The sequence below is a fragment of the Cryptomeria japonica genome, chromosome 3 (assembly GCF_030272615.1).
Source record: "Cryptomeria japonica chromosome 3, Sugi_1.0, whole genome shotgun sequence".
Taxonomy (NCBI): Eukaryota; Viridiplantae; Streptophyta; class Pinopsida; order Cupressales; family Cupressaceae; genus Cryptomeria; species Cryptomeria japonica.
The window spans coordinates 808005109-808287536 of record NC_081407.1 but is presented as its reverse complement, the minus strand read 5'-3'; the positions used below and the strand labels follow the sequence as shown (position 1 = coordinate 808287536).

The 282428-nt window shown below is 36.6% G+C and overlaps 3 protein-coding genes across 3 annotated transcripts; 1 reads left to right on the top strand and 2 right to left on the bottom strand.

The window, feature by feature from the left end:
* Positions 1-7126: 7126 nt before the first annotated feature.
* LOC131054379 (uncharacterized) lies at positions 7127-10065 on the bottom strand. Its single transcript, XM_057988883.2, has 3 exons — positions 9624-10065; positions 9041-9542; positions 7127-7337 (listed from the first exon to the last, which is right to left on the bottom strand). The coding sequence occupies exons 1-3, from the start codon at positions 10063-10065 to the stop codon at positions 7127-7129; spliced, it is 1155 nt and encodes a 384-aa protein (XP_057844866.2).
* A 43529-nt stretch (positions 10066-53594) lies between these two features.
* Positions 53595-64805, top strand: LOC131054390 (zinc finger CCCH domain-containing protein 30). Its single transcript, XM_057988900.2, has 5 exons — positions 53595-55178; positions 62078-62290; positions 62694-62818; positions 62922-63067; positions 63178-64805. The coding sequence occupies exons 1-5, from the start codon at positions 55095-55097 to the stop codon at positions 64290-64292; spliced, it is 1683 nt and encodes a 560-aa protein (XP_057844883.2). The 5' UTR covers positions 53595-55094; the 3' UTR covers positions 64293-64805.
* A 26525-nt stretch (positions 64806-91330) lies between these two features.
* LOC131054357 (co-chaperone protein p23-2) lies at positions 91331-225116 on the bottom strand. The gene is made up of 6 exons (XM_057988854.2): positions 224439-225116; positions 165278-165461; positions 164716-164878; positions 92181-92218; positions 92009-92057; positions 91331-91864 (listed from the first exon to the last, which is right to left on the bottom strand). Exons 1-6 carry the CDS (start codon positions 224441-224443, stop codon positions 91830-91832), a joined length of 474 nt encoding a protein of 157 aa, XP_057844837.1. The 5' UTR covers positions 224444-225116; the 3' UTR covers positions 91331-91829.
* Positions 225117-282428: the final 57312 nt, after the last annotated feature.

Below are 282428 nucleotides of genomic sequence, written 5' to 3'. Positions count from 1 at the left end.
CACAAACCTGTATTATGTTGTGTTATATCATTATCTTAAGATTGCAGGGGTGTTACAAACAGATTTTACGTGGGTTTGAAGAGATTTGATGATTGTTTTGTCTCTCAGTCAGAGAAAGAGCAGTGTTGAGAGGGTTTGTTGTCAATGTGTGTGGGGGATGATCATTGTGTGTGGATGCTCTATATCATGATGTAATATAAAAATGCAGTAAAAATATCCATGAAAGATGTTTAAATTCCTTGAATACGATTAAACATTCAAAATGTATAAATCAACTCAATCTGATGCATTGAATATTGTAACCGTTCAAGGTGTTTAAATGAACTCAATCAGATTTGTAACTAGTGAAGATGTGTAAATGTAATCTATCATATTTCTTTTTAACAATAATTGAAAATATTCAAATCAAAACAATATGTTTTATTGAAAATAAGCATACAGAAAACCAATTAAGGTGTTCAAAAGAACTCAATCTGATTTATTCAAAATTACCGTTGAATATGTTTAAATGAAATCAATCTGTTATGTTGAAAATAACCATTCAATTTGTTTAAATTAACTTCAATGTCATTTACATAGAATAACTATACATGATACAATAAACATGGGATTCATTGAAATATAGCATTCCCATATCAATTCAAAATGTCTTTTATTTTTTGGCAAATAGTCTGCATCATTTCTGACGTCTTATTGAAGAGAAGCCAGCCATATAATCTAGAAACGTTTTATAGCAAAACAAGCCTCTTATGAAGGCAAACGACAACTAATTAATAATTTTTTGTAGCTCCCCACTCCTTGCGGTAACAGGAGGCACACCCTTTTCATCAACTTCATCGCTTGCTAGACCAGCTGTCTCCTTGAACCTCTGTTTCCATTGTTCAATGTTTGTCTCACATGCATCCAACATGGTATTAAACTGGTCAGCTAAAAATTTGTTATGTTTCATTATCGCCTCATGCGCTACCTCCACTTTCTCCATCAGCATCTGGTGTTTACGCACTTCCATCTCCAACTCGACATTCCTATCAGTCAACTCCATGATATTCTTTGTGAGTTCGCTGCATCTCCTTTCCAGTTTAGTAACCTTCTTCTTCAGCCTTTCACTTTCAGCCTCAGTAATTTGAACCTTGTCCATTAGCAATTGAACATGCAGGGCGTCAAACTTCAAATTGGCCATGCAATGAGGACTCTGGCGATCCTTCAACTCTGGCAAGGGGGGTGTTGCTTTTGTTGTCGTCTTCCCTAAACCGTGAGAGGTGAGAACATCGGAGGCCCCATGCTTGGGTGTTGCTTTTGTTTCCCTCTTCCCTAAACCGTGAGAGATGAGAACATTGGAGGTCCCATGCTTAGGTGTTGCTTTTGTTGTCGTCTTCCCTTTCCCATCAGAGGTGCAAACATTTGAGGCCTCGAGCTTGGGTGAACTCTCTGCAGGCTTTCCATCCACCTCAAGATGTGTTTCAACGACCTTTCTTTTGCCTGCCCCTTCTTTCCCCATTGTCGTCCCTGCAAATATTAACAAAATAAGGTATATTAGTAGACAACAAAGAAAGAAATTGTAAAAGATAATGAAAGATGCATGAAAGAAAAGTGTAGACGAACATGAAATGACCAAGTTTGTCTTCCATTTTTGTCTGAAAATGAGAAACTACAATTCTAAACTAAAGATGTGATGCTCAGTGGCCCAACAATCGGGGCTGCAGCTACTCTGCCTCCAAAATCTTAAAATTGTACATCTTGTTATTGACATTTCACAAATTCATAGCACTTACACACAAAATCAACGGGTAATAACGCGCGAAAAGGTCAATAACATGATGTACAATTTTAAGATTTTCGATGCAGAATAGTTGTCGGGGGGGAGGGGGCAGTGGGTGCCATGTTACCTTGCAATTGGGAATGCACTTCTGCGGAAACTAACTCCATCACTCACTGTTCCTCCACCTGTTGTTTTCGATCGACTCATTAAACATCTTTTTCACAAAAGTTTTGTGTTGGTCTCATGATTTTGTGTGTTTATATTGTTAATTTAAATTATTAATTCGTTTAAGATGGCATGTTTAAAAAACAGTCAATAAGAAAAGTTTATTCAACTGTCATAACTTACAACAGAAACAGGACAGGACATGTTCGACAATTACAACAAACAAATTTAGCATACACTTGGACAAAATAATAAGAGACATGAAAAACATGGCAATAACTATCATGCCCCGCCAAGGAACCCGGTAGGACAAGAACAAAAGTTCCAAAATATGCTACAATATTTTTTTTTTAATATAACATACATCTACCACCTCTAGAAAGTAAACATACTTAATGCCCTTGCAGGTTCCCTTTAATGTTCATCAACATAATTGAAAGATATAACTGCTTAACACATAACATAATGTGCATAAAATAAACATACAATGATCTTCTTAATTATGAGCATGATATAATAATTCACAACACATTAACTTTACTACCTATTGAATATGCTACAAAGCTTTTTTCATTTCACTTGAGACCAAAGTAAAAGTACATAACAATCCCATTTCCCATAATCCCATTCCCACTATAGAATGAATACTATCCTTTGCATCATTTTCCCCTTGATTATTATTTACAACATCCATACAATTAATACTTTTCATTTGATAACAACATATATAATAATGCAATTGCAATTTCTATTAATGCCTTCTACTCAACTTTCATAATAATACAATAAGATCATAAAGGGATAGATTAGGAAGGGTAACATAACTTTTAAAAACATTGTTTCAAATACAAAGTAATCATCCCTTATCATAGTTCCTATAAACTACCCTCCCTTTTATAATGCTTTTCATAAAATTACATGTTTATTATAAGGCCATTCATGGCTTACAAATAATATTTACAATATTTGAATGTACTAGCTCAAAAGAAAGGTTTTCAACATCTTCAATCAAGGATCAAGAAGCATCATCAAAAGAGATCACGAACACACCTCGAAAAAAATATTTACCACCCAACCACGTGGAACCACAAAGGTCCACTCCCCCGTGCTAGGAGATAAAACCAAGGTCCACGCAAGTACTAGGGCAATACTAAGGCCATGAGACATGTTTCCCCAAAACAATAAACAAGAACCACATATCACATAACAACATCAAATAACATCACCAGAGAGAGAGAGAGAACCAGAACACCTACTAGGAGGGTGTCATCACATAGCGTTAATGTTGGGATCCACCCTGCCTACCATGTACCGCGGTCCCCTCTCAAAAGAATCCACCCAGCCTGTAACAATGGACGTGGTACTCCAACAGGCCTATATGGACTAAAATAATCATTTATCTTGTATTAGTGTGTTATATCCCAACCCAACCCAAGTTCATTTTTAAAAAGGTTCACTTGAATTAAACCCACTCATAGGATCTCCTAGAAACCACTTTGGGTCCTAGCAACCTATAGTGAGCAACCCACCTAGGGTATCTAGTTACCCTACTCAATAAAAATAATAATAATTCATCTCACACAATAAGCATATAAGTTCAAGTACTCTCCCATGTACTCCAACCATAAGGATGAGTTTGACCCATATCCCTAAGCCACAATCAAGCATGAAAAGGAGGTGGCCAATACATAACATATATAAAACATTTTATTTTATTTTTATCATGAACACCTCACATACATGAATTAGAGTCTTTAAAATAGAGGTACCTACTATAGAAAGCACCCAAACCCCTAAGAAGGAAAATCAACCCAAAGAACAACACAAAAACCTATTAAAATTGAACCATGTTTCTTGTTGTTTAATAGATATTTATCTTGATAAATGGTTTGAGTGAAGACTGAAATATATTTGAGAAAATAGTATAATGATTTATATTTAATTTTAGCCTCAACCAAAGATTATAATAAAAGTTTAAATAAATTTTATTAAAACTATTTAAAAACCTCTTTGATAGAGTTGAGTAAAAGAGTATGTTCATAAATTAATTTTAAATCATTAAAAGATGATGGATTATTATAATATTTGGAGTTTTATTTCATATCCATTTATTTTATAATCATTTGGTTTTAGTTTGAGGAAGATATTTGATGCCCTAGTGACACAAACAATGAATGATTTTTAGTTTTGATTGACAGAAAATTAGTGTCAAGACAGGGAACATAACTTTCAAACTAACCATTGGATTTTCCTAAATTTTTAATATGCTTTAGTACGCCTAGATTTCTACATTTTCACCAAAGCGATTTGACAAATAATATCCGTAGTGAAAGTTATGAATAACAGAATCAGAACTAGCAAAACTGGGACAATTATAAATTATAAAAATAAAACTAAAACAAATACAAGAGTTATTACTCCCAACATGACACTCATTTTCTCCAGGTTGAATTTCCCAGCCAAGCATATCTCTTACACAAACAAAGAAAGAAGCAGAAGAAAGTATTTCAAGAATAACACTCAGATTTTTAAATTTAAATTTTCATCTAATATTTATTTAAATTATGCAAGCATAGCACAAACAAGCCACATGGATTCTTCCTGGAATGAGGCCTACCTTGGTTCCTGCAGAGAAAATCCTTTGAGAAAGAACAAGCAAAAATCCAACCTCTTCCTGTGCAAATCTCTCTTTCTGCTCCTAAACCTTCAAATTCCTTTTGATTACCTTCCCAAAAAATACCAACCCCCTTCTCCAAAATACAAACTTCAATAAATAATACCAACTTGTATAGTTGGAGAGGTTGTTTTACGGGAAGCAACCGTTCCAACCTCTATGGTTGGTATTATTTATTAACACTAACTATAATAGTTTATTTAAAATTTAATAGATACCCCACGTAAATAAGCATACTAAAGACTAGATAGCTAACAAAAATCTCAAATAACACATATAGCTCAACGGTAACTATCAAGACTCATACAAGAGAAGTCATAGGTTCAAAACTCATTGACTAATATAACATTATTTTAAACCTCAATCTTTTTATTTTATCCTTTTTTTTTATATATAGAATTAATAAAAACAAATCTTATTTTACACATACATACAATATATATATATATATAGGCATATATGTGTGCACCCATATATGCGAATATATATATAACATAATAAATCTATATTACTTTTGTTTCATCTTTTTAATGCAACATAACATAAACCACTTAAATCATTTAATGTGTAGGTATCCTATCAAAGAAATAATAAAAAAATACGAACAATATAAATCCGAACCAATCAAAATACTCAACCCAATACCCATCATAAACATGACATTGCCCAACCCTCAAGATAGGGTGATCTTCCTAAATAGGAGACCTACGTCCAATAGGTTTACTTGTGGGAACCTTGGTGTTATCTCCGCAACAACAACATTCGAGGATTTAGAGGCACGCTCATACCTGTGTAGCCAGGTGGAGTCGATGCCCAATACCTACAATCTTGCATCGCCAAAATATATATCCATATACAAATGATAAACAACGAGGGGGAGTGCGACATCGTGTGGGTCTCCGTAGAGTAACTATGACTACCTCCCCTCATCCTATAGATATCTCATATAGTAATCTATTCCAAGCATGGTTGGGTTAGCATTGTTAGCTCGAGATAATAAATATAAAATATAGCAGCCATATGAAAAGATTATCATAATGAAATCATGTACATAAACCAATGAAACCCCTAACTCACTAATGCATCAGATAACATACTGAACCATAAAGGTGCAAATATAACTAAATATGTCTCATCATCCACTCTAACAAGGAAATATAGAGTCCAACATCACCAAATATAACAAATAATGTCCCTGCCAAGAAAAGTCACTAGGGTGGGTATTACATCCTCCCCCCCTAGAACTAGGCTTACTCCTGGAAGCTTATAAACAAATAGGGGTAAGTAGCTCTAAGTCTACCCAAATCCTCCCATGTAGCTGAAGTTTCATCATTTGGGTCCCATTGGACCCTTGCCTACTCTATGGTGCACCCCCTGAGGGTCAGTGTCCGCTGCTATAGTATACGTACTGGCTCCAAAGCCACCTGCCCGTCCGCGACCTGTAAAGAAGTCCAATCCAATACATGTGTCAAATCTAGAATATATTTTCTAAGAACAGAAACATGAAATACGTCATGAATACGTGCAAGGCTAGGCAGCAGGGCGAGTCGATAAGCAACTGGTCGTATCCTCTCCAGGATCTCAAATGGACCTACAAATCTAGGTGCCAGCTTAGAACCTTTTCCATAATGAATTGGGCTCTTACGAGGGCGGACCCTCAAAAATACCCTATCACCAACTACGAATTGCCTATCAACCCTATGAGCATCTGCATACTTCTTCTGTCTATCTTGTGTAGTTGCCAAATGTTCTCTGATACCCTGAACCTGTACTTCCATATCCTGTAACATTTCTGATCCAAGAAGTGTCCTATCATCCAATCTATCCCAACTCAAGGGTGTGCGACAAGGTCTACCATACAAGGCCTGATACGGTGACATGCTGATGGAACTGTGATACCCATTGTTATATGCAAACTCGACTAGATACAAGTAATCCTCCCAAGCGGACTGTCGATCCATCACATACATCCTCAACATGTCCTCCAAAATTTGATTAACTCGCTCTGTCTGACCATCAGTCTCGGGATGGTAAGCAGTATTATAGTTTAGCTGAGTCCCTAAATCATGTTGCAAGGCTGTCCAAAAAGACGAAGTGAACACTGGATCCCGATCTGAAATAATCTTACGTGGAATTCCATGTAATCTAACAATGTCTCTGACAAAAATTTGTGCTAGTGAAGATGTTGTATATGAAGATCTAAGAGGAGAAAAATGAACGACCTTAGTCAACCGATCGACGGTAACCATAATGGCATCATGACGTCGCGAAGATGTAGGCAAGCCAACTATGAAATCCATAGAAATGATGTCCCATTTCCATTCTGGAACTGCATGGGACTGTAAATATCCTGCTGGATGTTGGTGCTCTGCCTTCACCCTTTGACACTCAAGGCAACAAGATACAAAGTCTGCTATGTCTCTCCTCAAACCTGCCCAATAGTAGAGTTTCCTCAAATCTGCATGCATCTTCTTGACACCAAGATGTGCCGAGTAAGGTGCACGATGGGCTTCCACTAAAATTAACCTTCAAAGTCCATCAGAGGGTGGAACATAAATACGTCCCATACACCTAAGAAGACCATCAATATCCATTGTATATCCAGTATATCTACCTTCTAGCGTTCTGCCTGAAGCAATCTCTGATCGGACCTCTTGATACCAGTCATCTAATGGGAGTGCATTAAGTATCTTACTCTTCAAATCAACTTCAACTATTATTGTTGATATCTCATGCCTCCTACAGCTCAAGGCATTTGCAACTATATTTTATTTTCCTTGAATGTATTTTACTTCAAAATCATATTCACACAAAAATTCCATCTACCTGCACTGCCTAGCATTGAGATTAGGCTGAGTAAATATGTACTGAAGGCTACGGTGATTTGTATGGAGTTCAAATCGATGTCCTAACAATAAATGTCTCCATCGGTTCAAGGCATTAATTACAACCGCTAACTCTAAATCATGAGTAGGATAGTTGAGTTCATGGTTTTTCAACTTCCTAGACTCATAAGCAATAACTCTACCTTCCTGCATTAATACTGCCCTTATGCCTTCCAAGGAAGCGTCTGTGCAGACCAAAAAATCTTCTGAGGGGTTAGGTATTGCCAAAATTGGAGCACTGGTTAGCTTCTCCTTTAAACATTTAAAGCTTCTTCACATTTTTCGGTCCAAATAAACTTCTTCCCCTTCCTCTGCAAGGAAGTGATAGGATGAGCTATCTTGGAAAAACCCATAACAAAACGTCGATAATAGCCAGCTAGGCCCATGAAACTACAAACTTCTAAGACATTAGTGGGTGTTGGCCATTCTACTATGGCTTGAATCTTTGTTGGGTCCACAGATATTCCTTCCCCTGAGATAACGTGACCAAGATACTTAACTTCAGTTTGAAAGAACTCACATTTCTCAACATTAGCATATAACTGATTTTCTCGTAGGCATTGTAACACTTGGCGTAGATGTTGTTCATGCTCTTCCATTGTTTTTTAGTACACCAATATATCATCTAAGAAAACTATCACAAACTTATCCAATTAAGTTCTAAATACTCCATTCATAAGGCTTATGAATACTGAAGGAGCATTAGTTAGACCAAAAGGCACCACAGTGAATTCATAGTGGCCATATCAAGTATGGAAGGTTGTACGATAGATGTTGGTCTCAAGGATCCTTAGCTGGTGGTATCCTGACTTAAGGTCAATTTTGGAAAATACCTTTGCCCCTTTCATCTAATCAAACAAGTCATCAATACGGGGTAGTGGGTATCGATTCTTAATGGTAACTTTATTGAGTTGTCGATAGTCAATACAAAGCCTGAGAGAACCATCCTTCTTCTTCACAAAAATCACTGGAGCACCCCATGGTGATACACTCGGCCTGATAAAACCCTTTTCCAATAGTTCCTCTAATTGTAACTTTAACTCACTTAGTTCCTGAGTAGTCATGCACTATGGAGCTTTGGAGATGGGTTCCGCTCCTGGTACCAAGTCTATACAAAAATCAATATCCCTTTTTGGAGGCATTCCTAGGATTTCCTTAGGAAATACATCAACAAACTCTTGAAGCAAGGGGTGATCAAGTGTTACTTCCTTACTTTCCTCTTCATCAAGATCATTAACTAAGACTGCAAAAAGTTGACATCCCTTTCGCATACATCGCTTGAGTTGCATTGCAGATATCATACGGAGAGATATGGGTTGTTGAATACCTACTATCACTCTATGCTCACCAGAATCATCAATACAATATATAGTTTTCTTTCTGCACTCTATGTTGGATTCATGCTCTTCTATCCAATCTATACCTAAAACAACCCCATAAGAGCCAAGAGGGATTACATGAAGGTCTACCTTTGTAGTGAAGGGTCCTAATCCCAATTCACATTCTTGGACACATAAATCTGTGCTCATTTTGGTCCCAGAGGCTAGTTCTACCTACCACTTAACTCCTTGCCCTTTTGCCACTAGCCCACACTTTTCTACTAAGGATGGAGATATGAAGGAATCAATTGCTCCAGAATCAAATAAAATAGATATAGTTTTACCCTTTAACGAACTTGTGGTTTCAATAATTGTGCCTTGGTGATCAGTTTGCTTTTGCTCTATTTCGGCAAATATTCTATGGGACTGGCTTGCATTTCCTACTATGGGTTCGGAGGCTGCCTGATTCTGGTTTGCGAGGGACTTGGTGCGTTGAGGACAATGTACTGCAATATGCCCATGCTGCCCGCAAGAATAACAACCCGTGTTTCTCACAAAATTTCTTGTAGATGGTGCACTCGATTGCTGGTAACTCCCTTTATTAATGTTCTGAGAATTTTGGGATGGTTGAGGGGTATACTTCTGCTGGGTGCGAGAATTACCATGATTTTGTTGGTATTGAAATTTTCTACCACTCTGATTGTAATTCTGGGACTTTTTCTTGTGTGAGAAATGTCCTCCTTTGAGAGTTGATTGTTGATTCTTAGAGCCTGACGTCCCTTGTTATTGGTTCCCCTTAGAGATGGCCCCAACACTATTACCTCGATTGTCGGAATGGCCTCCTAAACTCAAATTAACATTCCTCTCCACTAGAAAGGCTTTGGCTATTGCATCTCGAAGACTCTTTGGTTCAAAGACCGCTACATCCCCAAAAATATGGCCATTGAATCCCCTAATAAAATGTTGCACCAACATAGGTCCATCCTCCTTGTAACCTGAGAAGGGCTTAAGTTCATAGAACTTTCGCTCATAATCTTCAACCAACATGTTGTTTTGCTTTAGGTGATGGAGTTCTTCTGCTCTACCTTGTCTCCATTGATCTGACATGAATCTATCTTTAAAGCTTTCTAAAAATAATTCCCAAGAAATGGTGTCTATGCTAACCTGGAGTTTTTCTTCCTCCATTCGCCACCATGTTGAAGCAAACTTTCTTAAGTGCATAATGGCACATCTAGCTTTAACATTGCTACTAAAAGGGTGCATGGTGAAACATCTTTAAAGATCAAATAACCAAGTTTCTGCCATAGATCCCCCCTCATTGCCAAAGAAAAGAGGTATCTTAGCCCTAAGTAAATCCCTCTTGTGAGCAATAGAATCACTATCTGGTCTCCTTGTCTCTCTCCTGTGGCTCCTATCTCTTTCCCTGTCATGATGTTGAGAGTTATTTCCTTCCTCATGGTTTTCTTTATTTTCAATTGTATCTAACCTCTGTAGGATCTCCCCCATCATGCGCCTCAATTGAACCCATTCAGATTCATTATTTTGACTTGCATCTCTCTCTTCCCTATGGGTATCTTGGGATTGTTCTCCCTCATGGTTCCCTTGGAAACTCTCTTGTTGAGACCTAGAGGCAGAGTTTCGGTTTCCATCCCTAGTTGCTCTACGAGTAACAAGGGCCATCTCGGAGACTAACACAACATAAGAAAGGATATATATAGATGCAAAATATAATCTAACTAAGCATAATAGACCCTAGAGTTCCCAGTGTAGCAACCTAGGGCTCTGATACCAAATTGTCATGCCCCGCCAAGGAACCCAGTAGGACAAGAACAAAAGTTCCAAAATATGCTACAATATATATTTTTTAATATAAAATACATCTACCACCTCTAGAAAGTAAACATACTTAATGCCCTTACAAGTTCCCTTTAATGTTCATCAACATAATTGAAAGATATAACCGTTTAACACATAACATAATGTGCATAAAATAAACATACAATTATCTTCTTAATTATGAGCATGATATAATAATTCACAACACATTAACTTTACTACCTATTGAATATGCTACAAAGCTTTTATCATTTCACTTGAGACCAAAGTAAAAGTACATAACAATCCCATTTCCCATAATCCCATTCCCACTATAGAATGAATACTATCCTTTGCATCATTTTCCCCTTGATTATTATTTACAACATCCATACAATTAATACTTTTCATTTGATAACAACATATATAATAATGCAATTGCAATTTCTATTAATGCCTTCTACTCAATTTTCATAATAACACAATAAGATCATAAAGGGATAGATTAGGAAGGGTAACATAACTTTTAAAAACATTGTTTCAAATACAAAGTAATCATCCCTTATCATAGTTCCTATAAACTACCCTCCCTTTTATAATGCTTTTCATAAAATTACATGTTTATTATAAGGCCATTCATGGCTTACAAATAATATTTACAATATTTGAATGTACTAGCTCAAAAGAAAGGTTTTCAACATCTTCAATCAAGGATCAAGAAGCATCATCAAAAGAGATCACGAACACACCTCGAAAAAAATATTTACCACCCAACCACGTGGAACCACAAAGGTCCACTCCCCCGTGCTAGAAGATAAAACCAAGGTCCACGCAAGTACTAGGGCAATACTAAGGCCATGAGACATGTTTCCCCAAAACAATAAACAAGAACCACATATCACATAACAACATCAAATAACATCACGAGAGAGAGAGACAGAACCAGAACACCTACTAGGTGGGTGTCATCACACAACCTTAATGTTGGGATCCACCCTGCCTACCATGTACCGCGGTCCCCTCTCAAAAGGATCCACCCAGCCTGTAACAATGGTCGCGGTACTCCAACAGGCCTATATGGACTAAAATAATCATTTATCTTGTATTAGTGTGTTATATCCCAACCCAACCCAAGTTCATTTTTAAAAAGGTTATCACTTGAATTAAACCCACTCATAGGATCTCCTAGAAACCACTTTGGGTCCTGGCAACCTATAGTGAGCCACCCACCTAGGGTATCTAGTTACCCTACTCAAAACATTTATCAAATAAAAATAAAAATAATTCATCTCACACAATAAGCATATAAGTTCAAGTACTCTCCCATGTACTCCAACCATAAGGATGAGTTTGACCCATATCCCTAAGCCACAATCAAGCATGAAAAGGAGGTGGCCAATACATAACATATATAAAACATTTTATTTTATTTTTATCATGAACACCTCACATACATGAATTAGAGTCTTTAAAATAGAGGTACCTACCATAGAAAGCACCCAAACCCCTAAGAAGGAAAATCAACCCAAATAACAACTCAAAAACCTATTAAAATTGAACCATGTTTCTTGTTGTTTAATAGATATTTATCTTGATAAATGGTTTGAGTGAAGACTGAAATATATTTGAGAAAATAGTATAATGATTTATATTTAATTTTAGCCTCAACCAAAGATTATAATAAAAGTTTAAATAAATTTTATTAAAACTATTTAAACCCCTCTTTGATAGAGTTGAGTAAAAGAGTATGTTCATAAATTAGTTTTAAATCATTAAAAGATGATGGATTATTATAATATTTGGAGTTTTATTTCATATCCAATTATTTTTTTAATCATTTGGTTTTAGTTTGAGGAAGATATTTGATGCCCTAGTGACACAAACAATGAATGATTTTTAGTTTTGATTGACTAGAAAATTAGTCTCGGGACAGGGAACATAACTTTCAAACTAACCGTTGGATTTTCCTAAATTTTTAATATGCTTTATTATGCCTAGATTTCTACGTTTTCACCGAAAGCGATTTGACAAATAATATCCGTAGTGAAAATTATGAATAACAGAATCAGAACTAGCAAAACTGGGACAATTAAAAATTATAAAAATAAAACTAAAACAAATACAAGAGTTATTACTCCCAACATGACACTCATTTTCTCCAGGTTGAATTTCCCAACCAAGCATATCCCTTACACAAACAAAGAAAGAAGTAGAAGAAAGTATTTCAAGAATAACACTCAGATTTTTAAATTTAAATTTTCATCTAATATTTATTTAAATTATGCAAGCATAGCACAAGCAAGCCACATGGATTCTTCCTGGAATGAGGCCCACCTTGGTTCCTGCGGAGAAAATCCTTTGAGAAAGAACAAGCAAAAATCCAACCTCTTCCTGTGCAAATCTCTCTTTCTGCTCCTAAACCTTCAAATTCTTTCTGATTACCTTCCCGGAAAATACCAACCCCCTTCTCCAAAATACAAACTTCAATAAATAATACCAACTTGTATAGTTGGAGAGGTTGTTTTACGGGGAGCAACCGTTCCAACCTCTATGGTTGGTATTATTTATTAACACTAACTATAATAGTTTATTTAAAATTTAATAGATACCCCATGTAAATAAGCATACTAAATATTAGATAGCTAACAAAAATCTCAAATAACACATATAGCTCAACGGTAACTATCAAGACTCATACAAGAGAAGTCATAGGTTCAAAACTCATTGACTAATATAACATTATTTTAAACCTCAATCTTTTTATTTTATCCTTTTTTTATATATATAGAATTAATAAAAACAAATCTTATTTTACACATACATAATATATATATATATAGGCATATATGTTTGCACCCATATTTGCGAATATATATATATATATATATATATATATATATGTTCATAGATATAACATAATAAATCTATATTACTTTTGTTTCATCTTTTTAATGCAACATAACATAAACCACTTAAATCATTTAATGTGTAGGTATCCTATCAAAGAAATAATAAAAAAATACGAACAATATAAATCCGAACCAATCAAAATACTCAACCCAATACCCATCATAAACATGACATTGCCCAACCCTCGAGATAGGGTGATCTTCCTAAACAGGAGACCTACGTCCAATAGGTTTACTTGTGGGAACCTTGGTGTTATCTCCGCAACAACAACATTCGAGGATTTAGAGGCACACTCAGACCTGTGTAGCTAGGTGGAGTCGATGCCTAGTACCTGCAATCCTGCATCACCGAAATATATATCCATATACAAATGATAAACAACGAGGGGGATTGCGACATCGTGTGGGTCTCCGTAGAGTAACTACAACTACCTCCCCTCATCCTACAGATATCTCATATAGTAATCTATTCTAAGCATGGTTGGGTTAGCATTGTTAGCTCGAGATAATAATTATAAAATATAGTAGCCATATGAAAAGATTATCATAATGAAATCATGTACATAAACCAATGAAACCCCTAACTCACTAATGCATCAGATAACATACTGAACCATAAAGGTGCAAATATAACTAAATATGTCTCATCATCTACTCTAACAAGGAAATATAGAGTCCAACATCACCAAATATAACAAATAATGTCCCTGCCAAGAAAAGTTGCTAGGGTGGGTGTTACAGTAACATATATGAAAACAGATAATAGCAACACAGAGAAATTTGTGAAGTACGGTACATTGAGAAAAAGGCTATGTTGCATTATATTACAAGGCAGATTAGGATGTTCCACCACAGTATCCCCTGGTATGCATTACAATATACACACAAACAATGAAAAAATGCACAAATAATTATCACATGTACGCACAAACAAAGAATAAATGCATAAATAATTGTTCACAGATACACAATGTTTAAACAAATTTCAGCTTCTAAGCAGCTGAGATAGGGTGCAAATGGTTTATGAAGAGTATTCTTCCACTAGAGTATCTGGCTATATTTATTAATGTCTATTGTCTGAGCTTTCAAGCTTCTATTTTGAGTCCCATAAGGGGGACAAACACAACAAAAATATATTTATCGCCTCCTCTGCCTATTTTGCGCAACGGAGTTGACACCAGAGTAGAAGACTTGGCGCTTCTTCGAGTTCTTATGTAACTCAGGAGGGGTGATGCCAAGTGTTCATAGCCTTGCACTTGTCTGTATGATCACAAGATTGCATTTAATATCCCGATTTGTGGCTCAATAGTTTCGACAACTATAACCTACCACATAAAAAGTAACATTAAATGACTGCTACCAATATTGTTGCATTCAAAAAAGTTAAATGGTTGCATGAGAGAACAAAGAAAAGGATCTTATAATCTTACTACATATGGGACATGGACAAGGTCTTTGATATCCCACACCTCCCACGACTTAAGGGAGTTTGATAATGACTCGGAGAAGGAATGCGGATAAGGTAGCGAGGCATTGCCATCAAAGACATCCACGATTCAGACTTTAGTACAACCTCGTTGGAGCGGATTGTTGTGACATCGCACACCCCTCCCAACCCCATCAACAATACCTTTACCAACAACTTTCCCATCGAGTTGAAGGTGCACTTCATCTCCAACAGCAAGAGTGGGCCTGTCTTCATCGATACAGTCTTCCTCGTCTTGCACAGTTGATTGCATGAGTAACATATCTATGTGTTAACGTAAATAACATTTTTGTATAGCTGGCCATCAACATAACTAAATCAATTCATGTCAATGCAATAGATCAATACCAAAATAGGTGGCTAACACACATTATCCCCTTCATCCCCATCGCAGTCTGCAGTTGCAAAGTCACTGCCATTTCCCGTGGAACGTTTCTTCCCATCAACGTTTCCTTCTGCGGCAGTATGCTGCAAAAGAGCGCACATTCAAAAGGAGTGTAACTACAAAATTAAACCATATGAAACCATATGAGGGAAACTGGCTGCAAAACTGCCCGTCAAGAACACGAAAATCCAAAATTACGATTTTTTTTTTTAATTAGAGATCCTTGATCGAGATGGGTAGATTTAGCAGTGACTTTTTTTTTGGAAAATTTTCAGAAATGTGAATAACAAGAGATTTATAACTCCTTTTGCAACCGGTTTAGCCATGTAAAACTATCTGTATTACCTGTTGATGTTTGCTTGTATCCTCCAACGTCTGCCCCAAATCAAGAGACTGCCCTGCATTCTTCTCATCTCTGGGTGCACTCAACTTTTGGTTCATTGTCTCCTTCTAGCACTTTGTCCTAATGGACGTCCGAGGTTTACAGGATACTTTTTCTGGCCCACTACATACAGTGTCAGCCAGATCTCTAGACAACTACGGGCTCCCTCCACTAACCTCGTCAACATCAACCTAACATCACAGGGATGGAACAATCAGCATAGAAGCCTATGGAGTACAAAGAATAATATGCAATGAAAACACATAAATGAACAAACATTCACCTTTGATGACAAATATTTGACCTCAATTGAAGTCGGCCTTTTTTTCATGGCAGCCTTTGTCTTCTTTTGCCTCCCCAACGAAGAAGGTGCACAGTTGTTGAGTTGCACATTTGTTACAAGCAGTGCATACAATCCCATATTCACTTCAATATCATCTTCGCTGGTACAAACCATCTGCTCAGGAGCCTAGGATAGCTCAATTATGCGTACTTTGGAAAATTACATCCATTATAGTGAAGTATAAAATAAAACAATCACTGGGAATTACCTCTCTTCCAAGTTTATTTTTTTCCATTAACTGTAAAACCTTCTTCAATCTCTCCTCCCTCAATGGACTGCTATTGTACACCTGCATTGCTTCACTTATCTCTTCCTTCCCTTCGACAGGATGCTCATCAAATGTTTATGTACCATAATCTTTGCACACCTGATCAGTGACACGTTTTTTTTGCATATTGTATCGTACTGTCATATGGTACTCGACATCACCCACCTTCTTATTCATGTATCTTTGTGTTGTCTCTATGCGACGCTGGCTGCATTTATTGGTAGCATGCAATGCACGACCGTGTCTTAGGACCTCCAATAATGGGAGGTTGTGCACTGACAATCTATGCAGGTTCAACCTCCCCAAGTCCCAAAATCTATGGCCTCCATTATACGGACATTCACCGAAGAGACAAAAGTAGAACAACCTGCCATCGACATATTCTCTTTTGTGGTCGGTCTTTTGCTGCACAGACCGTACATGACAAAACATCACATTTAATTTTGTTGGAATAAAGTATTATAGAGATGATACAAAATATAATAACAAATAGTACACATCAATACTGCCCCCTCATTGTCCCTATTCGTGACCATCAACACCCTGCCCTTCGCTGTCCTCAGTCGTAGCCTCGTAATCACTACAGACATCCTCTTTTTCACTATCACCACGATCCTCAACCATAGTCTCGCACTCCTCTACATTCCCAATGGTCTCATTTTCCCCACCAACAAACACGTTATCATGTTGTTGTTGAATAAAAAAGAAGACATCAGCGGTGCTTTTAACTCCATAAAGTAGTCTATTTTTCCACTTAAGAAGCCCTACTTCCAATTTCACAGCACACACATGTGGAAATAAATTGTAATACAAACAAGAGACATGATTACCGATATGGTCGTGTAGTCAGTTTGAAGACCACCTGTCGATGGCTTCAAAATCGAACGACCAACTGGCGCCTGCTTTAGATTTGAAGCCCCATCTCCCTCCCGAGTATACAAACTCGACCTCCCAATCACAAGACTTAAAAAGGATGACAAAATCAAGAAAAAGTACATGTTGTCTCATCGATTGAATCTAATGCACTTACATGCAAGTAGGTGTCATATGGCACAACCAACCGAGCAACGCAACCAACTCTTGGTATGTCATCTGGTTCAGAGAGAGGTGAAGCAATAGCAGTAGCTTCTTTGAACATAGCTCTAAACGCATGTGACATCTTTGATCTGAAAAAGGAACAAAGATCCAATTTATATCAAAAGACACTATCAATTGTAGATGGCTAAGAATGTCAAGTTCATATAATTAAATATTTTATTTATATCCTAAGTAATGTAATAGTCATAAATTTTAAATGGCTTGTCCTTTCCAGCAACGTGGCTTTTAGCTATTTTAAAGAAATGAGGTTGCATTTATTGGTCTATCTTGTCAGAGCTGAGTTGACAACACAGAGATGGTTCTAAATATGTTGGCATTCTAAGCTCGACTCGCATAGAAGATTGTAATCGAGTGCTTTAGATTTGAGATTAGATTTTTAGAGCTTCAGACAGAGAGTTGCAGAGATTTTTCCTAGATTCCCGGTATGTTCTAGATGTTTATCGGCCTTATATAGAGAACAGGTTGGAGAGGACAGGAGCATACAAGTTTTTTATAGTGCAGAAGATGAAGAGAGGGCATAGAAGATGGTGAACTTTGTAGGGCTCAGTTTCCAGAATTGTGAGGAGCTTCTGGAAGTCCAGATCAGAGACCTTTTGTCACAAAAGAATATATATGATACAATCTATGGCATGGTGGAAGTCTCTCTGAACATAGATAGGCACTGGTGCGATGGGTTTATATATGAGGTTGTTTTTGTTCCTCTGGTGGACATATTAGAGTCAAGGGACAGGTGTGTCAAGCTAATGGAGGGATTCATGAAAGGAGTTAATGGAGATACTGTGGTGGAAGCCATTTTTGAGTTGCACGAAGGGGTTAAAGAGAGTGTCCTGAAAGTATACTTCAACGCTGAAAATTATTTCTCCTCGGATTTGGATGAAGGTAGTGAATCAGGTGGGTCTAAAGAAGGCAATGAGGAGGATTCATAGGATAGTGAGAAAGAGAGGGTAAGAAGAGAGAAGAGGGAAAGGGAGGCTGAGAGGGAGAGGATAAGAAATTTTGGGGAGGAGGCATGGGAATTGTTCAGATGTGCAGTGATGAATGGCAACCTAGCTCCTTTTTGTAGGCTCAAGAACTCAGGGGATTGGTGGATTTCAGAGGCATCTACAGAAAAATCTCTTCAATTTGGGTGAGTATGCAACATTGATCCTCCAGTTCATGAGAGGTTAGGAACTGTTTGAATGCAGAGGTTTGTGTGGGCTTTAAAATGTAGCGGCTAAGGCCTGAATGCAGAGTATTGATGATAGGATTTGTAAATTATATTATGTAAGTGTGTCTTAGAAGGTTGTGTAGTGAACAATAGTGAGGTTGATTGTGTGTTTAAGTATGTTTGTGTCTAGTTAGGGAAGGATGGCAGGTATTTAAAATTGCTAGTATGAGTCAAGTTGAAATATGTACTCTCTTTTTTGAAGCAATATAGGGAGCTATCCCCATTATAGATAGCACTTATCTCCAAAAAAAAAATTATAAATTTTAATTTATATAATTAATTCATTTTTCCTCTTCTAAGCCTTTCATCATTCAAATAAATATTTTAATCATCATTTCCGTAAATGAAATAAATATTTTATTTATTAAATTGCTCCCACTTCCTCTATTAAATAAATAAATTTTTATTTGGACAATTAAATCATTTACTTTTCAGTCTATGACACGTGACATTTATCTCTTAATCTTCGTCTGCCCAACGCCTTCATTATTTTATTATTTCTTCTACATACCAACTTATTATTTAATCATTTTGTACACGTACCCTTTAGTCCTAGCCAAGCATCTTAATTCTATCCTTCCATTTTCTAAAAGGTCTTATATATAACAAGATTCTTTCATCTTCGTCAATCCCAATACGCAATTTAGCAATTTGTCAATCTAGCATTGGAGCCTACTCTATGCATTCTAGCATTTTTTTTTTGCATCCGTCATATTTCATAGATTCATTGACCATAGATTCTTGTGCATGTTCTTTTCAAAGCATCATTTTTTTAACACAAGGTCTTCGGAGATATAAGTGCAATAGAGTAGATTTTACTATATGTGTGTATTTCTTAGTTCATTTGGCTTTGAATTGTGTGGGTATTGTAGGTTCTCTATTGACGATGATCAAGTAAGTTCATATCTTATCTCCTAAATTTTCAGATATATTTTTCTCTATACACCTCAATAACACTGCACGTTGAAGACAAAGGTTAGAATGGCAACACAACCGATTATTCGCACATTGCGAAATGAGGCACGCAGATGCCTATGTTATATACGACCAGCAAGTGGTGACCCTCCTAAGTATTCGTATGCCTGCCACTCGAGATCATCGTTAATAGTAACAAGGAATGGTTTCGTTGCATTTGCAACAAATAATGGATTATGATCCATCAGGCATCTTCTCAAAAGGGTGCATGTGATGTCCCCATCCAAATTATAATACAGTCACTATACTTCGTTAACAATTGATAAAAAAACATACAAAACATTGATAATCATTCCATCACAATCTACTGCATAGCGATTCAGTTCCTCCCTCTTTGATGCTAATCTTTTTTTAGTTGATAAATAGCTGGATAGGTGAGCACCTTGTATTGCTATGTAGGAAAAAATTACAAGAATCAGAGGTGACTATATGCTATTAAAACCTCTGTCAAAGCAAAAATGCCCACAAACTCCTCATGCAGGCTGTATCCTGTAGATTATAAACTTTTAGCAGAGGTGTCTATGTATCACTATACCTCTGTCATATACATGATAAAACAAACAGCAAGAAACCATAGCATTTTGCCTACTCAAAATGAGCATAGGGAATAAAAAGAGAGCCAGTATGCTCCATATCTACTATTAACCGCTTAAAGTCCAAAGATTACAAAAAGATTCTAAAACCAAACAACAAGAAATATTAATATATCTAAACGCAGGGAACGAGAGGGTCAACATCATTCCTCGTTGTCAGAGGAGTCAGATATAGCTTCATGCACCACCTGTGCAGCATGAACTTCCACGATCACCGGGAATCCATTCTGCATTTCACATGGGCTAGACCAGTAGCAATTCCTTCAATGATCCTCATGTCCTCCGGTATCCACATTTCACCTAGGCCCAAACCCCAATTATTTCCCTCCTCAATCTAACCATCCTCGGTCACACCGATATCTTGCCTCCCCTAAAGATTTTCATCATGAACAAACTGCCCCATGTCAAAGAAATCCGGGTGCGTCATACAGTCTGCCACATAAAGAAGGAAATTCAAATTGTGTTGTCTTTCTAGCCTGTTCCGATTGAAATCTTCCAGTTCCATGGTCTGAATTAACTGGAACTTCCTAACTTCATTCACTTTGTCACGCAACATGTAATACTGATTAGTCATGGGGATACGTTTCTGATCATCAATGTTGTCCAACACCAAGTAAATTTCCCCCAAAAAATAGTGGTGAAAAAGTTTCGGGCACAATAGCTTTGTTTTGGGTTTCCCGACCCCCATTTCGATGCACAAAGCAACAAACATAGAGGTGATATTTGTGTTCACTCGGTATCTATGCTTGGCATCGAGAAATTCCTGCCCTAGCACCTTTTTGACGACATGAAGAACCAAAGGATGATTTGACTCCAAAACCATCAGCAAGCACTTGTCCGAAATATTCCCAAGAAAAGACATTTGCTGCTTTGTGGATTCCAGCAGAACAGGAGTGTCCATCGCGACAACGTCCAAACTTAGAAAACACTCTTTGACGCTAATTAATGTCAATAAAGAGCACCAATTCATTATTAGAAAGACATGTCTCTTTCGAAATAAGTATCTATTCTAAAGATTCTATCTCTTACTTGCTATGGGGATATTATTAATAACCTGGTATGAATGATTCAATGTAGAAAAATGGAGAACAAGGATGATAGACAGATGAGGAGGGCTCGATCACGGATCTCTGCCACTGCAACAACATGCATACAATATCCCCTCATCTCCCACCGCACTCCACATATCATTTCAAATCGATATTGGAATGTCAAAAACACACAGTACTCTCCCATTGAGGAACATTGCTAATCTATATTTATGCAAACAATCAGATGAATGTAAACTCTCTTATCCAAATGAATATCATATATACAGAACAACTGTTGCAATGCACACATCATCTGCTGGAATTCAGATATAAGGTTCATGTAACTAACATTGGTTTCATGAGGCCAATTTCCATAAATAACATTTCTACGGATTTCAGAGTGGGGAATAATATCTTATTATCTAAGATGCACATGTACGAAAAAGACTATAAGGCAGCACACAACTGCATTGATCGTTTTCTTCGTTCAGTAACACGTTAAGCTAAGGACCATCAATATTACTTGATAAAATACATGAATTTTATTCAAACATTTCTACCAAATGAAAGAATAATATGCATCAATATATATATATATATATATATATATATATATATATATATATATATATATATATATATATATATATATATATATATATATATATATATATATATATATATATATATATATATATATATATATATATATATATATATATATATATATATATATATATATATATATATATATATATATAAAGCCTCTTATAAGAAATTACACAAGTCCTGAACATTATTAATAAGGAGACAGTACAGTGCAAGTAATATCAAAGCACGTAGAGGGAGCAAAAACCTAGAAATTTTGGACGTTTCAGTGGACTTCTCAATCGTCCTTCGAAATGAACAACCTGCATGGATAACTAGTGTTAGTGGTATTCTATAGTGGGAAGTAAATGCAATTCAAGACACATAGAATGAACCTACATGTTCAAATCTGAAATTGCATTTAACATTCAATATAAACTAGCACTAAGTAATGCATATCGCCAAAATTATATGTGTCAGTTAGCCATAGTGCCAGAGCTATGATGAAGATAGCGTACAAATGCATTTGGTATAAGTGCTTAAAACATAATACAAATCTAATGTGTCCTAATAAGCTAACAATGAAAAATACAAATATTATTAGTCCATGAACAATGAATACACTGAATAATAAAAAAGGTAAACACAAACATAACAAGACCACAACTGTCTCTATGCAACCCATCTTGGGTTTTCCTTCCCCACTTGCAATGCAAGCAGTCCTTTGCCCCTACAATCATGCAAGCTTATGCATTGACAATATATCCATATTCGGCTTCACTAGATCCCATAATTTACAGACTCCTCAATTTCCGGTCGCAGCCCTAATGGTTTGCAAAAGACTGATTGTGTTTTATATGCACCCAAAAATACGATGATCTGACATATGGTGTGGACATTTTTTATATCGAGTCCACGTCATTAGGGCCCACACGATGTCCACATCGTCACTGCCCATGCGATGGACATTCTTGCCTTCCAAGTTAATGGCTTTGCATGTTATTGACCACACAACATGAAGAGATAAACATTAAATGAGTTGTTATTGAACTAACCCTAACAAAGTCAAGTCTCCAAGTTATTGTCCCCAATTACCTATGTGTTATAGTACGATATCAGTCGTGGGAGATAGATGTCTCCTACTGCTTTCCCGTCCGCCCAACAAAGCATTTTGCGGTCTCTTGGTGGTTTGACCGATTGCATGTTGTACACCCCTCCAAACCAGGCAACATGACGTGTTGTGTGGATGTCCTTTTCGATGAGTCCACATCGTCACAGCCCGTGCATAGGCACACATGCAACTGGGCATGGGTATGCATGTCATCGGTATGACACTAACATTTTGGAGCCCGGATAGTTGCGTCATCCAGGGCTAAAGTGGCTCCAAAACCGCACGTCAATAACAAAAAAAAATTAATAATGCACAAATTTTGAAAAAGTACATATCGTTAATTGTGATTGGCAAAATTAGCTGTGACTTTGATTTTTAAAATAATTTCAAAAAACTCAATAACATGAGTTTTATAACACCATTTTCAACCTAATTCTACTGATCACAATCCACCATCTCAAATCTTTTGACAATTTTCGGGTTATTGACTCTTTCTGCCTTTTTTGAGCCAGTTTAGCTGGGGAGTGCCTGGAATGAGTGGTAAGAAACTTCGTGTTATTGACTTTTCCAAAAATAACAGATAGTTGTTTGAGATAGGTAGAACGAGATATTTTTAATGTTCCTAGTCATCCAATGATGCATATGTTTGTGTCTATGTGTCTCTGTTTGTGTCTTTGTCATTCTCTGTATATATAACATGCAACATATAATTGCCTATGTATATATCTATGTTAATGTTTGTGCGTGTCCATGTGCATGACATATAGAGAGAGAATGACATATGCATAACTGGCTGAGTAGAGAAATGGAACACTAAAAATACGAGTACCAATGGATTGAACAGGAAGGTTAGTCAGTTGTTTTGGAGCACATAGGCAATGGAAAACATGCATTATACGAGCAACGGCGACAACAAGGGCAAACGTGCATTATACGAGCAACGATGACATCAAGGGTAGACACATGTGTGTGCATGATATATATAGACAGAGAATGAAAGACATACAATCACACAAATATACACACATACATATGCATAACTGTATGACTACAGAAATAGAACACTAAAAAACATGACACATTACACCAAGGTTACTAGGGAGACTAAATCATTTTCCGTGTAAAGCTTTAGGGTTTACTAAGTAGGTTGTTAATATGAGAGTTACTTGTTTGTACCAATGAGGGATTATGTTGCATAGGTGACGAGGAGGTCAGAAAGTTTGATATTTATGTGTATATATGCATGTTTATGTGTGTGTGAGTGCATGATATATAGAGAGAAAGAATGACAGACACATAAACACATATACACACAGACATATGCATCAACACGATTTTTTCTGTGGCATTTTGTTTCTTAAGTAGCAAAAATTAAAGAACATAACTTTCATAACTAGCATAGGGATTGAAGAGGAATGTTTCATTTGTGTATATATGTATGTTTATGTGTGTGTGCATGATATATAGAGAGAGAATGATAGACATAGACACACATACACACAAACATATGCATAGTTGGTTGGCTAGAGCAACACACTTACAAAAATGAGGCATTACAACAATTTCAAAGTTATACAAAGCCAATATAACAAATAAAACAACATGTTGGGCCCTATCATCCAACCTTTTGACAAATAAAACAACATCGTTCTGTTTGGTCGGCACAAAGAAACAACAAACACTTTTAAAAAAATTCAATTTTAACATACAAAAAACGAAAAAAATGGCATTTCATCTTTCATAGCTCCGCTCACTATGGAAAACTGGCACATGTGATTAGGCAAATATACACACCTTTATACTCTTCTTCACCCAGACACCAGACAAACATGCACACTTGGCTTCCTCACACCTCCACTTCAATGCTGCAAATTACAAACAAAATTCATAGTGAACAAAGTAAATGCTAGAAAACAAAAGAATGTCATGTTATCCATTAGGGTTTCAACTATTTCGCCGAACATGAAATTCAATGTGAACATGGTAAGGTAAATGTTAAAAAAAAATAAAAAATGTCGTGTTATGTGTCATGGTTTAAACTATTTTCGCACAACTTGAGTGTTACTCGAAAAGATTTCACACAACTTGAGTAATACTCGTGTTATCTGTTAGGGTTTGAACTTGTCGATGTCACCAAACCCAAATCGTCGATCTCAACACCTCCTACCCAGACCTGCGATACAATACCTCCTCCTTGCACATGAAAAACATGTGTGTTAGCAGGTGATAACAATAATCGCATACAACTCGCCTCATTGTTGTGGTCGACTTTGTCCTCACCTTCACAAATACCTCCATTGGATACACAGGTCCCTCGCTTCATGATTCAAAGACTTCCTTATTCAATTAGGGACATTCAACCTGAACGATCAAGATGATCTCGAAATCCCTTGCGACACAGCATTCACGTCACGAATGCAGCATGTGTATGAAAATAATCCGAAAAATTTCAAATGACCGTGTTATTGACTCTTTCTACCGATCGGACATTATATTTTTTAAAATATAATTTTTCAGCATATGTGATGCAACGCCCATAATCACGAAAGAGGCGAGGTTTAAATTTTAGTTGTGTACGTGTAACCGCGAGAAGGGTCGACAAAGTGGTACCCGCGTGGAATCTTTTCCGTCAAAGCAAAAATGGCAACATCGTCCATGTCATGGGACCCTAAGTTCCATCCATGTCAACGGTGGGTCCTGAGTACTGGGCTTATGAGATTATGTCCGGACAGCTGTGATGTATCATTGTATCATGCAGGGGCATACGTTTTGGAGCTCGAATAGCTATAGCCATATAAAACGCGTACATATATTTTAAAGCCGATAATTTGTTTGGACATCCTTGAGATAGTTGAAGAAGATGCTCCCAACTGTCTTCAGGAGCACCAAAAGTCCCAACAATGTTAATCCTGTTTTGAATGACGTATCAAGGATGTTCCACGAACTTTCTGAATATTGAGGATAACTAGGAGACATTCCATCTTGATGATGTATTATAATGTCAATGGGGATGGGGATGGGGATGGGGATGGGGATGGGTTTGTATTCAATTTTTGTTTCATTTTAGATTAGTTTGGGGTTAAAATACAAATCAATTTGGAGACCTAAACTTCAAGAGATCGTAACATAATGTTAAATGTCATTTTTTTATTGGATAATTTTTTTTGAGATCTATGCACCAATATACCTTTTTTATTGGAAAAAAGAAGACCAAATAACATTGAGAGTTGCATAGCAACAACAAAAATTACATAGTGGTAAAACAACAAAAACCACAAATTATATAGTTGCATTGCAATAGTGAAAATCATAAATCACATAGCTACTCAACAACAACAAAGAACAAATGCAATCACTGATTATTGTGTTGCACGATAATAACAACAACCAATAGAAAAGTCCATAAACATGCCTCTTTTTGTCAATCTTGAAATTTCCTAAAAAGACAGAGTTCAACTAATAGTAACAAGTTGTACATAGAAACTATGTTGCAACATCCATCATCAAAAACTCCACAACAAGAAGAGATCAAGAACAAATTAAACAATGCAAGGATGGAGAGTTTCCCTAGCAGCCAATGTGGATGAATCATAGTAGTAGGAGGGACAAATCGGATTTCCAAGAAGGCATGGTGTCAGCATGAAACCTCTCCACAAGTTGAAGTTGAGCTAAGAGCTTATGAATGGTAACTGACATGTCAAAATCAGTGTTGTTTTGATATTGGCAAGACGAGAAATAGTTGACCAAGTGAAGGTGCAAATTGGATTTGATCATTAGAAGCTCAATTGAGGTAGGATAAATAGTATTGGAGAACATAGTGAGACACCTAAATTTCCAAATATACTTGAGGATGTCTTGTCTACAATTCTAGGAAATAAGGTTTAAGTTATTAAAGGCATTCATAAGAGTTGATTTCCAAGGCCACTTGAAAGGGAAGGGGTGCAAAGTGGAGAAGAGGGTAAGCCAAAGATTTATATAGTGATGAAAAGACCAAAAAAAATGCTTGATGAACTTAGAATTAAGAGTAGAATGGGCAACATTGTGAGGGATGAAGAAAGGTGAGGGAATTGCCAACAAGGAGCTTAATATGGAGGATCTTCCAAGCCAAGAGTTGGGGTTGTCCATTAGCCTCGAGCTTCCAAATTTGTTGGCTTAATCTATTCCATTTAGCTCAACTAAATTTGTAGCTCCAAAGAGAGTTTAAATATGGGAGGTAATGATAGATGGGAAGAGATGCCTATAGATAAATTTGAGAGGGAAATTGCAGAGGTTGTGAGAGTTTGGCCAACACTAGTCTTTGCAAAACTGATCATGGCTATGGATGCAAAAAATAAGAATTTGTAGAGACTAGAGGGATCAAGTTGTTGAATATACAAAATCCTACGTTTATCAAAAGAGGACAGACTATACTCATCTTTAAGGTTTTGCCAAGTCTTCCAACTAAAATTGTTAGGATCCCAACAATCTTTGAAGGTCTAAATTTCTTTTTAAAATAAATGTTTACCATGGAGATGTTGGATCTGAGATAGGGCATTGTTGTCTAGTTGAACATGTTTATTCCACCAAATGGATGAGAAGGCAAAGCTAAGACCATGATTAAGTGACTAATCACTCCATTGAAAATTTCTAGAGGTGGACTATCAAGTCTTCCAAATAGAATTAGAGGGGGTGGAAACATTTGTTTTGAAGAAAGGGATCATCTTAAAGTTATCTTGCCAATTCACTGATTTATATGAGTCTATTGCTAAATCAGTATGAATATAATATCTCACAAGGTGCTTTGAGGGAGAATTACCTTCAGTAGCTCTAACCAATCACTTGGTTGTAAGGCAAATGCCTTGTGTGAAAGGATATATAATACCTAACCCTCATTTATCCTTTAGTTGAATGCAATGAAGCCAAGAATAAATAGGGCTTCCTTTAGTATTACTTCATTTATCCCAAATGAATTTACTAATCAATTGTGTGAGTTGGTTGTAAGAGGTTTTAGAAGGAAGCTAACATGAGGAAATATAAACATGGTTGGCAAGAAGAATTTTGTTGGCAACCTAAATCTGTCCTTTCATAGAAAGAATTCAATTAGACTAGTTCAAAAGTTTCTTTTTCAATAATGAATAATATAACCTTAACATTTAGGACTTCACTCTGAAAAAGCAAAAATGCGAAACAAGGTTTTCATGAATTTACAACCCCCCTCCAAGTTTCCAATGTAGAAATTAGACAAGTATGAATTAAATAAGCCAAGGAACTTTATTCTTCAAAAGTATACATCGAGGGCAAACTATTTTTCTATGACTCGCCCTCGACAGGCTACGGGAGCTAGAAGGGTTCCCTTGGGCCCTCAATACTTTGCTAACAGATCCATTGGCAGGCGGATAGATTTTAAACCCAAAATCGAAGATTACAAACCACAATGGGTTTATTCAAATGGAAAATGGGTTGATAAATGTTGGAAAAATTAGAATAAGAAGGATAATCAATCAATTGCCAATAATGGCTGGCAAATTGTCAAATCAAGGAAAACAAAGAGGGTTGAGAAACTTTCACAACGCCTCTCAGATCAAACCCGCTCCTACCAGGCAAAATCTAAAAATGGTTGGAGAACGAATTCAAGAAAGGAACCGAAATTATCTAACTCTAAGGTTGCTCCCACTAAGAAACCTAACAGAGGAAATTTAAGTTATGGCTGTATACACATAAAATTGGCCATGAGCAATTAAATAAATATTATTTAATAATTATTCTTCTATTAAATAGTTAATTTGAAAAAATTAATCTATTTAATTCATTCTTCTATTAATTTATTTATTTCATTCTTCTATTAATTAATTAAAATATTTTATTAATTAATTCATTTAGCCTTTCTTCTAATCATTTAAATATCTAATATTTAATTACTCTTCTATCCACTATCCTATAGTCTTCTTAATTTAAATAATTTCTTAAATTATTTAAATCTCCCCTCATCTCCACATCACTTCTTCTTTGCCAACTCATCCATCATGTGGCTAAAGATTCATATTTTTTATATTAATATATCATTATCTTCAACATTTATTTCATTCTCCAAATAATGTGTACTTACACACATTCCACAACCTCCCTATATTCTCTCCAACCTTCCTACATCTTTGGAGGAAGTTGAGTCCACTTGTCCTCTTATCCCTAGATCTTCTCCAACTATCCTATATTCTCTCAGTCTTCATCCTCAGTCAAAGTGAGATGAATGACACTTGTCTTCTCTTTCCACCTTTTCCTCCATCCTGTAGGAGTAGGAGGAACATCTTCTGCCTTTCTCTCTCACATCCCAACCTCTTGCTCATAGCCATCCAAAATTGCAAGATTTGATCATGACAGTTGATCTTTGCCACCCAATCTTATGCACTCACAAATATATAAATAGAGGTCTCCTAAGCCATTTTTAAAAACTAATAGTCTAATAGTCTAAATTAGCTAATCTTATAGTCATTCTAGGAATCTTTATCTTGCATCCGTGAGTTTGAGTTTGAAGCAAAGAGCATTTTTAGAGTTTTGAGCATAAATCATTTTTATAGCATGTTAGCCTAATATTATTTGCATATCATAGTATCAGTTAACTATCAGTCCATTCTTCATATGCCATCTTGGAAGCTATCAGTGCTTGTCTGAGAGCAAAATCATCTGCAACCAAGAACAGTGGAGTTAGGACACAATGAAGTGTAAATCATGGAAGGTGTAATCTTGTTTATTTTGTTTATTTCATGTTACTTCATTGGTTGAAGCTAAGTTTCCTGTAGCTTTCATTTATATTTTATGATGGACTAATAAGTTTCAGGATACTTCTTTGGAGTTCAACTTTAGCCTCAACAAAGGCAATTTAAGGGCCAAGCCAAACCCTAGCAGGATGCCCGTTCACAAGGGTTTCAATAGTCCGATCGACCCTAAGCTGGCTCCAGCAACAGATAATTATAGAAGACATCCCAGGCAAGCAGAGGATCTTAACAGAGGAAATAGCACATAATTTTTCATTCATACCAAGGTCATCGATGATTGTTGGGATATCTGTAAAGATTTCCGGATATTCACAAATGGAGCAGTCGGGGACAATCAATTAACATGATTGAACAATGGTGGCATTGGGCTTACTACCAACAGGTAAGTATATCTATCTTTCCTAATGATTTTCTCTTTATCAAATGCAAAACTAAGGATTTGAAAAAAGAATTGTTAAATGGGAAACCGATTATTTTCAAAGGATACTATTTTCATTTCTTAGACTGGCACATTAATTTTAATCCATTTGAGTATAAACCTAAAAAAATTCCTAGATGGATCAAAATTGACTATTTGCCTATAGAACTGTTAAATTTTGATACCCTAGCAGAAATAGGAAATGAGTTGGGATCTTTTATAGGGGTAGAAGAAAATTTTATGAGTTCAACGCAAGTGAAATTGCTCATAGATATGGATTGTAATGACAAAACCCCGGAACCCCTGGAATTAATCGTGAATAAGACAACTTATAATATTAGAGCTGATTTTTACAATGGGGTTATTCAAGGAAATGTGATTTCTACTAAGGTAGATTTAGACATTAAAGACAAGTTTGTCTCTTTTTTGGTTGGAAACAAGAATTAATTTTAATTTTAATAATGACGTAGGCGACTTTGTTATAGAGACTACTAGCCCTAGAGTCATAGAAAACAAAGAAAATAATGAGAAATCCTTAAACACGGAGATCTCAAGAATGCCACAAAAGATGGACATGGTAGATCACAATCCCACTCTGTTAGGTGTTTTGAAGCCACAGGCGGATTAGGAGGTGGACCTATATAATTTGGAATCAAGAGTACATGATCAGGTCCCAAATAATCTAGAAGTGGTATATGGATTGATGGGCTTAAATGATTTTGAGTCTGAGTTTGATTATGAGGAGGAGAACAATGATGAAATTGTCAAGGAGGAATCAGAGCTCATCAGGAAAATATTGGAATTAGAATCAAAGATCGAGGGGGAAGATAATGATGTAATTCGAGAGATCAATATGGCTGAGGCAAAGAACATGGGCAATGAGGTTAAGCTTGGCTTAGCCTTAACTTGCCCTAATAAAGATACTTCAGATTATGGGACAGTTTCGAAGAGAAGAGGAAGGAAGTCTCTTACAAAGCTTAGAGAAAAATCTAAGGAAGCAGAGGATCAGACAAAAATAATTGATCTATTTCAGGCTGGGAGGGGGAAGTGCCTTCCCAAAGAAAAATGAAGATTACAACTTGGAACATTAGGGGATTAAATGCCTCTAACAAGCAACACTTGTTTAAGCGTAGTTTGACTATTTTCCATTCAGATATTGTAATGATGCAAGAAACCAAATTAAGGGATGAAGAATGGAAGTCCCTTAAAATGAAATTAGGATTTTGGAACGTGGAAAATAACTTAATAACAAGGGTTGTGCGTGGTTTGGTAGTACTTTGGGATCCAAGAAGGATTAGTTATGAACCAATAGTGAACAATGTGCATTGGCAATGTGGTAAGGTTAGTAGCTTGCACACCTCATTAAGCTTCATTCTTATAAACATTTATGGCCCTTTGAGCACTATTGGTAAACGGGTCATTTGGGTAGAATTAGACACCTTTATGTTGCAAAATTTGGACTCAAAGTACATACTAGGGGGGATTTTAATGCAATATTGAATCTGTCAGAGAAATCAGGGGGTTTGCAAAACATTTCTATAGCCCATATAGAGTTTGGAGAATGGATTAATAGAAATAATATGGTGGATATCAAGATGAATAACGACTCCTTCACTTGGAGCAATAGGAGGATAGGATCTAACTAGATAGCTGAGAAACTAGATCTAGGTTTATCTTTAAAGGAGATCTCACATATTTTCAACATTCTTTGAGCTCCTCTATCATAACCATGGTAAGCTCTGACCATTATCTAGTCCGGTTAGATTTGGCAGAGGACAAGAGGCCCAAGTGGTGCCCCTTTAAGTTTGAAAACATGTGGTTTCGGGACAAAGATTTTATAGATCTAGTAGATAAATGGTGGAATGAGGAGCAATTTCAAGGGTCTAAAATGTTTTGCTTTATTTCTAAATTAAAAAAAAAAAAAGAATTAGATATGATGCGGTGGAATATGGATCATTTTAAGAACATCTTTAGTGAAAAAGAAAGAATTGAGGTTGAACCGAACCAAATTAATGGTAGCATTATAAAGGAAGGTATGGATCAAAATAATATTTCAAAGAAAAATAATTGCTCAATAATTATGAGGACCTATTGACAAAGGAGGATATTTTTTGGAGACAAAAGTCTAGAGAACACTAGTTAGAGGCAAGGGATAGGAATTCATGATTCTTTCATAACGGTGTGAAACATAGAAGGAGTGTCAACATAATTAGCAAGAATAAGGGAAGTAGAGGCACCCTTATGGAGGATCTAGAAGAGATTGTAGTAGAAATAGTGAATCATTTTAGGAATACCCTTAATAATTGGGACGGCTCAGATTTAGTGGCCCAATAGGAGTTACTTAGTTGTATACCTAGAGTCATCTCGGCAGAAGTTAATAAAAAGCTTAATAGTAGTTTTACATTTGCAGAAATTGAAACAGCTATAAAACAATTACATACGGATAAAGTGCCCGGGCCAGATGGATTCACTGCAGGATTTTTTCAGAAATATTGGCATATTTTTGGTAAGGAGTTATGGGAAGCAATAGAATGTATGAGGAATTCAAGCAGAGTCCTAAAAGAAATAAATAATACGCTTATAGCACTCATACCCAAAAAGTACAGTGTTCAGGAATTGGATGACTTTTGACCAATTTCATTAGGTAATACAATATACAAGGTCTTATCTAAGGCATTAGCGAATAGAATCAAGAGTATCCTTCCTTCCATTATATCATAAGAACAAACAGGCTTTGTCCCTAGCAGATCTATCCTAGATAGAGTAATTATAGCTCAAGAAACCATCCATACGATTCAGCATAACCATAAATCTAGTATGTTAATCAAACTGGATATTAAAAAAGCATATGGCATAGTAGATTGGAGGTTCTTATGCAAATGTTTGGAAGCTTTCGGCTTTGATAAGCAATATATCAACCTAATCTTTAGTTGTATTTCTACGCCAAGATTCTTTTTCTTGGTAAACGGTTCCCCATAAGGGTATTTTGAGTCAACTAGAGGGTTGAGACAAGGAGACCCTATCTCACCATTTTTTTTCATCATTATGGCAGAGGCCATTGACAGGTGTGTAAACAGAGTTGAATCTATGGGGCGAATCATAGGCATTAAAGTAACAGAAGGGGTTAGCAATGTAACCCATCAGCAATTCGTCGATGATACATTTCTCTTTGGGGATGGTAATAAACTATAAGAAAGGGCTTTTAAGAAAATTCTAGATCTATATGCTTTGGCTTCTGGACAAGTCATTAATGTTAATAAATCATAAATTTTCTTCTTTAACACAAATCAGCATAAGTAAGTTGAGCTATGTCAAATTCTAGGTTTCAAGAGAGGCAAATTCCATAGTAAGTACCTTGGTATTCCTTTAGATAAAGGATGTAGGGTTAACAAGCTATGGGACCCAGTTGTGGGCAAAATGGAGAAGAAAATGGAATCATGGAAAGGCAAGTGGTTGTCCAATGCTGGTAGAGCTACAATGCTAAATTAGTCTTATCGGCGGTTCTGACATTTCAAATGTCTTGTTTACCTTTAGGCCAAGGTGCGAGAGCTAAAATGGAAAAGAAAATGAGGGATTTCTATTGGAAAGGGGTCTTTGAGGATAGAAAATTTGCACTTATCAGTTGGGATAAGATCTGTAGGCCTATAAGTTTAGGAGGTATAGGGCTTGGAAATATGAGTTGACAGAGTAAATCTCTTGGGGAAAAATTAGTTTGGACTATGTATAAAGATCCAAATAGGAAATGGGTGAGAATTTTACAACATGAGTATCTGTGTGGAAGCAATCCGTATAGCATTTTCATATCAGCAAATCCTCCTAGAGGATCTAGGGTTTGGAATTTTATCCTGGAATGCATAAAGTTGATATTGGATAAGCTATCTTGGGATATTGCAGACGGTAGTAAAGCATTATTCTGGAGGGACTCGTGGGGGGGATATGCAGCCTTGGATAGTCTCCCCATCTCCCCGAGAACTAAAGAGGTATTAGAAAATACATGGGGTATACACTTAAAAGATTATATTGACTGTTATAGAAATGATCCTACTTTAGGCTGGAAGTGGAAAGGATTGGACAACATTCCTCTCTCGGAAGGAGAAAAACGAGCACTTAGAGATGTCCTATCCTCCAGGAACATAACCATTAAGAAAGGGGTGGAAAAATCGATATGGGTAGGATCTAACTCAGGTGAGTATAAAGTCAAAGATGGATATTCAGAGTTGGTGAAAGCATTTGGAAAAAATAGTGTTACCAATATAGTTGTGTTGGGTTAAGGAGTGTCTTCCTAAGGCAGGCATGTTCCTTTGGGCTGCTCTACAGAAGCGAATAACTCAATTATGAAGGTCCTTCTAGATGTATCATGTGTGAAAGTAGTGAGGAAACTGACAATCATTTACTCTTGAACTGTCCTTATGCCTCAGAATGTTGTAATTGGTTATGTAAGAAGTTAGATTGGAAAATAGTATTCCCAAATGATATTTTAGAGGCTATGAATAGCTGGCCAGATATTTGCAAGGGTAGTCTTTACAAAATTAAATGGAAGGTTGCTCCCTCTATTTTGGTGTGGAAGATCTGGAAGGAAAGAAATAGAAGAATATTCCAAGAGAAGAAGATGGATGTCATTAACTTCACCAATAAAGTGGAAGCAGCCATAGTTGAAGTGACAAATAACAGATTAAGAAGTAAATTGGAGGACAACTCCTTCACAGTTTGGGATAGTAAGATCAGGAAGGAATGGTATGGATTAATTATCCCCACCTGTTATGGCAAAGGAGGAAGGGTAAGTAAGGAAAGTAGGAAATAATGTGTTTGGTCTAAACCGGATTATGGTTGGTATAAGCTCAATTTTGATGGGGCATCTAGGGGTAATCCTGGAGTAGGAGGTATAGGTTGTATCATACATTTCTAGGATGGATCTATATGTGCGAAATTAGCCAGACCCATTGGCGAAACCACTAACAATTTGGCCGAACTAGAGGTTGTCATAGAAGGATTATTACTATGCAAGGAATTGGAAATTGAAAAGATAGCAATTGAAGGGGACTCCCAAATTATCATCAATGCCTTAATAACCAGAAGAACCCCTAATTGGAAACTCAACTCAAAGTTAGGAAGAGCCGTAGAATTGATTGACTTCTTTGATGAAGTGTTGATAAATCATATCTATAGGGAAGGCAACTTGGAAGCATATAAACTGGCCAATTTGGGAGTGGATGGAATTTTCATTGAAAACATAGGATGTTCAAATTAGGATATTTGTTTGAATTTGAACTTTACAGAATATTTCATTTTTTGGCGGGTCTGCATATTAAGCCATACAAATCAAGATATAGGTATTTATAGTTTTGTGTTATCATTTTAAGCAATGGGTTAGAAATCATGGTGGGGCCCTCTGGGTAAGAATTAATAGGATTGAATTACTCAGCATATGGTGAGATACATTGGCTTTTGAGCCTTAATCATTAAGAGTCAAGCTCTTGCCACTCATGTCGACACATGTTATTGTATCACCTTAATATGAGGTTTCCTAATTATAGCTTCAAGAATCTTCTAGATACAAATCTTCTTTAACTAAGCGAGTAGGATTTAGGTAACCGCATTTTAAGCATGGAGTCAAATTTGAAGCTACTGTTTGCAAAAGATAATCGGCTTATGGCTTTCAAGGGTGGCGTTAAGGCAGAACGTTGGAGCAGGATTTTACTAGACTTGGATGATTTGTCGGTTCATGTTGTTCATGAGATAATGGGGGATGATTTATTCAATTATGAGCAGATTTATTGGGTAAACTGCGACATTTGTGCTACCTTTGTGGCTATTTTGGTCTATGTAGGAACCCTGAAGGACGATACAAAATTGTTGTCTAGGAACTTGTTTAAGGAGAAATTTTTGGGTAATCTAGATATTGTAGTAGACAGTGTAGATCATAATCTCACCATTCTATTTTCGGAGGACTATGGAATGTATCAGCATAGTAACCTCGAAAGAATCAAGAGGCAACCATTGCTAGAAATTAGGGACCAAGAGGGGTTTGAACAAAGGAAGCAAAACATTTTTAGGAACATTGATTTCCTCCTCAAGTGGCTCCACCTGAAGGAAGCAGTTGGAAATAAATGGTGGGTGGATTATCTTGTAGTAGAAGGCTTTCAACCCCCTAAAGATATGGGAGAGGTGGCGGTTGAAAGGGTCCAGATGCTCCCTCTGGTTATCATCAAAGCTAGCTGGGTTAAAAAGACATGGGAGAATCAAGACTCATTTAAGGAGGATGCATGACCATCTTGTCATCATACCTAAGGACAAGCCTTGTGTTTATGTGGATTGTAGCATCATCAACCTCAATTAGCATAGGTTTAAGGGCTTAGTTTTGTTCTGGTTAGGGCCCGCATTTTGAAGTTTGTCTTCCTTTTAAGAAATTTTGGATAGTTAAAACTGTATCTATGAATAGATAGATAGATGATAGACAAGGGTTTTCTTTAAGACTCGTGGACAATATTCATATACTGGTAATACTTCAAATATGCATGTTTTGATACTTATATTAATATTATGATCTTACATGGCTAATTTAGTGGGTAAGATGGTTCAGGGTTTAATTATGTTTTTTTCTTATATTTCCAGATTTATCTCCAGTAGAATGGAATTATTATGGAATTCACAATAAAGCTGATAGCATTTGCTTATAGTATTTTCTAGTAGTAAGCATAAGAACATTGGTAAATAGACAGATTTATTTAGTCTGGGTTGGCAGTTAAATTTAACTGAGGTTTGTTGATTTAGCGACAAACTTAGTATGGGTGATTAATAGGGATGAATTATAAGCATGTATTGAGTTCCTTTTGTTTCACTTTCCATGTTCAATCGTATTGTTTTTATATATGATCAGCCAACAATTGGTTAGCTTAGTCAGATTTCTCTTCAGTAGGATAATATCATTAGCCAAATGGGTTTGATGAGTAGGTTATAGTTGATCTTCAATGACAAGATTTTAATTAGGTTTTTGTGGTAGAGAAATAGACTTACTTGTTGTCTGCATAATGGAGCTCTCTATTATTGTTTAAAATGCTCTCTTTGACAGTCATAGTTTCCTTTCCAGAAAGCATGTGTACAAATTGAGTATAACATGATTAGCGTCAGATGGTTTTAATTTAGATGTATGCATGGGATTGACAAATGTTCAGCTACCATAACAGAGCTTTGTTTGTAAGTCACAATAGTGCTATGGATACAAAGAACAATCGAGGATTCTTTTTAAATTAGTTTATGATTTTACTAACTAACTAGCTAACAAAATTATTGAGTTCTAGTGGTTCATAGATTTTCAAGGCAGGAGCTATTGCTTAATTAATGGTGTCTAGATGATTGAGTAAGGATCAGATTTTATCCAAGGCAGATTACATGATAGAGCAGCAATTAAGATAAAGATGCTAGAATTGAGGTTATGGATGATTATTATCTAAGGGAGCAGAGAATCAAGTCGAGCCTACTGAAGTATTGTAATCTATAGTAGTTAGCTAATGTAAATAATGACGGATAGATAAGAACGCATTTTCTATAATATTTCCAGGATTAAATTCCTTGGACCAGACCAAAGGTTTTCTTACCTGGTTCTTTCCTACCGGTGCCCACACCGAATCGGGATTGTAAAACTTTTTTAAATTTAATAAAATTATTCGGCTACGGCCCTTTACCTATCAAAAAAAAAATGTTTCTTTTTTAATTTGATCAATGAACCAATTCCACATATCTTTGAGGGACACTCCAATTCCATAGGGGTTTAGCAAGGTATTTGATTATAGATCCATGCTTAATTTTTCTCCATTCTTTTGGAATCCAAGGGGGGTGAGAATTGGGGCGGGTCATTAAGAACTTTGTTTTTGTGCATGGCAAGTTTGGAGCCTAAAGTAGTATAATAGAGATCTGAAATATCCAATGTATGACTAAATTCACCAATAAAGTTGTGAATAAATAATATGCTATCATCAACAAAATGTGAGTTGAGAGCTATGGTGTTTCTTGGCAAAGAAATCCCTTTGATCAACTTGGTAGAGGCATAAGGTAGAAGAGCAAGCAAGCATCCTCGGCGAATAGACTTCTTAAAAGAGGATTGAGGAGAGAGAGAACCATTGATCACCACTCTAGCATTAGCATTGGTAAACAACACTTTAATATGTTAGCAAATCATAGGGCCAAATCCAAACCACTTGTGCATATTCAAGATGAAAGGCCACCAAATGCAATCATCAGCCTTATCAAAATCCAATTTTATGATTACAGCATCTTGAAAAATATATTAGACTCGTTAAATCATTTCCCAGGCAAGGAGAAGGTTATCCAAAATGAATCTTTTCTCCAAGGAAGCAAGTTTGTTCCACTCTAACAATCTCTTGAGAAATTCATTTATTCTTCAAGCCAAGGAGTTAGCTACTATCTTGTAGGAGGTATTTAAAAGAGTGATGGGCCTACAACAATTAACCAAATCTTCATTCTTACCCTTCATAACAAACTTAATAATTCCTTGATTAATGGTAGCTCCCAAAGAGCTCATTTCAATGACTTCAATATAAACATAGTAGAAATCTTCATGGCTGTGAGGCCACAAGGCTTTATAGAATTCCACCAAGAGGCCATCAACCCTTGGACTTGTCTCCAAAGACATAGCATAAAGAGACTCATTGAGGTCTTCTATTAAGAGGAGACAATCAAGGAAATGGCTATAATAAAGGTCTATTTTGCGAGGAATCAAGTGGCAATGTTGTCTTCCAGAGTAGGAAGAAGGGGATCTCCCAAAGATTCATCTATGAAGATTTTTCTAATTAGTCATAGAAAATATGCATAATGTCAAAATGATTGGTTTCGATAGTGCCTTCAAGGTCCTTGATGACAAATATATATATTTTGTATGTTTATGCTGAAGGTAGTGAAAAAATAACTTTGTTCCTCCTTTTTAATCTATTAGAGGTGGGCACAAATTTGGGCTCCTTTGATCTTATAAGCATCCAATTTCCTTAAAAGGTTCTTTGTGTGAGCAACTGCTTGTTGGGATGCAATGTTAAAAGGGTTAGCCACTATAACAAATTTATTTCCTTCAAGCTAACCTTTAAAAAAAAATCAAGCCTTTTGTGATGAGTAGCAATTTTTTACCACATTCACATAAGAATAAGGTGTAATGACTAATGGTTTTTTCCCACTAAGAAATCAAACAATCTTGTTGAGGCTTAGGTTTAGCTTTTCAAATTGCAAGGATGTTGTCAATACAATTCTATTAATTGATGTGGGAGATATTCAACTTTAAAGGAAGGTTTGAGGGAACAGAGGGGGAATTAGACAAAGAAAGAGTCATGAAATTTGAAAGATGATCTAAGAGGGTGGTTCTAAGGTCCAATCTAATAGCAAGATTAGCATCAGATGTGAGGATCTTATAGTTGGGGGAGTTAGAGTCACTTAAGGACTCAAGATCCCAAGATGATCTACAACCAAAACTTCCTTCTACAAGAGAGAAAAGAAAGAGAATAAATTTGCATAATGGATGCAAGATAATATTAGATCAAGTTGTGATCAATATGCAATAGATAAAACCATCATCAATGCATTACCAAGGATTGATATTACCAAAAGAACCCCTTTGTTCTACAGCCAAGTTGAGACATGGGATTAGACAAGATCATGATAAGTGTCTTAATTAATGGCATGAGACAACAAATATTAAATGACCTAGGGCATGAGAAGAAATAAGATAAGATCTCATGACAAATAAGAATTCTAGAAAGATTCTTAGGACAAGAGTAAATTTAACATACAAATGGGGCTTGCTAGGTGAATTGGCTAGGTAAAACACCTTATTCACACCAACACCCCCTCTTAAGTACAAATTAGAGGACACAGATGCAAATGATGCAAAGATGGATCTCAACTACAAGACAATATTAGGTACCAATGTACAAATGGAGAAAAAGGAGAAAACCTAGTGGGACAAAACTCCCCCTCAGGAGAGAGAAAATAAAAAATGCTGTAAATAAAAAATGAGTTGAAAAACACTCCATGCAAGGAAAAAGTCCCACATAAGAGAGAATAAGTGTTTCAAGGTATGCGCCCTTGGTCTCCTTGTGTTGTGCAACTCAATGCTTGGGTTTGTGACATGACTTAACCACCTCCTATGAATCCATTAAATCTCACAATTGTATCGAGTATTAGCAGGTCAATCTTTTGGTGCAATGACAACCATGTTTATAACATGTGGTATCAAAGCCTAGGCCATAGGTTCAAACCCCTAGCTTGCACTAGGGGGGCTTGGTCTCCTTGTGTTGTGCAATGCAATGCTCGGGTTTGTGACATGGTTTAACCGCCTTCTATGGATTCATTAAATCTCGCAATTGTATCAAGCATTAACAAGTCAATCTTTTGGTGCAAAGACAACCATGTTTCTAACAAAAAGAGGAGAGACCATGCACCCCCTCCTCCCCACCCTCAATATAGAGTCATTGCAATGATGGTATATTCTCGACACTAAATGCTAAAGGATATTTAATGTTGTTGAACAACATTCCTCCCCTTAAAAAAACAAAACCAGATTGTGTGCAAGATATCTTCCCATTATTTAAAGGAAGGTGGGGGAAGAATGATGAAGTATGATGTCTTTGATTTTTTATCAAGTGTCCCCATGTCAAGGTGAAAGTTGTCACAGTCAAATCAAGGGTTCTAGGCGACACTGATGAAGATGACAATCAAGAATCTAGTAGAGATGATTGTAGAACACAATCCAAAGACAAACATGGCTCCTCTAGTTGTTGATCAAAGGTCTCCACACCAATGTCAAACTATGGAAAATGTTGAGGAAGAGAAATAATGACTAGATCAAGATGCTCCTCCACAACATTTGAAAATGATGATGCAACTTCATTCAGAGTAACACCAAACAAGAGATGTATACCATCAATAATATCCTCCAAGACTCCAAAATAAGACACTAAACAAACATGCAATGTTTGTCAAGTGGCCATCCTAAGTAGCCATGTTAGGACGACAATGTATCTTATGCTACATTGGATCACAAGTAGCCATGACTATAGCAACACTAGTGTCATCAGAATCAATAGTAGATGAAGGAGATGTAATCTTAGTATATGACATTCAACTATACTTATCATCCCCAAATTATATTATGTCCTCACAAGATGTTGAAGTAAGAACACCCAAGAATTCGTTGATGTTGATTTAGAAGAATTGGGAAAACTTATGTCATTGACAATGAAAAGTTGTTGTAATTGATGAAGTTCATAAAGAAGTTTCAAATCATCAAGTTCTTTAAGCAAGGATTCATATATTATATATATTTTCTTCCCATAGTAATCACATTTAACTTTCCATGTACTAGGAGACGTGATTAAAACCAACATAAAGACACAAGATCACCCACCCAAATTACTCAATAAATAATTCTTCTGACCAATATATGATCTAGCAATCTATGCTCTGTACAATTACAAGTGCTAGACGCAAAACCAACAAACTAGACTTGATATTAGTGCTTATAGATGCCAAATTTGACCATAATCTTAAAGTACAATTTGTACACAGAATGAGATCAATCTAATCACACCATTACAAAATACAAGAAAAAATAGGCACTTAAAAAAAAAAATAGCATCGAAAAATGTTATCATAGGAGTAAGAATGAAGCCTCAAAAGTTTTCAAAATGAGAACAATTTAGGAACACCAATGGTAATTTACATGCACAGAAATTAAAAAAGGATTATTCTACTATGAAGAGCACAAAATTCTACCCCAAATAAAAAAAACTTGCTCGCAAAAAATAGCTAAGATGACAGAGATTTGCCTTTCTAAAGTTGGAATGTCAATTTGAAACTTGTGATGGAGAGGGGACAAATTGGAGCAACCTTTTAATTGTCATTTGGACATCAAGTTTAAGGCATTCCCTAAATGATAGTCATTTGGCCATTAGATTTAAGATAACCTTGTATTAATGATCATTTGATTGTCAAATTTAAGAGAATTACATGAAAAATGTTAAAAAATTATTGTCACATAAATATGGAGTATTATATATAAAAATGAGGGTTTTTGACATCTTGGACTCAATGGAAGGACTCATTTTGACCCAAAATTCTCGAAAATGAACATGTAATACAAAGCCACAAGAAGAAATCCTCAAATCGAGTATTTCTATCAAAAAAAATTATTCTCCAGGTCATCATTTGATGCAAGAGAAGAGTATACTCCAATTTTCAAGATCTGCCAAGATTTTCAAATGTACGAAAGCTTAGTTACAATTCTCTTAAATCTGAGAAGAGGATTTGCAAATCTAAAGCTTTGATACCATGCTAAAGTCACTTGATAACTCAAGCACCAATGATCACTTGCAACCAAAGCTTCCTTCTACAAGGGAGAAAAGCGAGAGCATCAATTTGCAATAATGAATGTAAAATAATATTAAATCAAATTATGATCAATGCATTACCACATATTGGGATTACAAAGAGAACCCCTTGGTTATATTGCCAAGGTTAGACAAGATTAGACAATATCATGACAAGTGTCTTAATCCTATGACATGATACAACGAATATTAAATGACCCATAACACAAGAAGCAAATGAGATAAGATAAGATATCATGAAAACTAAGTCTCTTAGAAAGATTCCTAGAAACTATGTAAACTTAACATGAAAAAATGACCTATTAGGTGAACTAATTAAGTAAAACATCTTATTCACATCAATGGGGGGAGCTATAAAACTGGTCAAAGTGACTCATTTTTTGTAAGGAACATTCACAATAGTTTTTCCATGTGAACCAATGAGACTTTTGAAGCCCATCTTTTCCCAAGATTGGATCAAAAATCCCAAGAGCATTTTCGTTCAATGTCCAAGTTTCAAATCCTTTTTGGGCCACATCAAAGGTGATGAAGCAATTATGATCAGTAAAGTGTTCTACCTTGTTATAATCTCCCGCACGGACCCACTTTGTTTGCTAATTTTACATTAAAAATCATAGAGAAGCTGGAATCAAACTTCATGGATTTAATTATGCCTCATGGAGAGAACTAAGAAGCACATTCAAGAGTCAGGGGTTATAAGTGTACGTCCATGAGCAAAATCTACCCCCAAAAATATCTTCAAGTTAAAAATCAAGGAAGCTAGAAAAGAGAAATAATCCATGCCATTCTCACTCTTACAATGGGTGATTGGTTCAAGTACAATTGCATAGATAAAGGTGGTTCTACAAGTTATGGGAAAGGTTCAAAAAACTATCTGATTCCTACAACAATTTTCAAATCAATTATTTTGAAATCCAGTTGTGCAACCTCCAACTTGATGAATATGATAGTATAAAAAATATCTCTCATTTTAAGAGAAAATGTACTAGTATCCAACCTATAAGAGGACATGGAATAAAAAATTAAAATTATGTAATGTGCTCGATATTAAAAAAGGCTTGTAATTTTCATGGTGTCATATTTTTATTAAGATGCTTATTGAGCCTTCCTTCAAGCTAGCGTGTCAATCTTTCATTTAATTTTGAGCCTCACCATAAAACTAAGAAAAAAATTGTGTCACTAATTAATGCAATGCACTCAACCCATTAGACACCTACATGTATCTTTTAGAAGGATCTAGATACAAGAGTTAAGGATTAGGGAAGGGTTTTCCTAAGAAGAAAATGTATGGAGCTATTATAATAAAGTCTATCATGACAAGAGTGATTGTCAACAAAGAATTTGGGATATATACAATCATCCTAAGTGGTATAGTAGAGACAAATTTCTAGCCAATACTTAAGGTCTTTCATGTTATTTCCAATCCCCGTGTTTCTTCAAAATAACAATCAACTCAAAAGAAAGTCAACATATGATTAACAATGAGGGACTTGCTCTCAAATTAGTCTCACCTTCATTGGTGTGAATATTTAAAACAAGAGATAAAACAACACTCCTCGCATTCACAATAGTGAATTGTCAACCCAAAATTTCAACGAGGTACTTCACCTTCAAGCTATTGGTCCAAATTGGCTTTCTATGTATTGCATCACACACTAATAAAAATGTCAATCTCTAGTTGAATAAATGGGTTTCCAAGGACATAGATGATAACTACAAGGTCAAATTTTTTGAGTATTTTGATGAAGTATATCAAATTTATAAACCTAAGAAGGGATATCATTTATGTAAAGCATAGAAGTATGTAGCCATGGCTTTGAATACACGTGACAAACTCTCTTTGGCATTACAAGTTTGGACACGTCAATTTTGAATCTACATGACACACGAGAACACACAATATGCCCCTCCACCCAACCCCCTGATGGAATATGTGAAGGATGTGATGAAAAACAATAGGTAAGCATTTTAAAATAACAACTCATGGAACCTTTCTTTTAGTTGATCTCATTCCAACACATATTTGTGCACAAATGAAGATGCCTATTCTCTTAGGAGTCAAATATGGTTTAATATTGATTGTTGATTACTCCAAGTCCCTATGGATCTACTATATTAAGACCAAGTACATTTTTTTTCTAGGTTTCAGGACTTCAAGGTTATGGTGGAGAATTGGATTGATAGGGGAATAAAATATCTTAAATCATACAGGTGGTTGAATACATTGCAATATATTTCAAGTGATTACTCTCTAACTATGGTATATGTCACTAAGGCGTAATACACAACACCCTGTGATAGAATGGGGTAGCTAAGAGGAAAAATCACATCATCAAGGAGTTGAAGTTCTCTAGAGAATTATCATATAGGTCATGCATTTAATTGCCCATACTCCAACTCTTCAGTCAAGGAATGCAATCTTTTTTAACATCTACTAGGAAAGAAAACTAAAATTTCTCATTTGAGTTTTTGGACCCGATGTGTAGTTTTAAAACCATATTGAAATCTATGAAAATAATAAAAAGAGATGTGTAGGTGCTCATTGGGTATGGTGAGGACTCTAAAGCATACGTATTGTTTATGGTGGGAAAAGGGGGTTCACTAGTCTAATTATATGAACTAGGAACAAAACCCATTCTCAACCAAAATACAATAAGGGGAATATGAGTCAATACAATCAACCTCAAATCTATTGAAAGGGGTGAGCACAAATTGAACTTCTTTACTCTCCTTGTTTGAGTTGAAATTTAAATTGATGGTGATAATTAGGGCTAATGATGTAAAATTGATAATAATCTTGACATAAATAGATAGTTTTATAATAGATATGTAGATATCAAGTACAAATCTAGAAATGGAAAGTAGAGAGGAACCTATATGTGAAATCTAAGAATAGAAATGCAGGAGAGTGGGGCTAGGTGATGTTGTGTTAGAACATAATGTTATTAGGGGCCATACCATTATAATATTTATATAATGTTCTAATAAAAGGTTATAAAACCCTATATACTATATGCTTTATAAGCATATCCCATTTGAAATAATTATAATCTAGTAACTATTAGATTATTAATTATTTGTGAATGGGGGTTATTGAAAAGTTGTGACTAATGAAGCCACCCTTCCTCTTATATTTAAGGAGGTTCTCTCTCATTTGAGAGAGTGAGGAATTTAGATTTTTATAGCGAGTTGTATCACTATACACAAGAAGTATTATGGGTCATGTGGAAGTATTGGAGGAGTATCCCTAGGGTCAAGTCTATTTTATGATAGACTAGATTTGTAAGTGTTTTAATAAAATGATACTTTATGGGGTTTTTTACCCTGTAGGGTTTTCCTCCTGTATATCTTGTGTAATGTGTACATTTATGTATGTATGAGTCTCATTTCATTTATTATATATCTTGTTTATAATGATTAGTATTCTAAGATCCTAAATTCTATCACCTTGTCTCGAAGTTATCAAATGCAAATATCAAAAAAAATTATGGGATTAAGATGTCTCTCTAAGTATATCCCTGAAATTCCATCAGACAAGTGTGGGACAATGGGGCTAGGTGACCTTGTCTTGGTTTTTTTGGTTCTTCAAAATTTGGTCTTGTGTGTCTCAGTCTGCACATTCTAAATCGATATTCAGTCTCTAGAATTTTTCACCTACACACACAAGAGGGGAAAAATGGTGTTGGGTTGATAGGGGTTTGCCTTGGTCAAACTCTGGATTTGGAATTAACCCTTAATGAAAAAAGATATGAATGAAGAAAAGGTTCTGAAGTAATATATTGAATTATACCTCAAGCTTGATGTTGTTGATAATGGTGATGATGCAATGCTCTTTGAACAAGACCAACAAATTTTGATTCAATAACATGACATGATAAGACCTAAAAGAAAAAATCATGAGAACATGATTGAATGCCAATTATTGCAAGTTGTTGCTCCATAATGCTCAGATATGAGGAATATTTTCTCCTGAATGATGTAGGATATGGTGGGATGAAATGATGTCTCTTTAATATGTTATGATATGCTTGTGGATGTGGGGGGTATGAAAATAAACAAGGAAAGATAATCTTATGTGGAGTTCCCAAGGTCTTTCATAAACTAAGCCAATCTCCAATGGTCATATTAAAATATCATGATTAGGAATCAACTAGAAGGAACTGGTACACCGACATATTTAAAAAGGGGTCCATTCTCGGAGGACAAGGGCACCTAGCACCCTAGTCCACTAGGACAAGGATACCTAGCACCCTTGTCCACCTAAAAAGGGGTGAAACAAAGGTAGCTTTGGTGTACATAAGCTCTGGAAAGAGACCCAAATCATCATATGATCTTATGACATTAGTTTTGCAGTGCAAAGGCTAGAAATAGGCTTGGAAAAGAGCCTGCAGAGATGCATTAAGGAAAGGGAACAAAAAGGAGTGCAAAATTGTAAGGGGTTTACAATTTATGACACTACATTTAGCACCCACTTTAGTGGGAGTATGAGCTTACGCTCATACTCATAGTAAAGGAGAAGAGAGAGATAAAGAAACATGAGCAATCGAGAGAAAGATTACAAAGAGGTAGGATATCACCAAATTCAAGAGAAAAAGCCCCCAAGCTTAGGTTATTAACTCACACAATCACTACAAGGACACACAAAACAAAAAAAAAAGGCAAAAAAAAGCAACACGACACACCAAAAGGATACAAAAAAAGGGTTAGTAGTAAAAATGAAGGCTCCAAGTCAACTAGTTGAAGAGATCATCTCAATCACTAATATCATTCTCATAATGTTATTGCAAGAGCATAAGTGGTCTTGTGGAAAGAGCAATAACACACATCGATTGATTAAACAAGAAACCATGATCCAATGACTAGCAAGGTGTGTTATGTTATGGGTTCATGGGTGAGAGAGAAAGGAAACATGGATTCCATTGGCTAGCAAGTTGTATTATGCTAGATGATCCATGAAAGTGTGAATTACACTAGACAACAAGTTGTTTTATGTTGTGTGATCCATGTGAAAAAAAGGTGAGGAGAGTCAATAGGTTTAGCAAGGTGTGTTATGCTAGTTGACTCACCCTGAAACAGAAAAGATTACCAAATTCAACTTTTTGTTTGCAAGGAAATCTAGTACAAAATTGGTGTTGCAATGACACGAGGACCAAGGTATGCAAATTGAACAAGGATAACCAAACAAAACTTCTTGTTTGAAAGGGAACCCTACTGCAAAATGGGTGTTGTAGTGAGACTAAGATACAGATTTTCAAGTGGAAAAAGGATAACCAAACAAAAAAAATTGTTTGTAAGGGAACCCTATTGCAAAATGGGTGTTGTAGTGATACCAAGACAATGGTTCGCAATAAAAAAAAAAGACTTCTTGTTTGTAAGGAATTCCACAAATGTAATTATAAAATGGGTGTTGCAGCTACACCAAGACAACCTAAACAAAGCAATCATGTTGTAAGGATCAAGGAGGCCATGCATATGGCCCATCTTAAGATGTCAACATAGCTCCATGTTAATATCTGAAGATAGTAAGAACATCCAACAAGGATAAACACCTTCATCAACAAGGAAATATCCTTTAAGCAACAATGTGCATACATTTCAAGATTGAAAGAAGACATGACTCTTTGAAACAAGGAAGAGATAGTTGTAAAATAGATATCTTGCAACAAGTGTAAAGGAACCCTTTTGAGGGATATGTGAAGGAGGAAGAGATATTTGTACAGAGACATCTACCTCCAAGAGGAAATCTTTTAACAAAAATAACATCTTTGACCAAAGAAAGGGAGGAAGGAGACCAAGGATGCACACCTTCCCTATTTTTGTGGAAAGGGGATTCTTGACGAAGGGTTACATACTTTCAACACCAAGGATATATCATTTATAAAGACAAACATTTTCAAGAAAGGAAGAGGTCTTAATAAAGGATACACACCTTCAAGGAAGGTTAAAATCCCACTAAGGACACACAATTCTATGCATGAAAGGATATCTTTATTCATGATGAAACTCAACAAAGGAAAAGTGAATCCTTAGGAGAGAGAGAGAGAGGAGATTGAAAACTATTCTTGGTCCCCAAGCATGGAGACAATAATACCAAGGCTATTATGTTGCTAGCCAGGTATGATTGCACATGAAATTGTACCACCATGAATGACAAAGGGCCCCCAATTTAAATAAAAATCTATTAGTGTCACCTAATGTGAAGCATCGTAATAGGGCCAAAGGAGTGTCAATGCACTTCTTTCAAATTCATATTGAGAAAAAGCATGAGATCAAGTGCAATATGAATAAGAGCCCTATCATGTAAATCTTGAACAAAATCTCTAAAAGCTCTACAATCACTAATAGAATGGGAATAACTAAAATGAAGAAGACAAAATGTACTAGCATCATTTTTCTTAGAATTAATTGTGAATTTTATGAAAGGAAAAGTAATGTTTTTATCATTTTTAATCTCTAAAAGATTCTCTTTGCTAGGGTCAAACAAATATCAATATAGATGCAATGTGCTTCTTGTGGGATAAGAGGACTAGGTTTCAGTAGAAGAATTGATGAGGAGGGGGAAGGAAATCCTACACCTTTTGTTATTAAGAGGTACATTGTCTTTCACGGAGAGCTTCTTCATGCACCTTTTGTAGAGTTTCTTAATTTTTTGTTCCCTAATGACAAGTCTCATATCGCATTTGTTGATACTAGTAGAGAAAATTCAATCATCAACCCATTGGGTATTTCAATTTATTCCATTCATGAGAGCACTAGTATTCCATACAAAGATTCCACAAAGGACACACTCTCCAATTAGTTCACTACTAAAAATACTTTCAATGTTTATCACTTATAGGGATGCTAATGTTTCATTCACAATAGGCTAACCTTTACTTCCTACATCCATCATTTGTATTCTAAGAAGAATGCCTAAATGGTGTACTTTTAAAATGGACAATATTGATTCATTTCTTTGGGATATTGACGATAGACATGGAAGGACTTGATGAAGGACATGTCATGTTCTCATAACTCAAATTTTTGATCACATATCCCATAATTAGGCTTGTGGACATGTCCATTGTGAGGTGACAATATAACAATAATATGATTCCTTTATGCAAAATGATATTGAAATCTTGTTTTATGGTCTCAGAAGGCCAAAATTGTGGGTTACAAATGGGTATACTAAATTTGATGAGAATGGAATGGTCAACAAACATAAACCATAGTTCATTAGACTAATGTCTAATTTGTGGTAGTAATATTTGCAATATTTAGATATATATATATATATATATTTTGATAGGTAATTGGCTGAAGCCTAAATAGCTTTTGATTGGAGCTATGAACCAGTGGGGCCACAGTAGGGGGCCCCATCCCCATTACATATTTTTGAATTATTATTATTATTATTATTATTATTATTATTATGTTTGATTAGATTGACCCCAAGACCTTCCCCATCTTATGGAAGGCCAAGAGTCACAACTTAGAATTCCACTTTAGATGTCCCTATTGGGAATTGAACTTGGGTCTCCACAATGAGAACCCAGTGTTTTAACCAGTTAAGCTCAACCCCTTGGACTGCAATATTTAGATATTGCTAACATTGTAGAGGCGTATATATTTGAGTTTGTTATGCTTGTGTTATCATTAGAATATTGTTTAGTTTGTTATTTGTTATGATGTTATTCATCATTTCTTAGAAGTAGTTCTAACTTTGTAACATGGAAAGCCTTGGTAGATAAATGATGCAAATACAAAGCCTAAGGAATATTGAGGAAGGGAAGTGCAAACCCTAACTATAGATATGTACCAACATTCACACACAATATAGCTAAACACCACACAATAGATAAGAAAACACATGTTATTTATTTGAGAGGAAAACTATTGCAATTCTACATAGAGAATAAGCCCTCATCAACTACTCAACTCCTCAACTCTTCTAGACATGCTTCACATATAGGTGACCATCCTCACACTTTATCACTCTATATTACTTGCCTCAAAGTTTTGACCCCTTTGGATTTCCCTAAAGAAATCCCTCTTTTACACTATTCATGATGGCCTCCTAATTCACCCTTGGTTATTACTATTCGCCTTCTAGTTCACCCACCAATCATACCCTCTAATTTGTGGACCTATCAACCAATGATTAATAGTGACTAGTCTCTTTTTTTTAAATTTTCTCCTTGGCTTATATAGTTGCCCTTGGGATTTCAAAATGACATTACTTATCCATCTGGTGCCTAAATGCCTCGATCGTGTTCTATCTCCCCTACAACTTGTATTGCATGAGATATTTTTTTTACCTAGATCATCTATTAGCTCGGGCTTGAGGTCATTGACTATTCATGCATCCGACTCTCCATGTTCTCCTTTGTCCTTATTTCATTTTTTTTTTCTTATCTTCATCCTTTGGACTAGTTCTTCAATTTCATGCACATTATCTATGCACACTTACATCGTGCCTTCTACTATTTTATTTGTGCCCTATGTTTGTTTGGGTTTTCCCTTTCAATCCTATTTTCCTCCTTTGGTGCACTCTTCTTTGGCACATCCTCATTGTAGGTGCAAGTCTTGCACTTTCCCATGCTTTCTTACATGTCTTAATGTCCTTGGTTCATTTGGCATCTCCACACAACCTTCCTCAACTTTGTGTTGTATTGCCTAATGCCTTTAGTAGTACTTGAAATACCATGGGAACTATTGGTTTCCATCTTCCTCTCCTCATACTAGCTCTAGCATTCTCAAATTCCCTGAGTTTGACAATCTACCTAATTGCTCCATGCTTTGTGCTTTTATTAAATTGCCTTAGGTTCAATGTTCTTTTTGTTGCACCTAATTTCAATGATTTTCTCAACTACCTCAGGTTTAATGCTCTTTTTGTTGAGCCTGACTTCAATTATTTTCTCAACTACCTTAGGTTTGATGCTTTGTCAGAATGCATGTAGTTAGATTCTTCCTTTCTTTGCTCTTGTACTCTTGGACTAATTTCCTTATCTATCACTTCCTTTTCTACTTTGCTCCTCTCATCTGCTTTGAGCTATCTTGCCTTTACCAATTAATCCTTGACTTTGTTGTACACAATATAAATTGTGTCGCCCTTCACACATGCCTTCTCCTTCACACTTTACTTCATCTACATGCTCTTACTTATTACCTTGACGTCAAACCCTAAAAAACCTTCATCTTGGTTTCAAGTTGTAGTAGGTTTTGAGAGGAAGAAAGGTGAGACCAATATAATGTGGCCATGTTGTTTAAGAACAATGTCTTCCAAAAGGGTGGTGGTTCAAAAAAGCTCACCCAAACTCCAAGTTCTAAAAGTGGGTCATGTTGATTAAGAACGTTTGCCTAGACTCCATGTTCCTTTTGTCAACCCCAAAAACAACAAAATGTTGGGAAGAACAACCAATATTAAGACCACTAGAAAAGAAAAAATATTCTTTGTGAGCTAGGATTTGTCATAATGAATTAGGTTGAATGACATTTGTGACATCTTTTGAAACCCCAACCCTTGATTAAAAAATTCTTTCATGTCACTATTGTCGTGTTTGAATGCCTCTGGTTTATTCATTGGTGTTAGTGCAGGTTTTGGAGGCCTATCACCATTATCATGGACACCCACATTTTTTCGCTTCACCTCCTCTCATTAATCATTACCTTTGACGATAAATTCCACGTCTTCCACAATAAATCAAATTAAAAAATGTGGAGTTTTACTTCAATGCTTCATGTTAGCTCACCTAGATAAGAAAGCCATTTGGCAATATAATTGATATATGAACAAACTATGTTCATTATAAATAAATATAATAGGGATGTCTAGACATTAATTACTTTATGAAGAATAAAGTAAATAACAAAGATTGCTTATGCCTCTTTATAATTAATGTTTTGACAAGTTTTAGAATTTGAATAATAACAATATTTTAATAAATAAGAACACCATTCATATTGAAAAAAACTATCAATTAGAAGAATAACTCAACTTACGATAATATCTACAAAAACATGTTAAATATAAACATTCAACATTTGAATAAACATTGCTCAGCTTAGAAGAAGAATAACTTTATTTATGATAAAATTCATAAAAGTTTTTAAACACAAACATTCAATATTCAAATCAAAATTGTTTAATTCTTGAATTTCATTATTGAGATAGTAAACTTGAATCAACATGTAAATTGATATTATTTAATTCTTAAAATTTTATTAATCTACAAACTAACCTTAATATACATCTAACACATACATAAGGAACCTACCTACCATTCTCATTTCTCTTGTCATCTCATCCAGATGATAGATATTGAAATGTGATATGAAAAAAAAAACAATGTTAATATCTAAATTACAAAATATTCAAACTAACAAACTAATAAAAAAATAACAAATATCTACTATTTATGTCCTTAAATTTTTTATTTTTTATTATGAAAAATTGAATTAAGAAAAATTTAAATTGATAGTTTTTCAACTAAAAACCAGAAAATATCAAATATTTGAATTAAAAAAATCCATTGTGGAAAACCTGCCACACAAATGTTGAGGTCCACATCAATCTTTAGAAAAGAAAAAGAAAGTCTTAAAATTTGGAAAATGGAAATTTCCATGAAGTTAGTGGTTCACAATTTCTTTTTGGGCAAGTGGGCATAAAAGCACATTACAGCAGCACCGACAAACGCAAATTACCGCTCACAAAAAATAAAACAAGTCAAAATAAAATTTTGAAATCCAGTATAGTGTCTTATCTAGAACCAGGCTGACCCAATTATGACCGTACGATCAACGCAATCCAACGGCAGCAGTTGCACCGATTGCGTGGATGCCGTGCAAAAGCAGGAAAGAATCGAAGCCACGATCGTCGTACACGTGGTCACAACGGATATACGTCGTTGGATCTTTAGTTATCGTGCGGTTGTGAAGGCAAAATAGGTTTTCAAGAAAACACTTTGTCTTGACCGTCGATTCGAGGAATTGTGCGGCTGCGATTGCGCTGCGCCGTGGAAGGGTCTATAAGCTTCTATAAGCAAGGGCAGTGGTGGGTGGGTTGTGACAAGTGTAGATAAGTCAGTCGTAGATTGGGATCGGTAGTGTTGTGATTTTATGAAGAGGAGAGCATGAACGCGGAATCGCCACGCCATTTTCGATCCATCAAAACTCTTCTCGATGATTTTGGCTTTGCAGGCGCCAAGATTTAATGGACTTTAATGGCTGCGACTTTTGGCTTCTCATTATTGTTCTTCTGTTCTAGTAGCCGGGGGGAGTTGTTGTTTTGAACCGTTTTTGTTTCATGCCGGGCTAGGGTTTGCTGAGATCCGAGTTGGAAACGTTATTTTTTTTTTCATCTTTTCTTTGTTTTGCGCGTTTTAAGAAAGAAATCGGTGAAATATTGGCTAGATAGTTTTCCCTTTTCATTTTCAAGTGGATTGGTGGAGGGATTTGACGGTGGCGTTGAAAAGTTGAGGAGGTTTTGCTCTGGTTTTGTGGAGGAACACTGGTAATGTTGATCTTAAGTGTTCATTGCTTTCGGCGGTGAAATCGGTTTGATCCGTGGTTTAACCGTGTGTTCTTTCCGCCTATTCTGGCTAAATCTGAGTTCTGGAATCTGAAATGGTGGTGTATTTTGGGATTAATGGTTGAAAGAGTAAGTCGATCTGTCTTGCCTCGAAGGAAGAGCGGACTGTCGTTGGCTTTGAGGCTAACTTTAAATCTAAAGTGGTGATTCCGGGTTTTAAACGATGGATGCTCCTTTTAATATTCTGTTGCTGAACAAAACCCTAATCTATTAATAACACATCAGATCATTTTAAACTCAGACTGTAAACCCTGGAAAACCTACGGAAGGCTGTCAAAGATTTCTGCTCTGTTATACTGCCAACATCTTGCAGTAGCTCTTTTTTTACTTCTATTTTTTAAATCAGTCCAAAGAGACAATACTCTATTGTTAAAGAAATTAAAAAGCAAAGATCCATAAAGATATCGCGATTTGACTTCTGAGCTTTATAGGGTTTCAAGTCCTGTCCGATCTGATTCCCTTTAGAACATTCCAAGACAGTGATGTTTCAGTGTATTATTGAATCTCTACCGTCAGCACAGCGTGGTCCTTTCCAGTATAGTAGAGAAATTGTAATGAATGGTGATTAACCTTTAAGATGTTCTAAACCTTTAAAAATACAATGAAATTGGTACTCAATTAACCATTCATGTTTTAAGGCATTGAGAGTTGATAGGAATACTGGCCGTTGTACAAGAACCTGTTTATAGTACGGACTCCTTGATCATAGCATCTGATTCGGAAAGAACTCAGATCCCGCTAAATATAGGCCATGATTTGCACTGCCCTTCGGCTGCCCATTAAATATAGTTAAGGACATAAGAGCATCTTGTATTGGCAATAAAAGAGTCACTCAAGATTAAAGTTGTCGAGTTCATAAGGAAAAAGTAGGCATTGTAAGGAAACGGAGACTGAGGAAGGAATGGGCTCAATGGTGAATTTGCAGATGACCGCTTCTACCATATTGCCCAGCATGGGGGTTTTGAATTAAATGCCTAGCCAAGCCGAGCAGAACAAGCCCAGTCGTCGAAATATGAAGAAAGTGTCCTGGGCGCCAGAGACCAATTTATGTCAGGTGTTTATCTCCTCTCTACCTTGTCTTTTGAAGTTAAAGGAGTGTTGAATCCTATGAATTGGATGCTTTTTTCAGAGGTGCTTGAATGATAGTGACTTTTTTGTTAATCTTAAATGTAGTGACTGGTATTACAGATTTGGAAGATTTCATGCGTCATATTTTACATTACTGAATTCATGAGCTTTCTAATAAACAGGATAGAGATTGCACTGTGGTAGACAGCAGGAGTAAATGACTTGCCAATGTTAATAATGTGTTCCAGTGATTTGAATTTTCCTAGGATATTCATTTAGTATTATATTAAGGGTTTTGCTGGTCTTTTCACTTAGACCTTGCAATCCTTCGTTTCTGTTGTTAGTGACAACTTTTTTTTACTAGGCATTATTAAGGTTGTTATGATTTTTGCTCAATGGGGTAATTCTTGGTTATTGGAAGTTAGAAAAATTCACGTGTCTTTCATGGAATAATTATTGGAATTTGTGATGGTCGATGTTACAATCAAATTGCATTTAGTAGACACACAAGTTGAAAATCCTAGTACTTGGATTGGTGAGCTCATGTAAGTTCCTATGCTTCGACCTTTTGAATATAATCAACCAAGTGGAACAGTACTGCTCACAAGAGAGGGTTCTTTTGAAAAATTACTAATTAAATACAGATCAAAAGCTAGGATTAGTTTAGCATGGTTGGTTCTAGGTTTGGTGAGCTCTTTGAAGGCCTAGTGTGCTTCAAGCAATAGAGCATCATTTGGGTGCATTTGATGTTAAGTGAAACATTAACCATTGTGAGAGATGGGTTATTGTGAATGTTTACTCATCAACATGGGCCAATGTAGAGTTAAGATTGTTATGGTTTAGGTGCATTTGATGCTAAGTGAAACGTTAACCCATTGTCAGATGGATTGTTGTTAACCTTTACTCATAAACATGGTTCAATGTAACTCATTATGGGCCGGTGTAGGGTTAAGATTGTTATGGTTTAGGTGCATTTGATGCTAAGTGAAACGTAAACCCATTTTCAGATGGATTGTTGTTAACTTTTACTTATAAACATGGTTCAATGTAACTCATTATGAGAGATGGATTTTCTACTCATAAACAAGGTTCAATGTAGACATTGTAGAGTGAAGATTATTATGGTTTATTTAGGCTTGGCATTGAATTTAGCATTATTGGAGCTTGTGATGTCTCTGTAACGAATGAGTTCGAATTAGGAATGATGAGCTCTTAAGAAAATCTTGTGTTTCACCCACTTGAGCATTGCCTTCAAGTGGAACAAAGTTTGTGAGAAGTATGTTCTTGGGAATGGCTATTCATTAAATATCGGGCAATGTAGGGTTAAGGTAAGTTTAGTTAGGGTTAATGCTTAAATCAACATGATTGGTTTGAGGATTTGTGAGCTTGTATGAATTCTTTGTCCCTAACCAATTTGAACATCATTATTTGCATTTAAGGCAAAGCGAAATGCTATTTCTCGTGAGTCACAAATCAAAAGATATTTCAATTTAGGGCTAGGGTTGGATTATTTGAGTTTGTGATGGTAATATTGGTGCTACAATCAAGTTGGATTTAGTTAACACACAAGTTAAAAATATGTAGTGCTAGGATTGGTGAGCTTTTGGGAATTAGGAAGACATCGTGCTTCAACCTTCTTAGTATTGGCTATGTGCATTTAGTTGAGTGGGCCATTAATGTTCGTGAGAGATGGATCCTTGCGAACTACTAATTAAATATAGGTTATTGTAAGCCACTACTCATTAGATATGGGCCATTGTAGGGTTATGGTTGGTATAATTTGGTTGCGATTAGTGCTTAATTCAACATTGTTAGTTCGTAAAGGTATATGAAATTTGTGTTTTCTAGAGGTGATTATTGGAGTTTGTGATTGTCAACGGTTGCATTCAATTTGGATTTATAAGACATGCAAGTTGAATATCTCGAGTAGCACTAGGATTGGTGAGCTCTTGGGAAGTCCCTATGCTTTGCATGTTTGAGCATCACCTAGGTGGAGCATTGATGCTTGTGAGAGATGGGTTCTTGCAAACTATTGCTTGTTGAATATGGGTAAATGTAGGGTTAAGGTTGGCATGATTTATTTAGGGTTAGTGCATAACGTGGTTTGTAAGTTTTTCAATAAGTGTGCTTCATAGCATCACCTAGGTGGAGCATTGATGCTTGTGATAAATGGTTTCTTGCAAACTATTGCTCATTAAATATGGTTAAATGTAGGGTTAATGTTGGCATAGTTTACTTAGGGTTAGTGCATAACTCAGCATTGCTGGTTTGTAATTTTTTTCATTTAGTGTGCTTCTTAGAGATGTTTGTTGGAGTTTGTGATGGTCAATGGATACACTCAAGTTAGATTCGGTAGACATGCATGTATGTTGAAAATCTTGAGTAGCACTAGGATTGGTGAGTTGTGCTTCACCCTTCTCAGCATTACCCAAGTCCATTGAGTTAGGCCACAAATACTTGTGTTAGAACGGCTTTTGTGCACCACCAGAAATAAAATATAGGTCAATGTAGAGTTAGTATAGAGTTGAATCTTGAAAACTTACATCATATACTGCAGAAGTACCACTTGTATAAATATGAAAGAGCTAGCAATATCCATAACAAATGGTCTGGGTCTGATAGTGAAGGTAAATTTGTTAAGTGCACCAGAGCCAAAATGGTATTGGGATGAGTATTTTGTGCACTGTAGCCAGTGTGGTATTGAGTTTTGTGTTTTTTTGGGGAACTCCTGATGTTTCACCCTCGTGAGCATCACCTAGATGCAATGAGTTCCTAGTGGACTCCATTTATGTTCCTGCAAAATGGGTTCTCTCTAAATACTTTACATAAAATATGAGTCAATAATGATTGACTCGAAACTATGCAGTCAAATCCTATATAATAATTACATACCTTGGTTCTTGTCTTCTTGACCTTCGTTATTTTAAGAGCATACAGGATGATTTACAAAATCAAATGATATAGTTTCTACCTGGTAGGTAGATGTTTTTAGATCTTATTGTTTTCCACTTATGTGTTATTAGAATTAATTGTTTCTGTTGTAGCTTTAACATACATCTTCACAGATTGTTGTGGTTTCTGCCCTTCTATTTCAGCCTTCTTGCATTGAAGGCTTTCATCCCAGAGTTAATTTTATAGCTTCAAACTTTTAGTGGCTCATAAACAAGGTAAGAAGTACTTAACTTTTTTTTGTAAACAGATGCACTGGGAATGTAACAGTAAATTATGAGTTGGTTTTTGTGTAGGGGCTGTTGTTGTTAGTGCTCTAGTTTTGTGAGGTTTATGAATATTATGGAGAAGCATCAGTGGTGCATGTTGGAAATGGTTAAATTACAATATCCAAAACTCACAAATAATATGCATAAATGATGTTTATGAGCTAATATTTATTAATTAATCATATAAAAATTAAAAAATATGAAACTATAATTTAAAAATCAACAAATTTTCACATCAAATTGTTGGAGTATGTATTTTATAAACCTAAGCAAAATAAAGTGTGGATAATCACACATTGATAATGATTTTGTGTGTTGAGAAAGGTTGTTTTTGATTGCCAAAACAGCCTGCAAACAGTGAAGCATACAATAAAATTCCTACAAAATTAAAAGTAAAAACATTACCAAAAGAGTGTCTTGTGCTTCATTGTTTGGAGATTGGTGTTTAGAAAGTTTGTTCTGCAGGTTTAAATGGCCTGGAGGCAATCGGAAATGAAGTGACTGCTTGTTCTTCCTTTTTTGAATATTGGTGTTGAGAAAAGGTTGTTTCCAAGGGTTGAAATGACCTGGAGATAGCCAGAAATAGCTTCTGACACTTCGTTGAAGATTGATGTTAAGAAAAGGTTGCATCTGCAGGCTGAAATGGCATGGAGACATGTCAAGTCCTAAAAGAGAATATGAAATCTATCAAAAATAGGCTCCTGTGCTGCTTCTTTTGAGGATTGGTGCTGAGAAGGGTTGTTTGTGCAGACTGAAATGGGCTGGAGATAGCCAGAAATGATTTCCTTTGCTTCGTATTCTTGTGAAGATTAGTTTTGAGAAAGGTTGTTTGTGCAGGCAGAAATAACTTAAGGACGGTTGGAAATGGTAGGAAATGGTTGTGTATTCTCCAGCTTATCAAAGAAGTGTCCTCAAGGCCGCATGTTTTTTAGTTTGAGAAATGATGACGTTGACCAGAGGTTGTATGCCATGTCATAGGGGTATAAGTGTTCAACTGAGCATCAGTGAGGATCTTTGCAAATCAACTTGAGTAAACAGTTACAGGTCAAAAGAAAGAGTAAGCCGATTTCTATTTCAAAGTCCTCACTGATGCTGGTAAGTTAGGCTTTTTTGATTCGGAATCTGTTACATCATGATTAGCTGAATTGATAAATCTAGATGATTAGAGAAATCAGAGGTCTATAATTGTTTGTAAAGTCATTACTTTTACAAATTAGGGTGCCCTTGATGAGGATTGCAATTATAAAAGGGCAAATCTACCTTTAAGTTTACTTTAGAGCTGTATTATTCCTTAACTTCATTGATCCTGAATACTGAAAGTTCTGAATATTTTGGGAATAAATCGCTTGACCTATAATCTTCCAGTGATTAGAGTAACTTGTTTCCACGGTACATAAATAAGAAAGTCTTAAAAATTATAAATCATTCACATGAATGCTACTTGCAGACTGTGTCCTTCGCCCACAAATACATTTTTAGTTAAAAATATAAAAGAATCTCAAATTTAACCTAAATATAGCCTCCTTTGTGTTTAAAATATCATATAAGAGAAGTAAACATTATTTGAAACAGTTACTAATGGCCATCACGTCATTGATAATTAATTGCTAGAGATCATAACGGGTTAGATTGATACTCTTGTTTAATGCGCATGCACGTGACTGATTTTCCAGATTTTTTTTCGGTGAAGAGTATTGTCAGAAAGGCTTTCCCTGTCAATACGTCATTGGATGGATCATGTATGTGTGGACATCTTGTAAGATTGCACTATTCATGTTTCAATTTTGCTTTATAATCTGAACAAAAATCTGTGCACCTCTCTTTGAAGTTCCGAGGACAGGCTATGCTTGGTGTTAGGCAAAAACTTGTGTAGGGGTAACCGTCAAAATTATTTATAAAATGCAAAATGCAGGATCTACTTTATGTATGAGCAACTCTATATGCAGAGTCATTTTTTCTGTTAATCCGCCCAATGTATCTCAAATTCCCTTAAGTCTGAACTTTTTATTTTAATAAGTTTATTACTGTAGATTGCATGAATGCTGATTATCTTCACTTCCAAGATCTGAAGTTGATTACTCTAGCGCCAAAATGCACTAAGTGTGAGTTTGCTTTTGAAATTATAGAGTTCTATTTTTGTATTAGGCCTTTTCATGATATTTGTAGTAGAAATCTTATGCGCCCTTGAGCAGCATTGGGGCAGCATTCATTGTAGGATCAGCATTCATTGTAGGAACAGCTGGTGGCAGAATGGGCTTAAAGAAGATCAGGGGACTGGATAACCCCCTAGGCATTTGAAAGGGTACTTAAAAATTTTGCTGTGGAATTGAAAGGGTTTAGGAGTTCTGCGAACCTTACATAAGGGAAAACATCTTAGTCCCTTGATTCCCCAGTTACTTCATGATAGTTGAAGTTTTACTGTGAAATAAGGTGGAGGAATTCTGCTGCTATGTTTCGTAATAGTTGAAGTTTTACTGTGAAATTAAAAAGGTGGAGGAATTCTGCTATATTTCGTAAGGGAAAACATGATTAGTACTTTAAAGTCCAATAAGTTCACAGTTACGTTGTGATATTTGAAGTTTTATTATGAAATTAAAAAGTTTCAATGGCTCCTTAATATTCAAAATAAAATGCTACTTTTAACATGTCTTGAAATGTGTTTGTTTTCCTTTTTAAATAGAAATAAAAAACTATTGTTAAATAGTTCTAAAGTAAAATAAAATCAACTAACATATGTAATAAAATTTCTGTAAAATACCTTCAAATAAAAATAAAGTAAAATAAATAACTCTTAAATAAATTATAAAATAACACTCAAGTAAATAATTAAAATTTAAAATAATTTTTAGGTATATAAAATAAAAATAAAATAACTTGTAAATATAGCTCCTCAAATAAAAATGAAGTAAACAATGTAAATAAAATAATATTTAAACAATTTTGAAGTAGAATATGATAAGGTTTCAATAAATATAATAATTAATAGCTCAAGATTGATATTGCTGGGCGATCTTTAGATAGATGTATTTAGGTAATCTATACTGTTAATTTTAAGAGAATATAGCTTAAATGGTGTAAAAGAATAAATTTGACTCCATTATTGGTTCAATTTTTTTCTTATCTATGCTTAATTGCTTCATGCTCAATCATCTTTGTCCACTCTGTTCTGCTATATTTGTCTGTGTTGGGAGCTTTGACTCTTCCTGGTGGGCTGTTCTTCCTTTGTTTTTCTTGGCCCTTGTTTTTGTTTCTTTCCTGCTGTTTGCTGTCCAATCTCTTCTTTGTGGCTGTGTAGCTACTTTACTTGTTAGCCTTTTGCTTCCGGTCCTTTTTCCTTTTGTCTGTTTGTTGTTGTTTTTCCTTCTGCAAAGCTTCTTCAGCTTTTACAAGACGTAATCTCATATTCAATATGACGTTACAAATGTTTTCTGGGAAAAAAACCATAGGCTAACAACCATTAAAAGTCACCATGATTGGTTCAATTTTTTTAATCTTATGGTTAATTGCTTCATGCTCAACCATAGGCTAACAACCATTAAAAGTCACCATGATTGGTTCAATTTTTTTAATCTTATGGTTAATTGCTTCATGCTCAACCATAGGCTAGGGAAAATGTTCATTTTTTAAGGATCACCTATTATTTATGCTTTAATTTTTTTTCTTGCAGGTTAGATTATTTCTTGCTGAAGATGCACCTCTGCAGGCAGGTCAGGTTGGAGTTCAAGATCAACTGCAAGCAAAGAAACGCTTGTTGTGGCATCCAATGGAATCTGGATTTGATTATGATTTACCTCCTGGATTTGGAAGAAGTGTTCCATCACAGTGTACACCAGAAGAACCTTGCATGGAGCCACAGACAGCATGGCGAATACCTCCCAGGGTATGTGATATGGTAGCTTGTTAGGTGATCGAATTTAAAAAATCCCCCCTCAATCAAATAATGTTAAAAATAATAAAATGTCCTCTCTAAATTGGAAAAATTGTTAAATGCTCTCGTTCGATCAAATAATCGTTAATGTTCTCTTAAACAAATAATTATTTAATGTTATCTCAATTAAGCAATCATTAAATGATCCCACAAATACTAATTGCTAAATGTTCCATGTCAGTCAGATAAATTATATGTCAATTAAATAATTACTGTAATTTCTTTTGTTGTAATGACCTTTAGATTGCTTTCTCTTAATTTTTTATGTAGTGGTAGTTTCTTAATTTAAGCTCAAGTAGAGTTGGTTCTTATTTAAAAGAACTAGTTATCTCTGAGCTATTTGATGTTTGTGTAGTTTGTTATCAATCATTCATGGAAAGTAGCTGTTGGAGATGACAGTGAAGAGATTAAAACACAGTGTGAGCGTGAAGTAAGGTTTTTGGAAGCTGTATATCCCCGACCATCAGCTATTCCGCCAAGGTAGCTATAGGTTTACTTTCAAGCCACATTTTGTGACCCTGCTAAGTTATTCTAGTCAAATGATCTCATGAAATTTTTTGTGATACCTACTATAAATCTACAGCCCTGTGGAGCCAACTGAACCTTATGGGGAACTTGATGATTCTGAAACCGCTCTCATCCCATTGACACCTATAGAAGAAGAGGAGGTGGGAGATCTTGAAGATTCCACTCCAGTGTTTAGCTCACATGAAAGCTCGCAGTCATCAGGTATGCATTTCTACTTTTGGCAAATTTTTTGAGTTTATAAATGCGAAGGAATATCCAGTCTCTTTTCTTTCATTTTGTTGACACTAACACTATTTAAAAAATATGTACAGGGAATAATTCTAGTGGAGTATCTCTATTTGGAGGCAATAATATTCATGGACCATTGTTGAATTCCACTGCAATGCAATCATTTGGTGACGATTCAAACACCAGAGCTGAAGAACCAAAAAACATACCCACATCCCCATCTAATCTTACAATTGAACCAGATGTTGCTGCAGCAGCTAAAGCTGCTTTCTTTGCAATAATGAGATCTAATGAGGAAGGAAGTATGATTGATCCAGATTTGCTGATTAAAATACTTAGAAATCCACAAATAATTCAAACTCTGAGTGCTCAGCCCAACAAAAATGATAATACACAAATGGAGGGAATTCCTACCTCATTACCAATTAACACAAACGTTAATGGGAATGAATCTACACTCAAATTTCAACATGAATTAAATCCTACAAACATTTGTAAACCTCAAGCTACACCCTCTGTAAATCCTGGAATTAATAAAAGTGGAGAAATTCTATCTAGTAATATTCAAGCACCATTAAATCCACCAATCTCAGAGGCAAAAGTATATGTTACAACTGAATTGGGATCTCAGCCATCAGAACGGTTAGAGTTCTCTAATGCAAGGCATATGCCAATGTCATCTCCAGCTTTAGTATCTTCAAGTAATGGGCTTGCCACTTCACAATTTATGCCAAGGCCTGCAACAGTTGTTCTCCCTACATCTTCTGCGCAAGTTGCATGTCAGACTCCAAAGGGAGTCACAGTTACCGCTCCAATGATTACGGGAGGCCCAAAATGGACAGGCACACAAAATGAACAGTACTATAAGAGTCTAATTCAACAGCATGGCGGGCCCAACAAAAATGATCATGTCAATCAAAATGGTCTGCAATACCGCAAAGAGCTTATTCATCAGCATGGTGTACAGCAAGGTATCGAGCGTGGTGGTCAGCTACAACCTGGGAATCTGGGTGGGCTCTGTGGAGTAGATATGAATAAATCTAAATTTCGAAAGCCTTGCTTGTATTTTAACTCCCCCAAAGGATGTCGGCGAGGTTCAAGCTGCACATTTCTCCATGAACTCATTGAACGCCCTAAAATAGACGAGAATGATCTCAAGAGGGCAAAGATTGAAATTGAAGCCTCTGGAAGGCATTGAGATGAACAAATCAGGGATAGTGGAGTAGTGTGAGACTATGATCTAACTCTTGTCACCTTGAAAACCCTAACCATTTGGTCTGCTTTGGAAAACAACTGTATAATGGAATCAACCAGCACTTTGAAAAAGCAAACCAGCAAGTGACATGTTGGGTGGATGGAAAGGCTTAAACACAAATGGTGGGAGGGTGGGTTCCACTGTAATTTAGAAGATTCAGGGATGTGAGAAAGGTGTATCCTGTTGTAATATGACAGCTTGAGGAATGTGAGAAAGGAGTACCCTATGAAAAAGGAGTAGCCTTTTGTAATATGAAAGCTCGAGGGATTTCACATTGAAGGCGCCCGAGGTTGACCTTGTTGGAGGGTGATTCAGTCTATGTTTGTAAAATCTGAGATCCATTGGTGGAGGTTGACTGACCATCAAGGGATATCACAGATGCCACAATTTTGTTATCTACTGTTCTTCAATGGTGTTGTATTCTCATCTTGTAAAGCGCACAAGCCCTTAATCTTATTGCCTCTCTGCTCATAACCATCTCCACAAATCTTCTTGCCTCCTACCCGCTGCTACCCTTGGAAAAAACGATTATAAAGATACTATATATCAGTGACCTCTTTAAAACCAATGAAGATTTAAGATTAGTAGACTAATTATAACAACATTAAGAGCCACGCAATAATATATTTTCCAGTCAAATTATTGTCAACTATATAAGGAACTTGAAGAAAACCGGGAGTCTTATATTTATTTAAGGAATTTTTAAAAAGTACCGAATAAAATAAAAATAAGACCAAATGTGGAAGTTTGATATGGTATGTATATATACCAAATAAAAAAGAGACATAATATTCTATATTTTGTAATTGCTGAGTGTTTTTGGATGTATTTTTACCATTTTATGTTGATAAAATGAATTAAGCTTTTCTCAATTAATTACATTGGACTCCTAATGATTTAGCATTTAAAAACATTTTGATTATTAATAATAATTTGAACATTTAAAAACATTTGGTTATTACATTTTGAGGTGTAATCATTCATGAATGAAAAATAAAAAGTCAAATATTTGAAAAAATCAATAGTAAAAGAAAAAGACAACATGAGCATATTTCTATTTAGGAGATTAAATTTCATATTAGATTTAGATTTGATTTGTTTTTTATTATTATTAAATAAAAAATTGATTTGTTTTCTATTTAGGAGATTAAATTTCATATTAGATTTAGATTTGATTTGTTTTTTATTATTAAATAAAAAATTGATTTGTTTTCTATTATTAAAGAAAAAGAACGTTTCAATAATAAAATGTAATTATTTTATATTAATTTTTGATTTGATTTTAATGATTGCAAAACTTCTATTTTCGTTGTCTCTTAATTCCAAATAAGATATTTACTGTATAGAGACTAACTTCTAGATATATAATGTTAGCAAAAATAACTACTATAAAGGGGAAAGATGTTCTTGAGATGGTAGCATGCAAACAGCTGCAAAAAGCTTTTTTCATTTGGAAGGGATATTTTTAATATTAAATATTTTTTTTATTAGAGCTGAAAAGAATTATTTGAAGCGATTAATTTATTTTTATATTAGAATTTTGAATTTCCAGTAAAACTTTAATGTTGGAACCAAACGAGTCAAATTTGATGTTACTATTCTCTTCTTTTTCAAGGATAAAAATTAAACTATTTATTGCAATCTCTTAGAAAAGCACTAAATCAAGAATTAGAAAATGACCGGGAGAGGAAACACGTCAACGATCTGTCTGGAAGTCGTCATTGATTTTAACATTGTGGGTTTGACCAATTTTTGTGATGTTTAATATTCACATAAGGTTAGGTTTGTCAACCTTCCCTTTAAGATCAAAACAAACGTAACATAAAATGTTAGCGTAGGCCACTTTTTGGGTAAGTGCTATTTTCAGACTTGTAGTGCTTCATCTCATTCAAGAAGATCGCTTTCCTTTAATGAAATTAAAAGGCGTAAATGTTTTTCAGTAACACAAGTATGATACAATATTTTTGTCATTCAAAAGTAATTAGATGTGGATGCAACTAAAAACAATTGAGAGCATCTATTACGTAAGGCTCATTTTTTATTTAGATATTTTAGTTGGGGACTTAAAATATTGTTAAAATATCTGGTAGTTAAATAAAAAAAATAGTCACTTTCCTTATATTTGAAAATTTTCGTAAAAGTCTTTGAAGTTTAGATTCCTTCTGGGTAAACTATTGCAAGTGTTCCACAATGTTTTTTGTCCACGGGTAGGATATGCACGTGTACCCTTTATTTGAAGAATACAGAAAGAAACTTACGAAATTGTAATAATTAATTTTAAAAAGAGTATTTACAGAAAAAATATGATAAAATCAATTAAGTAATATTGCCAAGAGCATCGTTTCATGTTTATTTCAGAATTTTATGAAAGGAAAACATAATAGTATTATGTATAAATAGCTCATGATTGGTGCATTAATATTAGTATATTTATATTTTATAATTTTTTTATGGGAATTTAATTTTGTAAGAAAAGACAGTTCTAGAAGTTTTTGGATTCAATGGTGTTAGAATTTTAATCAATATTTTAGTGTTAAGCAATTCATTATTAGAATAAGGAATAAAATGCAAGTTAGATGTAAATATGAACACGAGAATGATAGAGAGAAAAATATAAATAAAATATTCTACCTCTAATTATTAAATATATTGAGAATGATTAAAATAATTTAAAATTATGAATATGTAATAACAAATTTGTTGGGATCAGGTGTGTCATATACAATTTGCAAGGTCTTATATTTGAAATATTTATTTATTATTTTGTCTTCATTAAGAAATAAGATGTTCTACTTTGAAGCGGCATTATTGATTGCATGTTAGCTATCTTTAAATGCATGCAAGTTGTTAAGAGCATTTAATTCCATGGTTGCATTGTAAGATGAGGGATTATGTACAATACATTTCTTGATACATGTAAGAGCATTATTATAAGTTGTTACAAAGTGGACTATGAATTTAATACACTTATGACACATGATATCTCATAGAACATTCCTTTGAAGGAGGTAAATGACGAGTAATAATTCAAAATAGGGTGTGATTTGTGATTTCTTAACATGGTGTTTTGGGTCCTTGTTAGGGCTCATTGTATTGCCTTTTAATGGGGTTTTAGGTCTCATCAATTTTATATATTGAGGGCTTGAGATGGAGGCTTTGAGGAGTTTTTATTGTTGAGTTATATTGTTATATTTTCTTTAGAGGAGCAAGATGATATTTTTAATTTTAAGGCAAGAGTTTGGAAGTGTATTGTAATTGTTGTGTTGTTTTTTATTAAAAAAGAAGCAAGACAAAGGTGCTGATGCTATACAAAGACAAGTAAAAAAGACTACTTACAATTGGTCAAGAATAGACCATTGACAACATAGGTCATAACAAACCGCTTACAGTAGAATGTTTAGCAACCCACAACAAAGGTGGGTAGAAATTTCACCCACAACTCGAGGAAGAGTTTGGGAAGAGGAAGAACAATCTTTTCTTTGTCGATAAACAATAATCCATACAACACTATCATTTGGAACACTACGACAAGGAACATTATCACAAAGGGGAGCAAAAGGGGAATTCCCCTTAGCGAGACTATTTGCACAAGGAGTAGAATGTAGACTAGGTAACATGTCATCCACCAAAGCCTAGAGAAAGAGGACCCATAGTAGGGTCCACAACGCCAGAGGGGCCCACACTAACAACAAGAGGTAAAGTATCATCCATATAGCCTGAAGAGGCCACACCAATAGCAAGAGGCAAAACATCATCTTGGGAGGAGCCATCATTAGCTTGTGAAGAGTCATCAGAGAGGGAATTGAAAGCCAAGATAGTCAAGTGATTACCATTAGCATCCTTCCACCATGTGGTAATGTCTTTATGGTGTGAGAGAATAATTTGTGACCAAGTGACGAGGAGAGAAGCAACAATGACATCAAAAGGGGAGACTCACATAATCTAGTGATTGAGTCTATGTACTATCTTCAACCATGAGAACCACATCCCTAGAAAGAGGTACGAAGATGTCAACATTGATTAGAATGTGTGCAAATGTAGAAAGATCCATGGAGGAGGTGGTATCATCAATCTTGAAGAAGTAGCCGATAGAGTTGCCAATGACCTCAAAACAAGAAGAGTTGCCAATGGCCACAAAAAAAGAACTCTCCCAAAAATGAAAGGGAAGATTAGGAAGATGAATCCACATCGAACCCACAATTGAGTGGTTTTGTAAGAGGGTAAAAGAAGGTTGTCCAAGGTTTGACAAAGATGGAGTGAATACCCCAAGCCCATAGCTTGCTCAACACCAAATCACAGTCAACAAAACAAACAAAAGCAACAACAAAACAACCCTTATGGAAAATCTTAATGTTACAACAACTGAGTGCTTTTAAGAATCCATCACCCATCGATAAAAATTTGGGAGAGAAGGCTAAAGACTAGCAAATTTACACACCAACTTGCAATGTTGGTAGAAATCCACATTTTCCACTACATCTTAACCTCAAACCCCAACACGGGAAGTCTTGGCACAAGTAGGATAGGATATCCCCTTGGAAGGAGGGGGGGGAACCCACAACACCAACCAAAGACCTAGGACAAGTTGACTAATAGCAGGAGGCTTCATAGAGAGCAAAGCTACCACACCTATAGTAGAACTTGATGTGGAAGCATCACACACCATCAAAATCGCAAGTGTCGTAGAGGAATTAGGCATAAACCCAATCAAGAAGGGCATAAAACACCTAGGCACAATAAAACACACTCGCGAGTGGTAAGCACATGATAGCAATGATAGGAGCTGAAGTAGAGGCTAGATTAGTAATCAATGCAAGAGTGGGATTCTCATTCAAAATTGACACTGTGGGAGCCATTGCCTAACACTAACCTAGGAGAATATTTTTAATTTGAACTATTTGTGTTGTTTATGATTAAGGTAAGCAAATATTTTTTAAAGGCCCCAACCCGTGTAATAGAAAGAAAGATTAAGCAACAAACATTACAAAACCAAGAAAGACAACCAAGAGTAACAATGAAAGTTCAACAAAAGAAATTGATCCTTACAAACAACCAACCCAATTAGGGTTCCAAATTTTTTCACCGGACTAAATCGTTTAAGCACAATCTCAGATTTCAATCAACTGTACCAAGAATAAAGATGAACACAATAAGAACAACACACATAACACAAATATTTTGACATGGAAAACCCGGTCAAGAGAAAAACCAGGGTGGGAACCTACCCACAATAAGACGATACTTTGCAGTAGCATGTGTAAATATTACAATGGGGAATGCACATGCATTCAGGCACACTTCCTAGAGCTCGCTACTCAAAATAAGATGATCCAGAAGGCTCCAACCCTTAGGGAAGGTTCACTACCTTACAATAATATTCAAACTATAATTTGGATTACATGAACTGCAAAAATAACACCTGCTAATGCCTAATGACAGTTCCGGTTAAGCTCATTTGTCTTCCCTGCAACAATCTCTGCTCAATACATCATATCGAAAGATGAATTCATTTGTTCACACATACACCACTTTCTGATAATGTAGACACCACATTGACACCCAAATTACATGAATATAACACCTATTTATACAATTCAACAACCTTGACTACAAGGTCGGCCAAACCCTCAACCCTTAATTACAAAATTACATCACAATATACATGAATAAACCACCAGACCAATACAATGCTATAGATGACATAGCATGGACCTAAATCATATCCTTGAACATGCAACACCACCAAAAATTGCACCAAGATCAACCACAACATGCTTCATCACCGAAATTATCGCATAACACAAAGAATATCACTGGACCCATAGGATCTTCAAGAACATGCACAACGATCAATGTGGACCACCAAAACAAATAGGACATGATCAGAAAACACTAACAATAATGTTAGAGCCATCCAGAATAGCTGCACCAACACCACTTAATCAAATTTTCATCGATCAACACGCTAATACTCAAGAACATTTAACAACAACAATTCTGACTAGAAAGATAAATTGCAGAGCACCAAATCACGAACCATCTGAAATGAGGATACACATGAACATGCCAAATACTCTCCCAAATCCGCAACCAAAGGTATGATCATACTGGAGCACAATGGATCAAATACCAAACTCTGCTAGTCACAAAACACTGAAAACTGATCTCCATACCAGAATCCACAACTTGACCAAATCACCACATCTCATCATGAAATCAATAAATAATGAAGTAATCCTCATTAACAAACTAAACCAAATCAATTCTCCGCAATCGCCGGATTACCAAACAACTCTCTGCACATACCAAAACACAGGAATATGTTGACATCGATGACAACAACATATCCTAGCAGCATCAATATCCAACACTAGGATCATCAAAGAGATTCGTCTTCAAACTCCTCATTGTTGCACCACAAAACAATAGACACATGGATCTCATTCCCATACCTCTATTTACCAAAATGAGCCTCCAATAGAATGTCAAGGAGAATCCTCAATCCACTCATGGCCGCAAACATCTTCTATGCCATCAAAATCGCCGTTGTCTCCTCCATCTTTATCAATAGCATCTCCCTCTAAGGATCCACTATTAATATAGGATGAATAGTCATTGCAAGAGTAATTCGTTGCATTTGGGAAATGAAATGCAGTCACCATCACCTCACCCATAGAGCCTCCATCCCTACATTCCCAAACGACGAACATCTCCCTCCATGAGATGGTCCTATGTTGACTTTAGCTGTGTTATTGAATACTACATTGGTTTTGTATTATAAGCGTGAATTGTTCTACTCAAAAGAGTTTCCTCGATATATATTAATGTGTCTACTCTTTTGTTTATGTATCTTGTTTTCTTCTCTCATTCTTTTTTTATAGTGTTATTTTATGTGTTACCTTGTTGAAAAAATTCATAGATATGAGATTTACATTTATCTTCTCCAAGGGTTAATGTTGAAAATGAATTCATGGCTTGATTTTATTTTACAAACATAGTCTGTTTGCACTTGTATTGGACATTTTATTTTGTAAGTCTTATGGTACTAGAGGTATATATTGAATTTTTTCTTAACAAAATTTACATGTCATAGAGATTCCTTAGATTTTGTAATGATCATGTAGGAGTTTAGATCATGATTTGTGGTAATCTATTAGTTGTGCCATGATCATTTTGCTTGCATATTTTTGAAGCTTGCAATTTTGGAGTTGGTGTTTAACCTAAGATGATTAGTTATGTACCTATTGCTACTAGTTTATTTGGGTGAGGTTGTAGATCTCTTATTTATTGGTATCATATGTTCGAATGACAACACTTTGATGAGGTTTCAACAACAAGACTAAAGATCCTTCACTTTGAGTTGAATGTGGGTTTAGCATTAACTTAAAGTAGAGATTATTCATGAAGAGAGTTTGTATGGCTTGGTGCTTATTGGAAGGAGCAATCTAACTCTCCACTCCCAATCCATTTGACCAAAGATAATTTTAGAGGTATTGCCCTCTTAGTTTCTTATACTTTTTTTTTTTGTATTTTACTTTTTATTAGTATGAACCTTGAGCTACATATTTTAACTTTAGGGTGCTTATTTGATGATTACATGGAATAGTGTTAGTTTTCTAATGGGAGTAAGTATTGAGCTATGAATGTTATTACTATAGGAGACTCTACTTTGGATTGTTCCCTAGAGTGCATTTCAAAGTGTGTTTTGGAATTTTGTTTTTAGTGCAAAATATGGATTCAGGCATAATGGTTGTTAGTTTGATCTTTCCTTCTTTTGAGAATCTTACATGCATATTTACTAATTTATTGATTTTTTGCTTCTTGGGATTCAACTATTAGATGTTAAGGATTTTTGTTTGGAGTTTCATAAATGAGGATCTTACTTGTCATAGTGCCTAATGGTGTTAGCATAAGGGAATAATATGTGATAATTTTCAATTTTCTCTTTATGATCTTATATTTCTTATTTGAGATTTATTTTCATGTGAGATTAGATTTGAGGCTATGTAAGGCTATTTTGATCATTTTGTTTGTGTTCATTTATTATTTTAAACAACAATATGACACTTCTTAGTTTTTATTCTTTGTTATGAGGATGAGTTGTGAGAGTTGCGAAGATCAATGGCGAGAGTAAACATAAAAATCTTGGATGAGCTACACTATTTTGTAGTATTTTGGTTATAGTTTGATAATTGTCTATGCTCTTTGATATTGGTTTTGATGACACGAGCCACATCTTTATGAGAATTTTGGTAGAATTTTTGTTGCTTTGGTTTGCACTAGATCAAACATTGCTCATGTCGTGGGAGTTCTAGGAGGTAAATGTGTTCTTGATGACTATCTTTCATTGCACTATATTATCAAGGGTCTTCGAGTTATTTTTACTTTGATGTGTTTGTTACAATGGGAGATGGTAACTTTGAGAAGGAAAGTGGATTATACACAGATGAGAACTTTAGTGTACATTAAATATATCATGAACACAAATCTATTGGTATTTAGGATTAGTTGAATATGAGAAACTAGTTGAGGTCAATGTTGTGATTAGTCAAGAGTATGTGTTTCATAATTGATCCTATTTTGGTGGAGGATTCATTAAAGTTGGCTACAATGAGTATGCTCCAAAATTGGTTTAGTGGATTTAGAGTGTGCTTTAGAGTTGGTCTTGAGTGCACTTTGGAGTTGTAATGTGTATTTTGAGTGTGCTTTGAAGTTGATATTGTAAATTCCTCTATGAAACTCACAAGTACAATGGAGTGCAATTGGGATAACATGGTGGTATCCTTGACAATTCGTAGATTTGTTGGACCTTCCTTTTTCTTTTGTAAGTTATATGACAAGTGAAAAAATATTGAGTTTAGTTGTGCATATAAGTTGGAAGTCTTAATGTTTAAAATACTTACTTTATTTTGTTCTCACTAAGAAAATGAGGCATCCCACTTTGAGGTAACACTTTGACCACATGTTAGCTATCTTGGAGTTGTATAAAAGTAAGAGATTCTAATATCATTATGATATTTTTAGATGTGGGGGTTAGTTAAGAGCATTATTGTAGAGAGCTACAAAGTGGATCATGAATTCTGACCCAATTATTATGCATGTTATGATGCATCATAGATAATTTTTCTAAATGAGGTAAATAAAGAGTTAAAATGGGGTGCAAGAATTATAATTTTTAGACGATGTTTTTGGACCTTGCTTAGGCTTAGTAATGTTTTTTAGAAGTTTTTTTACCTCCTTGACTCTATTTATTGAGGAGTTATTGAGTTTTCATGACAAGATTATGCTCTTGAAACACTTTTATAGGTGTAGGATGATGTTCTCCATGTTAAAACATGGGCCTAGAAGTTTATTGCAACTACTATTTATTGTTGAAAAATACATTGGTTCTATGCTTTATAAGGTGAGATTTTTACTAAATAAGGTTTTCCATGTATATCAACATCTCATCTTGTGTCCATGCTTCTTTTCCTCTCTCATTTTTGTCCTTTAAGTGTTATTTTACATGTTTTTACATTGGATTGTTCATGGATACGAGATGTTTGTAAGGGTTAATGTGGGAGTTAGATTTGCACTTTGATTCCACTTTATGAGCATAGTTTAATAGAAAAGAAATTAGAGCATTAGATAAAGGTTTTGAGATATGACAATTGAGGAAAATATTGTTCTAATGATTTTGATGAATTTTGTATGCATACATGTATCATCAACCAAAATACTACTTTGTACAAACCTCAATAGGATGAGGTGATAAAATGGATAAATTGAACCTTGATTGAAAGAGTTAAAAGTATGTTATGTGATACATATTTGCATAGATACTTTTGGATAGAAGGTGCGAGTATTGCTTATTACTTGATAACTAAATCTTCTTCTAAGGATCTCGATTCAACACCTTATGAAGTATGGCCCCACAATAATAGGTTACATGTTTATTAGAAATGGTGAGAATGTTAAGAGTTATGAGCTTTGAAATACTCTAATCTTGAAAGTTGCATGTTTTATAGATGTAATTTTAGGGAGTTCGAAGCTATTTCTATTCCTAAACAACTAAAATAAAAATAAGAGAAAAAGATAATACATTTTGAATTAAAGAAAGAAGATGCATATGATGAAGAAAAAATGGATTGGAGGATGTAGAGGAGGAAGAGGGTTCAAGTAGAACTTCTGAGTAGGAAGACTAAGGAAGTTGAGCATGCAAAAGAATAAGAGGAAGACTCCACACTCTTTTAGGGATATCCACAAGACAACATAATCTAGTTGATTGGTATAGCCCACCAAATTATTGTTTGGTATTTGCTTTGTTATGTATTGATGATGAACCTATATTCTATGGGAAAACTATTGTTTTAGATGCTAGGGAGTCTTGACAATAAGTCATGTAGGAGGAGATAATAGATTTAAACTTGTGTGACACTTGGGATCTTGTTTGTTTACCCAAATGAAGGAAATACATTAATTCTAAATGGGTCTATAAAAAGAAACTTGGAGCAAATGGTTCAATGGAAAGGTACAAGGCTAAATTGGCAGCCAAGGGGTACACTTCAAAATAGGAAGTTGAGTTTGGTGAAATATTCTCTTATATTGCTAAATTATCTTTAATTATATTTCTTTTATCCATAATTGTTGCTTATGATTTTGAATTGAGAAAATGGATGTTAAAAATTATATTTTTGCATTAAGATCTAGAAGTGGAAATTTATATGTAACAACCTAAATGTTTTGAAGTAAAAAAGGAAAAAACACATGGTTTGCTAGTTGAAATGATCTATTTATAACTTGGAACAATCACCCTAGATATGGTATCAAAAGTTTGACTCATTATTCTTGAAGTTGGGTTTTGTAAGAAATGATGAGGATCATTGCATGTCCATTATATCCGTTGATGACCATATACAAATGATTGCCTTGTACGTGGATGCCATTTTTTTTTAAAGTAACACCAAAGGTATGATTAAGGAAATGCAAACTCATCTTTCAAGTGCATTTGAGATGAAAGATTTGGTGGGAAGAAAGATACATATTAAGTATGAAAATTAGGAGGGACCATGAGCACAAAAATCTTTGGTTGTCTAAGTAATTACGTGAATACTATTTTGTAGAGGTATGATTTATAAAACTATAAGCTAGTTATAATTCCTTTACTAATCGACTATAAGATTGGTTTAGACACATGTCCTAAATGTGAGGATGAGTTTGAGAATGTCTAATATGTCATATACTAGTCCCATTGGTAGCCTAATGTATGCCATGGTTTTCACTAGGACATATTTTGTCCAAGAAATGGGAGTGTTGAATGGGTTTATGTCTAACCTTAGTAGAGAGCATTATAATTATGTGAATAGTATACTTGAGTATTTGTGTGGTACATCTTTGATTATTATTTGGTTTATTCTAGTATTGACATGAATAAAATATTCAAAATATAGGGCTTTGTTGATGTAGATTGGGCCATTGATTTGGATAGTTGGAGGTGTACTAGTGGCTATATTTTATTTTTTGGTGATGTAGTGAGTTGGATGAGTAAGAGGAAGCTAATTCTTGCTTTATCCACCACTAAGGTTGAATATATGGATATTACCCATGTTCCCAAGGAGAAAATATGGCTACAAATAATGCATGCATGTAATGGTTTTGATTGCAGTTTATATTAGCTATAATAGTTAGAGTGCAACCAAAAGAGAATCCAATATTTCACACTTAAATGAAGCATGTGGATGTGTAGTACCACTTTGTTTAGGGAATTATTACAAAGGGATAGATTATATTTAGGAACACTGACACTCAAAAAAATGTTACAAATTCTCTTAATAAACTTATTAACACAAAAAAATTCTCTTGGTGCAAGGAGCTTACGGGTCTCATTTCTTGTACTTAATTACTTTTTATTTTTCTATGGATTCATTTACAATGTATGATGTCAAGTGATAGAATTTTAATATTAAGGTTTCATCAACCTTATAAATCCTATGCCAATTATTATTCCAACATCCTTGTTAAAGTGTCTCTAGATGGCCACAAAATTATTGGTGTAATATTTTTTCACAGATGGTTTGTAAATGCATTCATAAGGGATGAAGGGGTTATTTGTAACCAATATTAATCACCTTCTTAAGTGGGGGTGCTTGGAAAAGAGTGTCCATTATTGTTGACAAAGGTAACTCTATATTTTGGATGGAAAGTTATTTGGGCATTGTGTTTGTTTCTCTTCTATTTTTGAGGGAGAATCCAAGTGATAGGGGATTTAGTTTTTGCAAGAGGGCTTTTGGTGCTACTCTTGTTGTGGGAAACTAACTGTTGTTATCCTTCCTCAAATAACTATATACATTGGAGCCTTGGGATAAAGGTTTCACATCAAATTTTGAGTTTTCGAAGGTTCATAGGAGTTGTAGGCTAAAGACAAAGGAGAAATGAAGTGTGTTGAATTATAATTTCTTTTGAAGATAATAAATACTTGGCCTCTTTTCTTGGTGGAGTTTTTTTCCCACAAATTTCACCATGTTGAATTGGTGTTGATATGTTTTAATGTGGTTTGCTGATTTCTTTTATTGTTGTTTAGTTTCATTAAACTTCATATGATATTTAACAATTAAAATTGAATGACTTTTCATGATTAAAAAATCTTAATTTCAAATATATAAAATTGATTTTCCTATTTCCATCTAATAGTTGTTTACCTTTTCCTCCCAAAAATATTTGTTCATTAACTCACTTGTTATCATCAACACACATAATTGGGTGGAGAGACTTTCCAGCCATTAGGATGCACCATGACATTGATGGCTAGATGCTACATAACTAATGTTTTGACTTCTGTTCGATGAGGACTGTTATTAAATTTGTTTAAGGTGATGATACAATGAACATGATAGAAGCAATCTTCATCCACGAGAGTTCAAAACTTCAATGTAGTATTTAGCCATCATTGCCATAGTGCATCCTGATGGTTGAATAGTCATTTTCTAATTTGGTGATAGATTCCTTGCTATTTCCATTTAGAGATATATTCATTAAATTAACCATTTCCCCTAAATTCCTACACAATTCTTGTCATATGTTGAGTCAAGATCGATAATGGCTTGACTTGTTAATCTTGTGCTTGTAGGAAATGTTGCCAAATTTATGGATGATAGACTTACTTTCCCTACCTTCGTCTCTTTCATGTTTTCACTCACTTTCCTCTTGGCCTTTGATATTTTGCATATTCTTGTCAATCAATTATAGTAGGATCTAGTTAGTTTTAATGCTCGCTTCAATTTCCATCCCTCAATCTAAGCTTTACCTTGACCTTGCAACATCTTACTTGGACTCCTCTTAGGTCCTTTGTTAAATAATACTCGTTTCACCATTGAATAGTCTTGTAAACTCCATGACCTAAGCTTTACCTTGACCTTGTAACATCTTACTTGAATTCCTCCTAGGTCCTTTGTTAAATAATACTTGTTTCACCATTGAACTATCTTGTAAACTCCATGACCTAAGCTTTACATTGACCTTGTAACATCTTACTCAGATTCCTCCTAGGTCCTTTCTTAAATAATACTCGTTTCACCATTGAATTCTCTTGTAAACTCCATGACCTAATGACCTCAAGATTTAGTAAAGACTTTTAATCTCCTTTCAAGAGAAGAATTCAAACTTGACCTCTCAACTCATGAAATTAGGCTTGTGCAATTTTGCAAGACAATAGTAGCCATTTCACTACAAACATAAGTAATTGTTCAATAGAGGTAAGTGCTGATTAGTTCTTCATATCATAAACCTATGCCAAACACTTGATTATGGAACTTGTCAGTGAATGAAATACTTGATGACCCAAGTATACAGTGAAAGCTTTGATGCAGAGGGCGTTTATGCAGTGAATGAAATACTTGATGACCCAAGTATACAGTGAAAGCTTTGATGCAGAGGGCGTTTATGCTGTCAAGTAATGAATAAAAAGAATAAATTGATTTGCTCAACATTGAGGAAACATCTATCTAGTCAACTAAAACACAACTATTACGAAAGATAACACTTAACTTTTTTTTTTGAAAACTCTTCTTATATGTGTTGTATTTTAGTTGCTTGGATAGCCCCAAGTTAACCATGGGGATAGACCATGTGGAAAGTTATAGCTCAAAATTAAGCAAAACAATTGGCTATTAGGTGATTGCAAGGCAAGTTTATTTAACAATTCAGGGTTCATAACAAATTTCTCAGCTGACCGTATCCCCAAAAATTCATGCTAAACTGACCAAAGACTTTAATTCTTATAGTGTACATTAAACGTTCAACAAGAGGTACGGTCCTTGAACAAGGACAAGTGGGGAACCAGTCTTTCCTATACAGAAAGCGTACACAGTTCATCCTTTCAATATGACCACTAAAATGGAAGTTGACTACAACATTCCCAACATGGAAAAATATGTCCTGTGTTCACTTTCAGCTGATATTTTCTGTCTATGTTGTGTTAAATGTTTGTTTGTTTGTTCTTTTCTGAGATGTCCTCTGTCATTGTGGTATCCATTCCTGTTTTCTGAGTCCTTTGCCCTCTGCTGCTGTCAGTCCTGTTCATTTCCTAGTTGCTCATATCTAAGCCTGCTGTGATCTTCCTCATGTCAGTTTTACAATTTTGTTTGAATGGATGCAACCATTTTACATGATATCAGCATCTCACTATCCCTGTCTTTTAACTAGTTGATTCCAATATGTTATAAAAGTACACATATACCTAAAAATTGCCATGGGTCAAACTGGCACAAGTACAAAATCTATACCCTCAAAATGCTTTGAAATGAAAATAGATACAAATTAAGGAGTGGACCATTCTTGGGCACTTGGCAAAGTGCCTGGTTTTATTTTAAAAGGAAATACATAAATATGTATAATGGAAAGACCTTTTCCTATTTGGATGAGAATGGCTTTGAATTTAGTAGTATGGAATTCTTTCTTCTAGTGGAAGACTTTTGATAAACTAGACAGCATAGAAAGTGAGTTAATTTGAGTCACCAATTATCAAATTTACTTCCAAAAGTGATCTATTAGTTTTGTCTATTTGTATTAATACTTTTTCACATTTGCCTTATAGGTTTTGTACTTGATAAAGAGTCTAGGGAAAAAATGGAAATTGTTTTACAAATAAGCAATGAAACAAATTATTATTTTTAATTAAAAATATAATATATTTCATTAAGTTTAAAAAAGTTACTTAAAATTTGATGTCATGTGTTAAGTGATTGTGGTGGGGAAAGAAGGTTATTATTAGTTGTTGTAGGTGAACTATTTATAAAAGCACCTAACTAAAAAATTATTATGTTTTTACTTTAAAAAAAAAATGATATCTGCGGCAAAAGATTTTAAACATTTTTCAAATTTTTAAATATTTACCACCACATCCTCCTATTCTTGGGATCCCCTTTTACATCAATACTCCTATTTTTGGGATTCATTTTTATGTCAGTGCCTCTATTTTTATTAGTATGTAGATACCATATATTCCCTAACAACACAATAACATGTCCAAATAACATGTCCTTTTTGTCTATTTAAGATAATGGAGAGTAGTTTTTTTTGTTTTTATTTGTCAGTTATAATAAATAAAAGGTGAATAATTTAGAGACTAGGTAAACTAATGATTTTTGACAATTTTCACATAGATTCTATTTTTTTTATTTTTATTTTTGAATATCTTTCTATCTTGTTTGGTTATTTTAGTAAAGTTTTTTTTTTCAAATTTTTATTTATATTTAATATTATGGTTATTTTTTCTCATTAACTTGTGTTAGGTACCCGTGGGCCACAAAAAAGAGAAATTAAGCATTCTAGTAGCCAATGGGCTCACTAGATCCATCAATTTATAATTGTATTTCTCAAGTTTCTAAAAATTCACTAAATCTTATGCCAATAGATTATTCTCTTCTTTAAAAAGTATGCAACTATATATTCCAAGAAGAGCCATCTAACATACCTCTTAAGACTCTAATGGATTTCCTTGAGATTTGTAATGACACAAAAAATACTTTGTAAAATTTTGAGAAGATCTTAAAATCATCAAATTTTTAGTCATCTCCATGAGTGAACCTTCTTCCTTTTCACCTCTAACCATTTATGCTCAAGGGAGTGCATGAACCACAATTCATAATCCAAACAAGACTTCCTAGTAAGGATCACCCCTTCATTCAAAGGCTTTGTGATAATAGGTGCCTTTGCATTAATTATTGTATCCATAAAATGATCAATTTGCATACATTGAGAAGTGACTTGAGCACATCCTTTTGATTTGACATTATCCCATAGTAGTGAGAAAGTAATATCCCAGTCCACATATTTCCCCAAAGCAGTCTCAAAAATAGCTTGGCTATTTCAATCCTACATAGTAACCTCAAAAGCTTCCTTCTCTCATTGTGGGAAGGTAGTGAGATGATGAGATTCAACTCCTTTCCACTAAATGGGAAGATATGCATAGTTTTTAGCACCCTAGGGAAGATATGATCACATGTTAGCAAAGTGTGAAGCCATATTACCATATTCATAATAAAATCAATATTGAAAGGGGATGTTAACATGATCTAGTTTTTACACCTACGATCTCGTACCTTTTTTAGAATTATTTCTCTAGGAACTCTCATAAATCTGAATCTATTTCCACACAAATTTGGGCACAATTGTACATGCTTTCCTACACAACATCTAATGATTTACCTAAAGAATGCTTGATATAGCCTCATAACAAGAAAAATATTAGTTATTTAATAAAAAATGGAAGACACCCAAACAAGAGTAGAGGGGAAATAGTCTTTAAGAGGATTAGAGGAGGGGTACCATGATTTTAGTCTCAAGGTGTAATCCTCCCAAGACCAAGGCCCAAAGCTAAGAGTAGCATTCTTGCATTTTGAATACATACATTCCACTATGAAGAAACCTTGGTTGGGCATATGGAAAGATATCATTCTACTCCTTCACTAGATATTTCTAAAGATCCAAAATCTAGACAAATAAACTATGAAGATGGGGCCAAAATCTATTGAATATACCAATTAAAGCATGTTGTATCATATTTTCTTCCTACATATCTACTTCATCATCGCACTAAAAATTATTTTTGGGACACGATCTAGTTTTTTTTTGGCAATGTATACTACTACCTTATATATTTGAGACTTACACACTTGCCAATACAAATCTAAATTATTAGGGAATATTCAAAATATTATCACTATCTTAACATTTCCTTTAAGAATTCCACAATCCATAGAAACACTCCTAAAGTTACCAAAATAACATCACAATTTTTTTGGATGGCTAGTCAAAAGAAGCTTTAAAATTATGTGATGCCTTGGTGCCTATCATGATGCTAGAAGGATTCCCCATAATGATTAAAAACTACCATTAATGATTGTGTGAGCCTTCTCAAAAGGAGCTAGAATCTACTTGGAGTTTGAATAAGCACTTGTAGGCATGACATGAAGAGTTGCATACTAGAAATTAAGATTTGCATGGATCAAGGGATCAAAAGCTTGATTAGATCTTGAAGAGGAGGAAAAATAAGTGCATTAAATCACAAAAAATGGTAGCAAAATTTCAAGATTGACTAGTAGATATTGTGAAATTTTTTGTCTCTGTATTTTTAAACCTTAGAACTATTTTATTTACTTTAAGTTATTATGATTATTTTTGAATAAATTTTTTAATTAGTTTTTTAGAAAATTTGAACTCAATTAGATTACGCCTAGATCTATTTTTTTAGAAAATTTGGACTCAATTACATTACCCCATTTACAATGAAATCACTATTTATTTTTGATTGGGGGTGTCTTATTACTTCCTAGACTTCTATCAATATTGAAATTTTGAGATCTATACCAAGTGGACCTACCTCAAAGCTAATTGGGTTAAATTAAACTATTCTAGGTCTTCTAGGTGGAGAGAAATTATTAGGGATAATAAAGGGTGTTATTTGGTAGCTTATGAAGGATGTTTGGGGTTTCAATGCAATCGTGTGGTAGAAGTTAAGGTTGCCTTCTAGGTATTCAATTTGCGAAAGAGATTAAAGTTTCTAATCTAATTACTAAGGAAATTTCTCTTAATATCACTAATTGTCTTTAAGAATCTCTTCACCTTCTTGGAATATTAGTAGCATCATTAATGACTTAATTAAACTTTTAGATTCTTTCTTTGAGTTTAGGATTGAGAACATCTTTCAAGAAAAAATTACATAGCTGATAAGTTGGCCAATATGAAAGTTGGGTTAGATGGTCTAAGGCATTGGAGGAATGCAAACAATTTACCGTTGGAAATTGTTGGACTTATAAGCAAGGTTTCCTAATGATTTTATATTGATAATGGATAGTATACATTTTATGGACTTCTTGTGTTATTATTTTGTTCACATGGATTAGAGTTACTAATGTAGCTAGGAGATTGAGGATGATCCTTTACCTTTAATTTTCTCATGGCTCCTAATGAAATTTTATTAACCTTTCAAGTACAAATTACCAGTCAACTATTTTAATTATTACTTCAAGGGTGTGCTATCATTTAGCTGTGCTAATTATTACATCCAAGGTGTTAGTCCATATTTTTAGTTAATCAAGTGTATTTTGAAATTTCTATTTTCCTATTTTAGTTTCTTTCATTTGGTTGCATTCATATGGATAGAGGTTGAGTTACATGTCAATGAAGAGGTTTGGTACCATGGATGAAGGACTATGAATTGAACCTTCCTCTTGTGAAGAGACAAAGAAGAAGACTACATTATGAAACATCCTCCACAAAGGGTGGGATTACATCATGGAGTTGATAAATGGGTTTGATCTTTTGCTTTAAAGGGAATTTGTAGTGTATTGGAAATGAATGAATGTAAAAATATAAACCTATGTCACACTTTTATAAAGGAAATGACCAACACAAACACAAATTTTTAATTTCGATCGCATAAACATGGCTTTAATTTTGAATTTCAAAATGATGCAAACTAAAGAAATGTAGAACTCTTGATGAATTTTATGCTTGATTTTTTTGTTTTTAAATAAAAAGTGTTTTGATATATATTTTTAATAGATTAAGGAGAAAAAATTAAATTGCTAAAAAGTTCAAAAAATGTGAGGTCAATGAGATTTCATAGAAAAAGAGCAAACAATTTTGTTTGCACCCGATTTTTTACCCAAAAAGATAACTTCAAAATCTAGTGCATGGAAAAAAATTCAATGAATGTTTTTCTTGTAACAACATTTTAAAGTCAAACTTCACCAAGATGTCATATTTTCATGAGACATCAACTTTTGTCCTTTTTTTCTTATCATTTTTTAAAAACAAATTATGCCATTTTGGAGACAATTCTCTCCTAAATAGTGTGTCATATATTTTTGAAAATATTTTAATATCTTTTGATATATATAAAAACCTACTTACAATAAATTAAAAAAACATAACTAGTCTCACGTTTGATTATAAAAACCTACTTACAATAAATTAAAAAAATATCAAATAAAACTAATCAAAATATCAAAAAATATATTTTTGTATTCTAGACTCTAAAGCTCTACTAAAGGATATATTTAGATTTTCATGAAAGTTCCCCTACTTGAAGAAAATCAGAGTTGAAATTGAAGTTTTTTTGAATTTTCTCCAAAAGAGGGGTAAAGCTACCACATAGGTAACCACATAGACACTTTTGATTGAAACACTTTCGATTCAAAGTATCTTGTCTTAAAATTTACATGTAAATTCAAGAAAGAATCAAAATTTTAATAGATAATAATATATTTTGTAATTTTGAGTGAAAGTGCTTCACCCACAACTATTGATGCCACATATACACCACATGATTTTAGGTGAAAGTATTTCACTAAAAATAGTTTAGGGCAAAATTTTTTCACTAGAAGCTACTTTGTTGGCCAAAAGTGTGACAAAGATCAATGCTTATGAAGGTGAAGCAAAAGTCTAGAATTCAATTGTTTACTGAAGGAGATAAAAATACTAAACCTTTTCATTAGTCTACCATGAAACACAGAAGCAGGAACATAATTAGAAAGCTAGTTAAGGATGATGGTATTGTTCTGACAAATGAGGATGAAATTGCAAAAGACAATATTTCTTTCTTCTTCAATTTACATAGACAAATAGACAATGATAATGAAAAAAATGAATGACTTGCTGGAAGTTATTCTAGAATTGATCACAAAATTAGATCTCAAGGAAATGTTAAAACTTGTGACCCTGGAGGAAGTTAAAAAGGTGGTTTTATCCTTTGGTGCTTACAAACCCCCTAGTCCGGATAGCTTCCCTCTTGCTTTTTTTTCAAGATTTTTGGGATTTCATTTATGATGACCTTCTCAATATGGCCAAAGATTTCTTCAGATCTGGTAGACTCCTCAACCAAGTCAATGCTACTTTCATTGCTTTGATTCCTAAAAAAGAAGATGCTACCTCTATGCAGGATTTTAGACCTATTAGTTTGTACATTACTATTTATAAAATCTTATCTAAGCTGATTGTTAATAGGCTTAAATCTGTCTTACATAAGTTGATAGCCCAAAATCAGAAAGGATTTGTTCAACGAAGACATATGATGGATGCAACCTTTACTACTCATGAAATAATTCATTTAATGATTAAGTAAGAAGTTGGGGAAGCTTCTAAAATTGGGCATCTCTAAAGCTTATGATAGGGTGTCTTGGCCCCTTTTGATGGAGGTTCTTAAAAAAAAAAGATTTAGAGGGAGATTTTTAAAGCTTATTTCAGCCTATGTTATTACTCCTTCATGCTTTGTTTTGGTAAATGGTGTCCCTAGAGGATACTTCTCATGTGGTAGAGGTCTACGTCAAGGTGACTCTTTATCCCCAAATCTTTTCATATTGGTGGTTGAAGTGCTTGGTAGAAATTGTGAAAAAATCCTCGGACTAGAAAGTTATAAAAGGTGTGAAGGTTGCCTCCTCTTTGCCCTCAGAGTCTCATCAACATGACATCATTCTCTTTGGAGAAGCCTCAATAGTGGAGGCTAAGCATTGGGAGGCTATTTCAAATAATTATGCTAATGCCTTCAGTCAACATATTAACTAAAATAAAAGTAAGAAATATTTCTTTAATGTAGACACTATCATCAAGCAAATAGTTATGGATACTCTTGGGTGTCAATCAACTACCCTCCCAACTTCATACTTGAGGCTCCCATTGGTATCTAAAGCCCCTAATAACTCTTCTTGAAACAACATCATAGAAAGGTTCAAAAAAATGTTGGCAGGATGGAAAGGTAAAATACTGAGCCAAGCTGGAAAGGTTCAACTCCTAAAAGCTTCCCTTCAAAATATCCCACTTTACTATCTTTCTTTGTTTAAAGTACCGAATTTAATTGCGGACAAGATAGAATAGATCCAAAGAATATTTCTCTAGACAAGGACCAAGGAGAAATCAAGAATCTCTCTAGTTAGTTGGGAGAAAGTTTGTGCTCCTAAAACCAAATGAGGATTGGGCATACAAAGGCTTAATTTTTTTAACAAGGCTCTACTTTTGAACATAGGGTGGTAGTTATTGGAGGGATCAGAGGATTGGATCAAAATAATGAGGGCTAAGCATCTCAATGGTGATCATCAAAGTGCCTTCCTCCATGCTCTTAATCTTTCTTATGGGTATGCTATTTGGAATAGTATTCTTAAAATCAGCGAGGTTCTTAAAAAGGGTATAAGAAAAAGAGTGGGGAATGGTAAGGATACCGTGTTCTGGGAGGATGTTTGGGTGGGGGATCTCCCTCTTAACTTTGTAATTTCAGTTTATGGTCTCAATTAATTTCTTATTAGAAATTTGAGGAGAGAGTCTAGGAATATATCAACTGGGAAGAAGAAAGACCTAAGTGGAAAGACCTCAAAGAATAACTCCTCCATAAACAACTTGTTAATGGTTTGGTTGTTGCTTGGGAAAAAACATTAAAGAAATTACTGATAAATTGGGAGAATCTTCTCTTTTTGATCAAGGAAGAAAATATGAGTGTGATTGGAAGGCAAATTCATTAGGAAACCTATCTGTTAGGTCAATTTATTCAATGCTTGAACTTCCTCTCATTAGACAATAAAGCCTTTGATTGGAGAAAGGTATGGATCCCCAAACTTATTTGCTAAAATTAATTGTTTTTGGTGGATTGCTACACATATAATATCCTAACTATTAATAACTTGAATAGAAAAAAAATTCCAATTTGTTAATAGATGTCACCTTTGTTATTAAGACAGTGAAAGTATTGATCACATTTTCTTCCACAAACCCTTTGCCCAAGAGGTGTGGTCTTTAATCAAGCCCTTAATTTTGGTGGAATGGATCTTTCCTTCCTCTATGCTTCATTTCATAGACTTGGAGCTTATGCCCTTGTAATCATATTGTTTTCAAGGAGTTATGGAAGTCAATCCCCCAATAGAAAGAACAAAATAATAGGATATTTAGAGACCAATTTAGAAGCAACACAAATATTTTTATGATCATCAAACACCAAATAAAAGAAAAAATAAATGCTACCTCCTTTCAATACTTTAGGGATTTGCCCAATCTGTAGGAAATAAGGACAAAATAGCTTTGGGGTATTCAACAAGATCCAAATAGGATCAATCGGATAAAGCATAATCTCAAGAAGAACATGTTTTGGAAACCTCCTATGATGGGATGGGTGAAATATAATTTTGATGAGTGATCCAAAGGAAACCCAAGGATGGCAGGGGTAGGGGTAATTTTAAGGGATCACTAATACGAGTAGGGTTAAAAACTTGAAGCATCTTTGTTTTCACATCTTTTCACATCCTCTTATGTGGGTAGGGTTAAAACCTCAAAGTAACTCATGACATATTTTCACATCCTATGATGCTCCAACTCCCTACAATTCTTAGCTTACTTTGATTTATTTATCTCTCAAAAGTTATTGATTTAATTGAGGATGATTTCACACTTCTATTTTTGTTGTTTTGAAGTTCTTAATGTTAGTAAAGGTGTCTCAACCTTGCTCCTAATGTAAAAATTATATATGTGCAATGTTTGGGTTATGAAATAAAAAAATTAATTTCTAGGATATAGAACTAATTTTAGGCTAAAATAAATATTGAGTTATTGCATTGCTTCCAAGGGTGTATATTACATAGGTCCCTTTGAGATCTACAATTCTTAAAATGGAGGCCCAAATTGACCTCCCATAGAAACACATGGCCTATAGAAGTTGGGCATTGTATATAAGAAATATGAAATATAAAATGTGTTAGACACATAAAAGAGATAAAAGGTGGATTACACTTTTTTAATAACTTATTATGCATGTTATGAAACATCATAAGACATATATGGTTGGAGACAATGGAACCAAAATGGAATACCCAATTTGGTGAGTGGATTATAATAAGGTTTTGACAAGTGGAAGCAATATGCTATTTTTTGTTGGAATTGTCATTAATGTTAAAGGTGCAGAGATGATATTGTCATTGATGTCAAAATATTTGAATAAATTTGAAGGAAAAGTTAGGGCAAGGTTGGAAGATACAAAAATGGTTGAAGACAATACTATTGACAAAGATTATTACGAGTAATTAGTAAATTTAAAAACAACATTGATGCCAATCTCCTTTACCTTACTCACAAAAGTGTTTACATATATAAATATCAAGTCAAAGATTATTATGAGTAATTAGTAAATTTAAAAACAACATTGATGCCAATCTCCTTAAGGTGGTTTCCAGTGCCATGACAGATAAAGTGCAAATTGGTTAGAAAAATGTTTAGCATGAAGGCAACAAGAAGATGAATGATTTTATTATGGGAAGTGCTCATAAAGATAATTGATATTATACATAATTTAAGTTTAGTATTATATGTAAAAATTGAGAGATAAAAGAGTTTAAACAAAAGACAATGCTTTTTTATTAAAAAGCAATGATAACTAGGGTGTCGACCCTTTACATAGTCAGAGACTATCAATAACACAAATACAACAAAAACCCTATAAAACAACGACAACCTAGATCCAACTCAAGGAGGGGTAGGGACACCCGAGCCTTGACAAGGAGGGGTTTGGGGGGGTGGGAAAAAATTCCCCTTCTGCCTACGACAAAGAACAGTCTAGGCGATACTGTTACTGGGACTGTCAAGAGAGTGATCAAGCGGTGAGGTCCCCACTTGGGAACCATCAGTAGATTCAAGGGAGTGTAGCCGCAAGGTAGTAGCCAACTGCTGCAAAACAGCAGGGGGCTATTGCAAAACAATAGTGGGTTGTTGTAAAGGAGTGGCTTCAGGAGCAGGAGCAGTAGGTGTAGAGTGGGGCTACAAGTTAGAGGCGACATGAGTTGAGTCCAAATCAAGAACAACAAGGGTTGAAACCTCATGAACAACAAAAGCATTGTCCTCTTGAGAGGAGTCATTCAAAACATATTCAGAAGCATTGATTGTCAAGTGATCTTTAGTAGCGTCCTTCCACCAAGTAGCAACACCTCTGGGGTGAGAGAGAGAACAATCTGAAGCTAAATGATCCGTTGAGAAGCACCTTTGGCAGTGAAAGGGGAGGCTCTCATAATCTGACGGTTGAGTCCATGTAACCATGAGAACCACATCCTTGGTGAGGGGTAGAGATATGTCGACATCAATTAAAAGGCGGGAAAAGGTAGTAGGACCCATGGAAAACGTGGTGTCATCAACCTTCAAGAAGCTGCCAATGGAGTTATTGATGGCCTCGAAACAAGAAGACTCCCAAAAATGGAGGGGAAAGTTGGGAATGCGAACCCAAACCAGACGAATAGTTAGGGATTCGGTGAGGGGTTTTAAGGAAGTCGTCCAAAGCTTAATAGAGAGTGATCCCCCCAAGCCCACAACTTACCCAGAACCAAATCCCAATCACGAGTAGAGGTAAAGGAAGCAATGAAAAAACCTTTAGCACAAGGAAAAAGCTCGATGCCATGAGCAACTAAAGGCTTCCAAAAAGGTCCAGAAGAGAAGGCCAAAATCGAGCAAATCTGCAGACCAAAGCGCTGCGTTGATAGAAATTAACATTTTCCACAACCTCCTGGCCACAAATCACAACAAGGGAGGTCTTGACACAAGGAAGTGGACAAATACCTTTGTGAGGAACAACTTTTTTGGCCACACGAGCAAAGCCTCACCCAACAACAAAGGAAGGAGGTTTGGGAGGAACAACCACATCGTCGACAGTGGAAAGACCCCCCAAACTAGCATTCACGACATCAAAAGAAGAGCCAACACCAACACCCAAGCCCTCAACAAACGTAGGTTGAACAAAGGGCTCGACGGAAGCCCCAACAAGAATGGCCCAGGGGGAGCAGAAACCCCATCAACCGTGCCGTCAGTGACGCTTGCAACACCAACCACAACAGAGGGAGGGGGGCATCCACCACAATGAGGAGCAAAGCCATTTTAAGTGCAAATTGGATAACGATTCAAAACGCGAGCGGGAGAACCATTGAGAACCATTTGTCTAATTGTGTTATCGGTATATTTTTTAATTAAATGTTATCTCTCAACATTTGTAATAAATTAATAATGTGAATAATAATAAAAATTTAATAATGACTCTCAATGCTGAGAGCCATTTGCCTGATTGTGTTATTTGTCAACGTTTGTAAAAATTTAATAATGTGAATAATGACATATCTTGTCATCTCTTACATATTTTTTCTAAAGTTAAATATTCTAATAAATTTATCGTTGAGAGACATCTTTTTCAAAAATATATTTTACCATATTTTAAATAAATTTTTAAAAAGATTGTCTTCTTTGGACCAAGAAAGAAAAACTGCAATAGAAAAAGACGTTAGGAACTAGGCTAACACGGGACGAGCAAATCAAAGGAGAGCTCAACCATTTCCATTGGTACAGATCCAATTTTTGTAATGGATTAGAATAAGATGATATTCTTTATATACAAATAACTAATTTTTATTTATTTATTATAATATATTGAGGGTATTTATTAATTTCTATTTAATGTTAAAAGATTGTGGGATGTCTATTAAATTATTAATCGATCCCTCTTTTGATTTTGTCTTAGAGTATTTATTAATCAATCTCCAACTTAGTATCAAGATTGTGAAGTCATCTGAGATTTTGTCTTCTTACATGTAATTGTGCTAGAATTTTTCCATATATTGATGTTTTCATCGTTGAGGAGGGAGATTGACTGGTTGTAAAACCCTAAATTTTTCTTTTTTCATACATTTTCTGTCAATTAACGACATATACACCATCTTGAAAAAAATATCTTTCGGCTTATTTTACATAGATTTTTTAAAATATAAATATGCTAGTTATGCAACATTGGAATATGTCAATTTTTATCCCACCATATTAAACTGTTAATAAATATGAATTGCCATAACAATGAATCTAATATTTCATGCAAGTACAAAGTATAATGAAGTATCATCATTGCCTTCATAAGCAGGTCAAACAAGACTGTACAGGTGCATTAAGACGGTTGTCAATGTCCTCCCCAAAGCATTGTTAATATTTGGGTTAATGCAAGTTAATCCAACTTGGCACAATAAATGTTAGATTACGATGCCCTCTTTTCATGCCAAGGTTGCTCTTTGGTGCTAACAGTTTCCTTCACCAATGCACTTTGTTGTCTTTTAAAATTACACCATCCTGCTTTTCAAAGACGTCGACTGCAACTGGCAGCCTACTATTTCCAAATAATCCTCCACGCTGTGTTTTTTCTAGGTAATTAATTTGACCATGAATTATAGTAAGATAACAATGATTTGCTGGCTATCATCAGGTTCACCTAATTGAATTTTTTGGCATCTTGAAAAGCTTAAAAACATCACGCAGTCATTTGCTTTCTCAAGAGCATTTACTTTGTATTTGCAACATTAAAGCATTGCAGTATTGCTTGTATTTATCAATTCGGGTGTACATGTAGTTTCCCAAAGTTGACATTTTATGGAGATTACATGTTCCAATATATATATCAAAACACAGAGTTTTACAAAATTTCCTTCAGTCTGCCTCAAGTTAATATCTGGTAATCTTCTAAATAGTTCCTCAAAAGGATAGTAGCTCAAATTTAAGCATTTGTAATGTTTAGTACTAGAGTATGAACTTGACATAAGACTACCAAACCGGGACTTAAAACAAAATCACCATTTGAACACTGATAAGAGTTCAACACCATGCACCAACAGAAATATACACTTGGCTTATGCATGCATGCTCTACGCATTGTGTAATTTAGAATAAGACACATTTCTGTGTTTTAGTGTACATTTTCTCAAAAAAGAGTCGTATGAGGATAAAAAGAAAGCTCAAAGCATATTCTTGATACAATAAATTATCATTACTCCAGTGTTTAGAATCCTACGTTTCTTTGGGAATCCCAAAACAGGAAGCATCTCATCATGCTTTCTAGCTCCAAACATAATGAGAACACAACTAAAACTAATTATTTTGTCTAATTCTAGTGTATTTTGTATACCTTTTTCCTCACCCAGTTCATGCCTAAAAGTTTTTCTATAATTCCAGGAATCACTTGTTCCTTGCTCTCTCCAAATCTGGGAGATCTACAAGAGAATGCCAACAAGATAATATCAGCATCACTATGTTAAAGTCATACAAGTTCATATAAACACATATAACAGTTCAAACACAAAATCAAAAAATAAATATAAGCATTAGGCTAAGAAAGAGCAAAGCATAGTACTTACAGAGCATGCCTTCATCATCACTTGTGTCATCATCAATGTCTTCAGATTTCTATACAAGAATAATGAAAACAATGTTTGAATAATTAAATGCAATGAGAAATTATAACAAGGCCAGAAACATGTTACACAAACTTGCAAAACTAACAGATTCTACTTTATTTAATAGTCATACCGAGATGTCATCCATGTCATCCAAGCTGAATGCATCCACTGCAAAAGTTACCCGACATATAATCAGCATATTTACGTAGTCTCTTTACAGGCAATAGCTGAACCTTTTGAGCATTCAGCTCTACTCTACTTTGCATCAAGATTAAAGTCTTTTTCCACCTCTAAGTGATACTCCATTAATGATGGTGTTTTTCATTTTGAAAATGGAATGAACTTTTCAGCAATTTTGGAGGTAAATTACTAAATTCACATATTCATACAAATACAGGTGGAATAGATTGTGCATCATGTCATGAATTCATTCCCAAAACATTACGTTGATTTGACTAGATTTTTCATTCTAAAGATGCTTTTGTTTTTTATTATTTATTCAACAAGGGCATGTGTTCAAAATTGGTTTGCAAATTGATTTGACTAAATGCTAAAGTTTCTTTGCAATGCAGTGATATAGATAAATGAAATGAATTACGTGTTAAAAATGTGACAATGTAAAAATACTATTATTTTTGCGTACATCTAGACCATATAAATTGGTATTGATGAATCTTTGGATAAGATGCAACAAATCCATGAAATTTTTTTCAATACAATTGATAAGCAATACTTAAAGTAAAACACACACAAAAAAATAAATTGAGAGCCAACGCTGATTATCAATTTTCTACCTTGTGCCCCTTGTTTCTGAAGGTCAAACTCAACACTTGCTTATGTGAGTTCAGCAAGAAATAGATAAATAAACCAATGTTCCACTAAGTTTCCTGACGGGGGGATAGAGGGACGTGGGGACCAATGGCCTAAATTTGGGGACAGTGAGGGGATGGCGGCAGAGCGGTGGTTGAGGGGTGGTGCTGATATAAAAATAGAGGTCAATTGAGATCTTCAAGGCAAAATTTGCAATATAACATCTCTGTGAGTGCCCCATGAAAGGCCAACTAGTTTTCACGAAGTTAAAGGTTGCAATCAGTATGTAATGGCATGTGCCATATAGCAAGCAACCTAGCCACGTCCTGGCAGAGGTGACGGAAGTGGTGGTGCTGTGGGGGGGCTTTTCCCCCAAGTCCCCAACTCTCAGAAACGTCCCCCTACAAGGGACACAGGCTTTTTTTTTGGGGGGGGGGGAGGAGGACACATCCTCATGGAACACTGAAATAAACAAAAGAAAATGTAGAAGCATAAGCACTTACACAATAATAAGATGCGTAGGTTATTTGGTAGAGCAACAAATGGTATGCATTCATGTTGGTCAGACACAGCAAAGCTTATCTATGCCACGGTGAAAGCTTCAAGAGATTTGATGCTCCTGTGAATAATAAAATCCAAAGATTGCTTAAGACAGGAGGTGCAGAAAATGTGTCAAGCACATTTCAAGCAACAATATCGGTCAAATTTCAGGCTCGATTCAATTCAGAAGTCTCTAAATATGTCCAGAAATCAACGATGAACAAATCTATAAGGCTAGAAAGAATTTGCAAAATGATTATGCCAATAGAAAATGTGCCAGAATCTGAAGATCCATTAGTTTCCTCCCATAACCACAATTTTGCTAAGTAATGATAAAAGTTGTAATAATAAAGGGAAGCCAACATGGATGAAAATTAACAAGTGGCAACCTTTGGAAATGTTGAGATTTGACACTATTCTATCAGGAGAGAAAACATGAAAGAACAGTTGATAAAAAAAGATCGAACAAAAACTAAAAGCCAAGCTCTAAAAGATAACTAAATAAAAAGAAATTCTCAAAGGTGGTGGTGTGTCCCTCCTTGTCCCATGCAATTAGTTGGCAGCCTTAGATTTTGATAAATCCTAAATGAAATGAGAAGTTTTAATCATTGTTGAATTGATCTGATTGAACAACAGTTGCTTAGTCAAAAAACAAGTGATAGTTAAAAGAAAATTGACTATGTATAGATTTGTTCTGAAAAGGATTGATTAATAAGAATGTCGAGCTGGAAATTGCCTTCACGCCAACCTGCAAGGAAGTGAAAGATTATGGAGCCATTGATTTGATTTAATCCAATGGTGGTCATAGATTTTGAGGACTGATATGGAATCAGAACTCCAACAAAGAAATTGCTGAGTAAGAAAAGTAATATAATGGCAGACTTGTTTGGTGAACAAGTGGCGATCATTTAGAACACAGGAATCGAACATAGTTCTGATTGGAGGTTGCACTTCTGGATTTCATTGATCAAGATAGATCTAATAGAAGTCATGCTTCTGAAAGAAACAATATAAATAAATAAAGAGATCAGAGATGGTGGGTCACTCTTGGCCAGATGACAATTGGTCATGAATCCGCAGGCCTTCCGAACAGTAGGTTTCTTGCCCAAATCCACGGGGTAAACAGGTTTATCATCTGTTTTGGCATTTGCTTGAAAGGGCTCAACACTTAGAAATCAATTCATCCAGCAACATCTAACAACAGAGATTCAAATAAAGATCTATGGCAAAATGGAACAAAATCCCCCACAAATCACTTCCAAAACTAGTCAAAATGGATACTCAAGCTTCTCTACTCCATTTCACATCACAATCAACCAAATTTGTGGAAGATGAAGGAATAATCATTCCAAGAAATGGCATTCTGTTAACAAAATAATGCGGGCCATTACAACAATATTCCAGAGACAATTATGACTTGATGAAACCCGGATAACAGCTGCTGAAAATGACAATCAAATTTGGCAGATCCTTCCAAGGACACTAGATCTTTCAGATACATACAAGCAGTAAAAAACTGTAACGGATCATCTCTTGAGACTTAGAGTAGCATTACAAGTATTCTAGGCATGAAAAAGAGCCTTGAGCTCATTTGTGATATCTTTTGGCTCCTTGTCTTTAGATCTATGCTGCAGTAGTTAGATCATAACCTTACTTTTATTTTCTATAAGCATTTTGAAGCCTTCAAGGTTGAAACTTTGTGTATGACTCTTGATATTTTATATTAATGTTTAAGAATTAATTTTTGTTCTTTGTATTGAATTCAAATATCATTTCTACAATATTTTGGAGTATTGTTTCTTCTTCCTTTATTTCAGCTGAAGATGTATTCAGTAATGTTGCAGATCCTAATTTCTTTGTGGTTACTGGTAAGCAGTTCATAATGTCAAGACTATCTTGGCATCTACTATGCCTATTTCCCTTTTTTGGATCCTTTTACCCTTTTTCTCTTCATAGTTTTGTAGATTTAATGGCAAGATAGGGAAGCCAACCCAAATCTAGAGATTGCTTTTTAAGAATCTCAACTTCTAAAGTTTCCCAAATTGTGAACCAGAAATAGAAGTAATCAAACAGTTAGAAACATCAACAATAAAGCATATTGAGAATCTCAAAAGCAACAAGACTAAAGACAAACCTTAATTTGTAAATGTTTTGCATCATATGTAAGGATCAAAATTGAATAAATCAATAGCAAATAAATGATATTGGAGAGGGAGAGGGAGTAGGAAAGGGAGAGGGTGGAGAGAAGGGGGCAGAGAGAGATCTACAATCTAAATATAAATTTATATAAGAAAAATACAACAAATTATAGTAGTAATTTGTTGTGTACCCAGACACAACTTGATATTGGGATTATATAACAGCTATCTAACAAAACTAGTCCATTGACGCCTCTTGTGTAAACAAATTTATTTGTGTAAATCCATTTTGGGAGTGTACATGTCCCCATATTTTCCATTGTTTTCGGCACCATTTTGATATTTTATAACATTGCTTGCTTCATCTCATTTCCAAATGTGGAGGTAGTATCAGAGCTCCAATTGATTTTTAGCCATGGAAAAATATCGCTGAGGGGATGAAGTAACCAGTTTCAGTTGGCAGCCAAGGAGGATTTGAAGGCAACATTTGAAGCATTTGCAAAGAAAACAAGACACAAATGTCAATTCCTAGGTAGAAGAAAAGAAACCATAGATCAAAACCCCTCAACACACAGCCCCAAAATTTCCAAGTGGGAAATGGCAAAAAATTCTTGGGAAACAAGGTTAACAACTCTCCACAATTGCCAGCTGCTCAAAGCTCCTAGAGAATTTCATTTAGTGCCTAGATGAAGATTCCAATATATGGTCATAGGAAGGAAGTTGAGGTACACATGAAAGAGGAATATCTAGTTAGCATGCAAGGTCTAGTATATATGTGATTCAAAGGAGAATTTGAATGCTGTTGTAAAACATCTTAACAAAGAAGCACAGACATGGGGAGAGTGGCAGATCTTTCAAAAATTTGAAGGTGAATTCAAATTCTTTTCTAATGCCCTAACCCAAAGAACAGATTAAAATTGGAACAAGCCTTAAAAGATTAAATTGATAATTGTTTACCATTATACCTGATAAATTTAATACAAGAAATAATAATACAGATAACAATGTATACCAGAGACAGGAGTAAAATATATCTTTATTCGCACATGAAATTATTACAGAGAAGAAGACCAAAGATGGTCGGCCGAGGATTACAATTGATCTGACTCTCTTCTACTATCTTCCTTGGCAGTACACAACATATTTAAAGAACTAGACAGTTGCCAAGAGGAACACAACCATCAACCAACCAGCACATTAACTACTTGAGAGTGACAACAAACTTAATTTGGACAATTAATATATTGCCGGATAACCAGTATTATCAAACATAACAATAGGCATTTTATGCCAACTACATCATCCCCCCCAAAAGAAAAAAGTCGTCTTCCAAAAGACAAGAAAACTCAAGTAAAATTCGGAAGACTAATGACAAGAGTGTAGACAATGACTTGTGCTGGACAATCGCAACTTATAGTGTACTTGCCAAGGTGCAGCGCACCTCACAGGGTCTTGGACCAGCCATCAAAACCACATGGAACTTCATGGCGCACATCATTTTTCTGATTTTTTAAGATGCCAAGAATATTGTTGAAGAAGCCAGAAAATAGAGATTTCATATAAAAATATGCTCAAGTCGTACTCTCCAATGAGATTTCAAGATGACATGTCGGTCCACTATGTGCTGAAGACGTATGGAAGGATGGCATTGAGATGACCGTACAATGTACGACCTAGGTGGCACCTCTATGTACAACTTGCAACTTTTCCTCACGTGCGGCCTAGAATTGACATATGGCTTGGTTATTTGTTCCACTTGCTCGTACAGTGTACTCCTCATGTGTGGTCTTGACTGCCTTGATTGGTTTTCCACATACAGTTTAGTGTTCCGTAAAGTGTCTTTGAATATGAGTACGGCTCTCCCATACCATACGGCTTGTCATCTACCTTGTATGGGCTTAACTTCTCCACTATCAACTCCGTGTACGGCCTCACTCGTACATCCCCTTCTTTTGTTCGTACGACGCATGTAAGTATGTTCTTGTGTTTACATAGAGTCTTTCATGTTCGTACGTGTAAGTTGGCTCCACGTATGGCGTTCTTGGTGCCATGTATGGCTTGTGTACCCTTTCGTATGGCTTACTATCTCCCCCTCCGTATGGCGTGCTCCTTTCTTGTCCGTACGACATCCTCTTCTCGTATGATTTCCTTCTCTTCTTGCCATACATCCTTCCAATTTGCTCCTCATACGGTTTAATGTTCTTGTATGGCCATATTTTGATGTCCCTTCCTCCATACAAACTGGCAAGGTTGTTTGTGGTGTACAGGCTTGGATCCTTGTCGTATTGCATGAGGGTTTGGGAATGTTGTATAGTATGCCATACCTCAGAATGCTGTTGCCAAAATCTTTAAGTGTCATACCAAGATTATTGAATGGGCTCTGCTAAATACTATTGTACAAAATGAAGACTTGGTTGCCATGTTGTAAAACTCCTCAGACTTCGTGCATCGAGTATTGTGTTGTACAAGTGTTGGGTGTCGTACCAATTTAATAACTTCATTTTCAATTTTTTTCTCATTGGCCAACTCCATATTTTTCCTTCTTAATATTTTAATTTTCCTCGATTCCCTTTTCTTTTTCCTTCCATTTTTCATCTCCATACTATCAGATGTATCGTCCATAACTTTACACACTTTCATCGATTCCTATTCACCAAGCATTGTAGCTTCAAGAAACTAACACATTGGCAAAAATACCTTGTAGTCCTCCATTTGCTAGTGGAATAGTCCATTCAGGCAACTCATCTCATCTTCAGAGCAATCTTCCAGTTTGAGCAACCCTTAATTATTAGGTTCCATTGTTTTCCATCCTTCATCCCAAAATCTAGTTCTTTACTCATTGCCTGGTTCCTTGGGTCAATGATGTACTTCCTCCTATCACTCTCGATCAAGAGTGTGTTTCGCTTCCAATAATGATTCACCTTGGCAGTAATCAACCATCCCTTCCTAAAGAGTGTTTCGTATGCCTTCTACAATGGGATGACTACGAAGTCCAAGAAAAATTGTTGTGTCCCAATCATTACGTTTTGTGCCATCAATGTTCCCAACGACTCAATGTCATGATGGTCGACACCTACCGAGTGGAAGGTTGGCAATCAGAGCGTTGGTCTTCCAAGGCATTTCCAAGTATCATTTGGTAGTATGTTTACTCCTGAGCCTCCATCGATGATGGTGTTTGTCAACTTCTTCCCCATTATTTCCATCTTGATGATCGCCGACTTCCTCTTGATGCTCACCGTTAGCAACATTGGATTACTGGTCTCATTCCCTTCACATTGTGGTTTCCTTGTCGGTTCCTCTTGTGGTTTACATTGTTTTTGACTAATTGTGTCATCACTGACCGTGTTGGTAATTGCCACTCCTAGTTGCAACATACTTTAAAGAAGGCCTATCACCTTGATGGGTATGGTTATTTGTAGCACCCACCGAACTATGTTCTTCTCTGACTCCCATAGTGATGTACTTGCAGTTCCATTAGAAGTTATTCGTTTCTTCACCAACACTTGTTCTACTTCTGCTTTGGCTTCTCAGAGTCATTCCTTCTCCGTACAAGGGTCCAAGTACACCACCTTCTTTATCTATCTCTCGTGATTGCCAGAACTGCCTCATCTTGTTCCGCCATGTCCAGCATATTAGAACCCTTTTGCTTTGGGCAGTTGGTGTCTTCATATTACCCCGGTCCACGCCATTTGTACAATCATTGTATGTTGTCTTTCTTATTCTGACAGTCTCTCGCAAAGTGTCTCCATTCACTACATTGTTGGCACTGTATGAAAGGACGTCCTCTAGAGTCGTACTGTATTTGATTTCGCCCTCGTTGGTTTTTATAATCACCTGGCAATGCATTATGTGGTTTCGATGGAGTGGACTCTCCTTGTGTGAAGAGTACTTGTGTACTCGTCTTCAAATTGTATGGGCACTCCTTGATTGAATGAACCAACACTTGGCAAATCTCACAAAACATATTCTAGGACAATTGCCTTTCATGTGCCCCTCACTTTTGCATTTAGTACACCATAGTTTATTACTTTCTATATTGGTACCTTTCTCTACCTTCAATTCTTTTATCATTCTCATCATAATATCTTGTTGTAGGGCCTAAACCGTTTTGAATTCTTCATCATTACTACCTTCGGTGCTCTCGTCACCGTCAATCTTCCTCTTCCCTCGAGACGATGTTTCATTTTCACTTTCGATGTCCATCGCCTGATTATAAACATCGACGTACGAGGACAAAGGCACTACTCTCATCTTCTTGCGTAACGAGGAGATCAGTGCCTTGACGAACTACCTCTTCTTCAACTCGTCGGTTGGCTGGTTCTCCATTTTACCCATCAACTCCTTGAGCCTATGACTGTATGCCTGTACGTTCTCGTGCTTCATGTTGATGTGTTTTTTACGCACATACGAACACAGAATAAAATACCATAAGTATCTTATCCTCTCTTGAACAAAATATTTTGGATGTTGAAGATTCGCTTAAGGATCACCCAAAAAATTCTCCAAGGTTCTGTATGTTGGGTCACTATGTGTGGATAAGCTTTATTGGTTGATGTGATTATGCTGGAATCACAAGGGGACTTACATTCAAATGCTTGAATGCTTGATTTGCTGGAACTTAGGTCCTATCTACTCAATTGGAAGATAAAAAAGAGCAAAAGAGGTAAGGTTTGAGAGAGTCTATTCTAATCTTAAGAATGTAGGAAGATGAATGAATGACTAGATGGAATCCTACTGAGCGAGGTCTCACCATCAAAATGAACAATTTGACACAAGCTCAGTGCAATCTTCTAAGGACGTTTCAAAGATGTTCGAATCAATACCATCAAACATCGATTACCATTCAAGTTAATTCATAAGAAATGAATGTAGAACGATTTGAAGTTAAGCTCATATCATTCCAGTTGACCACACAAGGCGCAGTTACAAGTAGCAAGAGGCTAGTGGTATGGATTGGGCGGATTCCACATGAATACATTCAACAACTTCTTCCATTCAATCTAATTATTTACCATCTAACATGAAGATCCAACAAGAAACCATGCACATTGTAAAGAAACAACACACTTCACCATAACTTCAATGAAAAGAGCATCTCATTTACAACTTAGGCAACAATTTCTGCCTTCTCTTCCTACTCTACTTTAACTTCTATTCTATTCTCTTAAGACTATCTACTGACTATTAACTCACTATCAGCTATTAGCTATTAACTATTCTCCAACTGTTAACTATTAACCTTTACAAATGAAGAGTTTGAGCCTTTTATAGTGCTCTCAATACAATTCAACGACTTAGATCAATTTGAGATCAATGGCCAAGATTTTACAATGAAAACCCTAATTAGGGTTTGTTACAACAAACTCTCCTTAGCCAATGAGAAAATTACATTCAAAAAGTGTGGACCAATAGATGTCAGGGGTAGGTACATCGGAGTTTGTGCCATCACTCGTGAGTTAGGTACATTGAATCAAGACATGCAGAGGTAGACCTTCCCTGATTGGTGAGTGGTGACTAGGATGCCACTTCAACTTGCGCTTGTAGAGTTGACTTGTCACCATGAAGGGATGTTGAGAGATATCTCTTGATACTCAAAATTATCTATCCCGTCCAAAGTAGTGGTGATGGGAAGTATTGATATAGCCAAGTCATTCTTTCATCCTCGCTTGCTTGCCTTGGAGTGATTTCACGATCTCTCCTTCGCCATCTTATGGTCTCTCCATGTCAATGTGATAGAATGAAAACCTTGAAGATAACCCGCTATTGCTTGTAGGTGCTTAGTACTTTAAGTCTTCTTGATGCTGATGAAGCTTCTTGAAGCAGTCCCCTTGTATCTTGTCCTTGGTCTTGCATAGTGATGATAGGAAGTGTTTGTCATGATTGAGTCATCCCTCCATCTTGCTTGTGTCTCTTGCCGTATGGTGGTTGCATGATCTTCCCTTTTATACCTGCAAAACAAAGCAAGTATAGTATCAAACTCATATGATATGTAGCTTATATAATCTCTTAATTTTGACACAATCTCTGATTTTGAATGATTGCAATTAGTAAGTTCATTGGGCAATTTGAATATCCTAGGGCAAATCTAGGCTGTCTAAAGACGAATTTGCTAGTTGATAGGCTTCCTAGCTGAGCAAATTCGCTTTTCCTCAATACTTAAATGATAAATTTGCCTTCTCAAGACATCAGATCTGCATCCTCAATAATGAATTTCGCCTATATGCTGATGAAATTCTTTGTCCTGCTGGGGTAATTCGCTGACCTGCCACTGATGGAGAGAAAAATGTTTGAATTGATGCTTGGAATGATTGATTTGACCTTCCCTTTATATGCGATTTAGGGTAAGAGACATGTCCCTGGGAGTAATAGGCCGACTTGGTAAAATAAATAACAAAAAGCTTCTTTATGATAGCCGACTTCTTACCTTGAACTTCTCTTCTTGGAATTTGAAATACAAAATTCGTTCTAAAACTCTTGCAAGGTACATCTTTGAAATTCGCTTTGACTTGCTTGTGAAGTACATGTCCTTGGAAAATTCACTCTATGTCCTTATTAGGGACAGGACCTATATGGGAAAGTTCGCTCATTGTCCTTGGTAAGGACAGGTCAAGATGTGAAATTTGCTTTATGACCATCTCAAAGACAAAACATATCAATCACTTTGCTCTGTGTCCTCTCGAAGGACAGGCCCTATATGGTTTTTCGCTCTCTGACCTTAATGAGGATAGGACCTAAATAACATATTTTGCTCAATCTCCTTTGCAAGACACACTTTTTGTTAAATTGCTTCATTATTTGAGCGATCAAGGTCTAAACAGGGAGTTCGCTCTATGACTGGCCTAAGGACAGGCCCTAAAATGAATTTCACTTTGTGTCCTCTCTAAGGACAAGACCTATTGTACGGGTTTCGCTCTCAAACCTTGCTAAGGACAAATTCAAATCGTTCAAAAATTGAGGCAAGGCAAGACAAATTAACTCCAACACACCTTCAAATTCGATCAACCATCAACAAAGAGAACAACTTCGCCCAACATCCTTCCCAAGGATAGGACCTATATATCAATTTCGCTCAAAGACCTTCTCAAGGACAAAGTCAAGAAGTGAATTCGCTCTAAGACCAGGGTAAGGACAAGGTTCCAAAACAAATCGCTCTAAGTCCTTGATGGGGATCAAACTTAGAAGATGCATTCGGTCCAAACTGATGCAAGTTAAGCGAAGAAGTTCGCTCACCATTCTTGAGGAGAATTTCGCTCTATGACCTTAGTAAGGACAAGATCTAAAGTGCATGGACCAAGGTAAGGACATGAATTAAAAATTCGCTCACCAACCCTCCTAAGGACAAGGCTCACAATGCATTCCGCTCTTATACTCTTCCAAAGACATGACAAAAATCGTTCCAAGAGACATAGTTAAGTTCAGTCAACCATCAACAAGGAGAAAACTGCAAGCAATTTCATTCAATGTTCTTAGTGAGGATAAGATTAAGAGAAAATCACTCAATGTCCTTTGAAAGGACAAGATCAAGATGAAAATTTCTCTCACCGTCCTTTGCAAAGACAAGACTCAAGAGGTGAATTAGCTCTATGACCTTCGGCAGGACGAGACTCAAAGACAAAGTTCGCTCTAGGACCTTAATGAGGTACATCACCTTAGTGAACTTCTTGCCCTAAGACTTTGGAAAGGACATGAATTAGGTTGAGAAATTCAAGGACACCATTCAAACAACCAAGGCTTGTGCTTGCAAGAAGAAGTATGATTAGATAACACAAGAAACCTAGGCATGATTCAAAGGAGTCCTATTAACCTATCATGCTCAACTCACTTGATTTTCTTAGATCCTCATTTCAATCATAACCCTGCAAACAAGATACAAGTCATCCATTTCAAAAGCCTTAACAATTAATTGTCTTTACTCCAATCTCAGGAGACCACCCTAACTTGATGAACCCTCTGGCTACTTGAGGGACCCTATCCCTTTAATGCAAAGATTAATAGCAACTCTAAGGCTGACCAACAACTAAGCTAAGAGGACTGACCCCAGAAAGCAAAAAAGTGGGGATCCCCATTTGCAATGGGGCGATGTGTGAATACCTCACAAGTCACAATACTTCCCTTGTTTGGTATTGTAGATTTCAGCAACAATTTCATTGTCGTCCCTCAGGAGTTTAAATTCCTCTTGGAATGCCTTCTTTAGGCTATCCCACAATTTTATGTGTTTCTCTTCTAGTTCTGAAAACAAGTCAATGGCTATTCCTCGTAATATGCAAGAAACGCTCTCAACTAGTAGTCTTTATCTAATTGACCACTTGCCAGCCAAATGGTTTCACACGTCTTACAGCGTTGCGTAGGATCCTCTAACCCATTCCTTGTTAACTTCGGCAATTTTTGTCAATCCACATTTGGACTTGTTAGAGGAGTCACCATCTTTCTTGCCTGCTTACTCCCTTGTGTGCCGGACTTGGGTGGACTGTTCTGACCGCTATGTTTTGGTGTTTTCCTAGCACTCTCAACCACACACATGTCCCCTACATGTCCACCTCCAACGTCCCCAATACTCTGAGTACTTTCAGGCTCTAACTCATTCCTGTGCTTCCTTCGTCTGGGGGTTGGCGATCCTGATCCTCAAATTCTTGGTTCCCTTGAGATGGATAGACGACATAATATGTTTGCGAGTTCAATATTTCTCTCTTCGTACTCCTTGTCCAACGTTGAGTGTACGGACAAATGGTTTGATTGTTCGACTGGATTTTCCTCAAATGTTTTTCACAATCTTCTTCATTCTCTTTGTTCTACAATCCTTAAAGATTGCTTGATCGCTTGTTCTTGACCACCTTGTTCTCACCTTCATTGGGGTCTAAGGGCATGAATCACTCAAGGCTGACCCGATTTCTTTAAGGCAACGGTGCCAAATGTTTACCTCTATATCTGATAAATTAAATACAAAAAATAATAATATAGATAACAATGCATACCCAATATAGGATTAAATATATCTTTATTCACACATGAAATTATTACAGAGAAGACCAAAGATGGTCGACCAAGGATCATAGTTGATTTGACTCTCTCCTACTACCTTCCTTGGTGGTACACAACATATTTAAAGAACTAGACGGTTGCCAAGAGGAACACAACCGTCAACCAACCGACACATTAACTACCCAAGAGTGGCAACAAACTTAATTTGGACAATTAATACATTGGTGGATAACCAATATTATCAAACATAACAATAGGAATTTTATGCCAACTACAATAATGTTTCCCTATTTCAAAAATGGAAATTCTAGTATATTATTTCGGGAAAGAGTTGAAGGTAGAAACATGGATTAGCAAGATCAAGTTAGAATGCAAGATGGAACATTGTTGTGACCATTTCACACATCGCCCCATTAAAATGGGGACCCCCTCTTTTTGCTCGGTTTTGCCTGTTCTTCTCTCTGCTTTTAGGGTTTCGAGTAAGTGAGTGAGTCGTCTGGACTAGGGCTAAGCCTTAGGGTTTCCTTTTTTTGATATTTTCAAGCCGAAGTCCAGTCAAATTTTGAAAGATTATTGAGCATCCTTGCGTGGATTGCAATTTTGAAATAGGATGGGTCTGTCAGGATGTCAGGTGTGTCTGTCTAGGTCCAGTCGGAATTTTGAAAGCAAGATCAAATTTTACCTAAGTGTTAATGATGGAATTGTGCAATCTTGTCCGAGTGAATTTGGACCAAATTTTGGAAAGTTTGATAATTGACCCCTGGCCTTGGAGATGACCTAATTATGCCTTATGAAGTGACTGAAAGCCTAAATTCTTGATATTTCGGCCTATAGAAGGTAAAATCGCTCCTGTCCCTCACCCAGGGACCAAGGCGAAATTGGTATTTTATGCATCTTGGTTATTGACTTATTTTATTTGTCTTGTGCAAGGGTCGCCAGGAGATGCAATCGAGCATGAATTGAAGATTTTGAAGATTTTTTGAGACTCAAAATGACAAATTTTTAAGGTTTAAGGCCAAATCGCTCCTGTCCCTCTCCCAGGGACCAGGGCGAAACAGCTTACTTAGGGCATTTTTGGCCTTAGTTGATCAAACTGGAGCATCAAGAACGCAATAAGAGATGAAATCAACATAATGGACCACCCAGACTTAGTCGTTTGCAATGAAAAATTGAACATTTGACCTTAAGGACAAAAATCGCTCCTGTCCCTCACTGAAGGACCGGAGCTTGTTTCTCAAAGTTGCACTGTCCTTGCAGGGCCAAGACAATTTTTTGATTAGAAGAGATCAAGGAGGGCATGTTTTGTCCATTGGATATAATTTGGGTAATTTGCAAACAAGGAAATATGCTAAGATGACAAAATCGCTCCTGTCCTTCACTGAAGGACCGGAGCTTGAACTCCAAGTTTGCCTTATTCTTGCAAGATTAAATGATTTTGCAATTTGGAAGAGATCAAGTAAAGTACGTTTTGCTCATTGAATATAACTTGAATGGACCACGAAGGAGAAAATCGACCCAAGGTACAAGTTCGCTCCTGTCCCTCTCCAAGGGACCAGAGCGATTTTCAAATGAAGCTCTTGTCCCTCTCCAAGGGACCAGAGCGATTTTCTCAAAGGACAAGTTTTGGACCAAGGAAATGCGAATTTCAAGCTTGAGATGAAGGAAAGGCAACCCAACCAATCCGTCAAAGATGATTTTGAAAGTTGGCGAAACACAAATAAGCTTATAAATGCAAGTTCGCTCCTGTCCCTCTCCAAGGGACCAGGGCGAAATCTTGGTTATCTAGCATTCCCTTCCGAATTTGGTTGAGTCCAGGCCAAGGCACATGATGGTAAAGATGTTTGGAATGCCTCAAAGAAGAACGAAGTTGTAAATAACCCGAGAACTTGATGGAATTGCCCAAGGCGCTCCTATCCCTCTCCTAGGGACCAGAGCGAAATCCTCAAATTTGCCTTATTGCCTAGTATTTTGGAGTGCTACTATCGTTTGCAAGACTCAAGAAGGAATAAGAAACAACGTTTTTCGCTTTAAAGGCAATTGGAAGTTGATATGATCAAGGGTTCGCACAAAGAACAAAATGGCGCTCCTGTCCTTCAGTCAAGGACCAAAGCGATTTCAATAAAGTCAACCATTCCCTTCAAAAACTACGTCAAGGCAAGGTCATGCAAGATCCCAAATGTCTTTAGGAGGATGATAAACAAGGAATTGACCCCAAGACTCGACAAATTTTGGCTAAAGTGTAAAGTTCGCTCCTGTCCCTTAGTCAAGGACCAGGGCGAAAATCTCCAGAATATCAAGTTTGCTTTGCAAAGGACAAGATTGGCATGCGTAGAACAAACAAGGATGATCATTGCCTACCTCGCAAATTGATTTGACGATTTAAAAATCAAGGACCAAGGAGTTAAAGCAAAAATCGCTCCTGTCCCTCACCAAGGGACCAGGGTGAAAATGGTTTAAAAGGCATTCATTCAAAAAATTGAATAGATCAAACTCCAAGCTACGAACGAGAACCCCATTTTGGACGTAGAGGATGAAGTTTCAAACGTGAGAAATAAAAGATGGAGGACCAAAATGCATGGGCGCTCCTGTACCTCTCCCAGGGACCAGAGCGATATTGATTAATGTCCCAAATTCCTCCCATGTTTAGGCGCCAACATTTTTTGAAGTACATTAAATGCTAAATTCAATAAAATTTTTGAAATATTTAATTAAAATTGGCATTTAATGAGTGCGCATAAGGCATTTAATAATTGATTTAGCCTTTTAAAAAATCGAAATTATTAACTACAAAGGCATTTAAATTAATTAATTATTAAATTAAATAAAAAGGGAGAGCGCTTGGGGTTATATTTTTTATATTTTTACAAAAGTCGACCTCCTTTTTATTTAAATTTTGTTTATTATTTGCCTTATTTCCAAAAGTCGGCCTATGTGAGAATAAGGAGATGAGCGCCTATATAAGAAGGGTACTTTGGAGCATTTTAAACCATCATGCAATCATTATTACATGCAATTTTGGAGAAGCAATAGAGGGAGCAAATTTTGATCCAAGGAGAGGAGCGAAATTTCCATCCAAGGAGGAGTGCGAACTTTGTTTGTGGTTTAGAGGTGGAGCGGATTTTCCTTTAAGGCGTTGAAGACCCCAAGGGTGGTGAAGTTGATAAAGGAGGCGCAGTTGCTAGGAGAAGCTCACGTTGAAGACTCCAATCTTCATTTTGCCTAGGCGAATTTCCTAATTTTGCATCTTTTTTAGAGTTAGTTCTCAAGAAAGGTATGGCAAGATCTCCCTTGTCCAAATTTTGAATTGAATCGTCCTGGCCTCAATTTTGAATTTTGAATTTTGAATCTTGAATTCCAAAATTGCATCGTTATATTTAGGAAATGATAATTCAAGGATTTATCATGAAGTTTCCTAAAATTCAATCTTTAATCTAGTCTATATTTCTATATTGCAAAATCTGTTACTCATTATGAAATGTTGTGTAGGTATCACGATGGCGACCCCAAAGGCAGGAGCATCTACCAGTCGTCCAACCCTCATGAAGGAAGATCAAAAGAATGAAGAAATGGAGACCAAGATCGTGTCAAAGTGGAGCAACATTGGAGATACCAACTTGGGAAACTTCAGTACGAAGAAGTTTCGAGAGGTCCCTTACATTGGCAAGCCATCACCTGTCGCAAGGACAATAATTGAAAGTGGCATTATCAAGGCAGCCGGCTTCCCTCCAGCAATCCAGTGCCATGAGTTGATGATCGAGTGTGCTCGCCATTATGATCCACAATCCAGATCGATCGTGTCCAAAGAAGGAAACACTTTGGCTTATCTTTCAGAGGAGGCTATTAGTGAAGCTCTTCACCTGCCAGAACATAAAGATATGATTTATAAAAGCTTAGAAGGAGCCAGGTCCATGTACGAAGATGATCCAGACACTTGCTTGAGCATCATCAACAAGAATTGGTTACTCAAGAGTCGTCCTCACCTGAGCAAGATTCCGAACACACCACATAGGATCGACTTCTAGGAGGAGTATAGAGATTTGATAACATCACTCAACCGAGTTACAGGGGCTCCTCAAGCCTTCTATTTTGAGAAGTGGATGTTCTACTTCATCCAAGTGATAGTTCAAGGAAAAGGAACAATTCATTGGGCTAGGATGATTAGCCATTGCTTGGACGTGCAGTTAAGAAGACTAAAGGCTACCAAGTCCTTCCACATGAGTTCATACATCATATATGCTTTGATAAGGAGTTTTGAATATGCAGGATTACCTCACAGAGGAGTGATCGGGAGAGGGCCCGGGGAAATCAGAGTTTGTGATTCCTATGTTCATTTGCATCATCCTCCAGGAAGTGACTACAAGTTAGTCAATGATACCTTCACAATGAACATCACCAGGACATTGCAAGGCGGGATTCACAATCGGCTATCTCAAGATGCACAAGAGCTTGTAAAGAGGTACGGTGCTTGGTTCATCCAATTCCAGAAGTTTACATATATTAGAGTTCATGGATGTCCTTCACCTCCCTATATGTTGCCAAGATATCCGACAGACAGAATAGTGTTACTTGAGGTAACTAGACAGTTGGCAGCTTAAGCGAAGGCATTCAGACACAGGCATGGAAATGGAGTTCCTGTTCCCATCATATTAGGAAATTCAGTTGAGGTATGTCCTAATGCTCTAGCCATGGATGATGTAGAAAAGGAGTTAGCTTTATATTCATTTTCATTCTTTACCTTGAGATAGAGCTTTGATCCTTATGGGTATATAGAGGAGACAGTCGGAAGAAAATACAAGCATGAGTTTCAGGTAGAGGACTTTGTGATGAATCTCTCAGATGATCTTGAAGTAAAAAGAAAGATGCATTCCAGATTGCCTTTAGACTTCATCATGAAATGCAAAATTTACAGAGTGGCCGACCAAGCTCAGGACAGTGGCAGACATTTCCAATCATCTTATGACCGAGAAAGCAAAGCAGTGAGGCTAGATTGGAATGAACCTGAAATTTTGGATCTAGATGCTTTGATGGCTCCAGTTTTGTCTTGTACTCGCAGATGGGTTGATGTGCAACATCAAAAGTTGAGAGAGCAGGGCATATCTATGACTTTTACTTTGGAGGACAGGCCAGGAGAAGGAGGAACAAGTGTAAGTGAAGGTAATCCTAATCCTAGAAGCACAAGCGAAGGCAACCTTCAAAGCATAAGTGAGGGTAATCCTCATCCTAGAGGCTCAAAGAGAAAGGAGAGACCTGAGAAAAGGGAATCCTCCAAGAAGAAGCCAGAGGCCAACCGAGATCGTTCATCCGGCACATCTTCTCGACAAGAGAAGAAGACACTTGAAATGGAGGAATCTATGGAATCAATGGTACAGAACGATAAACATGAAGAAGGACAGGCACCTCAACGTTCATCAAACCGATCTCTCCAAGTCAATGAGCTACATGAAGACAAGAACGATGACGAAGTGACATCTCCTCTCAGAGAAGAAGAAACATTGCCTAAGGAGATACAGGTTAGAGAAACAAGATCTGCCATTCCAGATTGGTTAAAAGAGAGACTAACAAGGGTGATTATGATCGAGGACGAAGATAATGTGATTGATTTAGAGAGCCTTGTTGGAAATTCTCAGGAAGTGATAGAAAAGAGGAAAGCCACTAAGATGTCCAAGATGATCAGAGATGAGACAGGATCCAGGAAATTACAGATAGCTACACCAGCAGTGGACAAGTATGAAGGTGAAATCCTTGCAGAGGAGTATGATGTAGAGACATTTGAGCTTGGTCCACTCACAGCCGAGCAGACATTGGATGAGGGCACTGATTCATTTGAGGCACTTAAGGACAAGCTTAAGGAAGAAATGGAAAAGAATAGAAAGCTTGAGAGAGAGGTCGGTGCTTGGAGAGGCTACTTTAGCCATCTCAATCAGCCTTTGAGGCGTCAGGATCCAGCAGTATCTCCTGTGCAGGCACTTCCCCTTGAATCAGTTGGTGAGGTAGAGAGAGTCAGGAGTTTGGTTCAACTTATGAGCTCTTGGATTGACAAATCCCATACAGTTGCTATTGAATTTGCAACAAGGATGATGCAGACCATTCACCGAGCTATCCAGGTTCTTAAGATCATCCACAACCTAATGATAAGTGTAGCTGCTTTTGCTCATACTAAGGATGTTATCATTCCTGTCCTGCAAGTAATCAGACAAACATCAAGGAAGGTCCTAGCACAAGAAGAGATAATGGATGGAGGACCTCATAGTTTACTCCAATGGTCAACTTTGCTCCAGATGAAGGAAGTTCTTTTTGAGGACATCAGTAACAAATGCAATCAAGTTGAAGAGATTATCCATCCGATCCAGGACAAAGTGTTTGAAGTATTATGTACTATTCTTGGCAGGAGGATTGCAGTTGAGACAGATGTGGATTTGCAAGAATTAGAAGAAAGAGTCAAGGTCATCTTTTGCAAAGATGAGAATGTTATTACAGATGAGCAACGGGATCGGATGTTTGCTACCATGCTCTTGATTGAGAAAATCAAAGAACTTGAACCTGGATGGGACACTGCTCTTCTCAATGCTTTCGATCAGGTCATCCACTTGGAGGAACGAATGAGGAATCTTCCCGAGATTCCAATTGCTGAGATCGAAGGAATCGTGTCTAGATTCATTGCATATGCTAAGAAAGAGCATTGGAAAGGGAATAAGATTCTAAAAGAAAGGTTGTTATAGATGATATGGCACCTTAATTATCATTGGTCTATGTCTCCTAGGTTTTTGTGCCAAATTTAATATTTGGCTATGCATTTAATATTGTTCAATAAAAAGGGGGCTATTTGTAATAAACCCTAATTAGGGTTTAGGTGTCATAATCTTGGCCATTGATCTTCTTTTGATCTGGACCGTTCATTGTAATTGAGGATGCTATTTATACCCTCATTCATTTTCATTTTGATATATAGATATAGAATTAAGAGAGAGCAATAAGAAATAGTTAGAGTTTAGAGTTTTTTAGAAAAGCAAGTTATTTTGTAGCAAGATTGAGCTTTGAAGAAAGAATTTCAAACAATTGTTGTTTATGATGGCTTTGAGATCAATAAAATATTGAAGTTATGGTGTTTTATTGCAATCTTGTGGTTATCTTCATGGTTGTTTACTTTCTTGAATCATTCTCAGTCAAAGTAGTATTTAAGTTTGAAGGACTAAGTGTTGGGCTTGATCTTTGGTGAGATTCACATTCCAAACCACTAGCTTCTTACTGATTGTAGGAACGCCTTGTGTGGTCAACTGGATAGACTTGAATTACTTAAACCTTCAATCATCATTGAGCTTTGGATATGTGCCTTCGTGGTAGTGTTCATGATCCTTGATGAATTGAAAGATCATTTGTTACCTTAGAAGATCGCATCAATTTCAGTTGAGTTGTTATTTCATGGCAATATTGAAGTTGGTAGAATCTTACCAAGTCCTGCCCGCATTGAGTCATTCTTAGGATTAGATTAGAGTTTATCTCTTGCAAACCCTACCCTTTTGATCTTTTTTGGAATTCATTAATATTAGGAAATCTTGTTCCTGCAATTCGGATACGTAAGTCCCCTTGATGAAACAGCAATCACAACGACCACTGGTGCTTATCCACACGTAGAGACCCTACATAAAAGAACATTGGAGTCACCCTGATTGATCCTTTTTTGCGACATCTTCAGCAATCAGAGGCTTTATTCAAGAGAGGATAAGGTACCCTTGGGTATTTTATTCTGTGTATGATTGTGTACAAAATACACGTGAACAAACATATATATGACAAAAAGAAAAAGTTCCATGTTAATGTAAAACATCTTGACAAAGAAGCGCACATATATGGAGGGAGGTGGATCTTCTAAATTTTTGAAAAGAAGATCAATGTTTTGAAACCCTAACCAAACAAACACATTAGAAGTGGAACTAACCTTATAATGTTCAACTAAAAAGTTTAAATCATTTTGAAGAAGAAAAATACTATCCCAAAAAAACAATCAATCTCCACCTACAATAGAAACATGGGAACTGTCAACGTCTCATTATACAATGATTGGGTTTGCTCCCCATGAATCTCTTAAAAATAATTCCATATTAAAAAGTAGAGTTATCGTCATGATATATTCTTAGTTTACACTTGACATTTTGGACAAGAAGAATGTCCAAAGATTGGTTCTCCACCTAGATAGATTTGAAATTCTTCCCATCCAAAGACCCGAATCATCGAAACATTCAATGTCTCAGTGAAGTGAATTATATGGAGCCCACAATGGTTGACTATACCTCAATTATAATTTATATGTTGTAAACGTTAGGAGAATTAATGTTGCTCTCAATGTTCAATGGTTGCATTCATTAGGACTGTATACCACCAACCATCAAGAGACATTTCTCTCATTCAAACAAGGTGCCCAACATATTGGATCATTTCCTCGCCACTAAAGAATTCAAGAATGTTGATTTCAACCAAATAAATAAGTAATTAAAGAAAGGACAATTTGTTCATGGTTTATCTGTACTAGATGGATACAAATCATGTTGATTAGCAAACCAAACCCTAATATTGAAACAAAACATAAAATAGCCTCACAAGAACTACCCAAGAAGCTTAATCTAGATAGAGGGTTGAAACATTATAATTTAGCTTGATTTTATGAAGGGTGCAATTTTCCCTTTGGAGGCGTAAGTGATTGGAGGTAACCCTTAGCCCATTTTAATTCCTCTAGTCTATTTGGGAGGTAAAAAGAGAATAATTAATTAATTAAAATAAATTCTCCAAATAAATCACTTTTCAGATGACTTACATTTAATTAATTACTTTTATAAAGTTGGATAGTCAAATTAAAAAATGACTTATGGGGTCCAAACTATAAAGTTAAATTATAAAGTTATTTTAGGTAGAAATAAAAGGTTATGGAAAATAATATTTTATTATTTTCAAAGAGTGTATAAAGAGGAGAATTGAGAGGAAAGTTCATTCTTGGCATTTCCATTTCAAAACCCCAATTGTGGAGATTTGAGTGATTTTTCAACTTCTATCCTAGGATGAAAACCCTAAGGCAAAGATTGGTTTTAGGGACAAAAAACCTCCTAGCCAATTCATGGTGATCATAGGTGTGCACAATATTTGAAATTTGTTGAGAGTTGTATTGAAATATTGAAAAATCATTTCAAGGTTTTTTGGGTCATTGTTGATAAGTGAAGATTGAATATTTATTTTATTTGCAAGCAAATTTAATGGGCCCTATAGAAGGGAGCATTTGAAGACTATCATACTTTCCCAAATCTAGCTGTACTGTTTGTGATAGACAAATTGCAAGTAGAACGGCAAATGAGAATTGAGAAGGTGCTATTTATATCTGTAGACACCCAAAATTGTCATGTCTAATTCAATAAATATTTTATTTATTTAATTGTCTAAGCCTAATTCTTCTATTAATTAAATAAATTTTTATTTATTTAATTAATTCATTTATCCTCTTCTAGCCTTATTTCTTATTTAAATAAATACATTTATTTATTTAAATTATCCTTTTCCTAAATTAAATAAATATTTTATTTATTTAATTGTCCTATTTCTTCTATTAATTAAATAAATCTTTATTTATTTAATTAATTCATTAGCCTTTTCTACCCATGACACATGTCATTCATCTCTTAATTTCTACACTACCTACCTCTTTCATTATTTTGGTATTTCTTTTACCTACCCTCTAATCCTAGCCGACCTCTCTTTTTACACCTCTCAATCTTATCCCTCCATTTCATATTGTGTCTTCTATTTAAGGAGATGCTTTCTTCATTGTCAAACCCTAATGACACATGCTAATGATCTTTCATGCAACTTGGCTACACTAAGATCCTACTTGCAACCACATTCCATTCTTTGTTGAGCTCTTATGCATATAAAAATCTGAGAGCAAATATATCAAGCAAGATCAATGGAGATAGGAAGAATGGAGATCAAAACCCTATTGGACATGTGATGGTATAATCTTTGTGATTTTGAGTTATTTGCATTGTCTTAGGTTATCTTCATATGTTATGGTGGATCTTTGTTCATTGTTAGGCTAGGGTTTAGTGGTTGGATTCATTTTAGCCTTTCAATATTGTTATTATTGTTATCCATTTTCACCATATACAATATCAAATCCAAATATGTTGACTAGTGGCATCTTTGAGTGCAAGGGTTGATTCTTATCTAGAGAGGGGTGTTTGAAGGAAAAAGGGCAGAGATTTCAATTTGGAGGTTTGGTACCCCCCATATTCCTAGCCGAGGCACTAAAATCACTGATCTTTGCTCAATAAATAGGGACATGAGGGTGAAAGGTGGTTATAAGGGAGGTCATAACTGTTTCTGAGGGAAGTTTAAAATCCAATACTCCACGCACAATCTATGTGAAGGGTTATTACCTATATGCTAGGCGCCATTACTTGCTGAAGATAACTTCAAGTGTCATTTCATGTCTGCAGTGATCACAATAGCAGTTGGGAATGAATGTAGCAGCAATACTAGAAGAATACAAGTCTTAAAAGAGGGTAAAATCAATGTATTTGTTGGCAACAGCAGCCAACAATAGTTCATTGTATGATTCGTCCATTTAGAGCTCAGATTACTTCCTATTAATTTGTAGATGTAATGCTTCCATCCTCAATAATGATGAAATAAATTATGTGCAATTTATGGTAGTAACATGTTGAATAAATCATATTAATGCAATTTATTTCAATTTGACTAATATATGCATTTTTTCATACATTTACAAATTTCACCACAATATTAGAACATTCCAATGCTGGTATTTCATCAAACACTTGTGAAAATCCAAATAGAATTAGTTTGACATCTTATAGTGGTATCAGAGTTACTTTTCCTACTAGCCTATTGGGAATTGGATAACTTGATGCAAATAGATAACTTATATGCTAAGTTGCTGGTTCGGGTTCCAAAACTCGGTTCACCGGTTTGACAAAATTTTGAGAAGGGGTTTAGGTTCATATTGGGTTCGTTAGTACAAATAACCATATAAAAATATATATTATATATAATATTATAATATATATTCAATATAAAAACATTAGCTCATAAATGTCTGGCATTCTCGCATATACTATATGAAATATAAAAATATTAACTTCAATTGGGATACACATACTATATGAAATATAAAAAATATTAACTTCAAACAGTCATATATCCTGACGAGTTTTGACCTAGATCGTGGCTAGTGAAATAGCAGAAAATCATAGGCATTCGACGGTAAAACGTTAAAACATAAGCTTTTCCAAGCCACGACGAAGCAAGAGAAATTTCAATGCCAGATTGACAAACAAATTGAACTCAAAGGCACATCATCTTTGAAACCGGACCCGAATTGAAACGGATTGGGACCGGGGTGGGGGGGGGGGGGGGGGGGGGGGGTCGGGGTGAAGAGGGCAATTTAGTTTTCTAGAAAGCCTTGAAGAAGAGTTTCCTTTTGTAGATATTTGGATTGAGGAATAGGTAGAAGTACCCATGGCTAATAGGGAAAGAAGAAATGAAGGGAATAGCACAAAGCAAATACTTAATGATCTTCCTAGAGGACAACAATAGTTGGCAAATCATTTGACACAGATGATGCAAAACATGAATATCCTCAGGGCCAATCTAAACAATAATAATAATGGGGAAGTGTTGGTGTCTGTTTTATCATCTACCAAACACTAGGATAGGATACCCGAAGGTATTCTATACTCTCCTAAAAAATCACTACTGATTCCAAGGTCCATATGTGCGAACAAGCGACTTTAGTGGAATAGCTTCTTGGGTAGTGTATGCTGAAAATCTCAAGGGGGACTTACGTTTAACAACTGTCTTGAACTGTTGGACTTAGATGGATTTAGCAATTTTAGGCTCTTATTTTTTTTGGATTTTCTGGGATTTAGAATTTCAAAAGAAAGGAGAAAAGAGATAGGGTTAAGAAGGCTAATCTAATCCTACGAACTCCAGAGACGGTATCAATTGGGTGCTCTTGAGAAACCAAACCTTGCTTCGCCACACTAGGGACAACTACACAAAGCTGGTGCAATCTTTGAGGGATTGTGCTTATGATTACGATGTTGGGATGCACAGAGGATGGGCTCAAACTAACTTTGCACGGTGAAATGGAAATCATCCATTCACCAAAAGTATGAGTGGAGATACACCATCAATAGACACTTATCAAATCCTTCATTCAAATTAACAATGATGAAAGCAAATCTAAATTAATTTTAACTAGGTGTTGAGGAAATTGAAACCATGCAAATCATTCAAACAAGAGGGATTACAAAGCAAGCGCACATGCAATATATTATCTGGAAATGACCTTAAGCAACAATACATCAAAAACCTCACACTCTCCAAATGAGAGGAGGTAGCCTTATATAGTTTTCAAAAATAAATGAACGACTGAGATCAAACAGTGATCAAGGGCCAAGATTGAAAGTTATAAACCCTAATTAGGGTTTCCCAAAACACTATCAGCTTGAATAAAAAAAAAATTGACACATGGCACAACTGCTAATTTGGAAGTCGATGATGTCCACATCATCGGTACATGTGGCGAGGATGCCTTCCCACTCAACCGCCTGGGCAAGAAAATTTTCATTGATGAAGAGAAAGTTTGCAATTTTCGAGAGATCGCCTTTGTCAATCATCCCTGAATCCTTGAAGAAGCTTGACCGAATCCTGGCTCTCAGGTTTTCTGCCTGCAAATGTTTCTCCCTTATACTTTCTTTCTTCCAGATCTCAGATGCCACATGAAATACCTTGCTCAGGATCTCCCTGACACTTTCCTTGGTCTCAAAACACTTGGTCTCAGATTTCTTCAGAACTTCAATCTGGGTGACCAAGGCATAATACCATGTGCTGAAGTTGTACCTGTCTCCGACCTGTATGATACCTGCATCCACTAGGCTTCTCTTCGACAAGCCTCGGATAACCTTCAAATGTGGGAGTATTTCATCCTGAATTTCCTCCACATCCTCCCAATTGGTGGCTAGATCCTGGATACGATTGATTAGTGAAGAGGCTGACTCATGTGCTGATACTAAATTCTCTACCAGTATGTCAGCACGTGCTGAAGCATCTGAAATCCACTCCTTGGCTTGTGTGTACGAGCCCTTCATATCATCATAGTCCTTCATCGATCCCTGCTGAAGAGACTGTGGCAGGGTAACCGGGATCTCATGGCCGTCTGGTAAGATGGAGAACATACTTTCTCCACTGCTGGTTCTCTTATTCAACCTTCTTCCTCTTTTCTTTCTCATGGGCCAGATTTGTCTTCAAAGCGTTGCAAGAGTCGTCGAAATACTGGACCTCTTGGTCCTGGGTGGGCTTACCCAGCTCTATGGTGGTGATTTTGTAATCATCTGTGGCAACATTGTCCCTAGTCTTTCCTTCTTTAGGCACCGCTATCTGGACTGTCTTGAATCCTGCACTGTCTCTCTGAATCAAAGAAAACTTTCTGGCGGGCTTGGGTGGTTTAGCTATAGTGGGCTTATTCACCTTTTCTAGGAATGCTGCTGTGATTTCTTCGGAACAGGCCTCCTTGGGGACCTTAGCCTTTTTTCTTTCCCTTAGCCAATCTGGGATAGTTGATTGCTCTACAGTATTCTGGTCAAATCCATCATCTATCCCTCCTGGGTTCGCAGGTATGCCATCCAAGAAGACTGTAGGCGCTTTAACTTGCTCTCTATCTGGACTTTGGACAACTTCCTTCATTACTTCTTCAACTGAAGGAGAAGGCATTCTCTCTTCATCATCAACCATGCATATGTTCATCCCCTGTTCTTCAACTACATTTTGGTCGGGCACAATAGAAGCGACACTTAGGATGGACTGGCCTTCGCTGGCCTCCCTTCTTTCTCCTACGATCTTCTTTCCTGTGATTTTTACGAAGCTCCCAACTAACTCCTTCCTCTTCCGAGACCCAACACTTTCTGGAGTCCGAGCATTACCCGCAGAAGTACAAGGATTGGAGGGCAAAGAGTCATCCACTCCCATCAGTTCGTAGGTCAAGGTCACACCTTTGGACTTTAATTGCTTTGTCCTTTCAGATGTCCACTGCTTGGAATACTCAACCATTGTCCTCATGAGGTTGGCTAGATCTGACTTTTCTCCCTCCGTCCAATCTATCAAAACCAATGGTTCATTCTTCATTTTTTCGAAGCCCGATTGTTGAAGCTCAAGGCTATCGTCTACTTGGTCAGCTACTCTGAATACCTTTGTTGCTCTTACCATGCTTAAAGGAATTCTCGACCAAAATCTCTTCTTGACTTCAAAACTATCGGCTGCGTTAGCCCAATAATCTTCTAGATCAGGCTTGTGCTCAAATGTCCTTCCTTCGACCTTCCTTATTCGGTAGAATGGATCGAAATTCCTTCTTGCCTTGTACTGATAAAAGGGATACCAGGCCAGCTCCTTCTCAGCAGTTGCAGCAGCTTGTGATGATGGACATGTCTCCAGCCCATTACCAATGGTGAGAGGAAGTCCCTGCCTTCTTTTTTTTATCCCTTTGAATCACCATATATTCCTCCAATTGCCTTACAACCTCGAGCAACACCACTCGGTTGGTAGGGTAAGCTGGAAGCTTGTATGGAGGCCCAGATAATCCTTGAATTCGGAGGTAAGTGAACTTTGGATATTGGATGTACCAATACCCGAACTGACTGATGAAGTCCATAGACTCTTGAGAGAGTCTCTGGTGCAGTCCACCTTGCAATGTCCGAGTGATGTGCATGAGGAAGGTATCATTCACTCTTTTGCAATGGAATTTCTCTTCCATGTGGAGCTGGGGATAGCAATCATACACTGGAAATTGGTTCTCCTTGTTCCCTACTTCTCCTCTGCAAGTGAGACCTCTGTATCTGTAGGTCCCGGCCAAGGAATAAAACATGTAAGAACTCATGAAGAAAGTCCTATTCGCCTCTAGGTTCCTTAGCTGGCTGTCTAGGTTGTCGCTAATCATCCTGACCCAGTCTATCATTTTTACTCCATTCATTATTTCGTTAATGAAATAATACATCCAGGGTTCGAATGGAGCTCCCTAAGGATTTCCCATTATTCTGTTGAGTAGAACGGTCATGTCCCCAATGTCTTCCTTGAAGTACGCCCTCACCAGGCTCTTCCTTTGGAGTTTGGAGGCGCCCTTCCTTGGCTTGTCCAGCTAGGAATGGTTGATTATGGCATCATATTCCTCCAAGTGGTCCTGATACATGCCGTCAGCTTCGTCTTTCGTTACATACACCGTGTTGTGATACTCTGGGATTCGGAAGGCCTCTCTGATAGCCTCATCACTGATGTTTGCCAATACCCTTCCATCAGGAGCAACAATGTCCTTACTGGTGGGGTTGTAATGTTTAGCGCATTCTACCACTAACTCATTGCATTGCATGGTGGGGAGGAAGCCAACAGCATGCACGATGCCACTCTTCATCATCTTTCATGCAATGGTGGTAGGCACAAGGTTGTCCAGACCAAACATTCGCTTCTTAAATTCCCTCAGATTGATGTGTCCGAGGTTGGTGTCGCTAACATTTTTCCATTTTGAAGTCATCCTTGACTCCGGAGGAGCATCTTTATCCACTTGAAATTTCATAGTGCCTAGGATTTGCAAACAAACAATGAAATTTTAAGTTAGGAATTAATTCATAGTTTGAAGAAAATAATGGGACATTCACTTCTTAAATTCCCTCAGATTGATGTGTCTGAGGTTGGTGTCGCTAACATTTTTCCATTTTGAAGTCATCCTTAACTCCAGAGGAGCATCTTTATCCACTTGAAATTTCATAGTGCCTAGGATTTGCAAACAAACAATGAAATTTTAAGTTAGGAATTAATTCGTAGTTTGAAGAAAATAACGGGGCTGCGAAATGGCTGAGTGTTGGAAAATTTCATCTTATTCTCATTCTTAGCCAAGAAAAACTGAAATTTCATCCTTAAAACCCTTCAATCTTCAAGGGTGGTTGTGATCATAAGTCGACACCCAGTGTTATAACTTCGAAAAACTTTCTTATACTTAACCAAAAAAATGATTTTCTTTCCCTAGAAATTCGAATAAATTCACTAAAAATTATTTCTCAAATTCTGGAAAATACTCAAAAAATTCATAAATCTGCATCATGAATTTAATTTCACCTTTGAATAAATGGAAGTAAGGCTGGAAATTTTGGAGGCTTACCTTCATCTTCCTCAAACTTGGGCAGACTTTCCTTACCTCTCCGAGGCATGGCGGAGTTTTAAGACCACTTTTCTACAACCTTTGAAGGCCTAGGACGGAGTTTTGTCTTCCTCAACATGGCGGACTTTTGCTGGTCTTCAACCAGCATGGCGGACTTCTAGAAGCTCTCTATCATCTCCTTGGATAGGGCGGACTTTGGTATTATTTCCACCAAAGCGGACTTTGGTGTCACCTCCACCAAGGCGGACTTTGATGTCACCTCCACCAAGGCGGACTTTGAAGGCTTCAACATGCTTGGAGGGCGGAGTTTGGTGACTCCTACCATGGCGGACTTCTATGACCCTTTCTCATGGCCTTTCCAACATGCATGGCGGACTTCCTTGAAGGTCTCCCTTGGGAGGACTTTGGTGACTCCTCCACCTTGTTGCTTGTTAAGGCGGACTTTCAAGGACACCTCTAACACCAAGGGCTATTAAGGCATGGCGGACTTTGATGACTCTTCATCAAGGGCGGACTTCTAACTTGACCTCTACATGGCAGACTTTCTGGAGGTCACCATCATCTTGCTAGGATAGGGCGGACTTTTGGGGACATGGCTACCAAAGGCGAAGTTTGATGGAAGCTTCTACATAGGGCGGAGTTTTGATAAGGCTCCCACATGGTGGACTTGTTGATGTGTATTTTGTACACTATCAAACACAGAATAAAATACCTAAAGGTACCTTATCCTCTCTTGAGTAAAGCCTCTGATTGCTGAAGATATCGCGAAAAAGGATCAATCAGGATGACTCCAAGGTTCTTCGATGTAGGGTCTCTACGTGTGGATAAGCTCCAGTGGTATGATGTGATTTGCTGGAATCACAAGGGGACTTACATTTGATGATTGAACTTCTGATCTGCTTTGCTGGAACACAAGCTCTTACTAGCTTAGATTTGAAAAAATGGAAAAAGGATGAGGGCGAAGAGAGGATCTAATCCTAATACTAAGAATGTAGGAGCAATGATTGATCTTTGATGAAACTCTAACTAGGTCTTGTTTTGACATCGCAGGACCATCTCCACAAGGCTAGTGCGATCTTCGAAGGGAAGCTTTATGATGTTCAAATCATCACTGCAGGCATAGACACCATCAGGTTGATGCATATCAATGAAGAAGCGACAATTGAAGTTAAGCTTAAGCTGAATGATTCCAGTTGACTACACAAGGCAAGTCTGCAATCAACAAACTGCTAGTAGTATGGATATGCGAATTTCACCATCAATCAAGCATATTTCTTCCACTCATCTAATAACATGAAATCAAATATGAGAAGTATAAAGACCATGCAAATTGTCGAATTGACCCATAAATTTCACCATTTCTTCAATGAAGTTACAAGCCTTTTACAACAACCTCTTGGCAACAATCTTTGCCTTCTCTTTCTACTCTACTCTAATTGCTATTCTAATCACCTTCTAACTACTTTCTATCTTCTAACTCCTTCAACTATTTACATACTATCTCTAAATTGCTAATTCTCTTTACAAAATGAAATGCCAGGGCTTATATAGTGCCCTCAATACAATTCGATGGCTTAGATCAATTCGAGATCAATGGCCAAGATTTTACAATGAAAACCCTAATTAGGGTTTGTTACAACCATTACATAACATTTAATGCTTGACCAATGATAAAATTGTATTGCTTGGACACATGTCCTCTCTAGAAAATTCCACCAATGGATAGCTAGGGTAGGTACATCGGAGTTTGTGCCTCCTTCCATGAGTTAGGTACATTGAATCTGGACATGTTGAGGTGGACCACACTGATTGGAGGAGTGATGACTGGGATGCCACCTCATCTAACACTTGTAACTTGGTAGATATTCAACTTGATGTTGTTGAGAAGCTATCTTTAATTAACTCTTCAGAAATTATCTGCTCCTTCAACGAACCCTTTGCTCTAACTTCTTGTGTCCTTGATGTGCAGGACGATTGTTGTACCTCGCCTTGGAATACTGGATTGGAAGAGGTCGCCCTTATCTTGATGATGCTGGATCGAAGAAGGTCATCCTTGTCGATGCTAGGTTGGAGGAGGTCGCCCTTGTCAATGCTAGGCTGGATTGAAGAAGGTCGTCCTTGTCCTTGCTTGATCGTCCTTGTTCTGGCTTGATTTTCCTTGATGAGAGCCTTCCGACTTGTAGATCCTTCGAGTTTGGGAGTCACCATCTTGATACCTACACAACATTTCAAAATTAGTAATATATCTTGAAATCTAAAAATTAAACTTTAAAAGGAAGATTCAAGATTTTAATTAGGAAATTTCATGATAAATCTTGAGTTATCATTTCCTAATTTAGGATTTTCAAAGCAAAATTTAAATCTTCAAAAATGGTGCCAAGGTGATTATGCCATACCTTCACTTGGGAATTAATTCTAAAAAAAGATGCCAAAAATAGGAGAATTCGCTAGGCAAAATGTAGATCAAGACTCCCTTTAGCAAAATGCGCCCCCTTTAGCTTGGAAAAGAACTCCATCTTCCACTAGCTTCTTCAAGATCTGGAAATTCGCCTTCAAATGTCTTCAAAAATCTGGAAATTATCGTCCAATCTAGCAAGAAATACGCTTCTCCAATGGCCTTCAAGATGAATTTCGCCTTCCTTAGTCTCCACATTTTGTAGAAACTTGCTCCACTCCAGCTAGATTTCGCACTTCTTCTTTGCCCTTCCAAATCGCATTTGAAATGATGAGTGAATGATGGATTAAAATGTTTCAAAATACCCTTCTTATATAGGCGCTCATCTCTTTAATTGCCCATAGGCTGACTTAGAAAATAAGGCAAATAATAAACAAAACTTAAATAAAAAAGGAGGCCGACTTTTTAAAAAAACAAACATTAAAATAGTATCCCCAAGCGCTCTCCCTTTTTATTTAATTTAATAATTAATTAATTTAAATGCCTTTGTAGTTAATAATTTCGATTTTTAAAAGGCTAAATTAATTAATTAAATACCTTATGCGCTATTTTTAAATGCCAATTTAATTTTTTAAAATATCTCAAGGTTTCATCGAAATTGGCATTTAATGTGTCATAGATGATATTGGCGCCTAGGCATGGCAAGATAATGGACATCAACAAGATCGCTCTGGTCCCTGGGAGAGGGACAGGAGCGCCCTTACACTTTAGCCTTGCAATTCTTGTTTTTCACGTTCAACACTTCATCCTGGACGTCCAAAATGGCATTTTACTTGAAACCTTGAGTTTGATCTATTCAATTTTTGGAACGAATGCTCCTTAGAACCATTTTCGCCCTGGTCCCTGGGAGAGGGACAGGAGCGATTTTGCATTTATAAGCTCACTTGTGTTTTGCTAGCTTCGAAAATTATCTTCAACGGATCGATTGCGTCTTCCTTCATGCCTTTGATGTCTCAATTTGTCCAAACAAGGTCAGGAATGACTCCACTAAGCTTTTTCGCTTTGGACCCTTGGTGAGGGACATGAGCGATTCGCCTTGGACCCTTGGAGAGGGACAGGAGCGCTTTTCGCTCTGGAACCTCAATGAAGGTCAGGAGCGAAATTTGACTTTTCGAACTCTCTATTAGGACAATTTTAATGGAATATAACTTATACTTTAAGTTATATTCCATATATACTTTCAGGATGTTTGAGAGTGGTTTCAGACCTCCAGGAGTTATATTGCAAAATCTAGTTTTTTGAGGTTTTTCAGTTTCCAAACTTAGTCAAATTTCAGGATCAGGACATTCAAGACTTAGCCAAATTTCAGGATCAGGACATCACTCAAGCCGGACTCGCTATCCTATTGATCACCTGGGCGACACTCAAAATGCAAAGGCTAACTAACAAAACCCTAAAAGACCCAAAAACAAACCCTAAAAAGCAAAAAACATGGGTCCCCATTGACAATGGGGCGATGTGTGAAAACGTCACAACAGGACTCTTCCTAATCCACAAGGCATGGCGGACTTTCTAGAAGATTCTCCTCAACATTTGAAGGCCTAGGGCGGAGTTTTGATGGCCCTTCCACATGGCTATGGCGGAGTTTTAAGGCCGCTCCCAAGGCTTCTCCAAGACATGGCATACTTTTGGAGGGTCTCCCACATGGCGAACTTTTGAACATAGCCTCATGGAGGTCCTTGATCATCTTTTCAAATATGGCGGACTTTTGACAAGCATATCTTGATCCTCTTCCCCAACATGGCAGACTTTGATGAACACCTGCCATAACACTCAACACCTTCCATTAGCCAGACTTAGAGAAAAATTTAGAAAATTTCAAAATTTCATAATTTAACCAAATTTAATCAGATTGACTTGAAATTTGAAATCCATACTCAGGCAAACCCTCTGAAGCGACACAACCCCTAAAATGTAGGGAATTGGCTTTTTAGGTCGAAACTTGGAAATTTTGGGTCCTGGTCGAAGCTGGTTAGTGGTGTAAGTGCAAACCCTAGATTCCCATCCCGAAAAAGCAAAAAGCAGGCATCCCTAAAAAATAGGGAAAACTTTCTAAAAATAGCCATACCGGGGACTGGGCTGAAAATGCCAAAAACAAAACTTCCTTAAAAATAGGAAAAAACAAAAAAAGCAAACTTTCTAAACCCTAGTTGTCCAAATTCGTCCAAATCAATTGCGATCTTTGTCCTCCACCCTTTCTAAACACCTTGGTGGCGTTTGTATTCTGGAATCACATGATTTGCAAAAACTAACTTTCAATCGTCAAGGCCTGAACTGCTCAAAACTGGGTAAGGCTTGGTAAAATTGAAACGGAAGGTCATAGGATACTAACAAAAACCCTAGAAAGAAGGAAAAGAGAGGGTCCCCATTTGCAATGGGGCAATGTGTGAAAAAGGTCACAACAGGAAGCAACTTCAAAAATAATAGATCAAACAACATGATAGTAACATGTTGAATGAATCTTATATATGCATTTTGTCAAATATTTAAAATTTCACCACAAAATTGAACATTCTGGTGCTGGTGTTTAGTCAAACATTTGTAAAAATCCAAAGGAAATTAGCTTCACATCTTAGACGTTTCCTAAAACAATTCACCCTAATAGATTTGGCACATTCAAAAGTGTGAGATTGTGAGAATTGTTGGAGGCATAAATCATCAATTTGAGAAAGAGACATATGCTGCACTCATGTCCTAGCCAAGACAAAGGGTGTGCCCATTTGTCGTATTTATCACAAAGAACTCCATTAAATTGCAGCCAAGGTTTAAATTTGCTACACTAGGTATTCACAATTTGTTGGATGAGTTAAATGAGGCCTAAGAACTTTAGATCATGGTATTACCAAATACCAATATGAGTTCAAGTCCATGAAAAGACAACTTTCAAAATCCATCTGGTCCATTATCAGTTTCAGGTGACGCCTTTTTGGCTTTGCGATTCTCCTATTCCAGGCATTGATAAACAATATAGTCAGTAGAATTCTATGGAAACTTGTCCTTCAATGTTTTTAGATGACCTATCTTGATTTCTAGCACGTCATTAGCCAACCATTTAGAACATCTATAAATTGTTCTTGATCTTATCTAGTGAATGATTGTATGCTAAAGAATCCAAGAATGATTTTGCTAGGACCCTTAAAGATTCTTACCCATATTATTTCGGAAGGAGGTGTGTGCAGACACTACAAAGATAACAAAAATATGTTACATGTACTCAAAGACTCCTAAGAAACTATGAATTCTTGTGCAGGCTTAGATTAGAGATCTGTGAAGAATTTCTCTACCATAGCTCAAGGCCTGATTGATCTTACCAAGAAAGAATGCTTTTGTTGTTTGTTGAAACACAAAAAGCCTTTCATGTCTAAAAGAAGCCCTCGTTCCATCCTTGCATTGGCCACTCTTGCTTTTTCCCAGCCCTTTTTTAGTAAGTGTGATTTCTCCAGATCTATGCTTAGAGCATTTTAATCCCAAGATGATTGCCAAATTGTTTTGAATGAAGTTAAAACATCAAGGGAAAAGTGTGTACATGTAGTATAAATGCTATCCATCCTACACAATGTTGCAAAGGGTGTTACTTTCTCCCAGGGAGTAAGTTCTTCATAAGAATAACAACTTAGTCAACTTCATTTTGCTTCAAGGGACACAAACAAGCAGCAAAAATGGATTGATCTCCCACAAAAATGACTTTAAGATTGTTTACATGAAGGGAAAATTGGCAAATGCTTTGTTACATCACAGTGAGACACATGTTCATGAAGTCTCCATTTGCTATTTTGTTTAGATAAATGAAATTCTTCCAGATTACACAAGTGACCCTACTATATTCCAGCTCAAGAAAAAGATTACAAATGGTGAGCGGGGAAATGTTTGGCCAATTAGAAAAAATGGCATCTTTTCAAACAGCAAATCTACGTTAAAAACCAGTCCCCTTTCATTTAAAAGTTACTTAAAAATGGACATGATTTCCCCTTTATTTTGCATGTAAGCACATAGAAAATCATACATGAATATCACATTTGACTTCTACTAGGAATTCATGAAGGATGATGACATTGCAACGTTTTTGGTAGAGGTGTGACACTTGTCAAGATAACAAAATGGAAGTTGTTGCCCCTCCAAGTATTCATCAACCAAATTCCATCCCAGATCAGAAGTGAAAGTAATATCCATAGATCACATTTCAGGTCTGCCAATGTCAAATAGTCAAGATCAAATCTTTATTGCAGTAGACTGGTTGGCAAATATGCTCATTTCTTTCCTATGATGCCTAAGTCTGGATTTAATAACTCTATATTTGTTAGGATCTTCTTCCAACTCATCTATAGGATTCATCAGGTCCTTTACTACATTATCTATACTGGGAAACACATATTTCAGTCACCTTTGGCAAGAAATATTTAGGTTAACATGGGTGACCTTTAACATGATCATTGCCTACTACTCAACTAGTTCGGCAAATAGAGGTAGTAAATACATTTTTAAAAGGTAATCTAATGATATATAAACATGATAAGTGGGTGAAATGGTTTCATTAAGTCAAATAATGGTACACCATTGTATATCATCCAACCATACAATAATTCCTCAAGGCAGGCATTTCTTAATTCTGATTCACCAGAGCATAGGTCTTACCAATTGAAATTCATCAGCTTCAGGCTTCAGCCTGCATACACAATATGAATTCAGATGTTTCAACTCCTCCAAATCCACCTAGTTCCTTCAGATCTGGGTTCAGATCTAGGCTAGTTCACCTTCTGTTGATTCTGATGGGCTTTGTAACAAGTTAAAGCTAAGAGTCAAATTCACGTATGGGCATGAATCCTCCAACACACAAGGATTGGGTAATCCAAAATGGCAAGGTTCATATGACAGTTGACGCTCTATGAGAGATGCAAAATAAATTGTCCTTCCTGCAAGAATATAGCAGTGAATGCAAAAATGATTAAGTGGTAGGAAGAGCAACAAATGACTTAATTTCAATTTTATATTTGATGTAATATTTTTTTTTGTACATCCATACAACCAACCAACATTAAAGTATTCAGGGAGGCAAAGATTATAATTAAAATATTATGAGACCTTAAAGATGAGGGCAAAGAGTTGAACAATTGCTTATATTCTTGGCAAACTCAAGGAAAGATTGGATGATGTGATGTATTTTGTCTCGTCCAAAAAAGAGGTTTGTATGAACCATAGTCACCCACATAGAGTCACCTATAACAGATGAGGAAGGAAAGTTGGTGTTGGAACCAAAAGACATAATGAGGGAAGGGTTAATTTATGATCATCACAATACTTTTTTGGGGTGGCTCATGTTCATGCTACATAAAATGTAAATGTGTATCTTTTTGGGTTTGCATAGTGTAAAAGGTTGATATGCTCTTTCAACACAATGCAAAGGATTTTATGATCTTTTTGACTAAAAATAAATCCTAAGTCAAGACACTTGCGCTATTTAGGTAAAAACAGAGACCAAACAATGCAAGTACAACATAAATTGGATAGATTAACACATGAACATGAACGCTGAGGTATATTAAATGTAGGACTTGATATAAAGCCATGACCTACACCTTCAAGCTCACTAGCAATACAAAGTTTGCAAAGTTGCTCAAATAATTCAGCTATCAACACACATAACAGGACATCTATATAAACATTTATAAACAAGATAGACGTAATATGTTATTGAGAATAGTAAATTCTGAATCACAACAACACTGAAGACTTGACGAATAGAAACTAAGTGCAAAAAGGCACTCATTTATACTTTTTACAAAGCTATTATATGAAAATAAATCTAAAGCTAACTAATACTTTTACACTAAGAATAATTGATTGCATTAAATTAAAAATTCATTACAAAATTTAATCCTCTAATACTAAAAACTATAAGTTGCCGAGTTTCCCTATAGAGGGTCCCAAACTTGTACACAACTGGGCCCGGTGTGGGAGCATTCCCAATCACCTAAGCCGCTCCTGCAAGAACACCAACACAACAGGCCACCAAAATGACATTAAAAAGTGGTTTATAAACCAAAAACCATTAATTAAAAAACCCTAAAAGCAATTTAAAACCTCAAGTGTGTCCCTTATTGTCTATTGTTTGACAAACACAACTCCATTTCACACAAACTCATTCTTGCTAAGGTATTTTTGCATTTTGAAAGGTAGCTGGTTTATTTCAAGGGAGAACAACCACTAAGTGCCAAGGGGGCGAACATAGCTTGCACAAAGGAGATCTATTTATCTAAGCTAAGTAGTTAAACTAATTCTTTCAGTTTTTAATGATTTTTTTCAAGTTTTTAACAATTAAAAATCAGTTTATACATATTGTAGGGTTGCATTTTCTTTTTTGAAATGACCACTAGTTCAAGTTTAATAGGCATTGAGACAAATAAACTATTTAAACATGATCAAGCATCTCCTCTATGGAAATATGTTATGATGCTTGATCAACTTCTAGGAGGTGGAGCTTTTATTTGGAACTGTAATGAGTGCGGAGTGCAATTTAAGAGCTCATATAGTTGAGCGAAAGCTCACTTATGTGCTATAAGTGGGCATGGAATTAGAATATGTGGACAAAAAAAAAGAAGGGGTTGCCAAAAGAAAAAACTATAGCACTCATTAACGAACAAGAAGCTAATGCTATGAGTGGGAGAGCAAAATTAAAATCTCATCCTTCAGCAAGGAAAACATCATTGAAGGCACCTATAGATTCAATAATGGCCTCCTTACATCCTTTCTTGGAGACAGCCTCTATCCATGAAGAAGATCCCTCTCCTTTCTGCAAAATAGGCCCATTGGTTAAGGCATTTCAAAATGAAACAAGAGACATTGTAGAGGGAAAAAATGCATGTTGCATTTATGCCAATGGTCTTCCTTTCAAATTGGTGAGATCACCATATTGGCAGCAAATGGTGATAGCAATCAATAATGCACCTTCTAATTTCACGAGTCTTGGGTATGAAAAGGTGCACATGGCCTTATTAACAAACGATTTTTTTTTTGAGACAACTCAAACCAATTGGGGATTCTTGGATTGAAATAGTAGTGTCTATAATTTCTACTGAACAGAAAGATTGCAATAACCAACCTTCAACAAATATTATTACAATGTCCCCCAAGGAAAACCAACCATATTGGCGGGAAATAGTGATGGCAATCAATAATGCACCTTCTGGTTTCACAAGTCTTGGGTATGGAAAGGTGCACATTGTCTTATTAAATTTTTTTTTTTTGAGACACAACTCAAACCAATTAGGGATTCTTGGATTGAAATAGTAGTGTCTATTATTTCTAATGAATGGAAAGATTGCAAAAACCAACCTTTAACAAATTAAAACCTCATCCTTCAGCAAGGAAAACATCATTGAAGGCGCTGCTAGTAAGTGGTAACACTACACTTGCAGGCGAATTTTGAAATGTCAAGAGGTGGAAGTGGGAGCAGCGCGAGGGCTGCGACGGGAGGGGTTGTTGCAGGCGAGGATGTGTTGTGACGTTTTCACACATCGCCCCATTGCAAATGGGGACCCTTGCTTTTTTTTGCTTTCTGGGGTTTGTTTTTTAGGTCTTTTAGGGTTTTGTTAGTTGGCCTTTGCATTTCGAGTGTCGCCAAGGGGATCACCTGGATAGCAGGTTTTGCTTGAGTTAGGTCAAGTTGGTGAGTGATGAAGTCTGGAATGTCCTGATCCTGAAATTTGACTAAGTCTGGAAACTGAAAAAACCTCCAAAAACTAGATTTTGCAATATAACTCCTGGAGGTCTGAAACCACTCTCAAACATCCTGAAAGTATATATGGAATATAACTTAAAGTATAAGAACTTATACTTAAATGTTATATTCCATAAAATTATCTTGACAGAGAGTTCAAAAATTCAAAAATCGCTCCTGACCCTCAGAGAGGGCCCATAACGAGATTTTGATTCACTCCATTTTGCAATGGAAAAGGACTAAGTTTTGAGCATGAAAGGGAAATAAATGACTTTCTCCACCCGCCTGAAGAAGTTTTGACTTGAAATAATGAAGGACCTTGTTGAAAACAGAAAAATCGCTCCTGACCCTCAAAGAGGGCCCACAGCGAGAAATCTTATAAGGGTCATTGCTAGCCTTATTTGGTCGATTTAAGATGTCAAAAGCATGGTGAAGGATAGAATGAGCATAATGAGGTATCCAGACTTGATCAAAGATGATAAATTGAAGGAGTTTTGCCCAGGAAAGGTAAAAATCGCTCCTGACCCTCAGAGAGGGCCCACAACGATTTTCTTTGTGTGCACATTTTTGGACCTTTCTTGGGCATGAATTTTTATTCATAGCAAAGAACAAGATGACATCTCCCTTGGCAAAGTGATTTTTAGATGAAAAGTGAAACATTTTGGTCCAGGTAGCAAAAGTCGCTCCTGACCCTCAGAGAGGGTCCACAGCGAGATTTTCAAATATGCATTATTCTTGCAAGATCAAAGTAATTTTATGATTGGAAGGGATGAAGGAAAGCATGTTCTATCCGTTGAATATAATTTGGAGGATCAACACAAGGAGAAATCAACCCAAAATGAAAAAATCGCTCCTGACCCTCACTGAGGGCCCATAGCGATTTTCCAGTTTTCTCTCCTTTGTTTGAAGAATTGAGGTAAAAACTTGCTTGGACAGGAGGAGAACGTGATGTGTTATGCCTTGGAGGTGATTTGAAGATTAAAAGATGAAGGAATTTGCCTAAAACCAAAAAATCGCTACGGACCCTCACTGAAGGCCCACAGCAAGATTTTCAAAAAATGCATGTTTTCTTCAAAATGGTGCTAAGGCAAGGTTAGGACAAGGAGAAGAGACCTCCAAGAACATGATGAATATTGTTTTGCCTTTGAAACTTGATGATTTTGGTCAAAAATGAAAAAATCGCCCCTGACCCTCAGTGAAGGCCCATAGCGAAAAATCGCTCCTGACCCTCAGAGAGGGTCCATAGCGATATTGTTGAAAATCCTCATTTTACCTTGCAACAACAAAGCGAATTTGGTTGGAGTGGATTAAGGAAGGACATTGCCAAATGATGAATAAAGTTTTAATGAAAAATGATGAAGAATCAAGCCCAATTTGCAAAAATCGCTCCCGACCCTCAAAGAGGGCCCAGAGCGAAAAACACCAAAAACACACCTTTTCCCCAAAATTTGACAAAGCTAAGTTTGCAAGTCAGTGAGGAGGCCTAGTTGAAATGTCTTGAAGGGATTTTGGAGGTTGAAAAATGCTAAATTTGAGCAAAAAGTGAAAAATCGCTCCTGACCCTCAATGAAGGTCCAGAGCGAAATTTGCATTTTCACTTATTTTTCCTCATAAAAAAAGTCAAATTTGAAGTGCAACACATTAACAGGATATCAATTTGCCCTCCAGGAGATTTTCAAGTTGAAATGTGAAATATTCAAGGTTAAAATTCAAAAATCGCTCCTGACCCTCAGAGAGGGTCCAGGGCGAAATCCTCATGAAATCTCATTAAGCCTTGTTTTAAAAATTAATATTCTCCAAATTGCATTGGATCGCCAGAATTGCTAATTTTAAGGCATGTGGAAAATTAAGATCAAATTCGCATTAAATTAAAGGCATTTTAATTTAATAAATTTTTAGGCCTTGAAATAATAAAAAATCCACTTTGGAGGCATTAAAATTAATTTTCAAATTTTAAATGAAGGTGAGCGCTCAAATACATTTATTTGCTTTTACAAGCAAGTCGGCCTTCTTTTGAGGGGGATTTTATTTCATTTTCATTTCCCTTTTGGCAAGCCGGCCTTAGAGGGAATCAAGGTGAGCGCTCTATATATGGGTGATGCTTTGTTCAAGTTTAATCATTCATTCATCCTTTCCTAAGTGTAAATTTGGAGAGCTATTTGAGGAGCAAAATCCAAAGGTTGAAGTGCGAATTGGAGGAGCGAAATCTAGCTAGAGTGGAGCGAATTTCTACTAAGTGTTGAAGATCAAAGAGGGTGGAGTCTATTCTTTTGAAGTTAGAGGAGGCGCAATTCATCCAAGGGAGAATTTTGATTTAAATTGTGCCTAGCAAAATCCATTTTTTGCATCATTTCTTAGAGTTTAATACTCAAGAGGAGGTATGGCAAAATCATCTTGACACTCTTGTTCAAGGTTTGATTTTTGGACATTTGTTTTGGAAAATCTAAGTATTGCATGGTTACTTAGGAAATGATAACTCAAGATTTATCATGAAGTTTCCTAATTAAAATCTTAAATCTTCCTTTTAAGTTTAATTTCTACACTTCAAGATATATTAGTAATTGTGAAATGTTGTGTAGGTATCAAGATGGCGACTCCAAGGACAGGAGCATCTACAAGTCGGCAGGTCCTCATCAAAGAAGATCCGGTCCAGGACAAAGATGATCTCCTCCAGCTCAGTATCATCAAGGACGATCAAGCAAGGATAAGAGCGACCTCCTCCAGTCTAGCATTGACAAAGACGACCTTCTTCGGACTAACATCATCAGGAATGACTTCTTCCAATCCAGCATTCCAAGGCGAGGTACATCAATCATCTTGCACATCAAAGACAAGAGAAGTCAAAGCAAGGGTTCTTTGAAGAAGCAGATAGTTTCAGAAGAGTTAGTTAAAGCTAGCTTCTCAACAACATCAAATTGGCATCAACCAAGTGTCGGACGAGGTGGCATCCCAGTCATCACTTCTCCAGACGATGTGGTCCATCTCAGCGTGTCCAGATTCAATGTACCTAACTCATGGGAGGTGGCACAAACTTCTATGTACCTACCCCAGCTATCCATTGGTTGAATTTTCCAAAGAAGACATGTGTCCTTAAAATGTAATTTTATCATTGGTCAAGCATTAAATGTTATGTAATGGTTGTAACAAACCCTAATTAGGGTTTTCATTATTGAATCTTGGCCATTGATCTCAAATTGATCTTAGCCATCGAATTGTATTAAGGGCACTATATAAGCCCCGACTCTTCATTTTGTAAAGGCAGTTGGAAGCAGTTAGAAAGGAGTTAGAAGATAGGGAGTGAATAGTTAGAATAGTGAATTAGTCAATTGATAGAATAGCAATTAGAGTAGAGTAGAGAGAGAAGGCAAAGATTGTTGCCAAGATGTTGTTGTAAAAGACTTCTAAAACTTCATTGAAGAAATGGTGAAATTTATGGGCCGATTCGACAATTTGCATGGTCTCTATACTTCTCATATTTGATTTCATGTTATTAGATGGGTGGAAGAAATGTGCTTGATTGATGGTGAAATTCGTATATCCATACTACTAGCAGTTTGTTGATTGCAGACTTGCCTTGTGTAGTCAACTGGAATCATTCAGCTTAAGCTTAACTTCAATTGTCGCTTCTTCATTGATATGCATCAGCCTGATGGTGTCTATGCCTGTAGTGATGATTTGAACATCATAAAGCTTTCCTTCGAAGATCGCACTAACCTTGTGGAGATGGTCCTATGATGTCAAAAGAAGACTTAGTTAGAATTTCATCAAAGATCATTCATTGCTCCTACATTCTTAGTATCAAAATTAGATCCTTTCCTCACCCTCATCTTTTTTCCTTTTTTCAAATCAGAACTAGAAAAAACCTATGTTCCAGCAATATTCAAAGCAAATCAGACATTTAGATTGACAAGTGTAAGTCCCCTTGTGATTCCAGCAAAATCACATCATACCACAGAGAGCTTATCCACACGTAGAGATTCTACAGCGAAGAACCTTGAAGTCACCCTGATTGATTCTTTTCGCGATATCTTCAGCATTCAGAGGCTTTACTCAAGAGAGGGTAAGGTACCCTTGGGTATTTTATTCTGTGTTTGATAGTGTACAAAATACACGTCAACAAGATGGAGATTCGGATGGCACAAATGGCGATGGAGAGGCTAATCTCCTGACTACTATGACGGATGTTGCAGTTTCCGAGTGTGTGGTTTGCAGGATTGGGGGCTTTTCCCATTTGTTGGTTGTTTGTTTGTCTGCCCTGTACAATTCGTGTTGTGGTGAGTCTATGGTGGAGCGCTCATGTGGTGGAGGGGCTATGGATTCGGGTGGAGAGGATGACACTGGAGACGATGGGGACCCAGACGGAGAAGTTGATGTTTGGCTATCCCTTGCGTTTGTGGGCTCTATTCTTCCCTCGGGATTTGCTATGAGTGATGGCCCTCTATTCGTGGTTTGGGTTGTGGTGCCATCGGGGGTTATTTGGAAATGGCGGTTGCAGATCTTTGTGTTGGGGGTTGGTTTGGCCTTCTTTATTTGTGTTTTTGGGCGTCCTCTTGGAGGCTGCTGGTTTTGCACCTTTGCTTTGCTTGGTGGGTGTGGTGGTGTGCCTCTTGACCTTGGCATCTCTTCGGTTTTCAAGGGGGTTTCTCCTTTTCTTTCTTTGTGGACCTTGTGCTTCTCGGATTCTATCTTTATCATGATGGGTTTTGTAGCTGCTCTAACTCTCATCTTACTCTCCTTCTCAGCTTGTTCTATTGAGATGAATGGCTCTTTTATTGAGGGGAAGAGTGGCTGGTTGGGTGTGTTGATGTGTTTTTTATGCACATGCGAACAAAAAATAAAATACCCAAAAGTATCTTATCCTCTCTTGAACAAAGTTACTCAAATGCTGAAGGTTAGCTTAAGGATCACTTTAGACACCTCCAAGGTTCTTGTATATCAGGTCACGACACGTGGATAAGCTCATTGGTTTGATGTGATTATGTTGGAATCGCGAGGGGACTTACATTGAATTGTTGAATGCTTGAATCGCTGGAACTCGATCATTTGATGTTGGAATCTTGTGATGCTTTTTATACTAAACTAGCTTGAGTTTAAAAAAGGACAAAAGGAAAGGGCTGAGGAAGCCTATTCTAATCCTAAAAATGCAAGAAAATGGGTGAATGATTCAATGGAATCCTACTGGGTGAGGTCTCACCATCAACTTGAACAATTTGACACAAGCTCAGTGTAATCTTCTAGGGGATAATTCAAAGATGTTCAAATCATTACCATCAGGCATTGATTACCATTCAAGTTAACGCATAAACAATGAATGTATAACAATTTGAAGTTAAGCTCATATCATTCCAGTTGACCATGCAAGGCACACTTACAATCAGCAAGGGGCTAGTGGTGTGGACTAAATGGATTCCACACAAATGCATTCAACAATTTCCTCCATTCAATCTAATCAACGTGAAAGCAAATGAGAAGTAGAAACCATGAGACTAGTTGAAATAATACATTTCACCATAACTTCAATGAAAAGAGTATCTCATTTACAAGTCTTTAACAACAATTTCTTCTTCTCCTAATCTATTCTAACTTCTACCTTCTACTAAACTATTCTTGAACTACTAATTATTCTATTCTATTCACTATTTTATTCACTAACTATCCACCTCTACAAATGGAGAGCTTGAGCCTTTTATAATGCTCTCAATACAATTCAATGGCTCAGATCAATTTGAGATCAATGATCGAGATTTTACAATGAAAACCCTAATTAGGGTTTGTTACAACAAACTCAATTCTAGCCAATGAAATAATTACAACACTTTGACACAACCAATGGATAATAGGGGTAGGTGCATTGGAGTTTGTGCCATCATGGACAAGTCAAGTTCCCCAGTTGCAATGGGGTGATGTGTGAATACCTCACAACAGGGTGTAAATGGATGGAGTTTATGGGGGCTCTTGCTGCCCTGTTTCTTGAGGCTTGATGTTTGACTCCTTTCATCTCTATGTTGTTGGTTCTCTGTCACCTTTCTCCTATGGAGGTGGAGACTCTGGTGGAGTTCACTCGCTTGGGGTATGACTGGTTTGTGCCCCGCCCCTTTTTTTAAGGTTTTGGGAGACTCTAAAACTCAATATTCCAGCAATATGGTGTTGGTTTGATCTTTTATCTCTAAATTTTGTGGGGTTGGACGATGTTTGGCATGTTCAATTGGTGGTCTATTTCTCTTTAGCTCCTATTGAGGTGGATCCTTTTCCTATTGAGGTGGAGAGGAGTTGTGCTAGAAGGGAGCTGACTTTCAATTGGACTGTCTTTGCTGGCTTTAACTTGTTGGTTTTGTGAGCCAGTTCAAAACCCCCTAGTTCCAGATTGCTTCGTTTAGGCTTCTTTTTATGGATCTGGTTGTTACTGTGCTAGGACACTTGTTAGCAAATGTTCAGGTTATGGGTGCCTAGAAAAACCCTTGGTATTTGTTGCAGGTTAAGGGAGCCTTGATAAAACCCTTGGATTTTCTTGTTTTGACACCCATTGGGATTGTTTGAGTATGGCGTTGGCCTACCTTTTTCAGCCGGTTCTTAAATGATTTTATTTTGTTGATTAGGCTAAGGTTGGGCTGCTGATTTTCTATGTTGTATCTTTGGGCAGCTTTCTATTTTGGGTTCTGGATCCTTGTAAAATCCGAGGGTTTTAGGTCCATTCAAAACCTATTGTAAGGGGTTTCAAGTCCCCTCAAAACCTGTTTGATCCTTAATCAATAACATCATTGAAGGCACCTATAGATTCAATAATGGCCTCCTGACATCCTTTCTTGGAGACACCTATCCAAGAAGAAGATCCGTCTCCTTTCCACAAAAGAGGCCCATTGGTTAAGGCATTTCAAAATGAAACAAGAGATGGTCTTCCTTTCAAATTGTTGAGATCACCATATTGGCGGGAAATGGTGATGGCAATTAATAATACACCTTCTAGTTTCACAAGTTTTGGGTATGAAAAGGTGCACACTGCCTTATTAACAAAAGATTTTTTTTTGAGACATAACCCAAACCAATTAGGGATTCTTGGATTGAAACAGTAGTGTCTACTATTTCAAATGAATGGAAAGATTGCACAAACCAACCTTTAACAAATATTATTGCAATGTCCCCAAAAGGGGCAATGTTTTTCAAGGCGGTTGATTTGTGAGGGGTGGATCAAGGATGCATATTTCATTTCTAAAGTCCTTATTGAGTCCATAGAGATGGTGGGTCTTGAAAATGTTGTCCAAGTCATTATAGACAATGCAAAAAATTGTAGGGCAGCAAGTGCTTTGGTTGAGCAAAGGTATGTACACATTTTTATGGACACCATGTACCATACATTCCTTTAGCTTGGTGATGCAAGCAATTGGCACTCAAATAGAGTGTGTGAAAGATGTATACATTGAGGGTGAGGAGATCCAAATGTTTGTGACAAACCAAAGAAACATTTTTCCAAAGTCAGGAAAAAATCATTCAAAACTGTTGGAACAAGATGAACACACCATTGCATCTCCTCCCATATGCATTATCCCCAAATAATGTAGCAAAGAAAAAATTTCTCTTCCAGGGAAAACTGCATCATATAGAGATAGTGAAGTTGCCAACAAGTGCAAGTTGGCATTCTGAAGAATCTACTTAGGTCCAAAAGTGGTGGATAATGTTAGGAAAGAGTTTGGGAAGTTCATCTAAGGATGAGAACACAGTATTTGTGCTCTTCAAGACCAATACAAGGAAGATGCTCATACATGGTGGTACATCCATGGGCGGGATTATTTGTTCCTCCAGCCTCTTGCAATCAAGATTCTATTACTAGTAAGCATGTCCTTTTTTTTCATTTTTTAACATTTGTAGACTTTAGTAATTGCCATTCTTTAATTTCTTTTGCATTTTTTTAATTTTTAAGTTGCGTTGGTTTCTTTCCAATTTCAACAAGTTGCAAGTTCTTCTTCGACCGAATAAAATTGGAATACATACTCCTTTATCCACTTAGTGAGGCATAAATGTTTGGCTGCAAAAAAAGTGGAAGACTTGGTTTATATCCATTCCAACCTATGTATCCTACCACATAAGCAAAATGAATACATGGAAGGGGCAACAAAGAATTGGGATATAGCCCCCAAGTATACAAGCTTAGATGCATCTATTGTAGAGCTTGCTAGAGGCAATATAGATGATGACAAGACTCTTACACATGATTTACCTAGTGGGAGTGGCACGTGTTTCAAATGGTGTTGAAGCAAACGATGACCTTGATCTAGATTCTTTTGATGAATATTGAAGACCAATATACAACTTTTTTACTATACTTATTTCATATTTTGTAATTGTAATGATTTGCGTTTGAATCATCCTAGACATATAAGATATATGACATAATATGAAATCTTGAACTATCAATTGACATTTACCTTTATCGCTACCATTTATCAATGATGAAGTATCATACTATCAAATGTATTTACAATTTTGTATATTTTTTTTTTAATTTTTGTGCGTGCACACACACATATTATATAGTTGTACCCAAATGTACCATATCAAAGATTTTTTTTTGTTGTACTGGCATACTAGAACCCCGTACCCATACTCGACCTGTACTAGAACTGAAAACTTAGTTAAGACTAAAAACATGCAACCTTCAATAAAGTTATAAATTGAATTTATTATAAACTAACTTTTTGCTACTCACATCTCACATTGCAAGAGATTTAAAAATAACTGATCTAAAAACAATTGACTACAAGCTATACATAGTGAGCAAAAATAGCATAAAGATGAAAATAGCACAGGCTCCTTGCACTAAAATTGAGACCACTAAAAATAGCATGAGTTATAAATATCTCAAGCTAAAAATAGTGAATCCCTGAATATGCTCCTCTTTGAAAATGGTGATAGTTAAAAATAGATTTATGGATAGGTGTCTCTAGACAAGTTTGATGAATTTGTAGGTTTTTCTTTGATCATGGCTAACCTTCTGAAAAACTTGAAAATTTACTCACACATCTCTCCTTTGTTTAGGCATGTCATTCTTCTATGAAACATGCATTTTATTTGTATTGGTATTAACACAAAACTTTCAAGAAAAACCATCTCCTTTGTATTGGGGCACATCATTGTCCAAGCACGTGCCTATACACTAGACTTCAAATTTCAATAAAACTTTGAGCTAGTGTATTGGCATTTCAACACCCTTTGGTGTGTACCATTGATCTTAGATATAAATTTTAAATTTTAGAAGTCTCTTTAAATTGGCCCATGCCTACACTTTGGTGCATGCTAGAACATTGAACGTTTTTTGTTTCTAATTTCATCGTTTGAGAAGGCATGCTTGTAACCATAGGCACCTACCATTACATGGTGCAATATTTCAAAAGAAAATATTGACTCTTCCTTTTGGTGTGGGCCTTCACTTCTAGACACACCACTACTCTAATGATTGTTACAACTATTGGAGTCTTCTTTGCATTGGTGTGCTTATGCTATCAAATAAACACAATTAGTTTGAATCGATGTATTTTTGAGACACATTTTTCAAACCAGACTCACTTGCAAAAGTAGTGATTTTAAACTTTTGAATTTACCAAGTATATGCATGCGCTAGCTCCTTGGCACACACCAAAACACCTCTTAGCCTTTGTTAAAGACCTCTAGACCTTGTTAAGGTACGCACTAGTCACTTAGTGTGCACCAATACACAAACCCTTTTTTTCAAAAAAGTAAAAAAATATTCTCTATATAGAGGCACGCGCCTTTGGCCCTACACACGCCTATGCTATATTCATCCTCAATGTTGCTTTGGTGTGCCTTCATTCCATTTGATATATCTCCTTCTTTGTTTTCTTGCACTTGTGAAACTCTTGTGCATGCTTTTGACCCTACTTTGCCACCTTCCCTTCTTGAGGCACATTTGTTTGAACTTGTTCATGTGCCATTGCATAGAGTTGTGAAAACTCCCCTCTTTTTATTGATGCATTCTTTGCCTTAGATTCTGTTGTGCGAATCGCACACCCATCCCCGTCTTGGACAGGGACCCCCCAGTTTGTGCCTTTTTGTCCTGATCCTGAAATTTGGCTAAGTCTAGAATTCCCTGATCCTGAAATTTGGCTAACTCTGAAAACTGAGGAAACTTCCAAAAACTAGAATTTGCAATATAACTCCTGGAGGTCTGAAACCACTCTCAAACATCCTGAAAGTATATATGGAATATAACTTAAAGTATCACTTATACTTAAATGTTATATTCCATATGCTCATTTTCGGACCCAGAAGCCAAAAACTAAAAGTTGCCAAACGACCCTCAAGGCCCGAAAATCACTTAAGCACCAATTTCGGACCCTAGGGCCGAAATTCGGAGTTTCTTCTAAATTTCCAAACGCGTTTTTAGGCCCGAAAAGTGAAAACGCGATTTTACAAAAGCGCCTCCAGGTCCGAAATCACTTAAGTCTCATTTTCGGACCCTTGGAAGAAAATAAAAGAAAACGCGAAGTTTTAAAATGGACGCTTCAGGTCCGAAAGTCCGAAAAACCACTTAAAACCCCATTTTCGAACCCCTGCGTTTAAAGTGAATCGTGAAATGTTTAAAACACGCCCCAGGTCCGAAGTTTAAAACGCAAAAACGCCTCCGCCCCCCAAAATCACTTAAAACCTTATTTTCGGACCTCAGGTCCGAGGTTTTTGAAAAGGGCGAAAAGTTTTAAAAAACGGACGCTTCAGGTCCGAAAACCCGAAATACCCATTTTCGGACCCCTGGGTTTAAAAACGCGAAATAAAAAAAGGACGCACTAGGTCCGAAAACTGACGATAGCGCTTCAAGCCCCGAAAATCGTTTAAAGTGTCCATTTTCGGACCATGGGGCGAAATCGAAAAAAAGGTATAAAGGTGCAAAATCCTACAAAGCTCCTCTAGATCCGAAGTTTGCCTTGGACACCCATTTTCGGACCCCAGCCCCGAAATTTTAAAACTCAGAAATTTGTAAAACGCCTGTAAGCTCCGAAATTTGCAAAAGGATGGCAAGGTCCGAAATTCGCCTTAAGTCTTCAAAATCGGACCCATGAGCCAAAAGTGAAAGGTTTTGAAAACTTGCAAAAAATGTTCAATGCTCCGAGTTTGCAAAATCTTACAAAGGATCCGAAGTTGTCTTTAATTTGCAGAAGTGTTCAAGGTCCGAAAATTACCCTTCAGTTTGCATAAACTCCCCATGTTCCGAAAATATCTCCAGTTCAAAATGTCTAAATTCTCCAAAATTCACCAGAAAAGCATGTGTTATGATTTTAAAATTTGCAGAAGTTCTCCAAATCTCCGAATCGCACCATAAGAAGATTTCAAAACGTCCAGGACTCGAAAGGTAAAAACGCGTAGAAGTAAATCGCCCGAACACCATCAAGACCAAGGATCAGATTTCACAATCGAAGAGGAAGAGAAGCATTTTCAAGATACATCCCGCAAAGAGCTTCTCAAGCCAGACATCGTAATTAAATTTAATGTTTTAATTGTTCAAATTAATTTAATTAAGTGAAATTGGTTGATTGCAGGACGTCATCGAAGAACCAGGAGAAAGACCTGAAACGCAAATCAAGGAAGGATCGCAATTCAAGGCCAGGCGCTGAAGATTGGAAAGAAAAGATGCAGGAGCGCAAGAGCAACCGAGCATTGGGAACCGTGCCGTTGAACATAGATGAAGTCCATCGGCGAAATTGAAGGCAAAAAAGAAAAAGAACACTCAGTCTATGCATTCTCGAGAAAAGGAGACACAGATGGATTTAATTCAAGGAATTCAATTCCTAAAAGGCTGAAATTGCTTTATTGTAAATTGCCTATGGGTCCCGTGCAAGATATTTTTGTGGATAACTATTCCCAACCACCAAGAAAATTGGATAAGCCTGAATTAAAGCCAAAAGTGGTTGGTAGTTGAGATATTTGTTGGTTGGATAACTGAGAATTAATTCAGCATTGGTCAAGGCTGCCAGCTTCTGGAAGACAGATCAGGGCCCTTGGATGCAGTCCATCCTGGCCTCTGATTCAAAATTGTAATGTCTATAAAAGGCAGAGGCCTTTCTTCTGTAAAGGGTTAGATAGTTAGATAGTTAGATAGTTAGATTGTTAGATTGTTAGAGATTGTTAGAAATTGCTAGATAGTTAGATTTTAGAGTTAGAATAGGTTAGATCTTAGCCGTAGCATAGAGATGCTGCAGAAATTGTTGTAATAGGCAGATGAGATCAATATATAAACATTGATTTGGTGTTTATTGTCTTGTTTTCATCCTGTTCGCATGGTTTCTTTCAGCATTTTAGATAGATCTTTATGTTTTGGGTGTGCAGGTATTTGATAGATTCGGGCTCATACCACTGAGGATCTGCTGATTGTGTATCCTTTTGTGTGGTTAACCTGAGCCTTCGATTGTGCTTAGTTCAATTGCAGGTGTCCGTCTGAGCTGCGCCAGAATTGGGTGCTTAGCCGTGCGTCTCCAATCTGAAAATCTTCCAAGTTCCTTTGAAGATTGCACCGTTCCTGCAAGGTTGTGAGCTATTCTGGCCAAGCAGGAATTGGTTATGTTGAATCCGTCTACCCGCATACCCGTGTTGTTAGTTTTAGATCTCCTAACCCTTTCCTTTTGCTCTTTATTGCATAATTCGAGAATCACAGCAGACTAGCTTGTTGCAAATCGTAAGTCCCCTTGTGTTTCCAGCATAAACACATCAAGCCACTGAGAGATCCCGCAGTCAAGACCTGACAAAAGAAACCTTGAGGTAGTCTCCTTTGATCAAACTTAGAAAACAGCATTAGAGACTTCCTTATCTCAAGAGAGAGTAGGATAATCAGTCGGCTATTCTATTCTGCGTTGGCCGTATGAAGTTTGCAGCAATGCGATTTCAGACACGTCAACAGATTCACACCATCATAACAATAATTTTGAACTTCAAAACTTTCTTTGCATAGGTGTGTACCTTTGTCCTAGCATGTACCAACACATTGGCGGGCACATTTTTCAATCTTTCTTTGGGATGGCACACGTTGTCTCCTCTGTGTGCACATATACTCTTGAAACCAAATTGTTTGTGTAATAACCACCCTTCGGTTGCTACTAATTGTTTTTTAAAAAAAAATTCTTAAGTACCAACGTAATCAACCAAGCTTCTTGTTCTATCTTAGAAGCATCATCTTCATAATTTCTTTGATCACCATAGTGGTGACAAACCTACATCACCACTTAAGCTTGCACTCAAAGGTGGTAGGCTCTTGAGGTTAACATCCCCTTTAGACCTAGAACTAAGTCTTGAGGGTTCATTCCCAATGACCCTACCTATGTATCCCTTTGAGGGAAGTCAAAGGCTTCGTAGTTCATCCTTGAGGTCAAAGGAAGTTCATTATCTCCTCGTGTAAGATCTTTGATTTCTCTTTAACCTAGGACTATTTATCAGAATTAGCCCAATCATAATATAGCAATAACCAATTGTCATCAAGTAATGTACAAACATACACAATTGTTAGTTTTCGTGATCAGATTAACAATAATGAGCAGGAAATAACAATGCACAATCACAAGAATCAAAGCACACAAATAGAAAGGGCACACAACACAAGTCTACCCTGGGAAAACCTCCCTCTTGGAGGAAAAACCGAGCAACAACAGATCCTCAGATCTGATTATTCATTATGAATAAAATTGCAGTCTTACAACACTTATCTCAGGCTGAATACATGTGCAGATATCTTCAGCTTCAAATGACCTTTTTTTAATCAGCATAAGCGTGCCTTCTTCAGCATGAACAATAGACTTAAGTTCGCATCAATCAAAGCAGAGTCGCATCCATAGATCAGGTATCTTCACACCAAAGGAGAGCAGATATATTTCGCATTGTTATTGCAGATCTGATTTGCATATATAATAATTGTATCAAGATGCATTCTATGTAGCTTTTATATATGAGGATTGGTGCCTTATTGGGTCGGCCCAATAAGGCACTTTTTTTGGCGCTAAAGTCTTTGTACTTTTCCCATGTTATATGTGCAAGATAGGGTCGGCCCTATATCTTACTCCACGATTTATTTAGGTTCAGCCCTATCCTGGGCGCTAAGGTAGATGCTACAATCTCACATGTTTGACCTTGCTTGGCATGTGGAAGAGAAAGGGCCCAGCCCTATGTGCCCGTTTACATAAATACATTAGATGGAGATAGGGCCCAACCCTATTTACACGCCTCCTTAATGAAGAAGGGCCCAGCCCTATAAGGATTCGGATGATGCCTTAAGGCAATCCGAATCCTTTTTATTTTCCTATCCTAGTTACACACAAAAAAAAAAAACAATTACTCAAGGGTCGTATCCTTTCACATTTTCCCTAAATCCCTAGAGAGTGACTCAAGCACACATCCCATAAACACATGGTGGCTGGCTCATACATATCACACATGGTGACTAGCTCTAGCTTACGTCACATATACATAGTGACTAGCTCTAGGATAGGTCACATACTCATAGGGACTAGCTTCAACATATACCACTCATATATAGTGACTAGCTTTCGCAGGCATCACATATACATAGAGAGACCAACACATCCACATTGGCTAAATATCACTTGCCCTTAGTGCATCTTGGATAAAAGGAATGTCGGTGCATTGCACACTGCAACATGGGTCACATTCTTTTGCTTGATATTTTGCACAATGAGCAAGTAGGAACAAGATTCGATATATCCCATAATACACCGAGAGTCTGTCCTCATCCCAACAAAGTCAAGTATACTACTTCCACATCAAGATATGCCCAAAATTATACAAGGGTTGATCCAATTATTACCTACCTATTCTTCAGTAGAAATTCTCTTCCATGCAGTCCATCGGATGGCTAAGCAACAAGGACATCCATCATCGGCATGCAACTGGCCCTGAGGCCTACAAGCTCCTGGCGGAATCTATCCAATACCCTAGATCAATGTGGGGTATCTCCTACGTGCATGCAACTGATGATAACCATTTACTAACTAGGTGGTACTGCTGACAATCTACCGGCATAGTACACTCCTTGACTACTGTAAATCTCGAGCGGATAAGCTTATCTTATATCATAGGATTTATCCTTTGGTGATCACCTTAGATAGAGAGGACTAGTTTACGTGTTAGAGGAATACAATCCTCTACCTATGCCCTCGTAGGGTCCGAAGTGCATCTGTTGCCGTAAAAGTCAACACCTGTACTTAGCTTAGCACTATAATTGGAAGAGAGGTTCCTAATTCAGAATAAGTAGATCACAATTGACTGATCTAGGAGTATATACAAAAAGTCTTAAAGACTTGGGATCAATTTCGCAAGCAAGTAAGATCACTTGGTTCCAACATAAGATGGCCTCTACTCACTAAATAAACAAACTGACTATAAGATAGACGACCCCTTCACTTCATTCAACTAGCCATTTAAAACACATTATGTATTAAATACTAATGATCAAATTTTCGTATCCCTTTTATAACCATATAATACCCACTTCGACGTCATTTGAAGCCTAGTGAAGAGAGAAGGTCAAATCAATTAGGAACAAACCCATAACTTGGGAGTTATCCCCCCTAGACCACCCCCTATGGACTTGAGGTCACAAGGGCATCCTTCACTCAAGGTCTGCCTACGTTCCCGCTTCCAAACGGGTCAAAGTCACACGTAGTTCTCCTTGCAAGGTTTCTCTCAAAGGTTGCCTATGCACGAGCTCCCCATAATTAAAGTTTCATCAACATTTCCCTTCCATTATTAATACCTAACAATAGTTAGAAAATAATGAATAGTTCATAATTTAGTAATTGGTACTATAACACTTTCCCTTTTAAAATATTGAGGTTTTGACTCAAAGTCCCCCCATTATTATTCATAAACCAACTTGAGTGTCCCAAGGTTTTCCTTATCACATAGGGCTAAGCTTATTACTCAACATGAAAATTACCTCGGCTTACATAAACTCATACGAAAACACTTCCATTTAAAATTCACATAATAGATTCAATATGGACATTCTTATACTCAAGGGATCAATAGATATCTTGTCGACATATATAATTCTTTACCCCGATGCTCAAATATCATTCTATAATTATATGCATGTCTTATCATTACATTTTGTTAAGAGGTTAAAATGACATTAAAGGAACATATTACACCTATTTCCACTTCAATACAATTTATAAATGGTCCATGATTACTTGCAACTCGGTATGTTTTCAATATAACACTACATCTAATATTTCCCTTCACAAGTGTCTGAAATTGCATAGGTCTTACAACATAGGTTTATCCTCACCTTCCTATACAACATTCCACCATCCAAAACAACCATAGTACTCTTCATTAGCTCTCATGGTAGCTGTCTTATCAAAGATTGTGGTACTCAAGAGGTCAATTAGCATCATGTAATCATAATATCAAAATGGTGCAAAAATAATGTAAAGGTCTCAATATGGCTCTTAGTTGGGTCCCACTTCAATATGGTTCAATAATATCGTGTATCATAATAATATATAACATCATCCTAACAAAATAGCATAAAATCCTTTTGAACCTTGAAAGACTTCTATTGATGTTTACAAATTGCATTAAGCATGATCAATATTTGAGTTCTATAGTCTCAAGACTATTGGCAATATTATGAGCTCATTATATCTTCATGTAAAGGTGTACACTTCATAATATTAGGGGAAATGATATTCTTAATGTCCTAGTTTCTTTTCCTTATTATGTAACCCATTATTCTTGTAATAGATTGATTCTTCAACTAGATAATTTTGTCACTGGACATGAAACTCAATAATTCTTGTAATTTCAAATACCAATATGCGAAGATACCCGCCATGTCATAATATGCTCTTGATACAATTATCAAATGTAAAGAACTCATGTTTAAAAATTATCCCTAGTCTTACTCTTAGACTTACTAGACAAAATTCATATCATGTACCATTGTCATAGTCTTTAAACTTGTTGTCTTTAGTATAGGTAGAAGATGTAAAATATAATGCATTATTCAACATGTTTCATACCTAAACATAATTTATCCTAGCTTAATAAGAATTATTTAAATACTTGCTGACCATACATATAACCCTTTTTAACAACTTCATGTTATTCTCTCTTAAAGAGATTATGTTAGTTGTTGGTTCTATAAGTGGAATATTCAAGGTTTATATTATGCAAGAAAAAGCAACTAAAAACCCCTAAGCATCCCCCATTTTCTTAGGAATTCATTGAGAAAACAAGGCACTGACCAACTCAAGGACTCCGGACATTCAGCTTTTGTAAGAAAATAATAAAACATTGTGAATGAACCACCATATATGTGTTGGACTAGAACCCCACTGAAGGATTTCCTTGGGTTCCTCACATTATCATTGTAAGTCAATATTTTTAGTCGGAAGGCAAGTGCTAGATGAATGAAAGTGTTAGGCAACCATGTTTATTATATATGGTCTTTCATAGAGAGTGCATTTCATGACATTCCCTAAGGCCACATTTTTGTAAGGTGTTTTATGAGGAATTTAATCAACAGATAATGTCTTGTATATGCTTCCACAATTGTCATACTTGTTTACTATTCACTTTCCTACCTACTATTTGGCTAATTTTTCAACTACACCTCCACAACCATTGGAATGGTAGCTACTTAGTCTAACAAAAGTTTATTTTTTAATGCACATATTATGGACAACGATTACGTTTCATCAAAATAAATAAGAAAATAAAAATATATCTTAAATTTTTTAATATAGATTATTTAGCATTGATGGATACTTGACAACATAGCTCCTCTTGTTGCATATTTGTGCTCTACCTTAAACTGTTCTCTACATTCCTCACAATCTCTCTCATGTGAATCTCCTCCAGCAAAAATCTTCAAGCCATTCCAATTCAAGGGCACCCAAACCATATTCCAATGCTCTTATTTCTTTTCGCTTTGGTTTGTGTTTCCACACTTTACGTGCAGGCCTACCTGAGTAGTAGTTGCAGTTGTAAAATATATAACCAAAATCCTTGTTAGTTATGCCCTTGAGATAGCCCATACACTGCTACAACACTTCCATTTTAGTGCAGGTTGTGGAGAATACGGGCAAGGGCATGACTCTCTTTCCACATGATGTTTTTCCTTTCTTTTCTTTTTCTCACTCTCTTTGCCCCTCTACATGCCATCTCCCATGCTATCCAATCCCTCAACCTTTCTCTGAATTTTTCTTCCCCAAACCAAATCAGTTCTGCATTCAAATTTTGCCCCAAAATCATCTCCCTCCAGTCGCTTGACTCCTAAGGTTTTCGTGCCTCTAAAACTGCTTGAAAATTCCCTCTATTCCATCTCTCTCTCTCGGGCATTCTCTCTTTCTCTTCATTGATCTTGATGGTGAGTCCATCTCCCGGTTGAAGATTCACATTATGGGATTTGACTTTTCACTTGCTGATTGCCTTTGTCTGAAAGTTCTGAGCCCTCTCTAACAAATCAATTTGTGTATACCTTGCAATCGACATTTCTTGATACCATGATTCTTCTGTTGTTCACATTTTTCTTCCCTTCTCGGGTCCCTCTTTAAATCAGACCTGTATCCCTTATTGTGGAGGGGGCGTGGAATTTAAGAGCTGCCATGCCCTCTTTTCTTTCCCACATGATCTGTCAAATGGGATGGCATAAGACATGAACACCATGCCTCATCAATGGTTGGTCATCCCCTACATACGTGCACCTCTCTCTTCATAATTACAAGTCATCTCCTAATGTAATATCTTCCTCGCTTTTGACTAAATATCTGTGTGCTTTGATGGACAACCATGCCTCTTAATGACAGTGCCAGCGACCTTCATATACATATGGTCTCCCATTTCATTTAATTTGCATTTGTTTTGTCTATTTTATTCCACCATGTAGACAGTTGACGTAGGGATGTGACAGTTTGAAACTTTGACTTCTTTATATAGGCATATGTCCAATATTTGACAACCATTTTGAAGCATGTCAAGGTTAGATAAATTAGGACTTCTAGTTGATGAACTTGACTCAATACAAATTTTCATATGCATACAACAAAATTTAAGGAATTTCTAGTTAAGCATCCAAATTTACAACAAATTTGAAAGACATGAGAGAACGGAAGCTTTAGGAGCTTGAACAAACTTTAAGGAATGCAAATTTTTCATAAGCATATAATGGGAGGTGAATTTTTGCAGCTGATTTTTGAGGAAATCATTGAACTTCTAGTAATATACAAATATATTTGTTGAATCTAACAAATTTATGCACATTTTAAAAGAAAAATAAGCTAATGTTATTTAAACAATTTGTTAATTGGTGAATTTAATTTTTTGCAAATTTATATAAGATCAAAGAATATAAAAAAATTCATTATTATTATTAATGCATTTAGTTGTGGTAATATGTAGCATATTGGTTAAAGCTATGTTCTATCATTTAGTGGATTTTTGATTTGTTCTCACCATGTATCTCTTCTAAAAACATACTGTTTTTTCTCTCAAGACTTCTTTGAAAGGCCATCAATCTTAGTACTACTCTATGTTGAGGATTCTTTTAGATTTTTTAGTACCTTTTAGCACATTTAAGGAGAAGGGCATATTGTGTCAAACACAACCTGATCTTAGGATTATCTTATGGGCTCTTTTTTCTTAGGCCTATATTCTTAGCATTAGTTTAAGGGATAAATGTTATATTAAATTAAGGAAGGATTAGTTAAGTGATTACATTATGTAATTAGTTTCTCTCCATCAAGTGTATATTTTTGAATTCTGAATTAAAATATTGATATTTTGTAAAGTTGTGATCCATCTTGAAATGGGATGCCACAGTTTGGGTAGAGAAATATTTTCCTAGAAAGTTGTTGAATGTAACATTCGAAAAATGCATTTAATGCATGTGGGAGGGTTACATGAAGACACATTACCTTGAGTACAAGAATAATGGGTTTCACCTTGGAGGTTGTAATGACTATTGGATCTCGAAAACAAACTTAGGCACCCACCTTGGAAAGGTCACTTGAGTGCATTGATTAAAAAATTAAGTTTTTTTGTTGGCCTCCGTGTATAAATAGAGTGCTTGGGATGGGATATTAGTGGTGAAACAGATGAAGGCAAGGACATGTTGTTGGCTTCTCCATGGTTGAAAAGTGTTTGTGTAATATCACCTTTTTGGGATATACCTGATTTTGCCCAAAATAACAATTCAAACAAATGCAATTCATTTATAAATAGAATTATATAATAAAATTACATAATTGTAATGCCAATTTCAGGAATCCTAATTTAAATCTTATAAACAATATTAATTAACATCAAACCATTAATATCAAGAATCTATGATAGTATACAAATAATATTTATTAAAATTAAAGTATCCTAAAATCATTCATATCTATTTCATAGCTTATTCCAATAGTCAACAATATTAGGAATCAGATGGATAAGCTTGATAGGATGTCGGGAGACTGTCTTCCTCAACCAAGCCCAAGGGCACGGAATGAACCTCCAATCCATTCAGACCCTTGGCCCACAAGTATGGCAGGACATCCAGTCCATCCATGCAAGGGAAGACCGGTACTGCCGTATCTTCCTATTTATAAAATATTTCACATTGATTCCAAACATGGTTGCTAATGGGAATTAGGTAAATAATTACTTATCCTATAATTCTTGATGGATGGGCAATTTAATCATGTAGGACAGACTTATAAGATTCCTATCACATTTATGTTGAAATAAATAAATAAATACAATAGTACTAGCATACTAATTATTTCCCTTAATATTATACAGTATAATTTATACTGCTGTTCTTATTTATTTCTGAATTCTTCTCCAAATCAAACTTGATTGATATGCATTCTTATTTCTGCTGAATTCATTCTTGATGGATCTGTAGTGTCATAAAATTGCGACCCCTGCAATTTTAACCACATTTTGGGTCCTCACCTTGGCGACGACATCTCCTTCCCTAACTGAGACCTATTTCTGCATTCTCACCCCTTCCTCCTTCATGTCTTGTGTTTGCTCTACACCATGTCTGGACCCCAAAATAGGGCAGGACAGTGGTGTGGCGCCCCTGTCCCCCTAGGATAGGGGCGTGGCACCCTTGTCCCCACCCCTTAGGGTGGCCCTATGTCAGGTCTATCCGATCTCCTATGCACAATTTGTATTCGGGGTTTGCAATTCCTCTTTGTCGGCCTTCGATGGTTGAAAATTAATCCTTCAGGCATGTATAAAAAGGAATTCAATACCCTCATTCATGGATGGATGGACAACACATAGACGGATGATAAGGGATAAGGAGCATAAGGAGAAGATACAAGGTTTCAAGGTCATCATCAAGTATTTAAGCATTCAAGTCGTCTTCATTCATCCATTGGAGCAACATCACAACATTCATTTGCAAGCATGTGTGTGTGTTAGGGTTTTTGTCATGTTACATGCCATTTTATATGACATTTGTGGTTACATTCAATAAGCAAAGCAATCATCATCAACAAGTTGCAAATCTACAAGGTATACATTTCCATTGTTTACATTCAAGCATTTGCAATTACTTTCTTTCAAGGTTGATTCCTCAACCGGTGTTTGACTGAGGCAAACCCCTATCCACAACCATTCTCCCTCTATTTTCTGTGTGTAGGTTATAGGTGCGTAGCTCTAATTGCAGGTTTGGGCTTCATTTGCAGAGACGAAAGAACCCTTTTCATTTTGCGGATTTTGTGGCAGACCATGTACATTCCCGCCACGGTCCTGACGACTTTTCTCCAAATTTGCAGGGCAGATCCGTATCAGTCTAATTAGCTCAAATCCGAAGTTACAGTGTGATCCCGAATTGGTAGCTCCTCATTTCCTCTTTCTTTTCTACATAGCCAACAAGTCAACTTTCTCATTTACAAAAGAGGGTAAATCACACTTCAACCACTTGCAATCCACTCAGAATTCACATCCTTGTTTCCCTCGGATTTAGATCTAGCGGATTCAAGCCCCTCTTTTGAATGTAAAGTTCCTTCCAAGTGAAATCATTCTAGTGGCTTCCTTTCTCTCTCCTAGGTGGGGAGTCACTAGGATCCAATTTTCCACTTTACATTTTGGTGAACCCCACGTCTTACACATTAACTTTGATTTCTCATTATTAGATCTGATTAATTGCAATTTGAATTTCAAATTTTCATTTTCAAGTTTGATCTATTTGCAAATTTTAGAGGTTAATTGCCTAAAAACCCTAATTTTTCATTTTGAGAAAATTAAGCTTGAGGTGTAAAATTTTAATTGCTTATTTCAGATCTTTCTATTTCAAAATTGCAACTCAAATCTGTCTCTTTATTCTGAAAATTTAGTGGTTAAATCATAAAACCCTAATTTTTAAGATCTTTTCATTTTCGACCTTTGACTGCAATTTTGACCGATCTAGACTTCTCCAAATCGGCTGTTTTTTTGGATTCCGCATTAAAATCACAATCTCTACAATCCTTGAAAAATTTTGAAAAAGTTGGTCGGACCGTGTGCGTTCCCGCCACGGTCCTCGACTTTTTTCCCGAACTTTCGGGAGACGGAATTGACTGTATTTTTCTACTTAGATTCCAGAAAAATTGCATACTTTATCAATTTTAACACTATTTAAGGTCAAACTCAAATTCAAAATTCATCAAATTCACATCTTAAAATTGATTTTCATAAAAAGGTCCTAATTTTAGATCTGTTTTCCTAGCAAATTCAGATTTCACTTAAGAGACTTTTAATGGCAATTAATAAATTGGATTTACTTGCTCTTTCACATGTGATTACATTAATTTTTGCATATGTTTATCATGTGTCGGATGAGAGTTTCTTTCATTTCCTATTGCTTCTCTTTCTTCATAGCACTTGGTCATATTGTGTTGTTAGGATTTCCAAATTATTTTCTTTTCAATTAGATCTCAAAGCTTTCATGTATCATTTATGTTGCATTATGGTGATGTTGTTAACAAAATGCATTTTCTACGTTAATCACCTTAAAGCTTTTGTAGATCCTAACCTTTGTACTTTTCCTAGCGGATGAAATGAGATCTAATGCTTTACCCAATGATCTTTCTACAAGAGAGCAAGCATTAAGTAAAATGGATCCATCTTCTTCTTCTACACATACCCTTGAGCAAGGGGGGCAATATGACAGCATCAACATTCTTACATCTTTAGATCCTCCTTATTCTCCTAGGACCTATCTTCAACATCAAAGTCTATGTAGAGAGGATGATGTCATGCATTTTATTCATGACCTTTCTCCTCACATAGAAATCACTAAAAATAAGCTTTTAGACGATGAAGATATTCTTCCCCAATCTTCCAAAAAGGATAAGCTTGATAAAGGCAAAGAGATTCTCATTCCACATGATACTCCTCCTTCATCTACAAATCCTTTTCTACCTCCTTACACATCAGATTTCAAAGAAATTCATGATCCTGTTCCTCCATCTAGTCAATTGCAACATTCTTATAGTTGTGGCTTTCATATAATTACAAAACAAGGTTTTAAAGGACAAGGAATTGGGAAATTTGAGCATGGAATTCGTGTCCCCATAAATCCTCCTACACAAACTACTACAAGAGGCCTAGGAAGTAGTACCCCTCTTTTTAAGGACGACTTCCTTGGGCTTCAAAACTTTAAAGATTACCTTCAAAAACAACAAATCAAGAGAGCCCACAAGAATTCTTCTTCAAAGCGTCCTTTTTGTTCATTTCATCAAACCCATGGCCATAATGTTGATGATTGCCCTGATTTTCAAAAATCTATTCAAGATAGCATAGATAGTGGCAAAATAAGAATTGTGGATAATGAAACTTCTTCTCCTAACAAACCCTCTCCTTCATGGCAAGACGATATTTACCATCCTAACAGATTAGCTGCAAGAGTCTATTGGAAGTTGAAATATGACAAGAAAATTTCCTTCCCTCCTCAAAATAAAAACAAAAATCTTAAGCAAGTGAAAGGTGTTGAATATTGCTTTATGCATTTAGGAAATTTGTTCAACTACAATATGATCTTGCACATATTCGTCTCACAACAGATCTAGCTGTATTTCTTGGTAAAAACATCATGCCTTAGCACTTCTTTTCCCCCTCATGTTGCTCTTCACCCTATGACATAACTGACTAACTTAACTGGGGGTTCTTTATCATTAAGTGGTGGTATTGTTTCATTTTAACATACTTTGGGGCAGCAACATGAAGTCCATTTTTCTTCTTCTTTACATTTATCTCTATCTTTGTGCATAATTAGATCTCTTTTCTTGCATGGGGTTATTCTTATGTGAGCATATAATTTTTCTTTGGTTTTCCTCTTTGCTTGGAGAGGGTCATCTTTAATGAGTACTGCACTTCTTCTCTTTTCTCTTGGAAATCTTAGCTCTTCTATGGTTTTGATTATTCGTAAGTATGATATGCCCCTTAGCAAGGAATGATCTCTTGAGAAGTATGTATCCCTTAAGTATGTATCCCTTCTTTGAAAGGATTTGTTCCACTAGGACGGCATATCACTTGAAACTAATCACCATCAGAACATGTGTAATGTTTCTCCTTGTTCTCCTCACTGGGGGCCAAGGATTTTCACTCCTTTCCCTTTCTTTCTTTCTCATTTATCATTATTTCTTTTAGGGGCTCCATTTTTCATATGAGATTATCATTTCTTACAATGGTATGATTTTATGATTAATCCCCCTCGAGGAATCTATGATGCTTTGTCTCTCTTCCTTTCGAAGATTACCACTTCTTGAGACATGTATTTTACATTTACTAATGTCTTTTCTTGCATGTGTTCATGTAAGTTCATTGCACATTTGCTTATGTTTAATCTCTCTCTAGTAGATTGAGTAAGCTCTTCTCATTGTCCCATTAGCTTGGGAGGCAATGATCTTTCTCTCTCTCTTTCTCTAGGGATCCACTTTTTCCTATTAAGTGGATGGCGTGAGTTCTATTACTTGATGTCATTTCTTGTGTGGAATTGTTGTTGTTCACTCAAGGATTCTCTCTTATACAAGAAGTGTTAGTCCTTGACTACGACCTCTTTTACACTTGGTAATGTACCTATGATAAACTCACCCATCCCTCTGGGGGCTAAACGTGAGTCATTCCTCATCAAGAATCCCTTTCACCTAGGAATAGGAGGAAGGATTGCCTTCTTGTTCTCTACTTTGATTTGTTCTAGAAGATGTTATAATTGTCTAAGACAACTCCTCTTGGGGGTAGATGTCTTTTGAACAAAGATCTCTTCTCCTCCAAGGATCACCTTTACACTTACAACGAGATATCTCTTTTCAATTATCTTATCTTTGCTTGAAGAGTATTCCCTCTCTTGCTTGGATTTATGACATTATTGCATAACGGATATCTTCTTTGTGATGAAGGTAGGTATCCTTGTTCTTCTTTCCTTAAGATATCAACATCAACCTATGTTGACATCTTAAGGGGGGGGCATCCACACTGTTCCTTTGTACTATACTTCTCTCATGCATTGTACAGTGGGACATTCTTGGAACCAGAGGAAAGCCTCTTAGAGCAAGATGTCATCACTTTTCTTGTACAGTGAGACATTCTTGGAACCAGAGGGAAACCTCTTGGAGCAAGATGTCGTCACTTTTCTCTTGTACAGTGGGTCATTCTCGGAACTAGAGCACGGTCTCTCAGAGCGAGATGGCGCCACTTTTCTTTTATGTGGGGTGATTATTCTCGAAACCAGAGATAGAATCTTAGAGCGAGATATCACACCTTTCTTAATACTTGTACTATACATTCTATACAAGTTGTAGTGTACTCGAGCATAGACTCCTATGAGACGCTTCGAACCTCACTTGCACACACGCGCATGAGGTTGAGTGGAACTAACGGTGTTCTCACTCTCTCTCTTTACATGGATCACCTAGACAGGCTCTAGGGGCGAGATTTTCCATGTCCTTCTCTCCATGGATCACCTAGTTTTAGGGGCGAGATGTCCATGGTTTCTTTCTTCTTCGCTTTTCTTCTCATGGATCACCAAAGGGTGTATTCATGTTCTCTCTCCTTCCTCTCATGAACCCATAGTTTTGCTATTGATGGTTCATGGATGATGTCAGCTTTGCTCTTTTATGTGATCGCTCGTGTTTATGTGATGGCATTGGTCTTTGTGTCCTGATTAGTTGTTGAGAATTCTGAGCTCGAGATCTCTTCAACTAGTTAGTTTGTCGTCTTGTGTCTTGTTCTTGTTGTGTGTCTTTTTGCGCAGTCTTTGTTTTGTGTGCTCTTGCATATGTTGGCATGAGTTGAGACCCTAAGATTGGGGGCTTTTTGCTCCTCAATATTAGTGGTGTTTTATACTCCTTGCGGTTTTGCTCCACGTCTCTCATCCTCATCTCTCTCTTTCTTCTACTTTATTGGCAGTGGTGCCGTAAGCCATACTCTCACTAAAGTGGGGGCTAAATGTAGTGTCATAAAATTGCGACCCTTGCAATTTTAACCATATTTTGGGTCCTCACCTTGGCGACGACATCTCCTTCCCTAACCGAGACCTATTTATGCATTCTCACATCTTCCTCCTTCATGTCCTGTGTTTGCTCTAGACCCTGTTCGAGCCCCAAAATAGGGCAGGATAGGGGCATGGCGCCCCTATCCCCCCTAGGACAGTGGCGTGGCACCCTTGTCCCCACCCCTTAGGGTGGCCCTATATCAAGTCTGCCCGATTTCCTATGCACAATTTGTCTTTGGGGTTTGCAATTCCTCTTTGTCGGCCTTCGGTGGTTGAAAATTAATCCTCGAGGCATGTATAAAAAGGAATTCAATACACTCATTCATGGACGGATGGACAACGCATAGACGGATGATAAGGGATAAGGAGCATAAGGAGAAGATACAAGGTTTCAAGGTCATCATCAAGTATTTAAGCACAAGTCTTCTTCATTCATCCATTGGAGCAACATTACAACATTCATTTGCAAGCATGTGTGTGTGTTAGGGTTTTTGTCATGTTACATGCCATTTCATATGACATTTGTGGTTACATTCAAGAAGCAAAGCAATCATCATCAATAAGTTGCAGATCTACAAGGTATACATTTCCGTTGTTTACATTCAAGCATTTGCAATTACTTTCTTTCAAGGTTGATTCCTCAACCGGGGTTTGACTGAGGCAAACCCCTATCCACAACCATTCTCCCTCTCTTTTCTGTGTGTAGGTTACAGGTGCGTAGCTGTAATTGCAGGTTTGGGCTTCATTTGCAGAGACGTAAGAACCCTTTTCGTTTCGCAGATTTTGTGGTGGACCATGTACATTCCCGCCACGGTCTCGACGACTTTTCTCCAAATTTGCAGGGCAGATCCGAAGTTACAATGCGATCCCGAACTGGTAGCTCCTCATTTCACTCATTTCCTCTCTCTTTTCCACATAGTCAACAAGTCAACTTTCTCATTTACAAAAGAGGGTAAATCACACTTCAACAACTTGCAATCCACTCAAAATTCACATCCTTGTTTCCCTTGGATTTGGATCTAGCGGATTCAAGCCCCTCTTTTGAATGTAAAGTTCCTCACAAGTGAAAACCATCCTAGTGGCTTCCTTCCTCTCTCTTAGGTGGGGAGTCACTAGGATCCAATTTTCCACTTTACAGGATCCTTCTCAACTAAACTAATCTCCCTTTACATCTTCAATGGTGGAGGGAAAAGGTTACATATTTTCCTAAAGTTCATAACCCTTGCAAGAGATGCACCTCTTCCAAACTAAGCAGTGCCCTAATCACTACCCTTAGTGCTTTTAAATGATTACTAGACAACCCTTTAAATATTTGTATATTCCTTAAACTATTCCACCCTCTTCCTTGAGTCTAGTATGTTGGAACACATTTGTCATCGCATCAAAAGATCGACCTTTTAATGCCCGATACAAACGCCAAAGATAAACAAATCCATGAGAAGTGGTTAGTCCATGTCTCGAATCTGAAGGGGGACGCTGGTGATTAGTCCAACAACCCCCCTCTCAGTGTTACCTAAGGGGATTTGAACCCGCGACCGGACTCTGATACCAATTGTTGAAACACGTTTGCCGTTGTGCCAAAAGATCGACCTGTTAATGCCTGATGCAAACGCCAGAGATAAACAGATCCACGGGAGGCGGTTAGTCCATGTCCCAAATCCAAAGGGGGACGTTGGCGATTAGTCCAACATAGTCGGCCTCCCATATGCCTTAGTCCAAGTTTGATATGAATATAGGCTGCGGTTACATTTACTACAAGTTGTGAATTGTTTGAAATGGCAAAATTTTGGCAGGGCATGACATGTTAATCTCTTGTTGCTCTTGGATGTGACTTGCAGAATGCCTATGGATGTATGGGTATGACACTAATGGATTGTTCATAGGTTTGAAAGCATGTGTTGGAGGTTAGAATTTGATCTTCTCTTTCTTCTAATAGAGCACTAACACTTCAAAATTCTGTTGTAACGGATTTGTTGCTGATAATACATTGGGTGTGCTTTGGAAGCTGGTTTTTCTTGAAAATGTTTTTTCTAGAGTACATCTTGTGTTATGCAATTATTTCTTTGTTGGAATGCTTTGATTAAGTTTTAACTTGCAAGTACTCTTTAGATAAATTTGATATGTTTTCCTATCATTAGCAGAGGAATATGAACCTCTTGACAATCGGTACTTGCTTTGGATTTCTTTCATTTGGTATCAAAGCTGGTTTTAGCTTGGATGATTTGTGGGAGGAAGGGCAATTCTATATTAACCTTGGCTATTACTGGAAGTATCTTGTATAGGTTGAATATTTTCACGTATAGAGAGATGGAAAACACTTCAAGGAAAGAAAAGATTGATATCAGAAAATATCATGCAAAGGTTGTGGAGTTGGTCTTTTGGTTACCTGGAAGCTCTTGGAAGAATCCTTAAAGGCATGTTGATGTTTTATCATTAAAATATTGAGAGTGAATCCTTAGTCTTAGGCTTTGCAGGTTTCACGGATGTGTTAACACATTCAAATTTGAAAGGATGCCTTTAGTATGTATGGTTTTGGAGATAGTTTCAGATCTATTGTGGTTTCTTGCTAGATTCCAGAATGTGTAGAAGTTCCAAGTTGTGGATTTTTTGGCTTATTGGATTTGAGAGTTTCTAAATCTAATGTTTGTTTCATGAGAAGAATCTACATTATGTCTTGCTTTTGTTGTTGCTGATGGAAATTGAATCTATATGTGTTTGGGTCCACATTGTTTTGGTCAATCCAAGTTGCATTATTTTGAGATTTGTGAGTTTTGTGCTTTTTTGCTTGGTTTTAGGATGAGCATTAACCATGCTTTATGTTATATACAGAGGTTGCTGTAATGTCCCCTACCTGATTAACATAATTAATCTATTTCAATATACTAAAATTGATTGAGAGACTAATCATGAAGCCAGTCATTGATATTCTTCAATTTATTAGTTATTAACAAGTGCTTATTTATTTTCCTCATTAGATGATTAATTTCATTATTCATAGTTCTTAATAAAAATATCAGACCCTGCTACTACTTCAATTTTAAGAGAGAAGGGTCTATGTATGTTAACAAAGTGCTTAGAGACCAAATACAATAGGTTCCCTCAAAGTTTACAGATCTAAGCCCTTACCTATATTGGGTCTATACCCTCAAGGCTTTATGGGTCGCTGATCCCCACCCTATCTTGGGACTTAACCTATTGCTTGGATTTAGACTGCCCCTCTTTGGAACATCTCATCCCCATCTTCTTAAATATTGACAGTAATAACATGATTTAGACTATAAGTATACTAACTTCTCATGTATTATGAATATATATAAAATTAAGTATGACTGTCATACATATTGCAGTCTATATTAATATTACTATTAAATTCTGCACAAGAACATTGTCAGGCATCATATATTAAGCATACATATTAAGCACATCCTCATGCATACCACCAAGAGCAAGGATGTTACTGCCTGCAACTTAATAATAGTTCTGATCTGATCTAATCGATGGTGATCTCACTGGATCCTTTTGATCCCTTTCCTTTATATCTCTCAATGTGAGGGAGAGGTCACACCTCTTCATCAGGTATGCCCTTTGGCAAGAGACACACCCTTTCACCATTAGCACCCTTTGAAAGAGTGCAACTCTTCATTATTTCTGCCTTTTGAAAGGGACGCAACCTTTCATAATCAGATCTGCACTTCTGATTTTCAAATTGTCCCCCTCTCAAATGAGGTTCTCTTATCCCTTTTATATCTCATTGTCGAGGGAGTCACAACTTTTCCTTCCATGTCTTTTGACCATTCATTAACTTAATTAAATTTAATTAATTATATTTAATTATATTCTTTTATATTTTAATTTAATTTAATTATTATTATTATTATTATTATTATTATTATTGTGTTGTTGTTATCATTATTATTATTTTAATTCAAAGTAGGGACATTACAGTTGCATGTGTACAAGTTTTTGTCGGTGATGTGTTTGTATCTACATGTTGCATAGACAAACTTGGAGTTGATTTTAAGGGTGTTGTTGACTGTGGTAAGTTGACCTTCCCCCATGTATAGCACATTGGCATGTTGAGTAACAAAGGCAAAAGACAAAATATCACCAAGATGATATCTTGGACAAAATTATTTTCTCAAGGGATGCCTCAAGCTATTGCTATGACGATATTTTCGAGGGTGTGAAGTTTGGAATTTTCTCTTAGAAAGTGTCATGTCCCCTTTTGGCACTTAGCTCAATGTGAGTTTTCCATTATCCTATTCCTAGGTTCCTGTAGGCTACGTGGATGTAATTAGGGGACTCAATGTCCTAAGATTAACTCTTTCAATGATTTTCAGTGTTTCTGGCAGGTTTCCTTTTTCTGGCATACTATTATTTTTACAAGTGTTCTTTTTAGCACTTGGCCATAATCTCAATACCTTCCCCAGTTCAATGCAATGGATTCCAATTGGACTTCGTGAATTTTTATTGTTTGCAGAAGAGTTGTATTTTAATTTCATTCACTAAGTCTTATAAAGTGCTTTAAAAAATATCCCCCCTACCCCTTGGCCTAGTAACACAATGCTGTTTTTAAAGAGGGCCATCTTGTCATCCTAAAGGGACAAGGTTTCAAGTTTCGGTTTTGGAGGGAAAGGGTTTCAAATTGAAGGATGGCCTATAAATACATATTTTGAGCTATCATTTATATATGCTTGCTTTGACAACTTACCGATATGCTGCTAGATTTATTCTAGAGTTCACTTCTACTAGTTAGCTGGTTTCAGTGGTGAAAGACCCACCCTAGCTGGTCAGAGTTACAGTAATCAGTTCTATAGTGATTTTAGTGTAAAAAGATGATTTTGGAGTTGAAATAATGAGAATATTCTCAGTTTTTTAATGTGGGTTTAAGGTATTTGGTGTGTAGTGTGGTTTCCTGCTGTGTGGTGTGATTTTGGAAGTGATTTAAGTTATTTTCTGAGTGGTGGTGTGAGTTTCCTGATTTCTGGAGGTGTACTTTTCTGAGTGGCTGAATTCATATTTTGCTCATATCTTCTGAAGGAAGGCATATTTGCTTCTGGGTATTGATTTATACCTCTTTCCTACCCTGGGAAATTCAGTTTGATAGGTTATTTGCAGCCATTTGTGAAGATTTGAATTTTTCCAGAGAAAATCGTCCCTCAAGGAGACCATACCAATCTGCCCTAGCTGGTGTTTCAGACTGAGTAAAAAATCAGACATTTGGAGGTCTGAAATTGGCACATTGTGGCGTCATTAAGTGAGAAATTTGATTTCAGTACTTGTCTCTAAGCTGGAAACAGTTTGGTAGTATTTGAACACTTGGAGGAACTCATACAAATTACTTAAGTTCATTTATGCCTTGTCGTCGAGCTGGAAATATTTCTGAGCAACAGTTTGGTAGTATTTGAACACTTGGAGGAACTCATACAAATTGCTTAAGCTCATTTGTGCCTTGTCGTGGAGCTGGAAATATTTCTGAGCAATCCTCTCGTCTTTGAAGGCTATTTTCAGGTTTGATTATGTTTATAGCAGATGTATTATGTTTTGTAAGTGTATGATGAAGTTTGAATGAAAGCTTGTTTTCAATCAGCAATTTACCTTCTGTGAATCATTGAAGGAATATCCACATTAGTTTATGGATTATCCCACTTGGTGGGAATAATTGGAGGACCCCAGTTGACACTTGTACGCTTGATTAAGACACTCCATGGATGTTGAGGAGTCACGATTCTATGAGGGCACTTGCAATGGTGGGCCACTTTGCATTTTGTTGATTCCATTTGCATCACACTGTCATTGATTGGAGTGCCTATTTGAAGAGGGGGGAGTTTCTCTTTGAGCAGAATCTTGCATGCCTTGCTTTGATAGTCATGTCTAAGCGGAAACTGTTACAAATTGTTTCCTTGGCTCTTGTTGTGACCCTCTTGAAGAATGGTGCCACATTTGGAGGAAATAACAATTTTGGGAGTTAAAGCCCACACAGGTAGGTGAGTTGGCTCGGGCAGTGGGTCTGCTCCCCATCGGTCTCGGGTTCGAGTCCCTCTTGGGTTTAAGAGGGAGGACTGGTTGCGGGCTTTGGCTTCTCCCCCTAGGGGACTAGTCTTGCCTCAGCTCACCCCTTCCTGACCCCAACTTGGCGATAAAGTAAGCCCAAGGTAAGGCAGGTTGGGTCGCTGGGCTGGGTCGTGGGGATACCCCTAGTGTACCAAAAAAAAAAACAATTTTGGGAGTTACATTTGATTATCCTTGTTTATCGATTGGCTCCCCTGGGAGAATGGTGCCACCTCTTTTGGGAAGAGTTACAATTCACCAAAATTCATGAAACTTCTAAGATTGGTGCCACACTAGGAGAGAAATTAAAATCTCACTTGTTGTATTCGTTAGCTTCTGGTCCAGACTGAAAGGTGTAAGGAGTTGGGATACCTCTTTGATTGCAAGTCGTTGGGAGCTTAGATGAGAAAATTAGGGAGCACCCAAAATGATTGAGATTGAGGATAACTCAGCATGTGGCTTTGTTGAAGGTGTTGCAATTGAAGAGTTGGCCTTGTGTATGTTGTTTTTGTAGGTTGAAATATTGAATTTACAAGGAGAAACTCTGTCAAAATTTCATCAGGTTTAGATATTGATGTTGCATATTGATTTGACAGATTGGTTTTATGGTTTGGGTGTGTTTTGTTAAGGAAAGAATCTGATATAAGGTTTTCATAGTTTTGAGTAATAGATTCCAGCAAGTTTAAGTATGATGTGGTTAAAATCTGGTTAATAAAATCAGCTTATGGTGTTGTGAGTATCATGTTTCGTAATCTGATTTCCATAAGCAAGTTCATGTTTATTTGATGTGTTTAAGGTCAGGTTTATGTCAGAAAATGGGTGTAATTGGGACTGGTTAAAAGTCAGATTGTGTGTGGGTTGTCTAGCCTTTGTGTTGAGATCAATTCGGAGGGGTTGTGTGGTGTTGCTGCAAGGAAAAGGTTGTGATTCTTTTGGTGCCCCACTTCTTGACTCCATCAATTTCTTTCCTTGATGGTAGTTTTAGTACAGGGCTCAAAATAAGTGATAATAACATATTATAGCTTATTCCAGAAAAATCTGCTAATACATAAATAGTCAATTCTTGGATGAGTCCAACAAAACCATAAATCTTCATCTAGAAATTCAAGATCAATAATTCTAAAGATTTTACATGCACCAGTAAGAAGTTCCTCTCTAGAATAGCAATAAAGGCCCATGTCAGTCAACCATTGCCATAATAAGACAATCATAATTACAAATAGGAAAAATTACAAAAACATAAATGAAAATTTTAACTAGTACATATCTGAAGTTAATTAATAACTTACACTTTGATGACTCTTCTTCATCCTCATCACACCACTTGTTCCAATCAACCTTGATGTATGGAGCTGGTTTTTCATCAGACTTCAGTAGTCTCTTCCACCAGCCTTTTTCAGTCTTGTGCAATGCGCAAATTATGTTCCTAAGTCCAATGTTAACCTTGCTTTCCTGCATAGTAAAAATGTCAAGACAGGTCTACATCACATTTCAACAGAAATATATGGCTAGTAATTCTTTACCATGTATTCCTAATGAAAAATGAGGCGAAAAAACGTAAAAAAATAAAAAGTGAATAAGAAATGGGTGACAAATAAAAATGTCCTCCAGGAAGCTTGTGTCAATAGCCCAATCAAATGAGAATTATAAATATCAAACTGTGTTTGCAGTGGGAATAATGTTTTAAGTGAAGACTAGAAGGATTCTGCCAACTCTACAAAAAGTCATCACTAGGTATCTCTAAGAAAATCATATCCAAAATGAATACACTAAAAACATAGTCAAGTGCATTTGACACAGTCAAAAGAAACAGGAGATTCAAGGAGCAATTTTCACGACAGCAATTTTTACCTCAGGATTTATTTTTCCAAAAAGCTCCAGTTCAAACTCAAATGGCTCACCATTAAGACCCTTTGCAGAAAAGCTGAACTTGCCATCAGGTTCAGGCTTAAGATTGACATTTTTAGCATCAGGCAAACTTATTGTCAAGTAAACTTTGTCAGACCGCTGTGCCCAGAGCACTTCAGGGTGGCGACTGCACAAACAAAGATGCAAAATCAATTACCTTCTTTTTATTGGATTTGAAAATTGCCTATTAGCTTTCTCAGAGTATTACATCAAAATTTGCTATAAGGGAGCTGCTATATGCATGAAACTAGCCTATGTAAACAGATAGAATAAAATTAGTTGTAGAAAAGATTTTCAACATTACATCAAATAAACACATAATCAGGTCATATCTTGTAAATCAGCTCTTGTTTACATTTTTCGCTTTTGAAATATATATTGATCTCATTGCAGAACTAGTGCTAGTGCCTAGCAGCCTCTGACGTACTGAGGAGTTAGTGTCGATACAACTGTCAAACTCCAGCTTATAAGTTCCAAGCAATATAATTGCCACTAATTCTTGCAAGGTATTGTGCCTGACTCACAAGCCTCTAATCCAACAATTCATAAACAGCATTTGTACTAACTTAATTTCCAAGGTTTTGCAGGTTACCCTTTGAACTAAACCATTTTGAGCCATAATAGTACAGCAAAACTAAGGCATCTTCTTCCTTTTTTAAAAACTGAGCAGCATATGCGATGCCTATTAATCCATATTTGCACGGGCTGTCTGCTAAACTTATTTGGGGAATTTCCAGAATAACAAGCATTGATAAAAAACATCCTCAGAAATTATGGAGACAATCTTGTTTGAAGGCATGATGGGCACACTTGAATTACTTATACAATGTATAAATAAGAATATCAATATCTAGTGATAAAAAAATTACACTTCTTGATGCCAACTTTCATTAGTTGGGAACTTATATCACAACAAGTATCTTTCGTTCAACAAAACTCAGTCACCAAGAAACTTGGGCCAAAAAATAAAGGAGTATGAGTACATCCTTCCAGAGTCCATATCCAAAGCCCACTCTATACAGGCAGAGCCTTAACACCAGTAGGGACTTGTTGACGTGTATTTTATACACAATCATACACAGAATAAAATACCTAAAGGCATCTTATCCTCTCTTGAGAAAATAGTCTCTAACTGCTGAAGATTCGCGTAAAGGATCAGTTAGGTAGACTCCAAGGTTCTTTTAGTGGGGTCTCCATGTGTGGACAAGCTTTTTTAGTGGTATGATGTGATTTGCTGTTTCCTCCAAGGGGTCTTACGCATTCTAAAGCTCGAAGATTTTACTAAACTAAAGGAACTTTCAAAAAAATAGCAAAAGGATAGGGTTTAAGAGGTCTAATCTAGCCTAACCCTATGAATGACTTAGCATGGACGAGATTTGGCAAGACTCAACCAACTTCAATTTTGCCATAAGATAACAACTCAATTGAAATTAGTGCGATCTTCTAAGGTAATATAATGATGTTCAATGCATCAAAGACCAAGGACACTACTACGAAGGTACATATCCAAGACACAATGATAATTGAAGATTAAGGACTCAAAGTGTTCTCCAGTCGACCACGCAAGGCGTTCCTACAATCAGCAAGAAGCTAGTGGTTTGGATTGCAAATCCTACCAAATATCAAATCTCACACTTAGTCTTTCAAATTAACAAACTACCTCGATTGAGCACGATTCAAGTGTATCAAACAACCATGAAGATAACTCAAGAAATTTGTAACAAAACACCATAACTTCAATATTTTATTGATTTCCAAGTCATCATGTACAACAATTGCTTGAAGTTCTCTCTTCAAGACTCAATCTTGCTACAAAATAAAATTGCTTCTAGCTTTAATCTCTCTTCTCTATTACATCAACTATTACTATTACTATTATTCAATGAAATGAAAAATGGGGATATATATAGCATCCCCAGTTACAATGAAAGGTCCAAATTGAAAGTAAATCAACGAACAAGATCATGACACCTAAACCCTAATTAGGGTTTGTTACAAATGACCTCCTTTTTACTGAACAATATTAAATACATAGCCAAATATTAAATTCGGCACAAAAACCTAGGAGGTATCAACCAATGAGAAATAAGATGTCATGTCATTTGTAACAACCTTTCATCTAGAATCTTATTCCCTTTCCAATTCTCTTTCTTAGCATATGCAATGAATTTCGTCACGATTCCTTCGATTTCTGTGATTGGAATCTCGGGAAGATTCTTGATACTCTCTTCTAAGTGGATGACCTGATCGAATGCATCTAGAAGAGCTGCGTCCCAAGTAGATTCAAGTTCCTTCGTTCTATCAATCAGGAGCATGGTGGCATACATCTGATCATACTGCTCATCTGTAACATCTGCGTCCTTGCAAAAGATGATCTTGATTCTATCCTCAAATTCCTGCATATCCACATCTGTCTCAACCTCGATCCTTCTGCCAAGAATGGTACGAAGTACCTCAAATACTCTGTCCTGGATCGGATTGATCACCTCCTCAACTTGACTACATCTAACACTGATGTCCTCGAAGAGAACACTCTTTATATGGAGTAAGGTTGACCACTGGAACAAACTGTGAGAATCACCTTCCAAGATCCTCTCCTGCGCTAAAATTCTTCTGGATGTATGTCTTATTACTTTCAAGACAGGGATGACAACGTCCTTGGTATGGGCAAATGCAGCTACTGTTGCCATCAATCTGTGGATAATCTCAAGAACTTGGATAGCCTGATGAATAATCTTCGTCATCCTTGTAACAAACTCTATGGCCACTGTATGAGATCTATCCATCCAACTACATGTACGCTGGACCAGGTTCCTGAATCTTTCTGCTTCATTGATCGATTGAAGGGGCAATGCCTGCACTGGTGATCTAACTGGATCCTGACGTCCCAAAGGCTCGTTGATGTGACTGAAATATGTCCTCCATGCACCGACCTCTCTCTCAAGCTTTCTATTCTTTTCCACTTCTTCTCTAAGCTTGTCCTTCAATGCCTCAAATGTGTCGGTGGCATCATCTAAAGTCTGCTCTGCTGTGGATGGTCCTAACTCAATAGTCTGTATATCATAATCCTCTGCTAGGATCTCACCCTCATATTTGTCTGCTGCCGGTGTAGCTATCTGCAATTTCCTAGATCCAGTCTCATCTCAAATCATCTTGGACATCCTTGTAGCCTTCTTCTTCTCTGTTATCACATGTGAACGTCCAACAAGGCTCTCTAAATCAATTGCATTGTCCTCGTCCTCTACTACGATCACCTTAGTCAATCTTTCCTTCAACCAATCTGGGATATTCGATCTTGTCTCTTGAACTTGAATTTCTTTATGTACTATTTCTTCTTGTCTGGGAGGAGATGTTATTTCATTATCTTCTTCTAAATCATAGTCTTGGAGAGATCCATCTGATGAAACATGCTGTGCCTGTCCTTCCTCCTGCCTGTCATTCTGTACCATCGACTCCATGGACTCTTCCACTCGAATTGTTCTATCCTCAGGTCTGGAAGAAGTACTTGGTGTTTGATCTTTGTTGGCACCTTGCTTTTTCTTGGAAGGCTCTTTCTTTTCCGATCTTTCCTTTCTCTTCGAACCTCTCGAATGGAGATTGCCCTCACTGGCACATCGAAGGTTACCTTCACCTGAATTCCTAGGATTAGGATTGCCTTCACTCACGCTTGCTCCACCTTCGGCTGGTTTCTCTTCCAAAGTAAAAGACATAGCTATGCCTTGTTCTCTCAACTTCTGATGCTGAACGTCTACCCATCTGCGAGTACAAGACAAAACTGGCGCCATCAAATCATCTAAATCCACGGCCTCGGGCTCATTCCAATCCAACCTTATTGTTTTGCTTTCTCTATCATAGGAAGACTGGATGTGCCTGCCATTGTCCTGAGCTTGGTCGGCCACTCTGTAAATCCTGCATTTCCTGATGAAATCCAAAGGCAATCTAGAATGTATCTTTCGTTTCACTTCGAGATCATCTAGGAGGTTCATCATAAAATCTTCAATTTGGTGCTCATGTTTAAATCTTCTACCGACTGTCTCCTCTAAATGTCCATGTGGATCAAAACTATTTCTCCAAGCAAAAGATGAAAAAGAATACAAGGCTAACTCCTTCTCTGCGTCATCCATGGCTAAGACATTAGGACATACCTCAACTGAATTACCCAGAATAATAGGTACCTGAACTCCATTCTGATGTCTGTGTCTGAATGCCTTCACATACGCTGCCAACTGCCTTGTTACCTCAAGTAACACAATTCTGTCTGTCGGATACCTCGGCAACATGTATGGAGGTAAAGGACATCCATGCACTCTAATGTAAGTGAACTTGGGAAACTGAATGAACCAAGCACCGTACCTCTTGATGAATTCTTGGGCATCCTGAGATAACCTGTTGTGAATCCCTCCTTGCAACGTCCTTGTGATGTTCATCGTGAAGGTATCATTAACTAACTTGTAGTTTTTCCCTGGCGGATGATGCAAGTAGGCATAGGAATCACAAGCTCTGACCTCGCCGGGTCCTCTTCCAATCATTCCTCTGTGAGGTAGTCCTGCGTACTCAACACTCCTGATCAAAGCATAGATGACGTATGAACTCATGTGAAAGGACTTAGTAGCCCTGAGTCTCCTCAACTGTACGTCTAAGCAATGGCTAATTATCCTAGCCCAATGTATCGTACCCTTTCCTTGAACAATCACCTGGATGAAGTAAAACATCCACTTCTCAAAATAGAAGGCATGAGGTGCTCCTGTAACTCGGTTGAGCATAGTAATCAAATCTCTGTACTCCTCCTGGAAATCAATCCGGTGCGGTGTGTTCGGTACCTTGCTTAGACGGGGACGACTCTTGAGTAGCCAGTTCTTGTTGATTATGCTTAGGCAAGCATCTGGATCATCATCGTACACTGATCTGGCTCCTTCAATGCTCTTATATATCATGTCCCTGTGCTCTGGAAGATGGAAAGCTTCACTTATAGCTTCCTCTGAAAGGTACGCCAAAGTGTTTCCCTCATTGGACACAATTGTCCTGGACTGTGGATTGTAGTGACGGGCACACTCGATCATCAATTCGTGGCACTGAATAGCTGGAGGAAAACCGGCCGCCTTAATGATGCCACTCTCTATTATTCTCCGGGCGACAGGTGATGGCTTGCCAATGTAGGGGACCTCTCGAAACTTCTTCGTGCTAAAGTTCCCCAAGTTTGTATCTCCAATGTTGCTCCACTTCGACACGATCTTGGTCTCCACCTCTTCGGTCTTCTGATCTTCTTTCATGAGAGCTGAGCGGCTGGTGGATGCTCCCGCCTTCGGGGTCGCCATACCTACACAATATTTCAATATAAGGACTAGATTTTGCAATGAATAACGTTGATTAGAGAGAGAATTTTTTTTTAGGAAACGTCATGATAAGTCTCTAGAGTTATCATTTCCTAAAAAACAACGATTGAGCAATGAAATTCAAAATTCAAAATTTCAAAACTTAAAATATGACGATGAATGAATAAAACAATAAAATCAAATCGCCATACCTCAATAGAGAGCTAACTCTAGAATGCAAAAAGGAAAAGATCGCCTAGGCAAAATTGAGGTATAAATAGTCTTCAATGTTATCTCCTCAAGAAAATCCACTTCGCCACCCTTGGATTAAACGCGATCCTCAATTGCACCTCTGACAATTCGCTCAAATGGACCTTCAAGTTCGCCCAAACAAATCTTCCAAGTCTCGCCCCTTTGACGTGGTCTTCGATCCTTGGCAAATTCACTCCAATGAAGTCTTCAAATATCGCACCACCCTTTGATAGACTAGCGCCACCTTTGGATTAAATTCGCACCACACATGAAATACTTCGCACTATCTTCGCTTCTCCTTAATTCGCATGAAGGATAAAAATAATGATATGACAATAATAGTTCTCACCCTCCATATATAGCGCTTGCATTGCATTCATCCCTTAGGCCGACTTGAGGATATAAAACAATTTTTTAATGATTTTAAATGAAATAACAAGGCCGACCTCCCTTAAATGAGCGCTCCATGCGATTTTTATTAATTAATTAATTAATTATTAAATGCCTTACGTTTTTTAATTTGCAAATTTCGATTCTAATAAAGGCAAAATAATTAATAAATGTTCAACGCCGTATTAAATGCCAAATTAAATAGGATTTTCAATTTTTTATCGATTTTAGCATTTAAGGAAATTCGAATTGTCTATTTGGCGCCAAAATTATGAAAATGAAAGGGACGTACCTCATCGCCCTGGTCCCTTGGAGAGGGACAGAAGCGATCCATGATTTGGTCGTGATTTTTGCATTTTTTACGTTCAACTCCTTCATCTCCACGTTCAATATCGATCATTTTAATGGGTCCTCCGAATTAGATCATCTTGCATGCGTTCATGGGTGCCTTTTGGATGTTTATCGCCCTGGTCCCTTGGAGAGGGACAGGAGCGATCTCCATATTTTCACGCTCACTATGCATCTTCGACCTTTGATCTTTCATTGTAGAGTGAATAACATCCTTGCTCGTTCCTTCTAAGCTTATTCCATTTGTTTTCATGACGTGTTTGGACGTTTAAAGGGATCATCGCCCTTGTCCCTTGGAGAGGGACATGAGCGATCCATGATTTCTCCTTGACCTTGGCAACTTCTAACTTCGATCCTTGTTGTGATGTCTTCCAAACGCCGTCCTTCACCTTGCCCATCCTCGCCTTGCCTCGTTTTGAAGGAATATGAGTGTTTTTGATGGGATCGCCTTGGTCCTTGTCCAAAGGACAGGAGCGATGTGAGTCCTTTAGCATTTTTGACAATGTTTGGACGTTCAAAACACTTGCATGTGATCTTCAAACGATGCCTTGGACCTTGTATAACCTTGTGAAGTCTTAACTTAGTTCGCATTTGAAACAAAATGGAGAGTCCAAGGCAAATCGCCCTGGTCCCTTGGAGAGGGACAGGAGCGATATGGTCCCTATGTTCATTTTGGTGATTATTTTACGTTTGAAATCTTCATGTATCACCTTCCTATCATACCATGGACCCTCTGAAATCTTGCAAACCCTTGACCTTACGTAAATCTTGCATGAAATGGCCAATATATCCAACATCGCCCTGGTCCCTTCCTGAGGGACAGGAGCGAACTTCATCATTATGTGCTTGTTCTTATTTTTGCCAACTTGCAATTATCTTCATTACGTGAAATGATGTCCTTTCGACCCTCTTGGTTGCTCAAAACTTGTTTGTCTTTTGAAATTTATGCCATTATAGAGATATCGCTCTGGTCCCTTCCTGAGGGACAGGAGCGATCTGGGTCTTAGAGTGCAAATCTCTTCATTATGATGACCTTTAAGTGCTTGTGCTCGATGAAGATGCCTAAAGATGCTCTTACCACCCTTCGTCTTGACTTAGATCGATTTCAAACTTAAGTAAAAGGCAATATAACCATTGTATCGCCCTGGTCCCTTGGAGAGGGACAGGAGCGATCCATCTCTTGTGGCCTTCATTTCATTTTGTCAGGTTCCAAATTTATATTCAACGGACTCGTCATACTCCACTCCATTCGTCCATGCCTTAACATTGCTTGTAACTTAGCCAGAAAATCATTTATACCAAAAATCGCTCTGGTCCCTTCCTGAGGGACAGGAGCGAACTAGGCCTTTTGGGACCCCTGTGGACGTTTTAAAATCTTCAATTTGTATTCAATGAGTTCATCTCATGCTTTCTCTTGCTTTTGAACGTAAACTTGCCTTGGTTTTTGCCTGGATTTTGCCTAATGAAGGACATCGCTCTGGTCCCTGGGAGAGGGACGGGAGCTATAAGATACTTCGCCCTGGTCCCTTCCTGAGGGACAGGAGCGAACTTTGCATTGTGGACCATTCTCCTCCATTTTTGCATCTCAAATTATATTCATTTGGTAAAGCATCTCCCTTTGGACGTCTTCAAATCATCGAGTCGTCGAAATATCGCAAGGACAAGGCAAAATTTGATTTGTAGCTCCGGTCCTTCACTGAGGGACAGGAGTGATTTTCCTCCTAGAGGCGCTTCTGTGCTCATGAAAATCTTCAATTTATATTCAATGGAAAGATCTCGTTGTTCTCCATCACTTCCAACTCGAAACTTGTCTTGACTCTGCAGGAATAGTGAGATATTTGAAAATGAGCTCCCGTCCTTCGCTGAGGGACAGGAGCGATTTTGCTCCTACAGGCCAAAATAACATGATTTTTCACATTTTAACACTTCACGAGGCGAAAACAAAACATTTCCAATGCCCAGGATCAAAAATCAAAAAGGTCAAAATTTGGTCAAAATATTCAATAGGACAAAAAATTCACATTTGGCTCTCAACACTTAGACAAATTTAAGCTCTGCATCAACATTCCAATTGAAAATTAGACCATTCTGGCGAATTCATTGCATTCAAAATTTGCATCCTAGAAAAGGAAGCTCAAAAGATCTCAAAAACGACTGGATTTTGGCCTGAAAAGACAAAAATAAAAAACCCTAAGGCTTGACCCTAAATCCAGACAACCGACAGACTAACAAAATCCTAAAAACGAAAGCAAAAACGAACGAAAACAAGCGAAAAGAGGGGGTCCCCATTTGCGATGGGGCGATGTGTGAAATGGTCACAACAGGACTCAAGCATGGATCTACAGAATCTAGGAATAACATCACTGACAAAATCTATGCATATACATACAAGAGTCTCAACTTTCGCAAGACCTTAAGCCCAAGCACAATCAACATAAGCAGTATGGAAGTTGCGCACTTTGTCAAGTTCTTAATCTCTTTTATGCGTTACAAGGATAAGCACTCCACACAACATTTTTCTGCTGATTGTTGTATACATAAATTGTTATGGCTCCAGAACAAAAAAAGTAACAAGAATAATTACAAAAGATAAGCCAAATTCATATAAAGGAGACTGTTTTCCATTTACTTTATATAATTCTCAAATTTTATACTCAGGTTTTGACCTCATCCAAGCCTAATAGTATGTTCAAGGCTTCACACTTTCCAATCCGCATACACTTGGAATGAATTAGCATATATAAGAGAGAGAGAGAGAAGCACGCTAGTCGACTTGACACTGACAAAATAGATTTGCAGATATAAATATCTAGACCTAAATATGTTAAGTCTGAACTGAGAATTGCAGATCCAAATAGTTTCTTAATTGTGTGAATGAGGAGAAATTATCTATAACTTCCATATCAAAGAAAGTTAACACTTAGTCATCTCTCCAATCATCAAACATATGGAGCCACTCTACTAACAACCATCAAACATGAGCATCATAAGAAATTTAATTGTAGGAACATAAGAAAAATGAAAAAGAGAGTGCTTGTACATTCTTAAATGAGTTGATAGATTTTCTTTTACTTGTTGGCCTACAGAAGCATTTCATGATCTTGGAAGGGAAATGAGAATATGGGAAGCCAAGCAAGTAAAATGTAGGTAAAATTGTGTGACCACATTTAAAAGCAATAATCTGAATTTAGTGCAAAGAACTCTTCTATGAGTCATACTAAGCAATTGACTTATTTAACTACCATGACTGATTATCCATTTCACATCTGAACAAAGGTTAGAAGCCTTGAACACAAAATAATGGCAATGTCATTTTAAGTATAATGAGTCAACATTTGTTATGTTTTAAGATGACAAGATACATGCATGGGAGGGGACCTAGAAATTCCAGAAGAAAACCAACAAGGTGCCTATAAGTTTTATGTCATCCCATGTGCACCTCAACATCACCTAAAGATACACAATATCCTGAAAAAATTCTTTAAAAGTGACACAATATCCCAAAAAGTTCATTAAAAGTGACATTATCCCAAAATTAAGATAACACTTCTCTTCAAAGAAACAATCTGAATGATTGTTTCTCTATAGGCTTAGTCATTTAATAATGTGCACAGCATGTTATATCACACGGATGTAGTAACAGCTGAGATAATGCATGGTACTACAAATTGTGGCCTCATGTATTGACCATACATCCAATCATGAGTGGCACCCCTCTCACAACTGTTTGAAGTTTCTAACAATAGATGGTTCCCTAACACAGGAAAGCCCAATCATGAGTCAAAGAATTAGAAAGAAAAGGGTACATTTTCTTGTTATGGGTGCACTAAAGGAATTGCGAGCATTCGACAAGTGGGCTATGCCAGTACACTTCTAACAAAAAGTGCATGTGTGAGGAATAAGACAAGGCTGGCAATATTGAAAAAAAATACAAATGTATTTATATAAATGCAGACAAGCAATCAAAGTTGGTCAATAGAACTCAACAATACAATTTATTAGCTAATCAAGAGTGCTAAAAGGAACTTCAACAATTACACAAAATAATTAAAGATAAAATTAAGCTTGTTGCATAATCTAATCTAGTTCCCAATCTAGAAGAATTAAAGAGCCAAATGACCAAGTGGACCTAGCCACATTTTATACAATGTAGAAGGTCACAGAGATAGCATTATTAGCTGCGTTGACGGCTAAAGCAGTAGACCCGTAACTAATTGTAATTAGGGATGGATATTGAGTTGAACTTGATCTAGCAGTTAGGTTTATGCATGACATAACATTTCATTTCTTCACATCTCTCAATATAGATCATGTTTCATGTTATCATTTATTAATATGATTATCAACCTATTAGATGAATTATGGATCCAGTGAACTGTTATTGTACTTACTTTTTAGAATACCCTTCTATGCGTTGCTCTAGGAGCAATTGGAGGAATAGGGCGTACCTGTTGACATTTTTTTATGACTACGTCGAACACAGAATAAAGTTACCAACGGTCAACTTACTCTCTTTTGTGGAGGTTCTTCCTATCACACCTCTTGTTGCTGTGGAACTTCCTGCTGGATATCTTTCTTCCTTGCCATCCTTGGTCTCTTTGGGGCATTTTTCCATTTATCAATCCGGACTTCTCCTTTTGCCTGGGCCGGTGAAGATCCTTCTGTTGTTTCACTATGGGAATCAAGACTTCCCATTAGCTGATATGTCAAATAAACATTTCCTTCCGCCAACTTCCTTATCTGCCGATCAACTCAATGCTTAGTGAATTTCAGCACCAGTCTAGCCAGGACATTCAAATCATCAATTTCGAGCTCCGACCAGTCTGACAACTGAATGGGTTGATCTTTCACTTTCTCAAATTCAAGTTGCATTAAATCCGAATCCTCTTTCACCTAATCTGGCACTTGGTAAATTTCACTTATCCTGATGGTGTCAAAGGGTAGTCTGAAATACATTTTCCTCCAGACTTCAAGGTCATCCTCGACACTTACCCAATAATCTTCTAAGTGAAATTTGTGTAGGAATTTCATGCCAGCAACCTTCCTAATTTGGTGGTAAGGATCATACTGAGCCCTCGATGTATAAAATGGCAGGTGATAGAATGCCAACTCCTCCGCTGCACTCTCAGCCGCTTCCAAACCTGCGCACATTTCCATGAAATCAACTAGGACAACTGGGAATTCAATAGACTACTTCTTCTTCTTCTGTAATTGATCATAGGCTGTTAACTGCCTCATGAGTTCCAGCAGTATGAGCTTGTCTGATGGATACCATGGCAACTTGTATGACTGGAATGAAAATCCATGTCTTGATGTAGGTGAATTTAGGAAACTGTAAGAACAAGGCTCCATACTTTTGGACCAGGCCCTCGCTTGCAACGACACCCCGCGTCAAGTACATAGTGAAGGTGTCGTTTGTTAGCCTGTAAGAACTAACATTGTGAAGATGCAGCCGGGGATAACACTCATGCACTTTCAGCTGTGCTGATCCGCAACCCATGATTCCACTTGCTGACAGACTATCAAATCCTCCCCTTCGCGCAAGCATATAGATTACGTAGGAGCTCACGGAGAAGGACTAGGACTTTCTTTCTTTTAATTTCCTTAGCTGTTCGTGCAAGTAATGACTAATCAATCTGGCCCAATCAACTAGCTCGTTTGCATTCATGATCTCGCCTATATAGAAGAACATCCATGTTTCAAAGTTCACAGTATGTGAACATCTCTGCTCAACATCTTTATCAGGTTCACATATTCCTGTTTGAACTCAAAGATAGTGAGAATCTTTGGCATTTTGGAGACATGTGGCCTAGGCTTTAGCAACCACTGTTTATTGATCAAGTCCGCACACCTAGCACGACCTACGTCATATACTGCTTTAGCCCCGCTACTAGTCCTGTACGTCATGGAATGGTGTGAAGGAATTCCGAAAGCTTCACCAATTGACTTCGGAGTCAATGTCGCCAGTAGCCTGCCATCTGACATTCAAATTGTCTTCCGCTTAGGAATATAATGCTTTGCACACTCCAGAATCAAATCTGGACATTGAATAGCAGGAGGAAAACCAGCTGCTGCAACAATTCCGCTCTTGACAAATTTGACAACTGTTGGTGATGGACTATGTCCTACCGTCCCGAACATTTTGATCTTGAAGGCAGCCAGATTGAATGTGCCCAAATTTGTATCGCTGATTTCTTTCCATTTGGAATTTAATCTGGGAACTAGGAAGGAAGCCTTTCATCTTTGCCTTGATCAATGCTTGCCTGCTAAGGGTAGCCGTCTTGCTTGATTCCGCCATCTTGAAAAGCACGTTGGAAATGATGAAAAAATCGACTAAGGATGACCTCTCTTCACTCCTCCAATTCTTCTTTCTCAAATCCTGCACGAGAGAAATGAAATACCTCTCCATGCTTATATAGAATTCTTCAAATCGTACTGCTAAGTTAGAAGGCAGTAATTTGGCAACTGAATTTATTATGCATCATACTTTCCTAATCACTGCGCCATGCAAAAGAAACTTCCCTTGTAAGTGAGTTCGAATTTGGAAGTTTCACTTAATGAACTAAGTTATGCATCATACTTAGAATCTTCCCTTTGCCAACTCATTAACTTTCCATTCTTTCAAATTTCGGAGGGAAATTGAAAGATTCTTCAAGATTCGCTTGATTCTCCATCCAAGCTTGACTTTTCCTACTTCAGAGGGAATTTTCCATGCTTCTTCAACATCCCCTATTTTTTAGGGATCCTCCTAAATTTAGGATCCAGGTCCATTAGATAAAGAAATTTCCAGATTCTGATAAGATTCAGTGCCTAAAAACGGAAAATTCAAAAAATTTCCCGAGGGGGTTTTTTTGCTTTTCATTCCTCCTTGACCCTTGGACTTTCATGCCTTGGACAAATTCCTTCAGTTTTCTGGCTTGGGCATGGAATTCATGGCCAAATTCATCACTTCCTTGATTCTCCTTGATTTAGTCATTTCAACATTCTTTCTTTGGCCAAAGTGCAATTCTCAATTGCGAAGGAATTCATGAGTTTTCCATGGGACCCCATCTTTAGCGCCCTTCATCTTTGCTAGGCGCAATCTTGCATTTGCCATGGAATTTCAACATTTTCTCTATTTCCAAGGCATCCTGAGTTTAGCACCTTCCTCCAATCTAGGGCGCTATTATACCTTTGGCATGGAATTCACTCCTTTATCTATCTCTCCATGCACATCTCTTTTTGGCGCCCTTCCTTGTCTCATGGCGGAATTTCTTCATAGGGGAGGAATTCATGATTTAGAGGATTTTCCTTCAGTATCCCACTTTAGCGCCCTCCCTGAGTGTTGGGTGGATTTTTCATGGTGAGGAGGAATTCACTATTTTTCCTTCCTTCCATGACACTTCAATTTTGGCGCCCTCCTGAGTGCTTGGGCGGATTTTTACTTGAGGAAGGAATTCATCAAATTTGTATGCATTCCAAGGAGACTCCATTTTACCGCCCTCACTTGGCTTTGGGCGGATTTTGGCCATGAAGGAGGAATCTTTGATTTTTATCCTTTCTCCATGAATATGTCATTTTGGCGCCCTCCTTTAGCTTAGGCGGATTTTGATCATGAAGAAGGAATTCATGAATTCCAAGCTTCTTCTGGACTTGGGTGAATTTCTGAGCTTCTTCTAGATCAGGCTATATGGATTTGATGTGATTTCCTGGACAGAGACAAATTTCTCAAGCTTTCCACTTCAGAAATGGGCTTTCAACACTTAGCCATTTTTTGACTCTCCATGTTTGCTTTCTGACTTTCCTGAATTAGAAGTAGTCGTGAATGCTTGGCCTTCATCACTTCGCCTGAATGGTCCTGCCAAAAAAGAACTGCCAAAAATAGAAACCTTTGGAGCATCAGTGTTAGATCCCTAGAACAAGACACAAAATGACTTACTATAAATAGAAACTTACTAAAATAGAAATTACTAAAAATAGTAAGTTTGATTTTTTGGCAAAATGATGACATTCCGGGACTCAGTAAAATCCCTAAAAATAGGAACTTTCTAAAAATAGAAAGTTGCTCTGTTTTGCCTCAAATTTTACAGGGAGGTTCCTTGAACGATCTTGATTCCAGTTGTATGCTTAGTTTTCCAAAACCCTAACAGAAACCCCTAAAATCTAGGACTGAAGGCAGTAACCCTAAAATTGACGAAACAGGCCCTAGACTTCACCAAAATCACTCAAACGAAAAGCGGACTTAATCAAATGCGACCCCCAAACACTCGCAAAGCTGAGAGACTAACGAAACCGCCACCAAAACCAAACAACCAAAAGGGCCTAAAAGGTAGGGGGACCCTATCTGGGATGGGTGATGTGTGATTAGGTCACAACAATACCCTTGGGGTGAACGCCTCCCCTTACCATATCGGGTAGGATGAGGGTTATCGGCAATGATCAGAAGCTCGAAGGGAGGCAGGTTGCAGATGTTGACAACATGGGTGTCTTTCCTTTGCCTACACTAGGTGCAGACGTGAGAACAAAAGAAACTACCAGGGACCGCATAGTCCTAGGCGAGCGAGGAGGTCTACTCTAAGGAATGGATCTATCCTTAGCCCCCGATGAAGAAGGGGCAAAAGTGCGACCCGCTGTGATACAAGAGCAAACAAGAAAGGAGTAGAAACTGATGCAGGAGAAGGTAGATAAACCGAAGGTTGAATTGACTTAGGAGCCAACTCCCCCGTCTTATATTTTTAATAAGCTTTATATAGAAAATCTCTACAAGGAAGCATAGGCCCAATCAAAGCAGGCCAAAAATGATCTAACGAAAAGCCCCCACGAGCAACCAATGGTTGTGTCCTAATGTTTTCACACATCACCCCATTGCAAATGGGAACCCTCATTGTTTTTTTTGGCTTGGTCGCGTAGTTGTCTCGCTTGGCAATAGTTTTGGTGTCTTTAACCTCTGGCTTGTCAAGGGATGCAATGCCTTGTCATCAGGATGTGGCTAAGTCAAGCAATCCAACAATAGTTAGGTCCCCCTCTAGACTAGTTTGGAGTCTTCTCAACTCTAAGTGCTCAAGTGATAGGTATAGGTCAAGATTATCATTAAGTGATGGTTCACAATGCAACCTCCAAGTGGAGTCAAGGTATGGCATTAATAATTAATTAATTATTAAATAGTCCTAAGTTCTATGGCATTATTTAAATTTAATTAATTAGCAGCTAAACATACTTTATTTTATAAAGTGACTTTATAATAATGTCAATGACAAATTATAAAGTAAAGTCACTTTTGAGGGGAAAAGTAAATAAAAAGAGAAATCAAATATTACTTTCGAAAAGGAAAAGTATTATAAAAGGAGGAAAAAGTGCAATGAGGATTCATTCTTGAGTTGCTATTTTCAAAGAGGCTTTTCCTTGAGAGCTTGAGAGCTTTAGCTTGCAAGTTCAGTAAACCCTAGGACGGAAACACTAGAGGGTTGGCTATTTGGACGGAAACCCAGATCAGCCTACTTGGTGAATTCATCTCAGGATTCACAATTGCACATCATTGATCAGTTTTCATGGAGATTTGATGATCTATCTTGCAGATTTTCTGAGGGTTTGTTATTTTATGTATGGAGGCATTTCGAGTATGTGTTACTTGATGGCATTAGGCACTTTCTGATTTGTAACAGCAACATGTGTTTGTAAACAGCAAAACATTTCTATATCAAAAGAATAACATTGGCTTATTTAGATTCTTTGTATTTCATTGATTGATTTACTTGAAAATCTATATTGTTTATCTTGCATGTTCAATCTGCATGTTTGCATGTCGCAAGATTACATTATGATGTCACAAAACATGATCAAAAACGAAAACCCATATCAAATTTGAAGCAATATCCGACTCTAGGATATTTCAATGGGATTGCTAAGAGTAAGGCCAAACAGGTGAGAACTGGGGTTGAACTAGGTTCTAGTTTTGCAGATGCTAGGAGGAATCGTTTGGGTGAGGAAGATGGTGAAGATAGGGGTTTCAAGGAATTTGGATCAACACCTTCGAAGTTCTACAACACGTGGACTAAACATAGGTGGAGAAATCATTAAAAATTTCTTCCAATCTCATACTACACCAAGATCACAAACCACTTTGGAAAGTACAAGATGGAGGAAAACCGTCCATGAACAAGTAAATAAGGCAATTGCTAATTTTTGGTATTCCTCTAGCTTGTCATTCCATGCTTTCAGATTGCCATATTGGCAAAATATGGTAGATGCTATTGCAGCTACAGGTCTTGGGTTTCAAGCCCCATCTTATGAGTCATCTAGGGTTGGTATGCTCAAAAATGTAGTACGGGATGTTGAAGATGTTAAAGAGCATCAATTACAGTGGGCTACTAGCGGTTGCAACATTATGTTAGATGGATGCACAGATAGAAGGAACCAAACCCTCATTAACTTCCTTGTCTCTTGTGAGATTGGCACTATTTTTTTGAAATCTATGGATGCATCTGATATAATCAAATCCGCAGTTGCATTGTTCGAGATGAATGACATGGTAGTTGTGAATGTAGGGCCACAAAATGTGGTTCAATTTATCACAGACAATGCTACTACTTGTGTTGCTGTCGGGAGACTTCTGACAGAGAAATACCCCTCTATGTTTTTTACACCATGTGCAACACATTGCCTTGATCTAACCCTAGAGGACATTGGAAAAAATGAATGGGTTAAGGAGGCATTGTAGATGACTCGTACGATTACCAAATTTATTTATAATCACACAAGGATTTTGTCTATAATGCGCTCTTTCACAAGAAGCAAGGAGCTAGTTCGACCAAGGGTGACAAGATTTGCAACACACTTGCTTGCATTACAGAAACTATGTGAACAAAAAAATAATTTGAGGTGAATGTTTGTTTCAGCCGAGTGGATGGAGTCTGGCTTCACAAATCAATCAAATGGCATAGCAGTGGCAGAGTACATGTAATCTACCAGTTTTTGGGAATCGATGGAACAAATTGTAAAATTTTCAAAGCCTCTAGTAAAAGTCTTGAGACTAGTGGATGGGAAAAAATCCCCCATGGGATATTTATATGAGGCCATGGATAGGGCCATGGAGGTGATGAGGAGTAGGCTGCTAAATAACAAGGAGAGGTATATGCCGTTGTGGGACATAATTGATAGGAAATGAGATGGATAGATGCACTCTCCTCTCCATGTTGCGGGATACTTTCTCAATCCATCATTATTCTACAAGACTCCATTCATGGATATTGATGTTGAGATCAAACAAAGCTTCTTCAAGTGCATGGACAAAATGTTTCCAAATCAGGATAAATTTAATGAAGCTATGTCAAAGTTGGAAATGTACAAGCAGGCTAAGGGTTTTCTCTCTTCTAGGGCTGCCATGGAAGGCAGAAAAACCTTCCAACCAAGTGGAAACTATAAACTTTTGACAAACTCTTTATTTTGTCAACATGGTCATTGAATTTATTAAGATTTTAAGATATTCTTATAATATCATCTCTATATAATGTGTTTTTCGGCTCAATGGTGAGCTTGTTTTGGTGATGAATGCAAATATCTTAGGTGGATGGCAGTGTGCATTTTAACCCAATCATGCAGCTCATCCGCTTGTGAGCATAATTGGAGTGTTTTTTAACACATACATTCCAAGAAACGCAACTGCCTAACACAATAACAGATGAATGACTTGGTGTTTGTTCACCACAACCTCTGCTTGAAGCTAAAGAAAGCTCAAGGTAAGAATATTAATATATACTTGCAGTTAGTTAAAATTGTATTCATTGTGTTCTTGACTTGTAAGGTAAAGACTAATTTCTACATGGGCAAAAACAGGAACTATTAAGGAAGACAAACCAATTGACCTCAACGAGATAGATCCAGAGTCTAAGTGGATTGCTGATGATGACGATGATAATTTGCTTGAGCCTGATGATTTTGAGATCATGGGGCAAGCCAACATGGATCCTGAATGGGTTGAATGAATTAGGTCAGGCTCTAACTTAGGAGCTTCATCATGAGGGCCTCCTGCCCTCTAGCATGTTATTGACTATATTTGATTTTTTGGTACTTTGTACATAGTTTATAGGTTGACTTTGTACAAAGTCACAAAACATATTGTTATTGACATTTTGACAATTATCACCATCTAGTGATTATTTATGTTTTATATTTTGTGCAACGTACTTAGTGAAAATCTATTTTCTATAATTCATGTGTTGGAGTTTGTATATTATTAGCTTACAATATCTCTATGCTATGGAAATGCCCTTCAATATTAAAAAAAATAGTTTTCGATTGTTTTCTGCAATTTTTTATTTTTTTTTGTAAATCCGATTTTTTCCCATTTTTTTTCAAAAAATCTTATACTTTTGTTTTCCCAATTAATGCTGCTATGGTTTGAAACTCAAAGGTGGAAGTGAAGTGCTTGATGTAATGCTCAGTTCTCAAAAACAAAATAAAGATAAAGGCGGACTTGGCTTTGAAGATGGTGAATGCTCTAAGACATCTAGCAAGAAGGAAAAAGGAAAGGAAAAGGTCAACAATGAATTGAAGAACTATAATTAAACAAAAAGATTTCATTCTAGACCAGAACTACCAAAGCTTCTAGAACTTAAAGAATTTCAGGAGACCTCCTCCTGCTCTACCCAAGTATTCCTCATCTTTTAATGGCAACTATTTTTCATGCAATAAACTTGGACATAAAGCTAGTGAATGCAAAAGTCAGATCAGAAATCAAACTTTTAATGGTCAATGTTTCTATTGCAATAAGTTTGGCCACAAAGTAAGTGAATGTAGAAGTAGGATGAATTGGAATAGATATGGGAATTCAAGTTTTGGCAGGGATATTCAGCCTTTCAAAGGATACTATTATGTTTGCAATGTATATGGACATAGAGTCGTTGAATGCAGGACAAATAGGAGTTTCACAAGGAGTGGAAATAGCAGATTGAATGAAAGTGGACCGCAACGAAATCTGGTATGCTATAATTGTAATGAAATAGGACATGCTACAAAATTCTACAGAAAAAGGAATTAAAAGAATAATGATCCGGAAATGAAAATTGATATCAACGAGAAGGAGAAAATGAAGATGGCATGGATGAAGAAATCAGAATTTAAAAGTGCAAAGATGATTGAAAATGGATCCGTACCTATTCTAGATGTTGATCCCTCTTTCGGAAACTAATTCAAATAGCAATGCTAAGATTATCAGATTTTGAATTTTTCAATGGCCAATGCTAAGATTATCAGTAGTCTTGATGAGCCTTCACTTGTTTTCGGAACTCATCTGTTTCTTCTCGTGCTGGAAGACCCTGTTGGTGCTTTTTCTCTTGTTCCAGCCAAATTTATTCATAAAGAGGATATTTAATGTTATATTCATATTCCTTTGGATGAATATGATCACAACCCATCTAGTTGACGATTTGCAAAGGTTTAAACCAGAATATGCCAGTCTAGGGCACATGGGGTTGGATACATGGAGCAATTTTCCTGTGTTTTCTGATGGAGTGATAAGAATTGTTTTGAGCAGAATGCATAAAGATTTCTTGTGGTTAAATCAACCATATTTAATTTCCAAGGGAGCCCTAAGGAATATAACCGGTCTATGTTCTATCAGAAAGGTTCCTATCCTGAAATTTGTGAAGAATGAGGAAGTGAGCAAGCTAATTGGAGTTGTATTTGACAAGTGAGCCCTTTGAATTGACAACATTGAATATTTGGGTGTGAGATATGTGATGATGGGAATTTCATAGAAAGTTTATTTCGGAAACCAAGAAGGATCTTCCTCCTCGACAGCAGTTTGTTGCTTATCAAATGGTAAAGGAGAACAAGGACTATGATTTGTGTGAACTCTTGAGGCGTCAATTGCTGGACAATCTTGGAATGACCAAGGATGAAAAGTACCCCTTTCGGTATGGATCTTTTATTGTTTGCTTAGTATTCTATTTCCTAAATGCATTGCCCAGAATGAAAAACATTGTTTGGAGAAAAGATATGATTGCTGGTGCTCAAATTAAACAATATTTGGATAAATTAGATGACAGTAATAATGCTTCTTGTAAGTTCTTCATGGGTCTCCAGAAGGAGATGATTATTAGAAACAAGATTTGTCTGAGTATTGAAGATTGGTACAGAGATGAGATTACTTTCATGGTGAATAAGGAAATTGTTTCATGGAGGCAGTAGTGCCGCGAACTTCATGGGTATCCAAGCTTCTCTATGAAGTACCTCAGGATGAATGTATGACGCTATTGCAGAGATTCTTCTTAAATTTCCTAAGGATTTGAGTAAGAGAAGATTAGGTACATTTGATGAAATCATGGAAAATCGTGGTGGAAAGGCAGAAGGTGATATTGGCATGACTTCTAAAGGAAGTACTTCGAAGGTAAAGAGAGCTAGGAAACTATCTACTTCAGCTGCAGAGGTATCTTTCTTTGTTGCTAAGTTATTGAAATCTAAGCATCTAAGTCCAGTTGAGAAAAAGAGTGCAGATACTATAGTTGTGGAAAGTGATGAAGGTGAACCAAAGAAGGTTAATACTGAGAAAGAAGAAATGCTGGTTGCTTACCCTACATCTTTTGAGGAAAGTTCTCTTAAGGTTGACAAAGAACTTGACTTGGTTAAGCGGCCTAATTGTCTGAAGGATGTTGGTAATCTCTACTTTACAGTTCCTATATATGATCAGGAAGTTATTGAGCAAGTGTTGACTACACATTTGCTCTAGAAAAACCTTGTTCCTAATGATGTTGCTAACTTACTTCCAGAAGTACTAGTGTAAATTATTACTGACCGCATGGCTTCAGAGGGTGTTGATAGTAGTAGTTCAGATAAATTGTTTACAGAAGTGAACCTGGCTGACAAGATGACCAAAAAATGAAGGGCACATAAGAATCTCAAACTTAATTTGGAAAATTTGAGAAAGGTGGTTGTCGATGATGCTGCATGGTTATACCGTTATTGTTTGAGATGGCCAGTTGCTACTAAGAAGTCTAAGGATGCGATAGACTCAACCAAGTCTCAACTCAACGAGTTGGCCCATTCTTTTGATATCTATAAAGATGGTAATGGTGTTATACGATCTAGGATTTGAGAACTTCATTCTCAGTTATCTTTATGGCAAGGACAAAGAGATGAGTACAAGAGACAGTTTTGTGGTCTTAAAGATGCAATGGAGTTGCATATGTCTTCTTTCATCAAGTTTCTTGTAGGTGCTGAAAAGGTTGACCAAAGTGTGCAGAATTGTAAAAAAATTTCTTGAGTGTGAGTGTGAGCAGAATTCTTTCTGCTACTATTCGTTCATGGGATTCTTCTCTTGTGGAATTAAAGAAACAATTCAAGGGTATTTGGCCTAGTAATAAAGCATAGAGATTGTTGGTTTCATTAATAGTTGCTGGATGATCTAATTTTGAAGGTATATATATTCAAGTTGATCTTTTTTGTTTTCGAAGTTTTTGGGTGATTGTTATTGATAGGGGGAGTTACAAATGTATATAGATAACGTAGTGAACATGGTCGCCCTTTGTCTTTGATGTCAAAGGGGGAGAAATATTTTGTATTTATGTAAGTGTTGCCATCAATGACAAAGGGGAAGATTGTTGCACATTTGAGTTTATGTTGTCATTGATGCCAGTCTTGTTGGTGGTCCAAAATGTTGGTCTGGAAGTGACATGATGTAGAAGTGTATGGTCTGACAGCAACTTGGTTGAGATTTTGATGTTGGTTGAGTTTGGATGTTGGTTCGGAAATGATATGAGAAGTGATTTGGTTAAGTGAAGTGTTTTGGTGTCTATCTTGCTGGTGATTTGTTGTTAGGATGTTGTTTTGGTAGTGATAAGGTGCAGAGGAATATGGTTGTATGATAAACATCTATGATGGTGTAATAAGGTGCTTTCAAGATTATGCAAATATGCTAGAATGAGTGCAGATGATTGCGCAGATATATGGAATCTATCTAGAAGTATTATGGATGGCAAATATAATTGGTATGGTGTGTTTCCGGAGAATTGATGGCCTTTTGTTTGCTCTGAAAACGGTACAACTACTTCTTGTGATTACTCTGGTTATTTGTCTGGTGGTCGATGATTACATCAGATATGTATTAGAAGGATATATGTATTGTAGAGAAATGATTATGAAAGATTGATCATTTTATTTCGAGTGGACAGATGTTCTTGTTGCAAGAGTTATTTTATGTCTGTGTTTAGGGATAACGTTGTTTCAGGATGTTGCGGAGGAATGCGTTGCATCCCTCGTCTTGCTAATGCTATACGATATTATGGATCAATGATTCTTGATCCCTAGAACTTTATGTTTCTTCTATGATGGTTTGCAAGTTCTATTTTTTGGTTCTAATTGAAAGGTTGAGTAAAACAAATTGATATGAACCGACTTATGTGTTTTTTGGTTTGAGTGGTTTGTGTATAGAACCTTTTTGGAGATATTGGAAGGAGTGCCGACATGGTATGAACCCTCACACATTTCCTTTGCCTTTTGCATGTGTTGTATAGATTGCTTTTTGGGTCAATAATGCATACACACGATACATTTCTCTATAGGTTGACTTGATAGAGGTTATTAATGATCCAATTGATGTATAAAGGACAAATTAATCGAGTTATAATATATGGAGTGTGGCATGTGATATGTATGTGATGTGTGACTGATATTGATGCGAGCTCAAGGCAGTATGCGAAGCTAATACAGAAGTTCGGTTGTGATACAATGCAGAAATGAAAGTTGGATCAGATGAGTATTAAGTTGTGAACTGCCATCCACATTTTGGAAGATGCTATTCCCTTGCAGTTCAATCTCTTATTTTATTGTATCAAAACAAATGTTTTGTATCTTGCCCTGAAGAAGTATTCTTTAGCAGTGAACGTTTTTTGTATCTTGCCCTAAGGTTGTGCACCTTAGCCTACAAGTCCGGAGCAGTGAGCTTCCTAGCCTATGGCCTAAATTTTGTAAACAATCTTCATACACATTGTGAGTGTAATTTTCACTGTGGTTTTTCCCAATTTGGGTTTTCCATGTAAAAATCTTAGTGTTCTTGTATGGATGCATTTGTTGTTTTTGTCATTTATGTCATGCATGTGTGATGATTGTAATTGTGAAAATTCAATGGAATAAATGTGTTAAACTAATCAAGTTTTAGTATATGCTGTTTCACCCCCCCCCCCCCTTCTCTTAGCATTTGGTAGTGTTCAACAAAATCAGCAATGTCTTACCTTACAATGGACCACCAATCATCATCAAAGATCCTTTTTCTAATGGCTTTTCCTTCAGTAGAGATTGAATTAGGTCATCTACTCCGCTTTGAATCCACCATCATCGATTGTACAGGCTCAGGCACCTCAAGCATCCTCTCTAATAAAATGAAGTAACTGGCATATCTTGTCTCAACAAGTTTAAAGAACTCCTTTGAAAATGTCCTCAAGAAAGCGAGTGAGGTATGGTGGTTTGCAAATGAACATTTGAACATCTCTAGCTTTTGTTGCCACTTGCTTCACCCAATCTATTTCCCCTATGTCTTACAATGCATTGTTCAATGCATGAACACAACATTGGGTCCAAAAGATGTTCTTGTAAGCACCCTCTACCATCATACCAGCCAATTTGCACACACGTGCTGAATCATTGACCACTTGTACAACATTTAAGGCCCCAACCTCCTCTATGGCCTCTCTCAAAATGCTAAACTGGTAGTCTGCATCCTTACACTTCCCAAAACAATCCACAACTCTAAGAAAATAAAAGCCAGTTGAGAATGTGACTATGATATTGATGAGTGGTCGATGTGTAATATTGGTCCGCCCATCCATCACAATGGAACAACCTGTCCTAATCCATGTTTGCCTCATATCCTCAATTAGCAAATTGACCTTAGAATATTCTGTCTAGGAGCGTAACACATAGTTTATGATCTCCACTGTGTACAAAAGAGGGACCAATAGAGGCTACATCTTCGATCATTTGTTTAAAATAAGACAAACAGGGCACACATTTGGCAATGGAATACTTTGTTGCATCTCGTGCTTAGCATTAAACATACTTTCAACTATCCTTGGCCTCTCACCACCACTAATCTTCCTCTTTCCTCTTGTGGGAATATCACTAGTAGTACTACCAACCATGGATGTCATAGGCATAGATGATTGTCCTCTTGCAAAAGAATATGCCTATATTGTCATAATTTGAGACCTCATTTTTGTTTCCATGTGCAATCTATGAGCCTCTATCTTCTTATCCTCCTTTTTTTCTAGACAAACTTTAACTCCACTATATGTAACACCCAAGAAATGAGACCGTACCCTTGTGTAGCTCCCTCTAAACACTTTCTTGCAAATGTGACACAACCACATCCTACTCCGGCCTACATTTTTTACTTTTGGTACCTACAATTGTCACAAGTTGGAGAAGAGCTTTTTGTTGGCAGTTTGGCATTAAGTTGTCATTGATGTCAACCGGTTTGGCAAGGTGACAAGTATGATGGCAATACACATGAGAGTGAGCAGACAGAAGGAAGGTTTACTGATAAGGCATAAACCGGGATGAAGGTTGTTTGTGTGTTATGAAGGCACAATAACCGGTGAACAAAACAGAAAGGATGGTTGATAGTCATACCGGTAAGATAAGCTAAACCGGTAGTCAACCTTGGTAAACAAAGAATGTCAAACCGACATAGGAATCCAAGCAAAGGTGGATGTCGACAGGCATGACAGCTGGATGTGTTGATGTGTTTTTCATGCACATGCGAACACAGAATAAAATACCAAGGTATCTTATCCTCTCTTGAACAAAGTTTCCCCGAATGCTGAAGATTTCGCTGAAGGATCAATCGAGGCAACTCCAAGGTTCTTGTATGTAGGTTCTCTACTTGTGGATAAGTTGCGGTATGATGTGATTTTGCTGGAGTCACAAGGGGACTTGCATTTGATGACCTGAGCGTCTGATTTACTTTGGATATCACTAGAACGTAAAAGGAAAAAAAGGATAAGGGTTGGAGAGGAATCTAATTCTAATGCTAAGAATGTAGGAGCAATGGATGACCTTTGATGAAACTCTAACTAAGTCTTGCTTTGACATGCTATGATCATCTCCACAAGGTTAGTGCGATCTTCTAAGGATAGCTTTATGATGTTCAGATCACCGCTACAAGCATAGACACCATCAGGTTGATGAAGCGATAATTGAAGTTAAGCTTAAGTTGAATGATTCCAGTTGACTACGCAAGGCAAGTTTGCAATCAACAAACTGCTAGTAGTATGGATATACAAATTTCACCATTGATCATACAAATTTCTTCCATTCATCTAATAAGATGAAATTAAATTTAAGAAGTATAGAGACCATGCAAATTGTCGAATCAACACATAGAATTCACCATTTCTTTAATGAAGTTTACATGTCTTTTGCAACAATGTCTTGACAACAATCTTTGCCTTCTCTTTCTACTCTACCCTAAAATGCTATCTACTATTGAGCTACTAATTATTGACTATCTCTCTTTTGCTTACTCCTAACTATTAACCCACTCTTAACTATTAACCCTTACAAATGAGGAGCCAAAGCTTTATATAGAGAGCTCTTTACAAATTGATGGCTCTGATTGACTTAGAATCAATGGCTAGGATTACAAGATAGAAACCCTAATTAGGGTTTGTTGTAACAAACTTCCCTAGCCAATGAGAAAATTACATTCAATGAGTGTGGACCAATAGGAGGCAAGGGTAGGTACACCGAAGTTTGTGCCGTCACCGGTGAGTCAGGTACATTGAATCTGGACATGTTGATGTGGACTTATCTGATTGGAGCAATAGTGACTGGGACGCCACCTTGTCTGGTATTTGCTTGTATCTCTTGATATTTGATGAGAAGCTTAACTTTGATTAACTCTTTTGAAACTATCTGCTTCCTCAATGTACCCTTGCACTGATTTTGGATGATCCTCCTTCGTCCTTGATGTGATGAATGATGTACCCCTTTGACTCCCATGTGCTTGATGAAGCCTTCTCACGGTCAAGTCATTCCTTCTTCTCTAGTAGCATTACTTCACCTTGAAGTGCTTGTAAGGTCATTCTTCTCTATCATCATGTGGTTCTATTGTGTGGCGGAATGGAGTCTTTGAGGATAGCTTGGAAATCCTTGAACACTTCAAATCCCTCAATGCTTTTCTCGAACACTTGAAGTCCTCCTCCATCTGCAAAACAAACCAAAAGATGATTAAGTACACATGATAAATTTATCCAACATAGCATTTCTAACCTCAAATCATTAACAAGAAGTCATCAAAATGGAATTCGCTCAGGATCCTCTCTAGGGATAGGACCTAAAGGAAATTCCGCTTTGGACCCTTTGGAAGGGTCAGGAGCGATTTTTGCTATTTGCTCAATTAGACCTCATTTTCAACATTTCACAATTTTGGACTTTACCTTCAAACCTTCTCCCATCACGATCTCACAACTAGCCCTTTAAGTGATGTCAATTTCAAAGTGTTTTTGGCAAGAAATTTAGGTTACCTTAGGATTTCGCTCTGGACCCTTTGGAAGGGTCAAGAGCGATTTTCATGATTAAGACACAATCCCATCCCTTCCTTGCTCCAAATTGCTTCTCAAGGTAAGTATACATTAATCTTTGCTCCACCAATGCCTAGGAATTCATATTTTGGCCTCCATCATGAGCAAATTAGGTGTTTTCAAGAATTTCGCTCTAGACCCTTTGGAAGGGTCAGGAGCGAAATTCATACTTTGCTTCTTTTCCTTCACTTAGCTCTATCCTTCTCACTTTGTTCTACCTTGACTCTCACCTTGGATCCCTCTCCCATGAAGGCAACACTTGTTTGACCCCCAAGAAGGCCTGAAAGGAGAAATTCGCTCAAGACCATGGCCAAGGACAGGACCTATTTAGAATTTCGCTCTAGACCCTTTGGAAGGGTCAGGAGTGAAATTCAAGTTTTAGCTCAAAATCCTCACTTTTTGTGATCACAAGTTATTCAAATGCATGCCTAGGGACATCTTCAAGCTCAATTCACCTTGGTCAATGTTTGGCTTGACACAAAATTGGAAGAAAAAAGAGATTTTGAGAATTTCGCTCTGGACCCTTTGGAAGGGTCAAGAACGAAATTCAAGTTTTAGGCTTGATTCTTCATTTCTTTAACTCCAATCTTCATTGCAAGGCAAATATACATCACTCCACTTCCATCTACGCCATAAGAACCAAGGTTTTGACCTCACACAAGGAGAAAATAGGTGGTTTGAGGAATTTCGCTCTGGACCCTTTGGAAAGGTCAGGAGCGAAATTCATAATCTTGGACAAAATCCTTTATCTTCTTCACTTCCAATCACTTCCTATGGCAAGAGTATATCAATATACCCCCACTATGCCCAAGGAACAAGGATGTTGGTCTAAACAAGGAAGAAAATAGTGTCTATGGAGAATTTCGCCTTGGACCCTTTAAAAGGGTCAAGAGCGAAATTCACATTTTGGGTTGATTTCACACTTCTTCCTCTCAACTCACCTTCAAACTTGATTAAACCCATCTCTCCTCACCACAATCAAGTCAATTTGCCATCCACTTAGCTCAAAACAAGGTCTTTTTGATGTATTAGGCAAAATAGAGGGTCAAGTTGAGGATTTCGCTCTGGACCCTCTGGAAGGGTCAGGAGCGAAATTCTTGTTCTAGGTGATTTTCACCACCTCATCGCCTCAAACTACCTTTCAAAGGCAACTATGCATCAAAGCCTTCCCAACATGCCTTAAAAGTCAAAAACTTGGTCATAACAAGGAGTAAAATAGAGGTTATGGGAATTTCGCTCTGGACCCTCTGGAAGGGTCAGGAGCGAAATTCTTCCTTGAGCTCATTTCACACCTCCTTTCTCCTTTCCTTGCCTTGGATATAACTTCTCAAGCCTCCTCCTATCATTGTCAAGTCAATTTGCTCTCAAATTGGCGTTTCACTTCCAAGATTTTGTGAGGAAATAAGGTCATACAAGAATTTCACTCTGGACCCTTTGGAAGGGTCAGGAGTGAAATTTGCACTTAGGCTCAAATCTTGACTTCATCTCCCACATTACCTTATCCAAACAAGTGTTTTGCCCTCAATAATGCCTGGGAATGAGTTAGTTCTTAGTTTGGGGCAAGGTAAAATGTCTTATGGAGGAATTCGCTCTGGACCCTTTGGAAGGGTCAGGAGCAAAATTTGACATGTTAGTCTCTCTATCAGGATTCATATATGGAATCTAACATTTAAGTATAAGAAAGAAGAAAGACACAAGGTAAGGAAATAAGTATAAGAAAGAAGAAAGATATAAGTTATATTCCATATATATTGTCAGGATGTTTGAGAGTAGTTTCGGACCTCTAGGAGTTATAATGCAAAATCTAGTTTTTGGAGGATTCTTCAATTTTCCAGACTTAGTCAAATTTCAGGATCAGGATGACATTCCAAACTTACGCAAATTTCAGTCAAATTTCAGGATCAGGATGACATTCCAAACTTAGGCAAATTTCAGTCAAATTTCAAGATCAGGATGACATTCCAGACTTAGGGAAATTTCAGGACATTTGAGGATCAGGATGACATTCCAAACTTCTTAAGGCGAATTCGCTTCGTCCTTGATGTAAGGGATAGGACCTAGGAGGACATTATGCATTCAACCAAGGTTTGATTTAGCAACTTGAAGTGCGATCAGATAGTACAAAAAAAAACCCTAGGAATGATCTAAATAACCCCTAATCACTCAATTGACCTGACCTCTTGAGGAGATCCACCTGACTCAAACAAGACACAACTAGCAACAAGAGCAAAACTTGACCTAAGGAAGGCATTCAATGAGACCCTGACCTGGACTACCTACTGACTCACCCTAGCTCAAGCAGAGCCTATTATCTAAATAATCCCTCTGACAACCCTCCAAATGCAAAAGGTCAATAGACAAGAAACTAAAAGACCAAGAAAACAAACCCTAGAAAGCAAAAAGTAGGGGTCCCCATTTGCAATGGGGCGATGTGTGAATACGTCACAACAGGATGCCAAGTGGAGGTACCGCACAGGTCAGTGGACTGTGCATCGACACAACAATCTATGAGTAGGTCGGCTTTAATGAGGAACCCGCAAGTCACAGAGGATGCCAGAAGATTGCAACTTGAGAAAGGCAAGCTGGAAAAGCAATCGCACTGATCTTGCAAGAAGATTTGATCTCCGTACCTGTTAGGTGAAGGAAAGAGCAAAGCCATTAATGGCAAGTGACAGAGAAAAGCAGAAAAGCATGGTGCAAACCTCCAAATTTAGAAAAATTGGAATGCGAAGTTTGGCTGGTTATTGATTGTTGTCATAAAGATCATATCCTTGAAAAGCAGATCGAATCAAAGGGGATTCGGATTGAGCTGGAAAAGGAAAACCTAACACAACAGTGTTTGAATGCACTCTTGGCGGGAATCCATGATTATAAATATATAAGCTCGAAACATAAAAGATTGATGCTTGTGGAGAAGAAGAAGAGGGAAGAGAGGTTGAGTGTAGAGAAGAATCATCTCCCTTAGAGTTTATTCTAAGTAAGTTGCAGAGTGAGTCAACAAGCAAACTGGTGAGAGGGTTTAACCGGCAATAATAGAGTACCGGTATAACTGTAGCAGGTTCAAACGTTGAGCAAACCGGTGAGGTGTGGTTGAGCAAGGCGGCATCCAAAGTGTGACACAGTGAGTTGTGAGACTATAAGAGAGAGAGAGAGAAGAAAGGCCAAGAATTAGAGAGAGTGATCTCATAACCAGCAGTGTGAGATATCGTAAAAAAGAGAAAACTATTAACTGGTAGACATCTATTTGACCAAAGAGTTGCAGAATTCATTTGCAACAAGAAGCCACGACTATATCTAAATTGTATTTCAATATACATCACCAAGTTGGAGCTTGGTGCAGGGGTTGGTGTTCCTTGGGTTGGTGCCTGTTGTGACGTTTTCACACATCACCCCATTGCAAATGGGGACCCTTGCTTTTTTTCCTTTTTAGGGTTTGTTTTTTGGTCTTTTAGGGTTTTGTTAGCTAGCCTTTGCATTTTGAGTGTCACCCAGGTGATCACATGGATAAGCAAGTCCGGCTTGAGTGATGTCTTGATCCTGAAATTTGGCTAAGTCTGGAATGTCCTGAAATTTGGGCTAAGTCTGAAAGTCCTGATCCTGAAATTTGGCTAAGTCTGGAATGTCCTGATCCTGAAATTTGACTAAGTCTGGAAACTGAAAAACCTCAAAAAACTAGATTTTGCAATATAACTCCTGGAGGTCTGAAACCACTCTCAAACATCCTGAAAGTATATATGGAATATAACTTAAAGTATAAGAAAGAAGAAAGATATATTCCATTAAAATTGTCCTGATAGAGAGTTCGAAAAGTCAAATTTCGCTCCTGTCCTTCTCCAAGGGTCCAGAGCGAAAAGCGCTCCTGTCTCTCTCCAAGGGTCCAAGGCGAATCGCTCATGTCCCTCACCAAGGGTCCAGAGCGAAAAAGCTTAGTGGAGTCATTCCTGACCTCGTTTGCACAAATTGAGACATCAAAGGCATGATGGAGGACAAAATGAATGTGATAGAGCATCCAGACTTGATTAAGGACGATGAAATGATGGAGTATTTGTCTAGATAGGTAAATTCGCTCCTGTCCCTCACCAAGGGACCAGAGCGATTTTATTCATATACACATTTTTAGACCTTGTTTGGACTCGAACTTTTATTCATGGCGTGTAAAGAGATGATATTTTCCTCAGCAAAGGAAATTTGAAGTGAAAAGTAAAAAGATTTGGCCCTGAGAGCAAAAATCGCTCCTGTCCCTCACTGAAGGACCGGAGCTTGAATTCCAATTTCGCATTATCCTTGCAAGATTTAAGTGGTTTCCCGATTTGAGGAGGTCAAGGGAAGTATGTTTTGCCCATTGAATATAACTTAAGTACGCCACAATGAAGAAAATCGGCCTAAGTAACAAAATCGCTCCTGTCCCTCTCCAAGGGACCAGAGCAATTTTCCCTCAAGACAAGATTCGGGCAAGAGAAAAACAAGTTTTACGTTTGAGGTGGGTGAAGGAAGACGCAATCGATCCGTTGAAGATAATTTTCGAAGCCAGCAAAGGACGAATTGGCTTGTAATTGCAAAAGTGCTCCCGTCCCTCACTGAAGGACCGGAGCTTGAATTTCAAATTTGCACTGTTCTTGCAGGATCAAGACAATTTTATGATTTGAAGAGACCAAGGAAAACATGATTTATCCATTGAATATAATTTGGAAGGCTAACAAAGGACGGATAAGCTTGGATTTGCAAAATAGCTCCTGTCCCTCACCAAGGGACCAGGGCAAAAATGCTTTAAAGTGCACTCATTTCAAAGATCGAATAAATTGAACTCGAAATTCTAAGTAAAAATGCCATCTTGGACGTAAAAAAGAAGAAGTGTGAGGTCTAGAATGAGATCGCTCCTGTCCCTCACCAAGGGACCAGAGCGATCTTGTTAATAGCCATTATTTTTCATGATTGGGCGCCAAATATCCTTCAAATTACATTAAATGCCAGATTCGATAAAACCTTGAAATATTTTTGGCATTTAATAAAAGCGCATGGTATTTAATAATTAATTTTGAGCCTAAAAAAATCGAATTTTTTAATTATAAAGGCATTTAAAATTAATTATTATTATTTTAAAAAATAAAATAAAATTGGAGCGCTTGGGGTATTATTTAATGTTTTTATCAAGTCAGCCTCTTCTTTTATTAATTTTTATTTATCTTTTGGCCTATTTTTTCCAAGTCGGCCCATGGAAATAAAATGGTGAGCGTTCTATATATTTGAGGCATGTTTTTCATTATTCAAATCATTCACTCATCATTTCAAGTGCGATTTGGAAGAGCAATTTGAAGGAGCGAATTTCTACCAGGAGTGGAGACTAAGAAGGGCGAAATTCACATTGAAGGCTATGGGAGAAGCGAATTTCTTGCTACATTTGAAGGCGAATTTCCAGATCTTGAAGAAGCTAGCTAATGGAGGCGCAATTTTATCCAAGGGAGAGCTTTGATCTACATTTTGCCTAGCAAAATTCATCTATTTTTACATCATTTTTAGAATTAATTCCCAAGTGGAGGTATGGCGTAATCACCTTGGCACCAATTTTGAAGATTTAAATTTTGCTTTGAAAATCCTAAATTAGGAAATGATAACTCAAGATTTATCATGAAGTTTCCTAATTAAAATCTTGAATCTTCCTTTTAAAGTTTAATTTTTAGATTTCAAGATATATTACTAATTTTGAAATGTTGTGTAGGCATCAAATGGAGATCCCGGAGTTGGAAAATCAAGCCAGATCAAGGACGATCAAGCAAGGACAAGGACGACCTTCTTCGATCCAGCCTAGCAAGGACAAGGGCGACCTCCTCCAGCCTAGCACCGACAAGGACGACATTCTTTGGACTAACGTCATCAAGAGCGACTTCTCCAATCCAGTATTCCAAGGCAAGGTACATCAATCGTCCTGCACATCAAGGACACAAGAAGTCAAAGCAAAGGGTTCGTTGAAGAAGCAAATAGTTCCAGAAGAATTAATTAAGGCTAACTTCTCAACGTTACCAAATTGAGTATCAACCAAGTGTCAGACGAGGTGGCATCCCAGTCATCACTCCTCCAGTCGGATTGATCCACCTCAGCATGTCCAGATTCGATGTACCTAACTCATGGGAGGTGGCACAAACTCCGATGTACCTACCCCGGCTATTCATTGGTGGAATTTTCCAGAGAGGACATGTGTCCAAGCAATACAATTATTTCATTGGTCAAGCATTAAATGTTATGTAATGGTTGTAACAAACCCTAATTAGGGTTTTCATTGTAAAATCTTGGCCATTGATCTCGAATTGATCTAAGCCATCGAATTGTATTGAGGGCACTATATAAGCCCTGGCATTTCATTTTGTAAAGGCAATTAACAATAATTAGAATAGATAGTTAGAGAGTGAGAATAGTTAGAAATAGTTAGGAATAGTTGGAAGCAATTAGAGTAGAGTAGAGAGAGAAGGCAAAGATTGTTGCCAAGATGTTGTTGTAAAAGACTTGTAACTTCATTGAAGAAATGGTGAAATTTATGGGTCGATTCGACAATTTGCATGGTCTTTATACTTCTCATGTTTGATTTCATGTTATTAGATGAGTGGAAGAAATGTGCTTGATTGATGGTGGAATTCGTATATCCATACTACTAGCAGTTTGTTGATTGCAGACTTGCCTTGTGTAGTCAACTGGAATCATTCAACTTAAGCTTAACTTCAATTGTCGCTTCTTCATCGATATGCATCAACCTGATGGTGTCTATGCCTGCAGTGATGATTTGAACATCATAAAGCTTTCCTTCGAAGATCGCACTAGCCTTGTGGAGATGGTCCTGCGATGTCAAAACAAGACCTAGTTAGAATTTCATCAAAAATCAATCATTGCTCCTACATTCCTTAGTATTAGGATTAGATTCTTTCCTCACCCTCCTCTTTTTTCCTTTTTTTCAAGTCAAAGCCAGTAAGAGCCTATGTTCCAGCAATATTCAAAGCAAATCAGAAGTTCGATCATCAAATGTAAGTCCCCTTGTGATTCCAGCAAATCACATCATACCACAGAGAGCTTATCCACACGTAGAGACCCTACAAACAAGAACCTTGGAGTCATCCTGATTGATCCTTTTTCGCAATATCTTAAGCAATCAGAGGCTTTATTCAAGAGAGGATAAGGTACCCTTAGGTATTTTATTTTGTGTTTGATAGTGTACAAAATACACGTCAACAGTGCCCCTAATCTTTGTAATTCAGTGTTTCACTTGTGAGGATGGATTGGAGCAATAGTCTTTAGCAGCATTTCTCACCGAGGTTTTTCCCATATTGGGTTTTCCTCATACATCTGGTGTTGCATTTGTGTGATTGTTTTCTTTGGTTTCATCATTTGCTTTACTGGTTTGATTGTTTAGTACTTAAGATAACAACCAGTATTCTGAAGTTGCCTTAAAAGGGAAAAGAGTTTAGGAACCACTGATTCACCCCCCTCTAAGTGGTACTCTGTGTTCAACAATTGGCATCAAAGCTTAGGTTCCCGGTTATTTATATACCTTGGGCAGATTCTAGACTTAGAACACAATGGCAAGAAATGAGTCTACTTCCTCAAAAGCCCCCGTGTTTGATGGATCCAACTATGCCTTTTGGAGCAGAAGAATGGAGACCTATATTTCCTCCCTTGGTTTTGATGTGTGGATGTCTATTAAGAGTGGGTATGTTGTCCCTAGTGTTCCTCCCACTGATTCGGATGCCAAGAAGGAGTATGAGAACAATGCAAAGGCCAAACATGCTATCTTGAGCGGGTTGTCTAATAATGAGTTTGTCAAGGTCATGCACTATGCATCTGCCAAGGAAACTTGGGATAAAATGCAGAGGTTATTTGAAGGAGATGCAAAAGTCAAAGAGGCCAAGCTGCAAGCACTAAGGGGCCAACTTGAGGGCATCAAGATGAAGGATGATGAAAAGATTGCAGACTACCTTCACGGATTTGATGAAACTGTGAATACCATCAAGGGACTTGGAGAAGATATTGCAGATGAGATCCTTGTCAAGAAGGTACTTAGGTCTCTTACACCTAAGTATGATAAAAAGGTGTCTGCCATAGAAGAAGCCAAGGATCTGAAGGTCTTTTCAATGGATGAACTATTTGGCTCACTAACAGCCTATGAGATGAGAACGGTCGGTGATGCTTCCTTAAGGAAAGAAGTAGCGTTCAACACCACCCAAAAAGGCAAAGAAGTAGCTGCTCATAAAGGATCCAGTAAAGACTCTTGATGCAGAGGTAGCAAACTTTGTCAGAAAGCTCAAAAGAAGATTTGGCAAGTATAAAGGAAAGCTACCACTCAAATGTTTCAACTGTGGTAAGGTTGGACACTTTGTTGCAAAATGTCCTTACAATGAAACCGGTGGAGATGAGTCAAGAGAGTTTAACAAATCTGATGGCAAAGGTAGAGAAAAAATGTCTACCGACAAGGAAAAAGAGGCTACCGGAAGTAGAACAACCTCTATACTATTGAGGATGATGACATAGATGAAGGAAGTGAATCAGAAGATGACTACCATGAGAATGATAGAAAAGTTAATCTCTTTATGGCACTTGATGAACTAGTTGGTGAAGATGAGGAAGAAGAGGATATTGAGGCTGAAGTGGATTTAGAAGGAGAGCTTATAAGTGCTCTTGAGGAACTGAGTAAAACAAGAAGAGAACTCAAGAAGGTCAAGCATGCTGCAGTAGATGGACAAAGTCTCTTGAAGCAATCCTTGGATGAGTCCAGTCAAGTCATATCTGACTTGAAACTGCAGCTGGAAGAAACCAAGAGAATATGTGAAGTTACATCCTCTGATCTGATGAAGAAGGAAAAGGAGCATCAAGATCTGGAAGCAGAAATAGTGAAGCTCAGAAAGGAGCTTGAAGAAAGTAAGGAAGAAATAAAAGTAAGGAGCAAATATGAAGGCAGCACCAAACCCTTAGATAAGATGTTGAGCAAACAAAAGCAATCCAAAGATACCGGTGGCTTAGGCTTTGAAGAAGGTCAAAGTTCAAACAGCAAAGACACATCTGATAAAGAAATAAAGTTCACCTCTTCAAATGAAGGTGAAGAAAAGAAGACATTCATTGTAGGTAATGATATCGATAAAAAGACATATGCAGATGTTGTTGGAACTCGCCACACAAACCGGTATACACAAGCAATGAACCTGTTGGGTCTCAAATCGACAGATTGGATAGGTTCTAAGGAAATGCCAACTCCTATGATCAAACCCTGCAATTGACTTGGCCAACTTATAGAGTGAACCTATTTGGTTACTAACTCTCTCACTTTAGGCTCTGCAGGACCTAGGCGAGTATACCTACTCACTAGTTGTTCCTTCAACTAATGCTTTTTATAGCAGATTTAGTGTCTTAATCTGATGTCTCCTAGTCTCAGAATGGCATAAGTTTCTTAAACAAACTGACTTCAGATGTGTGTATTGATCTATGCATCTTACAAAAGTATATATGTTACACTTTGGCTAAATTACCTACTATACCTACTCTACTAATCCTAATGCTTAAAAGTAAAGGGTAACTGGTATGGTTAAAGGGTTTGTTTACAAATGATCAGTGCCTTTCCTCTTATTTGGGCTATAGAGTCTTATATTTCTTTAGGACTTATTGTGTAAACTTATGAGACAGTTTTTAAACCCACCACCTCTCGATGAGTCTGTCAGTTACTGTTTCTTATGAGCTCTACTTCAATGTCTATATTGTAAACTGCTTGAATGGATTTAACCCTAACTTTTAAGAGACCATCCAAGGAAGAAATACAGGGAACAATTACAATTCACGAGTAAATCTTTTTGATCCAAATCTACAATATGAAACATAGAATTTTACTGGAAGAACATGAATAACCTTATCCACTTTTAGATAATATCATAAGCAACTGCCTTCTAAAAATATGTTAACTCTCAACACATATGAGAAAGAAAATGCAACTGGTTATTTTTGATAAAAAGTTTTATAGTACAAAATTGCCTCCACCTCTTCTCTTTATTTTTCTTCCCCCTTTACATTTTACTTCACACATATATATGTGTTTGAATGGTTTTCATACCCCTTTGGTTCAAAAGACACCCCCCTTTTAAATAAAAATAATTCCAAATCCCAAAATTGCCTTAGTTTATGTAATTAATTGTCACTTTACAAGTTGTTTAGGCATATTAGAGGTATTTTAAGGCTATTTTATGGGTATATAATGGATAAATGGTCTTTAAATGATGTTTTTACCCCCTTTGGTGCTTCACACTCCATTTTTTATGCCCATTATTGTGTTTATGTTATGGTTTCATATTGTGCAACAAATATAAAATATATTACTTGTACCTATTCAATATATATATATATGTATATATATATTTAGAATTTTTCTTGCTCCTTGTCTTGGAATTTGAAATTCTAAAAATTGCAAATTTTAGGGTTCCAACAGTGGCTCTGTCTGGGGATGGATGCCCCTTGTGGGCATAGCAAGAATTCAGATCTCTGGTAGAGTAGACCATGTGCCTAATTCATTGACCTGTTTTGGTGGCCTCAAGCCCAAAAACTGAACACCAATTCTTTCCTCTATCAAACATCTGATTCTCATCATGAAGTAGTATAAAAACTTTGAAATTAGTGATATCACCTAATTGGCAATTCCTGTCATAAGATGCATTATCCATCCTTATTTTATAAGGATTCTTTATTTCACCTGGATTACCATTATCCCCTATTTCATAGGAAATGATATTTATACTTTTACAAAAGTTTGCTTCTTGTGGCATCCGCATATTCTTCATCTCTATTTTATTGGAATGCTGCATATTATCTAACTGGTACTTCTTTTCACCTTTTATTTTATCTCTATGTGATGTACCTTCCTTTTGTAACTCTCTTATTTTTGTGGTCCTTTTATCACGTGACTTAGTCATATTATTACCCATGTTGTCTTCACACATGTTTGTATTGTCCATACTGTCTGAAATTTTTTCTTCTTCATCATATAAAGGAATTGAGAATACATGAAAATCCTTTTCACACATACTATGGCAGTAGGGAATATGATTTTCCTCTATCACTTCATCACATAAGGGGTTTGGAAATATTTGAAAGCCATTTTCAAATTTGCATACCTCCTCTTTATCAATTGTATCATCAAGGTACTCAGGTATGGATTCACTCTCCTCATGACTGGTACAATATTCTTCATCAATGTTAGCAACAATTTCTTTAGGTTCTGACTTGTACTCACAAACATCATCAATTGCTTCTTCATCAGATGGGACTTCCAAAGGGATAACTGATTCTTCTATATAATCATCTTCATTTGCATCTCTTATGTTGATGTTACTCGTCTCACGCAAATCATGTATTTTTTTATTCAATTCTTCAAGAATTGAACATGCTGATTCCAAACTGTTAGACCCACATTCTCTCATGATCAATTCCTCCAGTATAGCTGAATTAAGTTGTATATTATCAGGCATTTGGAAATAAGTCACCATTATTCTGCCAATCAGTTTCTCTATAGATTCACCTTCCTTTCTTCTTATGTTGTAGATTGCATTGCCACAATCATAATCCGATTGAATCTGATGTTGGTGTGGAGAACCAATTGAAGGGCTAGCGGCTAAAGTGTTGTCCTCAATTACACCATAGAATTCTTCCATGAACCACCACTCAAGTTCTTCCCATGATGAGATACTTTGTGGGGGTAACAAGCTGAATGACTACTCTGCAACATCCTCCAATGTTAGCACAAACCATTTCATGATCGTTTCTTCTGAGTAGATTCTGAAGGTCTCAATAAACCAATAAAATGATTTTAGATGCCCAATTGGTGATTCCCTTTCATCTCCATGGAACCTCGGCATACAGATCTTCAACTCATAGGGAAATGCATATGGATACTCAAGGATGTTACCGAAATCCAATGGCTTAAATCTTCCTGGAATATTCCTGTCTCTTTGTGGCTGTGGTTGCCATTGTGCATATTTTTCTGAAGATGCTTCTCCATAAAAATATGGATATTGAAACATACTGAATGCTACTGATCTTTTTCATTTAATTTTCCTTTTTACAGAGTCGCCACCTCTTTCCTAGAGGACATAAGTTATTTATTTCTTCTGAGTTCTCTCCCACAGCAGAGTCTTAATAATTCTTCCCCAACAGAGTCGCCAATTTGTTGACACTGGAAGAGATAGTAAGCCATTGGCTCACATGTCACCAAAATCAACTGCTAGTAGCATCCCTGCTGACTCCCCTAGAGAAGATTATCCACCTGGTTTTGAAGCAGAGGTAGATGTGGAAACTGGTGATTTTAATATTAGGGATATAGTTGATATAAGGATGACAGAGCATGAAGACTTTGTTGCAGATGATGGATTTGCTTCCTCAGGAGAATTCCTTTCATTCTTATACCAGTACAAGGGAGCTCATGTGAGACGAAGTATGGCTGGGAGATCAGAAGAAGAGCAGATGAGAAGGCTGCAAGATGAGATAGATGCTCTCATGAAAGATATGACCCCTGAGAAGGGGAGGAAAATATTAAAGGAGGCTGGAGTTATCGTATTTTCAGGTTGGGATATAAATTCAGCACTTCTGTTTGATGCATTCTTGAAGAAGCAAGACACAAATCAACAGGTATTGCCTCAAGAAGTAGATAAATTGTTCATGGGCTCGAGGTATGATCCTGATCAAAAGGCCCTCCTACAATGGGCACTATATCCGAGAGGAAAAGGACCAATTATTGTGGATGTTGAAGAAACCTTTGGACACCTTATGGTCCATCAGGTAGGAAAGACTGACCCTAGGGTCACTGCAAAATTAAACTTGGATGTAGCCAAATTAAATCTGGATCAGACAGAGTTTTTGGTCAGGGAAAATATTACCTATAAGGGTTTATATGAAAGAACTAAAAAGGAGAATCAGAGGCTACAAGCAAGGATATTGCAATTTGAGACAGGAACTCCTTTAAATGAATATGCTGCATATCCCACAGGACGAAGCTTGGATGATGTCTCTGATGTTCTGTATTGGAAATATCAAGCAGAAAAGGCTACCAAACAGGTGAGTAATATTCAACAGAGGATGGATAAAATGGTTGATGATATCATTGAACACAAGTTCAACACCATGCTCATCCATGTTGAACATTATTGGAGGGTGTACACTAGAACCATAAAGGCATTAAGAGAGCATGAAAGGTTAAAAGCACAATTGCATGAAGTGATAAACAGTGTTGATGTGATGACACTAGAGGAGAAAAACAGAGGGAGGAGAGATAGAAGAGGTGGAGGCAATTTTGTACTTTAAAACTTTTTATCAAAAATAACCAGTTGCATTTTCTGTCTCATATGTGTTGAGAGTTAACATATTTTTAGAAGGTAGTTGCTTATGATATTATCTAAAAGTGGATAAGGTTATTCGTGTTCTTCCAGTAAAATTCTATGTTTCATATTGTAGATTTGGATCAAAAAGATTTACTCGTGAATTGTAATTGTTCCCTATATTTCTTCCTTGGATGGTCTCTTAAAAGTTAGGGTTAAATCCATTCAAGCAGTTTACAATATAGACATTGAAGTAGAGCTCATAAGAAACAGTAACTGACAAGACTCATCGAGAGGTGGTGGGTTTAAAAATTGTCTCATAAGTTTACACAATAAGTCCTGAAGAAATATAAGACTCTATAGCCCAAATAAGAGGAAAGGCACTGATCATTTGTAAACAAACCCTTTAACCATACCAGTTACCCTTTACTTTTAAGCATTAGGATTAGTAGAGTAGGTATAGTAGGTAATTTAGCCAAAGTGTAACATATATACTTTTGTAAGATACATAGATCAATACACACATCTGAAATCAGTCCATTTAAGAAACTTATGCCATTCTCAGACTAGGAGATATCAGATTAAGACACTAAATCTGCTATAAAAAGCATTAGTTGAAGGAACAACTAGTGAGTAGGTATACCCGCCTAGGTCCTGCAGAGCCTAAAGTGAGAGAGTTAGTAACCAAATAGGTTCACTCTATAAGTTGGCCAAGTCAATTGGAGGGTTTGATCATAGGAGTTGGCATTTCCTTAGAACCTATCCAATCTGTTGATTTGAGACCCAACAGAACCAGAGGCCACACTCTTTGTATCGACATGCAAATCCAAGGAGAAATGCAAGGGTTGACCATGAAGGATTCACCAAAGTCAACAACATGAAGAGAAGAACCCTAGTGAGGCAGTCCTTTGTAGGACCAAGGCAACCTAACCGGTATGTTTCAAACTTTTATGGTTACCGTTACCGATGTAACAAATTTGGGCATAGAATAGGTGACTGTAGATTAACCAATAAGCCCTCAATGAGTTATGAAAGTAGAAATCAATTTAATGCACTCTGGGATATAAATGTTGTTTGTTATCAGTGCAATGGATATGGTCATAGGAGTTTTGAATGCAATAAAAATAAATCGGTGCCCTACAATAATTTTAAGGATTTCTCTTTAAATGAAAATGTGAAATGCTATAACTGTCAAGAGTTTGGACACATAGCAAGGTTTTGTAAAAACAGGAAGATCAAGCAGAAGATGAGAAATCCTAATCAAGAACCGGTAGTTGAACCTGAGCACAAAATAGTAGCTGACAAGAAGAAGGAAACCAAACCGGTATGGGTTGAGAAAGAAAAAGAAAAGGCAGAATCAAGTCTGATAGTGTAGACTGCCTTACATGCTGAAAGGAAAAATCTATGGGTTGTAGACAGTGGTTGTTCCAACCACATGACTGGTGATAAAAAGAAATTTATCAAACTTGAAGACTGGAATGGTGGTTCAGTAAGATTCAGAGACAATTCATCCATCAAAATAAAGGGAAAAGGTACTCAAAGTATTGATGGAAAATTGAAGGCACGTGATGTATATTATGTGGAAGGCCTTAGGCACAATCTGTTGAGTGTGAGTCAGATGTGTGACAAAGGTTATAAATTCACCTTTGACTCAATCGGTTGCTAGATAAAGAAAGACAGTACCGGTCAGGTTGTGGCAGAAGGAAAGAGAACAGATGGCAATGTTTATAATCTGAAGGAATGCTATGAGTCCCAATGCATGATAGGATAGGTTGATGAAAGTTGGTTGTGGCACCGAAGATTAGGCCACATAAACTTTGATAACTTAGTTGCAGTGAGCAGAAAGGGGTGTGTGAGGAATATTCCACCCATCATCAAACTGGTAAGCACATTTTGTGATGAATGTGTAAAAGGAAAGCAGGTTAAGGTGAGCTTCAAGACAAAAGAGCACAACACCTCTAGACCACTTGAAATTGTGCATACAGATCTGTGTGGTCCAACTAGGACAAGAGCTCTTGCCGGTGAAAGATATTTTATGCTCTTTATTGATGATTACTCAAGAATGACATGGGTCACCTTCCTACAAGATAAGTCAGAAGCATTTGACAGATTCAAGATCTTTAGGAAGATGGTGGAGAAAGAAAGTGGGTGCAAGTTAAAATGTCTAAGATCAGACTGGGGTGGAGAGTTTACATCAAATGAATTTGAAGATTATTGTGAAAAACATGGAATTAGAAGGCAATACTCAGCCCCTAGGATACCACAGCAAAATGGTGTGGTAGAAAGGAAGAACAAGACAGTTAAGGAGATCGCTAGAACCATGTTAAATGAGGCCAGTTTGCCAGACACATTGGAAGGAAGCTGTTCATACTGTTGCATATACTTTGAACCGGGTTCAATAAGAACAAATAGCAGAATGACACCTTATGAGTTGTGGTATGACCAAAAGCCATCAGTCAAATACTTCAAAGGATTTGAAAGTAAGTGTTTTATCAAAAGAGATATGGATGGTCTAGGTAGTTTTGACTCCAGGAGTGATGAAGGAATCTTCCTTGGTTACTCATCTAATAGCAAGGCCTACAAATGCTACAACAAAAGACTAAGAAGAGTCATTGAGAGTGTGCATGTAAAAGTTGATGAGGATATGCACAAAGGAAGTCAACCACAAGTTAACCGGTATGATGATTCCGGTGATGAAGGTGAGGAAGCCCAGTCAGACAATGAACCAAAAGAAGTATCCAAGAAGGCTCCCAACCGATATGTGCAGTTGAATCACCCGTAAGAGCAAATTCTAGGAAATAAGAGTGATGGTGTGCAAACTAGAAGAAGACTTGCCCAGAATAATGAACGTCAATTTATGCCTCATGACTGAAGTAGAACCTAAAACATTCAATAAAGCCAGCAAAAGACAAGAATGGATGGATGCCATGGAAGAAGAGCTGCAACAGATTGAGAAGAACAAGACTTGGGAATTAGTCCCTAGACCAGAAGACAAGAACATCATTGGCACTAAATGGGTCTCCCGGAATAAGATGAATGAAGAAGGTAAAATTGTTAGGCATAAAGCTAGACTAGTGTGCAAAGGATACTATCAAGTAGAGGGAATTGACTTTGAAGAAACATTTGCACCGGTAGCTAGAATAGAAGCAATTAGAATGTTTCTAGCCTTCTCTGCCTACAAGGGTTGTAAAGTATATCAAATGGATGTAAAATCTACCTTCTTAAATGGAAATTTGGAAGAAGTGTACATGGAGCAACTAGAAGGGTTTCTGTTGTATGATGATGAAACATTTGTGTATTGGTTGAAGAAAGCCCTGTATGGTTTAAAGCAAGCTCCTAGAGCATGGTATTCAAGGTTAGATCAGTACCTGAAGGAGCAAGGTTTCAAAAAGGGGAGTGCTGACAACAATTTGTACATTAAGAAAGATGGAAACCACATGATCATTGTGGTTGTGTATGTTGATGACATTATCTTTGGAGGCAATAAGGACACCCTTTGCAAAGATTTTGCTGATCAGATGCAGTCTGAATTTGACATGTCAATGCTTGGTGAATTGGCATACTTCCTTGGTTTGTAGATATTACAGCAAGATAAGGGAATCTTTATCTTAGAAATCAAGTATGCAAAGGAAATGTTGAAGAAATTTCAACTGGAGGATTGTAAACCAGTAAGTACCCCCATGGTGACCGAAAGTAAATTGAGCAAGAATGATGAATCACTAGTGGTGGATCAGACTTTGTGTAGATCCATGATAGGCAGTCTATTGTATCTAACTACTTCTAGACCGGATATAGTACAAGCAGTGTGCATGGTGGCCAAATTCCAAGTTGCACTTAAGCAGTCACATATGAATGTTGTAAGCAGAATCTTTAGGTACCTACAAGGGACACTCAGTTATTGATTGTGGTACCCTAAACAAGGGGAATTCATCTTGAAAGCATACACTGATGATGATTGGGCAGGTTGCATTGATGATCGGAAGAGTACAAGTGGTGGTGCATTCTTCCTAGGTGACCAGTTGGTCTCTTGGCATAGCAAGAAGCAGGACTCGGTCTCTCTATCAACTGCTGAAGCAGAATATATTGTTGCTACTACATGCTACTCTCAAGTGCTTTGGATGAAGCAGACCCTCAAAGACATATAGGTGTGTTGACGTGGCTAAAATCGCATTGCTATGACTCCATCCGGCCAACGCAAAATAGAATGCTAAGTATCCTATCCTCTCTTGAGATAAGGAAATCCCTAATGTTGTTTTAATTGATCAATGGGGATGACCTCAAGGTTTCGATTGTCAGGTCTTGGCTGCGGGATAACTCAATGATCGATGTGTTTTGCTAGGAGCATGAGGGGACTTACGTTTTGCAACAAGTTGGTCTACTGCGATTCTCGAACTGGGAAATAAAAGCAAAAGAGAAGGGTTCAGGAAGCCTAAGGACAAGGATGATAACAGTTGATGCAGCGGGTAGACAGATTTCGATAAACCAGTTCTTGTTTTGCCAGAGACAACCTCACAACTAGACAAGAACGGTGCAAGCTCCAAGGGATGAAGGATTTTCAGACCGAAGACACTCGTTTTAGGCACTCAATTCTGGCGCAGCCTAAGACGAACACCTGCAGTTGAACTAAACACAGTTTGGGTTCAAACTAACCATGCACGATGACGACCTACAATCAACAGACCCCCAATGGTATGAACTAGAAATGCATCAAATACCCCTCTACACTTCACCATTAAAATCCCTGCACTCTAAAATTAACCAGTTGAAAGAAACCATGCAAACAAACTAAAAACAAGATGATAAACACGAAATCAATGTCTATATATTGATTTCAACTGCCTATTACAACAATTTCTGCAGCATCTCTATGCTATTCCTATAATCTAACCTATTCTAACTCTAAAATCTAACTACAATATTCTAACTATCTAACCCTTTACAAAAAAAAGGCCTTTGTCTTTTATAAATTTTACAATATGAATCAGAGGCTAGGATGGACTGCATCCAAGGGTCATGATCTGCCTTCCAGAAGCTAGCAGCTTTAACCCATACCCATTAAACTCTCAATCATCTATCCAACCACTATCTCAACTGCCTACCACTATTTGGCTTTAATTTAGGTCTATCTGGTAGTTGAACATAATTGTCCTGTGTCCCCTCTGTGTAAATATCTTGCACGGGACCCACAGGCAGTTTTACAATAAAACATTTCCAGTTTTCAGAAATTGGACTTCCGAAATTAAATCGAGTTGTGTATTTCTCGAGAATACATGATTGCCATATTCGGAGTGTTCTTTGGTCTTTGATCTAAGTCATGGACTTTAGCTTGTTGTTCAGCGGCACGCTTCCCAATGTTTCATCGCTTTGATCCTACGTTGTATCTTTGATCCTGGCTTTGATCGCGATCTGCATTCTTGCGTCTTTGTTGGTTAGCATTTCGGACTTGACGCTTTAACTCTTCCCTGACGTCGCCGATCGTGATCCTGCAAGCAATCAATTTCAACTTTAATCAATTAATTTGAAAAATTAATTAAATTAATTTAACAAACATTAAATTTTTAATGTCTGGCTCGAGAAGCTCTTTGTGAGATGTATCTTTTAAACGTTTTCGCTTTCTCCTCTGGCCGACAACTCCATTTTAATGCCACCCTTCAATTTTGGCAATTTTAACCTCTCTGCGTGATTTTATCTGGTAGGTGAATGATTCATTTCAAATCGCAATGCCCCCTTGTGAATTTCGCTATTTGACTAGAATGTGAAATGATCTTCAATTTTACAAAAACTTCGAGCCGTTTGCACAAAATGTGCGATTTTGTTGTTTTGGTGATTCTCGGATAGAAGGCCTCTTTTGTGAGCTTGTTATCATTTTCACCCTTTCCTATTTTTAGCTCACCAGCCGATTTCGGCCTAGAACAATGTTCTACAAGCCTTTATCATTTTCGGCTTAGTTGACACTTTTGTGAACTTAGTGATTTTCGGCCCAGGGAACCTTTTCAAACCTGAGTCATTTTGAATTTTTGACCCCTTTTCGGCCTGAGAGCTTACTTTATGAGCTTTAGAAGTTTACTTTATAGCATTTTCAGGTATTTTGGAGGATTTGCGACCTAGATTTTCAGCCAATTTCAGCTCGGAAGCCGGTTTTGTGAGCTCTTCCCTCTGTCATTTTCAACAAATTAGATTGCAAATCTCGGGTTCTAAGGGGATTTCGGGCAGCTTTAGTTTCGCCTCCTATTTCGCGACTTTGAACAAAGTGAGAGATTTTCAGCCTATTAGACCTGACTGCGTGATTGTGAGCTTTTATCATTTTAGGCCAAAGGACCATTTCGCGAAATTGTTCTTTTCCTCCGATTTCAGCCTAGAAGAAGTGTTTGCAAACTTCATCGCTTTGACATTTCAGCTTCTAAGCCGATTTTGAGAGCCTTGTTGAGCTTTTCAACTATTTTCAACTAAATGCACGATGTTTAACTTGTCTCTCGTCTACCGATATTTCGGCCATTTAATTGGGAATGCGCGACTTTTCTCTCACTCCATTTTCAGCCTATTGGTTGCCTCACACAAAACTTATGGTTTAGCTTAGTTTGCAACTTCGGGCGAAATGATTAAAATGCGCGATGTTTAACTTTTTTGGCATTTTCGGCTTAAACTATGACTTTGCAAGATGGTTTTCGGCCCGAAGGGCCAGAATGTGCAATTTATTTCCTTCACTCCTGCGATTTCCGACTTGTAAGCCGACCTTGGGAGTTAAGTTCTATTTTCGGCTAATAAGGCCTTTTTGCAAACTATGACACAATTTCGTCCTTTGCCTCCTCCTTTTTCAGCCTGAATGATTAAATGGGGCGATTTTAAAGTTTTCATTCATTTTCGGCCTTGATGAAGTTAGGGTATAGACCTAAAAATGTGAGATTTCAAATTTAGACATCCTCCCTTTGCAATTTTCGGGCTCCTTGAACGCTTTGCAAACTCGGCCTATTAAGGTGTTTTGAGAGTTTACCATCATTTTCGGCTAATGAGCCGAATTCGTGATTTTGGGCATATTGCGCGATTTTCTCCCTTTTATGACTTTTGGCTTGAATCATTTTGCTAGCTTAAGTTTATCTTGGCCTATGAGCTATTTTTGAATTTCGGGCAGATTGGGGATTCGGCGAACTCATGGGATTTTTCGTTTCAGCTCTAGAGTGCGATTTAAGGGTCTTCTATCATTTCGGCCAAATGACCCGAAATGTGACTTGGTTTGCAGCCAGTTTTGGCCTGGAAGCCGAATTTGAGAGGCTTAAGTTTATTCGGCCTACATCGTTACTTTGGAAGCTTGAAGTGATTTTCGGGAATAAGGGACGTTTTGCTCGATTTGGTTTTAGTTCATTTCGGGCTTGCAAAGTTTGAGCTATCTTTAGGTTTTGACTCTAAATGCTTAAACACTGGGATTGCGATCAGTTTCAACGACCATGCTTCCAGACTCCTAAATAAGCAGACAGAACGGGGGTCCCTGTCCAGAACGAGGATGGGTGTGCAATACGCACAAACAAGGTGGACATCACTGATCCTATTCTCATCCGGTGTGAGAATTTGAGCGCAATATACATAGCAAAGAATCCAGTGATGCATTGAAGAACAAAGCACATTGCTATCAAGTATCATTTTCTCAGAGAGAATGTTGAAGGACAGGAAGTAAGGATGGATTATGTCCCTACCGATGAACAAGTAGTAGACATTTTCACCAAACCATTACTTGCAAGCACCTTTGAGTACCTACGACACAAGTTGGGAGTTGTGTCATCCGCCTTATGCACTTGAGATAGGAATGCTTTATATGGTTAAGGGGGAGTGTATAGTAACCTTTGTCATTGTGTCAAAGGGGGAGAAATGTACCGGTATGAAGTGTCTTGTAGTAAGTTGACATCAATGCCAAAGGGGGAGATTGTTGGCAATTTGGCATTAAGTTGTCATTGATGTCAACCGGTTTGGCAAGGTGACCAGTATGATGGCAATACACATGAGAGTGAGCAGACAAAAGGAAGGCTTACCGGTAAGGCATAAACCGGGATGAAGGTTGTTTGTGTGTTATGAAGGCACAACAACTGGTGAACAGAACAGAAAGGATGGTTGATAGTCATACCTGTAAGATAAGCTAAACCTGTAGTCAACCTTGGTCGACAAAGAATGTCAAACCGACACAGGAATCCAAGCAAAGGTGGATGTCGACAAGCATGACAACTGGATGCCAGGTGGAGGTACCACATAGGTCGGTGGAATGTGCATCGACACAACAATCTGTGAGTAGGTTGGCTTTAATGAGGAACCCGCAAGTCACGGAGGATGCCAGAAGATTGCGGCTCGAGGAAGGCAAGCTAGAAAAGCAATCGCACTGATCTTGCAAGAAGATTTGATCTTCGTACCTGTCAGGTGAAGGAAACAGCAAAGCCATTAATGGCGAGTGACAGAGAAAAGCAGAAAAGCATGGTGCAGACCTCCAAATTTAGAAAACGCACATTGGAATGTGAAGTTCGGCTGGTGATTGATTGTTGTCATAAAGATCATATCCCTGAAAAGCAAATCGAATCAAAGGGGATTCGGATTGAGCTGGAAAAGGAAAACCTAACACGACAGTGTTTGAATGCACTCTTGGCGAGAATCCATGATTATAAATATATAAGCTCGAAACAAAAAAGATTGATGCTTGTGGAGAAGAAGAAGAGGGAAGAAAGGTTGAGTGCAGAGAAGAATCATCTCCCTTAGAGTTTATTCTAAGTAAGTTGCAAAGTGAGTCAACAAGCAAACTAGTGAGAGGGTTTAACCGGCAGTAATAGAGTACCAGTATAACTGTAGCAAGTTCAAACATTAAGCAAACCGGTGAGGTGTGGTTGAGCAAGGCGACATCCAAAGTGTGACACAGTGAGTTGTGAGACTGTGAGAGAGAGAGAGAGAAGAGAGGCCAAGAATCAGAGAGAGTGATCTCATAACCAACAGTGTAAGATCCCGTAAAGAAGAGAAGACTATTAACTGGCAGAGATCTATTTGACCAAAGAGTTGCAGAATTCATTTGCAACAAGAAGCCATAATTGTATCTAAATTGTATTTTAATATACATCACCAAGTTGGAGCTTGGTGCTCCTTGGGTTGGTGCCCTAAATCTTTGTAATTCGGTGTTTCACTTGTGAGGTTGGATTGGAGCAGTAGTCTTCAGCAACATTTCTCACCGAGGTTTTTCCCATGTTGGGTTTTCCTCGTACATATGGTGTTGTGGGTTGCATTTGTGTGATTGTCTTCTTTGGTTTCATCATTTGCTTTATTGGTTTGATTGTTTAGTAGTTAAGATAACAACCGGTATTCTGAAGTTGCCTTAAAAGGTAAAAGAGTTTAGGAACCATTGATTCACCCCCCTCTCAGTGGTACTTTGTGTTTAACACTTTTTTTGTTAAAAGAGCCCTTCGCATATTTTTTCAAGGCTTTTGAAGCACACTCAAACAGATTTGGTGGTTGTCCAGCTCTACCTCCAACACTTCCACACTTTGATGAAGTTGAAACTCTTGTATTTGTTTGAGTTTCTTCCACTTCATTGTCACTACTATCATTCTCACTGCTGCCCATGTTGGTTTTGTGAGATTTAATGAAAATTTAAATTAAAAATGAAACAAAAAAAATCAGACATTTCTTACTTTAAACTTTGAAAAAAATCAAATAAAATAATGTAATTTTAAGTCATTTGCATGTTTTTTTTTAACTAATGCTAGAAAAAGGGGGATGAATGACCGTCTCGTCTGCAACTCTCTAATGTCCCCATGGTTCTGGTGCATTTCCAAGAATCAAACAAATTTTGGGGACGTCCTCAATGTGTCCCCCTATCCCTACATCTCAAAAACGAGGACATGTCAAAAACAATCAAGGACATGTCTCCAAGTGATAGGTTGTTAGTTATGAATTGAAAATTGTCAATATTAAGCTTAGCTATTTTGGTAATGGAATGAACTATTAAAATTCTAAAGGGTAAAATAATTGTTAATAAGTTTGAGATAATCTCATATATATTTTCCTATTAGCATTGATAGGCATGTGAGTTGCATGTGTCTCATAGATACCAAAATTGGACTCAACATAGACTTGACAAGTTGAATTTTTACTCAAATTTGGTACATACTGGCACTTTTAGAAACACATTGAATGAAAAAATTTCAGAAAGCATGAAATTTTGAAAAATGATGCATATACTCTCCAGAATCTCCAAGTCTCTAAAATGGGTTTGGAGGCCTCATTTAGGCCTACTTGGCAACTCATGGGGACTCACTAGGTAATCAATGACTGGTAACTACACATGAAGTATTTGGTTATATATGTATGACTTAGAGTTAAAAGACTCACTGAGTCCCGAGGCGGGTCGCCCTCGCCGAGGCCAATGGCCTTTGGACTCGGACTCGGCCGAGTCTGGTCGGGTTTTGGCAGACTCATCAGGTCTGCCAGACTTGCCGAGTCTCGAGGGCTAGACTCTGCCGCCCAGGTAGCAAATAAAAAGTGAAAAAAAAAATGGCTTTGTTTTAAATGAAACAAGAGGTTGATATGTTTTGAGTCTCACCCTAAAAAGTCATTTTTGTTGTTTGCAAACACAAGGAGGAGAGAAAAAGAGGGTTTTGAGCAAAAAAATAGAGGCATTGAAGAGCAGACCAGTAGGTAGATTGAAGAGGAGATTGCAATTGTTGATTGTTTGTGCAAGTTTGTAGCTTGCATTCAAGCATTTAAAGGTGTTAAAGAAGGATTTGGAAGAGGTTTCTAGCAAATTTATAGAGGTAAGTACCATTTTTTTTGTTATTTTTTTACTTTCATATGCATTTGTTTTGTTTTTGTTTTATTTTTATATTAATGGAAAAAATGTGAAAGTCGAAACCCTAGTTTTTTTTTTCTTTCTATTATTTATTTTTAAGTTTAACTTAATTAGAATAAGAGACATTATGCTGATTTTTTTCATTTATAGTATATTGCAGCATAATGTCTCAACCTACCGGTAGTGGAAGTGGTGCCCAAGTTAGACAGAATAAGGCTTGGAAACATGGCATCCCTGGATCAAAAAAAGGAGAAGTAACATGTATTTATTGCAAAACAAAATATAATGGGGGAGGTATTAACCGGTTGAAATATCACATTGCACAAATAGAATGCCATGATGCAAACCCATGCAAAAAAGCACCCCTTGAGGCTATACGTGAAGTGCAAGCTCAATTAGAGGAATTTAAAGAGAAAAAATAATTAAAAAGGAAGCAAATGGAAGAAATGGCAGCCATTGGTGTGTTGATGTGTAGCTAGGTCGGATCCTTCTAGGACCGACCTAGTACACTTGATGGCTAAGTGGCTTGTTGGCCTTAGCCATATTGATGGTTCAGTTTGATATGTTAACATTGTTTAAGCCTAGCCCTAATCAAGCGTCACATGTAACTTGTAATTGAGCAAGACCTATATGTAACTTGTTCTTGTTTTGTACAAGACCTATATGAGTGTAACTTGTAATTTATAGGTCTGATCCTATTCTTGGTGCCAAAACAATAAGGCCGACCTAAGGTCTATTAGGAGGCATTGAGGCATATATATACAAGTTAATTTGTAATCATTCAATACCAATTCACATACAATGAACTATCTTTGTCTACTGATCAGCGATGTGCCTTTGTCAAGTGAATTAGTGTTTCAGTCCAGTGAATTCATCCTGATTACTTTCTTGGTTGAGCGAACATCATACAAGGCTGGCAAACTTCCTTTCAAGATAGCTGAATCCATTCACAGTAACAGTGAGCTTCATCTAGGGCAGCGAAGTATTCAAGGACATAGCCTTCAACATATTGTATTGCCAACAGCAAGATAAGTTGCCCTAATGTGTGCCCTAATTTGAAGTATGCTTCATGTGTGAAGCAAGATTGTAAATCTGCTACTGAGTTTAATTAATATAATCTGAGATCTTTTGTTGCTGGGTTTTTCACCTCCAACAGGGAGGTTTTCCCAAGGTATTGTTGTGTTATGTGTGTTGCATTTGTTATTTTTTGCTTTCTATTATCAGTCTGATCCTAAACTAACATGGTGGAGAGGCTTCTTCAAATCCTCGACCTCCATTTCTTGGATCTGGAAGTAGTGGTCTGTGGTAGTGTGAGTGTGAGCATTGGGCCTCGAATTGCGGAGTTGAGCGATCATTGATATTGGCTCCTCTGAGCCTTAGACTTCTAGGCTCTAGCTTTTATGTTGATATATGTTTTGCACTTTTGATGGCATGGACTTCATATTCCATGAATTTTGTAGACATTTGACACTCTGTATTTCTAATGTGTTATTTAGTTTAGCCTATTTACTTCAGCTCAAGCCTAAAATTTGCATTTATACTTAGGTGATGAATGTAAACTTGTGTATGTGTTCAAAGTAGCTTCTATTTGATGAGATTGTTGTGTCTTTGAGGTTTATTTATTAAAAAATACATGAAACAAGTGTAAAATCGTTAAAAATCTTTGAATTTCTTGGTTTTTTCTATTTGCCGAGTCTTGGTTGAGTTTTTGCCGAGTTCGAGTCCAAGTCAAAAATCAGCTTGCCGAGTCCGAGCCAAGTCGAGTCTTGTAACTATGGTATGACTAGATCTCAATTAGTGTGATAAATTTGGTTATATATGTATGACAAGTAGTGCTTATGGGTGTGAGTGCAAATGCAGTCTATTTAAGAGCATTCACACTATGAGGAGAAACAAGATAACCTAGGAGTGCCTCAATGACCTTGTCTTTGTCTAATCTAACCTTTGCCTTTGAATCAAAAAAATGGAGGATCCTTCTCATATGCCATCAACTCGTATCACATCAGTCCATGTGTGAATTGGATTGTTGAAGATGCAAATGTAATGTTCACTATTAAAAATCTTACAAAATTGGAGAGAGAAGCAATAGCAATGGATGCATTGGACGAAGACATATCTAAGGAACATTCACTCTTCATGATGATTCTAATTTACCTTCTAGTTTGAGGCTAGCTAGTACTAGTACTAGGAGGGGGAAAGTGAAGTAGTAGATTGATCATTGTAGTTGGTTGTTGTACTTTTAAATTTTGAATTTTGAGCATGTTTGAAAGTCATACATAATCTTTGAATTCTGACATTCATAATCAAGATAGACTTATGTGCTCTCTAAATTCATTTTGTGCATCTAGTGCACTAATTCAAGTATTTTTATAACTATGTGGTTTTGTTTTTGCTAAATTTTTGTAGAGTTTTATTAGCAATTCCAAATTTTGGGTTGTCAATTTTTCCCCCAGTCCAAGTTTTTGAACTAAGCACAAGGCAAATAAAGGATAGATTCTTGAGTGAGATGTCTTTCCCTTTAGATTGCAATAATAGGATTTATTTTTAATGACTTGAGAAGGTGTATATTTAAATTCCTGGTTATGTTAATATGAGCTAATGACCATAATAATAATGTTGGTCCAATTATACTACCATTGCAACCCAATGCAAACTATTATGGAACAAGTTTCAAATTCTGAAAACAGCAATTCATTCACATATTTGCATTTAAAAAACTTGATTAATGGGTCGACTTGTGATAAATATTTGATTGACACTATGACTCTTGAGGATTCTGAAATGTTAAAGAATAAATATGAAGTTACATGTTTCAAACACCCCTTGTGTTGTCTTACTTCTAGATAAAGAAGATCCTTCTAAATGAAGATCTATAATTTTCCACCAAGAAAGTTAATTACCCACCTGGGTCAGCCCTAGGGTACTTTTTTGTTTCTAAAGGATTACAAGCCAAGTCTCTGCGCTTGCATTTGCTTATTGTTATTGTAATGTCCCCTACCTGATCTATTTCAATATATTAAAATTGATTGATATTTTTCAATTAGTTATTAACAGGTGCTTATCTATTTTCCTCCTTAGATGATTAATATCATTATTAGTATAGATATTAGACCCTGCTACTACTTCAGTTTTAAGGGAGAAAGGTTTACGTATGTTACCAAAGCGCTTAGAGACAAACTACAATAGGTTCCCTCAAAGTTTACAGATCCAAGCCCTTACCTATCTTGGGTCTATACCCTCAAGGCTTTATGGGTCGCTGATCCCCACCCTATCTTGGGACTTAACCTATTGCTTGGATTTAGACTGCCCCTCTTTGGAACATCTCATCCCCATCTTCTTAAATATTGACAGTAATAACATGATTTAGACTATAAGTATACTAACTTCTCATGTATTATGAATATATATAAAATTAAGTATGACTGTCATACATATTGCAGTCTATATTAATATTACGATTAAATTCTGCATAAGAACATTATCAAGCATCATATATTAAGCATACATATTAAGCACATCCTCATGCGTACCACCAAGAGCAAGGATGTTACTGCCTGCAACTTAATAATAGTTCTGATCTGATCTTATCGATGGTGATCTCACTGGATCCTTTTGATCCCTTTCCTTTATATCTCTCAATGTGAGGGAGAGGTCACACCTCTTCATCATGTATGCCCTTTGGCAAGAGACATACCCTTTCACCATTAGCACCCTTTGAAAGAGTGCAACTCTTCATTATTTCTACCCTTTGAAAGGGACACAGCCTTTCAAAATCAGATCTGCACTTATTATTTAAATCAGATCTGCACTTCTCATTTCCAAATTATCCCCCCTCTCAAATTAGGTTCTCTTCTCCCTTTTATATCTCATTGTTGAGGGAGTCACAACTTTTCCTTTCATGTCTTTTGACTTTTCATTAACTTAATTAATTTTTAATTAATCATATTTAATTATATTATTTTATATTTTAATTTAATTTTTAATGTTTTAATTTTATTATTATCATTTATTATTAAATTCTATTTCGAAGTGGGGACATTACAGTTATTCTAATAGAAAACTTGATATGGTGGTCTTGTATACTTATATTGGACTTCATTGTACCTACAAGCATTCTGATGGATGCAGGTTACTACATTGTCCTATGTAAGTGAAGATAGTTCCTATGCAACTACAAGCTTCCAGACCATTGCAATTAAGGTATCTAACAAACTCTTACTGACTAGATACTTCTTTCAATTCTGAGAATCTGCTCTTGCTTCATTTTGTTGGTTCCTTCAGTTGGATCTTATGCAGTTTCTGAATATACACTTTTAGTATTTACTTGTCCAACTCCAAACAAAACTTGTTGATTGGTCTTGTTGGCACATCAACATGGGGAGCAACGAAAATGCTCTCTTGAAAAAATTATAAAACCCTCCAAGACTTAGGATACTTGCACACAAGTCTACTAGATTAATTGAAATCCTTTAATGGATGCTTCACAAGTGAATACTCGTTATATTGGACAACAGATAACATAAGGTGTTAATACAGATAATAAGATCTTGCTTGTTTCATATACACGACATGGCCTAATCAAAATATGACAATGAAAATCATGCAACTTGTGTTATACAAGTTTTTAACCCAATCCTAAAATAAAATAGCCTAGCTATTGTATGAAAAAAAGAACAAAAGAGATAGGGTGAGAAGAGAGAGTCTGCAATTCTGAATGAACAATACTAGATGCCAAGAACCCTCAAACGAACATCTGGAACAATTTCTGCAGCAACTAAACTTAACCCTATTTGAAACTAAGATAATGCAAACTTAAGAGGAATAAATATAAATCACTTTGCAGAAGTAAACTCATATAAGCTACAATACCATTATCTAGATAGTACTCAAACTGGAAACAAGAGCAAGATGTAAAAAGGAGGGAAAGTTATTAAAACTATCAAAAATTTCAACTACAAAGCTTCCTGCCCTTTGCTCAATAGCAAATCTGGGTACATATAGAATTCCAATTTTAGTTAGAAAAAGATAGAAGTTGAACACTCAAGAGACACAAAATTCATCCTCTATGTTAGAAAATAAATTAATTTGTCCCTTGAATTTTTTGGGTAGTTTCCTTCCATTGTTTGTTTCAACTTGTGCAACTTGGAGGAGGATCTTCTATCATCAATTTCCTAGAAACTAAAGAGGTTAATAATCCTTTCTCATGTCACTTCCTTTAGTTCATTTGGATAACAAGGAAAATTAACATAAATCTTTAAGAGATATTTGAATAAAATAGAATTTTAGGATTTAAAAGAAAAGCAAGCCTAAAATATATAAATGTGTACCTTCTTACATTAAAATCTTACCATATTTCAACTTTTTAATAATCATAATCAAATTTCAGTTATCATTTCCACAATTTATCAGTGTTTAAAATTTTGGAGATCGATAGGGTAGATTATTCTATATCAGGCTTACTGCCTAATTTTTTATGAAATCAGCCATCAAGTGTACCCTCGATTAATCCTGAATGTTCCAAATGACAAGAAATTGCCTCTAATTGGTCTGCTCCTTTGCAAGGTCTAGGTTCTGGGTGGTAGCATTCGGTTAGTCAAATTTGTCAAGTTATGATGCATAGTCATGGTCCAAAAATGGGTTAAACATGGTCTTCTTTAAAATTAGATGCAGAATTTTTATGATAAATCTGGTATAAAATCTACCTTGGATTGAAGAGAGCTCAATGGAGAAAATAGTCAAAAAAAGGTCATCAAGGAGGTCTAAGAAAATCTAGATGTGAAACCATTCAAAATCTGAATTTAATTTTCATTTTGGGCCTAGGCTTTACATCTAGCAAAAGGCTTAAGATACAAGCGAAGTTTGGTGGTAACATTTGACAATTTGTTAACTATATGAGATCAAGAAATGACGTGTTTGCATTCCGCACCCCACAAGTTTTCACACTCAAAAATGCTCTCCGAAGATCTTTTGTGATGCATGATGGAATCAGATGGGAACTGTGGATAAACATGCTGTATTAAATTTTGGGTTGGGCTTTCAGGAGACTAGTCCAGCTCTAAGTTTTAGAAAGGGTTTGGAAATGCCTAGTATAAAGATCTCACTATAAGACAAAGGAAAACAAAGGGAAAAGATAGATTTAAAACTTACTAAACTAAAACTCATTGGGTCCAGACAGAGCTCACACCAAAGAAAACTAAAAAATGAGAAACTTAGGTGTGAGGCCAAATTGGATGCAAAGCCAACATATGATCAGGTAAACCAAGGTTCGGGTCTGGAAAAAATATAGAATTACACTTGTAACAGATTTCAGATCCAAAAATAAACCTAAGTAACATCATGAGATAGTGGATGTGTAAAGAAAACAAATCAGAATCTAAAACCAGCTCAGTTCCAAAAAAGCAACTTAGACAAAACATAATAAGAGAAGGATTTCCCTGTGAGACTAAACCAGGGGCAATGTTTATTTGAGCCTAGCTTAATACTTGGCAAAATCCAAGATCACAAAGGATGGGGAAATAATAAAAACCAGATGCAACACCTAGTTTGAATTCACACGACCTTCTCCTAGGAATCAAAGTACACAGAAAACTCAAGAAAATGAAACAAACGAAGATGTTAAATGAATTGAGAAATTACCTAGCAAAACTGACAAAAAGTAACCTGCAAATTTGACAGAAAACTTGGGGAAGTAAACCAGACCAAAGAAATAAACCATAGTCAACTAGAAGAATACAAGTCAAAACCAGGGTAAAATTGGAAAATTAAAAACATTATTTTAACAAGGGGTTCCCTAGTTTCTAAAGAAAATTAGGGCTAATAGGCACACAACATTGAAGCACGTGTTATGTTCAAAACACCTTGAAATTCATTTAAAATGTTGGGTTAACTCTCTTCCAATGTGCAAAGGGATGAGAATATTGAGTTTATTGTTAAATGAGCTGAGGTAACTCCTACAGCAATAGGTGTGATCCAATGGTCACTAGGAACATCTGACCTCTGGGATCCAGTGCATACCGGTTGCTGATAAATGTTCTGCAGCAAGCTTTGAACTCAGGCATTATAGTAAGGCATGGGTTAGTTAGTGGTTGAGCCCTATGCTTGACAAATTCGAAATGAACCCCCACAATACACCACCCACATGGGCAAATATTTAATCACTATACTAATCAAATAGAGTTTCAGAAATCTATTTTATTCCAATCTTCAGAATTTATTCTGTCAACTGGTTCATCTAAAGAAAAAGCAACATAGCATGAAGAGGACATGCTTGGATTTCATTCCTCCTACAAATGCGCTAATAGGCAGGTTTTTAGGTGACAGTCAAGCCAGACATCATTTTGGTCGACTGTGTGGAAGCCTGTAGGGGGTATTTTTTCCTTTTTTTCATTTATCTTATGTGTTGTCCAAATTTTGAACCCCTGGATTTTTACCTCTGACCAAGTTTGGGAGTATACCCAACCTTACAATTCACCCGCACCGTTAGTACTATGATACATCCTAAATTATTACCCACTTTATTGAGGATCGGGGAGGGTAATAGAGGGACGGGGAGCAGAGAGGAACATATTAATTAAACTCTGCATCTCCAGAAGAATCAGCCTTAGTGACTTCTGCGAGAGTGTACTGTTTAAACTTTAGGCGGCCATTTTCATATCTAACTCAATAAAGACATGCAATACAGAGAAACTGAGAGGGACGCTATAAATTATTTCGGTCTCCTGTTTTCTTTCATCTAATATACTTGCTAAGCTGCAACCAGATTATATATATGTTATAAAAAAGCCATCTCCACAAGACGTTATAGATACAACTGATTTCGCTAGTCTATCCACTTTACCAGTATGTTATGTCCAAAAACACTAATCCGCATATCACCCGAGAAGAATTGAAAAAAACCCACACAAAACTGAAAAGAGGGCTGTAAATTTCGACGCACTAGATTACTGCATAAACATGAAATCATAAGAGGCTGCCAAAATCAACAAACTCTTACTAACAAGTACATGCAAAAACCGAAAATCTATAAGACTATACTACACGTAATTTTCACGCAGGCCATTAATACAACTGAACCTTATGCATCGCAAAATGAAAACAGAGCAAAGTGGGTACCTCATTGTGGCACAGAAAAATGTTTTTTCCCGTTGCAAAAGAATTTAGAGCTGCTTTCTCTCAAGCAAAGTTTCCTACACTCTTTTGCTAGTGTTTCCCTGGAATCTTTTGCAAGCACAGAGACGCAGGGTACGGTACCTGAAAAAGGTATTGGGGACAGGAGTAGTGCCCAAACTTTATTTCTTCTTGTCGTCAGACCATGATTCGATTTCTATGTAAAACAGGGGATTGATGATTGGATGATGGTTACCTCGCTTACAACATAGGATCATTCAAAGTGATTAGAATGTTGTACTGATAGAATATTGTTCCATGTATTTCCCCTAAGGACATCTCTGCTTTGTCGGTACTTATTGGGCACTTGAATCATTATTGCATGGTACTTTGGCTTTTACTACTACTTTGTTCCTCTTTCCTAGTTCCTACTTCTTAGGGAAATTAAGGGCAATTTTATTCTGACACAGTGGAATGGGCCATGGTGGTAAACAGCCACATTCCATGTGTTTAGTATATCGAAACTTATATCCCATATCGATAGCTCACATTTCCCCAGAGTGATAAAGTGATTTTACAACTCTGTCCAAGGGGAGATTTACATGTCTCCCTTGTGAAACAAGAAAGTTGCCATGGATTTACGGCGGCAATTGAGCAAATACGCTTCAAAATACCCTGGTTTCACTAACGCCCATGTATGTTTCAGACGTGACTAAATTTTTTAATTATGAAATCCAATCAACATGCTTTTGTTTATAATATTTTGAATATGTGTTGAAAATATTTTATCATAATTTCATTTTCAGTTATTAGTACTTGTCATTATGTTAGTATTATTGCAATCTTGGATGAAATCAAATTTTTAGGTCATTAAAATAATATTATATTATTGATTTTGATTTTATTAATTCTTTATTTAGTATATTACTAACTTTAGTAAGTGTGTGTATATATATATATTAGAAAGTGACAATAAAATACATTTCAATATCTATTTTTAAATATATCAAAATATGCATAGTTAAAATATTAGTGTAGATACTAAAAAAAGTCTTTTTCATTGATCCCACACTAATTACTCATCTTAATTAATTAAGTAATTCTTTAATTATTTAATTAATCTCATTCTTCTGAATTAATTTAATCATCATTATCCATCTTACTAAATTGTTCAAATTCTAAGTTTTCATCAATTCATCAATTAACCCTTTCTTACATATTAAGTAAATATTAATTACGATTTATTCCTCAATTAAATAATCTTTATTATTAAATCCATTTCTAATGTTTAAATAATTTCATTCATATTATTTAAATTAATTCTTCCAATTCCCCAAATTCAAATTTCAATTAATTTCATCTAATTCCAAATCATCAAATTAACATTTCACCAAATGTAAATTTTAGTTAATTTCATGTGCATTTCAGCATTCGAAAATCCAAATTCATATCCAAATTGAAAATGAAAATCAAATTCAATTTCAAAATCCTACAGCACATGTTGAACTCATAACTGATTGATCAAATCAGTTAACTAATTAGTTAACACGGTTAACTCATCAATCACTCATTTTCACTCCAAATCACCTTTTCTAACTGATGAATCAATCCACTTATCTCTCGAGTCCATTTAGTCCTCTGATCAATCAATCTAGTTGACTTCTCAATCAATCATGTTAACAAACCAATCTATTGAGTTAACAAATCAATCAAGATGAGTTCACTAATCAATCAATTTCAATTGACTATCAATCAACACTTGAGTTCATTTTCTCACCCCATTTGTATTGAAAATCTATAAATACAAGACCATTTTCTCAATTCAAGCTAGAATCATAGTCTTCAAAATAATTGTCTACTTTATGCAGGAATCCTAATGCAATACCTGAGAGCCACCTTCATACACAATTTGGAGAAGAGCAATGGAAGCCTTGCTACATCAATTGAGGGAGTCTTAATTAGATTATTTATTCAAATCAATTGATTTTGCATTATTCTATTGTCATTTAGGAGTGATCTTAATTAGATTAGAGTTGTGATTCACTCTTTGATATATGATTATGTTATTTATGACTAATTTACCCCTAAGAAACATTGGTGAACCCGGCGTGAAGCTTATAGCTTATTGATCTAACTATCTGATGTTATGAATTTGCAGGGTCGTACGGATCATTAAGATGGAGCGCGCAATTGACTACACAGAAATTTGCATTTTCTCATTTTGATGCGCAATTGATATTATATTAGTTCGCAGTTGCTATTACAGAAATTCACAATTGATTTATCTAGTATGCAATTGCAGGATTAACCTAGATTTCAAATTTCTCGTGTCGTTTTGGCTTTGATTTGGTTTGCGAGATGAACCCATAAAAATATTCCAATTCTAGAAAAGTTGATTTTTTGTGCATGAAATGTCTCTAACCCCATGGCAGACAAGGTAACTTTCAACATTTCAGGTGCAAGAAGGAGGAAACAACATAGAAGATAGTTAAAAGCCTATCAAAGACTTATAAAAGCAGAAAAACAACTTCAAGAATTTGAAGAGGGAGAGGCTATAGTTTTATACCATCAAACCATAAACAAAATCCTAGACAAATTCAACATTTACAATGATGTCGAAGTAATGGGTAACCTTATCTAGAATGACTTCATTGAAAGCAAAAACTTCTCTCTTTCGTCTTTCTCTGTTGTTTAATAATTTTTCAAAGTTACAGGTTTAAGTGATACACAATTGATTTGATAGTAATTCGCAATTGTTTATACAATAATTTACAATTGTTGTTACATTGATTCGCATTTGATCAGATGTTAGTCCGCGAATGATTAGAAGTTAATTCACAATTGCTAGAGTAGGTTAGATTGATTCTATTTCTATTTTCTGTCATTTTTGTTAGAATTCCATTCTGTTTATGCTAATAGAAAGTTGTAACCAAGAAGAAAGTTAGGTTGGAAAGCCCACCATGTGTCAACTAACCTCTTCTGGTTTTCTTGCAGGGGTAGCTTAGAAAATCTTTCATTTTGGTTCATTTAAAATAAACCACAAACAATCTGCTTTTTACTTCACAATTGTTATGAAAGATAAAATGATCATCATGTTTTCATGGAGCAACATCTCCATTTAGACTAGAAAATTTGCGATTGAGGTTAAAAAGAATATTATTTTGCGTGTTTGTGAGGTGATATGCATATGCTCTCCCCTTCAATGGGTGATAAAAAAGCTAAAACAATCTCTTTTACGATTTCTTTCAATTTCATGCATTAAAACCTTTAGAAGGACCGCCCTCCCAAGTTGCCTTTAGGGCGCCATTAAGGTCGGTGAGAGGGGAATGACCTAAGTGGCAACGATTAAAGCCAAGTAATCCAAGCCACTATAAACAAATGTGTATGTGATAAAAATCATATACGATGAGTATTACATGTTGTCACAACGACATTATGCCTCCCTCAATGTCTTTGGCATGTAAAAATCTATAGAGTGTAACCTCTACAAACTGGGAGACCTCCCTTGACAGAGTGTAAAACGTTGTTGATTGTGACCACTCGAACGAAACCATATCTAAGAAATTTAGGAATTAGAAGCCAAACTGAGTCAGTAACCAAACACTCATATTATCACAGTGCAAGGGTGGGGAAGAATCTGCCCCCAAGACACTCACCATATATCTCCCAGGATAACGAGTCAATTGAGGAGCAATTCTATTTGGTTGAATTTCCGAAAAAAGGCAAAAAAATGAGTGCACCTTAGGGTGTGATAGGGTTGTTTAAGCTGACAGAGTATCAAGATATGGGTTGTGGTAATATTTGTGACCTTTTGACCTTAGGAGAGTCTGCTTGATGTGTTATCAAATGACCAAGATTCTATTAAAAACAAAATGAGGTTTTGAAAAAGATCTCAACATCCACAAGGGTTTGAAAAAACCCTTTAAACAATGCTCTCTTTGTTTAGTTTAGATTGTTTTCATTGATTTGCTACTGTGTCTTTGCAACATCAACATCAAGATCAAACACCTACAACAAGATCAAGTGTCAACATCAACATCAAAACCAATAAATCAAACAAAATTGTCTCTTTCAGAGAAATGGGGAAAACATCTTACATGTGGTGATCTTAGGTCCAAACCAATCAAGCAAACATCATGGATTGGTGTTATGCATTTTGTAAGAAGGTGAAGAATTCATCCCTTCCATTCCTATTCCATCGCGCCATCCATAGAAATATTAGCTCAAAAAATTAAGACTTTGCAACAAAAAATGATAGACATGATTAGTCCTAACAAACATAGGGATTGGTTAAAAAAAATGATGAGGGGAGTGAAAACCACGAGGGAATCATTATTAGGCCAACCTTCTTTTTCTTGTGAGACCATTCAAACATGCCAACCTTCATTCTTCAACAAAATCATTCCTACTTCAGTTCAACCAACATTAGAGTCATGTCAACCTTCTTTTTCTTTCAACCCAACATATCAATCATACCAATCACATCAACCCAACATTCAAACCCCTTTCAACCAAAATCAAATCTCATTCAACCAAAGTCCAAATCAATCATATATATCCATCATTTCATCATCCCCTGAAGTCACACAAGAGCAATCCACACCATCTCTATCCAATAACACAATCTCCCAAGGGCTATCCATCGACGTACAAATCCAATCTAATCTAGATAATGATGTCAGTCCTTTCCATGCTTCAAAAATTCAAGATCCAATGCCATCATATATTCTATCTCCAAGAAAACCCGCTTTAGAGAGTCTAATTCAAAATCCTTTCTCATCAGACCAAAGTGTTGAAACATTCCAAATATCTCCCATGCACATCCAAACTCCTTCCCTGTGTCAAGAGGATGATCTAAAATCAGAAGAAATGAGTCATGAAATAAATCAAAATCAAGAACAAACCCTTCCATCCTACCCAATTTTTGATCAAGATCCCACCTATCAAGAATCCTATGTTGATCCCCTCATTCTTTTCTATTCCACTCATAATGATACCCTTTTATCTCAAGAACAAAGTATCCTTCCAAGTACCATCCAACATCCTCCTCCTAAGCAAGGTCGGGACATCTCTTCCATTCTTCCTAATAATCCCTTTCCAAGTTAAGATCAAATCATCCCTTCACCTTCATGTCCTAAACAAGATCCCATTATTTCTCTAGATCCTTATCAAGATCCCTCCTCCCCCTCATCTCCATGTCATAATCCTCCATGTTCCTCATAAGATTCCCTCTCAAATGAACTTACCATTTCTCCTAGTCTCCCTCATGATCCCAATGCCTTTACACAAGTTGTTCATGAACCCCTTATCAATGAAATCACCAATCCAAATCATACTACACAGAGTAGCTTGTCAACAATTGTATGTGTGCCTTCATTAAATGCCAATGTAGTGACAAAAACAAGCATAGCACCAGTTAATGAGATCAACTCCTGGTTGGCTTCATCATCCTCTTCAAGTGCATCAATAGAAATCGGTACAACACCTGCTCATGTCACAACTTCGGAGCCAGAATCTATTTGCCTCATATACCCGCACTTGAAAGATTGGGGGTAAGAAGATCTATCACAACTGGATTGGTTTGAAAATAATAAGGCCATAGCAGAAACTGCACATGATATACACCCAACTGAATATCCTGTTGAAAAAGACATGTTTATCCAACTCTTCAAACAAAGACCGATGAACTATCTACATAAAATTCATATCGACCCTATGAATAGAATGCACCTAAAAAGATATTACATCTAAGGGATGGATTCATTTAAATTTTCAATACTACATTTGCATATTGCTTTACTACATTGCATCACATATCTCAATTTCAGAGTGCATCACAATTGTTGCACAACATATATTGCATATCATTATTACTTTCTCATATAGTTGAATCAATAAAACAAGGTGATCGTCTGAGTCTTTCACCTGTCTGCGTTGAAAGGAAAGAAGGTGGTCTCATTTCCTAGATACTTGTTCATGAAGTCTTTAGGAAAGCCTTAGGTCATTCATCTTCAATGTCACCTTGTCATTGAGCTTTATCCATGGTTGTGTAGACATTTCACTATCGAGTCTTGCTACCCAAAAATCTATCAATTGCTATATGTCACACATTAATCAATAGCTCTAAGTAGTTATAGATACCTAGTTAATCATGAGGCTAGTGAAAAATCCAAAATTCTACTTCAGTGCCACTATAATCGTCATACCCAAGTAGGTTTCATTACTTAAAAGTCAAGGCAAGAAAATAAAAGAAAAAAGTGCTATGCCAAAATCCATATCAAAATATCAAGGCAAAAGAGAAAAGATATATAACTAAAATATCATGCAAAAATGTGCAATAAAAACTTGACTAAGGGAACATGCGAATAACTCCATTAGGGCTATGGACGCCTGCTAGTAATGGAACAATATTCGAGAGATTATGGTGTATAACCTTGTCGGAGCCCTTAAATCTTGCTAGCAACAAGGCTCTATCCAGGTTGCTTTTGAAGTCAGAATACCTCATGTAGCTAGTCACATAGGATTCTAAGGGTCTATAATGATTATAAGGGTGGGAATAAACTCAAATGCACACACATGAGCAAAAGAAGATCAAAGTTTCAAGAATTGATGGAGAATTCTTGCATGCCTCCATTCATAAATCTTGGTTACATAGTGTGTTAGGTTGGGTGGTCTAAGGTTTTTTGAGAATGGATTGAACTCCTATCTCTGAAATGTTTCACACCTTTAATCCAATTAGTGCATTTCAAAATGTAAGACGCACACAATCATCCTTGTTCGAATAAGAATTGCATCTTCATCATGCATCTTGCATTAGCATAACTCATATCGAAAATTCATTGTCTCCATATGCATCGCCTAGATCATCATGTCATAATAAGTCTAAATACTGGGGGCATAACTGAAAAAAATCCAAAAAAATCACAAAAAGTCCTAAAAAAATCCAAAAAATCGTAAAAAGTCCTAAAAAATCCAAAAAACATCAAAAAAATCTTTCAAAAAATCCAAAAAATCATAAAATGTCTTGAAAAAAGTAACAAAATCCTCAAAAAAACCAAAAACCAGAAAATACCAAAAACAATCGAAAAATAACAAAATAAAAAACATTCAAAAATGATCCACAAAACCCTAAACATCATAAAATCTCAAAAAACTAACTAAAAATCGAAAACAATCAAAAACTTGCAATAAAATGTCTCGTGAGAAACAAATACCCTAACAGATATCCAGCAAACACTTCGCACAAAGTTTAACAAAGGATATAACTATCTTATCAAACATCTGCAACCAAACTGATCAAGTCTTATCAATTGTTGATATCCACATCAACGTAATCATTATCATGTCTTAGACAAAATCATATACACTCGAAACTAGACAGATTAGTCTTAAACAGGGTCCAAAACTTCTAAAACCAGACATTATCAACCATCACATCAAACAAATCAAAGCAAGGGCACAGTCAGTCTAGCTACTGAGTTTTATCTAATTTAGTTTTTATCTTTTATCAATTGGCGAAGATCGTGTTTCTATGTTACTCAAGGATGTCCAAAAGTGACTAGAAGAGTCATGATGGGCATGATCCTTTACTTTGTTTGTTGTCTTGTGGTATGAACCAATGAAGTTCTAGGGCAATTGCTCTAGTGGGTGTCTGTGATAGGAGCATTCAACTTGTGAATGCCACACATACCTCGACCCCTAGTGTAATTCCCAAAATGTAGGGTTCACTCCTTGTCTGCTACGTGTTTGTTTCTTGCAGTGAGATATCTATACATCCTAGTTCCTTATACCTTGGTGTACTAAGATTTTTTGTTACATAATAAGGCTCAATGATGATAATGTATTGCACTATGAATAAAGGCAAAGAAGACTACACATCACTTTCATTCATATCATATCATATCGGTTTTGATACCAACATAACATGGTTGATTCTTCATCTTTAACCTATCTCTTCATCATCTGTTTCATATCTATCTTTCTTACTAACACTTCTAATTCAAGAGGTACAATTAGCAATGCATTTTGTCATAACAAAAACAATCATATAGGTTGCATATCATTTTAAGTGCATTTGGTATTAGTTAGATTGCATCATCACTTAAATTCATGTTACTTAGATTCACTTGCATTATTACTTAGCTTAAGTGCATCTTCGTGTAGATTTAAGTGCATTAGATTCATTTAGATAAATATCATATCATATAAAATCTATTTTAGATTCATTATCACATTAATAGTTCCACAATCATATCATCACATTACATAAAATAGAATGCACATAGAATCATAGAATGCATCACATAAAACATCAAATGGACACGTCACATAGAATCATACATCATAAAAATAACACAAGGCATGTAGAACTCCGCCAAAATGCATATCATATATATCTCAAAAAAGTGTCAGAATACATCAAATCAAGTACAACACAGAGTGTCTCAACCGACACTACCTCTATCTCCATAAGGATCTGCCTACTGGATCCTGCCTCAGGATGTCCCAATGATGCTCTAGGAACACCCATCACACCTCCATTGCTCATCTATCGACTTGTGTCTCTGCTAGACCCACTTTGAGATTTATAGGCTTGATAGCTAGGCTCCCTCTGATCCTCAGGAATAACTCTCTCATATGCCTATCTATAGTATAGCCTCTTGAGAAATGATGAAAATATGTCTGACTGCCTCTGTGCATGAATCCCTGGGCCAAACAACTAATCATAAGCATACATGACCACCTATGTCCTCCGCACCACATCATCTCGCTCTCGTTGGAGATGATCTCTGTCGGCAATAGCCCTATCCCTCTCTCCCGCAATCTGATCTCTCTCTGCCTCCAAGACACCATTTTCTCTACGGAAGTGTTGCCTATCATCCATTCACCATTGTCTCAATGTGACAACTAGATCCTCCAAGATCCTAATATGAGCTCTCAACACCTGCTCATCCTCACCCTCCTCGTTGCAACCTCCCTCTACAATTGGTGCATCTACAACCTGGGGCATCTCAATGTCCTGCCTGCCACCATCCCCATCATCACTCCCTCCACTGCTAGATGATCATGTCTTGAAATCATCACTCTCACTCTCATCCCGCCCAAAGCTGCTCATAGACTTGGTTCTCCACCGATGTCTAAATCCCCCTCACTATCCTCTCAATCTGCCTCTATTGTCATTATTGTTGCTATCAATCCAATCTAACCACCATCTCGACCTCCCCCATCTCGACCTCCACCATCCTGCCCTCTACCATCTCTCCCTCTCCCTCTCCCTCTCCCTCTCCCTCTCTGCGCCCTCCTATGTCGGATCTGCTGAGGATAAATAGGAATCATAGGATTAGTCAATGATACTCCATATGATGCACCTACCAAGCATCATACTGAGGTGTAGCACCAGGATCTGCAACCCCTGCGGACCAACCCCACTGTACTGGTCGAAGAGAATCAAACTCTCCAATAGCAACATGAGGCTGTATATAAGCCCCCCAATCCTCAATCTCTTGCGTAATCTGAGCAAAATAAGCAGTGACATCGGGAACCCCTTATAACTCCCCGAACTGACAGAGTACACGACCAAGAAGATGAATGTCAATAACTCTATGGGTACCCACATCTCGACCAATCAAGTATCTCTGCTGATGACAATATGGAAAATGATGCGCATCATCAACCCAACAGGGGCAATCAAGATATGGCCTCCTTGAAAAATACTGTAAAATATCAATCTAATGTCTCTAGTAAAGGATGTTCCCTAATGCCCTATGTCTAATGCCAGTTGTGTATCTATATGCAAATGGTTGATAAATACCAAGATCAACGTGGACAATCGACCAAAAGATAGCTATGTGCTCCCAATCCCATACCTGGAGCAATGTGATCCCTCAACTAATGGACTTCTGTCTAAGATAAACAACCCCATGCATTTGATGATATAAAGTGGCCAATAAGCAAGGACGCCAAGCATATACGCATCTGTGTATGATCATATCATGGATAACTCTACCCCAACCAACTGGAAATCCACGTGTCCTCCTATCAAGAATCAGAGGACTGGATACAATGTTGCATAATACGACAGTCAGATCATCATAATCCAAAGCATCCCACGAGATATCATATCCACTCTGTATCTGCAAATCCTGCTCAGTGCACTCAAATAGATCACATAAACCCCGTATACCATCTCTACGACCGAATGTAACTCTGGCACCATAGATGGGAACGTGAAGAATACGCCACACATCCTCCAAGGTAACAGATGCCTCTCCTATGGGCAAATGAAAGGAAAAAGTCTCTGAGTGCCACCGCTCAACCAAAGTAGTAATCATGGCCCTGTTGGTCATAACCTCTAGAAGATGGAGAATATGGTATAATCCCAAATGCCTAATCAAAGCAACCTCCTCCTGCGACAACTCATCTCGCCAATCAAGACCATTAGGCCTCGTCTGTCTTCCTATCAACACACAAAAGTTCTCCCGCAAGCGAAACATGAGAAAAAAATAGATATTTTATTCTCACAACAAAAATCAAATCAGATATTTTGAAAAAATAATCTCACAATCAACAAATGTGAACTGATAATTACAAATGAAAACAATCAATTGTGAATCATTTAAGTCAATTGCACATTAATATTTGCAAATGCGAACCATTTAAAGCAAATGTACATCAAACTTTATAATTGCGAATTATTTAAAGCATTTGCGCATACAAAATCAATTGCACACCATTTAAGTCAATTGTGAATTACTTAAAAAATCTCGCTCTAACATGAAATTGGAAAAAAATGGAAAAATGGGCAAAAAAAAAAGAGCAAACTTTTTGAAATATGTACCATGCCTCTAGTGTCGGGCAATCTTTGGTATGAACGCACTCGATCGAACAGGTGCAATCTCGCTTTGTGGCCCGCCAACACGCTCCAAAGTCGCAAGAAAGCAGTAAAATCAAGAAGAGCTCCACAAAATCAAATGAATGCAAATGAGCTAATTGGAAAGCCTAATCACTATTTATAGCTCAACTTTAGCAGTTTTACCACTCCAATGGTCGCAGTCCCTTGAACTTCAACGCACTTGTAGCACAATCAAATGAACTCAAAATTGCACGAAACTTCACACAGTTGGTCACTACCACGGTATCGAAAAAAATGGTCTCAATTTCATAATTTTTGACCACTTTTTTCAAGGGGGCATATTTACACTATAAGTGTCACTGGGGCATTCTGGGGCATAAAATTTTCGTTTTCTTTGAAACAACATCGTCTCGACATTGTGTCAAAGAGGGGCAAATGTAGACATTGAAAAATATTTTTTTCATCGATCGCACACTAATTATTCATCCTAATTAATTAAGTAATTATTTAATTAATCTCGATGATACACACATTGTGTGAAAATGCCTCTACATGCGAAAATGCGATGCAATGCATCAACATCCTTTCTAGAGCGTTCTTATCCAACACGGGGAAATTACAGAGGCTCTGCAAATCAATTTGCTATTTTGGCTAATAACTCCAGGATTGAGGATCTTGGTAGGGTCATTTCGTGGACCCGCGATCAGGAGGCCTTCTTTGCAAAAACAAAATATTCTCTGGTTAATGAGGTCAGAGCTTCCCCTCCTCTTTACAAGGGTCGGGATCGAGACTTGCATTTGGTGAGCCATAGAAATAAAATGACTTTAAGGCAACCAAACTGTCACGAATCGTTTTATTTAATAATGTGCAATTTAAAGATGTAATGTGATTTTGAAATTTAAAATAGATTAGATCATTCATAATCTAGTGTGAGGAAATATAGTATGCTTTTTACTCCTGCAATTGATATGAAATTCGACATTTAAATATTCTTCTGGGTTTGTCAATACTGATAAACTTTTGAGTGCAAGTAATGCAGGATGAGGTGAAGGAGGTTGAAGGCGAGAACACGAATCAGGTATAATTGCTTTTAACTAAATGACTTCGATGGAAAAGGGAATCTCTCACACACCACATTAGGATTTATAATTTGCATCTTGAAAATATGGATGATTTAAATGACCTTATTTAAGTGTTTGTTCAAATTGAAATGATGAATTTGGAATGAGAAGTAGATTGATTTAAATGTTTATACATGTGCATTAATTGCATGATGTGAGTAGTGTTTGAATTAAATCTAAGTTGTGTGAGGGATTGTGAAATATTATGCTTTATTGTTAAAAGAGATAGAATGTATAAACGATTCAAAAATGAATATTGACCCTAGGTTTAATGTTCTTTTTAGATATGTATAAATGTATGAAAATTGTACTTATGAGTTTACTTTTGAAAATTGAATAATAGTATAATATATATATATGAGAAATTTATTCAATCATTTACATACATCAATATCCAATTATCGTGAAATTTGACTTCGTCAAGAATTTTGTTTATACATATACGTAATCATTTGAGATTAAAAATATATATGCATTATATATATATATGTGTGTGTGTATATGAATTCTAATAATAATTTGATCATGTACTTGTAAATATGTATGTAATTATTGTATATGTATTTATGAAATTAAATTATGTAATGAAAATCCGATATATATATTTAATCAAAGAAAGGGTTTATCAAAGAATTTATTAAACAAAGTTTAATGTTTAATATTAATAAAAAGTCATTAAATATATATATATAATATAAATAAATTATTAAAAAAAAACCATATTACAAATATATTATTGTTTTATTAAACATGTTAATAGTAAAAGGTGGCGGGTTAAGGGTAAATGACTGTTTGAAGCCAAAGGAAGAGCCGCTTTGGTCGGTTTGTTAATCGACTCCCTCCACCCATGGTAGCCGTGGTCAAAACATTTACGCAGGCCAAGGCACGATGGGAGACTTAACACTCCCACGACCCTTGGTGGGTGACTTGGCATGCAACGTGACTCTTCGGTGTATAAGCTGAGAAGTCGGTAGTTAGTGTAAATGCCTCCGTGATCCATGTTCAACTCAAGCAACAATCAAAGCTCCAACTAAAACGGTTGCAAGTTTAAACAATAAAAAGACTTGAGCTTGCCACAAAATGAGGGTCGTATTTAATTTAAAGACATGCGTGGAGATTTCAGTTATAACCAACTAATAAACATGACAATAGAAATAATGGTAACAGTAAATAAGGCCCAAAGGATAGCAGCAAACGTAGCTGAAGATTAGAATAAATAGACGTATAAACACACACATTCTTTCATTCTTTCTCACAGGGAGAGGGAAGAAGAATAAGTTGGATATAGAGGAGAAGAATAGTTGGATAGAGAGATAGTTGGATATAGAGGTAAGAATAGTTGGATAGAGAGATAGTTGATATAGAGATAAGAATAGTTGGAGAGAGAGAGAGACTTACGATCAAGGCGTGGAATCATTTGACGAAGAACGACAAGGTCAAAATCTTACAATCCACTCTAAGTTTCCAAGAGGTTAGAATCCTTTGTTTATGTTTTATTTTATTTGTTAAATTTGGTATAAAATGTGTAGAAATGGAAGTTTAGATAATAGATATGTACGTCCAAATGGGTAGCAATTTTTATTATTTTATTTGAAATTCTTTGTAAACCATTGTGGAATAGAAGAAAAGAATTTAGAGAAACGATGTTAATATCGTATTTTGCACAAAAATAATTAGTTCTACTTCTATTTTAAGAATGTGTTTGCATACTTTTGGTTATATATGAGATTAATTTCATACATGTATAACACCTTCTTTTGTATGTACTTTATTTAGTCGAAAGATTGGTTTTAAGATTATTGCTTATAAAAGTTTATCGTTTTCCAAAATATGAAAGATTGTCTTCAATAGATATATATTAGACAAGTAATGATTAGTAAGGAAAAATGATATCTCTATTTTTGTTTTAAAAGAAAGATTGTATTCTCAATGGAATTTGTGTTTGAGGGAATCAAGCTAGGGTTAAGCTTGAGTTAGAAAATTTACCTTTCGGGACGGGTGCCGAATGTGGATGTTTTAGGGAGAATAGTTGCTTTTTCCAACTATTATTTTGTTGTGCATGGCATATACTCGGCCGAGTTATTGTTTGAATTATCCGTAGAAAATGATGGAAATTCCTTATTTATGCTCTCTACCACATCCTAGTATGATAGTGAATACTTGTTTCTTAGAATGAAGTAGGAAAAATGAAAATGCATATATTATCTAGGCATGCACTAGATTCCCTCTTGCTTTCAAATTCTTTGGTTAAACCAATTCGTGCAGGGTCGGGTATTCTTGATTGACCAAGAATTCCAGGGAAGCGTAAGCTTCAAGGTTGGGCGGAAAAAGCACCTGATTCTTGTTCTCGTCTGCGTTCAAAATACAGAAGGAAGTGACTCAGACTAAAGATCGACGGATGCATCTTCTTGTATATTCTTAAGGCAATTTGGAAGCCTAAGTAGGAAATAAGAACTTCTTAGTATTGGATATTGTATTATTCATGTGCATTATTATGATATATCTATGAATGTAATTTATATCCATTTTTGATGTTTGCTTATATCTTGTATAAAATATGCTTAGAGATTGATATTTTAGTTTATTTATGAATAAAGAGTAATTTAGGGTTAGATCCTAGATTGACGTCTTTACATTTTGGTATTAGAGCCTAGGTTTATAACACTAGGACCTATATGAGTCACTTCGCTAAGATAAATCTGGAAATTAATAGCTTTTTGTTTAAACATTACAGAAATGGTTCGTACCAAGTAGACAGCCCGAAAGTCAGTAGCAGGGTATGCCCATTACCTGAGGGTTAAAAAGGATCCTCAATCACCTGTTAAGCTGGTTTTGGATGACGCCCCTTTTAAAGTGAAACAAGTCCCAGAAGAAAGTGTTGTAATACCTTCTAAGAAGAATATTCCCTGAAAAAGAAATAGAGCCTGAGTTGGAATATTCACCTATAAGGCCAATAGTAATCAATTCTGAAGAATCTGAGGATTATACCCCTCTAAGTGAGACTGAATTGGAAGGATATACCCCATTAAGTCCTAATGAGTCAGAAGAATCCACTCCCCTGACTCTTTCTGATGAGTGATGTAACGTGTTACAACACTTCAAGAAAAATGTCTTTCCTTCTATTACCGAATAAGGATGTAATCCCTTCTACTATAAAATAAAGATGTATTCTCTTCTATTATCAAATAAAGATGTCTTCTATTGTATTTTGAGTTTAAAAAAATTGTGTATTTCTTAATGATATATATATATATATATATATATACTTTGAACCTAACTTATATAGTAAATGGAAAGAAGTAGAATGAAATTATTTGATATCGTTATATTTTAAATTTATATTGTTTCCTTAAACATTCAATAAGAGTATTAAACTCTCTAGTTGTTTTATAAGGCTATAAGTTAGGGAATATTATAAAAGTTACAAAAGACATAACATTGTAAATATGTCTCTTATCACTAAGAATTATCAATATCTCCCTGTTGCAGAATTAATAAATAGAAATGGCCTCAAGAACCACAAGGGCGGGGTCAAGTAATGGGAATGAAAGGTTAGATCAGATTCTTGATCTGCTCAATCAGCAGAGTGCAAGGATGAATGAGATCGAACAAGAGGTTTGAAGGGTCGGAGAAGTTTGACAAGAAGCCCCAAGGGTTGAGGAGCAACCCGACAACCAAGCCAGAATAGAAGAAGAGTTGGCAAAGGATTTGAAAAGGATAGCCCCGCCAAAGTTTGATGGAAAAACAATTGGCGATGGTGCAGAGGCATGGGTAATTGAAATGGAGAAATATTTTGGTCTCCGCAACATGTCAAATGAAACCAAGGCAGTTTGGGCTGCTTATCAGTTGTCTGGTGAAGCTGCTACTTGGTGGGACAATGAAAAGTTAGAAAGGAAACTACAACCAAGAGAGATCACTTGGGATTTGTTTTTACAATCCTTCAGGAAAAGGTGGCTTCCATAGTTATTCTTCGACAAGAAGATGACAGAATTTCAAAACCTTACTCAAGGTAGTATGTCAGTAACACAGTACTGGGAGAAATTTACTAATCTCCTTAAGTATGTTCCGCAATACCAGATGGATGAAAGGTTCCACATTCGGAAGTTCATTTTGGGTTTAAGAACCCATATAGGAGCGGAGGTGGATATCCATAATCCATTAACTATGGTGGAGGTATTTGAAAAGGCGACTAAGCAAGAGCAGAAGTTACAGCAGTTGGGGAACCTCTGAAAGAATGAGAACAACCGACCGAATTTTGGGAATAGAAATTTCCAAAGGAATCACAATAGCAACAATCGACAGATAAGAAATCTTAAGAGGGGACCCAACACCCAGAAAAAAGGAAGAGCAAATTAGGATGGAAATAAGAAAGCAAACTATAACACTAATGCTCGACAAAATATGGACAGAGGAGGGTCAGGTGGCCATCCTGGTCCTAGGGATGGGTGTTATAATTGTGGAGGGAGTCATTACACATCCAATTGTCCACAACGTACCCCAGCACAGAGAGGATCATATCAGCAAGGATCCCCTCAACATCAGATTCACGTTGCTGTCAACAATCGTTGAGCTGATTTCCAAGCCGCACCTATCCAGATTACGGGTAAGCTCTTTGGACAACCAGTTTCTATTTTAATAGATATGGGAGCTACTGAATGTTTTGTTGATCCACAAGTAGTTTCTAGAATATCTGTTAAACCTGGTTATATTTCAAATTCATGGATGGTTCAGTATGGAAATCGAGCAGAAAAGAGGGTAGATACTTGTCTATTTTGCAGTGAATTAGAACTTCCTAGTTTCCAAACCCAAGTTAACCTTTATGTTGCACCACTAGGATCATATGATGTGATCTTAGGTATTAATTGGTTGACTGAACATAAAGCCATAGTGAACTGTGAAGATAAGGTCATTAGTTGCATGGATGATTTTGGGAATTCCGTTGAAATTTTTGGGTCTCAAAGTCCTCTTGAATTGAGATACATTTTGGCAATGCAACTCAAGAAGGCCCAAAAAAAAGGATGTTCCATCATTGCCGTCATGGTTAACGATTTGAATAATGTAGAGAAAAGTCCTACAAATTATCCTGTCCTTGCAGAGTTTCTAGATGTCTTTCCAGAAGATCTTACCAAGTTACCACCTAAGAGAGAGTTCGATTTTTCTATAGAACTCTTACCTGGAATGGAGCTGCAATCTAAGGCTCCATATAGAATGACAATGACAAAACTGTATGAGCTCAAGGCTCAATTGCAAGAATTGCTTAGGCAAGGTTTTATTAGACCAAGCGTATCCCCGTGGGGTGCAGCAGTGATCTTTGTAAAGAAGAAAGATGGTACTTTGAGGTTATGCATTGATTATAGGATGTTGAATAAAGTAACCATCAAAAATAGATATCCTCTACCAAGGATAGATGAATTATTTGATCAAATGAAATGTGCATCTGTATTCTCCAAGATCGATCTTCGATCCAGATATCATCAGTTAAGGATGAAGGATGAAGATATTCCTAAAACTGCATTCCGAACAAGGTATGGGCACTATGAATTCACAATTGTACCATTTGGTTTAACTAATGCCCCAGCAGTATTCATGAACCTCATGAATAGTATTTTCAGAGAATATTGGATGACTTTGTTCTAATCTTCATAGATGACATATTGATCTATTCTAAGAATGAAGAAGAACATAAGAAGCACCTGAGGATAGTTTTGCAACGATTGAGAGATCGTAAACTTTATGGGAAATTCTCTAAGTGTTCCTTCTTTCAGGAAAAGGTGCAATACTTAGGTCATGTCATATCCGCCGAAGGAATTTTAGTTGATCCTGCAAAGATAGAAGCAATAGTAGATTGGCCAACGCCCTAGAATGTTTCAGAAGTTGGAAGTTTTATGGGTCTTGCTGGATATTATAGAAAATATGTGGAAGGATTTTCCAGGATAGTGGCACCAATTACCTCACTTCAGAAAAAGGAAAAAAGGTTTGAATGGACTGAGAAATGTGAGGAATCATTTCAACTCCTAAAGCAGAAATTGACAACAGCACTAGTATTAACAATACCAGATCCCAACGGACATTTTGTAGTAATTACAGATGCATTGGGTGAAGGCGTGGGAGTAGTATTGATGCAAGAAGGAAAGGTGGTTGCATATGAATCACGAAAGCTAAAGCAATATGAGATGAATTATGCTCCACATGATTTAGAACTACTAGCTATTGTGCATGCATTACAAATGTGGAGGCATTACCTTTTAGGGAAGCCTTTTGAGCTTAAAATGGATCATTTAGGATTGAAGTATATTTTTACACAACCTAACCTAAATGCAAGATAGAGAAGGTGGCTTGAATTTCTAAGTGAGTATGACTTTGGTATTGAATATATCCAAGGGAAGGAAAATAGATTAGCTGATGCTCTCAGCAGAAGAAGACACCTATCTGCAATGGTTACAACAAGGACAAATTTGAAGCAACAAGTGTTGCAGAATCTTTCTGAAGATGAACATTATATAAGAGTTAAACAAGCCTTGGAAAGAGACTCTTCAAACCATCGCTATGATGGATATGAGATAGAACCAAAGGGTATTTTGAGATACCAAGGAAGGATGTATATACCAGAAGGAGGAGAGTTGAGGAAGTTGATCTTACATGAGATGCACAATACACCTTATTCAGGACACCCTGGAATAACAAAGATGGTAGCTGATTTGAAAACATTGTATTTCTGGCCTAAACTCAGGAAAGAAGTGGTTGAGTATGTAGCACAATGTCTGGAATGTCAAAGAGCAAAAGCTGAACATGTTCATCCAACAGGACTTCTATTTCAACATGTTATACCAGAATACAAGTGGCAGGTAATCAGTATGGATTTCATCCAAGGATTACTGATGAGTAAGAATAAGCAGGACACTATCTTAGTAGTGGTGGACAAGTTGACTAAAGTTTCACATTTCATACCTGGTAATCTAAAAGATGGATCATTTGTTCTTGCCAAGAAATTTGTGCAAGAAATTTTTCGGTTACATGGAGTTCCAAAAACTATAATATCTGATAGGGATACCAGGATGACTTCCAAATTTTGGACAACATTGAATGCAGCATTGGGAACAAGGCTAAATTTTAGCTCAGCATATCATCCTCAGACTGACAGCCAAATAGAAAGAGTTAATTAGGTAGTGGAGGATCTTTTGAGAATGTATTGCATGGATCAGTAGTACAAATGGGAGGAGTACTTTCCCTTAGTTGAATTTGCTTATAACAACTCCTTTCATGCATCATTAGGTATGGCGCCTTTTGAAGCACTCTATGGGCGAAAATGTCGCACACCTATCAGCTGGGATAGACTAAAGGATAGGATCATTATTGGTCCAGATTTACTCAAGGAAATGGATGAGCAGATGGTGTTGATTAAGAGTAGATTGAAGGAAGCAGCTGACCGACAAAAGAGTTATGCAGACCGAAATAGAACTTTTAGACAATTTGCTGCAGGAGATAAAGTCTTTTTGAGAGACAAACCTCATAAGAGTTGTATCTCATTTGGAAAATCATAAAAATTGGCTCCAAGATATGTGGGACCCTTTGATGTACTGGAGGTTATCAATCCAGTTGATTAGCTTTACCCCCTACTCTAGCTTGAATCCATAATGTGTTTCATGTGTCTTTATTGAAACCTTACAATGCTGATGCATCTCATATTCTTGATTGGCAATCCTTACAGGTTCAGGATCCAGAGGTGGTGCTAGTGGAGCCCATCCGAATCCTAGATCAGTGTAGTGTGAAGCTACATAGCAGAGATTTCACTCAGTATAAGGTTCAGTGGGACCAATATTCTGAGGATAGTGCTACATGGGAGGATGTTGAGACGATTGACCATCATTTTCCTCATTTGCTTTCTTAGGAAATAACTACTATTTAATTTTGGATATTTTGAAACAATTATTATTATTAGTTATGGTGTAAACTTGGATAGCCTGTGTGCTCTTGGTATTATTATTTGAATTTGACGTAAGATTGACATTTTATGAGATATTATGGTTTTGTGATTATTGATGAGTGGCAAGACATCGAGACGATGTCTCTTCCAAGAGGGGAAGGATGTCACGAATCATTTTATTTAATAATGTGCAATTTAAAGATGTAATGTGATTTTGAAATTTAAAATAGATTAGATCATTCATAATCTAGTATGAGGAAATATAGTATGCTTTTTACTCCTGCAATTGATATGGAATTCGACATTTAAATAATCTTTTGGGTTTGTCAATACTGATAAACTTTTGAGTGCAAGTAATGCAGGATGAGGTGAAGGAGGTCGAAGGCGAGAACACGAATCAGGTAGAATTGCTTTTAACTAAATGACTTCAATGGAAAAGGGAATCTCTCACACACCACATTAGGATTTATAATTTGCATCTTGAAAATATGGATGATTTAAATGACCTTATTTGAGTGTTTGTTCAAATTGAAATGATGAATTTGGAATAAGAAGTAGATTGATTTAAATGTTTATACATGTGCATTAATTGCATGATGTGAGTAGTGTTTGAATTAAATCTAAGTTGTGTGAGTGATTGTGAAATATTATGCTTTATTGTTAAAAGAGATAGAATGTATAAACGATTCAAAAATGAATATTGACCCTAGGTTTAATGTTCTTTTTAGATATGTATAAATGTATGAAAATTGTACTTATGAGTTTACTTTTGAAAATTGAATAATAGTATAATATATATATATATATATATATATATATATATATATATATATATATATATATATATGAGAAATTTATTCAATCATTTACATACATCAATATCCAATTATCGTGAAATTTGACTTCGTCAAGAATTTTGTTTATACATATACGTAAGCATTTGAGATTAAAAATATATACACATTATATATATATGTGTGTGTGTGTGTGTGTGTATGAATTCTAATACTAATTTGATCATGTACTTGTAAATATGTATGTAATTATTGTATATGTATTTATGAAATTAAATTATGTAATGAAAATCCGATATATATATTTAATCAAAGAAAGGGTTTATCAAAGAATTTATTAAACAAAGTTTAATGTTTAATATTAATAAAAAGTCATTAAATATATATATATATATATAAAATTAAAAAAAAAAACCATATTACAAATATATTATTGTTTTATTAAACATGTTAATAGTAAAAGGTGGCGGGTTAAGGGTAAACGACTGTTTGAAGCCAAAGGAAGAGCCGCTTTGGTCGGTTTGTTAGTCGACTCCCTCCACCCACGGTAGCCGTGGTCAAAACATTTACGCAGACCAAGGCATGATGGGAGACTTAACACTCCCACGACCCTTGGTGGGTGACTTGGCATGCAACATGACTTGGCATGCAACGTGACTCTTCGGTGTATAAGCTAAGAAGTCGGTAGTTAGTGTAAACGCCTCCATGATCCATGTTCGACTCAAGCAACAATCAAAGCTCCAACTGAAACGGTTGCAAGTTTAAACAATAAAAAGACTCGAGCTTGCCACAAAATGAGGGTCGTATTTAATTTAAAGACATGCGTGGAGATTTCAGTTATAACCAACTAATAAACATGACAATAGAAATAATGGTAACAGTAAATAAGGCCCAAAGGATAGCAGCAAACGTAGCTGAAGATTAGAATAAATAGACGTATAAACACACACATTCTTTCATTCTTTCTCACAGGGAGAGGGGAGAAGAATAAGTTGGATATAGAGGAGAAGAATAGTCAGATAGAGAGATAGTTGGATATAGAGGTAAGAATAGTTGGATAGAGAGATAGTTGGATATAGAGGTAAGAATAGTTGGATAGAGAGATAGTTGATATAGAGATAAGAATAGTTGGAGAGAGAGAGAGAGAGAGAGAGACTTACGATCAAGGCGTGGAATCATTTGATGAAGAACGACAAGGTCAAAATCTTACAATCCACTCTAAGTTTCCAAGAGGTTAGAATCCTTTGTTTATGTTTTATTTTATTTGTTAACTTTGGTAATAAAATGTGTAGAAATGGAAGTTTAGATAATAGATATGTACGTCCATGTGGGTAGCAATTTTTATTATTTTATTTGAAATGCTTTGTAAACCATTGTGGAATAGAAGAAAAGAATTTAGAGAAAAGATGTTGTTAGTATCGGATTTTGCACAAAAATAATTAGTTCTATTTCTATTTTAAGAATGTGTTTGCGTACTTTTGGTTATATATGAGATTAATTTCATACATGTATAACACCTTCTTTTGTATGTACTTTATTTAGTCGAAAGATTGATTCTAAGATTATTGCTTATAAAAGTTTATCGTTTTCCAAAATATGAAAGATTGTCTTCGATAGATATATGTTAGACAAGTAATGATTAGTAAGGAAAAATGATATCTCTATTTTTGTTTTAAAAGAAAGATTGTATTCTCAATGGAATTTGTGTTTGAGGGAGTCAAGCTAGGGTTAAGCTTGAGTTAGAAAATTTACCTTTCGGGATAGGTGCCGAATGTGGATGTTTTAGGGAGAATAGTTGCTTTTTCCAACTATTATTTTGTTGTGCATGGCATATACTTGACTGAGTTATTGTTTGAATTATCTGTAGAAAATGATGGAAATTCCTTATTTATGCTCTCTACCACATCCTAGTATGATAGCGAATGCTTGTTTCTTAGAATGAAGTAGGAAAAATGAAAATGCATATATTATCTAGGCATGCACCAGATTCCCTCTTGCTTTTGAATTCTTTGGTTAAACCAATTCGTGCAGGGTTGGGTATTCTTGATTGACCAAGAATTCTGGGGAAGCGTAAGCTTCAAGGTTGGGCGGAAAAAGCGCCTGATTCTTGTTCTCGTCCGCGTTCAAAAGACAAAAGGAAGTGACTCAAACTAAAGATCGACGGATGCATCTTCTTGTATATTCTTAAGGCAATTTGGAAGCCTAAGTAGGAAATAAGAACTTCTTAGTATTGGATATTGTATTATTCATGTGCATTATTATGATATATCTATGAATGCAATTTATATCCATTTTTGATGTTTGCTTATATGTTGTATAAAATATGCTTAGAGATTGAAATTTAAGTTTATTTATGAATAAAGAGTAATTTAGGGTTAGATCCTAGATTGACGTCTTTACACAAACAACCACAAACAGATTTCCAATAATTGTAAGGAGGAGGGTTCTGTAAAACCTAACCAGTCAATGAGATCCTCTGCTTACCATACTATCCCTCCATGAAAATCTCTGGGTAAATTATCAAAGGATATGGAAACCCCTAGGTGTCACAATTCTAAGGATGTCGAGCACCCAATGTCAGATCTACCTTCAAATTCCCTAGCTACCCCTAACGGGTTGGTCATTGAAATTGATAATGATACCCAGGCCAGGTATCAAATGCATTGCAATGACAAAATGATCTTTGCTCAGTGGAATGGTTGGGGGATCCCATCTGAACAAATTACCAACTGGGTGTCGTCCTCCTTCAATAACCAGGTAAAAATTGACATCCTTCCTGATAATTTCTTAGCTATTGAATGTGGTAATAAGAGTCTGAGAAATTCATTGCTAAACAGGGATATATTATCATTTAAGGGTCTAGGGTTCGATTGCTGGGATTGACAACCTCTCTTTCTCCCATCTCAATTCAATTCGTGCATGGTTAACAAAGCAATTTCACTTGATAAATTTCCTATAGAATTGCGAAATAATGACTTTTTAAGAATAATAGGCAACAAAATAGGTAAATTTGTAGAGTAAAAAAATCAGCTCTAAGCTTCTTTAACTAGTTCATAATCGTTAATATGAATATTAACATTAAATATTTAGAGCCTATAACTCTGAAATGCGATAAATCTTGTTTAACCCTAGAATTACCATTTTATAATGGTCCCTTTGAAGATTCTAAGCCAAGGAAGATCCCCTTCGAGAAACCCTTCCCTGAATCGTTGCTTAAGTCTAATGGCGCACCATTCAGATTCGTGGAAGGAGGGGGTTTCACTCTAGAGGGATATAAGATTGATATTAACCCTAATCATCTCACCACAGACCGATATCCTCATAGCTCCCCTGTTAAGCCCTCTCGTTCCCCTCTTCCTCTACTGCTTACTATAAATTCACCTATAGTTGACTCTCTTCTCAAGGATCGAGATTCAGAAGAAGGTGAAATCAATGAGGTTATCCCTCAGAAAGAGTAGCTTGGTCTGACAAATATGTCATCATCTAGCTCTCTCATCCCTCCAAAGAAGCTGAGTCCCTTGGGGTCTCCCCCTTTAATGAAACTAATTACCCCTGAGCAATCAACAGTAATGGATAGGCTTTCCCCGGATCCAGGAATGGTATCCTTGCAGGATCATCCAATCTCTCTAGCCTCAAGATTGGAGGGTTTTGAGGAGGCAGAGGATCGCCCTCCACCTTTGAAGGCTATTTTTGATTCAATTGTAGAATCTGAGAGTGATCGAGTGGCTAGGGAAGTTAACATCATTACCAATTTTGTAGGGGAAGAAGTAGTAAATGATCTCATGGATCAATTGGTTGCTGAAATTTATGATGATGAGGAGTTGGAAAGACAAAGGGATCTCTTAATAAAAAATCTAGTGGATGTTACCAGAGTCGACCTAGAAATAGATGAATTATTTATAGCATTAGATAACTTAGAAAATGATAACCCAAATACTCTAGGCATTCTCAGCTCTAATAAAAGTAAGGACTCTCCTGATCGTTCTAAACATAGTAAGAGAAGAGGTAGGAGATCCCTTACTGAACTAAGATCAAAGGATGGAGATGCCAAGGGTCAATCTAAAATAACTACTCTTTTTAAAGCAGGGGAGGGGAAGTTCCTCCCCACAGAGCCATGAAAATCATAACATGGAATGTTAGGGGTCTGAATGCCCCTAACAAACAACGCATCTTAAAGCACTGCATCTCTGATTCTAAACCAGATATAATGTTAATCCAAGAAACCAAAATGAACTCCTCTGAGATAGCCCTTTTCAAGAAAAAACTAGGCATTAGACAGCTAAAGCACTCCCCTGCTACAGGGGCCTCTGGAGGCTTAGCCATCATTTGGGACTCTAGATTCATCTTGTTTACACCTTTAGAGATTAAGCAAAATTGGATGGGAGGAGAAGTAGTAAGTTATAAAAATAACCTAAGATTCAAATTGATTAACGTTTACGGTCCTATCCAAAATAGGGATAAGGCTAGGGTGTGGGTGGAACTGGAGTCTTTTCTCAAAAGTTTCCCAAATGATGTATGCATCATTAGGGGAGATTTCAATGCTATCACTAAGGTAGAAGACAAAAGAGGAGGTAGCAACAAACTTCCTCCAACGGCAGTAGAATTCAATCATTGGATCAATAGGAACTCCCTGTTGGAAATCCAGACGGTAGATAATGCCTTCACCTGGAACAATAGAAGGCTTGGTTTCTGTAACATTGCTGAGAAACTAGATAGGTTCTTTATCCATGGAGGGCTCTTGGAGCTTAACTTTACCCTGAATGTAGAACCCCTCCCTTTAGCAGGATCTCCCACTCCAACTAATCTTATTATCTGACCACTACCCTAAAAAATGTCCCTTCAAATTTGAGAGCATGTGGTTCAGAGATGATAACTTTTTAAACTTAATTGAGAACTGGTGGAGAAGCTCTATTTTCTCTGGTTTGAAGATGTTTATTATCACAAGCAAGTTAAAGCTTATCAAAAGGAAGCTCTTACAATGGAACAGGACTAATTTTGGAAATATTTTGGATAAAAAAACTCCTGATAGAAAATGATCTTAAGAATGTTAACATTGAGGTTCTTGAGAAGGGGATGGATGAGCATCTCTTCCTCAAAGAAAAGGCTCTACTCTCTGAATATGAAAAGATACTCTCAAATGAAGAGACCTTTTGGAAACAAAAATCGAGGGAGACTTGGTTGAGTGATGGGAACCAAAATACTAAGTTTTTCCACAATAGTACTAAGCAGAGGAGATGGGTCAATCGCATTTCTAAAATTAAGAATTTCCAGGGTTCCATCCTTTCTGAACCGGATGATGTTGCCTCTGAGGCAAAGGTTTTTTGATAAAATCTTAAACAATATTGAAGGCTCCAACCTCAGAGGCCAACTCAATATTATCAAGAATCTTCCAAAACTCATTAACGATGTCCACAACAAAATCCTGTCAAAGAAATTCTCTAAGGAGGAGGTTAAATCTGTCCTTATGAAGACGAATTCCGACAAGGCCCCGGGCCCAGATGGCTTCCCCACTATCTTTTTCCAAAAATGTTGGGGTTTTATGGGGAAAGAGATCACAGATGCCTTAGAAGGTATTAGGAACTTTGGTAAGATTCTCAAAGAAATCAACAATACCTTCTTAGCTCTCATCCCCAAAAAAGAGAATCCTGAAAGCTTTAATGACTTCAGACCAATAGCCCTCTGCAACACTCTGTACAAACTCTTAACCAAAACCCTAGCATCTAGACTCCAGAATCTTCTCCCCATTATCATTAGTGAAGAACAAACCGGCTTTGTAGTAGATAGACCAATCTATGATGGGGTTATTATAGCCCAAGAGGCCATTCATTCGGTCCAACTCAACAAGGCCCCAAGTATGCTAGTCAAATTAGACATAAGCAAAGCTTATGAGAAAGTTGATTGGCACTTCCTATGCAAATGCTTGGAGGCCTTTGGATTTTCCAAATCCTGGATCAACCTAATCTTTGAATGTATATCCACTCCCAAATTCTCAGTCTTGGTTAATGGTTCCCCAAAAGGTTTCTTCAATAGCTCAAGAGGGCTCAAGCAAGGAGATCCTATGTCCCCCTTCCTCTTCATCATCATGGTTGAAGCCCTAGGTAGATCCATCTCTAAGGCCAAAGAGGAAGGTGGGATCCAAGGAATCCCCATTACCAGTGGCCTCCCTCCCTTTATGCACCAGCAATTTGTCGATGACACGATGCTTTTTGGGCAGGGAAGTGTAAGGGAAGCGAGTGCCTTCAAAGGCATCCTTAATTCCTATATGCTAGCCTCGGGTCAAGAGGTGAATCTGGCCAAGTCTGCAGTTTTTATGTTCAACATAGACCCCTCCTTAGGAAAAGTGATCAGCAATGTTTTGGAGATTAGTGAAGGAACTCTTCCTTGCAAATACCTAGGCATTCCCCTTGACAAGGGTAGAAGACCCTCAAAATTATGGGACAACTTGGTGGATAAAATCAAGTCTAGGATTAACACTTGGAAAGGAAAATGGCTCTCATCTGCAGGTAGAGAAACCTTGGTTAGACCAGTCTTGTCAGCTATGCCAATTTACCAACTCTCCTGTCAACATTTATCTTCTTCTAAACTTGCAGAGCTCAACAAGCATCTCATGACTTTCTTTTGGCAAGGTGCTAATGACAATCATAAAATATCACTCATATCCTGGGACAAGATATGCAAACCTAAAGAAGAAGGAGGAGTTGGCATAAAAAACCTTCGTGATCAGGACAAAGCCTTGGGTGCCAAGTTGGTCTGGAGGATGTTCAGAACCCCCCACCTCAAATGGGCGCACTTGTTGCACCACAAATACCTTAATGAAGGGAATCCTATCCAAATCTTTAGAGAAACCAACCCTCCTAGAGGGTCCTGCCTATGGAATTTTATGTTAGATTGCAGGAGGATTATCTCTGACAGGCTTACTTGGAACCTAGGGGCCAGGGATAAAGCTCTTTTCTGGTCGGATTCATGGGGTGGATATAAGGCTATTGATAATATCCATGACTTTGGTGCTACTCGGATCCTTCTTGAATCTCATAGAGGACCCCTGTTAAACAACTATATCTCCCCTTCAGAGGATGGGGCTGGTTGGCAGTGGATCAAGAAGGAAGATGAGGATATCCCGGTAAGGGATAAACACAAACTTATGACAATTCTTAAATCAAGGAACATTGCCTTAAGCCAGGTTGAGGATGAACTCATCTGGGATGGCTCCCTAAGAGGAGAATACAACTCCAAGGATGGGTACTCTCTCATTTCCAAATCGTTTATAAGACTTATGACTGAGCTTCCCTTGAAACTTTGTTGGGATAAATACTGTTTGCCTAAGGCAGGTATCTTCTCCAAGCTTGCGGTTCAGAACAAGCTCCTAACTACGGACAAATTTAGAAGAATGGGGTATGAGGGCCCTAGTAGATGTCCTCTTTGTGAGGCTGACGAGGAAGACACCAATCATATCCTCCTTAATTTCCCCTTTGCTCACAAATGTTGGATCTGGTTCACCAACAAACTTGAATGGTCTGCGGCCTTCCCCCACACCATCTTTGGAATGCTCAAGGCATGGCCTCTCCTCAGGCGTGGCTATCTCTTTGAAGGTTTATGGACAACTCTTCCCTCTTCCATTATGTGGGAATTATGGAAGGAGAGAAATAGACGTCTCTTTAAGAATGAAAAACTAGAGGTTCCCAGAATCATTAACTGGATAGAGTTAGCTATCACTGAGCTCATGAACAACCGACTGTCATCAGGCACATTGAAGAATGCCTCTATCAATTATTGGGATGAAAAGATGTTAAAACATTGGGAAGGCTTATCCTTTCCTCCCTTTGTAGGAGATGGTCCTATTGCTAGTCTTCGATCAAGGGAGGCATGCAGATGGTAGCCCCCAGGTGAAGGTTGGATGAAGCTAAACTTTGATGGGGCATCTCGTGGCAACCTAGGGCAAGCAGGGACAGGATGTGTTGTTCATAATTGGGAAGGAAAGGAACTAGCAACCCTTGCCTCTCTGGTTGACATAAACACCAACAATTGGGCAGAACTTATGGCCCTAGTGGAGGGTCTGCATTTATGCAGGAAACTAGGAGTTAAGAACTTGGAAATTGAAGGAGATTCGGCTATAATTATCAATGCTTTGAGGAAAGGTAGTATGCCTAATTGGAGACTAAATACTTTGCTATCAAAAGCTCTTGACTTATGCAAAGATCTTGATAGGTTCACAGTCAATCATATTTATAGGGAGGGCAATAAAAGAGCGAATGAGTTGGCCAACTTGGGAGTAGATGGTATCAATCTCCTGTCTGTGCCACCTTAAGGCAACCCCCTCTTTTGTTTTCATGTCCTAAGTGGTCGTTAGCATATTCCTCTTTTCATCCCCTTATGTTTCTCTTGCCCAGACTCTATTTTAACCTCCTTATTTATTCCTCTTCCTGCCCCCTGTATTTTTGTATAGATACTCAGATAAACATTCAGTTTAATTATTGGATTCTCAACATATAACCGTTAACTAACACTTTTGTTTTGAATATCACTTCGATCAAGTATTTGCTTCATTCATTGATATATTGTTTTCGGTCGCTAGGGCTATCTCCTCACCGCTTCCTATATGATATCCATCAGGTTTTTATGTCGATGAAACCATGGGCTTTGGTGACCTCCTTTATTTTTCCACCAAAATACTTCTTCCATCGATATCACTATGGCCCATCGATGAATGATCTATTGTCTCACTGAATCCTTTCTCTATCCTCTCTTGTCGTCTTCCACCAATAAAGTTGTATCGGTGAAACAATGCATATCAGAGACATGCCTTTTAGCCTCCTCGAAACCTATCTCCTCATTGATATCTTTTATTGATGTATCTGCCTTTTGTTTGATCGACCTTATTCTTTTAATGAGAACGTTTCTTTCGGTGAGTCCCTTTGCACCAATGGTATTATCTCCTCGAAGACCTTTTCCCGTCGATGAAAACCATCTCCATTGTCCTCGATATCTTTTATTGATGGAATTACTATCTTCAATGAGTCCTTTCTGAAGTTCATCAGCGTTTCCTTTCTTTCGATACCCTTTTTTCGATGAGACATCATTGGGTCTCATGTCGAAGAAACCTTGGGCTTCGGTAACTTCCTTTATCCTTCCATCGATACACTTTTTCTATCGACATCACTACACTCCTTCGATGAATGGGTCTATTGTTTCATTGAGGCCATCTTTCTTTTGATGATTTGCTTCCACTATCATCTTTCATCGATGAGCTCATTAGTAATCTTCCTCGATAAAGTTGCATCGGTAAAACCACACACATTGGTAACATGCCTTGTAGCCTACTTGAAACTCATACTCTTATCGATATCTTTTATTGATGTAGCTTCCTTCTATTTGATCGAGTTCATTCTTTCGATAAGAACGCTTCTTTTAGTAAGTTTCCTTCATGTTGCACCGATGGTATTATTTCCTCGGTAGCCTTTTCCCATCGATGAAAACTATCTCTGCTTTCTTTGATATCCTCTTTCGGTGGAATCAATGCTTTCGATGAGTCCCTCTTAGGTTCATCGGTGTTCCCTTTCCTTTGATACCCTTTTTATATTGATGAAACTCTCTTATGTTTTATCAACCTTTTATCTTTCGATGAAACTGTCACTGTCGGCCAATAACTTTAGTATCTCTTTGACACCCTTCTTTTCTCGAACAGTCCTATCGATGAAACCTTCCCTAGTTTCTTCGATCTCATCATTTCAGTAGAACTATCTTCTTCGGTGAATTCATTACATGTCCTACCGATACAATAGTTTCTTCGGTAGCCTTGCTTCATCAATGGAACCTCCTTTGGTTTCTTTGATATACCTTCTATCGATGAAACATAACTCTTTCGATAAGTCCCTTATGAAGTTCATCGAGGCCCAAGTCTATTCGATAAATCATCTTATCGATGAAACATCGATAGGTTTCTTCGATTCAATAGGTGTACCATTTCGGTAAAACTAGACATTTCAGTGAGAGGTTAGTGTGTACATCCGATGGCTTTGGTTTGGGCGATAACTTTTAGGATTCTAATGTCGGTGGAAGTTTCAAGGGTTCTATCAAAACTCTTAAGGGCATGCTTGATTTACTTAAAGTTTTCCCATGACACTCAATTAGGGCCTTGAAGGCTCTCAAACCATTTTCTTTAGGATGGTAGCTCCCAGCGATCTCTCTGCAGAAATATTTATGGAATTTGCCTCGTTAATATTTATTGAGTTTATGCTCTTCGATGGGCAATCTCTCTCGCATTTTGTTTCTAGAGATTTTTTGAGACTAATATTTTGAGCTATGTATCCTAATAGGGTGACCATCTAGGCAGGTATGATATATTGTATAAGTTGATCTGTTTGGTTTTCTTTTTCCTAACTTTCTGGTGAAAGATTTTCTCAAGATTTTGTGCAGCATAAGGAGTAGAGCATGCTTAACCTTGTGTTTCAGGAATAGCAAGAGCCGTTGCCCACAAATGGCAGCATCACCCCAAGAGATGGGCAATCTGCTGCTCAACTTTACACAGAGGATTTCTACATACAATCTTCATTATTTTGGACAAGTTCCCTTTGTGATCTTGTACCTCCATTTTGTATTGCATTCTTAATTTTTCTGATCCTTGAGGGATCTGGGCTAGACCAGAGGTTTTCTTCCCTCCATTCTTTCCTACTGGTGCCCACACCAAATGGAGGTGTAAATGTAAATCTATCTATTTTTTAAATTAATAAAATTCTTTGGCCTCGACCTTTTATCGATAAAAATAAAATAAAATAATTTAATTAATCTAATTAATCTCATTCTTCTGAATTAGTTTAATCATCATTATCCATCTTACTAAATTGTTCAAATTCCAATTCTTCATCAATTCATCAATTAACCCTTTCTTACGTATTGATTAACATTTAATTAATTATGATTTATTCCTCAATTAAATAATCTTTATTATTAAATCCATTTCTAATGTTTAAATAATTTCATTTAAATTATTTAAAATAAATTCCTCCAATTCCCCAAATTTTAATTTCAACTAATTTCATCTAATTTCAAATCATCAAATTAACATTTCAGCAAATGTGAATTTCAGTTAATTTCATGTGCATTTCAGCATTCGAAAATCCAAATTCAAATCCAAATTGAAATGAAAATCAAATTCAATTTCAAAATCCTACAACACATGTTGAAATCATAACTAATTGATCAAATAAGTTAAATAATTAGTTAACTTGGTTAACTCATCAATCACCCCCTTTCACTCCAAATCACCTTTTTTGACTGATCAATAAATCCACTTATCTCTTGAGTCTATTCAGTCCTCTAATCAATCAATCTAGTTGACTTCTCAATCAATCCTGTTAATAGACCAATCTATTGAGTTAACAAATCAATCAAGACGAGTTCACTAATCAATCAAATTCAGTTGACTATCAATCAACACTTGAGTTCATTTTCTTACCCAATCTGTGTTGAAAATCTATAAATACAAGACCATTTTCTCAATTCAAGCTAGAATCACAGTTTTCAAAATAATTGTCTGCTTTATGCAAGAATCCTAGTGCAATACTTGAGAGCCACCTTCATACACAATTTGGAGAAGAGTAATGGAAGCCTTGCTACATCAATTGAGGGAGTCTTAATTAAATTATTTATTCAATTCAATTGATTTTGCATTATTCTATTGTCATTTAGGAGTGATCTTAATTAGATTAGAGTCGTGAATCGCTCTTTGATATCTAATTATGTTATTTATGACTAATTTACCCCTAAGAAACAATTATTATTTGTTTGTTAGAGTTAAATTTAGCATTGTAAATTCTCTTATCAAGAAAGAATTGAACATCAAATAGATCACGAAGATTTATTACAATTGTCTTTTCATAAACTTAAAATTATGGTAAGAGTATTTTAATCTTTTAGCTTTGTAAATTCTCCATCTTGTCAAGAAAGAATCTCAACATTGAATAGATTATGGAGATATATTATAGTTGCCTTTTCTCAAACTTACAAATTATGTAATAGTATTTTAAATGTAGATATATGGTTATTTGGATATGATTTCTATAATAGCTTTAATCAAGTGAAAATATGTTGAAAAAAAAAATCTTTCTCAAATATTTTTAATTTTTTTTTGTTTTATTTAAATTATTGTATTAGTTATTACATTCATCATGTTAGATTCATGACAAAAAATATTTTTTTAATTTATTATTATTATTTATTAAATAGTTATGTTATCTTTAAATTACAAATGAATAATTACTTATTTTATTTTTTATTTAAAATATTTAATTAATAGTTTTTATTGAATAACTATTTTATTTTGTAATAGTAATATAGTAAATATTTTTCTTATGTATAGATTCAACCCTAATATTTATTAAGTTAGGATTAATATTTTAATTTAAACCCTATTCATAACTCTATATCAAATCAAAACCTTAATTTTGAAAAAAACACACTTTGAACCATAATCCTAATTGAACATTAAACCAAATTAAATAACACTAAACAAATTGAACCTTAACCCTAATCACAACCCTAAACCATATGAAACCATAACCCTAACCTTAAACCAAATTGATTCCTGAGCCTAACTTTGAACCAAATGTAATTCTAACCCTAAAACAAATTGTTAATCCTAAAACTAAAACTAAAATAAATTACATCCTATTCCAAATATTGAATGCTAACCCAAACCATATTAAACCCTAATCTTAAACCTAATTGAACATTCTACCAAATTAAATTGTAAAATATCATAATAGGTATAACTTTTTATACCTTAAATTAAACTAAATCAAATTATTAATATACTTTTAATAATAACTTAAATTTAAACAAATCAAATTAATTAAATAATATAATTTAACAACTTAATAATAAATCAAATAAATTAAAGTAAACTAAATCAAATTAAATAAATTAAATTAAATTAAACTAAATTAATTAAATTTAATTACATAAATTAAAATATTTTGATACTATAATATTATATAAATAGTATCTATTAAATTTTTTTTTATATAAATAGTAAACTTAATTTAGTATTTTATTCTAAATCAAATTGAATGCTAAACCTTAAACTAATTTAAGACTAAACCAAACTAAACACTAACAAAAAACCAAATTGAGCCATAAACAAACCCATAACAAAATTTTAAACCACAACTCTAACCTTGCACCAAATTGAACCCTAACCATTAACCTAATAATTTTGACAATTTGACTCTAATAATTCATCTTAAATTTTGACAATTGACTCTATACCAATTAAATCCTAACCATTAACGATTAACCACAATATTAACACTATACCAATTAAATCCTAACCATAAACCAAATTTAATCCTAACTCTAAAAATAACCTTAACCATGATTGAATAATAAACTCAATTCAATTGTAAAAAAATTCTACCCTAAACCAAACTCAAGCTTCAACCTATACAAAATTGACCCTAAACCCTAAATCAAATCTAACTATTAACCAAATTAAATCTTAACCCTTATCCTAATTAAACACTAAAGTAGATTGAACCCTAATCTTAATAAACACTAAACCAGAGTGAACCCTAATTCTATATGAACACTAAACTAGATTGAACTGTAACACTAAATGAAATTATACCCCAACCTTAATACTAAATCAAACTGAACACTAACCTTGAACCCTCAGATTAAAGTTATATTACAATTAGGGTTATAATTTAACAATAGCTACTATTATATTAGCACTAAAGTTTTTTTAAAATTAGGATTAAAATTTAATAATGGCTACATTCAATTTTAATTTTGATTTAACTTAATTTTTTATATATATTAAGATAATTCTATTAAAGTTAAAATATCTCAATTATAAAATAATTTATTCTTTAATTTTTTTTAAAATAATTAATTAGAATTAAAGTATTAAACTTAAAAATATAAGTTTATTGAGTGGCTCTTTATTACTGCAAAGCTTCTATATTTGAGAGTTGGGCCTAAAATCTTATTGTTTATTCAAATGGTTTTTTATTATCAATGATGTATCTTATCTTATCTAATGAAAAATAATTTTATTAATGGAGTGACGCAAGAGGCTAGGGCTTCGACCAAGGGATCTGCAGGGTTTTCGAACACAGGGAGGATATGCTCAGTAGAGAAGGTTTGGCCTTCAGAATGCGCATCAAGATTTCAATCAAGTGCAAAATGGTAAACGACCTTGACAAAAACCAAATAGGGCTTGGGAGGATCCGAACAGGTTTTTTTGCCCTCACAAAAAATGGGGGGAGGACCCTAGAGTCAGGGAGACAAATTACGATAGAAAGGAGAATTTTAGCAGTTCGGGGTTTTGTAATAAGGACTACGGGCCAAAAATAATATGGCAACATTTCCAGGAGAAAGAATGGCATCCAAAGTCAAAAATGCAAAAGGCCAATACTGCCCCAGTGAGAAGGGAGGAGGAGAGACTGGAGAAAATCTCACTGATGCTGGATAACTAAAGCTAGAATAGATCAGTGACATTTTTTCGGGCGTGAGGCCTGTTTTTAAAATGTTTTGGAGATTGGCCATCTATGGGTAAAATGAAAGGATGGTGTGCAAAAAACTGGAAATGCAAGGTTGAGCTAAAACAATGCCAAATGGTTTCTTTTTGGTCATCACTGAGAATGAGAAGGATAAACAGTGGATTCTGAATAGTGGCCCCTTTTTTGTGGGGGGCAGAGGTTTATATATTCAGGAGTGGGAACTAAATTTCAATCCTTTGCAGGCGTTAATTGAAATGATACCCATTTGGCTACGACTATACAACCTGCCCAAAGAATATTGGAATGAGGAATCTTTCCAAGATATAGGTAATAAATTAGGGTTTTACATCAAAGCAGATGAGGTGATAGAGTCCAAAGATTTTAGTGTATATGCACAAATATGCATAGGTTGGAAACCCCATTACCCTCTTCTAGCAAATATAGATATCATCACCAATGAAGGGCAATGGCTTCAAAAGATTGAGATTGAAGAATCAAGTGAAAGATGCAAATACTGCAAAAAAGATGGCCACATAGAGGAGACTTGTCTAATTGGCCCAAAAGGGAAAAATGTGGAATCAACAATCCAAGGAGAGTTAAATGTATTAGCAAGCACTGATAAAGATATGGGTGAGAAGGAAGCAGAGATTAGCTTTCTTCAAAACATGCAGATGCACCTGATCTAAGAGGAGGCCTCGCCAGATGCAAATAAGAATATTTCTTCGGAGGAAGAGATGTTAGGGGAAGTTTCCATCAGAGATAAATATTTGGAGGCAGAAGGGTGGGTAGAAGAAGCTATTGTTCGGGTGGAGAAGGCAGTAGAAGTCCTGGATGAAGCAAAGTCAAGAGCCACATCCTTTGTGGGAAAAGGACAACCAAAGGGGATGCCTGAGAAAATGGAGGGTTTGCAGGAGGATGTCCTAGAAAAGGATGGAGTTAAAGTAAGAAGAAATTTGCAGGGAGAAGAGGATGAGGATGAATGGGGATGGATGGATGAGGAAGACATCCTCGAGACAAGGAATCTAGAGTAGTCTGAGCCTGAATGGAACAAGATTCGTTTGGGTGAAAAAAGATCTAGGGGTAGGAAATCAAACCAAGTTAGAATTGCAATGGCTAGAAGCGCTAAGGGACAATGCAAGCTCACAGTAGGGAAGGGAATTACCCTTCTTGAAGGACAATGAAAATCATAACGTGGAATATCAAGGGCTGCAATGCCCCTGAAAAACGTCGGTTGATCAAAACAGGCTTGGATTAGTTAAGGCCGGATGTAGTTTTTTTGCAGGAAACTAAGCTTAATAAAGAGGATTTAGGCATGCTGATGAGATTTTGGAAGCAGTGGAAGGGAGTCTTTGTTGATTCAGAAGGGGCTTTGGGAGGTTTGGGCATTCTTTGGAATCCATCCAATCATAGGGTAGAGATATTAGATGAATCCTGCATGTGGGAGGTGTGTAAGCTCCATTCTTTCCCTCTAAATGCTGATTTTTTTTATTAATGTGTATGGACCGACTAAACCATATCAACAAGGAAATTTATGGCATTCCCTTTCCTCTCTCATCCAAAAAATAGAGGAAGGAACTATCATTATTGGGGGAGACTTTAACGCAATCCTGGAAACAAGTAATAAAATGGGGGGCAAGAGAGGTCCTACATCTTCCCAAGGAAATTTTCAAACTTTTGTGACAAATAATGGCCTCAAAGAAATGAAATCCAAGGAAGGACAATTTACATGGTCGAATAGAAGGATTCTGGGGAATCATATAGTAGAAAAACTAGATCGTTTTTTCCTGGGAGGGGTTTGGGCGGATTCCCCCCTCTCTTTGTCTCAAATATCCAATTGGTGGTTGCTTCTGACCATCTACTGGTGGAACTAATTATCACATTTGATGGTCCTCCCATTAGATGCCCCTTTAAGTTTGAAAAGATGTGGCTAAGAGACGAGAGTCTGCGAAACCTAATTGCGGAATGATGGGCTGCGACTCCTGAGGTGATTGGTACAATGGCTTTTAGGTTTGTTAAGAAACTACAATTTGTTAAATCTAAGGTTAAAGAGAGGAACATGACTAAATTTGGGAATATTTTTGCTAATAAGCAAGAACTGGAGGAGAAGTTGGCCGCATTACAAGAAACAGTAATTCAAAATGGAATGTCATCGGAGTCCTTTTTGTAGGAATGTGATCCTAAAAATTAGTACAATGAGATTTTGGCACAGGAAGAAATCTATTGGCGACAAAAATCGAGGGAGTACTGGCTTAAGGAAGGGGACAAAAACACTAAATTCTTCCATAACTCGGTCAAGGCCAGAAGATCCTAGAACAAAATCACCTCTATCCACAACAAGGAAAATATCCTTTTCAAAAATCCGGAAGATATCGACAGTGAGGCAGTCAGTTTCTTTCCGACTTTATTGTCAAAGGAGGGAAATATTAGTGTATAGGATCAGGAAAATGGCCTTAATGCTATTCCAAAGTTGATCACAGAAGCACAAAATCAGGCACTCATGAAACCTATCGAGTTTGATGAGGTTCAGAAGCCAGTTTTCAGCATGATGGGGGACAAAGCCTCAGGCCCGGATGGCTTCCCATCTTTCTTCTATCAGACTTTTTGGGATTTAGTTGGAAAAGATGTTTGGGCGGTGGTGGAAGAGTCACGGAGAAAGGCACATGTTGCAAAGGAATTGAATTGTACACTTCTCACCCTTATCCCCAAAGTGGAGAATCCAACATCTTTTACTGAATTCAGACCTATTTCTTTGTGTAATACCATTCTTAAAATAGTAACGAAAGTTATCTCTAATAGATTGAAACCAATTCTAAATCACATAATTTTAGAAGAGCAGAGTGGTTTTGTTCCAGGAAGGTCGATTGTTGAAGGAATAATAATTGCACATGAAGCCATCCATACTGTAAGATTAGAAAAAGTGGATAGCATGCTGATTAAATTGGATATCAGGAAAGCTTATGACATGGTGGATCGAGAATTCCTAATCAAGGTCCTTAACAAATTTGGTTTCTCATAAGGTTGGATTAATTGGGTTTGTGCATGTTTAGATGGAGTTTGGACCTCAGTGCTAGTAAATGGTAGCCCACGAGGATTTTTCAAAACATCCCGTGGAATCAGACAAGGGGATCCCTTATCCCCTTTCTTATTCATCATCTTGGTGGAAGTGTTGGGAAGATTGATTCTCTCCTAGAGGAATCGAGGTAGTTGGAAAGGGATTCAAATTGTGGAAGGAATGGATCCGATCACTCATCAACAATTTGCGGATGATACCTTGTTATGCGGACCTTCTTCACTATAAGAGGCTAGAGTAATTAGAAGGACAATAGATACATTTTACAGGGCATCTAGTCAACAAGTCAATTGGACAAAATCAGAAGTTCTTTTTTTCAACACAACAAGTGGAAGACAACAAGAAATCATAAACATACTAGGAGTCAAAGTGGGCACTTTACTTGGAAATTTTTTGGGTATCCCTCTATTCGGGGGGCTGAACCATACAGAATTATGGTATAGCCTTAGTGACAACAGTGTTAATCGTCTAGAAGGATGGAAAAGAAAATGGCTTACTTTGGCTGGAAGGTTAATGCTTCTCAAATCGGTCCTATCCGCCCTACCTATATATTCCATGATGGCTCTAAAGATCCCGAAGAAAGTGATCAGATGCATTAACAGGGGAATGAGAAAATTTCTCTGGAATGGAAAAGAGGCAAATGACAAGATCCCCTTGATGGCGTGGGACAAAGTCTATCAACCCAAATTGATAGGGAGAGGGCAGGTTTGAGAAAGTGGACTCTTCTTAATGAGGCATTGGGAGCAAAACTGGTATGGAAAATGTACTCTCATCTGAACCAAAAGTGGGTACAAATTTTAAAACATAAATATCTTGATTAGATGAGCAGGGAACAAATCTTCACCCTCAGAATCCTACCCAAAGGTTCTGCTATCTGGAATTTCATATGTTCTTGCAGACATGTGATCACTGAGCATCTCGCATGGGAACTTGGTAAAGGGACAATGGCCAAATTCTGGATGGACTCCTGGGAGGGCAGGCTAGCACTCAGTCAAAGGCAAGATTGTGAGGAAATAAAATGAATCATGAAAACACATTGGGGTGTGAAGGTAGCAGATTTCGTCACTAAGTGCAGGATAAATGGAGTAGACCTCTGGGAATGGAAGAAGTCAGACAATCTTCCTATGACTCCAATCCAGAAGGCTCTTTTTATGTCCATCTTATAGGAGTATAGGCCACCTATGTCAAACAAGGAAGATACGCTCAGATGGTGTGGATCAAAATCTGGGTAGTATTCAATCAAAATTGGATATGGCATTTTAGAAAATTTGGCAGCAAGGGTGGACTATCCAACTAAACTGTTGTGGAGCTCTCCTATCCTCCCAAAAGCAAGAGCTTTCTCATGGCTAGTTTTAAGAAAGAGAATCCTGACTGGAGAAAGACTATGCAGATTAGGCTTCCTGGGCCCATTTAGATGCATAATGTGTAAAAGTGCAGAAGAAACTCTAGATCATCTATTACTCCAATGTGAGGAGCCACAGAAGGTATGGAAATGCCTTCTTGGTAAATTGAATTGAGCCACCCCACTTCGTAATTTGATATCTGATATTTTTACAAGTTGGAGATTACCCTGCCGAAAATCATTCTTCTCCAGTTTATGGCTAGTAGCCCTGTCTCTTGTAGTATGGGAAATTTGGAAGGAGCAAAACAGGAGAATTTTCCAAGATAAATCAGAATATGAGGAGAAGTTGTTTGCAAGGGTGGAAAGGGCAATAGTTGAAGTGGTTTCTGTGGTGACCATGAATCATAATTTAACAAAATATACATTCACAAATGAAGATAGAGATATCCAGGCAAATTGGCCTCTGATCCATTGCCAACCTATTAATGGGTCTTCGGGGGTTGATCCAGCTCTTTTTGTAGAGAAGGTTAAATGGGAACCACCGAGCCAACAATGGATAAAGATCATTTTGATGGTGCATCAAAAGGAAACCTGGGAACCTTAGGTGCCGGTGTGGTGGAGAGAGACGACAAGGGATTTATCCTAATCAAAGGAGCTCAGTGATTGCAGGATGGCACCATCAATGAAGTAGAGGTCCAGGCAGCCTTTCTAGCAACAAAACTAGCCTCAAACATGAAAGTCCAAAGGCTTCACTTAGAAGGGGACTCTCAGATAGTGATTAATGCAATAGCTAAAGGAAACACACCATGTTGGAAGCTAAACATATGTGTGGCAATGATCTGAGAGAAACTCAACACATTCATGGAGTTCTGTGTCACACATATTAGGAGGAGAGAAAATGCAGTGGCAGATGTGTTGTCAAACATTGGAAGTGAATTGGATAGTTGCACCGCCAAATGGTGGAAAGGTGATGGTCGCGTGTGGGAGTGGTACTAAGTACAATCTTTTAAAAATGTGCAGTCCTCAACTTGTTAAGCGAGTAAATTTGGAAAGTACAACTGCCAAGGTGGCAACTGCTTATTGCAGAAGGAGTTGTCTATGGCAGGTCGCATGAACGGAGGGAGGGGAGGATGGCAAGAAATCCTTATTCTCATGGCATTAATGCCTTATCCTCCACACTCATTACCCATCCTATATGATGGAGGCATAATTTATTACCTTTTGATCTACGTGCTAGGGTTTGTTTTGAAGAAGAACAAATTTGTATCTTGTAGCTTTTGTATGACATTGGTTTGTAGGAAGTGTTTTTTGAAATTGCAGGTGACCATGGAGGCCAATTTCACGCTGTGAACAAACAAGAAGTTGGTGCCCTTTTTGGGCAAAGTATTAGATAAACGAATGCAAGGATTGTTCAGGTTTAAGGAGGAGAAGTTGTGGGCGGTAGCTCATCTGATGCTTGCGGAGGAGGTGGCACATATCCGTCACCGATATCAAACTAACATGGAGGTATACTCTCTCATCTAGGGTGGGCCTGTGAATTCAAACCGGAGGTGGAAAAGGTGAAACTCACATTGGTCAAATTGATAGATGGGGATTTTTTGATTAACCTGGACTCAATCTTGGAGTGGGTGGTGTTGCGAGTTGGCATTCGAATAAGGAAGGGGACGACTCAGAGGAATTGCTTCCTTTTATTCGTGGCCCAAAGGATGAAATCAAATACCAGTGCCATGAACGTGCTCGTGTGGGGTGGGAAGCGATGAAACTCTTTGTGAAATTGACCAGGATGGATGAAGTCCTGAAGGCTCTGCATGTGGTGGCAAGGATGGAGGTTGGTAGGGAATTGAGAGATAGATTTGAAGAAGAAAGGGCCATACAGCTTCTAGCAAGCTTGGAGGGTGTCCTTGACTTCGGGTTCTTAGACTGCATTCCAAAAATGAAAGTTGAAGCAGCAAAAGGGAAAGCATCAACCTCCAAGGAGGGAAGGGAGGAGGCGACCTAGGGGGATAGTGAGTGAGCGGCCTATCGACTAGTGTTTTTTTAATTTGCTTCCAAATGATTTCAACTGTTAGTTTTTAATTCCAAAACTTTTATCACTGCTGGAACATTTGTTTTGGATAACTAGCAATGAATTGGTTTTTTTTTTACTGCTACAAGCTGTAGGGTAGGATAATTAGCAAGTTTGGATTGTGGGTAGTATGGATTTCTCTCTGTTTGCGTTTATGCATGGTGAATGATTGCAATCTTTGTATTTTGAAATCTCTGAATTAATAGAATGGAAAAATATTTACTAATCAAAAATAAATAAATATAAGTTTATTATCTTCGGACATGTAGTGTCGCGATTAAAACACTTCGTTGGTGAAGCGGCCACCAAGGTTCAAACCCTTGTTGGGCCATTGTGCTCGCAGGCCTTGTGTCTTTGCTGGGACGTTGTGCTCACAGGTTTGAACAAGTGAAGTGTGGGGATGAGGTCCCCCAATTGTGGCCTCACCAGTTCATAGCTCTGGGTCAAAAGCATTTCACGTGGAGCTGGAGGACGTGTCATGCCAACGTCGCCAGTCACGTTAAAAAGTTTACCAGACATTATTTTACATATATATATAAGTTTATTTATTTAAATTCCCTTTTTTATTGATACAAATGCTACTTCTTTTTTTTTTTAATAAATTGGTATTACAAATGATTAATACGCTCCTTAGTTACAATTGTACAAATACCATTTGGAGATAAACATAGGTGTGAAAATTTGTTGTCTAAGCCTCTCTTTTGTTTACTCCATTTATATGTACTAGTTTGATTGAATTCTTCCATTACTTATTGATTCATTATAATTAATTAATACAATATAAATTGTTAATCTCTTCTATTTGCTAATTGTTTGCTAAAATAAATATTCAATTACTATTACAAATCTACAGGACAATTACTCACCACTACGTGGCACTTGTTTGGTGTATATATTGATTATTTTAAAACTATCAATTAACAAATGTTTATGATATTTTTTTTTTTGGAAGATTCAAACTTGCTATATGGTTTTATGGTTACATCAAGCATCCTTCTTGTTATTAATTTTTTTTGTTTCACGAGGAAATTACCATAATTAACTAGATATTGCACGTTTAACCATCAAAAATCCAATCTAATTATGCAATTCGCAAACCTTCTCAAACCTCGTGGTTGTATGGTTCTCAGTATTGCATTGGGACTTCTACATAAAAAAGGGCACAAAGATTTCGAAGATTGCGGTTGATGAAAATAGGCGATTGATGCCGAATTTATAGAAATTGGAGAGAAAATTGAATAGTTAAGGTTGATATGCAGGCCGATTTGATTAATGGTTGTGATTAATTGAGACAAAATTTATTGATGAGTGAGCTGGATGTTTGAAAAAGTTGATTGATCATTAGAATCAATTGATGAGTGAGTTGGATGTTTGAAAAAGTTGATCGATCATTAGAAAGGTGATTTACAATTGAGCTCAAGGGTGAGTGTTAGTTAGAAATTAGCACGTACTTTAGGAATTAGCATAGAATTGCATTTAATTTAAGTTTGGATTTTAATTGAAGTTTCAAAAATATCCAATGACATGCACATAAAATAAAATTAAAAATTGGGAATTTTAAATTTTGAACTAAGAGAAAAATTAGATTAAATAAATTTTAGAAATTTATTTACTTTGGAAGACATAGTTAGCTAATTAAATAATTTAAAGAAATTAAAATTATTTAATCATGGAAAAATGAAAATTGTCTTTAAATAAATAATAAAGATTATTTAATTAAAATAGATAAATCGTAATCAATTAAATAATAAATTATTTAACTAATCTAAAAAGAAGGGGAGGTTAAATGATTAAATGATTTAGAAGATTAAAAAGAAATTGAATAATTAGAAATGATGGAATATGTTGATTAAATTAGTTTTGAAGAATAAAATTAGATTAATTAAATAATTAAAGAAGTATTTAATTAATAAAGAGAAATAATTAGCATGTTAGTAATGTGACATTTTAAAGTGTCTACACTTTTCATTAAGATTAGTTTTCATTTTCAATTTTTTCTTACTTTGAGCTAAGCTTCACCATGTGTCTTAGGCCATCTTCAAATTCTAAATTTTTCACTTTAGAACCAACCTTTCTGAAAAATTATCCTGACTCTATTAATCTACATATCAAAAACCTTGTATTAGGCAACTAAGGATGTATATGTGTAGACATTCTTTAGGCATTAGCAATTATCCAATGTTGACAAGAATCACTCCAAAGAGATATTGAATTATATAGAATCTACACACATGCACACACATCATTATGACACTAAATATTTGCATTTTCATCACATGCATGGTGTGACTGTTAATTTGTATTCATGCCTAGGGGCCTCATTAGTAAGACAAGCCTAAGACTTTCTCCTATCACCTTTGAAGCAAACCCCCTTATGGTTTTAAGCACAACTCTTCTTTTACAAACAAGTCAAAAGACAAAGTTGCACAAATCCCTAAAGGTCATATTGGCAACATAATAGGCTGTAAAATAAGGACTAGGGTTCACAAAGAAATTATAATGTCCACATGTTGGTGCCTTGAGTCGGTCATTATTGACATTGTATCTCCAACTATGCATCATTGGATGCATAGACTATTCTTGCCTATATTGTGTTGAGTGTTTGTTAGTGTTTAAAATTCACAATTTTTATTAATAATCATTGTTCTAATTGTTGATTATGCATTTCATGTCTTGCATCATGTTAGTTGTAGATAATTTTTAGGAGATGTGATGACTGGATATCATGATGTTATATATTCATGCAATGATTGGCATGTTTGTCATATGAGATGATGCTCCCCTACATGTTGCTTATTGGTTTTACTTGCACTAAAATGTGTGTGTTGATCCCAAGGCAGGACTGAGAGGGGGGTGAATTAGTCCAAATCAAAATTAATGCAATAACTCACACCACTTAATCAATTAAACAACAACACATAATCAACACATCAACACCAAAAAATTATATGTGGAAAACCCTAGTTGGTAAAAACCACGGTGAGCATCAAACTCACAAAAATATATCCACGATGTATATCAAATTACAATGAAAGAGCTCACTGCTCTGGACTTATTGACTAAGGCTAACTGCTCTTGGGGCAAAATACAAAAATGACTCACAAACCTAATGCTAACTACAACTGGGCAAGATACAACAAATTGATTTGAAAAGAAGGATCTCCTAATCATGAAGATGTCTTTGAAATTTGCATCAAGTGACCAACATCAACACACACAATTCCGACCTCATTTGTCAACGCATTGTCTCATATTTATACTACAATCTCAAATAGCTTGCATATCAGTCGAACATAACTCTTCCTCTTTGTTCTTCACTAAATTTCATTGTTTGTTTTCACACCACACACTTTGTCATCACTCATAACTCAATCACATACATTCTTTATATACAATATAGATCATCAAGGCTTGAACAAAGTCAACCAAAATAAAAAATAAACCTTCTAGACCAAAGACACACACGTTGATCCACTCCAGGAGAAAGAGGGGACCAAAACACATATTTGTGAGCCCAATCCATCAATCCTCAAACACTAGAACATTTCCCACAATGTAACGTGTCCATATAGACAATCAACAAGCCAAAACATATTCTCCAATGCAAATTACTCTTATTTAGATCTCCACACACTATGGTGAGACCCATAACACATTGAATTACCTTCTACAAATCATATCTAGACCAAAAAGTAGGATTAACACACAATACCATATCTGGCTATGAAACATACTACAACATTTGAAGAACACAGATATTTTCTAACCACAAAACTCACATATCCATAATGCCAAAAAATAGCCAATAAAGATAACAACATCAATTACAATTTACGGACCTAAGAACTTCAAAACAACAAATAGAATAATTGCAACACCAATACAACAAGATATCTCTGCACCATAGACTTTCAGACCAATATCTATCTGGAACAACAAGTTTGACATCAATGACAACCACAACAACACATACTTCCAACAATATCTCCCTTTGTCATTGATGGCAACACTTAACCAAACTATAAAACATATTTCTCTATCCGAAGTTGCATTCTCTTTCACTCATAAGTAATTTTTTTCTTTGTCTCCCCTTCGCTATCAAAGACAAAATCCACAACACCAACACACACTCCACTACTCCCCCTGAGAGTAGTGATACCATCAATCTAGGAAAATAAATAGTCATGAAAGCTCCCCCTAGAAAGATGCACCTTCATAATGCACCTAGTTAGAAGGAGGGGCAATAACTCCAAGCTTCTCCCTAAGAAACTCAAATGTATCCTTTGCCAATGCCTTAGTCAAAATATCTACAACCTATTCTTTTGTAGAAATATATTCCAACCAAGCTTCTTTGTCAGTAACCTTCTTCCTTAGTGATATCCAATTGAAATGTGTTTTGTTCTTGAATGCATAACCAATTTTTTTGAAATGTTTATTGCAATTGTATTGTCACACATATTAGGAACTGCTTCATCATATGTTACCATATATTTAAGTGTTTGTCTCTTACACATTACTTGAGTATAGCAAGATGTTGCATCAATGTATTCTATTTCTTTAGCAATAGATAGAGAAATTGAATCCTATTTCTTATTGAACCAAGAGACCAATCTGTCTCCTAAAAAGAAGGCACCACCACTTGTGCTCTTTTGATCATCAACACTTCTAGCCTAATCTGCATAAGCCTTCAACATGAAATTTCCATCCTTTTTGTACCAAACTCCAAAATCTATTGTCCCTTTCAAATATCTGAAAATTATTTTCACAACCTGCTCATGTGTCACTTTTGGATTAGCTTAAAATCTAGCCACCAAACAAATAGCCTACATGATATCTAGTCTAGACGCTATCAAATACACCAATCCACCAACCATTGATCTATACTTCTTCTAATCAACCTCTGAAGACTCATAATATTTGCTCAGCTTGCATCCAATAGTCAAAGGAGTTGTAACGGGTTTACAACTATCCAACTCAAATTTATTCAACATTTCTTTCACATATTTTCTTTGTGAGATAAAAATTCTATTTTTAGATTGAATCACTCTCAATCCAAGAAAGAAAGACAACTCACCAATCGTTGACATTTCAGATTCTTTCTACATCTCTTTAGAAAATTGTTTACATAAGTTATCATTTCCTCTAAATATAATGTCATCAACGTAAACTATAACAATTAGTAACTTATTAGCGGACTTTTAATCCTTGTGCTGCTCTTTCTCTTTCTATGATGTAAAGGTTTCGGGTCCTTAAAACCTGTTTTTTAATCAATCAGAACAATTAGTAAATTATCTTCATCAATATTGAAATTAAGATTACTATTTGTCATACTTTCCTTGAAATTTTAGCGTAGCAAATACCCGCCTAATCTTGCATACCAGGTCATGGGTGCCTATTTGAGTCCATACAATGCTTTCTTCAATCTACACACCATATTTGAATCTTCTGACACTCTGAACCCATCTGGTTGCTCAATGTATACTTCTTCTAGGTCTCAATTCAAAAATGTTGACTTGAAATCCATCTGATAAACATTAAAGTTCTTGTAGGCAAAAAATGAAAGGAACATACATATAGCTTCCATCCTTGCTACCAAAGAAAATTTTTCTTCAAAATCTATGCCTTCCACTTGTGAATAACCTTTACATACTAGTCTTGCTCTATTTCTTGTGATTTTCCCTTGATCATTTAGTTTGTTCCTGCATACCCATTTAGTTCATATCACATTCTTGGCCACAGGTCTGGGTACCAGCTCCCAAGTCTTGTTCTTTTGTATTTGGTTTAGTTCTTCTTCTATTGCTTTTATCTAGCTTTCATCTTTACTTGCTTCCTCATAAGTCTTTGGCTCAGTCATCGATAGAAAACAATAGTTGGCTTGTTCTTGCACTTCTGCAATTTTCCTTCTTGTCTAAACACCTTTTGCCTTATATCCAATTATCTAATTTTCTGAATGATGCTTCTGGATATACTTAGCAGGAGTTTTTTGTTGTATCTTCTTGTTCTTCTTCTTCAATTATTTACTTCTCCTTATTTTCTTCTAGATCACATGTCTTCTCTATAATTGTTGGAACAATCTCATTCTTCTTCTTTAGTTGAATTGAAATTGAGAAGGATTCTCCTAATCATGCAATTGTCCTTGAATAGTAATCAAGCAACCAATACCATGACAAACATCTTTGACAATCTCCATAGTCACAAAACTCTATTTGGCAAAATATATCAACTTCAAAGTTCTTTCCAAACTATCTTTCACAAAATCACAAACTCAAATCTGCTTGCAAATCATTTGCATACACTTCTTACATAATTCACTTCTCATCCATGCCCAATTCATCCTTCTGCATATCTTATATATGAGATACAACATTGAAATCATAAACAAGGGTCGACCAAGACAATATTACATGAAATAAGCCACTCAAACAAAAAATACTTAGATCGGTCCACTCCAAGAGAAAGAGGGAACCAAAACATATCATAATACATCGTCCCATAAACAATATGACAATTCACACAAGCTAATACATATTCTAAATGGCGTTACAAAACATAACATGTAGATATAATCAACTAGTTGGCCACATAACCACTTCCGATGCAAAATACTCCATGAAGATCTCCACAAACCAAATAATCACCTCAACACATCTTCCAACACATATTTGGACCAAACCAACATGATTCACTAAACTGCAATGAAATTATCATCATATTTGAAGGGCACCAAAAGCTTTTTGGACCACCCTAAATACAGGATGTCACAACCAACACCAAAAGAGTATTCAAACCAAATTCTATCCAGATAACCAAGGTATAACAAAGCATATCTGAACCAATATCCATCTAGATAGCCAAGTTTGACATCAATGACAACCATACAAGCTCATGCTTTTAACAATCTCCCCCTTTGTCATTGATGGCAATACTGATAAACAACTAACATTCATCAACTGATAATCTCACAACAACTCTCTCCCCCTTTAACAACAATGACAAAGAGTGCATAAACAAAAACATACTGACCACTCACACCACTACTCCCCCTGAGAGAAACAACAACATCAATCCATGAACAAAGATAAGCACCAAGTCTCCCCCTGGAAAGATGCACCACCAAACCTGCATCTAGTTGCAAGGAGGGGAAATGAGCCCTAACTTCTATCTGAGATACTCAAAAGTATCCTTCACCAAATCCTATATAAAAATATCTATCTACTTTGATGTAGAAATGTATTCTAGTCTAACTTCTTTTTTAGCTACCTTTTCTTTCAAGAAATGATAACGGATTGAAATGTGTTTAGTCTTTGAATGCATAACAAGATTCTTTGAGATGTTATAACACTCGTATTGTCACACATGATAGGAATAACTTCATCATATACAACTCTATTATCCTTAAGAATCTGCTTCATCCATAAAACTTGAGTACAACAAGATGTTGTGGCATTATAATCAGCTTCAGTAGTAGACAATGATACAGATTCTTGTTTCTTACTCATCCATAAAACCAATTTGTCTCCCATAAAAAATGCTCCACCACTTTTACTCTTCCTATCATCAACACTTCTAGCCCAATCAAGATTTGTATATGCCTTCAACATGAAATCTCCATCTCTTTTGTACCATAGGCCAAAATCTTGAGTTCCTTTCAAATTCATGAAGATCCTTTTCATTGCTTGATCACGAGTCTTCTTCAGATCAACTTGAAATCTTGCAACCAAACATACAACCTACATAATATCTAGTCTAGAAATGGTAAGACAAAATAGTCCTCCAATCATAGATTTGTATTTCTTTTGATCAATATCAAGAGATGCATCATCTTTCCCTAACTTGCATCTAACAACTAAAAGGGTAGTAACAAGTTTACAATTATCCATATCAAACTTTTTCAACATTTCTTTAACATACTTAGCTTGGGAAATAAAAATTCCATCATCTAACTGAGTAACTTGAAGCCCAAGAAAGAAAGATATTTATCCAAACATAAGTATCTCAAATTCTTTCAACATTTCTTCCGCAAATTATTTGCACAAACTATCACTTCCTCCAAAGATAATATCATCAATATAGACAACAACAATCAACAACTTAATTCCTTCAACCTTGAAGTAAAGATTGCAGGCAACAATACCTTTCTTGAAATTCTGTTGCAACAAATACTTCTCCAGTCTCGCATACCATGCTCTAGGTGCTTATTTAAGTCCATACAATGTATTCTTTAATCTGCAAACCATATCCGGATTTTTTGACTGTCTGAATCCATCCAGTTGTTCAATGTACACTTCTTCTTCTAGCTCTCCATTAAGAAATGCTAACATAAGATCCATTAGATATACTCTAAAATTCATGTAGGTAGAAAATGCAAGAAACATTCTGATAACTTCCATCCTCGCAACAGGGGCAAAAGTTTCTTTAAAATTAACACCTTCTACCCGAGAATAGCCTTTACATACCAATCTTGTCGTGTTCCTTGTGACCTGTCCTTGTTTATTCAATTTGTTCTGAAACACCCACTTTATTCCTATCACATTATTATCCACCGGTCTAGGTACAATTCCCAAGTTTGATTCTTCTATATCTAATTCGGTTCTTCTTCCATAGCTTTAACCCAACTTTCTTCTTTGCTTGCTTCTTCATATGAGTTTGGTTCAATAAGTGAAATAAAACAACAATTAGTTTTCTCATTTGCCTTTGAAACATTTCTTCTTGTATGAACTCCTTTATTCTTGCCTCCAATTATATGATCTTTTGAATGATTCTTCTCTACATACTTCAAGGTCTTGATCATTTGTTCCACTTCTCTAGCTTCTTCTATTTCTGCTTCATCTAATTTCTCCTCATTGCTTCCTAAAGGAGGAGTCTTTTCTTCTACAACAATAGGTATGATTTCAAATTTAGCTTCCTGAACAAGTTCTAGGACAATCTGATCCCATGCTTCACACACTTTCACATTTGTACTCTCCACTATTTTGTTCAATCTTTTATTGTAACATCGGTAAACCTTATTGTTCATTGCATATCCCAAGAATATACCTTCGCTAGCTCTAGTATAACTTTCCAAGATCATTCTCATCTCTTTTGATATAACACTTGCTTTCAAAGATTTTGAAGTACTTCATAGTAGGTGGTCTTCCATATCACAATTCATTAGGCATCTTTGTATGATTTATCCTTATCCGAACTCTGTTAAGAATATAAACAACAGTATACATAGCTTCTTTCCAATAAATGTTAGCCAAGTTAACATCTTTCATCATATTTCTAGCCATTTCAATAATAGTTCCATTTTCCTTTCTACCCCACCATTTTGTTGAGGGGTTCTCAAAGTAGAAAGATGTCTCCTAATCCCACATCTCTCACAAAAATTATCGAACTCTTCTGAAGTAAATTATCCACCTCTATCAAATCTCAAACATTTGATTCTAGCATCAACCTGATTCTCTAATATTGACTTAAAAACTTTAAATATTTTAAAATCTTTAGATTTTTCCCTAAAAAATGGAACCCATGTCATTCTAGAGTAATCATCAATGAGTAGCATAAAATACCTTTCACCATTGAGTCTATGTCCTTGTAGGTCCACATAAGTTTGTGTGAATTATCTCCAATGGGTGTGATATAGAATACTCCTTTTTCTTGAAACTTCTCCTTGTTTGCTTTCCTAACTAACATTCCCTACACACAATGTCAATAGGTTTGATATTTCTCAATAAGTCTCAAACAAATTTATAGTTATTGATCTTTATCATGTTGTAAAAGTTAACATGTCCCATTCTCTTGTTCTATAATTGACATTCATTACTCTGATTCAGATAACATGTGTTTCCACTTCTGTTCTTTATGTAGTAAACATTTCCACTTCTCTCGATTCCTTTTGCTACCAACTTTCTGGTTTTACCTTTTCTAATCATACATCTATTTTTTTTGAACCCAACTTCATAACCTCCATATCACATCTAACTAACACTCAATAGACTATATCTCAATACCTCTACATAATGTCCACCATCATTTTTATGCATACCACCAACAGAGATGCTTCCTATCCACAAATCAATGCAACTTCCTCTCTTGCAAAATTTACAAATCCACCATCATACTTCTTCAGGGTAATAAACATGTCTTTGTCTCCGGTTATGTGATTTGAGTATCTCAAATTAATGATATATGATCTAGGTTCAACTTTAGCATGTAGTGCAATCTTATCCTCCAATCTTCTGATATATTCCTGATACTTTTCTTATATTGCTAGAAATAGGGATTCTTCATTTGAGTATTCAACATCTTCTTCTTCATATGAGTGTGCTTATGTAAAATATAAACTCCTTTTCCCTTTATCTTTATTATCCATTCTTCTCTTAAAGTTATTTCTTTTATTCCTACTTTTCTTTCCATCATCATCTAACTTTCTATAATCTTCTTTATACATACATATTGAATCATAATGACCAATTAATCCACACAAATAAAACATTTCAAGGGTAACTTACTTTTGTAATTCCCATTTCCTCACTTAAGTCTTCTTACAAAGTTTCCTTCAATCTCATCCAGGTTCTCATTAATTTTTGGATCATCTCTTGATATCCTAAAAACATTAAATATGACTTCTCTTTGTTAGGGATTTATCTTTCAACTCCTTTGAACTCTCATCTTGATGATGAATCACAGAGTGTGATTCAAAATGTTGATGATAATTTTATTTTTTTCACACAATCGAACCCAGAAGCATTAAAAAAATTATATCATGGATTGTGGAAATCTGATAGCATAAAATAAATTTATCTACCATCTCACCAATCTCATAGGCAAACAATGTACCAATAAGCTAATAAATTGTGTAATTATTTAGATCATTGCATTCTTCAATTGCACACTTCTTCAATTTATAAGGTTTTGTCAAAGTAAATAAGATCTTTTTGATATCATCATTCTCTTCAAGAATTCCACCAACAACTCATATAACCTTTGATATATCATTTACTCTATGTATGTAACTCTCAACACTTTCATCATCAACCATTCTGAAACCTTCAAACTTCTGCTTTAGGTTCAAGAGTCTTGTTTGTTGTGTCTTCAGATCACCTTCATATGCATAACTCAACTTGCTCTAGATTCCCTTAGCTTCCTTCATTCATTTGACTTTTCCAAAAACTTCATCACTTGGACTACTTATCAAAAACTTTCTAGCCTTCGCATTTGTTTCCTGAGCCTTAATCTCATCTAAAGTTGATGGTCCATTAGGAAGTTGTTGATAACCGGTCTGGATAACCTCCTAGATTTCATTATGCAATGCTTCCAAATATAATTTCATTTTTTCTTTTCAATAGTTGTAGTTAGTTTCATCAAACATTAGATCTTTAACATTAAGGTCCTATGCCATTTTAGATCTATGTAAAGCGGTTAAGCTTTCCACAGAGGAACCTTTCTTTGATACCAATTGTTGAACACCCAACAGGATTGAGAAGGGGGTGAATTAATCTGGAACATAAAAAATAGTTATTAATAAAATTATTCAATATCACCACTTTAAACATCAACACATGAACACATGAACACCAGATATACATGTAAAACTAAAACAAGGAAAAACCATGGTGAGAATCTAACTCACAATATGAATAACAATGCTTACAAAATTTTAGGCTTATAGAAAAGGAGAACCAACACTTGAAGGACTTGCAAAACTAAGGTGCACTACCTTAGGAAATATTTAAAGGACTTGTGCAGCTAGAGAACACTTCTTCAAGGCAAGATACAAACTAGTGTCGAAGGGCCCATTGTCAATCAACAACAAATGAAATAGCTGAATTGAAATTGAGAAGGATTTTCCTAATCATGAAATTGTCCTTGAAAAGTAATCAAGTGACCAATAACATGGCAAACATCTCTGACAATCTCCACAGTCACAACACTCTATTTGGCAGAATATATTTTCATAGTTTTCCAAACTGTCTTTTGCATCACAAACTCAAATCTTCTTACAAATCATCTGCATACGCTTCTCACATAATTTACTTCTCATCCATTCTCAATTCATCCTTCGACACATCTTATATATGAGATATGACATTTAAATCCTAAAAAAGGTTGACCAAGACAATTACATGAAATAAGCCACCTAGACCAAAAATACTTAGATTTGTCCACTCTAGGAGAAAGAGGGAACCTAAACATGTCAAAATATATCATCCCATGAACAATCTGACAATTTGCACATGCTAACACATATTCCAAAGGAAGTTACAAAACATAACATGTATAGTGTCATAAAATTGCAACCCTAGCAATTTTTGATTGCATTAGGGTCCGCATGCATGCGAACTCGAATCCTCTGGCCTGAATGGAGATCGGAGATTTCTCAGCTTGCGAAAACAGGTTCTTTCTTGGCCTCTGCACCACCTTGTCTGCATTCTCCCCTGGAGAAAGGGGTAGGATAGGGGCGTGGCACCACTATCCCCCCTTGGACAGGGGTGTGGCACCCTTGTCCTCCTTGGATAGGGGTGTGGTGCCCCTGTCCCTGCCCTCTTTTGGGGTAGGACCCTTCCTAGGGTTGCATTGTTGGTTGTGCCTCGGGTGGCAAACTCCCCCGATGTCGACTTGTAACAAAATTTGAATCCACCAACATGTATTTAAGGGGAATTTGTCCTCTTATTTGCATAAGTTCAATAAGTTGGATGAGTGGGAAATTCATAAGTGATCAATCATTCAAGAGAATTCAAGCATTCAAGTATTCTTTTCTAGCATTGAGCATTCTCAAGTCTCCATTCAAGGCTAGGTGTTGCATTCAAGTCAAGGATTCAACCATTGAAGAGGAGATTTATTCCAACATTCAATTCCACATAATCACTTCTATTTAAATTGCTACTACAACCTCCCTTGAGGTGATTTACAATTCAGTCTTTCACTTACATCTACTTGCAAGTATTTTCTTTCATTACTTGGTTAATTCCAAAACTGGTGTTTGACCTAAAGGCGAACCCCCAATCCCAACCCATTTTCCTCTCTTTTTTGTGTGTAGGTTGCAGGTGTGCAACTGTACTTTTGAATTCAGGCTCCATTTGCAGAGGCGAAAAAACCCTTTTCATTTTGTGGATTTTTTGGAGGACTGTGTAAATTCCCGCCACGGTCCGAATAACTTTTCCTCAAATTCATAGGGCAATTTCGACTCGACATTTTATTGCCAGATCCAGGTGCATAGATTCATCCCATATTTTGATCTCAAGTTATAATCAGTTCTTTGTCACTTTTGCACTACATAATTCAATCAATTTCCTTTCTAAATCAAACAAGGAAAAGGGGGATCATCCTAACATTCTCAATTCATTCAGAATTCAATCTACCATCTTTGTGTGGAGAGATTGAATCTAGTGAATTATTTCATCCCTTTCTTCCTAATGTAATGGTGAAAAGTACTTGAATGACAATCAATAGTGAAACTCTCATCTCTCTTTGGGGAGAAAGGGTAGTTTTCCTTCTTGATCTATCATTCATCATTTTCCCACCATTACATTTTGGTGAACCTGATATCTTGTACGCTTTCCTTTGAACAAAATTGCATATTTTTCATTTACAAGTTTCAACTTTATGCAAACTTAGTGGTTAAATCATTAAAAACCCTAGTTTTTAAAATTAAAAGTGAACTTGTGATTTGTAAAAATTGCTTGTGGTTATCTTAGATCTGAAAATTGTTTTGTTTGTCAAATTCAATTTCCTCGTTGTCTTGTTCAATTTGAAAATACAATTTACAAAATTAAGAGGTTTCTTGTTAAAACCCCAATTTTCAAAAATCATCTTGAACTTGTGCAAAAATTGGTTTTCCATTTAATTTTTCAGATTTTTTATAGTTCTTAGATTTGTCTTCAATCCTACAATTCAAAATTTCAATTTCCCCTATTTTTTTTCCCAAAATTCAAATTTCAAAATTAAGTGGTTAGGTCATCACACCCTAATTTTTAAAATTAATTGGATTTTGTGTAAATTTCAAATCAATTTCATTTACATTCAAATTTATAAACATTTTTCAAGGTGTTCCTATCCATTAGGTTTGACCCTTTTTCAAAATTGCAATTCAATTCCTCTTTTTCTTCAAAACCCTAATAAGGTCCTATTTTCACCTTTGTGCCTTCATTTTGCCCATCTAGAGATCGTAAAATTCGCCAATTTTTTGGGGTTAGCTTTAAAATCATCGTAATATCCATCTCTGAAAATTTCAAAAAAAGTTGGTCGGACCATGTGCGTTCTCGCCACGGTCCTCGACTTTTTTCCCAAAATTTTGGAGGACTGTTATGATTGTATTTAATAGCCTAAATCCAGAAGATTGGCTGATTTTATCGATTTTTGATCCCTCTAGAATCAGAAATACCTTCAAAATTCAACATTGTAACTTTCAAGAAAAAAATTGAAATTAAGAGTTTAATAATTGTCTGCCCTGATTTTAAAAATTATAATTTTAAAATTTAGTGGTATTCCGTTGGCCCTAATTTTACAATTCCAATTTCCTTTCCCTTTTGGAAATTGTGTCATCCTCTGCCCCCAACAAAGTTCAAATTGTGTAATCATTATTTTCTTGCATTTTGCATTACTCAAATTTGTAAGCCTTGTTCCACAATTCAAAATTCAAATTTTTCCTCTAGTGCATGAGTTTTACCACTATTAGTCCTACTTATCCTATCCTTGTTAGATGAAGCATTAGAATTAAGGCTTCCCAAGGTTTAATTACTGAGGAGATGGAGCCTAATTTAGGTGACTTCTTTAATGAGGATCATGTCAATTCTTCCCATCCTAATCACGTGCCTATTGATGGATCTCATGATGAAGAAGAAGCTTTACCTAGGGTTTCTTTAGATCAACTTTCTACATTGGTTAATCAATTTGACAATTTTCAACAATGGATGTCCCAAGAATACCCTAATAGTGAATCTCTTCCATTAATTGAAGATCTTAAGCGCATGATTCAAAGTGATAAGAATGAAATTGATATATTGTGTGGCATTGCACATATTGTTTATTCTAATGTCATGCCTATCGAGAGTTGTGCCAAAACCCTAGGTTATTCACAACCTTCAACACAATTCAATTCCTCTATTCCTTTGCCTAATCTATGACTAGTATTCCTACTTTCACATCTAACATCATGGCTACTTCAACTCAAAATGTCATTCCTACAACCATAGGTCATGGGGAAATCCCTCTTCTTCATTTAATCCTCCATCTTTACCGATGTCTTCCATGAGTATTCCTATTATTCCTCAACCAATCAGTGTGACACAAGGGGGAAATTCCTTGAACAACTTTATTCCTCCTTTAAGTGTCCCTTTTCCTATCCAATCATCACCAGTGCCTACTTATCATAATGTCCCACCACCTTAATCTTAGTCCATGCCTTCTTTCCACAACATCACACAACCTTCTCAATCACCTATGTCTAACATCAATTCTTCTACCGAGATGACAATTAACAATCTTGCTCAAACCGTGTATTCCTTACAACAACAAATTGCTTCTATGAGTCAATCCAAGTTTAGTGTGGCCACCTTTGATGTTGTGAGCCCACTTTATCTTGATATTGTTAAATCCATGCCACCTAAACATGTGGAAATCCCTCAATTGGAACTCTATAATGGAAAAGGTGATCCTCTTACACATGTCAAAACATTTCAAACCTTGTGTACTACTTTTGCTTATGATCAACGATTGTGTGCAAAACTGTTTACAAGAACACTAAGAGATAAGGCCTTAAAATAGTATTGCTCTTTGTCTTCTTATTCTATCACTTCTTTTCAACAACTAGCAAATGCTTTCATCCAACAATTTCAAAACAACATTGGTCCTAAAATCACTTTGACCGATTTAATGCATTGTAAATAAGGTGTTAAAGAAAAAGTGACTAATTTCATTGGTAGATATAAGCATTTGTGTGCTCAAATTTCTTTTCATGTGCTTGATAATGATATTCAAAGAATTTTCATTTCTAATTTACAAAAAGATATTAGGAAAAAGCTTCTTTTGTCTGAGTTTACTTTCTTTTCATAGTTGTGCGCAACACTCCATAATTATCAACTAGCCATGAGTCAAATGGAGTAATCCACTCCTATGGCTCCGAGTGATAAGGGGGAGAGTGTTCAACAACCATTTGCAAAGTTCAAACCAACAAAAAGCTTTAAGTTGAATGATCCAATCAACAACAACCATGTGAATGCTACAACAGGTGTGCCTTCTATTTCTAATTTTTTCCAAAGAGAAAGGCAATTTACTGCTTTCAATGAATCTTTACATAGTATTATGTCTCAGTTGTTGCACAAAAATGTTATCAAACTTCCTCCTATAA

What these genes read in the sequence shown, in the direction of transcription:
- LOC131054379 (XM_057988883.2), bottom strand. Translation starts at nt 10,065, where the DNA reads ATGCACCCTTTTAGTAGCAATGTTAAAGCTAGATGTGCCATTATGCAC. An exon ending in AGGCCATTCCGACAATCGAG is followed by an intron (nt 9,543 to 9,623) that starts GTAATAGTGTTG and finishes CAACTCTCAAAG; the next exon opens with GAGGACATTTCTCACACAAG. An exon ending in AAAGGGCAAGGAGTTAAGTG is followed by an intron (nt 7,338 to 9,040) that starts GTAGGTAGAACT and finishes CTTGAGCTGTAG; the next exon opens with GAGGCATGAGATATCAACAA.
- LOC131054390 (XM_057988900.2), top strand. Translation starts at nt 55,095, where the DNA reads ATGCCTAGCCAAGCCGAGCAGAACAAGCCCAGTCGTCGAAATATGAAG. An exon ending in CATGGCGAATACCTCCCAGG is followed by an intron (nt 62,291 to 62,693) that starts GTATGTGATATG and finishes ATGTTTGTGTAG; the next exon opens with TTTGTTATCAATCATTCATG. An exon ending in TGAAAGCTCGCAGTCATCAG is followed by an intron (nt 63,068 to 63,177) that starts GTATGCATTTCT and finishes AAATATGTACAG; the next exon opens with GGAATAATTCTAGTGGAGTA.
- LOC131054357 (XM_057988854.2), bottom strand. An exon ending in ATGACATGGATGACATCTCG is followed by an intron (nt 92,058 to 92,180) that starts GTATGACTATTA and finishes ATTCTTGTATAG; the next exon opens with AAATCTGAAGACATTGATGA. An exon ending in TGATGATGAAGGCATGCTCT is followed by an intron (nt 91,865 to 92,008) that starts GTAAGTACTATG and finishes ATTCTCTTGTAG; the next exon opens with ATCTCCCAGATTTGGAGAGA.